At 38.9% G+C, this 288,358-nt stretch overlaps 2 protein-coding genes and 1 pseudogene across 3 annotated transcripts; 1 reads left to right on the plus strand and 2 right to left on the minus strand.

The window, feature by feature from the left end:
• The first annotated feature begins 18,676 nt into the window (after window positions 1-18,676).
• LOC139744341 (extracellular serine proteinase-like) lies at window positions 18,677-34,415 on the plus strand. Its single transcript, XM_071654783.1, has 9 exons — window positions 18,677-18,790; window positions 19,984-20,106; window positions 22,711-22,843; window positions 23,657-23,766; window positions 25,442-25,580; window positions 26,631-26,815; window positions 28,138-28,324; window positions 28,930-29,046; window positions 34,262-34,415. The coding sequence occupies exons 1-8, from the start codon at window positions 18,683-18,685 to the stop codon at window positions 29,043-29,045; spliced, it is 1,101 nt and encodes a 366-aa protein (XP_071510884.1). The 5' UTR covers window positions 18,677-18,682; the 3' UTR covers window position 29,046; window positions 34,262-34,415.
• Window positions 34,416-55,687: 21,272 nt separating this feature from the next.
• Window positions 55,688-182,017, minus strand: LOC139744350 (serine/threonine-protein kinase Sgk1-like). 2 transcript variants are annotated; one of them, XM_071654793.1, is made up of 13 exons: window positions 181,878-182,017; window positions 154,619-154,706; window positions 106,215-106,719; window positions 83,551-83,634; window positions 73,560-73,708; window positions 69,498-69,638; window positions 66,167-66,308; window positions 65,477-65,721; window positions 62,121-62,244; window positions 61,435-61,530; window positions 60,212-60,322; window positions 59,134-59,274; window positions 55,688-57,881 (listed from the first exon to the last, which is right to left on the minus strand). In XM_071654793.1, exons 3-13 carry the CDS (start codon window positions 106,287-106,289, stop codon window positions 57,708-57,710), a joined length of 1,482 nt encoding a protein of 493 aa, XP_071510894.1. In that variant the 5' UTR covers window positions 106,290-106,719; window positions 154,619-154,706; window positions 181,878-182,017; the 3' UTR covers window positions 55,688-57,707. The 2 variants fall into 2 exon arrangements, with proteins under 2 accessions (XP_071510894.1, XP_071510895.1); XM_071654794.1 differs by lacking the exon at window positions 181,878-182,017 and having other exon boundaries at window positions 154,619-154,771.
• Window positions 182,018-215,339: 33,322 nt separating this feature from the next.
• On the minus strand, window positions 215,340-216,159 carry LOC139744351 (uncharacterized; annotated as a pseudogene).
• Between the last annotated feature and the right edge of the window lie 72,199 nt (window positions 216,160-288,358).

A 288,358-nucleotide genomic window follows, 5' to 3' on the forward strand; every position in this document is an offset into this window, starting at 1 on the left:
ACATGAAATTGTGACCTAACCCTAGGATTATTAATTCACTAGGAGACAGAGAAAATGTATTCATCGTCATACTTTTAGCTTTGGTTTCTCAAAGAATGTTATGTTTTGAATCCCAAAGAGAATATGGCCCTTTGGGGAAAAATGTTGATTATTAAGTATGATTGGAACAAATGTCTTGAAATATTGAAAAAAAAAGATCTACGAAACAATTATTTCCAGGTTGAATGAAAGAAATGCAGGAGTCTACCATCGCAAGAAGATAGGTGAAGGCAGCCTAAAAAAAGAAAGAAAATAAACACAGAGTAATGGGCAACTTGCCAGTAAAACTGGTTTTAAACAGAGGGAAGTGAGTTGGGGAGGAAGACACGAAGAACAGTGATAACCTAAGTGTGCAATGGTATTTTCTTTTTCCTGTGGGGTCCATAGTGCAATTATCTACCCCCTAGACAATTGCCCCAGACCCTTCCACTGACCCTAACCCTTATCCTAATCCTGTACCTAATCCTAACCCTAACCTGAACTCTAACCCTAAACCTAACCCATACCCTAATCTTTCCTCTTACCCTATCACTTACCAGTATTTAGCCGGAGGTTGATTGCCCTGATACGTTTCCTTAGGTATCCCCAGCAACACCACACCAGATAAAACAGTTTCTTCCTATATAGGTATACCCAACAGTGAGACGCTCCCAAGAGTGGCTATAATGCACTACACGAAAACTTTTCCAAAGCCAATGTTTTGGTATTTCATATTCATATATATATATATATATATATATATATATATGGAAAACAAGAAAGGCACCATTCATGAGATATAGTGCAGTTGGGGAATGATCCAAAACCTATGTCTGATAATTAACAATGTCACAAAAATCTTAACTCGAGGTAGGCCTATTGCGTCTATTCTGTAGTTGTAGAGGCATCATGGAATGTTCTGTTGTAATGATTGGGTGAATAAACTATAGAAATGACTTGCAGATTCGTGTGTGTTTATCTCGTGAAAATGTGTACAAATCATTGCAATACATGTAAGTGTCAAGTTGCAATAGTTGAAAGAAAATGAGGTGAAAATGTTGACATGAGCATGAGTGCTGAGCTATGTGATGTGTGTGTGTGTGTGGGGGGGGGGGGTGGTCATCCCACGAGCCCAACAATGAAACTAGACTTGGAATTTGTCAACACTGACAAATTAGGTGATCCGATCTTTTCGAAAATCAATGATTTGAGTCCTGATCCCAATAGGCATGACCGTAAAGGTTTTATCTGTGTATATGGACATTGGCCGTGTGATGTTTGGATTCTCATTTAGAAAAAAGGGAGTCAGGTCTGCCATCTTTGGTGCCATATTCCGTATACACTATAACGAAGATACAGAATGAAGTATATTTGACCATCGACCCCACTTTGCATAGCCAAGATGGCATCTGAGAAAAAAGTGGTTATTTTGTGAAATGATCCTGGTAATGTGGTCTTTGTGTGTGCAAAATATTGGAAAGATAGGACATGTATTCATCAAGATACAGGATGATACATTTGTGACCTTTGACCCTAATTTACCTACCCAAGATGGTGTTCGATCAAGTAGTTGTTACCTTATAAAATAATGTACGTCACATGAACTAAACATGTGCAAAATATGGGGGTACTAGGGAATGTCTTTCATGTGTTATTGCAAAGAAATTTGCAAAAAGAAAGAAATATGAAAATACATCGAAGCTAAGCTTTAATTTAAGAGAAGTTTTTCGACGTAATTTCGACGTCGTTTGAAAAAACGGAGGACACATTGCCTATAGCGCAAAGTCTCAGCTACAACATATTAAAATCTGGGAGAAATTCACTGTAGGGTAAGTGAGATAGTGCTCGATAAAGACAGTCATGTTAATTTTTCTTTTCAAGAAAAACTGCACTCCTATAGAGATAACTCGCAAATGGGTCAAATTTGACAAGGTTACCTTCAATCTATTTTTACGAGGTGAAGACTTCATCCAGCGAAATATTTGATGATTAAAACTAATAGAGCATTAAGTAAGCTACAACATACTGAAATCTGGGTGAAAATTGGCCAAGGATAAGTGAGATACGCTCGAGTAAACTTGAAATTTGATGACGTCATTTTGAAAATTCACTTTTTTATTTTATTAAGAAATTTGATATCTTTTCATCATTTTCCAGCATCGCCACCCCATGCAATGACATGTACAACTCATCAGCTTTCAAAATATGTAAAGAAAAGGGGGGTCACCGTCCATCCTGGCGAGTAAATTCGGATTTAAAATTGGCGGTTTTTTGGTATTGTTGCACTGTATATCGCCATTGACGCGCGCGCGGAATTTCAACTTTGATGGGCCCGTATGACGTCATATTGAGTCGGATTGACTTGAAACTTGGTAGAAACATTCCTTGGCATTTCAGGCATCTGATACATGTGAAAAAACGGGAAATTTCTATTGCATATGAGCTGTGCGTGCGTATATGTGCGCGCACGTACGCGTCCGTCCGATTTTTTTCATTTTTTCAAAAAATGCTCCAAATGGTCTGAAACGTGTGCAAAAACATTTTGAGCTCGATTTGAGCATACAAATATTTCAACGCGCGCGTACGCGCACGTTTTAAGAGAAAATATGAATTTTGAGAACATGAGTAGAATGCGCATAACTTGAAATATATGTGACGTAAATTTCATTGAAAATTCCATTCCATTAATGAGATATGATTGAGAATGTGTTTTCATATAATGACGTCATAGTGACGTCACGGTCGACTAATCACAATGATTTTACTTGATCTGTCGTCTTTGGGACACGATACATATATGGTATAATTTTGACATTGATAGGAAGAGGACTTTCAGAGCTAACCTCTGCACAACTTTTGAGGAGAAATAAAGAAAGAAAGAAAAGAAAGAAGAAGAAAGAATCCGTACAGATACAGAAGGTGATCCGAGAGGATACTCGGATCACCTAAAAAGGCCAAAAGTTTCAGTCTCGACGGTCTTGTTTACGTGATGTCAAGCTCATGGGCCTTATTTGCCTATAGTGACGTGCACGTGGACCGTATAACTCGTGGGTCTATTTCACGGGTGCTCGTGACGAGACGGACACCCACAAATCATGCACCCCTCGAGTCATACAGCCCACGAATCGTACAGTCCACTGCAGCCCATGAGTTCCAGACTAAGCAAACAAGGCCTACGAGACCGACGCATTAAGTCCCATGTTGTGGGCTGGTTTTTACCTCGTGTCTAACTCTTGGGCTTTATTTGCCTGGTGTCGAACTCATGGACTGTAAGGCTCGTGGGCTGTTTGACTCATGGACCATTTTTGGATATCGAATTCTTGAGCTGTATGGCTCGATGATGTCGGTCTCGTGGGATGACCCCTATTTTACTTGATGTCGAGCTCACTGGCCTCTTAGTGTCCAACTCATGGGCTGCGTGACTCGTGAGCTGTGTAACTCTTGGGCTGTATGACTCGTGGGTTGTATGACTCGTGGGTGTCGAGCTTGTGGCGTACACTCGTAGCTTGAGGAGCTTCCCTCCAGACCAAATGTTTGTTTCTTTCTTTGTTTATTTTTCTTCCAACACAATTTCACATATAAATCAAGATTTTTTTTCAGTAATATCACAAAAAATATCAGTATACAGATTTCAATGCACATGATTCGAAGAAGGAAAATGAATGTGTAAATTATTTCCATTAACAAAATATGTATCGTATTACTGAATTTCCAAATAATTATCTTCGAAATTACGCGGCAGAAGGACTGCCACTCTAAGCAAATGCTTGATCACGTGGCAGCCCAGGAAACCTATCTACATAACACACATATTAAGTTATGGGGAAGTACTACTGAAGATATAACGATGCGTAAATCGTCTTTTTGCTATGGGAGAGTTGCATTAACAAATTTTAAGAAGCGTGAGGAACGGCAAGATCAGGGGTGGGGGGTTCATAAAGCTGTTCGTAAAGTTACGAACGACTTACGAGCGACAGGTGGTCAGTTCTTGTGCTGATTTATGGAAATTCTGATAAGTACAGGTACCTATATAACACATCAGAACTGATCACCAGTCGCTCGTAAGCTGTTCGTTACTTTACGATGAGCTTTATGAAACAAGGCCCAGGTTGAAGGAAATTAATAGAAGACAATCCTCGAATTAAATGTTCACGTCATTCTCCCTCAAGCCAACGTGAGTCCACGTGTAGACCTACTTAAATTGGGAATATATGGAAACAGAAACATGAAATGTAAATTGAAAAGTTATGATGGTAAAATGCATAAAGTAATAAAATCCATAAAACTTTTTCGATAGAATCCTGCTTTTAATTTGTCATCTTAAACACAAATTCATTTACAGCCAACTATAACAGACAGTACACCTCTTTAATAGGTGGAAAAGTACGTATAGTTCAAGATATCACACCTTGTGAACATAACATGTATACTACATTTCCACGTTGAAAGTCGCTGTAGTCAGTCTACATGCAGGACATAATGAAGTAGACCATGAAGGTCTACACAAAATTCACGTGGCTTGCAATAGCTGCCCAGATCTAATGCTTGCAAATGGCACAGTCACTGATCCCTAATGTGCGAAGTATCTACATGTATTTCATTGACCAATCGCTTTGCAACCACCGCGCCACCATACCACTAGCCTTTAAACAAGGCGACTCGCTCTGCGTGCCCCCGTATAGCGCGTTTACCCCACAAACCTGTTGGCCGGCGAGTGGAGCGAGCCGCCTTTATCCACTCGTTCAGGGATGTGTACTTTTGTCGTTGTTGTTGCTTTAATTCTTTGACAAATTTGCGTACAAATTTGACGCAGAAAATACACACGGCACCAAGGCAAGCCTCGTTAATATTAAGTAGAATAAGAATAGTTACTTAATATTAACGAGGCTTTAATATTAACGAGGCTTGCCTTGGTGCCGTGTGTATTTTCTGCGTCAAATTTGTACGCAAATTTGTCAAAGAATATAAAGCAACAACAACGACAAAAGTACACATCCCTGAACGAGTGGATAAAGGCGGCTCGCTCCACTCGCCGGCCAACAGGTTTGTGGGGTAAACGCGCTATACGGGGGCACGCAGAGCGAGTCGCCTTGTTTAAAGGCTACCATACCACGTACGTCGCCCATACTTGTGTGCCGTGTCGTGTTATGTTAAAATACAGTCACACACGGACGGGTCACAAGACGGATTTGATCCGGGTATAAATGAGCCGGATAAGTCCCGGAATGGAGGGTAGTTTATGCTACATTCACAGTCACACACGGCCGGATTTCGAAACGGGTCCATAAGGAATTCAAACCGTATCGGCTAAGACACCTCAAAATGAGCTTATGGCTGCGTCCCTGTGCCACAAATTGTCTGCTGCCCTCAACGAACCCGAATCGGTCTATAGACGCGGTTCGAAATCCGGCCGTGTGTGACTGTAGCATTACTATAGTAGCCTCTGCAGGGAAATGAGGGCAAGTCCCATTAAAGCAGGGAGGTGGGAAGAGCCACCTCCCTATGGTGATCATGTGTCGCGGAGACTTCATTGTTTCTACGGCGTGAATGAGCCAACGAGATTTCTAGAAACTTCCCATGGACATGATAGAGATAAGCGTGGCACAGCACAGACGCTCATCAAACTGGTACAAGAGTCATAACATCCATTATTTTGGGTGCGTTATGAAATAATACAATGCATGGCAAGATTACGTTAAACAACATATTTTTCCACAACACTGAGACTGACATTGGTGATACAAAAGTGACGGGTAACGACTCCATGCACATAATACCTCGAAGATAAACGGTAGTGCAAGTTGTACGTTTAAGAGGAAATCCAGTCCAAATATAAGTTAGTCTGATAAAAAGGAGTACAATCTTACGAGTTCAACAGTAAAACTTTGACTGAAATTAGATGAAAAATAAGGAAGTTATGGAATTATAGAGTTTTTGATAATTTCTCCAAAACAGTTCTTGTACAGTGGGTATGAATATGCAAATGAGTGAGCTAATCATGTTATACCCTCACAATTTTCCATTGATCGTGTACAAAAAAAAAGTGATGAAAATTCATTGTTTCTGTCATTGAAGTCTGAAACATGACGTTATTCCTGGTTGAATAACTTCACAATAGTGATCAGTTAGACATATTATGAGGATTTGAGCCTCGGGCATAATTGCGTTTGAATGAAAAACTGTAAAATTTCAAAACTTTACGTATGTATACAAACTACACGGTAAGTTGTGAGGGAATGACATGCCCACTTTGTCATTTGCATATGCATATTGACTGTTCAAGAACTGTTCCCCCCCCAAAAAAAAAAAATGTCATAACTTCCTTATTTTTTGTCCGATTTCGATCAAATGTATACCGTTGAGCTCTTAATATTTCATTCTTTCTTATCAGAATAACTTATATTTGGACTGGATTGCTAATGCGCCAGCCATGAAGATAATGCAGCATTATAGGCTTTCATAGCCAAATATCACACGGTCGCATTATTTTGATGACAGGCGCCTAAGCTCCAAAATCAGAGCCACACGTTCACAGAGTATTTGAAATGGTTGAACAGCAACTCAAATCAGTAAATTGATATATTTGTTTTAAGTTAAATGTAAAAATATGGACAGACAAAAAAAAAAAAGTAAACCGGGCTCTTTCGGTAGAAAGCTCTAGATTTTGTAGTCTGTCCGATTTAATAGTGAAGCTGCAATTAGCATACGCAGATAGGCAAATACAAGAGAAATTATCATAGCGAAATATAGCTGTACTTTCCCCCTGTAACCCCTCCTCCACTAGATAAAAATACTGATGATGCTTGCACTTCTAATCACCAATCATGCATTTCACGTTCTTCATTTAAGCAATACTGCCAGGTAGGTATAATTGTATTTGATTATTCATAACGATGAGGAGTTGTATATAGCAGCTATTATGGCTATTCTACGCCGTGTTCAGGACTTAATTTAATGAAATGAGTAACGGATAACGTAACATTACAAGAACAGAATGGCAGAAGTTGTATTAAACTGGACCTGCAGTTGTGGAAATTTAACACTTCACACGATTTCATCAAAAACTGTCAGTTTTGAGAGTAAATCCACCCCAAAATGAATAAACTCTAAAGGAAAAAGAAAATTCGTGTAAGATTTTACCTTGTTCTAAACACTTCTTGGCCAGTTGTTATGAATATTACAAATCAACAAGTTGATGATGTCATACTCTCGCAATTTTTTATTCATTTCATATACAGAAATGAAAAACAAAAAACAAAACTCGCAGCTACAGAGATATAAAACTTGTCTTAATACCGCCATAATCAAAAGGAACAAAATAAGTAATAACGCTGATATATTTAGGTGTGGGAATATCCTTTTTCCTGTGTTAGCTAAAAATACATCTTTTGTTCGAATTTCATGTAAAACATACATGAAAAATTGTGAGGACACGACATCATCAATTCGCTAATTGGAATATTCTTAAGATCTGGTTGGGAAATATTTTCCGAATAATTATGAAATTTCAAAATGTTATCTCTTCCAATGTATTCCCTATTTCCCGATTTTTGTCATTTTTGGAATGTTCTCTAGCGATTTTTTTTCTCTTTAAATGTATTTGTAGGGTGAATTTTTAAGTATGTGTGTGCACATTTAAAGTCAAGGGAAATGAAAGATTTACAAAGTCCATCTTCCTGAAGAAATTTAATGTCACCGCATCTCTCTCGCTCTCTTTCGTTTTAGAGAGAGTGCTATTGCAACAGAACAAGAGAAGAAAGAGATTTACATAATGGAGAGAGAGAGACGGGAGGAGGGGGAGGGTGGGGCAAAGGAAACGCTGCCGTCATCCGAAAGACGCTTATCTTGCCCAGACATGCAAATCATTATCGCCCGACAGGTACAGAATCAGCCCTCTCTTAATTTGCATAAATAATGTCCAAACCTCCACGGTGCCAGGTAAAAATGGCAGAGGTAAAAATGGCAGAGGTAAAAATGGCAGAGGTAAAAATGGCAGGGGTAAAAATGGCAGGGGTAAAAATGGCAGAGGTAAAAATGGCAGGGGTAAAAATGGCAGAGGTAAAAATGGCAGAGGTAAAAATGGCAGAGGTAAAAATGGCAGGGGTAAAAATGGCAGAGGTAAAAATGGCAGAGGTAAAAATGGCAGAGGTGAAAATGGCAGAGGTAAAAATGGCAGAGGTAAAAATGGCAGAGATAAAAATGGCAGAGGTAAAAATGGCAGAGGTAAAAATGGCAGAGGTAAAAATGGCAGAGGTAAAAATGGCAGCGGTAAAAATGGCAGAGGTAAAATTGGCAGAGGTAGAAATGGCAGGGGTAAAAATGGCAGAGGTAAAATGTTAGAAGTAATGAGAGCGATTTCGTCGGAGATAAACGTATGAAGAGGTTTTGAATGATAACTTAGCCAGAGCAAACTGTATTCATCGAATTATCAAATCTAAACTGCAGATTTGAAGAATGTTTATTGAATTATGTTTTAAAAAGATTAGAGCACTCTCATTATTCTGAGTTTGATACAGCATGACATTCTGATGATACATCAGAAGCAGGTACACAGTGAATTGTCTTATGACTTCTGATAGTGAACAGTTTTTAATGGTTGCTCAGCAATGTAAACGCAGGAGGGAATACAGATCATTCTTATTGATACACAGAAAATGGGGAAAAGTGAATATGATATCACTGGCAAATTACGTCCCGTAAAACCATACTGTTGGAAAGACATGCATTTTTCTTTTCTTTTTTAATGCGGGGCGTGGACTTTTTCTTGTCTGTATGGTTGAAGATCACCTATTGGAAAGCAATATACCGTGAAGTACCTGGTTTAGCAAATATTTAATCACAGATGATATAACTTTTGAGCCCAGCTATTAGTAAAATTGCTTTTACATTGAACATCTTTAATTAAAAAAAAATAATGATGCGCAGTGTGGGGCACGACATATTTCAATCTGTCTTAGCGGATAACGTACTATTATGTTTCTTTGGAAATATAGATATTTCTCCTTTAATCATGCTATTAATGAACATCTTTAATTATCATCACACAATGAAGGATTAAAAATCTAGGGCAGCTAGTGTTACTTTATCGGATTGGATACCATGTTGTTATCATGTTGTTCTCGGGGTGAAACACGGAAACTGTGGTATCATAAAGTTTCATGAATAATGAATATAAGTTCATTTTGCACTACGATATATATTCATAAGCATTATGCCCTTCAGCATGGTGTTGTGGAGTTTGCCTGTTATATCAAAGAGGTTCTCTCGCCTTCTTGATGATTATAGTTTACCTCCTGATGGTTACATGCCATCATCATAATGCATGGTGATTATCAGAATTGTATAAAATCCGCTAGGTTTCCTGGTTTGTTACATGCTAAATAATTCTGGACTTAGAAATTACCTATATCTGGCTTACGTTACAGTCAACGGGTTTTCCTACGAAAACATTCAGGTTTCGTAGGAGCCTATTTATCTCACAAGGCCTGATCACGACATAATGTAGAAGTAAAATCACAAAACGCAAAAAAAAAACTACAGCAGATGTATCGGCAGACATAAGTAAGCTCTTGCAAAATATTGTATTACATTGTTCAAGTATCACATGGCGCAAAAACAAATATCTCGAAGTTTAATGAACACTTTGTGGTCACTTTACAAACTTATGCCTATTAAGACTGGAGACGAACTTTAGCAATAGACTGTTCAGTGAGAGTAAAAACCGATAGTTTGCCATGGAATTTCTTTCAATCATTGTTGAACGAATCCGCAGGCGAAAATATGTAAATGTTTGATGCCTTTCAAACTTAGCTGTTGCCCCAAAGCATGGGCGTAAATCCAGGAACACATCAGAATCAGGTCAATAGCACCATTAGACCCAGAGATATTCGCAATTGTAGATTTCAAATGGCGACCATTTTGAAATCCAACATGGCGGACATAAAGAGAGAATTCCAAGTGGCCCAATATCTGAAAATGTTTGCAATATGTTAATATACATTTGTGCCAAATTTGGTGCTTGTATCACAAAATGCACGATAGGTTTCCTAAGCTGCCCCACTAAGAGTATCTAGTGATACCCCTTTATATATAAAACATTTTCGTGTAATTAATGATTTGTTTAACCCCTAATTTGGGGGGATTTGGACATCAAGCGGGGAGAAATGAGACAACCTAGAGAGAAATTGGATAACCATCATGACCAAAGTAGGATTTACATGTCGCGGGGAGAAATGTAACACTGCCCTATTAAATGGCTCCCAGTGGTAACAGAAACAGCAAAAGATCCCTGCCAATTTTTCATACCTGCATGTCTGTTATCAAGCAATTTTATTTTCAGAAGTTTGTACACTTATTAAAATGCCTATTAACATAGTATAGGACCTACCAGATCTATAGTAAGTTTGATATTTTACTGACTATACCTGTAGAGCTGTATAGTGGTTATAATATGTCCATTTTCAAGTGTACCGAATCTCATCTTATTACTGATATATAATTGGATTGTTGACTGGCCGAGCATTTTTAAAGTTATTTGAGTGTCCCATATTTCTCCCCGTGTCCCATTTCTCCCCGGTCTCCCCCGTGCTTTATTTCAGAAGGCACGAAAAGCGCGTATTGTGAGAAAGGTGTCAGAAACATGAAGAAAAAAAAATATGTCACTTTCACCTCGTCCTCTTGCATTTTAACAACTAAATTTTTAGCAATGGCAATTTTATCTCTAGCATTTTGTCCACTGACATTTCGACCACTGACAACTTTAACTCTGACATTTTTACCACTGACATAATTATTTACCTCTGCCATTTTTACCCCTGCCATTTTTACCTCTGCCATTTTTACCTCTGCCATTTTTACCTCTGCCATTTTTACCTCTGCCATTTTTACCCCTGCCATTTTTACCTCTGCCATTTTTACCCCTGCCATTTTTACCTCTGCCATTTTTACCTCTGCCATTTTTACCTCTGCCATTTTTACCCCTGCCATTTTTACCTCTGCCATTTTTACCCCTGCCATTTTTACCTCTGCCATTTTTACACCGAACCATTTCCACGGCAGTAGTTTCTCATTAATGAAGAGAGGGGCTTCGAATTTTTCGTGCGTTTCACGTTGTCACATCTTACATCTCCTGAGAACATTTTCTCCCGCTCCCTGCGAATTGTCGTTTGTATTAAAGGCATAATTTACAATTTGTAGATGAAAAAAAAAAGCATCAAGCATTAGCACTTCAAAACAGTTCTAAAATGTGAGTTAGGGATAGAAAAAAAGTATCAAATGCAAAAATTTGAACCAGTGTAATCGATGTTAAGTTTTGTTAAATATGATGTGCACAATAGTTATGATAAAAACATTTCCAGACTAAACCGTTGACATATTTGGTTTAATGAGATAAATAGTGAGATTTCCTTATATTTAGCCTTTACGGCAAAACATTTTATTTGGCAGGGCGGTTTTTTTTTTTTTTTAATTGGTACAACTGACCTACACATATGCATCAAAAGTGATATCTTGAGCATCTTTTAAATCACTGCTCCCAAAGGCAAACAGGACCTTTATGGTGGAAAGTACGTCCTTCGGTTTGCATTGCCTACCTTCCACTAAAACTTGAAAAACACACATCTCAGTATGTATTTCAAATGTGTGTTTGTACACATACACGCGCATGCAAACGCACATGAATATAGGTACGATTGCAAGTGCACATTTGATATAAAATACATCATGCATATACAATACAGCTCCCCAAAATGTTATGTTATGTTGTATGTATTGACACACACCTACATGCGATATTAAGATATGTACATAAAATATACATGAATTTGTGCGTTGGTGTATATTATACATGAGTGTGTGTATGTATACATGTGTGTATGGTGTAACTATGAGTGCTGTTTCACTATTATGAAATCAACAGCAAAACGCATTCGGCGCCTTCCCACCCTTTTGGACCCAATGTTTGTCTCGCCTAAGGAAAGGGGAAGATGAGGTATGTTGTCTTGAGCACACATCGTTTCAAGTTTATCAGCGTTACCTCTTGTTTTCATTTCGAGGTCATTTCACCCAAGAAATGATCATCTCAGTTTTCAATTCAGTTTGCTTTGTTTTGACTATACTAGCAAATAATTATGTACGATATTTTTCAAAAAGCTTAAATGGATGGTAGAGTTTCGGTTGAATTAGGGTTTCAAGTTTCCAATTTTCTATAATGATTTTTGAGATAATTAGTCTTTTCTGATAAAATATGAAAGAGCAAATGATCATGTAAGGAATTGAAAGTTTATGCCATGAAAACTGGTTTTGAAATGGCTGAAATATCTCAAACATAGCGATCTTAATTAAAGGTGAGATCTATCTTTTATTAGATCGCTTTCATGTACGTTGTTTGTTTGTTTGTTTGTTTTTATATCTAAGTCATTTTACCTTCGATTTTCAAAGACACCAGAAATTAATACTTCCTTTTTCCTATCTAGTTTTTTATTTTTTTAAACGGAAATGAATCAACAACGTAGGATAATATTTTACATTGTCTGCCAATGTTTGCAACAGATCGTTGAAATTAAATTCTAACAATGCAAAATCTTTCTGATATGTGGATGAATGAACGATACTCCCTTGAAACACCTTCTCCATGTTCGGTTGCTGTATATATACTTAGATAATGTGGTACTATGTTTTTTTTTTTCTTTTCAAACTTTTTATTGAAACAATCCATGTCCACATGACATCAAAACATCACGTCACTATGATTATATTATTTATGTATACCGTACCATCAACATGCAACAACAACAACAACAACAAACATAAAATAACAAGTACGTCAAAAAGTATCAAAATTACATCAAACAGCAAAAAGATACGCACAGTTGATAATGAAATTCATTAAGGATAGGGATCCAAATAAACATTCTACAGGGAACCAGTTCTTGTCAAAAATGTCTTCAGTTTTCTTTTGTTGGCGATAGTAAGTTCTATGTAATTTGTGTTGTGAATAAAAGATAGCAATCCTGATAAAAATGGGGTTGTGTATTTACATTTGCTAATATGAATGCATATTTTGGACAAAAATATCATGTGATGTAACAAAAATTTGTTATGTCTTCTCCCATTTTTGATGAGGCCAAATAATTATCAGTCCTTAGCTCGTAAAATCTTACAACTTAATATTGAAAGTCTCACCAATCTTGTGTACAAATTATTTTCTGAGCTACTAACAGCTTCCCAGCCATAAAAATATGTGCATAGATGTTTCTAGGTCTGAATTACAAAAGGTACACATATCGGAGCCAACTAACTTCATCTTATGTACACCCTGCCATTAATATACAGGATATATATGATGAGACACTGTAAATTGAAAACCCTCATTGTAACTTCAACTGTGCACTGTGCACCTGAATGGAGATAGTTTGATACTTTGAAATTGAAAGTTTAGTTTTCGTAATTGCCTTGGTCCAATTCACATAAAAGATAATCGGATCCTCTTACTTTCTCATGAAAATGTCAGTATTCCCATGACATGGGGAAGATGCTCGAAAGAGTCTTGTTGCTCCTTTTCTTATGTCACGGGAAAAAAAAACCCACCAAACAGACAGACAGACTCTAAGGGCAAGAAAATGCTGTCTAGTCATCAGACAGACGCTTATCTTTCCAAGCCGCACATAACATCATGTCTATTAATAAGCAGGAACCGAATCAGCCATCTAGTTATTTGCATAAAAATGGCCATGTGTTTCATCAACAGTAGTTTCTCATAAATGAAGATATTAACTTCAAAGTTTTCCTGGGTCATAGGAGGACACTCACGTCAGAACAATTTTTTCCAGTTCCCGAGGACTTAACGTCTGTTACAGTAAGCCTAGATGGAAAGTACGTCTCTATGTTAGCATGCGCTTAAAACTGCACGTTCGTGGGTACTGTGTGTTTGTATGAAGTCATACACACATACACACACACGAACACACACACATGTGTATGTGATATGATATATGATTATGTTCATATAAAGTTTATTTGTAATTATGTACACATATTCACGAATTTACGCATAATATGTGCGTGTATGTATTCACACACACAAACACACAGTACTGTATTAAATAGCTAATATACGTACACAAATGTTGGTGTTTGTGTTTGTGAACTTCATTTTTGCCACAGGAAAGAAAAAAAAAACAGACAGGCAGGCAAAAGGGCAAAGAGAAATACTGTCGTCATCAATAAGACGTTTATCTTCCTAGGCCGTGCAAAACATCATCGCTATTAATAGGCGGGAACCGAATCAACCGTCTACACAATGTAGTAATTTTCATAAATATCATTGCGTTTCATCGGCAGTATCGAGTTTCTCATTAATGAAGACAATGACTTTGAAGTTTTCGTGAGTTTCAAAGTCACTGTCAGCATTTATGAGAAACTACTGCCGATGAAACACATGGTTACGTTTATGCAAATGACTGGATGGCTGATTCGGTTCCTGCCTATTAATAGCGACGGCGTTATGCGCGGCTTGGGAAGATAAGTGACTTTCCGATGACGGTAGCATTTTCTTTGCCCTCTGTCAATGTGATTTTTTTTTTCCTCGTTGCACAACAAAATGAGAGACAAGACTCTTCCATACATCTTTGCCATGACATAAGCATTGTGAAATTTTCATTAAAAAGCAAAAGGATCCGTTTGTCATTTATCTGAATTGCACAAACTAAATCCTCAAATTATCAAAGTATCAAACTATATAAGCACGTCGACCATAACATGGAGAGGGTGTCTAAGGGGGTATCCCTCTTTCACATTTCAACGATCTGGTGTACACCTTGGGTTACATTTTTGGAAAACGTTTTATCCTACATTGTTTATCTGTTTCTGTTAGAAAACAAAATCTAAATTGGAAACTGAAATTATAGTTTCTGGGGACGAGTGACCTTGACTTCCGCTACATATATTACAATGCAATCGAAAAGGAGCGCTTATAAAGTTGAAGCAATAATATTCTGTAGACAACTTCTTCTCAACTACCAACTTTTTTCTTTTCTTTTTTTTTTATTTAGGCTAGACAAACATCGGTTCCCAAAGGGTGGAACGGCGCCAAAATGCATCTTCCCTTTGAGATATACGAAACAACAAACTACCATCATATACCACTCAACATACACCCTACACCTATTCATATATACACATGTGAATATATGCTTATTCACACAAACAAACACACACACACACATACACACACGCACACGTAAAAACCCATATCTATGTGTACACAACACATCCTGTTTGTGTATGTGAATACCTACAATGTATTATGAGTACATTCGTGATTGTTTGTAGGCGAACATTATTTTATATGCGTGTGTACAAATAAACTCTGTAAAATGATTATATAATATTATGTCAATAATCCTAAATAATACGCATGTAAATATATATATATATATATATATATATATATATATATGTGTGTGTGTGTGTGTGTGTGTGTGTGTGTGTGTGTGTGTCTGTCTGTCTGTCTGTGTGAATATGTTCAAATACAGACACTATCCACGCTCCATATTTAAATCTGAGGGAGGCACTGCACACTGAAGACATACTTTCCATCTATACACACATTAAGTCCAGGATTGTCTAGCCTAAATAAAAAAAAAAGAAAAGAAAAAAGTTGGTAGTTGATGATGATGATGATGATGATGATGAAGTCTTGTATAGCGCCGGTATCCGCCAAGTCAGGCGCTCATGGCGCTTGCTCCAAAATAAATACATAATTCAGCTTACATTTCATGGGTGCACCGAGGAGGAGAAGGAGTTGTCTACAGAATATTATTGCTTCAACTTTATAAGCGCTCCTTTTCGATTGCATTGTGATATATGTAGCGGAAGTCAAGGTCACTCGTCCCCAGAAACTATAATTTCAGTTTCCAATTTAGATTTTGTTTTCTAACAGTAACAGATAAACAATGTAGGATAAAACATTTTCCAAAAATGTAACCCAAGGTGTACACCAGATCGTTGAAATGTGGAAGAGGGATACCCCCTTAGACACCCTCTCCATGTTACGGTCGACGTGCTTAGATAGTTTGATACTTTGATAATTTGAGGAATTAGTTTGTGCAATTCAGATAAATGACAAATGGATCCTTTTACTTTTTAATGAAAATTTCACAATGCTTATGTCATGGCAAAGATGTATGACACAGTCTTGTCGCTCCTTTTCTTATGTCACGGGAGAAAAAAAAAACAGACAGACAGAGGGGCAAAGAAAATGCTGCCGTCATCGGAAAGACACTTATCTTCCCAAGCCGCACATAACACCATCGCTATTAATAGGCAGGAACCGAATCAGCCATCAAGTCATTTGTATAAGAATAACCATGTGTTTCATCGGCAGTAGTTTCTCATAAATACTGACAGTGACCTTGAAGTTTTCGTAGATAAATAAGATCCATTTTAGGTTTGAATATGATTAATTTGATAATCATAAAGAAGTATAGCGCAACAAGGGGTAGATATAAAATTGAAATAATGCAGAAGATTGTTTAAAATGCCCATCTTCATATTGTGGGTGTCATCACATTTCTCTTGTAAGGGTGTGATATTATCTCTCTCAATTTTTTTTTCTGCAACAGAAAAACAAGAAAGAAAGAGAGATGGATAAGAAAACTCTGTCATCATCCGAAGGATTCAAATCTACCCAGCCATATAAATCATCATCGCTTTAGGTAGGAGACGAATAAGCAATCCAGTTTTGCATAAAATGTCATTATACTTCATTGGCAGTAGTTTCTTATCAATGAAGTCATTCTCTTCGAATCTGTTTGTTTTTTCCAGTTCCATAAGACCTACGGCTACATCTGTATATGAAAAGTGCATTATTATCTCTTCACAGAATTTATATGAATATAGAAATTATATATATCATACCTAATCATCATATAATATATGTTAGATCTCCGAAAAGGTACACATCCAAGAAAGCTGGAAAGCCTGGTACAGGTGTATTTCCCATCAGGGATTAGTGTGGTCGAACATGAATCACTTGTATCTGATTCTACCTGAATCTAAAACCTTTGAAACAAAACTTATTTTCCATCGCCTGATTTCTCCACTTTGTTCCATAAGAATGTCAAAACTTTTGAAGAGATTAGTGTACTGGACTACAAAAATGCATACATTTCTGAAAAAAGAAGAAGAAGAAAAATAATTAAAATATTGATTTAGCATCATTGGGAGAGATACTGTTCACAAACACACTCACACACACACATACACGTTGTATGTTCCTTTCATATTGTGATATAGCTCTACTGCCGTACGCATGTGGCGCTATCCCATCCTTTTGGACCTAGATGTTTGTCTGGCCTAAATAATGATGATAATAATAATAATGATATGAGCAGGTCATGTAGATGAGACGAGATGGCTTCGAATATTAAAATACTGTTTCAACTTTATCAGGACTACCTTCCGTCCGCATTCTAGTTAACCCTAGATGTCCTGAGACAAAAAAAAAAATGTAGGCATCTAAACTGAAATATCAGAGCTCATTATCAATGAACAAATATTGATCTCCGGAAGGTTACTGTATCGTGCATAGGATGGTCTACGTGCGGAGAAACCAGTATACCGAAGAGATGGAAAAGTATAAATAGCCGCCACCTTCCTCACATCAGTCAACGGATCCAGCAAAGACATCTTCAGAAGTCTTCCAGGGTTTCATCCAAGTCTTCAGCAGCAAGGTGAGTTCACTTCATCATTATACTTCATCTTTTCCATTACATTAAGAGTTCTGCTCTTCTTTATAATACTTTGGCGCCTGATTATGTAGTCATCCAAACGAAGGCCTCAGCTCTCTCCCTCTCTCTGACTCGGATATCAGATTTTTGTCTATTTATCTACTAAAGTACTTTATTTTGATTGCCGATGTCCATTAACAGAGCAAAAAACATGAATGTTGTGCTCAAAATATGGAATAGTTCAAATGGGAAAGAAGTTTCGGGACGCCAGAGGAAGCTTGTTGCTAAAGTTGAAATTCTTTCGGTTATATCCTCTCTGCGAACTTCCTTTTTATTAGCTAAGTCTCATCAACCTTAAGCAGGGTTCATCATTCATTCATCAATCAATCAATCACTGAATTCTTACTACGTAATGAAATAGCCATCATAATCCTTGCACAGCTACTTGCAGCCACCAGCTGTCTGAATCCGTTTTCCTGGTTCAGTGCGTAATCACTCTCTTTCTTTCTTTCCTTTCCTTTCATGCTTTCCATCTACTCTGTTAAAACTATTTGTGCTAAGCATTCGCAAATAAGTCTTTCATAAGATTTGTTTTTGAGTGGTTCACAATATACAAGCTTGCTTTTTAGTGGACCTCTCAATTCTTCTTTTTTCTTCTCAACTGAAGCATATCTTTATCTGTATCATTTATCCTTTGCAAAGTCGAATGTATATGTTTATGATATAATTCCTGATTTATTTTGCGTGCGTCATGTTTTGTTGAAAATGAATGAATGAATGAATGCCCTTTTGTAACTCCATGGGTGGAGTATAATGGCCCTGTTTGATGACGAGTTTTCCTTCAAAATTTCAAATCATGTAATTCTAACCAAGTAACAGAACAACAAGGGTCTTTCTCCGGTCTGTAAACTTCTCTGCAGTTCCAAACACTCAAGATGCGTGCTTTCATTGCCCTTCTCCTTCTGGCCGTGGCCTCGGCCGAGCTGGCCCCCCTGTTGAGGCAGGAAGAGGCCATTCCGGGAAAGTATATCATCAAAATCAAGGTTAGTGAAACATTATTCTTTTGTTGGGACCTACAGTCAAGAAGCTTGTTTTTTAAGTAGGTTCCATCGTATTTCTATAAAGCATTCTTTTACTTCGATTGAAACTGAAACATCGACTGCCATGTATTATGTTCGTTGTTTTTTTTTTCTTGAAATGTTGAATATCATGTATTATCATATTTTGTCTTATTTTATGTGTTTTCCATCGGGAGTTACGAAAATAAAATTGAAATTGCAAATTGAATGCAAAAACAAACGCCAATTTTAATTCAATTTCATGATCAAGAGCAAAATACGTAGATTTTTAAATACTACGCACCTCACATAACAAGAGTTTTGTTAGAAATCTCATTTAAATAATCTAAACTATTTTAACTATACAATTTTTTTTCAGCAGATAGAATATCAAATGTCAAAATTGATAAAAATGTAATATGTGTGTGCTATACTCCACAAACTGTCTCAGAACCGGACGTCTTTTCGGGGATGATCTAATTGCTATAAACGGAATTAAATTTTATCAGATTTTGCAATATTCGAAGGGCAACGTGTGTCTTCATGTATTTACAAACAAGGTAGGCCTATATATCACACTTTCAATACAAAAAATATCGTAGACTAAATAAACATGGTGTAATGCTAGAAACCGAGACCTATTATTGGCTATCACTAGACCATGATGGATAATATTATTTCAATTGTTTTGAAAACAACAACAACGAGTATTATGGCTTGATTGCCTAAGGTTCTACAATTATTGTATATTCTTCTTAGTTTGCTTTGTTTTGCTAATATGAAACCCTATTCTCTGCTACCAAAGAAAGTGAAATATATTGATAACTTTTATGCAAATTATCATGTACTTCCCGCTTTGCCATTTCTGACATCTTTATTCTAGTAATACTTAAAGGCAATTTGTGGAAGCTTTTAGGCACGTTTGATAGATAATTATGAATATGCGTTTTCATATCCTTTGACTAGAAATGCGTTTCTCCCCTTAATTTCTCTCTGATAAAGATAATTGATTATACCTTGTTCTCCCGTCATATTGTTGTAGCCGTGATAAACATGTCAAAGGGTCATGACATGCAACAAGGAAATCATAACTGTAGCTAGGTCAGAGACGCAAACAATTCGTATCCACAAGCACATTAATTTTCTTCCTCTCTGTCTTTTTTTTAAATACATCAAAGGACGACTATGATCTGGATGCCACGGCATCATCGGTCCGAATCTCAGGAGGCAGAGTTGGCGCCATGTACAGAAATGTCCTCCACGGTTTTGCCGCTTCTCTGTCGGAAAAAGTCGTGGAATTGGTAAGGAGATGTGTGAGTGTATGTGCACGTGTGTGTGTGTGTGTGTGTGTGTGTGTGTGTGTGTATTGTATGTTACAAAAAGAATGTGGTTCAGCAGCACAAGTGAGAAGAATACATCTGTTATTTTTGTTCATACTAATTTCATTGTGAAAATTAACCTGATATTGAGTGGAATTCAAATAAAGAATATTCCAAAAAAAGTGTGTGTGTGTGTGTGTTATGTGCGTATGCATGCGCGAATGAAATTGTTTTGTATATCAATATCTTCTCTATTTCCTATTTCTCTATCTTCTCAAATTTATTCTCTTTTTTTTTCAAGTAGAAGTATTGACAATGCGTGGTGCATTTGCGAAGAGATGGTTGGAGAGGTAAGGGATAATCATAACTATGGGCGTTGATTAACATGACATCTCCCACGGATGATGAAGTTTATAACAAATAATTTTGAGATAAGTCTACGAAATTCGCAGACTTACAAGTACGAGATAGTAACTATGGACCACCTTAGCTGCAATAGTTCTCAATAAAATGCTTAGGAGGCTACGAAGGGCAACCTTATTAGGAAGCTTATAAAGAGTTAAATTACAAGGGCCAAATTTCTTTATGAATCTGTGTAATATAATGTCGAGCGGCATCTTGAAAGTTTAGCTCTGTCTCCAGATCTCTTTTTTTTTCTGTTTGTACGCAAAGGGTGGCAACACCGTTACATTTATTTTGGGATTGCTTTGATATGAAAGAATCATTGCAGCGAGTAAAACACGAAACATTACCACTAGAAATAATGGACATAAGTTAAAGAAAGAGAAAACGTGTCATACCAGGAGACCTGGTGAGAATCAAATGCTGTACAGTGACTCCCGTTATAACGAGCATGGTTATAACAAACTTCCGGTTACAACGAAGTAAAAATTCAGGCAGCAGTTTTATCCACTCCATGTAATTTTTATTGTTTATTGTGTGTATGTGTGTGTGTTTGCGTGTGATAATCAAATGTATGGTGGGGGTTAGTGGTGATCTATGAAGTCAATGATAATAGTGTGATTTTCAATCAACGATGATTTACAAGACAGTCAGGCACAGGCGCAGAAAACTGCGCCTGTCGAAAAGAGCCGAATTCTGCTATCATGAATATGATAATGACAATACCCATCATGCAACGCGATGCTCATAGTGTAAAAGGCATGGGGAAAATTTTGGTGATGAAGACACCAAATCGATACTAATTTTGTAGCAAAAATTGAACCCTGACACTTTTCTGATTTTTCATCTGTAGTAAGCCAAATACCTGATCTTGCATAGGAATCCTTTCTAGGGGAAAAAAACCTTGACAACTGGAGTAATTCTGGTCGGAATACATAATTAGGTAAATGTTTTTTGAATGACCAACGGTTTGCTGTCTTATTAGCCTTGCGCAACAGGCAATTGAATAGTGTAACAGAATTGTTATCTTAAACAGCTGGTAGGGGCACTCTTTCCCTTTCTCTCCCCCAGCACACCACCTCTCATGTCTTAACACATCATCTCTTTCCCCCTCTCTCTTCTGCCTGGTACTCTCCCCGGCAGGTTGGGTTCTTATCGGTGTTATATGTAAACATTGGGCAGCAGTTTAAAACAAAGAACGTTTTGTGAAAGTGCGAGCCTCACATCTCTGTGGGGCCTGTACCTCCCTGGTGTTGAACTGACCATGGGCAAAGAACAGAGGCAGGGGCTATGCGGTGGGTATGAAAGGCTGTCACACTGCAGTTTTAGATGAGATTCCAGAGAGACAGAGTTATATTAGAGATCCCATAGTTTTACCAGAGTTATCAGAGTTATTTGCAGATGATTTTGCAATTAAAGGCAGCATAACAGCTTTACAGCAAGGTAATCACAATTACTCCTACTTTTCATTCTTACTAGCATATTTCTTTGAATATGAATGAGCTAAGTATGGTCAATGTGGTGAGAGCTACATCTTTATTCTGTGCATGGCGTCTGTTTGTGAGAGCGTGTGGCTCTGTGATATGCCTTATGACGAATGCCGCATTTCGACAGATGGTGATACAGTGCAATATACATGGTATACTATCGTGTTTTTTATTCTAAGGACGTTCAAGACCTGTCACTTTGACTGTCTTGCATACGTAGAGCACTGCACATCAGTGGAACAGGCTGGGAGGATGGGGGGGGGGGGGGGTGGGAGGGAGAGAGATGTAGGAAACAGTAACGAGCGCCTGGTACACAGACGGTACCAATGGAACCGACTGTTCGCAGAAACTACGAGAATCGATTGTAGCGGGCACACTTGCTCGGCGCTCGGGCGGATAACCCCAAAGTAGCAGTTTTCTGCGCCTGGTGGGAGGCGCAGTTTTCTGCGCCTGGGCCTGACTGCGAGAGGGCAGAGGATATTCTGGAGCCATTGTACTGGATATTTCTTCGGAGAAATGTTAATCACAAGCCTCCTTGAATGCTATATCTTGCGACTTCCCTTCGGTTCTTGTTTGAAAGTGGTATAAATCAATAGGAATAAGTACAATGCTTTCTCAATGCGACTGTTCTCCATTTCATTTGTTTTTTAATCGGCTATATTAAAACTTACTGTGATGTCCAAATCTCGACGGACAGGTACGAGGACTCCCGGCCGTAGAGTACGTGGAGGAAGACGGCGTCGCCCGCGCTATGGTCACCTGGGGACTTGACCGCATTGATCAGAGAAACCTGCCCCTCGACAACAAATACAGCAAACACATCTCCGACAGTAAGTATGTTATTATTACCGTATTATACGGGACAGAAATCATTACATTGCACGTAGGACCTACTATATAACACGTCTAGCAAGCATTCTTGGACATTGCAGCCTGGCTGCACCATTGCTGCTATTGAATTGTGTGTTTATATTATACGTGTGTGTGTGTGTGTGTGTGTGTGTGTGTGTGTGTGTGTGTGTGTGTGTGTGTGATTAACGGCGACAGGAAAGGTAAAAGAGATGAATACCCGATTCTTAGGCTATGTCAAGGGGATTGTCTGGCAATTCTCCCGCGCTATATGTAACTGCATGGGAAGACAGGTAAAACCATTTTCTAAACCCTTTTTAGTATTTGTTTTGGTATTTTGTTCTTGTTTGTTTACGGTCAGGTTATCAATATGCAAATATATATAGTAGTAATTACCCAAAATATCTAAAATTCCACTAAGATACCCTTAATCATCGGGCACAACAATGTTTAATCAGTAGTTGCAAATCAAGAAGTACAATATATCGCGTTAAGCAATGGGCTATAGCAACTATACATGTCATAATTTGATGCTGCTGCTCTGATGTTATCATCGATCCTTTCCTCATCATTTATCTTTCTTGAGAATTGTGAAAAAAGGAAATTAGAAACAAGAAGACGATGAATGAAAGAACACAATTTTTTAAGCATGGACATCTAACCCGTGGTATACTGTATCTATCTATTCTTACCTCAAGGAAATTCTTATGCTAATTATTCGCCGATCAAACTCCGTATTTTTATTCAGTTTTATTTTGTTTCTCTACTTCTTGCTGCAACCCTCTTTACACAAGATGGAAATGGTGTTAGGGTGTATGTCATAGACACCGGCGTACTCGCTTCTCATAACGAATTTGGCTCTCGCGCTACACAAGCAAAGAACTTCATCAGCGGAGAAATCAATGTGAGTATATAGAGTCCTCTCTTTGCTCTTTAAATATCATCCAAACAATTATTGATACCAATTTAATCATCTAAACCATCCAAACCAGAGTCTGCTGATCCAAGGCAATGATAAGTGATAGAGTTACACATTGCATTGAAAAAGCAGTGTATGTCAGCTTTTGTTTGTTTGTTGGTGTGTGTGTGTATGTGTGTGTGTGTGTGCGTGTGTGTGTGTGTGTGTTCTTCTCGTCTTCATATTTAAAGGAAACCAAAACCCAAAGAGAAATGTAGATTGAGTGAAAGCAGCAACATTAGTAAAATTATGAATTTTTAAAGGTTTGGTGTTGGAACCTGCTGGATGAGGAAACTACTAGAGGTTGTGGCGTCATGAAAGTGGACAACGATATAAAGAAAATATGAATAAAATTCAACAAAAACTCACTTTTCTAGCATAATGAAAGAGCACTTGACTAACCGCTTTCAGAAAGCAGGGGGGAAAATGCTACCCCTAACAGATTATGTCAGTTAGTCAGTATCAAGTCGATGGGATGTGTAATTTTCATGAAAAATGAATTTTTGTGATATTCTCGTCTTTCTTTGTAATAAGAATTATTGTTATCCAAACATGACGTCATTTCCACTTGTAGTCTTCTCATCCAGTGGTTCCAACACCAAAACTTTAAAGGTTCATAACTTTTGCATGGATTGACCGATTTCCTCAAACTTTCACTGATATGTTCTACTAATGTTGCTACTTTCACTCAATCTACATTTCTCTTCGCGTCTTGGTTTCCTTTAAATGCATTTCAATACAGTAAACTTTCCACTTAACATGTAAGAATTCCGGACCAGTTTGCAAAAAGAGTAAATAAATGTTATAGGGTGAGCTGTTAAAATGTGATCAAAATGGGGGGAAAATACGAAAGTCTTAAAAATGTGAAGGTTAACTAATCTTCACAAAACTGTACTTAGTAGTCGACTCGAATACAGTGCTCTCCCGTTATAACGAACACGGTTTTAACGAAATCCCGGTTACAACGAAGTAAAAATTAAGCCGAAATATTATCCGCTCTATGTATTTTTATTGTTTATCTGTTCGATCATAACAAAATTTCGATATAACGAAAGAAAACTGCCGGTCCCGAGGACTTCGTTATAACGAGAGTCCACTATGCAAATGGGCGAGTTTATGATTTCATCGCCTTACAACATGCGCCATATAGTTTGAAAACATAATATTAAAAACACTATTACTTGTAGTTCTTACATAAGTGTATACTGTGTATACTTTGCATTTCTATCACCTTTTGTGAACAGGATGGAAATAAACTACACCATTGAACTGAATTGAATTGAAGAGAAGTGGATTGAAAGAGATGATTGTTTTATTATTCATGAAGATGATTATGCGGGGTCAAAGGAGGATAATCAATGATATCTCAATTTTGATCACGATTGGAAACAGCCACAAAATGGATGCGTCAGTCTCTTTACCAACACAACCAATTAGAGGGTTTGGCTTTCTCTTCAATAAACATTTCTTGACTGTGATCATAATCATTATGGTGGAAAGCATCCCCAACTGTGATCAAAGGGGTTTACTGTCTCATTGATTTGCTGAAATGCTTTATTAGGCTTGACACCATTTTTTCAGAAACTTTGAATTCTCCCTATTCGTGCTGTTGATTCACCAGAGCGATTGCAATGGTCACGGAACTCATTGCGCCGGAACGGTAGGCTCTAATACATACGGAGTTGCTCCGGGAGTAACCATCATTGGAATTAAGGTGCTTGGATGTGATGGAACTGGATCCTGGTCCGCCATCATATCTGGTAAATGAAATTCGTAACATTGTATACTGACTGAATTTGCCTCCCGTGAATTTTCAATACTCTGACTCTCACAGATTCGTCTAGAACATGGAAGGAATGATATAAACGGGAACCCAAATCATATATAGAGCAATGTGGATTGGGTGAAAGCAGCAACATTAGTAGAACACGTCAGTGAAAGTTTGAGGAAAATCGGACAATGGATGCAAAGTTATGAATTTTTAAAGTTTTGGTGTTGGAACCGTTGAATGAGGAGACTTCTAGAGGTTATGACGTATGTGTGGACAAAAATATAAAGAAGATATAAAGAAAAGTCCACAAAAATTCAGTTTTCTAGTATAATGAAAGAGCACTCGAATAAGCGCTTTCTGAAAGCAGGGGGAATAATTGCTACCCCTATTAACATAATTTTATGTCAGTATCAAGTTGATGGAATGTGTAATTTTCATGAAAAATGAATTTTTGTGGAATTCCTTTTAGGCCGTATATATTATTTTCTAATAAATTGCATGACCACATTTGTCGTGAGCCCCCACTCATGCATTCTTAATGATAAAACTGCTATACCTTGTTCAGTGTAATTTGTTTTTTGTTTGTTTGTTTGCTTCTCTTCTCAAAGACCAGAACTAATCCCACAAATGTAAACGTTAAGCTGTCGATTTATGAAGAGCATCCTGCGAAATTATCAAAATCGCTTCCATGGAAGATCCTCTTTAAGTTGATCAGTAGGCCTACGCAGTGAATATTGATGAAGTTTCAGCTTTGTCTTTCAGCCGCGAGGAACAGGGCCTCATTGTGCATTAACCTATACTGTTGACATGAAACATGCGTGTGTGCGTGTTTCTTTATTGCTCTTTCTTATTTGACTTTTTCTTACCCAGTTATTCAAATTGCTAGGAAATAGATATTCGAAACGCTGTCTTTATTTGTGTTTTGACGGATTAAATCACCCACCATTAGGGTTATATTTGGTGTGTATATACTAGTTGTTGAACGTTGGCGATACACACAATCACTTTGTATTGTATAAATCTTAACTGTTTCCCGTAGGGATTGACTACGTTGCGAAAAATGCTAGGGCTTACGACGTTGCATCCATGTCTCTCGGTGGAAGCGCTTCGACCTCCGTGGACAACGCAGTTCAAGGCCTGATCAACAATAACATATACGCCGTTGTCGCCGCTGGCAATTCCAACAAGGATGCTTCGAGCACTTCCCCTGCTCGAGTTTCTGCCGTAATATATTCACCAAAATTTGCTTCCCCCTCCTTCCTTGATGTATTTTACTATCTAGAGATACAGTTTGCATGCAACCACGAAAAACAATACTAAACAATGCTCATCATTTCTGTACGTTAACGTTCGTCGCCTATACCTTGTATATATAACGCGCGGATCACATTATTTCAAAGTCTAGATTGACATTATTTTGAGAAAACTTACTTAGGAAAGCTTTTCACCTTACATGCGCTCCCGGAAACTCTTTCCAAGCAAAAATTGGAGTGAATTATGCATACAACACACATAATGTGTATAAAAGTGGGCAAATAATAGACCGGTACATCAAATGAAGTTGCTTCGCGCAACACTTGCCAAGTTTCGGCCTGCTAGTCTTAGTTGTGGCTATACAATAAACAAGTAAACAGACATTGAAATATCTTAACCTGATATTTTTACGCATATGTATATATATATATATATATATATAGGCCTATATATGAAGAGTTTATTCGCAAAAACCGATAAGTCCATATTTTGCCAAATGGAGATATTTGCGATTAAAGGTCAAGAAAAATTAAGAGAATAATAAGAACATTAGCTTTTGCTTCTTTTGACCATAACTTCAAAAATGTACCTTTATTATGTAGTGACCAATATATCATTTAAAAGGTATCATTTTGTACTTTATGACAGAGACCGCAACTCAAAATCTTCAAAAATGGTCTTATGGGGTTTTGCGAACAAACTCTTCGTTTATATATATATATATATATATATATATATATATATATATGAAGAGTTTGTTCGCAAAAACCGATAAGTCCATTTTTTAAGATTTTGAAGTACGGTCTCTGTCACAAAGTACAAAATAATACCTTTTAAATGGTATATTGGTCACTACATATAAAGGTACATTTTGAAGTTATAGTCAAAAGAAGCAAAGATTTTCTTATTATTCTCTTTATTTTCCCTGACCTTTAATCGCAAATATTTCCATTTGGCAAATATGGACTTATCGGTTTTTGCGAACAAACTCTTCATATATATATATATATATATATATATATATATATATAATATATAAACAAACAGACAATAAAGCAGAGAAGGTCGAAAGCTCCTACTACCAAGCTTGCGTCCTGAGACATCCATTGTCTTCAATTAGTCGCAATCATATTAATATTCCCAAGGTGACAAAAGCGTTTGGTTAAAATACCAGCTTCACACTATTATACGTACATTAATACGAATCTAAATATTGATTAGCTGATTGATTGATATATCAATTGCTATATACACTGATTGATCGCTTAATCCCCTCTACCCTGTACCTAAAGGCCATCACCGTGGGAGCCACCAGTGACGACGACAGCCGCTGGTCCTGGAATAACTGGCAAGGCTCAAACTACGGCTCCTGCCTTGACATCTTCGCACCTGGTGAGGATATCACCTCCACTTGGTACACAGGCAACTATGCCACCAACACCATCTCCGGAACGTCCATGGCGACCCCCCATGTTGCAGGTACGTTAGGGATATGGTATTCATTTTATTGACTCATTCTGTATATGGTAAGATATTTTCAGCTTTTAAGATTGTATTGCAGCACGTATTGATTAATGCAGTTCAATTCAAGTTTACTTTCGTACCATTTTAAAATGAAAAAAAGTATATAAAACAATGGATTATTAATAATTTCGTGATAGAATTATTTCACAACTCTGATGGCGAATGCAAATCATAAAAAGTGGGCGGCATATGATAATGAGACGATCAACAAACATGCAATGACGTCAAATGCCTTGCTTGGAATAAAAAAAAAAATAATAATGTGATCAGATGCACATGAGCTAACGGCTATCCAGAGGTATAGTACTTGTAAGTCAACGGTTCTTTTATTTGTTTGTTTATACGCTTCTTGAATTTAGTTGAAAAAGAAAGTGTGACACAAAATGAACGTACTCAGTGCATGGTCATGACAAAATACAAATGTAGGGTCTACTGCTTAAAAAAAAGATAAGCTGTGAGTACAATATATCTGAGTGCATTTATCACGTTTCATTCGCTTACCACTAAAGCTGTAGACTAATGGTGAATATGTTTAATGCATGGGTCTCTTAAATCTCCAGGTGCGCTTGCACTTTACAGCGGATGGAACGCTTGGAACACTATCTTGAACCAAGCATCCTCTAACAAGCTTTCAGACATCAAGAGCGGTTCTCCAAACAAACTGCTCTACGTCTAAGGTGACTAGAAAACGAATTTGTATAAATCTTTGCTCCCTGCACTATCCGAGTCCGTGGCCAGTTTAACCTTAGCAAATGATAAAATCAAAATATTCCCCACATATTATGCACTGAATATCAGTTCAAAGAAAATAAATATAAATGGTAATTGTGTTTATAGTGGGGTGGCTTAGTGTCAAATATACTGATAATCGTGACACGCCGGACAAAAGTGTCATTTTTTCCTCAGACATTTGTATATATATGAGGATCAAAATTAGGGGGTGCTCCAAGAAATCCGCTAACAGAAAAAATGAGAAAATGCCCTTAATTTGTACATAACAATAATGTCTGAATTCAAAGACTATACACAGGGCATTCAGTACAATGCAATGCAATGTACATGGTTGCTAGTCTTAAAATTCAGACCCATAATGCGACATATTATGTGCATGTTTACAGTAATACACCATTTTTACTGGTTTTCCTATGGTAACAGGTGGTTAGTCTGTGTTGCAGACCTGAGGGAGGTGTGTTGGAATAGTCCAGTTTTCTTAAGCACCTTTTCATTAAATAATTTGATATAATTTCTGGTAAAGGATTTTTTTTTAGTACTGTCTACCTCCTGTAGAGAAATGGCAAAGAGTGACATATAACTCTGGCTCAGATACTTTAAATCTTGGGCAATGACTGAGCCAGGTGTAGGACTATGTCACAGCTCATTTTTTCTCCCAGAACTACTAGTTTACCAGTAGAAGAGCTGCATATTCCATTGAGAACTTAAGGTTTTGGGTATTGCCCTACATATTTCCTAACAAATTTAACCCGTTTCCTCCAATATTGTGTGAATTCCATAGGTTTAGTGCAGGGATTACCTGGTTCCCGTAAGCAATTTTTATAGTCTGCACTTCCCCTCTCTATATGTTTCTTATTTCTTATGGGGGTTATTCAAATGTTTAAAAAGGTTAAAAGTTTGTTTTCATAGATGAAGTTGAATTTAGACAATTTGAATATTTTTAAAAATATGTTGATATTTGTAATTTCACTCATAAAGACTTAAAGCGGTTTGAATATTTTTGGTCTGATAGCTATGTATAGACATGTTATTAAAAAGTAAAAGCAATGTTTGATTGGTTCACATTATCCAAAGAGGGAGGGATGTAGTTGGCTGGGGAACAAAGTCTATGGGGAAGTTTAAAAAGTTGATAGAAATAAAACAAAATCGGCATAGAGCAGAATCTAAATCACAATATAATATGACAAAATTCCCGACCCCAAAGGCGGTTGATTCTATGATGCTTTATGTCAAAATACATTCCACCCAAAATACATGTGATTGATAGGAGGAAAAAGTATAGTACATTAAAAACAATATAGTTCAACTAACCCCATTAGTCCAGCAGCATAATGAAATGATTGTTAAGTTTTATCGCCTTGTCAATTGAAGATGATGTTACATAATGATAATTATCAAAGTCAGCTAGATCTACTAGTATATCAAGAAACCAAAAAGAAGGGGTGGGGTGGGGTGGGGAGAGAAGAATGAAGTAAGTTATTAGTATCTGTAGTTTTGGTTTTCAGTATATTCATTTTAATTTCCTTAATTTCCGTTAGGTCATCATGGATTGGAGCATTTGTGTACTAGTAATCTGCCAGGAACAAACACAAGAAAAACTTAAGGTCCTATATATACACTTTTGGGAGAGTGACTTGAAAAAAATGTTCAGGATATCACATTTTATGCATAATATGTGTAGGTCTGGGGGCATTTCATGAAGCATTTTGTCCGACAAGTTGTCGGACAAATTTGCTCTCTGCCAATCAGATGCAAGGATTTCTGTAGTTTGTAACAGTTTGTCAGAAAAATATCTGACCAAACTGCTTCATGAAATGCCCCCCTGTTGTATCACAAGACATCCTACAGTACCATATACAGTTTTTGCAATCAGAGCAAACATATAAAGAGATATCAGTATTTTTCTCATTAAAGCATAAATGCGGACGGTTTAGTCTGGAAACATGTTATCATAGAAATATTGTTCACATTTTGTGTTATTAACAATACTTAACATTGATTATACAGATTCATTTTGTTACAGAGGTTCTTTCTGTCCGTAACTCACACTTAAGAATAATTTTCAAGCACTAATTTTGGGTTTTTGCCTTTAATTATCCACAAAAAGGAGGACTCAATGCATAAAAGGTGTATGCTTTATTTTTGGAAAATGTTGAGGAGATCAGGAAAATTATATATATTGATGTAGATTTTGGACCTGAAGGAGCAGTTGAAGCATTTTTAAGAAACAATGCCTTGTGGCATCGTTCTTATCATCAAAAATTAATAATGACAAACTCAAATGAAAATTGGAGGGGGGAAGAAAAGATGAACATAATGACATGAGACAGCTTGGAAAAGATTAAACGCTAAAATAGACAGTGCAGCCTCTTTTCTCAGTTCATACTTATCCAGAGTGTGTGCTTTTTTTCCAGTACCGGTATTATTATTTAGATAGGTTAGGGGAATCCCTTTGAATTGTGTGATGCATCATTTTAAAGCTTACAGTCTGCTCTTTCAGAATCTGTCCTTAAAGGACAAGTCCACCTTCATGCACACGTGGATTCAGTGAATACAACAACACTAGTAGGACACATCACAGAAAGCCCAGAAAAAATCGTACAATCCGCTTAAAAGCTATGATTCCCTAAGGTATCTGCACAGTCGCGGCTGGATGAAAAGACCACCACAGTGTATGATGTCACATGCGCACATTCTAAGGAAAATAAAATGAGAATTTCACAAAACCATACTTTTTGAATAAAGTTCACATAGTTTCTTTGACTTGCTACTGACGTATGTCAAGGGTAATATTATTCCCCCTGCCTTCTGAAAGAGAAGTCGAGTATCCTTTTGTAAGCGAAAATAATTTATGTTGAATTTTCTTTATTCATTCTTTATATCGTTGTACACATGTGACATTACAAGGTATAGTAGTCTTCTCATCCAGCCTCGACTGCATGAGCAGAAACTTCAAAAATTCACAACTTCAGAACGGATTGCCCAACTCTCCTCAAACTCTCACCGATGTGTTCCACCATCGTTGCTGCACTCACTCAACCCACATGCTATAAAGGTGACAAATCTTTGTCTGGCGACTTGTTTGTTGATCAATTATACCAACCCTGATGGAAATCTCTTCAAATTCATAAGTTCTGAAGTCTCCTTTAAGTTTAACCAAAATCTATATATGTAGTTGCCATGGCAACATACCACTTAACACTAATGAAAAGTATTTCAAACCTCTATACATCCCGTCGATCAGTTGTACCTATTCAAATGGAATCTCTTCCAAACTGGAAAATAGCCTCCTGTCACTAACTTCAATTAAAAACCCTAGTTTTGGGTTGCCATGGCAACGCACAAATCAACAATTATATTGACTCCTGGTTTATACTCTTGGTACCTTCTATACAACGTTCATATCAAATTTTGTGAAAATTGAATCTTCCTACCTGGAGAAATAAACAAAAACATGATTTTTAGAAAAAGTTCATTGACCTTTGACCTTTGACCTTTGGAAAATTCACTCCAAATTCAATCAAAATATTTTCCTTGTTCTCAATATTCTTCCTGCCAAGTTTTAGCCAGATTGGATATTCCTGACCTGACAAATAGCCAAAAAACCTATTTCACAAATAAAGGTCATTGAACTTTGACCTCTGACCTCCTTCCCAGCATCAATTTTCTTGGAGCACCCTATTTTTTGAGAAGGTACATCATGAAGTACCTTTGGTGAAAAAATCATGCTTTTGTCCGCCGTGTCACGATAATTTCACTAAGCCACCCCACTATTAGGAATGCCTCGAAAGGGACATTTGTCGAATTAGTTCCAACATACAAGTACAATAGGGCAATGCTGATTCTCTCAAAATCCACCAAGCGATAAAATTTGAGTGATATGATTATGTATACTTTTATGGAAAATAATGATATCTTAGTGTAGGGATTATACCCACACATGAAATTGTACAGGTGGGACAAGACAAGGAGGATTTTCCACGAGCCTATAAGCTTCTGGTTTAATCATTCAATTGTTCATTGATTGTATACTACCTAAAAGAAGAAATATCTGCTTCAATTAACTCAGATGTGTATATTCCTATGTGATGCGGAAAAAAAGGGTAAAGAGAGAGAGAGAGAGAGATAGAGAGAGAAAAAAAAAGTGAGAGGCAAAGTAAAGGAAGAGGACATGCCTCTCTAAAAAAAAATCGAGCGAAAATATTCACTCTAAAAAGAGTGAATACAAAAAAAGAGTGAATTTAGAGTGAAATTGGAGTGAATTTTGAGTGAAAATGTTCATTTTCACTCATTTTGGAGTGACCTCAGGGATCACTCGAAGATTTTGGAGTGATCCCTGACGTCACTCTAAAACGAGTGAAAATGAACATTTTCACTCAAAATTCACTCCAATTTCACTCTAAATTCGCTCTTTTTTGTATTCACTCTTTTTAGAGTGAATATTTTCACTCAATTTTTTTAAGAGAGTGGAAGGACGCAGATGGGGGGGGGGGGGGGTATTATGGAAAAGAAGCAAGAAGAGAGTAGAAGATAAAAAGGGATGTAAACTATGAGGGTGACGTTAGTTATTCCGAAGATTCGTTATTCCGAAACAGAAATTCCATATATACCTATAGACGTTCATTATTCCAATCATTTATGACGTCATTCCGCAGATTCGTAATTCTGTAGCTGAAGTAAGGTTTGTTAATCCGAAATGAAAGAAAGAATGTTGTTCCGAAGTGTCATTGATCCGAAAATGAAATAAGGTTCGTTAATACGAAAATATAAAGACAATACGGTAGGTACTAACAAACCTCCGGAATGACGAAAGGTTTTTTTTTTTTCTTTTTCGAAATAGCGAACATTCGGAATAACAAACCTTATATCATTTTTCGAATTAACGAATCTCCGGAATAACGAATTGACTTTAATTTCGAATTAACGAGCCTTCGGAATTATATTGTAACCAGCTGTGACACATATTTTGATTAACTTTCAGTTATCTTTCCTTTATTCCGCACTATGAAAAATAAAAACTCTGTGGGGAAAACATCGCAAGTACCTTCGAAAATGTAACTAAGAATATTTCAAAGTCACGAGTCTTCAAAATATAAGCTCTCTATATACCAGGCTCTACAAAAACGTCTTTCGTTGTTTTTTTTTCCTGCCATATTACAGATGGAGAAACGAAGCACCACGGCTTGCAAGATCAACGTTCGCAATCCTTTAAACTTATCAGAGTCATTTTGATTTTGGTCCCGAATTGCATGATCATGTAATAACCTTTTGCTGTTGTTTATTTCTATTTGTATTATATTGTTTTTTTCGGGGGGGGGGGGGTAGTTTGATTTCATAACTGCATTTCTCACAAAAATCATACAAAAATGAAGAATGCACGTATATGAACGAAAATATAAGCAATAGATTTGCAGTACATGATTATGACAATTGTTAGGAGGTGATTTGGTCAGCTCTTAAACATTTCTTTCCATTATAAGTACACAAATGAAATATGTATCATTAATTCACTACGAGACAAAGAAAATGTATTCATCGTTACGTATACTTTTAGCTTTGATTTCTCAAAGAATGTTATGTTTTGAGTCCCAAAAAGAATATGTCACTTTGGGGAAAATTATAATTGCTAAATATGATTTGAACAAATACCTTGAAATAAAAAAAAAAATCTATGATGCAATTATTTCCTGTTTGAATGAAAGAAATGCAGGAGTCTACCATCTCAAGAAGATAATTGAAGGCAGCCTAAAAAGAAAGAAAATAAGCACAGAGTAATGGACAACTCACCAGTAAAACTGGTTTTGTGCTGACTTAATGGAATAAACAAAGGGAAGCGATTTGGGGGGGGGGGGGAAGACACGAAGGAGTGATAATCTAAGTGCGCAATTGGCTTTTTCTTTTCCTGCGGGGTCTATAGGGCAATCATACCCCCTGGACAATTGCCACAGACCCTTCCCCTGACCCTATCCCTTATCCTAATCCTGTACCTAATCCCAACCCTAACCTGAACTCTAACCCTAAACCTAACCCTTACCCTAATCTTTCCTCTTACCCTATCACTTACCAGTATTTAGACGGAGGTTAATTGCCCTGATACGTTTCTTTAGGTATTCCCCAGCAACACCACACCAGATAAAACAGTTTCTTCCTACGTATATCCAACAGTGAGACGCTCCTAAGAGTGGCTATAATGCACTACACGAAAACTTTTCCAAAGCCAATGTTTTGGTATTTCATATATATTATATATATATATATAATAAAACCGCATAGAAGGAAAACAAGAAAGACACCATTAATGAGATATAGTGCAGTTGGGGAATGATCCAAAATCTATGTCTGATAATTAACAATGTCACAAAAATCTTAATTCGTAGTAGGCCTATTGCGTCTATTCTGTAGTTGTAGAGGCATCATGGAATGTTCTGTTGTAATGATTGGGTGAATAAACTATAGAAATGACTTGCAGATTCGTGTGTGTTTATCTCGTGAAAATTTGTACAAATCATTGTAATAAGTGTCAAGTTGCAATAGTTGAAAGAAAATGAGGTGAAAATGTTGACATGAGCATGAGTGCTGAGCTATGTAATGTGTGTGTGTGGAGGGGGGGGGGGGGGAGGGTGGTCATCCCACGAGCTCAACAATGAAAAAAAGGCCAACAGTTTACGTAATGTCTAGCTCATGGGCCTTATTTGCCTATAATGACGTGCACGTGGACCGTATAACTCGTGGGTCTATTTTACGGGTACTCGTGACGAGACGGACACTCACAAATCATACAGCCCTCGAGTCATACAGCCCACGAATCGTACAGTCCACGAATCGTACAGTCCACTACGAGACCGACGCATTAATTCCCTTGTTGTGGGCTGTTTTTACCTAGTGTCTAACCCTTGGGCCTTATTTGCCTGGTGTCGAACTCATGAACTGTAAGGCTCGTGGGCTGTTTAACTCATGGACCATTTTTAAATGTCGAACTCGTGAGCTGTATGGCTCGTTGGTGTCGGTCTCGTGGGATGACTCTATTTTACTTGATGTCGAGCTCACTGGCCTCTTTAGATAGTGTCCAGCTCGTGGGCTGCGTGACTCGTGAGCTGTGTAACTCTTGGACTGTATGACTCGTGGGTGTCGAGCTCGTGACGTACACTCGTAGCTTGATGACCATCCTTCGAGACCAAATATTTGTTTCTTTCTTTGTTTATTTTTCTTCCAACCCAATTTCACATATAAAGCAAGATTCTTTTCAGTAATATCACATAAAATATCAGTATACATATTTCAATGCACATGATTCGAAGAAGGAAAATAAATGTATAAATTATTTCCATTAACAAAATATGTATGGTATTACCACATTTCCAAATCATTACCTGAGAAATTATGCGGAAGAAGGACTGCCACTATAATCAAATGCTTGAACAGGTGGCAGCCCAGGAAACCTATCTATACATAATACACATATCAGGCCCTATATTTAGCGAAATGGGGAAGTACTACTGGAGATAATATAACGATGCGTAAATCGTCTTTTTGCTATGGGAGAGTTTTATTAACAAATTTAAAGTGAGGAACGAAAAGATCAGGGACATGTTTCAAAAAGCTATTGGTAAAGTTACGAACGATTCACGAGCGACTGGTGATCAGTTCTTGTGCTGAATTGTGGAAATTCTGATAAAAGAAGTACAGTGCATGGGCGTCACCATGGAGGGGGTGCGTTGGGTACGAACGCACCCCCTTTAGACCTAAAAAAAGAAGAAAAAAAGAAGAAGAAGAAAAAAAAAACTCCAGTCTGCTCAACGCCGGACGCTAAATAATAATTTTTTGATTATTTTTTTTTTTTGGTTTTTTTATTCACCATGGCAGGGACAAGATATTCGAGGGGAAAAATCGCACCCCGGGCTCTGGCAGCACTGATTTTGTACATATCTATCTATCTTACAATGTTTACTATTATGGTGTGGAGCACGCACACATTGCGTGTACGAGTAACTGTGCTGCAAGGATGTTTAGGGTCTATTTACAACACTTTATTTCAACCAATACTACTTGAAAATCCGAGCCCAAGTGCGAGCCTTAGTTTAAAAAGAAAAAGATGGTGGGCCAAGCATATTATAGTCCCCCCCCCCTTATTAATAATTCTCGAGATGAGAAGATTTTTTTTTTTTTTTGATAGAAATCTGTCCGAATGTTTCACTCAAAGTGTGCACCAGGTTGCTGAATTTCAATTCGAAAAATGAAAAGTCTCTCTCGTGTGGGAGGGGGCATGGGCGTAAATCCCGGGGGGGGGGGGGGATGGGGGGATATATCCCCCCCCTGAAATGGAGGAGGGGGGATGGCCTGTACAATCATCCCCCCCCCCCTGAATTTTGAAGAAAAAAAAAGGAAGCAGAAATGTGATTGTATCAATTTTGGCATATTGCATGACGTTTGTACGCCGGCCTTCAGACAGGTAACAGAGCTGAACAGTATTCTCTCTTGTAGGTAAATGTATATATATACATAATTTTCTCAAGCGCTCGCTCGCTTCGCTCGCTCGCGAAGAAAGTAACATCGGCATACACTGTAAGGTATGGCTCAGACGTTGACAACGTCAAATAGTATAGGTCTTCATGTAAACATATGACGCGAGTAACTGGGGACCATCTGCAAAATATGTACGAAAACAAACAAACTAACAAACAATAACAAAAACTTTATCGCCATAATTGAACCCCCTCCATTTCCTGAATCATTCCTGAGAAACGACAGTGACTGATGACTCAGTCAGGATACATCTATGGGCATACCCATGCAGGGGAGATCAGGGGCGTCGAATCTATCTCGGGGGAGGGGGGGGGGGTCAAAGGGGCATTTAGAAGAAGTATTTAGGCAGACAAATCATTTATCCCCCAAGCAATTCCCGAGATGAGGAAAAATCTCAAACTTTCTTAATGGAAAATTGTCCAAATACCGCCAGAACTATATGCACCAGATCGTTGTATTGCAATCATAAACATGCAAAAGCTCCGCTATACAGGATCCCTTTCGATAGACTTTGTATACACTTTTGAGATTGACGTATATTTCCCTAATTTATCAAAGAGGGTGCAGCAGATCTTTCACTTAACAAAAAGCACCCTCATATGCAGAGGCGTCGATGGGGGGGGGGGGGATGGTTCCCCATAAAAGTGGGACAAACAAAAACGAAAAATATGGCTACAAACGGCAGTTTTTGGACTGTAAAACGTCAAAATTTTAAAGCTCACTCTCTCCGCTCGCTCGCATTTAATCGCTATGCCATTCTCCTGATGTTGCTGCCAGTGACTGACAACAGTTGCGCCGGTGTGCCCCCCCTAATTTCCAAAGCGAAAAATATAGCTACAAACGGCAGTTTTGGGACTGTAAAATGTCAAAATTTTGAAGCTCGCTCGCATTTAATCATTACACCACTCTCCTAATGTTGCAACCAGTAATTGCCAGTAGTTTTCTCCCGGTGCGCCCCCTTAATTTCCAAAGCGAAAAAAATTTAACTACAAACGGCAGTTTGAGGACTGTAAAATGTCACAATTTTGAAGATCGCTCGCTTCGCTCGCTCGCATTTAATCATTATGCCATTCTCCTGATGTTGCTGCCAGTAATTGTCAGCAGTTTTCGATCGTGCGCCCCTTAATTTCCAAAGCGAAAAAATACAGCCACGAACTACTGTTTAGGGGACTGTAAAATGTCACAGTTTTGAAGCTCACTCGCTTCGCTCGCTCACATTCGATCGTTATGCCATTCTCCTGATGCTGCTGCCAGTAACTGCCAGTAGTTTTCGCCCGGTGCGCCCCCCTTTATTTCTAAAGCGAAAAATACAGCCACAAAGGACAGTTTTGGGGACTGTAAAATGTCGAAAATTTCAAACTCGCTCGCCTCGCTCGCTCGCATTTAATCGTTATGCCATTCTCCTGATGTTGCATGCTGCCAGTAATTGCCAGCAGTTGTCCCCGGTGCGTCCCCCCCCCCCCTTAATTTCCAAAGCGAAAAATATAGCTACAAACGACAGTTTTGGGACTGTAAAATGTCAAAATTTTCAAGCTCGCTCGCTTCGCTCGCTCGCATTTATTTGTTATGCCATTCTCCTGATGTTGCTGCCAGTAATTGCCAGCAGTTGCACCCGGTGCGCCCCCCCCCTTAATTTCCAAAGCGAAAAGATACAGTCACAAACGGCAGTTTGGGACTGCAAAATGTCAAAATTTTCGAGCTCGCTCGCATTAAATCGCAATTGCATTCTACTGATGTTGCTGCCAGTGATTACCCGCAGTTGGGCCCGGTGTGCCCTCCTTAATTTCCAAAGCGAAAAAATACAGCCACAAACGGCAGTTTGGGGACTGTAAAATGTCAAAAATTTCAAACTCGCTCGCCTCGCTCGCTCGCATTTAATCGTTATGCCATTCTCCTGATGGTGCATGCTGCCAGTAATTGCCAGCAGTTGTGCCCGGTGCGCCCCCCTTAATTTCCAAAGCGAAAAATATAGCTACAAACGACAGTTTGAGGACTGTAAAATGCTGCGCCGGTCCGGTTATGGACTTGTAATCGTGGTGATGGTGACCATCCCCCCCCCCCACTCCTCAGTACGGATTTACGCCGTTGGGAGGGGGATAGCCCTTCCCACACCCCGGGACTTCAACGTTAGGTCTCCAACCATACACTAAGCAAACTTGGGGTACTGACAAATTTCAGAATATTTCATCGGCATGTTTGATATCTGTCACTTGAATTCAAACATATTCAAAAGTTCCTCATCAGTTGTCTCAAGCTATCCGTTACATTTCGAATGTTGACTCCTTTAAAGTTGCCCTCAAGACTCATTTGTTCGTAACAGTTTTCCAGTAGAATTGTATATCATGATTTTTTTTTTCATCATCATTACTGTGTAATTCATTCTCATGTGCATGTTTGTGTAATGATTTCTGTATTTCATAACTCACTTTATCTACTGCGCCTTGAGCACGTTAGTCATGTGGAATTGGCGCATTATAAGTACCCTGTATTATTTTCATTATTATCCTCTTGATTTATGTTTCCTCCGCTCGGTTCCTACCCACAGACTAAGACTCGACGCATTTGGGGACTGACAATTTTCGAAGTATTTCATAGAAGTGTCAGGGGGCAAAACGAGTTTTTGCCCTACCCCCCCCCCCCCCTCCCCGTGCCCCCCGTAGCAAATAATTGATCAATTATTGAAAAGCCGACATGAGCAATAAAGGGACTTTTCTCGTCTAAAAGTTGTCAATTTCATAACTGAAAATGCCAAATTTTTCGCTTATAACATAACGGGGCAAATAATGCACTAACAATTTACATTATCATATCTATATGCTAAATAAATAAATTTAGTGTATAGATGGTAGCCTCGTGTCCTCGAGTTTGCACCCTGAAACATATATTTAGTAAACCTTGCGTTTTTTTCTTTTCTTCTATGCCTTTATGCTGATATAAGAACAAATTGTATTGCTCAAACAATGCGATCACGTTTAAGCTTTTAATGAATACATTTCAGACGAATGGCAAAGTGAAAGTGGCTCGCTCCCTCTATCGTACCGGTAGGTCCTACTTATAGTAAAATGAACATTTGTTTTGTCCTAAGTTATGATCACAGTCCTTCGGAGTGTTTTTTTTTTTAACAGTGTTTAATACCCTAGAAATTTGCTTTTAGAATACTCTACGCATAAACGCGAATTTTATACCCTGCTTTAAAAGAAAAAAGTCTATTATATGATATACCGTCAACAATGACCGTCGGAGGGGGTATCCCCCTTCAACACCCTCCCCGCTCGTCGCTTATATTCGCTCCCTCGCCGAGGATCTCACACCGTCACATAATGTATCCCCGCATGTTATAATTATAGTCATTTACAGTAAATTTTCCCATGTTTGATTTCCAGAAATTTGCCTTTAGATGCTCTACAAACGCGACTTTCGTACTCTGCTTTTACAAAAAGTCCCTACCGTGGGAGGGGGTGTCCCCCTCCACACCCTCCCCCGCTCAGTCCCTTCGCTCCCTCGCCTAGGATCTCACACCGTCAAAAATGCACCCCCTATAGTATATGTTATAGTCCTTCACAGTGATACTGGGTAATGTTTAAATCGCTGGAAATTTTATTAAAAATGGCCTATAAACGCGACTTTTATACTCCGTTTTTACAAAAAGTCCCTACCGTGGGAGGGGATATCCCCCTCCCACACCCTCCCCCTGCTCGGTCGCTACGCTCCCTCGCCGAGGATCTTATACCGTCACATAATGTATCCCCCCCCCCTCCCGTATGCTATAATAGTCCTCTGCAGTGAATTTTCAAATGTGCTTAATTCCCGGCAATTGCTTTTAGATGCTCTTGAAACGCGACTTTTGTACTCCGCTTTTACAAAAAGTCCGTACCGTGGGAGGGGGTATCCCCCATCTACACCCTCCCCGCTCGGTCGCTTCGCTCCCTCGCCGGGGATCTTACACCGTCACTTATGTACCCCCTATATTATAATCATTGTTCTTCACAGTGACACGGCGATTTTAAATCCATAGAAATTTGATTTAAAATGCCCTATAAACGCTATTTTTATACTCTGTTTTTACAAAAAGTCTCTACCGTGGGAGGGGGTTTCCCCCTCCCACACCCTCCCCCTCTCGGTCACTTCGCTCCCTCGCCGGGGATCTCACACCGTCACTAATGTACCATGTACCCCCAATATTATAATCATAATCCTTCACAGTGATACGGCGATTTTAAATCCATAGAAATTTTATCTAAAATGCCAAAACGCAAGTTTTATACTTGGTTATACATTTTTACCTCTGCCATTTTTACCTCTGCCATTTTTACACCGAACCATATTATAATCATAGTCCTTCACAGTGATACGGGCGATTTTAAATCCCTAGATATTTTATTTTAAATGCCCTATAAACGCGACTTTTATACCCTGTTTTTACAAAAAGTCCCTACCGTGGGAGGGGGTATCCCCTCCCACACTCTCGCCGAGGATCTCACACCGTTATTACCCCCGTATGTTATACGTGCCGCTTACAATACATGTACAATATGTACAGTGTAGGGCCTATTATGTAAATGTACATGATGATACAGGAAACAATAAATCAAATAAAGAAGAATCTCGCAGGTAACGTTCAGTGTCAAAACGCATCCCCCTTGGAAAAAAGCTGGTGACGCCCCTGAGGTACCCAAATAACACATCATAATTGATTACCAGTCGCTCGTAAGCTGTTCGTTACTTTACGATCAGCTTTATGAAACAGGGCCCAGGTTGAAGGAAATTAATAAAAGATAATCCTCGAATGAATTTTCACGTCATTCTCTCTTAAGCCAACGTGAGTCCACGTGTAGAGACCCACTTTAAACTGGAAATATATGGAAACATAAACATGAAATGTGAAATGAAAAGTTATGATGGCAAAATGCATAAAGTAATAAAATCCACTATTATCTTTGAACGATAGAAGCCTGCTTTTAATCTGTCACGATCTTAAACACAAATACATAGCAAACTATAACAGACAGTATACATCTTTCCCAGCAAACACATAACGTTTATAAAACGTTTCCTAAGCGTTCTTTTTTTTTCTTAGGTTCCGTACGTCTTCGCATAAGATGGACGTTTTGAAAACGTATATTTAACGTCAAAGTTGGGACTAAAAATCTAACGCAAAGCATTTTTTTTGAAAACGTTGTAAAACGTCAATGGACGTTACGTTTTTATTATGTGTTCATACCTCTTCGTCATTTATAAGCGTCCACAAAACGTTTTCATTACGTCGATCTCGTCTATAATGAACGTTTAAAAAAGTTTTATTTGGTCCGCTACGTCTTCGTCATTGGTTTCTTTATCATGAATATTCATGCGTGTCTATGAATATTCAAATAAGAAAATCTAAAATTTGAAAACTAGATAAAAGACATTGAAATCTGAAGTATTTATGCTTGGTTCAAACTATCTGTGTTAAAGATTGTGCCTACTTTATTGTTCAGTTATTCACAAATTCAAATTGTGCCATGAAGAGGTATTTTTTCATATGTTAAAAGGCCTAATTAAGATGTAAGTGATTTAATTTTAGTAACCATGTCTTCATGCATTACAATATTTTTGCCGGTATATAAAAGAATGTGATACAGATTCATATTGTATAGTAGGTATAGATGCTAGGATATTAGGAACAGGTTAGGATAGGATTATAATTATAGGATTAGGATTGGGTACAACATATCCCAGATTGTGCCTGTATGATCTCATAACCATACTTTCTTTTGAATGCCCCATAAAAAATAAATATTAGACGTTCTTAAAGGTTTTTCTTGACGTTTTAAACGGATATGAAAGGTTCTCTAAACATTCTGGAAAGGGTCATAAGACTTTTTAGACGTTCTGCAGATCCTTAAAAAACCCGAAAGGTTTTGTATTGGTTTTTTAAACGTTTAAAAACGTTTGTAGCAGTATAACGTCCATTTAAAACGTTTTAAATACGTCGAAAACCTTTCAGAAAAAGACGTTCTGAAAACGTTTTGTCAAAACGTCCAAATAGCGAACTTGGTTCGTTTCAAGAACGTTCAGAGAATGTCCAGTTGTTAGCTAGGTTAATAGGTGGAAAAGTAAGTAATTCAAGATACCACACCTTGTGACCATAACATGGATAATAGATGTCCACTTTGAAATTCACTGTATTCAGTTTACATGCAGGACAATCCATACTAGTATTTGTTTTCCAGCCTTTTGGCAGTCTGAATTGAATAGTTAACCATATAAATGCTCATAAAGGTCTACACATAATTCACGTGGCTTGCAATATTGCTGCCGAAATCTAATGCTTGCTAAGGGCACGGTCATTGATCTCTACTGTGCGAAGTATCTAGATGTATCACATTGACCAATCGCTTTGCAACCACCGCGCCACCATCTTACCACGCACATCGCCCATACACTTAAAGGTGCATATTCCCGGTAGTATAGAGGGCGCTGTTGATGATACTGCCGATCACCGTTACCTCTGCATTCAGCGTGTTTCTACAGAACCCTAAATTCCGGGTCTATCGGATTGTATCCGATTAGAGGGGCCTGTAGAAACGCACCAGTAACGGTTTCTTTCAGATTCAGATTCCGATACCGATTCCGATTATCTTAACCGTCTAATGAGGTAGTTCTTTCCGGGTCAGTTTCCAGTTTCAGTGCTGTAGAAACACGCCAGGTTCAATAATCCGATACTGACCCGGAAGACAATCACCGGCCGGTGACATAAAAGTGGCCATGACTTTTCATGTTTTGCTGCTGTTAGTAATTCTAACGTTAGTTGGGTGTCCCTATAAACACGTCCGACACCATAACCTATCAATACTAGTCACAATTTGCCTGAGATTTGACTCACTTGTAAAGAAAATACTCTGAATTTAAAAATAAAGAAAAAACACGAACAGGGGTGTTATTTTTACACAGTTGCCCTGTATGCCTACTTTCAGAACACGCTTGGCAACATATTTAGCAATTACAAAACAATACACAATATATTACTATCAGTAAATATATGTAACATATTGATATTTCTAAATAATGTTGCCAAGTATGTTCTGAAGACGTTAACTCATGCTGCAACTACACACCATGTATTTATGTTCATTACTCCATTATGGTTTGTTACGCTCAAAAATCTCTATTCCATATTCCACTTTGTATGAACAGACAATGAAGCTGACGAAGACCTAAGGTTGAAAGCGTCTACCACCAGCCGGCATCCTGCAACATCTACTGTCTTCATTGTCTCAATTATATTATTCTTCCCAAGATGACAGAAGCATTTGGTACAAAAAAAAAAAAAAAAAAAAAAAAATATATATATATATATATATATATAAATATATGAAGAGTTCGTTCGCAAAAACCGATAAGTCCATTTTTGAACATTTTGAGTTACGGCCTCTGTCATAAAGTACAAAATAATACCTTTTAGATGATACAGATATTGGTCACTACACATTAAGGTACATTTTTGAAGTTATGGTCAAAAGAAACAAAAAATTTCTTATATTCTCTTTATTTTTGTTGACTTTTAATCGCAAATATCTCCATTTGGCAAATATGGACTGATCGGTTTTTGCGAACAAACTCTTCATATATGTGTGTGTGTGTGTGATGGTATGATTTGATTGTCTTAATGAAAACATTAACTGTAGAAAAAGTAATGTACATTGTCAGAAATGTAATAATTACTGGCATTATGATTGATTTGCCGGATCACTAAAAGAATATTTACAAAAAAATTCAGAAAAAAAAGTGTGTACCATCCAATGATAATACGCCAGTGGATGGTGACAATAAGCTTCCATAGAATGTCTGATTAAACTAGAACTATCACTCATTGTGATTAATATACCCCCACCCACAACTGAGGAAATTAGCTCAACCAAGATTTTTTAACACTTTTTAATGAAAAAAAAAAACCCATGGCAATGCACTGTTCAACAGTTAATAAATGTATTGTTCACTGTTAGTCAAATGTCTCACATCTCAAGTCAAGTGCTCAAAAACTGAGTGAGCAAGAAAAATAAACTGACGATTTCTATGGTTTTTATTAAAAATTGTGTAACCATGGCAACACAAGGTTGGATATTAAGAAAAAAAATGAAGTTTGCACAACTATATATCATAGCCGTCACATGTGCCAAATTTCAAGCCAAATGCTAACAGGATGAGGGGCTTAGTTGAATTCACAATATTTGTGTATCATTTTCCTTCAAAATACACTGTTACCATGGCAACACATTTTCCACAATGACAAAAGAGTTTTTGTACATCTAGGTAATGTAGAGGTAACATGTGTCAAATATGAAGCCAAATGCTCTAAACAGAGGGAGTTAGGATCTAATCGAAATGTTTGTGTGATTTTCATTCAAAATGCACTGTTACCATGGCAACACATTGTTCAACAATGATGAAATACAAAGTTTGCATATCTCTGTACTACAATGGTTGCATGTGCCAAATTTCAAGCCAAATGCTCAAAGACTGAGGGAGTTACCGGAATCCACAATATCTTTATATGATTTTCGTTCAAACTATGCTGTTACCATGGCAACACAATGATCAACAATGACAAAAGATTAAGTTTGCACATCTACGTACCATAGTGGTCGCGTGTGCCAAATTTCAAGCTAAATGCTCAAACACTGAGAAAGTTGGCGGAATCCACATGCTTTTTGGTGAAAAAATGTTGTTACCATGGCAACGCATTGTTCAACAATAATGACAGATTAAGTTTGAACATCTGTATGCTATAGCGGTCACATATGCCAAATTTCAAGCCAAATGCTCAAAGACTGAGGGAGTTAACTGAATCCACAATATTTTCGCATGATTTTCATTCAAAATATACTGTTACCATGGCAACACATTGATCAACAATGACCAAAGACTATGTATGCTCATCTACGTACTATAGTGGTCACATGTGCCAAATTTCAAGCTAAATGCTCAAAGACTGAGGTAGTTACCTGAATCCACAATATTTTTGTATGCATTTTAGTGAAAAGCTGCTGTTACCATGGCAACCCATAGTTCACCACTGACGAAAGGTTAAGTTTGCACATCTACATGTTATAGTGGTTGCATGTGCCAAATTTCAAGCCAAATGCTCAAAGAGTGAGGGAACTAACTGAATCCACAATATTTTTGTATGATTTTAATTCAAAATATGCTGTTACCATGGCAACTCACTGATCACCACTGACGAAAGATTACCTTTGCACATCTACGTATCACAGTGGTCATGTGTGCCAAATTTCTAGCTAAATGCTCGAAGACTAAATGAAGTTAGCTGAATCCACAATATTTTTGTATGTTTTTTTGTAAACAAAAGCTGTTACCATGGCAACGCATTGCTCAACACTCACAAAAGATTACGTTTGCACATCTATATACTATAGTGGTCATGTGTGCCAAATTTCAAGTCAAATGCTCTAACACTGAGGGAGTTAATTGAATCCACAATATTTTCGTATGATTTTCATTCAAACTATGCTGTTACCATGGCAACACATTGATCAAGAATGACGAAAGAGTAAATATGCACATCTACATACAATAGTGGTCACATGTGCCAATTTTTAAGCCAAATGCTTGAAAACTAAAGGAGTTAGGCTAATCCACACATTTTTGTATGATTGGTAAAAAAAAATACTGTTGCCATGGCAACATATTCATTACCACACACATCAAATGTGTTTTGCACAAATATACATTACATTGATCGCATAATCCCAAATTCAAACTGAATTGCTACAAAACTAAGAGAGTAGAGCAATCCACATTTTGTAAGATTTTTATGAAAATCTTCCGTTGCCATGGCAACGCATTACAAAATACTCACGAAATAGGTCTCTTGAACATCTGCCTGTGATAGTGGTCATACATGCCAAATTTGAAGTTAATTGCTCAAAAAATGAGAAAGTTGTTCGATCCACAAGTTTTTATGAAAATATGCCGTTACCATGGCAACGCATTATGCGATACTAATGAAAAAGGTGTCTTGCACATCTACCTTTGATAGCAGTCACATATGCCAAATTTGGGGTCAATTGCTCAAAAAATGAGAGAGGAGTTCGATCCACAACATTTTGTTAGATTTTTTAAAAATTTGCCGTTGCCATGGCAACTCATTATGCAATACTAACGAAAAAGGAGTCTTGCACATCTCCCTTTGATAGCAGTCATACATGCTAAATTTGGGGATAATTGCTCAAGAAATGAGAGAGTAGTTCGATCCACAAGTTTTTACGAAAATATGCCGTTGCCATGGCAACGCATTACGCGATACTAACGAAAAAGGTGTCTTGCACATCTATCTTTGATAGCGGTCACACATGCCAAATTTGGGGTCAATTGCTCAAAAAATGAGAGAGGAGTTCGACCCACAAGATTTTGCAACGGACCGACCGCCCGACCGCCCGCCCGACCGACCGACCGACTGACCGACCGACCGACCGACCGACCGGCCAACCGACCGGCCACCCGACCTCAGAGTGATTCCTATATACCCCCCCTACACACCATGTGTGGGTGGGGGTATAAAAACATAAAAGACCAGAGAAGACAAAATTAACCACAATCATGATGAAAACGCCAGTTGATTATACAAAAATATTTATTACATCGCTCTGTCCACATCTCGAGTAACATGGCTCTTTCATATCTGATCTAGACTTCCTCACATGAGTGGGAACAATTGTATGTCACCAACACAGGGATACAGTAACCATGGCAACTCTTTTTGTGTAATGAAATAAACATCCATCTGCTTACAATCACAGGGTGAGCATCAATGAAATCAATCACAAAAAGTACACATTCCCTCTTGGCTGGAAATAGATACCTATGCTTTATAATGTCTTCGTACGAAGTATGGTAAAAATCATACAATATCTGGTATGGATTAAAATACAATGCTGCTTACACCATACCCCCAGAAAAAAAAAGAATGAAAAGGAACGTTTGCTAGGGCATTTACTATTTAAATATGTATTCCCCAAGTTAGTCTATGACACATTAGGACTATATGCAAATGTATTGTCATATGAAAAGAACCAAGAGACATAATAATTAAGTCCCGATCACGTTTGAAGAAAAAGACAAAGAATAGCTAGAGCGAAATAGGATAAAAGCTTGGATCTTGAGGAATTGTACTAGTTATTGATTCATTTGATTATGATAGAAGACATCATAAATCATGGGGGCAAATAAGTTTCTGACATGAAAACCCCCGATAAACCTATACACTGAGCATCCAACATTGACAACGGATATCATACAAGACAAGAAAGTGGAGAAACAACCAAATATGGCCCAACATAATTACAATCCTCATATTCTTCACGCAAAATTTGTTGTGAAGATGATTCATGTAATTGCTGTTTTACTCGCACATATGGTCATCTTCATGGAGACGACTGGAAAATATGGGTGAAATGAAGAACGAAGAATGCATAGAATGAAAACCCCTTATAAAATACCTGAACATCTTTTTCTATTTCGAGTTAATGATGAATTCATGATACTGAATGGAAATAAAATTCCAACGATGAAACTCCACAAAATTAAAAGAATTAGTAGTACCTGTCACTAATCAAATTTTTCCTTCTTAAAAGTCACCATATCCTTAAAGTTTACAATATTCCACTTTTTTTTTTTTCAAATCTTCTGGCACAACATGAGAAGAAAAAAAAATCAAAATGCATACAAACAGAAGAACTACAAAATTCAAGAAAATTGTGATCAGTGTACGAGCTAAAAAACTCAAAAAAAAAAAGGATGCCAGCAGTGCAATTTTACATTTAGCGTTCAACATTGCATAATATAGATTTGTCTGCACATTCAAACTCCTCTTCTCACTGTACATCTTGATCAAGATTCTAACAAATTTAGAACAAAAAGAACATGTCTTCTGCATGGAAATAGAGGGAGAGAATGTGACAAAATGACCATGATTGAAGCGTGATATACGTTTATCTTCAAACATATCACATGCAAGGTTTGCTTCAAACAACCAAACTGCACCAACACAAGAAAGAGACTTTAGTGAACAATTATGAAAGGAAATACCCGTTTTTAGTGTTTGTCCTATACAATCTTCCTTTTCACAGACATTCTTCGGAGTATTGGGGAGCTTGCTGAAACTCTCATTCACAAAACCTGATTTTTATTAAGCCTTTTGTAATTTCTTTTTTCCAATTAATTGAGAATACCACAGCAAAGCTTACAGTTTTCTATCAAAACAGAACAAGAATCACAACATGGGTGAAACACTACTTTCACACATTAAATGATAAAAGATCAGACCATTTTTATTAATAACACGTAATTCACCTTCCCAGAGGGAACAAAAAAACAATGCTTACACAAAAATCAAGCAAGAACGTGTCTTGCATACCGCTGGCAAAGTGTGTGCTTCTCTAAGATACGTCATCCTCGAATGGCACAAAACAGTAGGCTCAATAAAAAACTTGCTCATCCACACAAATATTGATACTCTGTTAGTTGTTTTCACACAGACCCTATCAAAAATATTTTGAAATGTGAGGAACAAAATACAGAAATCCCATTGGTCTATATCAAAATGATACCACTACCAACGATGTGACATCAATAATTGACGATGACTGGCGGGGGAGGGAACATACCGAATGTTCCACCCGAAGGGTTTGAAATGCTATTGAGGGACTTACAGCCTCCCGAAATAGCATTTGAAACTCCGAGGGTGGAACGTTCGGTACATCTTCCCGACAATAAAAGTCATCATCTGTTATATTATATGGGTTAGTCAAATACGTCAACGTCAACCACTAAAGATCGTAGAGATTCAGTGTACGGTCTTTGCAACCACCAGCATGCAGCACAACGCACTCGATCGCTCGCTCGCGCAGAGCCAAATTCACTATGCGCGCGCGGTCCTAGGCCTTCTGTCATTTGTTACGTGAAAATGTTTTCCCCATGGGAGAACATTACCAAGAATGTTCGCCCCATGGGCGAACATAACGAATGTACCTCCATCACGTGACTCTGTTTAGCCAATCACTAACCGGTATTTGACTAACCCATTTAATATTGTATAATGTGTTAAGGAGTGTCAATATCATGCTATATGGAGTGTCAGTGTCGAGCTAAAAGATTGGGGTTTAATGGTTTATTGCACTACCGATCAATCAACTAATTTATCCCTTTAGTTTATTTTTGCTTTGAATTAAAAAGAAAATCTTGTCTTCCCATTTTTTTTTTCAAACTGGTGGACACAATACGCCTATAACATAAGACGCTAGCCTTTGATCCAGATGGCCCCTGAACGAATGGAAAGAGGGGGGGGGGGGATGACCAATCATCCTTCAGACTACTACCACAGTTGGCAGTACAGCAGGTGTCTTGCTACACCATCTGCTGCCAGAAGTCTGGTAGGATCTGCATACAGTTCACATAATGGTGAATCTTTCAGAAAGCCTAACTCATTTCTTGAATTATTTCAACACTCTGTGTAAGCTAGATGAAGTCTCCAACTTGTCCATTGTCTCTTTTTGTGGGCAACATTCACATTAGTATTTCCATAAAACTTTCTCTCTCTTTTTTAAACAGCAAATGGATATCCACAAACGCTTCCAAACCCAACTCGTAAAAGAATCATCGGCCCATCATAATTGAACAGCGAAGAACAACATATCACCATTTAAACATCACTTGAAATAAACGCCATTACGAACTGTACAGATTTGGCCCATCTTTTTTTTTTTGAGAAACAGCAATCACTCAATGTCAGTCAAAACAGCTGAAAAATATGACTCAAATTACTTCTTCGGAACATGGTATAACCAACAAGAAAATATAATACAATCAAAATTATGACTCACGCCTGCACACGTCTTCAAATGACAAGACATGCGACAGAAAGCATAATAGTCAATGTTTGCTTCTTCTTTTTTTGAGTTATCCAATCCAATACACAGACATGTAAAAACCTTCTCTGCTTCTCAGCTTGTAACCAAAGCTGAAAAGCTGCCATCGAACTACCCTCCATGTTACACACAAGTATGTGGCTTGGTGAGGAGGAGGAGGCATTTTACTGCCACGATGTTGATTCATGCTACGTGGTTTGAGATGAGTAATACTTGTTTAACACACACACACCCACACACACATACACACACACATACACATACACACATAAACACACATAATAAATTCAGATGACTCTTTCTACAAAAACAAAACGGAAAAACACGCTTCCTGACTTAAACAAATCTGTTCCATGGTCATTGATTCACACTTGCTGTAATCTACAAATATTTACAGGTTACTGAATGACAAGTGAAATTCAATCGCGAGACCGCACAATCAGAGCATTAAAGGAATTGTTTTTTCTTTGTTCTATATTTACATCCATTTAAACTCTCACAGACACACATACTCACACACACTCACACACAGACACATACAAACACACTATCACACACACACACACACACACACACATACAAATGTGTTTATGCACACCATCATAATACAGTTTCCATAGATAAATTTTAAAAATATCTTTATATTTACTCTTAGGGCAAAAAACTGATACAAAGTTGAAGTAGATTTCAAAATATAATTCAAATTAAAATGCATACATTATTTTCTACGGTGGGAAATGCCGATGCAGCTACACCTTGTTTCAACAACATTATGAACAAAAATGGCATGCAGCTACGTAGAAACAAATATGCAAAGAAAGAATATGGGACTTGCAGTCATAAAAAGTTGTGCCCATGACAGAAAAATTGGTGCACAAGGAAGTCACACTTCTAAAAAATGAAAACTCTTTGCTAAGGATGCTATTTGAAGTCGATTCAAAGCACATAGAAATCAAAGGGAAATTATTTGCTCTCATTACCGCACGTGGAGAGAGCATGATTCAACAGGGAATTCTCGGCATCGCCAATGCGCAGAAAACTTCTGCGCACGCCGAAGAGCCCTGTCACAGATGCACTGTGGGATTCCTCAGTGCCATTGTTTGCTTCCGGTTGTCTCGCGCAAGTCGCAGTTCCCATAAGATTCAATGGAGTTATTTGACTGCTTTTCCATTGTTACTCCTTTTTTCTGGGCTATAATTCAGCTTAAAAGAGTTGAAAGTTTCTAAATTTTATTGATTTGCGGTAACTAGAGCCATGGTTTACTACTGCTACGTAGGCTTCAATGTGCTGGTCACATGATGGAAGTGAAGAAATCTTCAACAAAAAATACCACTGAGAGCGTGATCTGAGTGCATGTGCAGCCAAAACCGGGGCAAGTTTGTCCCCTGAGCTATCCCATAATGCATCTAGAACGCTGCTCTGCTCACGGCACCTACGTATTGGCAATACCGAGAATTAATATGAACTGAGGCATACACTCTTTCAAACATTTGATATGTCCTCAATCTAATACCTGTGCCCCTGGTACTACATACATTTGTTACAGTGAGAAAATGCATTCCAATTTGTTCCTTGGCAAAGGTGCCTACATTAGATGAAAACCTGTTCACAATTTTCATCAGGGATGGAAGCATAGTATTGAGAAATTTATAAGAAAGAACAAAAAAAGAGCATCAAGTCAAATTTGGCACACTAGTGCATTTGAGCATGTTTGAAGGAAATGAAGCTCAAATGCATGAATGCAAATAAACAAAACAAGAAAATTGTATTGCTGAAGAGTTACATATACAACGTAGGAGATAATGAAAGAAGGTAAAAAGCATGGTTGATCAATGACAAAACCAGGCAACACACTATCTCTAAACTCTAATTGAAATCATAATGGTGAATGTAGGAATCTAATTTGAAAGCATGTCGAACTAAAGCAACACAAAACGAATAGAAAGAGGAAGAATCGGAAAGCATTATCATTATTATTGTGATTAATATTTGATTTGGCAAACTTTGAAACAACGTTGAAACACGTCTTTCTCAATGCAATAGTCTGTGTGCGTCACCATTTTCATCAAATTTGTCTCTGAATGCAGCAGGTTTAGCAGAGACATTGCTAGTTTTCTTCTTTCGTGTTCGCATGGAATAATTCCTGAAGAATCGACGCTTCTAAACAGTTTCCTAAGACTTTGAAATAAGTGCGACTGCAATGTTTACCTTTATCTGATAACCAAGAAAAAAAGATCAGTTACTAGTAATTCAATCATTTACCTCGATCAAAACAAAGACAGAGTTATTTCTGTTGTTTTTTGTTCCCTTGTTTTTTTCACTTTTTGTTTGTTTTTATTGGGGCAAAATATAACATCATTCCCCCCCCCCCCCCCTGCAAGCCAGACATCTTAGGATCTTAGAAGTGATATTATGTACTGGCCAATTTTGACTATAAACAAAGCAGTAGCTTTTGGTTCCCCATGTTACCATGCTCGCACTGACCAACTTTCGAGACAACTTACTGCACACTGAACGGTATCTTCATTGATTGCGGGGGAAAGCGGTGTCAAAACCTCAGACATACAATATACCAGTAGTCTATGAACAAAAATAAAAGAAATAAATGGATACAAATCATCGCAGAAGGAAATACAACAAATAGAACCAACAAATCATTGTTAATAGTCCAATACATACATATTCCTGTGGTATGCCAGCCCTCATTCTTACGAGAAAGGGACCTCACTCTATTAAAAGTTACTGTCAAAGAAAGAAGAAAATAAAGCCGTACAAATTCATAGGCACCTATCATATATACTCTGAATACGTACACAGCATTTAATAACATGTTAACATTTTGCAACATGGCATAATCATTCCTTCTTTCTAATGAAGATTGTGTAAATCTTTATTAAATCATTTACATATATACACACACTATCATACATACACCCTGAATTATCTTGGCACTACTATGCAAGTCTCATAGAATGTCACATGATCAAATCTGTACATTTTTGGGGGGACAAATTTTACTAAAATCTGTCCATTTTCCCCTTGATTCTTTATTAGTGGCTTTACTTTTTTTTCCTTTTGCCTCACATGATAAACATGATTACTCTCATGAATTCAGAGAATGAAAAAACAACAACAACAACAACAGAAAAAAACATCCCTTGTGTTTGAGCACTTTCAGTACACATCATGGAGATTACTTCGGTGACTTTACGCTTTGCTTGAATGAAAGTCTAGCTCTTGTTTCTCTGCAAAACAACAACAACAACAAAAACATTCTGATATTTCTGCTGATTTTTCTGATAGTTAGTAAACTCCCACTCTGCATTTCTAACTGGTATTAAGGGCATAATGTTGGGTCCAAACTGTTTATTTAACGCCTCAAAGTGTGACACTTGTCAACGGCTGGACAATATACAGGAAAACACACATAATCACTACCATATCCCTCAAACAAAATCACAATGTAATATGAATTTTAGACTGCTGCATTGGTAATTCGTTTGATTTGAGGTGCAAAATGTTGATCTTAATGCACAATAATATGCACTTCATGCATTTCAGCTGGCAATTCTTCAGATTCTCATCAGCTTCTGACTTGTCTTGACCTCTGATCACTTTAACCCTAACTAGGCCGGGGGGGGGGGGCCTCCGAGGCCCCCCCTCGACGTTCCGCGCAATGTATCGCAATCGCAAAAAGCTATCGCCGCGACGTTTCATGACTTTTTTCTTTCAAGTCTCCCGCATCTTTTGACACCAAATTTGCGACGCCCGGGCGCACGGTTCCGAAGTTACGCATAAATATGTACATGTATGTCAGACCAAAAATTGCTCAAAAACGTTAATTCGTGTACAATTTCAATGCAAACTGTGCTTACAGGCAAATTTCATAAAAGCATGATTATTTTGGTGTTTTATTGATTAAAATCAATGAATAACATATTTTCTTGTTCGGAGCGATGTCGTGGACAAATTTCATAGAAAAAACAATGAAAAACATAAAGTCGAAAAAACAAAGAAATAAATAAGAAATTCAAAAAAACAATAAAATACTTAAGAATTATTTCTGATATCACAATCTTTTTAAATTACATTTGCTAAGGACACTAAAAAGAATATTTACACCACAAATGTGCCTGTTTTGAGCTTTATTTTGTGATTTATACCAAATAGTCTGATTTTATGCATCATCATGCATAAATTAGCATAATTTAGCATAAATGATGATTTTTTGAAAAATTAACTTCATGGTATATTAGATTACATCATAGGCAATGTGTGTGCCAATTTTCGTCGCGATCGCGCTGTCGACGCCCGAGATCTGGAGGGGGGGCCTGGGAGGCCCCCCCCCCGGCTCTATCAACTACCTAAATAGCCCGGCCTAGTTAGGGTTAAACGCACATACCCCCAAGCTCCATCTACTCTGACAGCTGCAGAGTTGGCAGCTGAAAAATCCTGAAGACAAATGTTTTGTATTGAGATCAAAAGTTTCACCTCAAATCATACACATCACCAACACATGATTTTTCATTAGAACTGTTATATCACAATGTGATCCTTTCCGGAACCAGTTTTCCAAATACACCTCGGATACACTGATCAATTTTGTGTCCTTATGGCATGTGTTTAGGCTTTTTCCAAAAGAAAAGAAGAATAAATCCTCACCAGTGTTTATTTTCAAAGAAATGCTCTACAGATCTGAAGTTTTTAACCATTGCAATATGGGTCAATTATCTTGAATTATCATACAGTAATCTTTGTCAGATTCATAATGCAAATTCACAACAATCATTCTGTCATTACTAGAAATGCTTGCCACACATAACCACTGGCAAATAAGAGCAAATCTGTTTTGAGTGACAAAATTCGGAAATGAATCTTAAGCTGTACAGCTGATTCTGATGATATTTCAAATCTGCGTGGAGAACAAGAAAAATACCATGCCACATGTAAATGCATTCAGTAGCACAGTCTCAGAAACTCAGTGGCTCAAACTTAAAGGGATGGTGCAGTATTGGTGGAGATGAGAATTGGGCTTTAAACTTTTTGCAAGATAACAAGAAAACACCTATGATATAGTACAGAGCATACCATTTAAAGAGGAATTCAAAGTTTATTTGATGAAAATCAGGTTTGGAATGACTGAAACATCCAAAAACAAAGTAAAGAGGTTTCTCACTATCTCACCAAAAAATGTGAGAAATTTGAAATTAGGTCTCAATCAAAACTATAGATCCCTTTAAGTGGCTCAAAATCTTGCTACAAGGTCCAAACCCAGCTTTGGCATTAAAAAAAAAAAAAAAAATCTTCCTCTTTAGTCTCTGGCATCACTGCACAATCTACTGTCACAACGGCGTTCCTCACAACCCCTCCCATGTGAGTCTACGAACATCATAGGTGTCGTTACGTCTACACACTCTGACCATATCATCATACTGGGCTGGGTGGAACCCAAAACCATCTACAGTCATGTCATGAAAAGAGATGACAGTGAGTTGGACATAACCTCAAAAATCTACGGCAATACTGTCTGGAAAGTAAAGGAAAAAATTATTAAAATATATTACAATATCATGAGTTAAACTCAACTACATCATCTGGATAAAACGAGCTGCTAAAAATTATTCATATAAACTGCAAGATTTGAAGAAAAAAATTACAACTCTGACTTGATATGTCTGTGGCCATATAATCTGAAAAAATATTCTCAAAAGTGGCATGAAATACACATCAATTCAATGAGTTGGACTCCACTGATTTTACAAAGCAAAAATTTTTGAAAATGGCAATAAAGTTTTGAGGTGTACAAAGTGATGCCAAAAAACAAAATTGCATGAAAAACAGGCAAGAATAAATAAGACATCAAACATTAAAAAAAACCCCAAGAAATCATGTTACAGAAAGAGCAATCGTTACTGTTACAATGTATATCATAGAACCAATATTTTATTCTAAATATAATACCTTCTTTTATTCTTTACATTGTGAATATTTAAGTCAAAAATACTAATATGATATCTGAACACACAGTGTGATATCATATCCTGTGTGCTTGCTGCAATCGGTTTCCCACAATTCCACGGCTCACTGGGCTTTGTAGTTTATTTCCCCTCCTCTGCGAGCTCTCGCCATAGCGACGACATACATAGAGGGCGTCCTCCCTACGAGTCGTCCAGTCCGATGGTTGGTGGAACATACGTGAATCCCTCGAAAACGTTGTCTGCATCCTGGACGCTGGCACTGACCGTGTTCGGGTCGACGGACTTGCCCACGGAGTTGGGGACGGGCTCGCGAACAAACTCGGGATCAATGTTCTTCACATCCATGTTATCACTCTGTAAAAAATCAGGGGGCAGAAATTAATTAGAAGAGGGCAATTACAGTAGGTGGTGATAATGCTGAAGGCTGAATACAACTTTTCAGTTGATACTGATATTCTTCCAAAATCATCTTTTTCTAAAGGGTAAGAGCATACAAAAAACAGTCATAATTTATGATGCCATTTGCAATCATGAATCTCGACAATCAGTAGACTTGTAAAATATATCAATTTGGTGCAACTTCCATATCAAAATCGACATTATGAAACCATTCATGCTCTTATAGATTTTTGTTACCCTGGTCATGTTAATGCTCACTGATACTATAGAATTACTGATAAAGATCCCACAACAGGGTTGACAAGCATTGAAGATCAAAATAGAAGCTGATAATATTTTATCTGAAGGTGATATCAGCTCCTCGTTTCCTAGAAACAGAAAAGATGCTTAATCAAAATCTTGTGACATCATTGTAGCATGTCTGCCGTCCACGCAGAGTAAATGAATGTTTGATGTTTTTGAAGTAAGGCCACTGAATATGTGACCCGCTACAACAAAAGGATCCTAAAGTCACTGACAGCTGAGCTGAGAAAAATCGAGTTTGAAGTCAGATCATCAAAATCGGTCAAAACAATCAGACTTCTGTTTTTTGGCATGATTTTGTAGTCTAATGTATCGTCTATCATCTGCAGAAATTTTGAAGCTAAATGATCAAAGGAAAGGCTAGAAATAAGCATTTTTCTGGGCAATGAATTTCTGACTTTTAATGGAACAGAAACTTGTCCAAAGGTTTTGGATTTAGTGCTACAGCTAGACTCCGCCCCTTGCAAGGAAGGAGTGATCTTATTGGTTAGTGCGTGGCATCCTGGTTACTGATTGGTCCTGCGTAGAGCGCTGGCACCATTAAAGCTTGAATGAACATCGAAGGAGGTTGCCAGGAGCATACCTTCTATTGTCAAGAGGTTGAAACTGTCTTGCCTCCCCTTGATCATGAAAGTGTCGGAAGGAAAACTTTGAAGGCGGCTTTCTCGAAACACTGATTTCCTAAACCACTCGACATGCACTAATAAAGTCATCGATATCTTCGCAACTGAGTATTTTTATGAGTCGTGTTATTTAATATGAAATTATAGCGGAAGAGTAATGGAATAATGTCATGTCATTTTCAGAAAATTGTCCACCTCGACTTTCAGATCCTTTTGTTGTGGCGGGTCACTTATAAAGACAGATATGAGGAGCAGGGAAACACAAGGATGGGTGAACTCACTACGCGGGGGTTGTATGGTGGCGTGATCTTCTTGCCGTCGAGGTCTGACCAGCTGATGGAGGAGAAGAACTCGTGGTGCTTCACGGCCTTGAAGTCCTTGTCTCCCGCGCCCAGCCGCTTGCTCCGTTCCTTGTGCAGTAACTGTACAGGAGAGTCATGGGGAAAGGAAACATGTGTGGTGAAACTCATGGAGTACAAGACTAACAATGGGTCAAGAGCACCAACAACAACCATGACAAATATCAATCTTACTGGTTTAAATAATGCTGTTTAGGGAGAATAGCCTTCCTTTGGGATCTCCTGTATATTAAAACAAAAACTGTCATATGTGTTGCATTGGGTAACTGACATTAGCAATGCATGAAAACAAAAAACCAACAACAACTGCATCAAACTCTCCTTCCAGTTCCTATTTGTGAACAAACAAACAAAAAAATAACAAAATTAAAATTAACCCGATGAGGACGGACTGATTTTGCTGCAACACACATTTCCCATAGACGGTTGCCTGAGTATACTCGGGACTCGTCCTCAACGGGTTATCATTTGCAGCTAACCAGGGCGGAAATAAAGTTTCAATGCCTCGAAACCACCGGAGTATGCTTCCCTCGGTCTTCAATAGAGAAATCAATCTCAAAAAGACAAAATCAAAGGAATGCAAATTAACATACATAAGGAGATATGTATATTAAAAAAATAAATAAATAAATAATGTAACTGAAGCAACAAAAAGAGCGAATTGAAGAAATTTATGAGAAAAACTCCTGAGAGACCAAATATGAAAAAAAATTTCTCACCTTGAGTGCACATGTTTCATCATTACAACATCCTACGGGCACCCATGCCCAATTTCATAAAAGATGATAGGATGCCAAATTGACTACAAAAGCAACTTCTTATAGTAACAGCCGACCAGGAAGTAGGATTCTTGTCATCACCATGACACTACCCCTTACAGTATTAAGAGCTTAAGACAAATCCCAAGTACACTCTGGCAGGTGTCTATGGGAAATGCATGTTTAAGCAAAATAAGCTTGTCCTCAACGGGTTAATAAAAAGGGGCCACTCTGGGACTTACCCCTTCCAGGAGGCTCTTAGCACTGGGAGAGAAGACCGAGCTCTTCATCCTCAGAGGTTTGTTGAGGATGTTGTCGTACATCTCGGCCGTGTCCCTGCTGTAGAATGGAGGCTACACACAAAGAGAGAAATGGCAACACCATGAGATGAGTATTTCTATTCCTACTCCTCTTCTTCCTCCTCCTCCTCTTTCTCCTCCTCCTCTTCTTTTCTTCCTTGATATATCAACCTCATTGCTCTCTTCTAACAACTCTTTAGCATCATCATTAGCATGGCCCTTATCATCACTGCTAATCTTCTACTTCTCATCATTCTTCTCATTAACCAGGGCTGCACACAAGCCCATTTTTTATACTGGTCCGACCTGTAGGTACCCAGTCTTTCCAGGTTTTACTGGTCAATTCTCGGAAAAGTTACTGGTCCAACAGTGATTTTTACTGGTCAGGGACCATCGGACCAGTGCCAGTGTGCAGCATTGCATTAACACCAAGAAATATTATTATATTCATTGCTTTCTTACTACTCCTCCTTCTTTCTCTTCTCTTACTCTTGAATTTCTTTTCCAAAACCTAATCAAGACCATCATCATCCCCTATTCCCCACCCCCCCCCCCCAAAAAAAAGAAGAAACAAAAAAATAATCTTCACCATCGACATTTTCAACATTCTTAATCAGTTTGTTATCATCACAACAATCATCCTGATTCCTCCTCCTCCTCCTCCCTCCTCTTCCTCCTCTCTCTTCCTCCTCTTCCTCCTCCTCTTCTTCCTCCTCTTCCTCCTCCTCCACCTCCTCCTCTTCTTCCTCTTCCTCCTCCTTCTTCCTCCTCCTCCTCCTCCTCTTCTTCCTCTTCCTCCTCCTTCTTCTTCCTCCTCCTCCTCTTCTTCCTCTTCCTCCTCCTTCTTCTTCCTCCTCCTCCTCCTCCCTCCTCCTCCTCCTCCTCCTCCCTCTTCCTCTTCCTCCTCCTCCTCCTCTTCTCCCTCTTCCTCCTCCTTCTTCCTCCTTCTCTTCTTCCTCCTCCTCCTCCTCTTCTTCCTCCTCCTCCTCCTCATCTTCTTCCTCTTCCTCCTTCTTCCTCCTCCTCCTATTCTTCTTCCTCCATCTCCTCTTCTTCCTCTTCCTCCTCCTCCTCTTCCCCATCCTTCCCCTCCTCCTCCTCTTCCAACTCCACCTCCTTCTCCTCCTCCTCCTCCTCCTCTTCTTCCTCCTACCAACACTACTCACCAGCCCTGACATCATCTCATAGAGGACCGCTCCCAGACACCACCAGTCCACACTGCGGTCATACTCCTGCTTCCTCAGAACTTCTGGGGCTAGGTACTGTCAAGGCAACAATAGGCAAGTAAACGTAATGTAACATAAAAATAATAACATATAGACACAACATAGGATGATATAACATAATATACAAAACTAATCATTAAAAAAATGACTAAAATTGACCAAACTGATACACCTTTTGAAAGAAACAATGATTCAAAATTATTGGTTGTAGATTACAAGTCCATACACTGGCATGAGACCAACAGAAATAAAATATATTAGAAACAAAAGCAAAATGCTAGACATAATGCTCCACAAGGAGTATACATAATCACATGAGATATTTGCTTAGTTCACAGAACTATTACTGTTAAATCATATCGTAACTAAGCTTTGTATATGTTCAAAAACACTATAAAGAGATTTATAACATACAGTCCTTGAGAGATTGAATATCTTTATCTGTTTCTTCACTCTTGTTATCATAGTATGAAAGCAAGTCACTTTGTTGAAGTAATTTAAATACTTTTTGGAGTCATGTTTGCCATTTGAGAGAGAAATCTAAAAAACAAAACAAAAAAAAAACCCTCTCTGCATTCTTTTGTTTGTGAGGTTGAAAATCACACCCGCTGGCCTCCTAATCTTACCTCTGGCGTTCCACAGAAAGTGGAGGTCGTCTTCTTGGCTGCGATGCCCTCCTTACAAAGGCCAAAGTCCGTCAGCCTTACGTGACCGTCGTGGTCCAGAAGGATATTCTCTGGTTTCAGGTCTCTGTGAAATGCAAGAACAGATATTAAACCCTTCGTGTTGAGGCACGTACAAACTGTAGCTCGATAACTAGCCAAGCTCTTACATATGTACATAGACATTCAGTAATCCATCCAAACGTGGCGTAGTTGCAAGGTTAGCAAGTCCACTCAGGTGTAACAATAGGGACTTTTCGATTTAACGTCCTGGACGTGGACGGCGAGGTAATGACGTCATTTAATTATTGTAAAGGAACTGCGCATGCTCCAAGTTCTCCAGCACGTCCAACACCAGAATCGAGAACGTGTCTTCCAAGGATTTCACGTCCTCCTAGATACATGACTCAAGTGACGTCATCGCTTGGTGCACCAATTGCCAGCCCACTGGAGGGGATGGGGCCATGACATCATAACAGTACGTCGTAAACAGCATGCACGGAAAGTCGAAATGAGTGACAACACTGCGGACATAACAAGTGGACTGCAGAAATTTGAAACCGCTCTTGTACGAGAAAGGCAGCCACATCCACACAATCGAAAAGTCCCTAATGTAGCTTCCTCAAACAAGAAGGCCATGGTAACACAAAAAGGGATCGAGGGGATTACACTGTAAGTAATCTCTCGTCGTTGACTACTGGTTTCTAGACACCTCTGCCGAGTAATGAAGAATGTACTCAAGCATGTGTGCCGATTTGCAAACAAAGCAGAGTAAGAGTTAAATGACATCCACAGAAAGTAATCTCTAGTCATTGACTACTTGTTTCCAGACACCTCACGAGTCTGCCAATTGATGAAGACTGTACTCTAGTGTACGTCGCAATTGGCAAACAAAGAACAGTAAAGGGTTAAATGACATCCACACAAAAAGAAACATAAAACTTAATATAGCTTTAATAGAAAACATTATACTCATGCAACTTTTGTTGTTTCATTACATCCTTATATAAGTAAATTCCTTTCTTTCCATCCCCATAAATGCATTTAATTCTGTGTCAAGTGATGGTTTCACTATCCTCAATACCTGGTACATTTTATTCATCTCCATCTCTCACACAGGTTTGCTTTCATAAACCTTCTATCATGGATCTCTCAATTTCACTTGCTTTGTTGACACATGATATTCATGCAGTCTTAACGTGCAATTAAACAAAATGTTCTTATATTTTGCCCCCTTTTCATTTCAAGCGTAACTGTATACTTATCCTATTGTGACAAGTTTTCTCAATTTTCAGCAATATGAGAACCTGGAAATTGTTAAAAAGACAAACAATTGAGATTTCCTGGAAGGAATTTTATATAGTCTCTATTCATCATCTGTATGCTCTGCTCAAGCCTTTGTTCATGATACTAGTAAATTATCATCTGGTCTCATATGTCAGTGCACTGCAAATGGAAATATTCGTAAACTCTGTACTTCTGGCAAAAAATGGTATCAAGAATTTTCCACCCACTCTCTCAAACAAAGTTCTGTGAGGTAAAGGCAAGTACACTGCAGTGGACACATTTTAAATATCTCTAAAACATGGATGAACTTTTCACCAAGAACAAATCCAGATAGTCTGTTGCACTTTCTTTGTTTGTTATGCTTTGTCTATGTTTTGTCTTTGGCGTCCAGTCACAACAACATTCCATAAATTTCACCCTTATCACCAGCACGATACAAATGAATTCAATGTTGTGTTCTGTGCCAACGGACGCAGTGGAGTAGTCACAGAACCAGGATCTCAAATACACAAAACTGGACGTATGCCACACACTCTGAACAAAGAATTAATTTACCAGATGTCTCATACAATGTATCAACACTATGTTATCAGTTTTCACACGAAATTGTAATTGAAAACGACGTGCTGTTATGGACAAGGATTGTAAACGAAGCTAACCCCCTAAAATAAGCAAAATCATATCTTAAGGGCTTTTTACACTTGTGTTTCTTAACCCCGGACTTTCTCTGACCCAGGACTATCGTTAGTCCCGTACCAATTTTTTCAGCTTTTTACACTGGCCAATTAGTCCCGTACTATCTCTTGTCCGGGGCTAAGGAGAAAACTAACCTTTTTACACTCGTATTTCTTAGCCCCGGACTTTCCAAACCACATGAATATTCATAATTACGCTGTGTATTGTACACGTACACGCACGCACCGGCAGCACTTGATTACCTCGTTTCTGATTGGTCAGTGAGGGTCGGACTTCGTCTCCGTCGCTTAGCCCAGGATTATTTTTTCGTTCTGTTTACACTCACTTGCTTGGCACCGCAATTGCGGTGCTAGCACCGCAATTGCGGTGCTAACCCCTGCTATTTTGCAGGGCCAGATAGTACCGTACTATCGGTGGGGCTAGCCCACTTTGGCAAAAACGAGTGTAAACAGAAAGTGGGCTAAGGATAGTCCCGTACCAACGGTGGGGCTAAGGCCCCCCCTTAGCCCCACCGTTGGTCCGGGGCTAAGCAAAAATTTACAAGTGTAAAAAGCCCTTCAGATATTAGTAGTAAACTAGTTTTATCAATATTTTTCATAGATCCTGAGAGTTCTGGATTATACGGCTCTCTTGTGCAAGAGAACTTCCTTGATGTCCGAGCTGGAGAGAAGAACGTATTCATTCTTCTTTACCTTCTTAATGCTACACATTAAGTTTACACCATGTTTCCGATGGCCATGGCAGCCCCGTTTGACTGAAATGTAGTGCGCCGTGGGTAGGTGGGATGTTCTGCTATTTTTCCCCTCCATATTCTAGTCTTGTTCATTCCAGTCTTTACTCTAGTGAACATGTAGCTATCAGACACCGTTCTCACAGTGTCTGGTCAGGCAAGACTATACAATATTTCCTGTCGTGTCCAACTACAAACTGCCTTTAAGTTTGTTGCTGCCTATTACGTGCTGTCACGTTTTGTTTGAGTTCACCCCGTTTTTTTTAATGGCCTACTACAGTAAAGGAATCTCAATAGTGCTGGGACTGCCGTGGCAAATTTTTTGACAGTTTAAATATCTGGCACTGCACCCTCGGCAATCATGGCCTGTCATGTTTCCCCATCCCATCCCCCCGCGTGGTCTCAAGTCCATCCTGAACCTTGGGTTTTCCCTTAACCCGTTGAGGAGGGACTTATTTTACTACAATACACATTTCCCATAGACATCTGCCTGAGTCGCGAAGAGTCCCGACGAGTCCCAAGTATACGAGGAACTCGTCCTCAATGGGTTAAATTTGCCCTCCCTTAACTAAAAGCACAGCCACAAGAGACAGACAAAAGCCCGCACCTGTAGATGATGTCCAGGGAATGCAGGTAGCCGATGGCGCTGGCGATCTCCGCCGCGTAGAACTTGGCGCGGACCTCGGGGAAGGACTTCTCCCGCTGCAGGTGGAAGAAGAGCTCGCCGCCGTTGACGTAGTCCAGCACGAAGTAGAGCTTGTCGGCCGTCTGGTAGGAGTAGTGCAGACTGACGAGGAACGGGTGCTTCAGGTTCTTGAGGAGCACGCTCCTTTCTGCCATGATGTGCTTTGCCTGTTGCCATGGAAACCAGAAGGTAAAACAAAAATGGCTGACTGTTGGCTTTCATAAGGCCTATTGGTTTTATTTGATCACAAACGGCAGAAGAAATGAAATACTACTAAATACAAAATACATACTTGTCAAACTAGAGCTGCTATGCAATAATCAAGATACGAATGATCAGCTTTGCCATGTAAGCAATACTCAACCTGAGAGCCCTTTCAATATTGTTATACCACGTTCTACTCCTCCCCCAATCCCACACTTGGTCACACTCAGCGTAATTCTCCATATCACATACAACTGTAAAAACTCACACAGCGGAGGTGCTATTAGAATGTTTTCCATAACAAATGTGTCAACAATGCTGTGTTGTCCACAAAGTGAGCTCTCTTTGTGTCTTCACACACACAAAAAAAAAATACGGTGTGCATGGATCTGGCCTGTCTGGACATACCTCGTTTCTCTTGACGATGGCTGCCTTTTGGAGCACCTTGACTGCGTACACCTTCCCATCTATCTTGTGCTTGGCCAGCAGGACTTTGCCAAAGCTGCCCTTCCCGATGACCTTCAGGAAGTCAAAGTCACTGGGCCTTGCTCTGGTCGCAGGAGGTGAAAGATATGGATATAATTCATATATTTCATCTGTTTCAAAACATCTGCACTGACTGGATGAGGGAACACTTCAGTGTTTTCTCAAGTTTGTCAATTTTTTTTTTTTCTGGGTTTCACTCTAGGGGAGATCAGGGGAAGGTTGCATTGGCCTTGCTCTGGTTGCAGGAGGAGGAGGTGAAAGATATGGATATATTCATATATTTCATCTGTTTCAAAATATCATTATATTCATATATTTAATCTATTTCAAAATATCTGCACAGACAGGATGAGGAGACACTTCAGCGCCTTCTCTAGTTTGTCCATTTTTTGTTGTTGTTTTCTTGGGGTTCACTCTAGGGGAGATCAGAGGAACGTTGCATTGGCCTTGCTCTAGTCAGAGGAGGAGGTGAAAGATATGGTTATATATTTCAACTGTTTCAAAATATTCTGCACAGACTGGATGAGGGAACACTTCAGGGCTTTCTCTAGTTTGTCAATTTTTTTTTTTCTGGGGTTCATTTGAGGGGAGAGGAACATTGCATTAAATCCAATGATTATTCATCTTGAAAATAGAATAAAAAATGCCAGTCAAAATTACTTGTTTTCACTTTGAATAAGAGATGACCATTCTTATTTCTTTAAATTTCTTGGAATTAGTGTTTCCATAAGCCACACCCATCACTAAAACAGAATTGGTTAGTCGCAAAGGTATTCCGCTGCACACCTTTATTAGTTAAAAAGAAATAAACATAATGAAACCGAAATATTAGGTCATTCTTTCCCCTACCAGTATAAAACAGCAGGTCATTTTGAGGCCAATTTTATTTGCTACTCAGATATGAGCAAAGCATTTTGTCAGATAAGATTTTCCCCAGCACACGATGTGGCTGGTTCGAGAAGGCTATCATTCTCCAAGGGGGTGATTTATCTCTAAATTTAACTGCTGGCATCAGGTGGAGTGGAAGGAAAATTTCTCACCATTCGGCCATTAACTGCATCTATTTTGTACCTTGCACTACACAAAAGCTGTTAAGACATTTAGGAGTGCTGAAGGCACACACCAATGCTTCAATGCTATTAAGAGCACCAAGGGCTGGTGTTTCATACTCTAGACTACAGGTGTTACATGCTTCTACTCACACACACATCCTTTGTGCATTGCAATATGTATTGACTTTTTAATAGTACTGAATGGAATATTCACGTATATCTCAAATAATCAAATAAAGCACTCCTACAACCATTTTTTTTTATTGTTACAAGGGGCTTAAAAGGCTACATATATTGTATGCTTTCCTGAAAAATCAATGATAACATTCGTTTGTATGCAATATCGACATTTTCTTGGCAAATGCATGGCCTGCAAAGTCCATATTCTGAAGTTCTGTTCATGAACCACCACCACCACCACCACCAAAAAAAATATAAATATATATACATACATATATATATATATATATATATATATATATATATATATATATATATATACATATATAAATGTATATCAAAAAGAAAGAGTTTGCAAGTTCGCTCAGAATGACTGAATACTACCAAAACAAGAGACCCGCGGGTCTAGCGCTCACCTGAGTATCGCAAGTTCACCTTTCACGCAGTCACTAATCTAAATTATTCACAGCTCTACCAAAATTTGACGAGGCATTCTCAAGTGGAAGATGAAAATGTACAATAAGGGCCCAATTTTTTCAAGATTCCTTAATTTGGGGGAATTGGGGCCCCCTGGGGCCCTCTGGGTGGGGCATGGTGCCCAGTTTGATAAATTGAGATCCTGACCACCTAGGGATGCTACCTGCCAAGTTTGACAAAAATCCATCATGAGGTTTTCAGGAAGAAGATGAAAATGTACAATTCAGGCCCCCATTTGGACCCTTCCAACCACCCCCCTCCCCCTACCCCCAAGAGGGGCACCCCTGGATCTCCTATGAACAAACTTGAAACTACAGTCATTAATGTACTCACTCATAGTATTATCTCAGCTCTATAACTTCTGATTCTAGAGAAGATTTTTAAAGATTCCTTCATTTGGGGGGTTTGGGCCCCCTGGGGGCCCCTTGGGCGGGGCATGGTGCCCATTTTAACAAATTGAGATCCTAACCCCCTAGGAATGCTACCTGCCAAGTTTGGTGAAAATGGGTCATGGGGTTCTCAAGAAGAAGATAAAAATGTACAATTTAGGCCCCATTAGGACCCCTCCTCACCCCCACCCCCCCCCCCCCCCTGGGTCCCAAGGGGGGCACCCCTGATTCTGCCATGAACAAACTTGAAACTACAGTCATCAATGTGCTAACTCATAGTATTAACCTAGCTCTATCACTTCTGGTTCTAGAGAAGAAGGTTTTTGCGGATTCCTTAATTTTGGGGGGTTTGGGCCCCCTGGGGGCCCCCTGGGTGGGTCATGGTGCCCATTTTAATAAATGGAGTTCCTAACCCCCTAGGGATGCTACCTGCCAAGTTTGGTGAAAATGGGTCATGGAGTTCTCAAGAAGAAGATGAAAATGTACAATTTAGGCCCCATTAGAACCCTTCCCCACCCCCCTCCCCTGGGTCCCATGGGGGGCACCCCTGATTCTGCCATGAACAAACTTGAAACTACAGTCATCAATGTACTAACTCATAGTATTAACTTCGCTCTATCACTTCTGGTTCTAGAGAAGAAGATTTTTACAGATTCCTTAATTTTGGGGGGTTTGGGACCCCTGGGGGCCCCCTGGGTGGGGCATGGTGCCCATTTTAACAAATTGAGTTCCTAACCCCCTAGGGATGCTACCTGCCAAGTTTGATGAAAATCGGTCATGGGGTTTTCAAGAAGAAGATGAAAATGTAAAAAGTTTACGCACGACGCACGACGGACGACGGACGACGGACGACGGACGACGGACGACGGACGACGGACGACGGACGACGGACGCCGGACGAAGGGCGATCGCAATAGCTCACTTGAGCCTTTGGCTCAGGTGAGCTAAAAAAAAACCAAACAAACAAACAAACAAAAGTATTCCAAGACTTAGTTCACCAGTTGCTGAGCATAAATATCACCAAGAATAATTTAGTAAGGTGTGTTTTATTGACTGTAAAGAGGAAGATTGACACAAATCTTTGTAGGCTGATGTTTTGACTATCAGAGAGAGAGAGGAAAAAAAAAAAGGCAGAGAAAAGTGGGCGTTTCTTACGATGGATTGGCTGAGGGGCCGAGGTTGATGGTGTTGGGGTCGCTGGGGTCACTGAAGAACTCTGTGTTGTTCTCATCGATGACGTTGTTGTCCGAGTTGTTCCTGGGGTCGTCCAGCGATAGGAAGTTCTGGACCTCAGCACTGATTGATCAAATGAGGGCAGTATATTGGGATGGTCAGGGAAAGAGACAAATTGGTACATGCATTTGCATTTATCGCAAAATAACGTGGTATTTCACACAGCAATTCTTAATGTGAATACAAATATACTACAAAATACATTGTGAAGTACCCTGGTTTGTCATATCCAACACACATTGCCACTATAAAGAGCAGTCATTTTTTTGTACATGCTTCACTCCCATACACATTTCTAACATTTCAGTTTCGTGATCATATAGTCAGTAGTGTATTGCACATTACATTGGTCAAAAGAAAGAGAGAAAAAAAAAGTTAAAGAAGCCACAACGAGCATACTGCACGTGATGGAAAGGCTTTATTTTCAAGTGTAAACATATCTGGAAAGCATGAAAAAAAAAGAAGAAATTACTGTCTGGAAAACAGCATGCTTGTTGGGAGAAAATGGTCAATGAATGTGAACAGGTGGCGCTGTTTAGCTCTTATCTTGAAGCAGCTTTAACCCGTTGACGACGGACTGATTTTGCTACAACACACATTTCCCATAGACACTTGCCTGAGTATACTCTGGACTTGTCCTCAACGGGTTAACAGAGGAATCCTCTCAGGTAATGATATTCAAAGGCCATTCAATATCACATGACTTGAACATTAGAAATGCAAAACCCTGAACTACAAACACACATATATTCCTACTGTATTCTGCTTGTACTGCATGTCTAGCATGATGACTTGCTGTTCCCCTCACCAGATTTCTCACTATGTTAATAATCTTTTGACCTGATAATCATTATTATTATAATTTGTCACAACATCTGCAGTCCCATCAGGATCAAAATTCCATTTTATGGCATTATACAGTATGCCCAAAAAAAAATTACAATCGGATTTTCGCATCGATAACACCCAATATGATTAAACCGTCTAAATGCTACTTCAGGGTCCTAAAATATAACATATTAGCTCCATTTTGCAGAAAACCCCATTCAATTTGGTTAAGCAGTCACAGAGAAATATGGATTGTTGTAAAGCATGTCATGAGTCTGATTCTTCCAAGTTTAGCACTGGCATGCTCTTGGAACTGCATATTAATGTGTAAACACAATAGACAGAACTTGGAGGGAAGGGATTCCTGACATGCTCTACAAAAATCCTCATTTCTCTTTGACCACTGAAGCAAATTGAATGGGGTTTTCTCTACGATGTGGGCAATGAGTTATAGTTTCATACCCTGAAATTGTATTTGGATTGATTCACTATTTTTAAAGTTATCATTGCGGAGGGTACCGTTGTAATTTTTTTGGGACATACGGTATTTGCTGTAACTAAGACATTTTTTTCCCTGCTCAATATTTATAAGTAACTTTACAGTAATCATCTTTTCATATTCAATGGAGCTTAAAGAATGACCATAAATATGTGAAACAGATTATACTGATACATTTTTATTCATTTAGTTGGGAATCGGCCTGACAGATTTTCTTTTCTTGTACATTTTTATCACTACAAATTGAACAAATTGTGCATATTTGCAGCAATAACTCACAGCCTGCAGTATAAGATAGAAAGAAAGAAAAAATCTGCCTCTACCCACCGAATCTGAGCTAATGAGGTCTTAACCACTTGCCCAAGGCAAAACTCTCAGAAATTCAGCGAGGGGGAAAAAAATTCCATTCACATGTGACCTCAATTTTCTTTTTTGCCAACCTCATTTTCCCATTAGAAAGTCTAATCAAATTCATCTCACCCTAGGCACAATAATTAAAAAAAAAAAGATGTTCATTGAAAAAAAAAAATCAGAAGCGATAAAAAAAATCTGATGTATCCTGAGGAACAGTGATGTCATTACGAGACAACTCCGCCTACTTTAAATGCTGCTAGGGGCTAGCTGTTTTAATTTAATGATGTACCAAATTAGAATTAGGGTCTTTTGACCACCTAGTTCATAAATGATACAGACTATAAACTGGAGCCTGCAACATTTTACAGTTGTTCTAAATACTAAAATTTGCTGAAAAACCCTCTCCACATCCGTTTCTATCAACTTTAGCTTCTCTTTATCTTGTTTGCTCTCACTTTAAGAGGCAGACACTGCAATGCTTTCTAGCTTTAGAAGAAATATCATCAAGGAGCAGCTAAAAATACACACAGCAGACTATACAGATTTTCCCCGATTAATGCCGGTGCTGTATTAAATGCGACAAGCAAGAAACCGTCCTCGCATTGTATCTGTGTCAACCAATTTTGCCATCTTCGCCTGAAACCCCCCCCCCCCCACCCCAACCTTCAATTCCCCAGTTCTTCTTCCTCCACGTTTGTTTGTTTTTTTTTGGTCTCCTGTCTCTCGGAGGTTTCTTCCAATCTGGACGACGATGAATCGTTAAAGCTGGCCTTGGGCATCCATCATATCGGAGCTAACCCAAACAAACGAGAAAAACGCGCTTCCCTCGTCGTTGTCTCCGCTTGTGCCTCGCACTGGATTCCGCACCGGCCTTCGGCGTGTCTTTAGGCTTTTTCCTGCTCATCTTTCTCTATCTCTATCCCTCCCCCTCTATCTCTCTGTCTCTTTCCTCAGTACGCCTTATCAAATTCTTGATGAAGCAAATCCAGCATTTTTTTTTCATCCTTTTCTGTGTCTTCTGCCCCCTCGCTGCCCCCCCCCCCAAAAAAAAAGTCTTATCCACCCTCAAAAACAGAAAACCCTCTTATTTGCTTTCCTTATCCTGCTTCTTGTCTTGAGCACTTCATCCTGGCACAATCTAAATGCTTTGAACAGGGTGTGTTTTTTTTCCCCCACCTGAATTAAGGGATGCAAAAAAATCGAGCTGTAATGTTCTTGGACGGTTTATCAATATTGGCCCATCAGAATCGATAAATCAAGAGCAGTACCTAAAAACAGAAATGCCTGCTCCTGCATAAACACAGACTGTTTGAAGGATGCAGTCCGTTTATTGCACAGACTTAAATTACCATCTGTCCGAGTTATAATGATAGGCAATTATGACAATTGCAATTCTTTCTTTGAAAATCTCATGAAGCCTTCTACTTAAAGAATAATATATGTGTGTCCAAGATGCACCTAGACAAATTGCTTTTTATCAACCATAAAGTTGATATTTCCATCTACTTTTTGTACAAAATATTCTGACCTTCTTGACATAGTTCTGTCTGCCTTGAACATACAATACTGTGTAAAACTGTGACGTACACAAAGGAGTTATTTCAAACTTCAAAACAAAATGACAAAATAATGTTTTGTTTTTTTATGCAATCTATACAAGGAAAGTATCATATTATGCTCCGTGAGCGAGACAGCTCATAAAACATTTTGAAGGAGAAGATACCGATTGAATGTCAACTTCAGTTTGCAATAAAGTTTACAAGCTGGCAGCACCAGGCTTCAGTGTTCAACAAACTTTATTAATTTTTCACATTTGATTTCATAAATAAGGCAAAGTAGAGTACGCACTCTATCTATGTTGCAACTAATTCTCGCTTTTCAATTTTGTAAATTCTTAATCCGCCATGATGGGGCAATGAATATCACCAAGTCCAGGCAAGCAGAATTTCAAAATCCCCTTTAACCCGTTGTGGATGAGTCCAGAGTATACTCGGGCAAGTGTCTATGGGAAATGTGTGTTGTAGCAAAATCAGTCTGTCCTCAAAGGGTTTGAGTAATAACCAGTATTAATTTTGACTGTCTCATGGACATACCCATTTTGGCCAATTTATGCCAGCTGAAGGCTCAAAGGCTACAATAACATAATGATACTGTTCACATATGCTCACGGCAACAACAACAAAAAAAAAAGATTTCTGCATCCTGATCTAAAAATGGATATTCATGCGTGAATGGGCCTTCTGAGATCCCTTCCCCTCCCCCCTTTGTTGAAAAAAAAAAGAACAAAGTTCGGAGATACTAACTGCTGTAATATCTGCTGATTGTTGATGATTTTCTGGATGAAATCATGGAGTCCTTCCCTTCTCTGACGGATGAACTCGGGGTCAAAGTTGTTCCCGAAGAGCTTCTTTCCCGGTAACTTCAGATCTGCTCCTGGAAACTTCTTCTTCAGCTGCAGGTATAGAAGACAATGAAAAGTAGGCAAGTATTGGTTAGCACATTCTTTCCCTCAAATCAATTACTTTTGTAGACCTACTTTTGGATTTTTTTCTCCATCTTGTACCTGTGTGCCTCACAGCATAATGCTAATATTCTAGAAGAATACACTTTAAGCACCTTGAAGTCAGTGAATATTTCATTTCATTGGATCTAATTACTCTGAAATATCTGACAATTAAATATCTGATCTTGTTTTATTTCTTGTATTTCATCATTGGCTACAGGTTCTCAATTGCCTAGTGGTAGTGTTTTAACCGCATTGAGCAGACTATGCGATTATCTTTTTCCTTTGATGACATTGTTTTATGTGGAATGGGGAAAATGGAGATGAAAGAAAATACATTGACTCCAACAAGAGATCGGGAGGCCCTATATCACACATGCTACTGCCAATCATTCCAGACAATGAGCTTCTTTTTTTTTTGCACAATTTCACCTAACATCATCAAAGGGCCAATTCCTGTCATCCTTTGCTCTCTACACTGCTCTTTCAAAGTATAATGTTTGCATCAAGTTTAATTAAAAAAACAATGTCATAAAGATGTCTGTGATTATCAGGCAAATGGCACAATGAGAGATCTAATATGTGAATATCAATGTTCTATGTCACAGCAAATCAGATACCCTGATCTTGACCCCTGCAATATTAACCTATGACCTCATCAGCGGCAAATCCAGAAGGGGCACACCAGGCACGGCGCCTGCTCTTTATTTAACTATTTTTTTAAACAAGATAAATAAAAAGAAAAAATGGGGGGGGGGGCACGTGCGCCCCCATGATTTTGTAAAGGTGCCTCCCATTTATGGAATTCCTGGATCTGCCCCTGCTCATGACCCCAAAACTGGCAAGATCCTCCTTCAAAATAATTTTTTAGTTCATCATTGGATCACGAAAGCATTTCTATACTCCCTAACAAATAAACACCAAATGACAGCACTCCTTTGGCACAATCTTATACAGGTAGAACATTAACAAAATAAAACCTAATTTCCCCTTCTAAACTGAATTCTAGAGAAATCTAGTTACAAATGAATTAATTGAATGTTTGTACCATTTTACTGACTGTCTGCTGCCTTTAACAAACATGTCACTCTATAAACGGGAAACATGCTACTTTTTTTTTCTTTTTCCACCGTCTGCAGTCTCATGAACGTTTGACCTTTTCCATGAAAGCATGTAATCGGAATGAGAGAAAGAAAGTACATGTATGTTTAATTCGGGTGACAATCACACAGTTAAAAAACTCTGTGCTGTCAAAAGGTTAATCAAAAAGCTACCGGAACAGATCTCAATCCACAAGAATCAAGCCAGGGGATCCAGTGACAGGGCGGATTAGGAGATAATCCGCTGGAACTAAAAATGCACAAACCACAAAGACATCTTCAACTGAAAAGAAAAAAAAAAAAACATAAAAAGAATTGGCATGGCAGTCGGTGTGCTCAATCAGTCAATCAGTTTACACTGCCTGGCCTACGCGTTTTGTAGATTAAAGGGGAAAATCAAGATATGTTCGTTACATTTCTTCTATTGGTTAAGCTGAAAAAACTGCATTGTCTGCTCTACAGTATTTCATCATATTGACATGTATGTACACAGTCCAAACTTCGGCGAATAAATGTGGAATATATTTGTGATGCAACAGAGGGTATTATTTTCACAAAGTCTACAACACTCTATCAAAAAAACACAAAAAACAAAAATAAAAACAAATGAACACATGAAAATTACAGGAGCTGTGCTGTTCTACAAGCATTAGATTGAGGCCTGTATTCCACCTCAAAGACATATGAGGGTGTTTGATAGTAGACACGTCATATCTAAAATGTGCAACCTTTTATGCAGTACAAACTTCCACTTCTCCCCAACATCTCCCCCCCTCCCCCTCTCCCCCTTGGTAAATTTGAGGTAGTTGTGTTTCAGCTGAAATTGCAACACAGATTCCTGCAACCAAAACCCACACCCTTGAAGGCAGAAAGAGGAAAATCTATAATTCCAGGAATGACATCTCCAATTCTCCTTCTGAAGCCATGAAACGTGGCATAGTCCTCAATTCCTTACAGAGGGTCATACGGACTGTCACGTCTCCGTCAAAATAACCACAGAGTCAACACACTTGACCCAAACTTGAACCTTATTCAGGAGAAACATACATGTATGTTATCAGCCAGTTGAGTCCACAGGAATGAGCTGTCCTGGTAATCCAGGCCACACAGTCATACATGTGTACATGGTTGTACATATAGATGCATCAAATACTGTTTTTAAAAATCCCTCACGCACTGGGGGAATGAAGCTGCTGACGTGATCATCTTCTCATGATTAACCCATTCCGTACTGAATTCTGAAATTCCCATAGACTTAATACAAAGGCTACTAGGTTCCTGCATGGAATAGGTTAAATTGGCAACTCTAATTTCATTGTGTATCTCATGAAGCTGGTTTCACTCATTTAATACAGCGAATCATACATACAGTAGCTTTGAAATATCATCTCTGAAAGGTCCAGTTTACCTTTGGGAGCAGTGATTTAAAAAATGTTCAAGATATCACTTTTGATGCATATGTGTAGGTCAGCTGTATCACAAAACTTCCTATCATATATTACATTTTTGCAATAAAGTCTAAAATATAAGGAGATATCACTAGATTTTTCTCATTTAACTGTAACTGCAAACAGTTTAGTCTGGAAACATTGTTATTATAACTAATCACATTTTGTGTATTTAACAATACTTAACATCAATTGTACGGACTCAAATTTTTACGGTGGTTGTTTCTATCCCTAACTCACATCTTAGAACTAAGCAGTTAAGTGCTGGGTTTTTGTTTCATCTGCAAATAGTAAATTATGCCTTTAAGTTACACTACATTGTAAATTGCTAATTAGAAATTGCTGCATAATGCAACATTCTACCCTGGTGTAGTACTGGTGGCAATTTCTTATTCCTTAATCACATTAAATGCGCCCAAATGGAATTGTACCATGCAGTAGCCCATTAACGCTGTGCGCATAAATTGTTGTGTAATTAGGTTCAATGCAGCTTGTGATGATAGAGCGGAGTTTCAGAACCCACACAAAGAGAAGGGGGGGGGGGGGGTCGGGGACAGAACAAAAAGACAGATAAGCCACTATAAAGTAGCTCAGATAGCGTGCTATAATTAGCAGGTTTGGAGGCTTGGGATCTCATGAATGATAAGGAAAGATTAAGTTAATCCCTCCTTGACTGCGTACAATTTGTACATGTGTGCAATTGCTATAGCTTCCAAGAAGAGTCGATATATTTGGATCTGCAATACTGCAATTACATGTCATGATTTCAATTTCAGTTTTCAATTTATTTCTTATATTTCATATCAGAAATTATCTTCTGGATATATCTGGATTAAAAAGCATAATATGCATAACTCCTCACCACATTTCGACTGTCTTCAGTGTAAATGTCAAAGTTAGATAAAAACAACAAGTTTCCGCAAACACACATACAAACAAAAAACGACAGTTTTAGGACTTTGAAGTTGTCGTTTCTTTTTACATTCCATTCATAATCTAGAAATGTTGCTATGGCCACTGGTATGCCTCCGCCATAATGCATGATTTCTCCCTAACCATATACAGTGTAGGTCTATAGTACAACGTCTTGACAATTTGTGATGACAGTTTCACATTTAATTGGCAAAATATCCAAATGACAGGTTTGTCACAAATGTGTTGAATGTTCACTTTCCTTGAACTAGCTTTAATTAGGTGAATGGCTAATACTGTCTAAGAGTGCAGGTATTTGGGGATCTGAGGATTTCTACTTTTGACCCTTTAATAAGCTTATGCATTGAGTAATTTTCAAGGTATGGAGAAAAAGTGTAATTTCAGTATTTCAGAGTAAAATTTTAGCATTTTAACCGGGCCTTTGACCTTTGACATTTGACCCTAGAACTCCCAAGAGAATCACAGACAGGCAGAGCATGCATAAATATGTACTGAGTTTCATGATGATACCTTCAGTCACTTTTAAGATATGGAGGAAGAAGTGAAAGTAAGCACTTTCCCTTGAGCTTTAACCTGTTGAGCTTTGTCCTTTTGGCAAGACACTTTGAAGAGAATCTCTATTGGGCAATACATGCATAACTTCTGCAGGCATTGCATGAATAAGAGGGGAAAAGTGAAATTTTGAGAAGTTGACCTTGACCATTGACCCCATGACTCCTAAATTCCCTAGATACTCACTACCAGTCAGTATATGCAATGCACTAAGTTCCATGAAGATAAATTTAACCATTTGCAAGATACAGAGAAAAAGGGGAAATTCTAACTTTTTCACTTGACCTTTTACATGACCTTTGACCTCATGGTCCGAAACTCTCTCTGGAGAATCTTTATTTTATAGTAGTACATGTATACACTAAGTTTCAAGAAAATACCTTCAGGCATTGCAAAGATATGGGGAAAATAGTGAAATTTTGAGCATTTGACCTCGACCTTTGACCTTTGACCTTGAGCATATGCACCCAAAATTACACCCACTCATACATAACATACTTGCCAAGTTTCATTAGGATACCTCAGAGTTTTTTAGTTACATTGTCCACAAAATTGATTATGGACGGAAGAATGGACGGACAGACGGAAGGATGGGCAGACGGAAGGACGGACAACCCGAAAACATAATGCCCTCGGTGACACTTCGTGGCAACAGTGGTGGAGGCATACAAAGTGATATTGGCAGCAGGCATGAAAATGTGTACCTGGAGAACGACATGAATGCACATGATTCAAGGAAGGTGTGCCTGGAAGAATGATGTGAACGCACGCGAGGTGTATACTTATGCTGCTTCGCCAACATGTATGCGGCCTTCGCCAACATGTATGCGGCCTTCTCCAGGCACACCTTCCTGGAATAGCATGTGTTTCTAGTGTTCTCCTAGGCACATGACGAAAAATAAAGAGAAGTTTATCGCTACCGGAATATTAAAAAAAAAAAAAATGAAATCCTCCAAAAATATAAATATCTAATGCAGTCTGATATAGTATCCAGGAAACGACAAGAATACAAATTGTGGCCATCAATGAGTTTAAGAGGTAAAACATTCTGATGTTTTAGCATCCTAATGGCACCTAAAAATAGTCACCAAGGTCATGTCATTATGATCAAGTCACTATGATTTGGCTCATAACACCTATTTGCCTCGAGCATAACATGACAACAGCCTATTTCCTTTCCGGCAAAAAAATTTCTATGAAAATTATTGACTTCTTGTGTATGGAGAGGAGGTGGATGAGAATGATGACAATACCTGTCTCAAAAAAAAAAAGGAAAGAAATTACAGGAAAAATGTTTTTAAAGGGGAAATCAACTGAATGACAGGGTGTAGTACCATACGGACGATATAATTTCTTTTAAAGGCTGTGTACAGTTCTGGTCAAGGTGAGGATTTAGCTTTTAATGTTTTGCGAGATATTCAGAAACCACTCTATGAGATGTCAAAGAGCATGCAATTCTAAGGGGTAGCAATAGTTTATTTGATGAAAATCGGTTTTGAAATGGCTGAGATATCCAAAAACAAGGTGAAACAAAGAGATCCTAATAAAGTTGTAGCCTGTCGCCTTTTATTATTATCACTTTTTGGATATCTCAGCCATTTGAAAACCAATTTTCATCAAATAAACGTTGAATTCTTCTTAAAATTACATGCTCTTTCATATTTCATAAGAGGTTTCTCATTATCTCACTTCATGTTCAAAACATGAATCCCCACCTCAACCAGTACTGTACAGTCCCTTTAACTGGAGTGCATAGTTATCTCATCAATTGCACACACACAGTTTGGTTCATAGATCCTACTAATCACTGTACCTCATGCTGGCACCAAAACACTCATAACCTTGATCTGCTTTGTTTTTTTAAATATCTATCTCTTCATTAAAGTGTTGTCCCTGTTGTAGTTTCTGTCGAAGAGTTTAATTCCTCTTTGGATTTTTTTTTCCTCAAGGCCCTTAAAGCCAGACTGACAAAATATCGTTTTATAATGTTCGAAGAGCTCTCTCTCTCTGTCCTCTCTTGTAATTACCATCACACTTTCTCTTCTCTCCCTCTCTCCTATAAGTCCATCTATCCATCTATCTATCTATCTATCTATCAATCTATCTATCTATCTATCTATCTATCTATCTACTTACCTATCTATCTATCTATCTACTTACCTATCTATTTATCTATCTACTTATCTACTTATCTATCTATCTATCTATCTATCTACTTATCTACTTATCTATCTATCTATCTATCTACTTATCTAATCTATCTATCTATCCACTTATCTATTTGTCTACTTATCTATCTATCTATCTACTTATCTAATCTATCTATCATCTACTTATCTATCTATCCATCTATTTACTATTATCTATTTATCTACTAGTATCTATCTATCTATAATATCTATCTATCCATCTATTTACTATTATCTATCTATCTACTAGTATCTATCTATCTATCTATCTATCTATCTATCTTTCTCTCAGGTATGACATCATTTTCTTTCTCTCAGCATCGGATAGGTATGAACATGACGGACACACACACACACAAACAACATACATAGCGTACACACACACTCACACCACATACATGTACCTACTCCTCAAGGAACATGCAATACGATGCTACAATGGATTCTATAGTATACAAATGTGTAACAGTGTTGACACTAAGTGTTGACTGCAAATTCTAATGAAACCCAATCAGATAAGATTACACAACGCTTTGTTTTATTTTAGAGCACTCAAATGTGCTGCTGAGTACACACCCCTTTTAGATCAAGCTACACGACCTGTGGGTTGTATTTGGATGTTATTTAGTCACTGCGGCATCCAGCGTAACTTGGGTGCAAAGTCCACAAACCCATATCTTACACAAGTACCTGCGAGTTCACCCATATAGGTCACTCTCAAACATTTTGATGTAAGGTACAGCCCTCCTCATTTGTGCATGCCTTTTAATAATACATCAAGTGGGGCACAGAAAATCAAGACGCTGAGTATTTCTATACAAAAATCTAAACAGTTCTTCAAACAGGCCTTGGGAAGTCTTCACTCTGTGACAGAAATGCAGTTCCAAGGCACTGTGTACAAGTGACAATGAAATATAAAAAAAAGGGGAAAAAAGAGATGTATACAGTTTGCACCATTGCAAGCAATGTCAAGTAGCTGAAGTGAAATCATATGGTGAACAGCTTTTGAGTCTTGCCTAGCTGCAACTTTCATTCCTATTCATCATCGTATGATCAGTGGCTGTTGGTTTGGTTTCTTCAATGAAAAATACATTAGTCTCACAAAGCTATTCAAGTCTGTGAACTAATAGCAACATTTGGCTGGCTGAGAGTTTCACAAAACTTTGTTCATCCGCATATCATAATGAAGACTGCATGGGAAGTTGTGTCCTCACAAATTCAAAATCCTGCAAGTTTGCAATGAAACAAAAACTTCAATGAAAATGAGCAACACCTCAGGATTGCCATCTAGTGCTCTTACCCACTAAACTATGGAAAACCCTAGCACAGTGTTCATCCCAAAAGCCAGTTAATTCTCATAGCCCAGTGTGGTCAGAATCTTTAATAAACCTGACATAAACTGAAGGATGTAAATCAACTTTGCGATAAATGTGAGGGCTCTCGGAAGTGCTGCAGCCAGGGCTAGGCACTTAAAGGACAAGTCCACCTTCATATACATAAGGATTGAGAATATGCAGCAATATTAGTAGAACACATTAGTGAAAGTTTGAGGAAAATTGGACTATCCGTTCAAAAGTTACGAATATTTAGGTATCTGCGCAGTCACTGCTGGAAGAGAAGACTACTACAGTGTATGATGTCACATGCGTACAACTATATAAGGAAAATAAAAAGAGAAATTCACAAAACTTTACTTCTTGAATAAAGTGCACATTTCTTCGACTTGCTACTGATGTATGTTAAGGGTAATATTATTCCCCCTGCCTTCTGAAAGAGAGAAGACGAGTGTTCTTTTGTTATGCGAGAAAAATGGAAATATGTTGAATTTTCTTTATTCTTTCTTTATATCGTTGTACTCATGTGACATCACAAGCTGTAGTAGTCTTTTCATCCAGCCGGGACTGAGCAGAAACTTCAAAAATTCATAACTTTTTAACGGATTGTCCGATTTTGCTCAAACTCTCACTGATGTGTTCTACTAATATTGCTAGATTCACTCAACCCACATGTCTATGAAGGTGAACTTGTCCTTTAAAGGGCAAGTTCACCTTCATACATATGGATTGAGAGAATGCAGCAGCAATTTTAGCAGAACATACTGTATACGCCATATATTTAGTGAGTCTAAATTTTCGCGAATAGAGAACTCCCGACGATTTTGCGAGTGGTTAAATTCGCAATCGTGGAGTCCTGTACTGAACGGTGAAGTGTACACGCGTACGTCACATTCATATCGGGATCAGAGTCAATATTTTCGCATGTCTTTAATTTCGCGAATAACACCTGACTCACGAAATTCGTGAAAATAAAAATCTTGAGAAATATTCGGCGTACACATGTATCAGTGAAAGTTTGAGGAAAATGAGACAATCCGTTTGAACACTCATGAATTTTTGAAGTTTCAATGCCACCATCACTGGATGAGAAGACTACTACGGCTTGTGATGTCATATGCATAGAATGTTATATAAAGAAAATTAAACATATTTTCACTTTTTTTTGCATAATAAAAGAGCATTTGACTTGCCTCGTTCAAAAGGCAGGGGGAATAATATTTTCCTTATAAGTCAGTAACAAGTCAAGGGAGCACATACTTTTTTCTTTAGAATGTTATATAAAGAAAATTTAACATATTTTCACCTTTTTTTGCATAATAAAAGAGCATTTGACTTGCCTCGTTCAAAAGGCAGGGGGAATAATATTTTCCTTATAAGTCAGTAACAAGTCAAGGGAGCACATACTTTTTTTTTCCAAGAAAGGAAAGTTTGTGGAATTCTCTTTATAGTTTCATCATTCTACGCATGTGACATCATACACTATAGTAGTCTTCTCATCCAGCAGTGACTGAGCAAAAACTACAAAGACTCATAACTTTTGAACGGATTGTCTGATTTTCCTCAAACTTTCCCTGATGCTTTCTACTAATATTGCTGCATTCACTCAATCCACATATATATATGAGGGTGAACTTGTCCATTAACTCCTTTAGTGCCAATGAATCAAATGTGCACAAATGTTGCACACAAATTTATGAAGAGATAATTAATGTGGCACGCAAAGGTTTACCAAGGGGGTTTGTCCTCCCTCCATGGTTGTGAAAGGTCATGTCATTGGCCTATTAGCACTCTGACTCAGCCTTCCATTTTTGACAAAGAATAGCTTACGAGTTTTTAAAGGGTGTGTACAGATCTGGTCAAGGTGAAGATTTAGCTTTTAACGTTTTGCGAGATATTCAGAAACCACTCTATGAGATGTCAAAGAGCATGCAGTGCTAGGGGGTATAAAAAGTTTATTCGATGAAAATCGGTTTTGAAATGGCTGAGATATCCAAAAACAAGGTGAAACAAAGAGATCCTAATAAAGTTGTGGCATGTCGCCTTTTATTATTAGCACTTTTTTCTACATCTCAGCCATTTGAAAACCAATCGTCATCAGATAAACGTTGAATCCTTCTCGAAATTATATGCTCTTTCATATTTCATAATAGAGTCTTTTCATTATCTCACTTAGGAATGTTCAAAACATGAATCCCTACCTCAACCAGTACTGTACAGCCCCTTTAAACTTACCACTTCGTACAGCTTGTGGAATTCATTGTATCTCCTGAAGATGAACCACGTCTTGCCAGCTGCTACCACGACCACCTTGTACACCTGAAGAAAGAAACAAAGTAATAATGAACACAGTGAAGATGCGAATGAAAGGACAGGACAATCATAATACTCATCATAGTAATAAAAGAGTCTAATGATAGCATTGAAAACAATGATAATAATGGAAACAATTAAAAGCAACATCCACAACAATATTGTAATGATATATCAAATAAAACTGAATAATGCACCATTGATTCTTCATCCTCTAGACATTCATACAGTTATTTATTTGGTGGTTTCATATCAAATTTGAAAGAAATTGTCATTGAGATTTATTAAAAAACCAACAACAGATGCATTCGTCTGGTTTCCAAAAATGGGATATACACTGGCTCATAATTTTGCCTCATAACTCATTATTTCTGAGGCAACTACTTCACTGTTGATTTTACATCCTAATTTACACAAGCTGAAATCATTTTTGTTAACACATAAGACAACTGTTAAGGTTAAAGTTAGGGCTATAGATCACAATGTGGAGATGTCACTTTAAGAATTGTCCGTAACTTTTACTTTTTCTCTTTTTCTGGTATTTCTTCCTTAAGAAGCTCTTTAAAACACACACAGGTGCCCAAAGCCCCTATATAGGCCTGTTGTTTTCCTTCCAAGCAGAAATTTAAACTCTTGGTAACCTTGAACATGTTCCTGGCATGGAGAGCGGTAAACAAACATCTTAAAATTAACATCATTATATTTTTCAAAGAAATTCAAAATACAGAGAGAAATATGATTGGGTCTTCCTTGGAATTCTGGTTGCCAGGGGCAACAAAAGTATGTCATCATCATTGCACCTGCAAATGAGACCACTGAGAAGTTTACAAGTGCCAAAAAATGAACAACACAACAAAGGCAAAAGAAGTGTGGATCACAACATCACACAAAAACACACACACACAAAAGCAATCAAATCAGCATTTCTGGGAGCATTTCCACCACCAAAGATACAAGTAAAGAAGAACACTGATCTTCAAGTAACTAATAATGACTGTAGTTCAGCAATTTTGATAAAACTCCCCAGGGGAGGATGAATGCACCTGTACTAATTTCCTGAGATGAGCTACCCCCCGAAGGCTGATAGACCATCTTCTGCCTTTGGAAACATATTTGTATGATTGCTCTTCTATTTTTAAAGATGGAATAGGAGAAGTTATTCTTCATTTTTTTTTTTTATAGAGTGTGCATGAATATCTTGGGGAAAGGTACCACTATTCACATATTATAGTTTCCTCCATACTCCCACATATAGTGTTAAACTTGGTGGGCCGGCTATCTGGCTAAAACAAGCAAGAATGATTCCCTAAACACCATTTGTTCTATTCCAATCATTACAAACAAAAGTGTAAATATTTTCTTTCCAGTGCCCTTCCTCAAAGATTGTTGTACATAGTTAAAATGGAAAAGTAAAGGATGTTTAAGATTTGGCTTTTCTTCTATGGAAGGTTGTAGAGAAATTGCTAGGGATTCCGTTTTTTTTTTTTTTTTTTTTTTTTTTTTTTTTTTGCTTTTTGAGTACTCTCAAGAGATATTTAGGAAAAAATAGAAAAAAAAAAATGTGAGACATATTAACTGTACCACATGCCCAGTACAGTGAAAACCCATGTCATGACCACTGGAATCTGGTACAAACATGAGCAGGCCCACTTTGAAGCCAGCTCTACAAGTCAAATTATGGAGCTACAGCTTGATAGAAAGGTGCAATTGTGAAAACATTTGCAAAGACAGGGAAAGAAAGAAAAGATGAAAAACAAAACAAAACAAATCTCTACATCAACCAAACCATGCCTTTTTGCCCCCCCCATAATACAATTATGTACATACTGTTAAAAAGAATTTGAACAGACACACACACCTAAACATGCAAACACAAATACAAACACTAAACACAAACACACAATATACAAATTCAATAGACAATGAATAATAAACCGCACACCAGTGATTAAATATGTCATGGTCATGGCAACAAAAGGAGGTATTTCTGCAATGTTTGTAAAAATTCCACGTCACCAGTCGACACTGGGCATTGCTACAAATTGCAGGTGCGAATGGCTGTATTACAACAGCGACAGCCCAGTGCACTTCATACATTTCTAGCAACAAGGTGGCTTTAATTGTAAACCTACTAGTATCAAAATATATTATTTAGCAGAAGAAGGCTTGAGTGGAGACAGGACAGAAAATGAAGAGGAAATAGATAGAGGAGAATCATAGAGAAGAGATGAAGAGGAGAGAGAAGAAAGAACAGAAAGCTGAGAGCAAAAGGGAAGAGGAGGAGAGAGGAGAAGGGTGCATAAATGAAGACGTTTTGAAATACCCTTTCAGTCCCCTGGGATGAATGCGCATATACAATGCCAATAGGAGGTACACTAATAGAATGGTGGTCCTTTGTAGGGTTAAAATCTATTCCATTCTCCTAAATCTACTTACATCACCAGAGCAAATGCAATGGTAGGGAAACACTAAAGGAATATGAGGTATATCATCCCGTTATTCCATTGCAATAATTTCATTACCAACCCTATACTCATTGTATCATATTTCATATCGCAGCCGTTGATTTGGAGATGTGTGGATTAAATTAGAATCTCTCTCCTTCTGCAATAAGAAAAAAAAATGAAATGGAAAGTACCGCATCTTTACCAGCAACATCCAGGGAACCGACTGCAGTGCTGCGAAAAGGCCTATTAGTTACATGCGACAGATGTGGAAATCAATGGAGCGGGACGGGGAATGGCAGCAAACGGTACGGACGAAAAAACGGTGGAATTGTCTCGAGGGAGGTTTGAGTTGACACAGGGAAATAATGGGTTACCGAGCTCGTATGTTTAATCGTCGTCAAGAAGAAATGATTTATACCCAGATACACTGAAAGCTCCATCGAGCAGGAGAGAGAGACCACGTTGTTAGGATGAATTGCCGTAATGGCGCATTCCCGATGTGACGCCCGACACATTTGCGGATCTATCTCACGTTCTGGTCGCCAATGGCAACCACTGCCTCTCCGATGCTTGCATAATTTAATCGCTTCTTTTCTTCTCCAACAGATATCATGCACGGAAAAGTAATTTCATCATCATCGCATATCATCTAAAACCTTCAGATGGACACCAGCATACCTTTTGAAGAAATATATGCACGGTGTCACCCTCATCTATGTCAAATTGGATGTTGCAACACCTCTGATTTTCAAGTGCAAATGCTCATTGATCAGTGACTATATGGGAAAAATTGGAATATCTCTTTTTTGACACTTGTGTGTGGTGAAGAAAAAATAGTCGCTTATATTGATATTGGAATCAATAACCTATTTACATTTATTCCGCAAATTTCATTAGCCAGACCCAAACTACACTTGTGTATACTGATACCATCTTTGTTAACTCACAGGGTACTGGTGTCACCCAAACAATACTCTCCTATTTAAAGTACTCTGTCATCTTTTTTGTCATGATACCTACCCTGTATCATTCTCTAAAGTACCCTAGTCATCACTGAAATCATTGGCGGAAATTATTATCATCACCAGCAATACCACTATCACATCATCATCTCTCGGTACCATGGAAACCATCACCACCACCAGGGTAATTGGCATCCTTGCCGTCACGACCATTATCATCCACCTGTCGCCCACCAACACCAGCAGCGTCATCAGATCTATTCAAATACATCCCCAAGATAATGGTATTTAAAAACTGACCTTCAATAAGCATGGTATAAACTGATAGTATTCTTTTATGTGAGGACAAAAACTTAACACAAAATCACTTGCTATATCGAGATTTCCTTCACAATGCAAAAAAAAAGGAGAAAAAAATCACATCTTCCTTTCCTTTAGTTTAAAGAAATATTTACAATTTTTCTCATGCAGCATGACGTGTGAATGGCGCATAAATATGAAATGAACTTGTCTTTTCAATCCCACAGGAGACGATTTAAGATCACCCTGAGCAATGCTCTAGACATTGCATATATAGGCATGCGCAGATCAGAGATTCAAAGCTATCTGCTAGCAGCTGATATATATATATTCTTTCAGATATGTGAATATAAAGGGGGTGAATGAAATAAATTTTTGCACTATAATCCAAAAACTGATAACACTTGTGTGTGAATGAGCCCTTTACCATCTCCCATCTGTGCTTAAGTCTCCATCTTATCAACTGTCATTCTCCCACCCCCTTTGGATCATGGAAACCTTTTCCCTCCGATTCCCTCACTGATCCTCTTATACCTCGTAAGTCTTTATACTCTCATCTCCCATGCAAACATCTAAATGCTAATCTCTTGCACTAATGATGGACGTCACTGGCATAATCCAAGATCCCGCTTTTTGACAGAGTTTGAGGCTGGAAGTATTACATCTTGCTTGCAAGAGTCCCTTTGATTTCCACCTATTCTGTTAGGATATGAAGAGTTTGTTCGCAAAAAGCGATAAGTCCATTTTTGAAAATTTTGAAATATAGTCTCTGTCATAAAGTACAAAATAATACCTTTTGAATGATACATTGGTCACTGCATATAAATGTACATTTGTGAAGTTATGGTCAAAAGAAGGAAAAACTTTCTTATTATTCTCTTTATTTTTCTTGACCTTTAATCGCAAATATCTCCATCAGGCAAATATGGACTTATCGGTTTTTGCGAACAATCTCTTCATATATACATATATACTGCATCTTAGATAAAAACCTCAAGAGATTTATAGTTTCCACTTAATATACATGTATCATATAGAAGATATCAAAAGTAAATACTTTGAAGTTCTTTGATGGAGATATAACTGTACGTCACACCAAATTCAAATAAGAGGAAAAATGAAACGAGAAGGTGTAATAAAGGTATACTTTATGATGGCGTAATATTTACAATCTCCGAATGTTCAAATGACTCCCTCGAACTTTGTATTCCCCATCACGTTTACATCAATTATGCAGGAGTTTAACGACACAGAGTTTGAGAAATATTTGTATTTATCTGAGAAAAAATGAAACAGAAGTATAGGAAATGATGAGCAAAAGGAGAGAGCTATAGTGTCTTGATTTGTGTGTATTGTATGTCAACAATATGTACACCGTGCAGGGATGCTAGCATAGTGATTTGTATCAAAAACAACACTGCATTATTCTGATGGTTTAACTCTGTATGTGCCACGTTCGCACGCCTGACTCAGTCGACGGCGTACCAAGTTTTCATATTCTGCTATGCACAAACCTACCCGAATCAATCAATAAATTGCCAAATGCCACAGGACAATGAAAGTACAACTTACGTCAAAGCAAAGCTTGGCATTTTCTCTACAACTTTGCTCATTACACGTCCACGATACCAAAAATCTAAAAAGTTGCATAGACTTGAAAAACACAATGTTTTCCCTCAAAATAATATGGCACACAGGGGGTTTACACCATGGTACATAAAGGGGGCATTTTTGGTGGAAAAACAATATCTTTCCCTATCCTTTGGTAGACATGCAGAGCAATACAATTTGGGTGAGTAGTACAAGTATTTTTGGCTCCAAAAGAAGGAAAAAAGAAACAGTTTGCACACTGTAAAGCAAGATATTTTCGCAGCATGATTTTTTTTTTTTGTGAATATAGAGCGGAAGGCCTTTTTCACAGCATAAAATATTTGCAAATTGCCAATGACATCAAAGCATATAATGTCAACAAGAACTTTCATGTGCATTCTAATTTTGCAAATCTTGGCTCAATTGCAAAATCTGTGAAATTAAAATACGTGCAAACATCCATCTGGTTGTACAGCATATAGGTATGTGTGATCTTCATTAGATGTAAAGCTATTTCGTGGCTTGTAAAACAATGCTTGAATTCCATGAGTACGTCATCACCTCTAGCCGTCCAAGTAATTCCTCATTAAAAAAAAAATACCAATTCAAGTCATAACATGGTGAAAACACTCATCCATCTTTAAGGACGGCAATCACCAAATAAAACATGAAACCTTTCTTTGACTTTCAGCAAAATCTGATATCAATCCAGCAATGCCTCATACTTTTCCTCCCAACCTCCTCCCCCCCCCCCCAAAAAAAAAAAACACATTCCCCCCCCCCCCCCCTCCGCATACCCTCCTGGGGGTTTGAGTCACCGATTCACTCTCTCTCACACTAAACCATGAAGTGAGACATTCCTCACCCTACACATTGCATCAAAATGTTCCTGGTTTTGATCACCGGCTTTTGGGAGAAGGAAAATATTGGAAGAATTTAATCAATGTAGGATCACTGCAGAATCTCAACCAACATAAGGAATGCAGTGAGTTGTCAACATTGTTGAGGTCTTGAAAATACAGGGCCACTTAGCCTAGAAGAAGTAAAGAAAACTACTTTTTTTTTTGATTTTTGGTGATTTTCTTTTTCTTTGATGCCTGATTTCCCTTTCTGTTTTAATTGTTTTTCTCTCTGTCAAATCTAATTTGCCCGAAGGTGGTAATTAATACCAGCCGTCATACCAAAATTAGGTTTTGTTAAGTGTTGTTTTACTCTTTGATTCTATCATTTTACGGCACTTCATCTCTTACCAGCCTGGATGTAAACCATGTAAACAGCATTGTAGCATTTTGAAGATACAAAAGGCACATTTTTAGTTTAAAAAAAAAAAAAACAGTACTTAAATAGATATGTGCAGTAACATAAATCAGGAAAATTAGTATTTTCCATTATTTTCCATGATACAGCAGTACCTTAGCAAAAACAACAATAAAAAACACTACAAAATGCTGCAAGAAAAAGACAAGTGACCGTTGGCTTCTCTGTCAATAACATACTTAAGTTGTAAAGAATTTTTAAACAAGAATTTGCTACCCATATCTAATTTGTGTTATTTCAGTCACCACAATACTTTGTTTCAGGCTGATGGAGGCAATATTTCTTTGTCCTTGAGTAACTGTAAACCATCACTGTGAGTGTGAATAGCTAACATCAACCTTCACACATTCCAAAGGCAATTACATTGAATTTTGTCACAGGTCAATGAGCATGTTACTAAAAACGAGCACCATAATCAACCTACTTTATACCATGTCGAAACTGCTCAGAAAATTACATGCCGTATCTTTATAGCAAGGGCTATATCCATTCTACACTATGTAGTCTCCATCACTGCTAAGCTAGGCATGCACCAAAAGAGGCTGGGGCAAGATTAGGCCTAAATTTTTATTCCGATTCTGATTCTGATTCTGATTCAGATTCTGACTTTGAATTTGATTCTCAGTCTTGTTCTCTTTCTGCTCAAGTTTCTGATTGTGGTACTTATTTTACTTCAGTTTCTGATTCTGATTCTGGTTCTGATTTCAATTCTGATTCTGATTATCATTGTTTCTAACTCTGTTTCTTTGAGTTTCTTCTGAAGTGTTGTCTCCTGATTTTGAGTGCAGGTTAATCACAGAAATAAAATGATTCATGTAATCTGCAATAATGAAGGAGCAATGTAAGGTTGATGAACATCTGATATTTGGGTTTTGGTTTAAAATTCTCTAGATTCTCATCAGCATTTCAGTATGAGCTCTACATGCATAATTTATCCCAATTTCATTTCTAAAAACCTTTCACGATATATTCTACAAAAGACAGCCACCAGATAAACATTGCTTACTTGCACACACACACACACATTTGTACATGCACACACAAAGTAAACCAAATGGTGAGCAATATGAAGCAAGAGCTTGTGGATGACTTAAAAGTTAAACTGAAAAGAAATAATACAATTTTGCAAGTAAAACAATGAAATTTGATCACAATCAGATAGAATACATGTGTACGAGAAATTGTGAATAGTTAAATTTCGCTAACTTTTTACAAAACAGTTTTTGAAAAGTCAGTATGAATCATATGCAAATAGTGAATTAATGATGTCATCAACTCACAACTTGCCATATGATTTGTACATAAAATATTGAAATTTCCAGCTTATGGTTCAAATGCTTGTAAAATGTTTTTTTTTTTTCTTCTCAGACTCTGTTGATTGAACTCAACTTTAACTCATTGAGGACGAGTCCCAAGTATACTCGGGCAGCTGTCTATGGGAAATGCGTTTTGTAGCAAAATCAAACCATCCTCAACGGGTTAAGATGTTTCACAACTCACCTTAAAGATGTTGAATTTTGGACAATCTTTATTTGATTTCTTTATTTTGCAACCAAATCATGTTATTTTGCATTATTCTCTGCTGTCGTGTCTACAAATGACATGGATAACTAAAGTGGTGGATCACATATTTTGTAATACTACACTTCTTAATCAGATTTTCACATGGTACAGTGTGCTCAAATGAATGAACAATCTTGGCAGCTCTTACATGGAAAAAAAAATATTTATTTTCACAACAGCAGACTTGGGTCCCCTACCTCCACACTTTTCAGACATCACATCCACGCCCACAAAATCACCCCTCAGATGATCACATAACAGCAGCTTCCTACAATGTAGTCAAGGGGGACTTCACATGTGTCTACATTAACCCATTTCTGAGCGCTTGCCAACACACACACGAGCCTCTGCCTACGGGACTACAGGTGTAATGGTAATGTGATTACTGGGCTGTTTTTTGGGCAGTTCTACACAGAATTCAGGAATCCCTACTTATGACAAGCTGGATGTCCGTAGGATATAGGTTACTGGAGTACACTGAAGGGATTTGAAGACTCTGCAGCGGTACCATGCCCCTCGATCCTCTTTTTATTTTCTTCTCTCCAGCCACCCCCCCCCCCCTCCGCCCCCTTCATCCATAATCTGTCATTCGAATAGCCAATGAATTACCTGTAGGACACGACATCATGATGGCTGAAATACATTTTCTGTATTCGCTCTTGTGTCCCTCTTTTTCCAAGTGTCCCATACAAAATACTGTACTTTCTAAATACCAATATATTTGAATAATTATGTAAATACATTAAATGCATAATCAGACATAAAAGACAAACTGTAAATGCCAACAAATAGTTTGTACATTGTACACATTAACAAGACATTCTTTTGTATGTCCCATGTATGCATATGTTTCTTTCATTAACGGTCACATATCACCCTTATCAGAATATCAGTTCCAACTACTTTTCAGCTTTTGAATGCAAGGAATAAGAGCCACACTGCACTGAAGTCCAGTCTTTCTTGGAAAAAAAAAACAACAACCCACACCCAGAGGATTTAAATCTCATTTATTATTTGCAAGTGTTTCTTCTCCTGTTATATTTGAAGAGTATTTGAAGACTTAAAAGATCAGTTTGAAAGCTTGAATAAAGGTCACTAAATCTGAGACTAAGACGTCTGTAAGGTTGGGATCCACAGGGGATTGATTGTATACATTATATTTCTACAACTAATAAATGGCAGAGGGATTGATAGCTTGGGGAAATATGCACTTCTAAATGTCATGTGCCTTTGTTGTAATACCAAGGGAGAAAAAGAGAGGGGGAAAATCATTTTGGCAGACCAAATGAATTTTTCCCACTAATTTTTTAGCTTCTTGTATTCCATTCAATATGAAAGGCGACATTCAATGCTGATACTGAGGAGATCGCTGTTTCCCTGTAGATGAAAATGGCACAGGCGGATTTGAAGCTTGGCCATCTACTGTATATGTCATTCTAAATGCCAGGGAGCTTCTGCTAATGCGAGAAAAAAAACCCGGCTTGACAGCGTGAATTACTGTTTGGAGCCGCGGCAGCCGGAGCCACGGCACTGTTTGCATTGGCCGGCCAATGAGGGGTCCTGAATGTGATCATTATTAAAGAGCTCCCTCTCGCTGCTCCGTATGGGGCGGGTGGGCAGATTTATGGGGTAGGCAGCGACGAAACATGACTTAATCAACATGATTTGACCTGCGTCCAATCAGCCCACTGAGGCGTGCATCTATTTCGTGCGTGAGCGGCAGCGTGGCGGCGGCAACGACGACAACGGGAGAACTTGAACAGGGGAGCATGTGTGTCAACACTGCATATATCACCAACAATGGACCCCTCTGTGGCTGCCTGAGCATCGCTGTGTCCCACCTCTCTGATCTCACTAAAGCCTGGTAGCACACTCAATGTGATATTCTCTTTACCAAAAAGTCGCTATCCGGGGGTAAAAAGGGCAAAACACTCGATACACAGCAACACTCGATACACAGCAACCCTCTATTCTCAACTTCTGCTCCGCATTAGCAAAAGGGACACATCAAATCCCACAGTAAGCACTAATGTAAACATGAATTTTCCACATTTTATTATCCAAAGCACTATGTGCTAGGGTGTGCAAAGCTCCCAACCTTTCTGACTGAAAAAAAAGGATGATTTGACTCAAAAGTAGGAAAGAAAGTCAGAGCATTTCCTGTCGGAGTGTGTAGTAAAATGATCAAGAAAAATAGGGAACTCCTATTGTAACAAGGGTTGGGAAAGGTTAAAAATTCAGATTCTTTCCTCCAAATTCAGAACGTTTGGGAGGTCTGGAGTGTGGCATACTATTCCAATACTTCCTTGTTATGAGACTTTTCATACCTGCACCTTTCTTAATCATTTTTCTGCATATTTAAGGGATGGATTCTGGTATTGTGAATAGCATTTATATCAAATCAAGTGAACCCTGCATGAATGAGGAAACCTCAGTCATAGAGTAACATTGAAAGCGTGAAAGGGTGTACAGACCTGAAACTAGGGAAAGATTTTGGAGCTTTGCTGATTATTCCATTAACAATGTCAGCTCAGGTTTTGAAAAGATAAATGTTGAACAATTTTTAAAAGAGCAATACCCAGTTAAATTCATACAGAGATATACATGTAGTACACAAAACTTGATATAAAGTAGCATATTTAGTTAAATATATCATATGCTGGAGACCTCTTAATGCCTTTTACCTAAATTTAAGGCAGAAATAAGAGCAGCTACATTTCGAAGGAAGATCACGGACTGGTGAACGAATGAGCATTGACTGTTTCAAAATCCACAGCAACAACTACCAGTAACAATCAACTGAGAATATTTCTTCAGAACTCATCTACAAATCTTTTGAGGTGCACCCTGTTTCGGGTTTGACTGTGTGGAACAGTATCAAACTTACATGTACTCTGCAACTGGTTCAAAGATTAGAAAGGAATTAATGTGATCTGGCATAATAGTGAAAAGAAGCTATTCATTTCAAATAGTAAAATTGGATACATCATTTTCTTGGTGACATCAGCACTTCAATATTAAACTTCAGGTGCAGTGCATATCATTAGAGGGGCACTAGTCTCCTCTCAAGCCTTTTGAAAATTCCTATTCAGCTGCCAAAAAGTGACACATATGTTTTTCTTTGGAGGACTTGTTATAGTGCTTTCATTTTCACAAATTAAGATTAAAAAAAAATGATATCAGTTCTATATAAACCATACATTTATAGTCGGCAGTGAGGATCCCTTTTGTTAAAACATTGATACAGGCCTACGTGTAGGTCCTTGTGGTGTACACATTAGCAGCGCATCATCTGCCCTGGAAGATATTTCATAATCATATTGCTCTGTATGCATGTGCGTCATTAGCCTTTATCAGATATCGCTGATAATAAACTCCCCCCCCCCCCCCCCACCCCTCTATTTTTTCTTCACCACAGGGGCGGCAGAATATCAGCCCGGCTTTGTCCAACCGAGGCCCTGGCTGCATATGAAAAATTTATGACAAGGCGGAACGGCATCACATAGAGGAACATAATCACAGAGTATAAACTCGAGATTAGATATGCAGCGAGCAAGAAGACGTGGACTGAAATGGTAGCGCGGCGACAATACGATCGTGTCTGACCTCCCGTGCACCAGCAATAGTTACGAAGTGGTAGACCCAATGCCGCCAAACAATTGCGTTTAAATATTGCAATAAAAAACAATTTGTCATCACAGTTCTGAGAACTGAAATATCTATTTATATCAATACCTTTATACATGTCCTGATAGCCCTTTCTGTACTTTTCTGTACGCTGGGTGGCACAGAAAACTATATGGTAGTCATTGTTCACACTATCCAAAGTCCCTGGCACAAAAAGGGTTACAACTTCTCAGTGCAGCACGCATTCAGTGGCATGATGGTACACTGTACGCAGTACGGTTCCATGACATTTGCTCCTGCAACAATTACTCCCATGATATATCTGCATGCTAAGCCAACCGTAAACTCAACCCATAAACATAACCCTAACCCTAATCCTAATTCTCACATCAAACTAAACCTAAAATCCTATCACAACCCTAACCCTAACCCTAACCCTAAGTCCTATAGAGAAAATAAGACCGGAGCAATTGTCGCAGGAGCAAATGTCATGTCACCACGCAGTACGCAGTAGGTTGCTGTTGGTTTTTTTTTTTACTCATTCCTGGCAAAAGAGGTTTTGGGGGTTCAGGGGCAAATCTTTACTTGTATCTATGATATAGGAGCCTACTGTAAAAGTGGAAATTTTCGCGGTGTGGAAATTTTCGTGCATTTTGCGCAACAAGAAGCTAGCACAAAAATAAAAGCACACAAATATTTTTGAATGCCATACTAGTATGTTCCAATAGTTAATATCCTGATTCCGCGGAATTAAAAACACACAAAACTCATCTTACCCGGCCGAGCACGAAAAATTGCTCGCGTGAAAATATCCACTTTTACAGCTGTTGAATCTTCTATCTGGCAGTAAGCTAGAAAAGTTCCACTAGCCATTATGTCCTCCCAAAGTAGGACAGGGCATGGAAAAAGAATGAGTGTAAGAGGGGGTGAATGTAATTTTAATAGTACATTATGGCTTAAAGAATGTTTGCAAAGGGTACATAAATACCATCTGTATATTAAAGCAAAGATCAAATCATATCAAATCGAATCAAATCCAAACAATGGCTAGTTCATCTTCCCTAAATTAATCCCATGCCTCTATGGCAGAGAGATCAACAGAAAATTTATATATGTCGAAGCAAAACTGGGCAACAGATTTGCCAACAAACAAAACTGCTAATCATTCCCCTTTGAAGATACTGACGGAGGGCTGTCATTCTGGATGACAAGTAATGTTTACATTATTTCATTCAAGCATATCACAACCAACACACATTTTACTTCACTCAATATGGCAATCTATCATGCCTCCTTACTACCATTGTTTTGTTTGTTTGTTTTTTCCAGGCTGTATGAATGCAATTGTCATGCTCATCACCACGGAAACGAGGCAGATAATCCAGGCATCTGTATAATATCTATATCTCTTCAATCCATCTGTCTTTTTGCAAGGTGAGAATACAACAGAGGATTTTGGAAAGTGACACCGTACTAGATATTCTGCATTCTCTATCTAGCGCTGATGGGTCTATTAATTCCTTTTTCCAGTCAGGCTAAATCTTTTATGCACATGTATAATACAGGATGAAGCAAAAGTGTGAGGCATAAAAAATAAAGAAAAAGTTTACAGTGACTTTGTACCGGATTAAGCACAGAAGGCACAAACCTTTTGACGGCTCATCGTGAATTCAAAAGGTCTTCAAAGCTTTGGAGCAGATTCACATGATTTTCTTTCCAACTTTAAGCTTCACTACTAACCAAGATTTTCTCTAGCAGTGCTCTCTCTCTCTCTCTCTCTCTCTCTTTCTCTTATGCTTGAACACAAAGTAACACCCCCCTTTTTTTTTGGCAATTTGTCTTTCAAATACCTTCATTCCCTGAAAACAATTCAGCAATATTTGTTTTCAACATGCTCTACTACAGAAGCTAAGATGTAGTGCCTGGATATAACCAACAAAATAAAGAGAGAAAGAAAAATGAAAAAAAAAACTAAACTAGAACAATGTGTAAGACTAATCACCTCCTGATTCATAAACATATGACAAGACACGTCATGCATATATGCAGATGATCTTATCGATTACAGGGCTATTGGGGAAAACTGCTTAAAGGTGCATGGTCCTGGTGTTTTAGTCAAATGCGTACGCGGGAGCACGGCGCAAGTTTCCTATAGAGACCTACGCTATCGACTCCTCTTTGGCACTTACGCTTTGGCCCACTTTCCCGAGTCCGAAGAAGTCCGATTCACTGTAGTCAATGGTCGGATCACAGTTTGGCTCATGATTCGGCTGAGGGGGATGACAGCTTTAGCAAACTTCTTTGGTGATGTCATAATAACAAGCACATATGCACGCACCCTGGCATTACTGCAGACTGCGCGATGTGCAGAGAAGACAACGAAGGCAACGTTACTTAGCAACAGCTACGCACTTTACTCTTGATGACAGCTCAACTTCAGTAATCTTCGTATCAATGCTAACGGTGATCGGCAGTATCATCAACAGCGCCCTCTACACTACCGGGACTATGCCCCTTTAAGTAGTAAGGTGTGGATCATCAGCTGATGAAATGATCCTGATCCTATCTGAAGTAGGTACTTTGAGTCAGACTCCATACTCAATTTCTCATCAGACAACACTCATTTACAGTATGGAAAAGGAGGACAAAGGAAATTTTATATATGGCATGATGTCAAATGTGTAATCAGACTTCTCCTATAAAGAAGACAACTCCTACTTTTACCACACAAATAGTGACTATGGATGAACATTAAAAAAAAAGACATATAGATTAAAAGATTGTCCCCCCAAAAACAAAGAAACAAAGAAACAAACAACATCAACATAACAGTTTTAGCATCACTCTTGTGAATACTGTCATCTGTAGCTATTAAAGCATGTAGGGATTTTATTTTCATGGTTCAGATCTGCTACAAAAAATTGCCGCCACAGCCTGAATAGCGGTGGCCTGAATGGAAGACCCAATTATCGAAGGTTGACTGGAGTGGGCAGTGAAAACAGGCAGGGGAGTGTATTCATACATCAATCTTGTATGATCTCTAGCTGCATACATGTAGTTGGTGCCATCCAGACTGACACCCTTGGTAATATGCTCACAATAAATTTCATTGCTATAATGCCATCCTCCCCCTCTTCCTCCTAATCCTCCACCTGTTCCTTCTCTCCTTCCTCCTCTTCTTTTTCCTTTTCTTTCTCCTCCTCCCTCTTGCTGTCTCTCCCTTCTTGTCTGCCCTTCTTTCCTGCTCATACTTTTCCTCATTTGGTTTCCTCCTCTTCTATCTCCTTGCCTTTTCTTCTCCTCTTCCCCCTCCTTTTCCTCCTCAAGCCTCTTCCTGCCACTCTCCCCCCTCTCACTCCTCATCTTTCTGCTTAACCTTGTCTTCCTACCACTTTCTAATCTTCCTCCTCCATCTTGTGCTCATGCTCCTCCTCCTCTTCTTCCTACGACTCCCTCCTCTTCCTTCTGTTACTCCTCATCTTTCTGCTTAAACTTGTCTTCCTACCACTCCTACTCCATCTCATGCTCGTGCTCCTCCTCCTCTTCTACCACTCCCTCCTCCTCCTTCTCTCACTCCTCATCTTTCTCCTCAACCTTGTCTTCCTATCCCTCCTACTCACCTCATCTTTCTAATCTTCCTCCTCCATCTCGTGCTCGTCCTCGTCCTCCTCCTCTTCCTACCACTCCTTCCTCCTCCTCCTTCTCTCACTCCTCATCTTTCTGCTTAACCTTGCCTTCCTACCACTCCTACTCCCCTCATCTTTTTAATCATCCTCCTCCATCTCATGCTCCTCCTTCTCCTACTCCTATTTTCATTCCCCTCTTCTCCAACCCCTCCTCTTCCCCTTCCTCCTCCTCCTCCTCCCCTTCCCCCTCCTCCTTCTCCTCTTCCTCCTGCTCCTGCTCCTCCTCCCCCCCCCCCCATTCCCCTTTCTCTCTTCCTCTTCAGGTAAATCTGCATGAGCCCGATTTAATAACCCTGCCATTACCACTGGAAGCTAAAACAACAAGCAACAACCCCTGATGAAGTTAACGCGCCTGTTGCTTCTTAACTTAATGGCGGCTCATTTCATGATGCAAGGACCTGCAACCAATCAAACAGACACGGATCCGCCAAAATCAAGGGGATGAGGATCATCTCTCAATACCTGCCGGCCTTCCTCGCACAATGAGGAAGATGTGAATGTGCTGGTCGGAAGGGTGAGGACGATGTGAACATGAAGATCAACAGTCTTTGCATGTTGGTATGAAAATCCGATTATGTTGCTTTAAGAAAGGGTGTATGGCACTAAAGAGAGATGAAAATGTTGCCTGTCCTATAAAGACAGCATGTGTTTTGGTACCCTTTCATTGAAAATTGATTGGCTGGACAAAATGACCACACCCGACTCAACTGCCACTACCTCAGTATCATCGACAGCGCCCTATACACTACCGGGACTATGCACCTTTAAAGGGATGGTACAGTTTCCTGATGAGATGGGGCTTCAGGGTTCCAACATTTTTTATGATGATTTTTTTTAAGATAATGCGAAACCTCTTCTGAAATATGGAAGAGCCTATAATTCTAATAGTAATTAAAAGGTTATTTGATGAAAATCGGTTTTGAAATGGCTGAGATATCCAAAACAAAGAGACCATCATAAAAGGTGGGACCCATGTTTTATTAGGATTGCTTTGTTTTAATACTTCAAAGTTTTTTTATATCTCAGCCATTTCAAAACCGATATTCATCAAATAAACTTTGAATTTCCCTTAAATTGTATACTCTTTAACATTTTACGAAGTGGTTTGTAAAGTACCTCTCAAGAAGTTAAAAGCTGAATCCTCACCTCAACCAAAACTATACAATCCCTTTAATATCAGCAGATGGAGAGAAGACTGAAATCTGATATACATTGTAGTATGAGAAGACATTTATAAGCACTTCTTTCTATCATTGTACATATGATCTAGCCTCCAGGACTGAGGGGATTTTTCATCCAAACCCAATACTTTATTCCTCCCCTGTCCTCCTACGTACTAGGACATATCCCACCCACGCTAACATTTAATTTTAATGATATTGATGTTTCCAACAAAAGAAATAAAGATGGATAGACTACTCACACACCTATACACCTACACCTACACACACACACACACACACACACACACACATTTCAGCATTAAAAAAAAATTGCACTTCAAGCATTTGAAAGGAATGAGAAGATACAATCCCAACTATCAAAAGTGAATATACATGTTTCTGGGTTTTAACGTTGATCTGTGTGAGATTGCAGATCAATTGTATTTCTGTACAAATTTTGTATCTATCATACAATTGTAATAATCTCTTTCTTTCTGTCCATATTATTGTGCAGCAATTACCTCAAAAAGTCTTATCTGTTTTTTCCCTCCTAAGTTTCTTCTTTTTTTTTTTGGGGGGGGGGACAGTCAAATAGTTGCTTTTACCACCTGTTTACTGCTTGTTTAATTTCATCTTTATTCCCTTGGGCATATGCTGACAAATGAATCAATTCATTTCCATGAGGATACAATAAATGCTGACCAGTATCTGATGGACTCAGTAACTTTGACCCCATTGTACACTGTCAGCATCCCATCACAATCGATAGAGTATGTACTGTAGTAGCTTGTGAAGTCTGCAAGTTAGACTACTTGTGTGGTGACAGAAAGCTATGCGGCTGCGGATTCCTGGTAGCCGGCGACGATGACAGTGACGGCTCCTCATCCTAATAGACCCCAGCTGGAGGCAAAGGATGGGAAGAAAGGAGATGGATGTTGTCATGGCTACCAGAGGAGGATACGACAGCCAGGTCACGTCTCGGGTTTCAACACGAGTCTCACTGAGTGGACATCTCTAATTTTCTTCCATGTCTCGTGTTCTAATTGTGCTCAAGAAGAAATTACCACGTACCTGGCACTGCTGGCGCATATTTCCTTCATATTTCTCTGGTATCCTTCTACCAGTATTAAAAAAAAAAAAAAACCTGAATCAAGACTACTGCTGTGAAAGATAAGGTACAGAGCTCAAGGGCTAGCTGCCCTACTATGAAGCAAATTATAATTTTCCCTGTGATGCAAAATGCATCTGGGATATCAAAATGCGCAGAGGGATATCACATTAACTCCAAAGCAGGGTTCATTGTCAGACAGTTGCAGCTGGGAATTTCTGGCAGAATTGGATATATTCTATATTGATTTCATTTCTTCAGTGTTGAATTTAAAAGGAAGAACAAGAATGAAAACAGTCTCATCTCCTCTTTGAGGGAGGAAAAAAAATACGCTGTACGAATCGGAGCATTTGGTGCCCATATGCCTGACCAGTACAAAGGAGGCTTTAAGAGAAATATTTACCAGCTCTCCATGCTTTACAACGTGACTCTGGAGCTAATAATATCAACGAGGATACTTGAGCACCACTCCCGCATCCTGAAACCGTCTTGGATATGCCGAGATAAAAACGTACAGCGAGGCCCAGATATGTTGTATATGTATATGTAATGCCATCGTAAAACACGATGCCATGAATTCTATCCGATGCGCGACTGCGAGAAGTGGGCCACAGGCATCCTGCGGGCTCACTGGATCTCCAAACCATGGGAGTTGCAATCCCATGGCACAAAAGTCGGGGCGAAAGATACACTGTGCAAGTGTACTTTTCATACAAGATATTGATATGAAACAGAGACAGACAAACAAACAGACACACACACACACACACACACACACACACACAAACAAACAAACAAAAGGACGCTATTGCTACTGACAACTTTTGAACATGCAGTACAAAAGTGAGTCTGAACAATATCTGCTTGTAACTATGGCAGAAAATTCCACCTTTCACATTGTCTTCATTCTGTTTCATACCTTCTCCTCCATTTATTTCTTTTTGTTCTCTATTTCTCCCCTCGTTCTTTTATCTATCTCTGTCCACTAGCCTATAAATCTATCTACCTACAATACTATCAATCTATCTGTCAATTTCTAATCCATCCTGGTTTGGTTTTTTTCTCAGTCTTTCTCTTTCTCTCATACTCTCTCTGTACCATCTGTTATCTAGTTTTACTTTTAACATCATGGTATCTATTACCAATCAATATAGCAATCAATCTATTCTAATATATATTCCCCTTTTATCTCTATCTACCTATCTATATATCTATATGTATGTATGTATGTATTTATGTATGTATGTATGTATCTATCTATATATCTATTTCTCTATCTATCTATCTATATCTATCTATCTACCTATCTGTCTATCTATGTATCTACGTATGTATCTATGTAGGGTCTATGTATCTATGTATCTATCATCTATCTATCTATATGTATGTATCTATGTATCTATGTATCTATCTATCTATCTATCTATCTATCTATCTATCTATATCTATCTATCTATCTATCTATGGATCTATGTATGTACAATTTTGAATCCATGTATGTATGTACACTGTATGTATGTATGTATCTATCTATCTATTTATCTATCTATCCATCTATCTATCTATCTATCTGTACTTTCATCTCTGTCTTCTTTCTCTCAAACTCTTAACTTTGCTCTCTTATACAGCATCACTACCTCTCCTCTTCCCCTCTCCTTTTCTCTTTGAATCTCTCTTGCATTATTCTCACGTGCTCCCTTCGTGCCCCACAACTTTCAATATCACTCAATCATCCCATCTCTCAACTAAAGTTTCCTATAGAGAGAGATATCCGGAGACGTGGCTACTGGTTAATATTTCATTGGCTTGCAGCAAGCCCTTTTTCTTTCTGCCATCAGTTTTACACATGTCTCAACCACTAGACTTTGAAATGGCTTTTTCCATCTATAACCCTGTATAATACAAAGCAGGGCCCCTTTTATCAAAAGATATAATCAATTTTAAATCTCCTTACCACACAGGCTGCCATAGACTTATGATAGAAATCAACTATAAGTAATCAATTATAACTCTTCATAAAACAGGGCCCTGTACAGCTGGCAGAGTATCAGTTTTTTAATAATCCATTGCGTACCCGAACCTCAAGGGTTCTGTACAATTCCAGTGGGAATATCAGATTCTTGGTGGATAACAGGTTAAGCATCATATACAATGTATGGACATTCTTGGAATGAAATAACACTTGAGTTTATATTGTGTGAAGTTTCATGAATTAGAATAGGCTACTAGATCGAAGGCGCATTACAAATGCTGTACTTATTATTATTGTTATTATCAATTTCATTGAGCAAAAACTGGCATGTTTTTTACTATTTATGCTTTTGCATATCGTTTTCTATGTTGATGGAATTTCATCTTGAAGAGAAGTTCTTTTTTCAGCTGTTGTTGCAATTGAAAGCCACAGTTGAAAGAAACTGGAGCTGGCTTTATACTTCAGTGAAAGTATGAAAACCATTATGGTGTGAGTGTCAGTATACTGTGTATCATCAGTTTTAATAGACATGGCATCCTTTATGGGCTTAAAATCAACCCCTTCACGTGGTGGTCATTTTCTGTATCTGTTTTTGCTTCCCTTGGACGAATATGTGGGGTTATTTCCACCATATTTTCACAAAAAATGAATCCATCCATAGCCTTCCAGATATATTTTTCTTTGTAACAGTGTTTAAAAGATTATCTACAGCATACACGTAGACTGTAGTAATAGAATATCAAAGTGTGATGTCACAGCCATTTATCGTCATTGAAACTGGTTCTAAACAGCCTCACCTGACCGAAGTGAATAATAAATGCATGAATACTTGATTCCAACCCAAGCTATAACTAAAGAGACTGTGATATCAGCTCTTTATTACTCTATGAGTAAATCACGATAATTTGCATGAATTCACATGGTAATGCTGAGCCTGCAACTTCCTACGTGACATCACAGAGGGGTACTTCAAGTCGCTTTATGTTGGTAATTGATTGATGACACGAATCCCGCAACCCTACTTGGCTCACACGTAAGACTGTCGTCATTCAGTATCAATTTTCCCTTTGATATGAACTGTCGCGACCACATTTCATCTCGCAGGAATTGACTCCATACATAGCATCTGGCTATCGACTAGATCTCAAAAATCTGTTCTACGTACCAGCAACTACCCATATGATCATCAGTATCTAAACCGTTTCTGTGTCGATGAGTCAAACGTGCACAAAATTTCACACACATCCCTATGCGTACAATTTGTTATTATGAATATGAAAATAATGTGTCACGCAATGGGTTAACAATATGCGATGTACGTCATATGGCATCGATCAATATTGCATCCCTTTTACAATGAAACCTAATCGTCCAAGAGGTATCAATTTTTTATTTTTTATTTTTTATTTTTTTTAATTCTTTTTATCATTAATATTATTATTATTATTATTATTTATTCATTTATTTTTTTTTTTTTTTTTGGGGGGGGGGGGGTTCTGATCCTTTTCAAACTTCTATGATTAAATGAAGCTAGACTGTTTTTATGTGTTACCAAAATATGACCCCCCCCACCCCGTTTATACACTCTTTTTCAGAGCAAGACAGCTACCGTACCGTATAAGAAAGCTATTCTACAATATGAAATGCTCAGATGAGAATATCGAGATAATCAAAATGCCTTGAGAGAACTCATCCTACAATTTCCCAAGTCATGTTGGGCAGTGGCAACTGAAGTCCTGTCAAGCATAGAGAAAGATAAAGACTCCCACAACCAGGAACATGCAATACAATGTATCTTGGCTAAAAAGTAAGAATCATCACCATTCAGAATCATTTTTCTCTCTTTGATTGGAGTAACAATGGCCGTGATTCAGCCGGTGCAAATTGGCACCATACCACGAATCTAAGCGGCTAAAATATGGACTACAAGACACTACAGTATGTATACCATGCGGGTAAATAATAATAATAATATAACAATAAAGGTCATTTATATTGCGCAGCTACTATAATAATATACTCTACTGCGCATTACAAAATGACATGCATACAAGAAATTCAAACAGAAAATACATTACTTGAAGAGATGACTTTTTAACCTGGCCTTAAACTCATTAATTGTAACTGCTTGTCTTACAAACAAACAATAATCATCCATCAATCATCCACTAACCCATTGAGGACAGGCTGATTTTGCTATAACATGCATTTCCCATAGACATCTGCCCGAGTATACTCGGGACTCGTCTTCAACGGGTTAATCATCCATTATATACATAAAATTTAATTTTTCCGATGGTTAGAATTTGCTGGTCATATATTTCTGGATGACCATATTCATATTTCTTTACATTTGTTTGTTGTTTCACTTTATTCATGATATAAACCCCCCCCCCCCGAATCCGAAACATTTCTGTTCACTGTATCTCTTCCCTGCAGTACAAAATGTATTGATGAGTATAATGTGCTGATCAAGATAATCTTAATTTTTTGATACATGGTAACTGAGCCTGCCATTTGAAGTGTGAGATCACACAGGAGCAGTTCTTCATACTATGTCTCGTCAAGTGGAGAGTAATGATGAAGATTCTAGCCACTAAGAGGTCATCCAACTTGCCTCACAAATAAGAGTGTCGTCAATCGGCATAGAGATTCCCTCTGATTTGAATCACGATGACTATAATGTATGTTCCCTCTCATTCAAATTGCCATGGTACATCAGGACTGCTTGGCCACAGCTATGGCATTGACTGGAATCATTGGATGTAATTTGAGTAGCTAATAATTAAGTATCAATGGATGTAGTGTGAGGTGGTTAAAAAAGGAGAAGACGAGTTTAACTGCCACTTACCGTGTATTTCTTATTCCTCTCCCACGTCTGTGTGTCTGATACGTGGACACTCGTGTGGCCATTGTGTGTTGCCATAGCGCCCACTGCGTCCTTCCCCCCGGAACGTTCAATTATTTCTTCTCCACACACGAGCGGGGGCCAATTCGTTCCCAAGACTTCTTCTTCCTCCGCCCCGAACAGCAGGTGTTTGCCTGCTTTCTCTCAGAGTCAATAAGACGCGATGAGCCCTTCAGCGAGAGAGGGTGACCGTACCCGTTTTGTTTTTTCGGTTGTTGTCGATGGCGGGTTTTCTTCTTCTTCTTCTTTTCTCCCCCCGCCGGCAGGTGATTTGCCGGGCGACTGCGGACAGCTGAGGTTGTTGGGTCCACGGATGCTGTCACTCGTCTCGGATAACGCTCTCACCAGCAAAGACACCCGGAGCTGGATGCTCTTGAGATGCAGCAGAAAGGAGGAGAAAAGTTGGGAAGATTTGTGGGCGTGGCTCACCTACTCACCGCTGCCATTTCTGAGACAGAAAAGTAAAAGATGGGGAAAGATTTGTAATCATTAAGAGGGTATCCGGGTAAAAGTAGCAACAAAACAACAGAGAATGTTAAGCAGACAAGCTTGCTTATCATAAACACAATTTCATTCACAATCAGTTAATGATTTTATGTCCACCAACTACAGAACCATTCAGTAGTTGCTGTATACATGTCAAATGAAATACTGTGAAATTACACAAAAATCTAATTTCCGAAAGTTACCCTGTTTCATTTGAGATTCAAAAATACCCTTTTCCACTTTGTGAGGAACCCATCAGATCCTTGTAGGCAATACATAAACAATCTTAAAACCAGTATCATTTGGAAGGTTGAGTATTCCTTTAATTCCTCTATGAACAAAAAGGAATCCCCAATGCTGTAAACGCACAATAATCTTAACTCCAATGTCCTAACCTTGCCACATAAACTAAAAATTCACCAAACTTGCAGTTTTTTGGGCTTGAAGTAGTCCATGTTACACAGCTGCATTCTAAATGTGCTGACAGCAGTACCACAAACAAACCGAAATGCACGAATACAATTATTGTAATCTTTGATCCACACATTCCAAGATTGATTAATTCCTCAACTCCAAGAATTCCCATGCAGCAAAGATAATATGGCGAAATTCAGATGCAATAGCAGTGCAAATTTACATGTGTACAGAGGCAGGTCTCGGAAACTCAAGTATGTACTTCACAAACAATATCTTGTTATTCCTGACGAAACTCATCCAGAATAATAGAAAGGAAGGTCTGTGTCTGACAAGATTATCCACTGCTAACTCACCCGCCTCGCACAGAAATGAACGCAAACTGTTTGCGAACATCGAGATTCATCAAGATCTTGGACTACAAAACATAACAAGGTTTGCCCCTTGCTGCGTTCCGTCTGCCAAAATAACTCCCGCAAACGTTCTCCGCCTCCCGACGACCCATCAACAGGACCCTATCAATTAGCCGTTCAATTATCTATTCCGAGCGCTAATCGCGTTGACACAGAGCCATATGCGGGAGCGACGGGAAGCGGAGTAATCCAGTGTGCCGTGTTTTGTGACATGACAGTAATGTCGATCAGGACCACAACATTCACGGAGGTATTATCACCTTGTCTCTTTAAACCTCGCTAGCACCCAGGTTTTGTGCTTTGTCACCATCAACTCCATGAAAGATGAAAGTACACTCATACAATGTACACTATTTTGTTTCACAGGTTCAGGGAAGATAGAATCCCATGTTTGCTGTTGTTGCCATTGATACTGGTCAATCACCATTCAAATCCGAGTATTTATGATAAGGAGATGACACGTAACCTAGTATCAATTATCTAGATATAGTCACCTTTGAACTTTTAAAAATAAACAATGCTTAGAGAAATGTAGTAGTAAACTTTTTTTTTTTTTTTTTTTTTTTAAGGCTTGACATTGATGTGAGCTGTCATACCTGATTCTGGAACATTGAGGATTAATCCGAGGTCCTCAAAACACATAGAATGGGGTATGTACATATGTTTGTGAGCATGTGTGAGTGGAGTATAGTACATTTGTACATACATGTATGACTGTAATTGTTACATCACAGCAACATTCCTTATCTTCAGCTGAATATGGAAGACCTTGACCACTGTAGCACCTGTCATTTTCCCAGTATATCATGTACATGATGTATGAACATAAAATGAACATTTCATTTTCAGAGATTTTGTTTATTTTTCCATAGAAGTTGAAAATCCAACAATAGGCATGTTAATATGACTTCTTGCCAAACGGTAACCCAAGGCTATCTTTCCTATCAAAGGCATACAGCCATTGTCAGTTCACAAACAATTCCCTGTTGTCATGACAACCCTTAAATTATTGGTACAAATCTGATTAGTTGCTGCTGTGTTGCCGCCATGGTAACTCATAGCTTGGCAAGTAGCAGTTGTTACAAAGTGCTGTGTGACATCTGGCCAAGACTGTAATCTTGTATCATTTGGGGAATATACAAATTGTATATCAAATGTCATAATACAAGTATATCCATATGTATCCAATGTCACATGGGGACATATTTCTGGTTAAATTGGCTAAGCTTGTAAGAAAACCTTAATCCCTTTATCCATGGATAATCTTTTGGTTTGTCAAATCACACATGCTCTGAAAGTAGTGAGTAAAAGGCTTGCAATTTTAAATAACTGTCAAATATCCAGTGGCCCCCATTTTGAAGTTTATATCACTAAAAAAGAAAGAAAGAAAAACAGGTCACAAAGAGTTCAGAGTCTTTTAATAGCAGCTTTTATTGACAACCAAGGCATTAAAGGTCGTATTACAATTTGTATCTCTTTTGCAAACATCACAAAAGTTTACATTGTTGAAGAAAACGTACCTTGGTACATTGTATCTCTCAACACCATGTACAAAGTCTTACTGGAATACACTTTAGGGTTTTTTTTAAAAAAGAATGAAAAACAAACCCCATGTTTCCTATGAAAATGCTCCCCTTTGGTACTGAGGATAACGGTCAGATTTTTTTTTTTCATGGTCTGAAAAGAATTTACGGGAAATCTATAGTTTGTTTTCCCTTCCATCACAAAGAAGTTGCCAAGTTTTTGGAATATTGTGAGGAAAGGTTTGAATTTCCTACAGGTCTCTATAACATACCAGCTTACTGTAAGAAAGGAATCTAATTCTCACAATGGCAAACGGGACACACAAACTTTAAATACTAAGTATGTTAGCCACAATTTTCTTAACAACTCGGCATTTAATGGTGCATGGTCCCGGTGTTTTAGTCAAATGCGTACGCGGGCGCACAGCGCAAGTTTCCTACAGAGACCTACGCTATCGACTCCTCTTTAGCGCTTATGCTTTGGCCCACTTCCCCGAGTCCGAAGAAGTCCGATCCACTGTAGTCAGTGGTCCAATCACAGTTCGGCTCATTATTCGGCTGAGGGGGATGACAGCTTTAGCAAACTTCTTTTGTGATGTCATAATAACAAGCACATAGGCACGCACCCTGGCATACTACAGATTGCGCAATGCGCAGAGAAGACAACGAAGGTAACGTTACTTAGCAACACCTACGCACTTTACTCTTGATGACAGCTCAACTTCGGTAATCTTCGTATCAATGCTAATGGTGATCGGCAGTATCATCAACAGCGCCCTCTACACTACCGGGACTATGCCCCTTTCCTGAAGCTCAAACAAACTCTCACACACAATGTGCCTGTATTAAAAAGCAATGACAAAGTGCAATGAACCCGCACTGCTCATCCATTCACCCTACGGCAACTAAAGCTTACTGACCAGCAAGAAAATAAATCCATTGGCACATCATACCTGTCTGCCAATAAGTACAGTATAGGGTCCTTCCCAGAAAGCACAAACGTCCAAACAAGTGTAAGATTCATCGCTTTGCAAAGACTTGAATGGATTGATTAACCCTTTCTGTACCAGGGACTTTGGACAGTGTGTATTAAAAGGATAGTTATGTGTTTTCTGTGCCAATCACCACTCAAATCACACAATTGGTTAATATCATACACCCTTCATCTACATGATAAAGGATGCTTGTATGACTTGTGTATCTGCCATATACAAATAGCACAAACTTTTATGCTGCACGGTGGTTTCACTATTTATGGCCGATTGTGAGTTTTCACTGATTCTGAGCACATACTCATTTCATTTTGTACATATTTTATGAAAAATTGGTGAATATGTGAGAAAACATAAGAAAATAATCCTTCAACAACAAACACACGCTTTGGTAGGCAAGTGCTATGTTCACTTTAATGTGTTTGGCATATCCACAGAGCAGATCGATGCTCACTCTTTAATGAGCGGCTGCTTTCGATTGCCAGAAATAAAGATCAGATGCACATGATTCCATAATCCTGTTGATGTCCGTCGAGCAATGTATATCAAACGCCTGTTTGGATAAATGCACACAGCCTCAAACATATATATACACACACACACACACACACAAACATAAATACGCCCACACACATACACATACACACATAGATGTTCCCATGACTACTGTGTTTAGCAGTTTAAACAAACGAGTGGGCTCAAAGCATAAAAGAAGCATAGTTGTTATCGTGCCAGTATCGGTAAGTGAGAAAATGAATACCATGGTACTGCCTGATGTCTCAAGTTGCAAACTACAGACATTGATACGGCCTATGGATGAGTCCACTTCTCACGCTATCCTAATATCTAGATCATCTCTGACCAGGGTGATCAACAAGTTGAAATTTTAGCTTGCACTGTATTAAGGAAAAAGCTTTTGATCATTTGTGTATGAATCTGTGCAAGCAAAGTCCCTGGTGCATTTGGCCCCGGGGCCCAGGCCTTGGAAACTCTGGGGTTCTATGCTCTCTGGGTGCTGCATTCCAGCATTACTGTTGAATTCTGGATCACAATTAATGAGCTATAAAAATCTGAGGATAGAAATCTTCTATCCAGATACTGGTACATTTCAGGCAACACTTCTTTTATAAACTTCTTTTTTTCTGCACACTGTCAGTTGGGACTTTGAATATCATGTGTATCTTTTAGGATGTTGCATAGAAACTTCAGCACAATTCTGCAACATGCTATTAGAAAAAAAACCATGCACCACCCAGCTGTGACTATGGTTCTAGATCTGTTGACATTGGGCAGGACTAGCTTTATCGTTCAGTAAAGTAGCCACTGTCTCTGCATTGATCGACATTGCCACTCCAAGGCCCCGTCTTATCAAAAGTATAATTGATTATAAATTTCCTTAGCACACAGGCTGCAATAGACTTACATGTACCATAGAAATCAACTATAAAATCAATTATACCTCTTAATAAAACAGGGCCCAGAGCTACTTCAGGGCGCTACGTATGTTTCAATGACATGTACAATTGTACAACCAAATGATACTCATAGTCCCATACTCACATTCTAAACTGTATCAAAGGATGCATCATCTTATATTCAGATATGTAGGATCCGAAGTTCAATGAAACGAGAGAAAACAGGAGATCTGAAATTATAGTTTGGGTTCAACACAACTTGTAAATTTATTCGGAGAGAAAACAAGACTCATAACAGACTGAATTCATTTCTCACCTCTTTTCCACAGCAGGCTATTAAATATCAACTGTCCAACCTTGTCATATCATATACATGTATATGCATTGTGCTAATTTGCCCGCCCACATCCACACAACACAAAACAAAACACACAAAAAAGGTCACATATAAACAAAGCAGCAAAATATAAAAAAAAGAAAGAAAGAATAAAACCTACAGAACACCTATAAAGGGCGGTAACCCCCTAATATCAAGGTTGATAACTAGCCTCCTACACATACCTATTGTTACCTACATAGATTCACGTCAATGCATCCACACGCGCCCTTGTCAAGAATTGCGGCTTTGTGAGCTTCCCACATTGAGGAGTAAATAATTGCCGGCGGATCATCGCAGGGTGAAATTGAACAATATTTGAAGGGTCACATTCTGCTGAACAGGGATTCGCATCATCAACGCTACCTTTGGTAAAGTTGACCTTTTATCTTCGGCACATTGTGACGTGTTGTACCCACACACATTCAGCGAAATATAATGATGCCATTTACAAGGATTTTATAAGCTGTATCTGTTACCGTGATTGCGTTTCTCTTACGTCAGTCTACTTCCTACGGCTGTTGTTTTGTTATGGTTTATTTTCTTTGGGATTTTCTTCATTCAAGACCAAAATTTATTCAGTGTGGAAAGGCTACATGTACTTTTAGCTCCAAATCTATACAGGTTTTCTCAAAAGATGTAGACAATGACTACATTGTATGGATTGACTCAGCTCTACTGACACAAACAGATGATAAAAGCAAAACAGCAAATCCCATAATATTAAGAAACAGCTCTTGTATAGCCAAGAGATGATACCATTTCTGGCAAATTAATGAGATGACCAATCATAAGTAGCCACTGTGTGGGATCACCATACAGGTATAGAATACCTTTACCACACAAAATTCCTGGAACATTGGGTCCAATAAGATAAAACATACTACAAAGAAACAAAAATGTCCAACTCACTTTAACAGTTATTATGTTGCACACGGTTTTGTAGTGCTCCAACAGTAACAAAGCCTTTGAAGTATTGGGCTCAAAATATTGCAAATTCCTCAATACTAAATGCCAATTTCTGCACAGAGAGTAAATAATTTTTGTTTTTGGAATATGTGTCTAGTTTTAACTTGTTTATTTGTTTGCTTTTACTTCAGGATAATGACTTTGGAATTCAGTGGAAATAGAAAGAAAAAAAAATTGATGTATATACAATATCATACATATTAAAAGAAGGATTAAATAAATAACTGACTGGCACAATTGTCAAAACATGTTCAACCCACACAGAATTGATTAAGGTTGTGCGCTTTGGTCTAAATAAATACAGGACTGATGGAATCTGATTGCTAGCAGTGAGGCGTAAAGAAATTCCGACGAAGGGACCGCATCTTTGTCCTTGTCCTGGTTCTCCACTTCTCCTGCCTCATTGCCCCGTCTCCCATTCGACGATTCCTCCCAAACTTTCTCCTTCAGAGACATCCATGGAGTAAGGAGTGGGGGAGGGGGGATATATTCCCCTCCTCCTCCTCTTCCTCCTCTTCTCTCTTCTCCCCCTCACTCCCACTTCTCCCTCCATCCCATCATCCTCAGCTCTGTTTACACCCATCTCCTCTCTCCCCCATACCTCATCCCATCACTCTTCACTTTCCTCCTTCTCTCCCTCTCTCCCTCTTCCCTTTTATCTGTGAATCATTCTCCATTCACCTCCCTTACACATTTACCCTTCCCCCCCCCCCTCTCTCATTTTCATTTACAGCTCTTTCATTCAGTGATCTATCACTTGGTCTACTCTCACTTTGTCTAATAACCATTTAGTCTCAACACACAAGGTCTAATCCCGTTTCGTCAACAACCAGTTCGTCTAATGACCGTGAAGTCCAATCGCCACTTAGCCTCTCTACCACTTGGTCTACTTCCAGATGGGCTAGGCACATTTCGTCTAATACCGTTATTTTATGAGACAAAATGGGAAAAAATCACAATTGACCATCTGGTCATTAGACGAAATTATAATTAGCCAAACTAGGCTTTTGACCAAGTGAGGACTAGACCAAATGGGTATTAGACAAAATTTATAGTAGACCAAATGAGTTAGCCATAGTGGTGTTAGACGAACTGGAAGTAGACCATCTGATATTAGACCAAGTGGCAATAAACCCTTTCATCCCATACCCTCCCCCTATACCCATTTCTCTCCCTTCTACCTTTCTCCATCCCTCCATTCTTACACCTTCTCCTTTCTTCATTCCTTATATCTTTCTCACCCCCCCCCCTTTATTCATCTCCCATTCAATCCTTTAGCCTTCACTTGTGTCAATAACTGTTCATGACAAATATCACCTAAATATACTCATGATCTGCTTTTTTCACATAATGTTCCTCTACTGACCCCTTTGCCAATGCACTATTAAATTTTGATTTCAAATTTTTCTTCCACACCCCCATCCTAGCATCACACGTCTGCAAAATCAACCATCTCTCCTCCCCTACCCCCAACCTCTACCATATACCATCCATCTTACCCCTCCTACCATCTTCCACTAGCAACACTGTTACCCTTGCCTGAACTACACTTTCTACTCCAGCACTGTACTTAATAAGTAAAAGATAAATCCCCTCCCCATTGCCTCCAGGAGCACTCAACCTCTGGTATTTCGGTGACGCTGGATGTCGTTGATCATTGCTGACACTATTGGTCAATGAGCGATCAGTCTAGATTACCCACTAAATGTGGGAGGCCTTTTCCAAAGAGTCCGGTACATTGTATGTCCCCACCACTGCGGGTGTACAGTAGCTCGTTCGCAGCTGCAACCTCAAAGAGTATCATCACAAAGAAACATTTCAAATGGCAAATCTCAAACTGCTAGGCCAGAAACTAAAACATCATCGCAGCTGGTTACTTAACTCTTTATGTGCCATGGTGGAAACCCCGTCTGTGCCACATTATTCTGAGACACCAACGTAGTCATGCTTTGAGAAAACATTTGGTTTTTCAAATCTATGTAACTTCTAAAGATGTCTGTCAAGCTGAACATGTAATGAGCAGAGTTGTATAGAGAAAATGCCAAGCTTTGCTTTGATGAAAATTGTAAGACAAATCGATGATTGTTTTTCTTTGTAATGACCAGTAAATACAATCACTGTACAGGCATGACTTTCGCAAACAAAACAGTGACAGGAACCTAGAATTCCACACAAATCTATTAGGGAACACCGCTTGATAGTCAATCACCATATAAAATGCAAGCTATATATATGAGACAAACAGAAGCGCGACAAAAGCTTTCATTGTATTGCTGCACTTGGCGATTTATCATTCGGTTTGGGCGGGTTTTTGGGTTTGAGCAGAATATGCGAAGTTGGCATGCTGTCGACTGAGTCGGACGTGCAAACGTGGCACATAAAGAGTTAAATGTATTCTCAGTAGATATCTCCTCCATTTGGTCCTCATAAAAGAAGCTACAGTATGTTTCTTGTGGATTCACACATTCCCATTTGAGACATTTCAATTACATGACATTAGGTTTGCATGCACTTTTTGTTGTAATGTCAGGAAATCAAAACGTGAACTCTATGGTAGTGATAGCTATGAACAACCATCATTTTAAAAGTAGGTTTACACAAATTTTCATACATCAACCAGGCTGTATCAAGCTGGCCATATCCCTAGTAAAGTCCTGACTATCTACAATGCTTTAAAGTTAGTGGAGGATACTGTGTTATCTTGATAGGGAGAATCAACATAATCATCTACAAAGCAGAGGTAGTACATTGAGTACATCATCACTTGTACATTCTACCATGAATTATTCTGGCAGGGGAATTTTAAGAAGTTCTGTAAAAGTCATATTGACCGATTCTGTGACGCGCTATGTGTATTTTTGGCATGGGCAGCGCCATTACGCGGTGTCTCAGCCGACCCCCCCTTCCCACTCCCCACCCCTCTCCCTACATTAGCACACGCGCAGAATGAACAAGGAAAAGTAGAAATTACGCGGTGCGTAACATATGTCCCCGCCGGAAGTAGCATTTTGTAACAAAATGTGCAATATAGGTAAAAAATCAAGGTCAAAGGTCAAAGAAGTCAAAGGTCAAAATTCTGTGTAGAAGTTTTGAAGCCCTCACCTAGTGCCATCACATAAAGCAAATGGAATCGAAATTGGGTTAGAAATGGCGAAGGAGTAGCATTTTGTAGCCAATGTACAATATAGGTCAAAAATCAAGGTCAAAGGTCAAAGAAGACAAAGGTCAAAATTCTGTGTAGAAGTTTTGAAGCCCTCACCTAGTGCTATCACATAAAGCAAACGGAATCGAAATCGGGTTAGAAATGGCGAAGGAGTAGCATTCTGTAGGAAAATGCACAATATAGGTCAAAAATCAAGGTCAAAGGTCAAAGAAGTCAAAGGTCAAAATTCTGTGTAGAAGTTTTGAAGCCCTCAACTAGTGCCATCATATAAAGCAAACGGAATCGAAATCGGGTTAAAAATGGCGAAGGAGTAGCATTTCGTAGCAAAATGTACAATATAGGTCAAAAATCAAGGTCAAAGGTCAAAGAAGTCAAAGGTCAAAATTCTGTGTAGAAGTTTTGAAGCCCTCACCTAGTGCCATCACATAAAGCAAACGGAATCGAAATCGGGTTAGAAATGGCGAAGGAGTAGCATTTTGTAGCAAAATGTACAATATAGGTCAAAAAATCAAGGTCAAAGGTCAAAGAAGTCAAAGGTCAAAATTCTGTGTAGAAGTTTTGAAGCCCTCACCTAGTGCCATCACATAAAGCAAACGGAATCGAAATCGGGTTAGAAATGGCGAAGGAGTAGCATTTTGTAGCAAAATGTACAATATAGGTCAAAGGTCAAGGTCAAAGGTCACGACTGAAATTCTGTGTAGAAGTTTCAAAGCTCCCATGTAGTGCTATCATATAAAGCAAACAGAATCAAAATTGGCTCATAAATGACAGAGAAGTAGCAAATTGAAGATTTTGATCACACACGGACGCACACACGGACACACGGACACACGGACACACGGACGGACGGACGGACAGACGGACGGACACACGGACACACACACGTACGGAGCCCGTTTCATAGTCCCCTGCTCGAACTCGTTCGGCGGGGACAAAAACTGCTTTAATAGCCAATGGGCGTCTCGTACTAAGTGCGCGAATGCTTGCTTAGTGCGCGAACCTTTGTTACAAGTGCGTGATAAACATGTTGCCCAGGGTGGGGGAGAGCAGAGGGGGTCGGCTAAGACACCCACTATGGCTGCGCCCAGTGCCATGAAATGTCTGCTGCCCTCAACGAACCTGAATCGGTCAATAAACTTTGAGAAATCTCATTCCAGGGCATTCACCTTCACTGAACACAAGTTTGGTAGCCCTCTCAACAGAAACAGCTCAAAATGGCATTGATTTGTTTAATGCCAACAAGTCTGAAATAGCACTGATAGGGTTGAATTAGATTGAGTACACAAGCATGCATTTTGCTAGCCCAAACAGACTGTGAAGAACAAGTTCCAAGCAATATATAGCTTTTCATGCTGATGACGTCTGTGAAGAAATGTGTATTGGGAAACATGCGTCATCCATCATGTGCAGTGCATTAGAAAGCAGTTGCATGCCATCAACACTGTTTTATTTTAACCTCAGAACCTATCTTTCACTTTACTTTACATTCAAATCACTTTCTGTTTTTTGATATAGAAGTTTAAAGGGACTGTACAGTACTGGTTGAGGTAGGGATTCATGTTTTGAACATTCCTAAGTGAGATAATGAAAAGCCTCTTATGAAATATGAAAGCGCATGTAATTTTGAGAAGGATTCAACGTTTATTTGATGAAAATTGGTTTTCAAATGGCTGAGATATCCAAAAAAGTGCTAATAATAAAAGGCGACATGCCCCAACTTTATTAGTATCTCTTTGTTTCACCTTGTTTTTGGATATCTCAGCCATTTCAAAACCGATTTTCATCGAATAAACTTTTGATACCCATAGAACCGCATGCTCTTTGACATCTCATAGAGTGGTTTCTGAATATCTCACAAAACGTTAAAAGCTAAATCTTCACCTCGACCAGAACTGTACACACCCTTTAAAAGCAGATGCTCTATTGAGTGTTGAGACACTACTAATTCTACGCCCACAGACCCTCCCACATAAAACCAAAGAATTAATTCCATTTTCAGTATCATTGGTTTATATATATCTTTTTTTTTTCAATGTCCTTTGTACTGCCCCTAAGAGCTCGCGTCCGGTAAAAACTCTTCTGAAAGTGCTGTATTTCGTAGAAGCTCACGGGGGATGCCAGCTGCTGGTGATTGGTAAATGTTACCATAGCAACTGAAATTGTATCCACAGCTCACCCACTGATGTTGTGCCAAACACTAATGCTTTTAACATGCCAAAATCGCATTCCTGATTCAGAGGAGAGCACGCCAATAATTCTTTTGTGTGTGTGTGTGTGTGTGTTGATGGCTAAAACACATGACGCGCACAAAATAAAAACTATGATGTATGTACAAAAAGTACATCCTGTTTTTTTTACTATGAACAATGTGTCTTTGCAAATCACTCTGCAAAAAGCAAGTGGTAATACTTCAGCTTTTATGATCTAAGTCTAGTTTTTGCTAGTGACATTCAGGGAGAGAAACTGGTAAAATGTCATTCTAAATTCTAGGCTTTCAAATCAAAAGTTTACTTGAGGAAAATCCATTTTGAAATGGTTGAGAAATCCAAAACAAAGAGAACCTAATAAAAGGTGGGACCCACCTTTTAAATTTTGCTTTTCTTTGCTTTTGGATATCTCAGCCAATGCAAAACCAATTTTCCTCAAAGAAACGTTTCATTCCTCTTTAGAAATGTATGCAAATGTTTTATTCCTCTTTAGAAATGTATGCAAACATTTCATTCCTCTTTAGAAATGTATGCTCTTTAATATTTCATATACGTAGTTTCTAATTATCTCGCAAAAAAGTTAAAATCTGAATCCCGACCTCAACCGAAACTATACCATCTCTATAAACTTCACGTTCCATTAATGTATCATAATGCTAGACTGTCATTTACCAGTGGGTAGTCCCAAATACACACATACGTACATCAAAGAATGACACAGTTTTGCAGTCAGCACTGTATCACAAGACACACAGCTTCACACATCGCGCTTTACAACATACACTGTGCTAACCAATGCCTGCTCACCGGGCATCAAGGCCCATTCCCCAACGCTACCCCTTTTAAATGCATCAAAGCGACAGGCAATTATGTCAGCACGAATCTCGCACCCAGCATCACCATCACGCTCATCCATAGAAACAAGTAAGGGAGGGGGAGGGGAAGGGAGGGGGGTCGCTATACAGGAGTGGGGTCACCATATATGAGGGGTGTCACCATATACAGGAGAGGGGTAATGAAAGAGAGAGGGGGGGAGAGATAGGAAAAACAGGAGGAGAAACAGGCTGATGTTTATCTAAACTTGAACTGGTTGTGGTGTTCCTTGAACAAGCATGGGAAAGTAAAAAGGGAGGGAGGGGGCATAGAGGAGTTGGTAGTGGAGAAGGGGGTGGGGAGGGGAGGAGAGCAGATGGAAGGACAAGGAGGGGTGGGGCAAGACGATGAGACGAAGAGGGAAAGGATGATGACAGGGGCAAGGGAACGGAGGGCAGGTTGCAGGGGTATCAAAAGAGGGAGAGGAAAAAGGAGAGATGACACACTGGAGGAAGTCTGGTGTTAAATATGAAATACTGAGCTGGTGTTCAATTTCCCATGCTCATTTGTGGTGTTAAGATGAATTAACAAAACCAATTCTCATGAAAAAAACTTTGAATTCCTCTTTAACATTGTTAGAATTATATGCTCTTTCGTATTTCAAAACAAGTTTCTCATTATCTCACAAAAAAAGTAGGAAACCTGAAGCCTCATCTCAACCAATACTGTTCCATCCCTTTAAGCTTTTTTTCTTTCATAAGAATTGTAACCTTTGCACAGGAGACATCAAGGGGGATATGTGTGGATTTGTTCACAGGTGTGCTGCAGCATTGTTCAAAGCAAAAACTCCTAACAGAATAAACGTATACAAGGCATCTGTGCTGCACCATCTATATATAATGCAATATTCACCTAATAGTTATTAGTTGTCTCGTATTCACGCTTGGCTTTGTTTCGTGACAGTGTATACTGACATATGATAAGGGAGGGGGAGTATAGACACAGTACTTGTGTTGTATTTCAAGTACATGTGAAAGTGATAGTGGTAACATACGGCAGTATTGCAAGAGCAAACAAACAAAAACCAGCCAAGAAAGTCATTATGATATCAATCGTAAAGATACAAGCAATAATAATGTATCAATAATGCTACTGTTAGTAAAGATAACAATTATGATATTCAACCGTAATAAAAATATCAACAATAATGAATGTAATACTGATATTGATTGTAATTATTATTATTATTATTATTATCATTACTATTATCATTATTATTATTATTATTATTATTATTATTATTATTATCATTATTATCATTATTATTATTATTATTATTATTATTATTATTATTATTATTATCATCATCATCATCATCATTATTATTATCATTATTATCATTATTGTAATAACAAACAGTGAGGTCAGGAGATGTCCTTGTTTGACACATCAGTTTCCACTTTAAAGGTCATTTGAGCAAAAACAAATTAACTGATAGCGTGCGATAGGATCTGTTTATCCTTGCTCGATTTTTGTATCATAACATGCATGGATAACCAGCATATTTATCAAAAGGGTTTCAATATATATCTGTGGGGGAAAAATGACTAAATAAAGCAGACTGACACTCAATGTGTACACGCATTCAAGAATTAACCCATAAAGTCACAGAAGTCATATTTCACAATCTAATTTTGTTTGGTGCTGTTCCACATCATTATAAATTTCACTATTCATGGTTACTGTTTCACAAGATAGAGTAAACACTTCTCTTTCATTTAATACAGCCCTATGTTGGTCATTTAACGTTGTTCATTTTATTGAACGGATTTTCAAGTCTCGATCCGAACTGTTTCGTTTATGAATAACTGATCTTTAAATTGACACCACATTTCATAAAAATATCAAAGTTTAAATTATCAAAGGCCAATATCTTTATCTCCCAAATTAGCCAATTTGTGACCATTTGGAGGATTTTCTGCACATCTAATTAACCAAACAAGTTTCATGTAATTTCTCTTTGTAATACTATCACACATGCTCTCAATTTCAGGGTTGCCAATTTGAAGAGAGACAAGAAAATATATGTAGCAAAATTACCCTATGAGTTGATGTGTTAAAGTGAAGGTAATATCACCACAATTGCTGTGCGGCACGAAACAGAACATATTGTCCCACGACATTCATCACAGTGATTTTAGCAGCAGAGTTAAATCAGAAGTACTGACTGAGTGCTAATCTGCCTTGTGTTTCTCAGATCACTCGCTATGATGGATGGTTTTGTTTTGAAAGTGCCTCCCATGACACAAATTGAAATGCGGGTTATAATGGCAGTGGCAACGTCCTGGTGTACACTACCATTTGATAGGAAAGAAGGAAAAAGTGCATCACAGGGTGATTCTGATGGCACACACACACACACACACACACACACACACACACAAACACATTTACCAATACACAAACATGTACATAACAACACAGAATGCACATGCCCACAACAACAACAACAATTATTCAATACAATTGTAACACAGGGCATAAACATTTGCTCTCATAGAAATAATAGTAGCTGCAAAAGCTTTCAGACGAAAATCACTTCTGCTTGAACACTGACCAAAATTGCCCACATTTTTAACAATCCATCACATTCAGGAAGAATTTTGCAGCAGAAATCATTATCTTATGCTCACTAAATCGGCAACATCGAATTTCACTGTGTGCCTTTACACCGTAATTCCTTGGTGAAAGACTAGCTGGAACCAGCTAAAAAGAAAGAAGATTTTAATTCTACCCTATTTTTTTTTCTTTTCCCCCAGCATGATTTGATGCATTAGCTCTAAAGGGCTTTTTACACTTGTGTTTCTTAACCCCGGACTTTCTCTGACCCAGGACTATCGTTAGTCCCGCACCAATTTTTTCAGCTTTTTACACTCGCCAATTAGTCCCGTACTATCTCTTGTCCGGGGCTAAGGAGAAAACTGACCTTTTTACACTCGTATTTCTTAGCCCCGGACTTTCCAAACCACATGAATATTCATAATTACGCTGTGTACTGTACACGTACACACACGCACCGGCAGCACATGATTACCTCGTTTCTGATTGGTCAGTGAGGGTCGCACTTCGTCTCCGTCGCTTAGCCCAAGATTATTTTTTCGTTCTGTTTACACTCACTTGCTTGGCACCGCAATTGCGGTGCTAACCCCTGCTATTTTGCAGGGCCAGATAGTACCGTACTATCGGTGGGGCTAGCCCACTTTGGCAAAAACGAGTGTAAACAGAAAGTGGGCTAAGGATAGTCCCGTACCAACGGTGGGGCTAAGGCCCCCCCCCCCCCCCCCCCCCTTAGCCCCACCGTTGGTCCGGGGCTAAGCAAAAATTTACAAGTGTAAAAAGCCCTTAACAGATCTAAAAACAGTATGGAATGAATGCTTCATTACCTTCTGGTGTGTGTGACGTTATCTGCTAGCTTTCCAATGACGCCCACTTTTTACACAAATAAAACAAAAGCAATCACAGAAAAACTTTGTGGGTTTTACGCTCTCTTGTTTTTACGGTGAAACTACCCTTTTTTTATTAAAAGGGTGAGATACCCTCAAACAGATAATGGATTTCAATGAATTCTTTTAAATAAACATATTAAACTTAGTAACAGGTCCAGGAAATGTTTTCTCTTCTTTCGCTTTACTGTGACAGTACAAATGACTGTGGCATTCCTATCTACAGGGCTGAAGCACATGGAAGTAACTAAAACTTAGAAAATGTATAACTACAATTGTATAGGGAATAGATTGTCCTACTTTCATTAAAAAAAAGGGAAATGGACTACCCTACTTTGAATGCAGATTTCACAAATCTCTCTGCCTTCCAGTGTTCCACTGTATGTAATGCATAATTAGGCATTCAGATTTGTTTTTTGGCCACGAGTGAACAGTGGCATATAATCCATTTTTGCTTAATGTTCCAAAAAATAGATAATTTTCGGATGGGAATCGGCCTAATAAGTACCCTCCATTACCACCAGTTGCTCCTATCATCCAGAATAAGCCTGCCTGAGGTGTGCAGGACAAGGTAGCAGCAAAACGGATTTACAGATTACTTGGTTTTCAAATGTATTTTGAGGAACAGGTGGATCTAATAAACTGCGTGTGTCACTAGGCACCCAGGGGTAGAATAGTAAAAACAAAGGTGAAGGACATCTATACGAACCAGCAGTAGAAAGAACAGATTACGTTTCTTTTATCTCTGTTTATACACTTGCAGAATAGTATTATATTATGTTTATGCATAGAGCACTCTCCTGCCTAATTTCAATTATGGCAACTGTAAATTTCTATTGAAGTATCTACATTACAAGTGTTCCTATGACTACAAAATAAAATCCTATGTTTACTGTAAAGTTTAAAAAAAAGACCTCAACACCTTTGACTGCACCCTGTAGGGGATTTACACAAAATGGTTTGCTAAATATGGGCAGCTTTTATAACGAGGTAAAATGATAAGGGTACGTGAATGATGAAGGTGAAGGAAGCTTCTCTTGATCAACAACACATTCTTTTTTTTCATGCTGGTACTTGTGTAACCGCAGAAACAAACAAACAAACAAACGGCTTTGCCAAAAGAGCTGGTTGTGTCAACAGCTGGAAGGTCTAAGTCTAAAACTGACTTGATTTTTATATGCACTATTGTACCCATCAATTTCAAACGATTGAGGCCATAATTTCTGGCCACAAAAAACAAACAAACACACAAACAAACAAACAAGAAATGCACACTGTCCATGATCACACAAACGACTTGATACCAACTGCATTTTAAACGACTTGGAGGTAATCAATAGCAAAGGTGATGGGAGTTCCTTGTAAATGGGTATATAAATACATACCTATCAAATTCAAAAGCTCAAGATCATGATTTCAAGTCACAAAATCAAACAAACAAAAACTGAAAACAGTAGCTCGTAGTTTTGCTTTTTAGATTTCACTGTCCCATGGCCTGACCTACCAGTACGCATACATGCACAGATCATAGCTCTGAAGAAGTGCCAGCAAAACTTGATCCACAGTATAAAAAGAATTATCTGGTCTTCGGAGACTCTTCCTTTGCACTGTAAAGTTCAATGGCCAGTATACATGTAGCTTTGATCATTACGCCGTTGAGGACGGACTGATTTTGCTACACCACGCATTTCCCATAGTTATAGACCCCTGCCTGAGTATATTCAGGACTCGACCTCAACTGGTAGTGGAGGGTACTGTAAAACGAGGAATGTTCGCGTGCATTTTAATTTCGCGAATTTCGCGAGTGCCAAGATTCGCGAAATTAAAATGCACGCGAAATTTCTTGTCTACACTATATGCATTGAACGCCAGTGGCAAATCGCGACAATTTCATGCCACGAAAAAGGCCGTCGGCTCCAATTTGCGACAATTTCGTGCCACGAATATATCATGTTTTACAGTATTTCATTGGCTAAGAGACCAGGTGGCGACTTGGTAGTGACCTGAGTCTTGCTGGTCATGGAGACCAAACTCTGCCAGATGTCTCCTGGACACTGCCTGGTCTCTGGGGAGTTGCGAGAGAATCCAACACGTCTGATTTTATCAGAGATTTTTTCTAGTCTCCAGTTGGTCTCGGAGACATCTGCGCAACATCTCTATGATGTTTACACGGGGGTTTACAAAGTGACACACAAATACTAGGCCCTACTCCTAATTAAAGAATGGCTTTAAAGCTTTTACAAATTATACTGTACATCTCTATTCATCAACCACAACATCTATGAATTTTCGTTTTGTTAGAACTTTATCTACACGTCATAAAATGAAAATGAAGAAGTTTCCTAGCAAAATAGAGTCAAGCAGATGAAAGAATGACTCAACTTCAGGACCTTCTACTTTGTGTCTCTACTGATCTCAGGGGAACAAGTTCAGCATGTAAACAGGGTGTTCAGATGCAAGAAATTTACACTAGAAGAGTATAGCTATACCAAACGGTATTGCTATACGATGAATTTACACATCTGAACGCTGACTAACGAAATGACGTATAACAAAACGAAGGTCAGAGCATCGTTTCGAACTAGAACTTGTTTAACGAATCAGCATTCTATCGTGTCCATTGTGTGTATGAATGTATGGCGACCATAGAACGGTATATTAAACTGGGCGGAGCTTTATGGGAGCGCGCACGAAAGGTGACCCCATAGCTGTCACTCATGACCATTGAGCATACGCAGTGGCAAACTGCATCATATGACATTTTCCAGTACGGTCGAGATTTAACACATCTGAACAGTCTGTCGGTGATACAATGATTCTTTATACGTCGTTTCTTTATCAAGTTTTGGTATAAACTGGCTTGCATCTGAACAGGGGGATATTTTCTATTCTTTCAGGACAATTATAGTAAACTGTTAGGGTGGAAGGAGGGCTGGCCAATCCCTGCAATTTGAAACCTTAAGAACATGTCCGTGTGCCGACATATGAAGGGGGAACAGTGATGTAAAAACCACGACTGCTCCCAGGAGAGTGGTGGAGAATCGCCAGTTGCTATGGAAGGTGCTCAGCAAGGGCCGTCATCCAAGCAGGAGAGTTGGTATTCCAGTCAGACACACCCCTCAATGATTGTCCCCCTCATCTCAACTACCCTGTACGTGTATGTGCTCAGAATTTTGCCACTTCTCAAACGATCACTGGCTAATACTCACAAAATGTCAAGCAGACCCTTAAAAAAGATGAAAAAAAAAAAAATCATATCAAATAATCATTCCAATGAACATCCATGCATGAGCAGCACCCTCACAGAATCCTAAATCGCCCAAGACATCGTCGATGAAGGATCTACATGAAACATGACAAACTTGTGGCAACAAACCCCCCCCCCAAAAAAAAAAAATGCAGACAACTGCGTTGATATCCTATGCAAATCAACATGAGAGAAGGCTTAATTTTAACCATAAGACTGAGATGCATATTATGTACAAAATTTTATGCATATTATGTACAAAATATTTCAAAAGCCAGCTATAATCCACTGACGTGAGTATGAGTAAAGGGTATTATGATATAGAAGATATCAAAAACCAGGACACTGACAAACATTAAAAAAAGAAAGCTTCAAATATCCAAAGTAAAAACAGTTATTTCATTGTACTAACACTCTGCCCAATGACAATACTTTTGATATTATGTCATGTGGAATGACCTGGAATACAAATGCTAACCCTGGTAATTGCCATTCACATTATGATCGGATTGTTAAAAAAAAGAAAGAAGCAGAATGTCCTGTTATTGCAAGCTGATCACAAAAGATAGATCTGGAAAAAAAAAGATCTGTAAAAAGTCAAGATTCCTTGTTGATGCCAAGTACATCACTGGCCAACCATGGGTAGCAGAAAAGGCGTATTACTGTTCGAGCCATGCTTAAGGCCACATGAATGATCGATGAATTTATTTTCTGGGTAAATTTGTGTTGCATCGATGCATGAATGTGCATTCACAGAATTACTGCGGTATTAAATACCACATCAATTTGTTGACACCATTCTCTCATTGGTGATATACTTCAATGGTCATATATTAGATATCATGGTAATCCACTTGGTACCATTCTCATTCAAGATATAGGCCTCCTGTGGTATTTCTGGTATGCATTGCACATAAAAGGCACAATAAAAGTATGTCGAATCATATGAGAAATACAGCGATACAATCGGGTGGTACATTGTACATGTTTCTTCCATGATTCACGCTCAAATCTCTCATAGGTCTTTCATGCACAGTTTGAATTATTACCTCAAATACCATGATATTTCACAATGTATTTTTCAGCTTGCGTTCACAGTAGGACAGACCAAGTGAAAGGCCATGGAATTGTATCATTAATATGAATGCACCTTATGAAACAGTTTCATAAGAGAAATCCATTCTACCAGGAGGTGTAAATTAGCAGTAAGTGTGGAAGAGGTTAGGCCCACATGAAAAACTAATATTAGATCATCAACAAGCTTGATCAGTTTACCACTATGAAAAAGTGACGGTCATAATGGTCACACTATCTTGCTCTTCCAGAACCCAATGAATACCCAGAAAAAAAGGGGGTGAGAACACAATATACACAGAAAAAAAGGGGGTAAGACAATATAGTTTGAACTTCATATCCACGGAAATCCTCCCATGCTGTGAAATTCCAATTCAGCGCATTTTTATACATCAGAGGATGTGACTGCAGTTTTCTCAGCGTTTCCCAAGGTTGTCAAATAACATTTCCCAGAATTTGCCCACCAGCAATGTTTATCTATCAAGATTTGAAAAAAAAAAAATTACAGGTATGAGGAGCAAAGGTTTTTTCTCCATTGGCAGGCCTCTTGCTCAGCCGAGAATTAATAATTCAACTTTGCCCGACTTTTGCTGTTTGGGGTGTTCCCCCCCCCCCCCCCCCCCCCCCCCCCCCTCCCCCACCGCCGCCTTGCAGTATTGATTGAATGTTACGGCTCACTTAAAAGGTCAGACAAACCCACCGCTACAGCCTTAGCGAAGAGAAATATCCTTGTGGCAAAGACAAGAGACGGAAACAAAATGACAATTCTCACATAGGTAAAGAGTACATTCAAAAGCAACTATTAAAGTCACACAACATACAACCTGAATTAACACTTGAGAGCAAGATGAGCATTAATGCTTAAAGTATATAAATGTTCATGGATTTGTCTTTTAAGACTAACTCCTGTTTGCCCCTGAAATAAACATGAGACATATTTCATAATTTTACAACAACTTAACATGTACCAGTATTTTATTTCTGCAATCACCAAATCGATGTGGTTACAATATCCAAGGTTAATACCCCTTTCAAGTCAAATGCCACTCCTAACATTGTATGTCCCTCTCAATGGCTCAACATGCACTCATGAGGAATGCAAAGTTCCCCCCAGAAAAAAAAGAAAAGAAAATCTGTTCACTTTTGAAAATGCATAATATGCATCACTTTCACTCAATCTCATCAATTCCTACTTTGCTTAATCAACCTTGGTGCATACTGTAGAATGATTATGTAGGGGATTATTCCATTCATAGATTGAGGAATAATGTGTTTCAAGATATCAGAAGGCTGACAATGTGAATCGTATGTAAGATATTACCTAGTCCTATAAAGCTCTTCCAATTGTATATTTCTATCCAGGTTTTAATGAGCTGACAGCGGGGAAACTAATGCACAAATGGTCGCTTTGAAACCTCATCCAGGTTCCACGAGCAGAACACGTTTGTTTATGCAAGCATCAGGCAAAATGTAACCAGGGTATAGTCACGGTTAGTCATAGACCGCTGCCATGTTCTTTTCCCCATCGGTGTTCAATTAGGTGATGAATAAGCCACGTCATTGGCATCGTTTCTGGACATCAGCACCGCTGCTCTTTCCAATACGCATCAGCCGAAGCTCATAAACGAATCGCTCGCCTCTCAGAAACCTATTTGCGGGCCCGCAATAAGGTCAAAATCGTCGACGCCGCGAGCTGGGATGCCGGCTCTCCGCTCCTTGGGGACGGTGTCTCCGTCTCCCACCAGCTCCTCGAGATGAATGTCAAGGGGTAGATGGATTTCTGCTAATTTTTTTTTCTCCTTGCCTCAAAAGAGGAACTTCGGGCAGGGTGACCTTTTCTATAAGAACCATCTCACAAAGGATGAGGAGAAGAAGGAGGGAGAGAGATGGAGAGGGGGAGAACGAGAGATAGAGATGGGGATGGGAGGGGGAAGCTAGAGGACGGTCAAAATGGCACAAGGAGACAGCAAGAAACACCTACCAGCCGGAGAGAATTGGTAGAACTGGAGACGAGAATTGCAGGAAAGAAGCGCAGCATGAAAACCAACAAAGTCCAAGAAAGATGGACAGAAAGGAGAGAGAGAGAGGGAGAGGGATGTAAAGATGGCACAGAAATCAAAAGCGTGCTACAGAACTCAAAAGTATAGGCATTAATGGGATGATATAGTTTTGGTTGAGATGGGGGATTCAGGTTTTAACTTTTTCCGAGATAATTAGAAACCCCTTACATGAAATATTAAAGAGCATAAAATTCTATTAACAAAGAGGAATTAATATTCATTTGATGAAAGTCGGTTTTGAAATTGCTGAGATATCCAAAAGCAAAGAGGTTAAGATAGGACCCACATTCTATTAGGATCACTTTGTTTTACTTTACGTATTTCTTAATATCTCAGCCATTTTAAATCTGATTTTCATAAAATAAATTACATGAATTCTTCTTAGAATTGAGTGTTCTTTGAAGATATGAGGTTTCTTATTATCTTTCAAAAACTTAGAATCTAATTCCCCCATCTGAACCAAAACTATACCATCCCTTTATAAAAGAGAAGGCAAAGCAAGGATAAGTTCAACAGCAAGAGATGGAGAGAATAAAAAAGGGGAAAAGAGAAAAGGGAGGGAGAGAGAAAAGCTAAGGTTTCTCTCATGGAACAAAGCATATACACAAAGAGACATACATGTGTAGATAAAGGTGTTTTCAACAGATTGGGGGGGGGGGGGGGGATAAGAGGACATGACATAGATACATAAAGTACATGACGAAGAAGACTTCATTGACCTATAGACCTATTTGACCTGTATAGACCTATTTGAATGCACTGCACATCTTGATAAAATAAATAGTATTCTCTCTCTCTTTTATCAAAACAAAAGATACATTTTCTGCATCACGTTAGAGTTCTCTGATATATTTATTCCTCCATCTTCCTGAAACAAAACTATTTTAAACCATCTCCTGAGAGTGATAAGTAATCAACTTTCTTGCAATTCCAAAAAAGAATTATTGCCTTGGGACAACTGACTGACGTGACAAAAAATGAAATAGAACAACTAATGAAAACTTGGGCAAAACAGGATAAATAAAGTTCTACAAATGGCAATGAGCACATCAATCCCAGTGAGTCATCTAACATTATAGAATTATGCAAATTGCAGAAAATAAATCGAAGGGATTAGGACAAAACAGGCAAAGACTGCTTGATTATAAAATCAGGATTAGAATGAGACGAAGGTCACATAGCAAAAGTCTGTGAAAATCCCTATGGAGCTAATCTCATTACCCTGAACAAATATCACATCCCCTTGTATGCTGTGGGTCTATGATCTGAGAATAGACAGATCTCATTTACAGTGTAAAAGGCAAGAATCGTCACACTCCCTTATTGGACTATTAACTGCAGACATGTGAGCTATCGGTAGGGTGCTAAAGAGCTGCAATCACCTGCACTACAGTCCTTGTTGACATTTCGTGGATATCTTTTCTCTCTCCCTCTCTATATGACTACAAATCTCTCTCCAATGATCTATCTAGATCTATTTCTCTCTCTCTGCTTTATCTTTTAGTTTTACTCAGCAAATCTCCTTGCAAATTTTAAGTACCAGCGATGTCTCTTTGGTACATGCTGGGATGTGAATGTCAGGTATACTATTACAAATTTATGTCAAAACATATTTCATGCGCAATCATTCAGTATGTGTGGGAATAGCCTCATAAAAATGTGGTTCATGCACTAATCAGTGTCAAGTGCTTGAAATCTCTTTTCTCTTCAAAGAAATGTATCATTTGCTACTGATAATATATATGGCAAAGTGAAGGCTTTTTGAGCAGACAACCACAGGCCCACGGGTTTCTGAGGTCTTTTCATCAATTTATTCCCAAGCAAATGTAATTCATGCTCTGCACACTACGAAACTGCCTTACAGTACATGTATGCACAAGCCATGACAGACTTGTGCAAAGGATGGGGGGGGGGGGGAGGGGGGAGGGGAGAACAAGGTCCGTTTCATCGCATTGCTCCTTAGCATTTTGATTCAATAAAGTCTCGGGAGCTGCGTTCCGTGGCCTTTCTCAAGGGCCCCCGCAGGAGTGGGTAACAGTGCCTTGTTGCCATGATGACCAACAAAAGAGGCAGCCGAAAAAGGTCCGTCAAACTCGAGGGCCATGAGAGAGTGAAGTCCTTACATCCATGTTCAGAAAGAAAGAAAAAGGCACTGGCTATCAGACAGCTGACGATGCTATTGAAAGTGAGTTCAATCGTATACTGCCCCATCATAATTCATAATACATGAATCTGATTATGTGACAGTCATACTATGACCTTACTCACGAGTCTGCAGTAGCCAAAGCAGTGTTTGCCTTTTTCTTCCCCCAAGGGACTGTTAAATAACATTATTACCCCAGCGTTGCCGGGTAATCGTTGATATGTACACCTCTGTCAACAGCGACAAGGTGGAGTTATTGGTATGTCCACCGATAATGCGCCTAGCAGAAGTTGAACCGTGGGGTTCTATAGTTGATCTGAGAATCAAATGGCCTCTTCACTACTGTGCAACACACACACACACACACACACACACACATTGCAAACACAATCCCTGTGCAAATAGGCAGAAGCATTATCAAATAGTATGATAGAGACAAAAGGGAGACAACTTTGTACATACTTTTAAAATACTTACAGGCATACAAAGGCTTGAAATATATTATAATGATATAATATAATATGTCAAAATTACACTATCTCTCATTGGTACTGCACTCTCACTGTGCTTTACAAATGCCATAATCTTGCGTGGGCACCTTTCTGTCAAAATGGCCAAAGGGTAACAATCAAAAACTGCCCTTTTCAGCGAGGCAGTATCATATGCACCCTGAGAAATCTCATTACAAAACAGCCAGCCATAGTGGAAACTAAATACAAAACCCTTAACCTTTTGGTCCCTGAATACTAATAACCAAAAGTCATCCTTCTCAAAAATTGCTGCCGTGTCCTACATTGTATAGCTCACTGTGTGTGTTAGTGTGGTATGCATACATGTGCGCACATCCATGTTGGGGAGGCAGACGAGTATGTTAAAGTTTTATGTTTCTTTTGAAATACCTGGTTCACATCAACCCCTATCATTTACATATTCTGCTAATCAATCTCCAACAATTCATGATCAAGTATCAAAACTTAATACACTAAATAGCATAAATTTATGTTACTGCTTTCTGTAACTTCACAATATGTAAAACGTACTGGTTGACTTCGTACAAAAAATTCTCCAGGTATTTGAAGGCTTTGCCAAGTCACGTATTTCATAATGTGCCTGTATTCGCGTGGCGAAATGCTGAACTGTATGAATGGTGTCCATTGATCTCCTCTTATTGAGATTTCTCTCTTACAAATCTCTGCCAATCTGTCCCTTTTCACATCTTTTCAAGACTCGCCTTTTTCTGATGAAGCGTAGGCGGGTATTGCCCTAGATGGATAAATAGCCTGACCAACCAAAAAGGAGATAGCGAGTGCAATTCCAAAATGTCAGCGCAGGTATGATAATGGACTACAATTCCATGGTCTCACAATGATTTTTAATGATAGATCATATGTCCTGGTCAGTGACTCCGGAAGAAAAACCCTAGACCGGGAGATCAAGAATAGTTGGCCTCATCCTCGAAATACATACGTCATCGATGCGCACGCGTCATCGCAACGTATCATCAAGAACTCCCAGGCTTTGCTCATCTGCTCGGAATCTGGGGTGTCGTTGATCAGCGGAGCATCTTGATAAACGGGTGTTGAAATCCTACTCCTATAATGGCATCATAGCTCGCTCAGCACAAGAAACCAATCACTGTGGATTCTATGTTCTACCTTTACATCTCCTCCTCTCCTCTACCCCCCCCCCCCCTTACCTCTCCATATTGGATGCTGATGACTAGCCTAACCTCAAGGTGTTTTGCTTCATATACAGTATTTATACAATTAACAAATTTATCAAGAGTGACAGAGATAATCAATATGTTTTCAGGGGACCATCTCAAACTCTCTGGAATTTATAATCCTCAGTGTGAGCAAAAAGAAAAGCACAGTACTCATCTGCCCCATTATGCCCAACAAGTCTGGAACATAATGTCAATGTCAGATGGCAGGAGCTTCAGGGATTGTCTCAAACAAAGTGGCCTGCAAACTACTGCAGTCTCTCAAATGATCTGCCCCAAAAATGTACTGTGCATGTACACTGCAAAATGTTGGTTCCCCCTCCCCCTTTGCCATGACAGAAAAAACCCAAAGGAAATAAAAAACTAAAGCTAGAATATTTCCAGGATACATACCAGCTGATCTGTCTTGTAAATGAAAATGTGTCATCTTGAATAGTTTTGGATTTCTTCACCGTGCCTTGCCTTTAATATTTCTTCTCATAAATGTTATTTCCAGTATGATTTGGGCTTTAAGACTTTCAGCACCACATCTCAAATTGGCACTGTCACAGTAGCCAAACAAGTTTTCGGTGGTAATGACTGAAATTAATGACGACCCAAAGTGCCCCTTCCCACGTACCCCAGTCTTTCTAAACCTGGAACTGAGAGGAAGGCGGGTGGTTGACACGAGGCTGTTTAGGCCGTCTCCGTGTCACCGCACCCGATGTCACTCCACACTGGGTCGCCGGTGTTGATTCTACACCCTAGGATGTGACGAGCGCGTTGATTAACAAGCTGATTGGAGGGACGGTGGCATGTTTGCTGGCTGTTTGACTACCTTTCTCATGATGGCGGGTAATGTCATTTGGCACCAACTCGTGGACTCCGGGCTCTTGTGTACATGCCTGATGAAGTGATTAACGACCTACCTGGCATACCAGAGTCCACAGAATCAGTCACTTGTAGTCTCCTCTCCCAGTACTGATTATTGCATTCTGGACACAGTGTGGCTTCCTTAACCCGTTGAGGACCGGCTGATTCTACTACAACATGCATTTTCCATAGACACTTGCCCGAGTATACTCGGGACTCGTCTTCAATGGGTTAACACTCTACATTATGCAGACCAACACTTGAAACTCTTCTTCTCAACAGAGATTTAATTGCTTAATCACAAGATTCTTAATAGGGACCTATACATCTCATAAATTTCTATGGAAACTAAATTCATGAAATTGTCCAAGATTGTTCTGTATTTACAGACTAAACATCCTGCTTCAATAAATGTGATTTATAAGTCATAAAATAATCAGTGAGGGGAGGTAAGTGTCTGTGCACGTTCTGATAAATGTGTCTGACCGATATATTTAGGTTCAATCTCAGAAGCATAGCACATTGTAATCCTTGTATGTGATGTGGAAGTATGATAACGAGGTACAGTGTACATGTAGGGATGTTGAGTATGAAAAGGAAATAGCTTTATAACCTTTCAGGACCAGAATAGTTGGCCATGTAAGCCCCAAATGATTGCTCATCTTACGTACAAATGTAGTGCTGTATTCAGCGTTTGACACTAACATTTTTCTCTGGTGCCACCTTCGGTCCACTAGAATCTTTGAATCTGAAATTTTGGCCCGAAATAAATGGAAACATAACAATCCATTTTTAATCTTAAAGCGCCCGATTGGGCCACCAAAATGTAGCCTTTTTGGAAATTTGGTGGCCTGGCATTAATTTTTAGTGGTCACGGGTCACTGGGTTGGGCCATCGCTAATGACTTCATGTCGAGCCCCATTGTATTTATGCACATAATCATGTGTGTGTCTGTGCACATGTGTTACAATTTTATGTGTATAATGTCCATTGTGAATGGATGTGAGGGTCTCTTTTTAACCTGATTCATAATTTCCCTGAACTGTGAGTTGTATTTCCTGGTGGTGTTACACAACATAATTTGCTTTTTTAATAGCATGAAAGACATTGTAACAGGGAAATGCTGCATTGCCTTTCAAAAAAAAAAAAAAAAAAAAAAGTAAATACAACAAAAATATAATCATAATATGATTATAAATGCTGCTTAAATGTCTGTGTACAATCACATGATTCATGTTCAAAAACTCTGCCCTTGAATATGTACACAGAAGAGAATTAAAAAAAACACACACATAATGGTTGAAGTGAGACAGTGATATCAGTCACAGGCACTTTATGCAAATTTATTCATTAGGTGATGTCATCTCCTCAAAAAAGACACCCCACTGAACTGCACACATATCTTTGACACTAAATTTCCTGTTGTGTGATGAAAACAAATGCCATCAGATTGCTTTCAGTGATGTGATATTTTAAACCTATAAACCACGATGACATTCATGGGAAATCAGGGTTTGTGGTTGTTGAATCGACAACACATCAACGTGACTAAAATGTCAGTTTTTATCACGTTTTTGTGTGAAAGAGAATGAAAGAGCGGTGAGATGATGACATCATATCATCTTATGACTGTACGATGTGGTTATGACCAAAACCACTTTTTAAAGACAATAAATGGGATGCTGAAAATATCATAGATTTATGCCCTATTTAGGTTATAACCTCTAGCATCCCACGTCTAGTATAAGGAAACATGTTAAACCAAGCTGTTTGGGACCACTGTTTATGTCCTTTATGACAGATACAATGTATCATGTGATATTACTTTCAGGAATACATTGTAAATTTATTGAAATAAAAAGGGAATTACATCTTCAAAATTACTTGATATCTGAGGTATCTCATTATGTCGGACTTTGTTATAAAACGGTTCATCCATAGAACTTTGTAGGCCCTATACTATTACAGTCAATTCAATAGTGGAGATGAATTTCAGCCTAAGCTCATTTCCAGTTTAATGGTCGACTTAAACAAAACATTGACATCACAAATCGTGATTGTGGTGGCTCCCTTTCAAAATGTTTTTAAATTCTACAAGATGTACGAGACTTCGATTAATCCAACATCAAGAATTCTACACAGAAATATCCTACCCACAAACTGGATGGTTTCGTGAACAGATCAAAAATCACTTACTAAATCACATTAAAAAAAAAAATAGTAGAAAGAAGAGTGACTGTCCAACATCTCATGCAATTCGTCTCATCCTGAAGGCATGAGTGGCATACCATAATAGTCTGATATTTCTGGCTCCTTTCCTAATTCTTGAAAGCCTGAAGGGATTCAAACGAATCGTTTCCCTCCAGCGACTTCACCGAATTACAGCCAGAGCCTCGCAGATAAACGGGGCAATCTGCATGTCTACGGGGGACAAACACCATTTCTCTCTCATTTCCTTGCAACCAACGGGCATCCAGTTCAGAAATTAATTTCATTTGGGGGAATCTCCATATTTTGCCAGTGCATCCCCCTCCCCAATTACTGCACACGTTATCAAAAACAAAAACAAAACCAAAACCAAAGGAAACTCATTAGACAGAGAAGGAGAAAGTGAGAATATAGCAAGGAAACTGAGGTTTCAGACTGTAAAACTATCCTCATTTGAGACCATATTTTTGAGCTAAGTCCAAGCCACAAACAACAGTCCAAGTATTTACAGCGTCACAAGCTTCCTGGCTGATCGATCACACATGAAACTCTTGATAGGATGTTTCAACACGTATGCAGGAGTACTGTACATAGTATGTACTCTCACTGTGCATACTATGTAGTACTATGGTGGTGGTGAACACCAAGGTCTCAGCTTATACACTCCATCCACACTATCTCACACACATTTATAACCACATTCAAACATAAATAATAGTGTCTGAAAATTAATTGGCAAAGAGAATGTGAAATCTGTTAATTCTTTTGTACATGAACGGAAAAAAAAAATGTTGTTAATATGATACAATATTGTAATCCAAATTATATACAATCATGAATAATGAATAGGGGCCTACTACTTGTATTTCAATGGTCAAAATGGAGATTATTCTCAATACGATAATTGCACACTAATCACTATTAAAATGCGCCTGCATGCACAATTATTTTGCCAGATCTCAAAACCGTTATGGGTAGAAAGAGACAGTGGGATGGTATGATGGTATGGGATGGGGGGGGGGGGGGGGGGGGGGGGTGGAAGCGACTGATAATGACAAGATATTCCATGTCATGTACATCATCAAGAAGGCAGCTAAGGCATGTGGATGACAGAGCTACAATACCCCATTTACACAGGAAATTTTAGAGCACTCCAATAGCGCTCACTGGAAACTTTAAACTCTGTATGAACAGACCAGAAGGCTCTGCAGTGCCCCTCTCGAGGGTAGCTACAGGAGTGCTCCTAAAGCGCTCAACTCTAGTTTTAAACGTCACCAACATGAGAGCACTTTGGAAGTGGCATGAAGCAACCGACGAACATATTTATGCATCATAATGCATACATATGATATGTTTGACATTTAATACCCCAATGTATGCATCTCTCAGCCACTTTGTGTGTGGTCTTGTCAGGCGGTATTACTCTCTATACATGAACCTATTGTAGGTCCACGCTCTACAATGTATATGACCATGTAGGCCTACTCAAAGGAACCAAAAGTCAAAGTGCTTCCGAAGCACTCCTGTGCCTTACTTTACTTATTATATTTTAAATACTGGTAACATACAAATATAGGTTATCGGGCTTGATCACAACTGGGGAAAGGCAAAACCTAAACTGCGTCATGTTCACACTTCATGGGCACTAATAGCAATCAAACTGACCAGAACATTATATACTTTCTGTACAAGGTATTGGTGTGAACATGTATGTGGTGCTCATTGACCTGCGAAGCCATCATTCATCATGTCATTAATCAGCATTTAATGAGCATATGAGAGTGTCATCTATTAAAAGCTGAATGAATTGCATGAAGAGTTCACTGTGTAGTTCTGAGTTTGCGTTTAGAATATTGTTTTCACTTTTAAAATGTGAGAAAATTCATTCAGTCTTGGTCCTGAATTGAGCATTGTGAATGTTCATGATTGTACACTGTATAGCACCTACAATTGTACTTTGATGATATTAAAAGAAGGTCTATACAAAAAGTATCATTTTACAAGAAAACTCTTTTATCATTAGAAGTTATTAATTTAAATCTATTAGTTTGGGTTTTTCATTTTTTTTTTATTCATCTGTCCACCATTTCCTGATTTGTCTTTTTACCAATTCATTCATTCATTCATTCATTAATATGAGTAATTCATTCAGTCATTTTTTCTTCATGATTATTACAGAAATATCCCATTAAGAAACAAAACAGCCAGCATGGCCTGCTTTGCTTGGAAGCCTTGGCTTTAAAGAGAATTTTAAATGAAGCATGGTATTGTACTGTGATACTATATATTTACACCATCTGAACATGACACGTCTATTAGTCGAAAGACATTTTCACTATATTTGCTCCCAGTTCATTAACTACAGGATTAAAAAATACACCATTTCATTGCCAGGTAGCATGAAGATGATGCTCAGTTTGTTTCAGGTGTAATCTCCTGAACAGAGTATATGTCACAATGGCTTTTGAACAGATCACTAAACTTTCTCAGCATATGGGGCATTAAAACAAACAAACAAACAAACAAACAATCAATCAAACAAACAAACAAACAAACAAAACAAAAAACAAACAAACAAACAAAACAAAACACAATGGGCCAGAAAAGCTATTGATATAATATTTGGTATTACTCAGATAAAACTGTCATGCTTGTGCTGGTTTTGGACATCTGATAAGATTCTTTTTATACAGATTTTTAAAAAAAATAAGATTGATTAAATTCTTTTTAAATTTATGCCTCTTAATAAAATGTACAGTTTCTTATATTGTAAACTGTGATATTAATGTACACTGTTTTTGGTGCACCAGGTGGGTCGGGGAGGATGACCTGACGGCCCAAGTCATTTTAATAGTTGGCTCTTTCCAGACCCGGGCTGCCCTACCTGGTGCACCCATAACACTCCATTGTGTGTTTTGATTTTGAATAATGAAAAATTGATATTTGTGATTAAAAGTCAAATAAACAATGATAATAATTAATAATAATCAACCTGGTAATCTATCTTTAAAAAAAAGATCAAACAGTGTAGTAAATTTGGAGGCAACATAAAGAAAAGTGGTTGCATAAAAGCTACAATCATTCACAGTCCCATTCACATACACCCAAAATTAACTATTTTTTGAAAATCAATTTTTGCAATGTGATGTGAAAAACCATTAATTTTTTTTTTTTTAAATGTGGACACAAAAAAGTGATAATTCTCATCATGCAACATGACGTGAAAATTGGTATAGTACACAGCTTGATCTTTTTTTTTTAAACTCTCGCAATAATTCGCCAGCACAGCTATTAAATACATGTGTGCATGGTACGTATGAAAAGAAAAAAAAAATCTAGATTGTTTTAATCCCACAATGCAATGTGTCCACGTCATGTATGAAGGTCTGCTCATAATACATAACATGGGTGCCTGAGGTCAAGACTGGGTTTTAAAAGGTCATTGCTTGGGGATGCACAGTCTGGAGATTAAAAACAATTCATTCTGCAGCGGAGGGATTTATTTTTCTGCCAAGTGTGAACAGTGGCATAATAAAATTGATTTTCACATCGCAATGTAAAATAACCAATAACTTCTCTATGGTGTAAATGTGCAATGTAGAGCATTGCGGCAGTTTTTGTGGTGACAATAGCTTGACTGACATTTTGCAGCTGGGTGTCTTAATTTTACAGACGTGATGATGATAGCTGACTTGTGAATCAGTTTCCCCCTCCCCTCCCTCCTCGTAAAAATAGCGCAAACGTGCCCATTATTCGCACTGCTATTTTTGTACCAACAGATCCAAACTGGGGTGGTGTCTAAAGATAGAACCCCCCAAGGTTCTCAAGAGACTATCACCAACAAAGAGGAGTGAGAGACGCTAACTTGTCAGGGCTCCCGATATCGGATGCCAAGGGGGAAATTATCGCGCCATGACTAATCAGAAGAACTTTGTAAACTGTCTTCATGATACCTCGTGTCATAAATAGCGTTCGCTGGCAGGCATTCCGGCCATCGGAACCTCGAGGCCTCCGCACTGACACGAAACATATATTCAACTTTAAGGATGAAAGTGATCCCAAGAATGGCACTCGGAATTTGTGGCTGTGCGAACATGTGATTGAATATTAAAAAAAAGTAGTTATGAGCACTTCAGCACTCTGTCGCATCAGCGTACTTATTCATTGTCAAAAACCACTGTTGAGAATCTCATACATCATATCCTTTAGTTTCTGAATGTAGTGAAAACTCTTTCTCTCACTCTCCTTGTATTCTTTTTCCCCTCACCTCCCTTGCCCCCCCCCCCCCCCCCCAAAAAAAAGGTTTCACAACCCACATGACAGGCCATGTGACAGCCAATGATATCAGCTATACAAGCCGAGATGTTATTGGCCTCTACACGCACATTTTAGCTGTAACAGGAATATGGGTATCAGATCACATGAATTCACATACTCTGTACAAAATTAATTCATGTGTATTAAAGGGACTGTACAGTACTGGTTGAGGTGGGGATTCATGTTTTGAACATTCCTAAGTGAGGTAATGAAAAGCCTCTTATGAAATATGAAAGAGCATGTTATTTTAAGACGGATTCAACGTTTATTTGATGAAAATTGGTTTTCAAATGGCTGAGATATCCAAAAAAGTGCTAATAATAAAAGGCGACATGCCACAACTTTATTAGGATCTCTTTGTTTCACCTTGTTTTTGGATATCTCAGCCATTTCAAAAACCATTTTCATCGAATAAACTTTTGATACCCCTTAGAACTGCATGCTCTTTGACATCTCATAGAGTGGTTTCTGAATATCTCGCAAAACGTTAAAAGCTAAATCCTCACCTCAACCAGAACTGTACACACCCTTTAATATACAAAAATTTCCAAAAAATCATACCACCACCTACTGTAAAACTATCACTTTTTTCCCATAAATTATCGATCTACACACATTTTATAGCTCATTCAGCAAATTTGGGTGGCACTGTGTGGCATTTGATGTTCATTCATAGTATAAACTCGAAACAGGTGAGGAACTTATGCAACTCCACAATTTTGAGTCACACAGAGTGCCATTAATAGCAACCAGACATCAGAAATTATTAAACTTCCTCCTTCCTGGAAGCGAGGCTACAAAACACACGTAGTCCAAGTGATAGCAATGGACTACGTGTGTTTTGAAGCCACATATGAAGTCCTAAACTTATGATTTTCAGACTGCATGGCATTATAAATCCTAGAATCATAACTTTTAAAAAAAGAACAACAATTTTCTGTTCACTTTTTTAACAAACTTTTTCCTTGAGCACAGGGACTAGGCCATGGGGTGAGCTGGTTTTTTCGCTTGTTTCGTTCCGACAACTGCGGCACTAAAATTTCTCCACAGCAACGTGTAAACAAGTAACCAAAAAGGCTACAGGAAAAAGTTCGACACAAACCCTCCTGCAGTATTTTGGTAATTTAGGGGGAAACAGTGAACTTTTTTGTCACTGAGGAGCTGAATATGTACACTTTGCCGTGTACGATATTCATTCGCGAACGATCATGTGATGTATGTTATCCAATCCGAATCGAGAATTATTGTTTACGAGTCAAAATGGCCGCCCCCTGTGAGCCTGTCGACGCGTCTACGTCGTCTGCACAGCCGAAACTTATTATGCGTTATTATGCATGTAACATCGATGAAGTTTGAAAATTTCACGGCTATGACAAACCGAAGATAGACGAAACCTATTTTGTGTGCCAAAGAGTGGATCAAATTGAGTGGGGGAGACCGTGAAATCGCAGACCAGAACGAAGTGATTCAGCTGCTCAGGGGGACTGACTGCAACCTACGTAGTAGGATAATTTACAGGTTAGTTTACGTGCGTACAGTCGAGTCGTAGCAGTCGACACTGCAGTGCAGTCTCACTCATAATGTTAATGACCATGATGACTACAAGTACAATTGTACAACGTTTAATAGCTATGTTATGAACGTTGCTTGTGTAAATCTTCATGTTATAATGGGCGCTAATGCAGTAGCTTAGCCGTTAGCGTGTCTGTTACTTAGATAAATTATCTTGAATTTCACCTTGGCATGGCATAGCGCCGTTATAATGTCGCCTAGATGTAATTTTACATGTTGTTCTATGTAACAGTTACAGCCCAGGTTAGGTTGATGTAGCTGATCGGTGATATTGTTTTGTAAAAGTCTTGACACACAGGACTGGATTGAAAAAGGTCTAAACTGCATGTAAATTTATATTTTCATAATCATGGCCATGGAGTATTAATATTAAAAATCCATCCTGTTTCTCTCACCCCGAAATTGGCGAATCCTCCCTCAAAACACACATTTAGCATCTCATTAAATTAACTTATTAATATTTGATATAAATAGATCTAAAAGACCAACAATGACAATAACATAATTGCAACAATTAAACTCCCTAAAACATATGATTACCATTATGTTGTGCCAAACTATAAAGCAGTGGGTGGTGGTGATAGTGAAAGGCCAAGGATTACTAGTATTAATGATGATAAGGCAGTTGTATTCATAATTATGATAATTGATATTGCATGTGATCAGGTGCTGAAAGCTGTAGATGTAATTTAAAATCAGTAATTGCACTGCAAGTACAAGTTGAAGTAGTTGATGATGACAATGATCATGAGGTGTTAATGATTACCTGGCATAGTACTAGGGCCTGTGTATTGGTAATTACAAGATTCAAATATTGGCAGTCAATAGTCTACCGTACATTTAATGATATATTGAGTGTAATGTTCAACCCCTCCCTCTAGCATTTAGCCCTTTTTCCCCCTAACAAAATCCAACGGCTAATCATTGCTGTTCATTTCTCCATTGTATTAAATAGGATTCCATGAAACGTGCTACAAGAGGATTATAGATAGCAAACGCCTGAATCTCGCTAGGAAACGAAAGCTGAAGGAGGAGCCTGGTCCGTCAGCAGGAGCATCTGTTTCCTCCCCTAAGACGCTCACATCAAGATCAAGATTTTCTTCTGGAAGCTCTTCAGGTTCTGCTGTGTTGACTGTGAAATGCATCATTTGCAACAGAGTCAACCTGCTCATTACTTGCCAAGGGAAATAGGTTAATATGATTGATATTGAAGCATGAAAACATTGTCATGTTATAGTTGTCCTTGATAAAATGGAGCAATATATAGGCCTATGCACCACTGAAACATTCACACACATACACAAAGAACTTCAGTGCAAAGTTCAGAAACAACAGAATGTACTGTATATGCACCAATGCTTTGGTCAATGTGATTGATATTCAAGAATTGACATCTTACCAAAGTTGTGCATGATAAAATGTCTTTGTAATACAGATTGCTTCCTGTATTTTGAATGCCAATGTTTATGCAACATGTTTTGACTCCTTGCCTCAGTATGTGATTGTTCGCCCTTTAGCAAACATTTCTGCCCACTATTATGATTTGATTAGGGTTGAATTATTCTAAGAACAAAGATGTTTTCCTAAGTGTGTTTTTTTTTCATAAAACTGAATGACTACGATTAAAATTTGTTTCTCCCACTCTGGGGAAAAAAATATGTAACTATTATTAATACTGAAACAGAATGTTCATGTAGAAAGGTCAGTACAATGTAGGTGTGAGTACAAAATCAGTTTGCTAAAACTAATACACACCAGCCAAATGAAAATTGTGCATAAGTTGAGTCAGGTTTGCACAGATCCTCTGATATTGGATGTTAATTGCAATGTTATCATAATTTTTAATGCCAAACCTGTTTTATTCTCTCCAAGATTTTCAGGTACACATTGCCTCCAATGCAGAATCCAACAGTTTTCACTCATGAATGGGTAAACTATAATTTTGCCTTTATTTTATATATTGGCATTTTTCAAAACTTTTACACCCTTTCAAGGATATTTGGACCATGGAATGTTCCAGGAAATTTATTAAAACTAGAAAATTTGACTGATTATCATTTTGAGCTATCTGACATGAAAGGAGGTAGTGTCCCACCATGTTGTAACCTAATGATAGCAATGAAAACTTCAGGAAATTTTATGAAGATTAAATTTTCTAGTGCTAAAGTAATGTATAATATTTCATGAACAACGTGATTGCTATGTGATCTAAGTATATTAAAGCTTCTTAAGAAGAAGAAGAAGAAGAAAAGAAAAACATGTTTACTGATAAACAATATGATCTGTTTAATAGTAATGTCTCATGTGTGTAAATGAGTTTGTATGTGTGCGTGTGAGTGTATATAATATGTCAGCGTTTTTATGCACCTGTGTATGTGTAATGCACTGATCAGTACATGTATTATGTCATTGTGTGTGTTCATGTTTATGATAATCTTTTTTATGATGCTGATGTGATAAATGGCCAAGGCATGTAGAATATATTTTAATACACTTGGGTATATTGAATCTTCATAACTATGTGTGTGCGTATGTGTGTGTGCATGTGAGGGTGTGTGTGTGTGTGTGTGTGTGTACAATAAGATTCTCCCACATGCACGCGGACACACACACAAACAAACACACTGATTTTTTTTCTTTTTTTTTGCCTTGAATGATTAGTCATTTGATTAATAACATGTCTTTGAACAGAATATAAGGCATTTGCCTTGACCAGCTGACGGTCAGTCAGTGCTCTCTCTCATATGGTGTTGAACCACTTTGCTCTTGTCCTCCTTTGCATAGTCAGCATCAGGAAAAGCTGAAACATGAGATATAATGCAACTATTAAACCAAAACTTCACTTTTTTTTCTAGGTATATGGCTAAAAGCAGTGCTTTACAAATGTGTATATGCATTTCAGCTTAGAAACACTGGGAACTATACTGCGGCTAGCAGCCCCATACGCATAACTGCGGCTAGCAGCCCCATACGCATAACTGCGGCCAGCAGCCCCATACGCATAGCGTCATGGGGCTGTGAACTGTAGCATACAGGATCATGACGGATATTTTATCGCGGACAAATATCAACTTAAAATCGGGAAAAAATCTTCAATTTGAAGACTTATTAATAAATTTGAAGTATTGATAACAGTGTTCGTGCAAGGTTTGCTTCTGCAAATAGTTCCTTTCTGTTCAAATTGATGACTAAAATGTGACTCGGTCGAGAGGAAACTGGGAGAGCTACACTGAATTGACGGCCAGCGCATGCACACACAGACATCTAATATCCAGTCAATGGATACGAAATTTGTGCACAGTGATGTGTGCGCCTGCGCTGACCGTCAATTCAGCGTAGCTCTCCCAGATTCCTCTCGACCTAGTCATATTAAGTCATCAAATCGAACAGAAAATGACTATATGTAGAACCAAACCTTGCACGAACCCTGTTGTCAATACTTCAACCTTACTTTTAAGTCTTCAAATTGAAGAATTTTTGTTCGATTCAAGGTTGACATTTGTCCGCGATACTTCCCTGTCATGATCCTAGATGCTACAATCCGCAGCCCCATTACGATATGTGTATTGGGCTGCTGGTCGCAGTTTATAAAATATGGATTTTCGCAAAAACTGCAGGATATTTCGAGGAGAACTTTTTACAGTATATTTAGGATGTACCAAACATCACATTTCCGCATTCAGAAAGTAGTGCCAGTGTTGCTGGAACGAAACCCATTTTCTAAGCCTCTTTTTCAGCTTCACCCCATGGCCTAGACTGCATATTGAAGAATGCAACCTCTTCCCAGAATCAGTTCAACTCTCACTCTTCTATCAAACCTGTTCGATATTTCCCAAACCAAAGTCTAAAAATAACTCCATTACTATTACACATAATGTTGTTGTTTGTTATTGTGACAGGATCTGTTTTTAAATGGATGATATCCTTGCAATTTATAATTAGGCAGAAGTCTTTAATTATGAGATGTAGGTGAACATGATCTTCCTCCCAACTTGGGCCCATTCTAGTCTTGGAATTGTGGGAAGGCAGCTCATATAATGTAAATCAAGGAATGTTTGCATGCATTTAAATTTAGCGAATTTCGCGAGAGCCGAGTTTCGCAAAATAAAAATGCACGCTAAAGATCTTGTCTACACAACGTGCACTGAACATGAGAGGCAACTCGCGAAAATTTCATGCTGCGAATAAGGCTGTCGGCTCCCATTCACAAAAATTTCATGCCAACAAAATAGCACGTTTCATGTATTCAATGTCTGGTTTTATTTGCAGCATGTCTTTCTGTGCCATTAGTAGCCATTACAGATACTTGCCAGTTGCTATGCAAGGTGACCAACATTCACATTGGAATTTTTGTGGTACGTATAAAAGATCATGGTTATTTATTGCCACCACACTTTATTGATCAAATACCAAGTATGCTGTAACAGATACCACAGTTTACAGTTCGTACCATTGAAAGTACATACATATCTCCTTCAGGGGAAGAAACAGGAAGTGGTGTGTACAATATAAATGAAGAGTTTTTATTGCAAAATGAGCTATTAGACTCCATTCTTGCTAAGTTGAGATACATGTATTTGTGATTAAAGCTGATAAAAAACACAGAAAATAATAAGGAAATACAGGATATTTTAACGAACTATAATATTCCTTGTTACATCACAAGTGAGGTATTACTGGAAAGGTTTAATTTTGCTCTACCTGATGATGGACTTACCTTGAAATGTTTAAAAATAGCTCTCAGCTCATTTTGCAATAAAACTCTTCATGAATCTCTTCATGAATATGTATCAGGTTGCATGAGAAAAATATACACCTCATTGCGGTGGGTGGTATTTCGCAACAGGATTCACACTCAAAATATTGCATGGCTATTGCGTAATTTGCGTGAATTTTTAATTACTAACCTAAACACCAAGGTACAATGTAGGTCCTATTTGGCAAAAGAATTTTGTGATGTATTCGCGTTCACATTCTCTATTAGAAATACTGCAGTATTTGAAATAGCGCTGTATTTCACCACTGTCACAAATGTACACACTAGTAGTTATGTACATGTATGATGTACTGTATGCATGCTTGTTTTAATGTGTATGTACACAGGTTGACCAGATTAATGGAGAACATTCTATGTGGTGTAGATATAGTACATACAGGCTGACCAGATAAGTGGAGAATTTTCTAGGTGGTATACAATGTAGCTATACAGTACATGCATGTAACAGGAAATACATTATAGCTCACTCAATCTAGAATGATTTCACCCTTTCCAGAAAGTTCTGGGAAGTGCTTACATGTTTGGCTGAGTGAGGCACTGTCCCTGTAGCCCAATGTGATTGGTAGTTATTCTTGGTAATGATGTTTTGTACATACTTAGGCAGTGAGTCATCCAGGTTTCCTGGAACTTGGACTGGCTAGTAGGTTGGAGAGAGTTATAGAATGTGCTAGAAGGGGGTGAATGGATGGTATATAAGCCAGAGAAATTCTGCAGTAGGCAGAGTACCCAACACCTCTGCTCTGAGAGTTACGTCACTTCTGGCTCTGAAGCGACTTGTTATAGTCAGTCCTGTGTTACCTGCTGACCTGTTATGTTTGTGGAGATACTTGGCCTGGGAGACATTTTGCCTGCAGAGAATTAATGTGCCTTCATTGGACTCCATATTTTTGTATCAATGGACATTGCTACGGCAAAGCTGTGACGGGCTGGATTCCTAGCTGAACATTATTAAGTGAATCATTATTCAACGCATCAACTGGACGTGGTCGTCACAACGTTTGGACTCTGCACGTTTCGCCGTGGACATATATCGTGGATTTTACCCCGGATCTATACCGTGGACTATCGTAACCTGCGCCTCTGGAGTTACGTCGGAGGAATCATTCATCGGTGCGTCGCGGATCATTCGTCTGTGCATCGAACATCGTATTTGGACACTTTCAAAGGATTATTTAATACGTGTAAGTGATTCCACTACCGATTTATAACTGTTTCTATTGATCATTGTTGTACTGATGTGACGCCGATTACCAGTCTGTACCCACAATATCACTGTCAATAAACCGCCTGAACATCAGTTGATTGTTTCTTTTGTGCGATCATTCTCGGAGTGATTTTGGTCGTAACAAAATTGGGGGCTTGTGTCCGGGAAGTGAATTTAAGCCAAAACTTAGAATTTGGAACGTTCCGGAATCCAGAATATTGGTACAGACAAAATACCAGTTGAGTTGATTGTTCAATTGTATACATGTATTGTGTGTAATACATTGTGACAATGTCAATCAGTACAATGGATGTTCAGGCATTTGTTCAGAGGACAGATTTGTCCCTCAAAGATTTGCAAAGGTTACGCAAATGTGATTTGACCGCTGTTGCACAGCATTTAAATGTTGATGTTCCACAAGGTGCTAGAAAGGCAGAGATTCTTGACTTAGTAGCTGGTCACATGGAGCTCAAAGAAGAAATTGACACTCAAGATCTAGCTCAAATTTCAGATCAAACACGGCTTGAGCTTGCTAGATTGGAAATAGAGAAAGAGAAGATGAGATTAGAAAGAGAGAGGGAGAAAGAACAAATGGAAATGAGAAAATTTGAAATGGAGCAACAAATGAAATTGCGTGAGATGGAATTGACTCATGCACAGACTGTTGGAAATTGTGAAAGGGCTCCCCCTGAATTTGATTTGGCCAAGAACATTCGATTGGTGCCAAAGTTTGAAGAAAACAGGGTTGATGCATACTTTGTGTCATTTGAGAAGGTGGCTAACAGTTTGAACTGGCCACAGGAATTTTGGCCCTTGCTCCTTCAAAGTGTGTTTGTCGGCAAAGCAGCCGATGTGTACTCATCTCTCTCTGAAGAGCAATCACGTGACTATGCTACAGTCAAGAAAGCAGTGTTGAATGCTTATGAATTGGTGCCAGAGGCGTACAGACACAAGTTCAGAAATTCGTACCGCAGACCAGGCCAGACACATGTTGAGTTTGCTCGTGAAAAAGAAATGATGTTTGATAGGTGGTACAGGTCCCTGAAAGTGGATCAGGACTTTGATAACCTACGCGAGGTTGTTCTTTTGGAAGAATTCAAAAAGAGTGTTGCTTTCAGTGTGAGGTCACATTTGGATGATCATAAAGTGACAAGTTTGCATAAAGCAGCCTTGATGGCTGATGAGTATGAGTTGACCCACAGAAATGACAACAGACCACCTTTCAGGAATTTCTCTGGAATCAAGAGAGACAAAAATCAGTCGAGCAATCCAAAGAATGCTGGTCCTGAAAAAGGCACGAGTTCTGAAACTTCATCGGCACCAAAGCCTCAATCTGACAAAGGGTCCAGTACAAGTGCAAATGTCATCAAATGTTTTCATTGTAACAAGACAGGACATGTAAAGTCACAGTGTTGGAAGTTGCAAAACAAAACAAAGAAGGACTTGGGATTTGTCATGTCAAAAAGTGTCCTACCCGAAAACAGTGTCCCGTTCAGTGAAACACAGGCCATTGAAAGTCAATCTCCCAAATTCACAGATAGGATGAAGCAGGTGGATGAGAGCTATCGTAGCTTTTTGTTTGATGGTGAGGTGACCCCATGTACTTCTGGTGAGGCAGGTAAGCCAGTGGTCATCCTGCGGGATACGGGGGCCTCTCAGTCGTTGATGGTGGATGGTGGTATGACTTTTCCACCAGATAGTGCAGTGAATGCAAAAGTCTTGATTCAGACTGTTGATGGCAGTTATATGTCAGTTCCACTGTATAGAGTGGATTTGAAGTGTGACCTAGTTTCTGGTCCTGTTACTGTTGGAGTTGTTCCTGAGTTGCCCATGGCAGGCATTGACTTCCTGTTGGGGAATGACTTGGCTGGGGACAAGGTGGTTGCGTCTCCAGTTGTTTCGGAGAAACCAGTGGTGGTTGCTGAAACTGAGCAGTTGCAGGAGGAGTTTCCTGGGATTTTCCCAGATTGTGTTGTGACTAGGTCTCAGGCTCGTAGAGCTGTTCAAGATGATGCGGATTCTGTTGATGTGGAGGAGAATTCCGGTGTTTGGTTGGCAGAAACCTTTTTCAAGGATTTGAATGATGGGGTTGCTGTATTAGGCTCCGAGGCTAACAGTGATGGGCTGTTTAGCAAGTCTTCCTTGGTTGAAGCACAGCAGGCAGACTCTCAGTTGAAAGGCTTGTCTCAGACGGCGTGTTCTGAGGCTGAGGCTGAAAAGGTCCCTGAGTGCTATTATGTCAAAGATGGCATTTTGATGAGGAAGTGGAGACCTCCCCATAGGCCAGCTGATGAGGATTGGACGGTGGTCCGTCAAGTTGTTGTCCCTCCTAGTTACCGCGGTGAGATCTTGAGGATTGCTCACGAGTTACCTGTTGGCGGCCATTTAGGCGTCAGAAAGACAAAGGATCGGATCATGAGGCATTTCTATTGGCCAGGGTTGAATGTGGATGTGGCTGAGTTTTGCAAGACTTGTCACACATGTCAGGTGGCTGGTAAACCACAGCATTCGGTGAAGCCGGCGCCATTGATTCCGATACCTGCGTTTGAAGAACCATTCAGTCGGGTTCTAGTTGACTGTGTTGGACCTTTGCCTAGGACTAGGTCGGGTCACAAGCACCTCTTGACAATCATGGATATGTCTACACGGTTTCCAGAGGCTATCCCATTGCGAAACATCACTGCTAAGACTGTGGTAGATGCTCTAGTGCAATTTTTCACTAGGTATGGGTTGCCCAAGGAAGTGCAGTCTGACCAAGGGTCAAATTTCATGTCAGGCATATTTCAAGAGGTGATGTATCGTTTGGGTGTGAAGCAGCTGAAGTCATCAGCTTATCATCCCCAGTCCCAAGGTGCGTTGGAGCGCTACCACCAGACCCTAAAGACAATGATTAGGGCATTTTGTGAGGAGTATCCCGAGGATTGGGATAAGGGCATCCCTTTCCTGCTGTTTGCAACGAGGGACTCCCCAAATGAGTCAACGGGTTTCAGCCCATTTGAGTTGGTGTACGGTCATGAAGTTAGGGGCCCACTGAAGCTCATCAAAGAGAAATTCATGACTGAGGATGATGAGGTCCACCTACTTGACTACGTGTCAAAGTTTCGTGAAAGGCTTTCAAAGGCTTGTGAGGTAGCTAGGGAACACTTGAAAGTGTCACAAGACTCTATGAAGAGAAAGGCAGACAAAAATGCCAAAGCCCGAACTTTCAACCCAGGTGACAAAGTTCTTGTACTGCTGCCCATACAAGGTGAACCACTGAAAGCCAAGTTCAGTGGCCCATACTGTGTCAAAAAGAAACTCAATGATGTGAACTATGTGATCAGTACGCCAGACAGACGCAAAGATCAGAGGGTGTGTCATGTAAACATGCTGAAAGAGTACTATGAGAGAAAGGCTAGTCAGCCGGTAGGCGTAGCTCAGGTGGTAGAAGAAGAAGTAGATGAAGAGGGAGAAGCTCAAGATGAGAATGGAAGTGAGCCCTCTAGTGCCAGGTTGTCTAACTCAGAGATGTTAGGGAAAGTAGATGAGGCACTGAACTACCTACCTGATAATCAGAGGAAAGATGTGGCTAGTCTGTTACATGAGTACAAAGAATTGTGTAAAGACAAACCAGGCTGCACCCCTCTGGCTGTACATGATGTTGATGTAGGAGATGCTGACCCTATCAAGCAAAACCCTTACAGGTTAAACCCGAGCAAACTGCAAAAAGTAAAGGAAGAGGTTCAATACATGCTAGACAATGACATAATAGAACCGAGTAAAAGCAGTTGGAGCTCCCCAATCGTCATGGTGCCCAAACCGGATGGGTCTCAAAGATTCTGTATAGATTACAGAAAGGTGAATGCCGTGACGAAAACAGATTCTTTCCCCATTCCCAGACTTGAAGACTGCATTGACAGGGTCGGAAATTCTGCATATGTCAGTAAAATAGACCTTCTAAAGGGATACTGGCAGGTGCCCTTGACCAACAAAGCCAGAGAGATTTCTGCCTTTGCTACACCAGATGGCTTGTTCCAATGCAAAGTAATGCCATTCGGCATGAAAAATGCTCCGGCCACCTTCCAACGGCTGACAAACCAAATCATTGCTGGACTTGACCACTGTGTAGTATACATTGATGACATCCTAGTGTACAGTGACACGTGGGAGGAGCACATTACACACTTGCGGCAACTTTTTGATCGACTCAGGGAGGCCGGATTGGTGATTAATCTGGCAAAGAGTGAATTTGCAAAGGCCAAAGTGGTGTATCTCGGGCATGTAGTCGGTCAGGGACAAGTATTGCCAAGAGAAGCCAAGGTAGAGGCTATACTAGGCTTTCCCATCCCCCAATCCAAGAAGGAGTTGCTCAGATTTCTGGGCATGGCTGGTTTCTACAGGAAATTTGTACCAAATTTCAGCACTGTAGTCACCCCCCTAACAAACCTGCTGAAGGGCAAGGCAAAGTACACCTGGACTGATGAGTGTCAAAGAGCCTTCGAGAAACTAAAGGCAGTCCTTGCTAATGAGCCTGTTTTGGCAGCTCCTGACTTCGCAAAGCCATTCAAGGTGGCAATAGATGCTAGCGATGTGGGAGTGGGAGCGGTTTTGCTCCAAGAAGATGAAGAAGGCACTGAACGACCAGTTAGCTACTTCTCCAAAAAATTGAACGCATACCAGAAGAAGTACTCCACAATTGAGAAGGAGGCTCTCAGTCTCATCCTTGCCCTCCAGCAATACGAAGTGTACTTGACAAATAGCAAAGGGGAGGTCACAGTCTATACTGACCACAACCCCTTGGTCTTTTTAGACCGGTTCAAAATGAAGAACAACAGGTTGTTCAGATGGAGCATGATGACGCAGCCATATGCACTCAAAATCAAACATGTGGCAGGCAAGAACAATGTAATTGCCGACGCTCTGTCAAGAGTGTAACATGAAGAGAGTATCAAAGGTGAAAAGTTTTCACCGTATATCATTTCCAGTGTATGTGTTTAGCATATTCATTAATGTGTGCAAAACAGTTTGATATGATTGTATAAGCTCCGAGAATCCAAGCAATATCATTGTAAATAGTATCCATGAAAAGAGAACATGGAATTAATACAGCTATCCAAAAGGCATGTGATAGTATGTGATTATTGTTGCTTGACTTGGATTTTACCTCACATTCATTGTAAATAATAATGAGAAATTGTGAAGGTAAAAGAAACCCTTGCTACGGCAAGGCTTTCTTTTTCCCATGGGGGATGGTGTCACAAATGTACACACTAGTAGTTATGTACATGTATGATGTACTGTATGCATGGTTGTTTTAATGTGTATGTACACAGGTTGACCAGATTAATGGAGAACATTCTATGTGGTGTAGATATAGTACATACAGGCTGACCAGATAAGTGGAGAATTTTCTAGGTGGTATACAATGTAGCTATACAGTACATGCATGTAACAGGAAATACATTATAGCTCACTCAATCTAGAATGATTTCACCCTTTCCAGAAAGTTCTGGGAAGTGCTTACATGTTTGGCTGAGTGAGGCACTGTCCCTGTAGCCCAATGTGATTGGTAGTTATTCTTGGTAATGATGTTTTGTACATACTTAGGCAGTGAGTCATCCAGGTTTCCTGGAACTTGGACTGGCTAGTAGGTTGGAGAGAGTTATAGAATGTGCTAGAAGGGGGTGAATGGATGGTATATAAGCCAGAGAAATTCTGCAGTAGGCAGAGTACCCAACACCTCTGCTCTGAGAGTTACGTCACTTCTGGCTCTGAAGCGACTTGTTATAGTCAGTCCTGTGTTACCTGCTGACCTGTTATGTTTGTGGAGATACTTGGCCTGGGAGACATTTTGCCTGCAGAGAATTAATGTGCCTTCATTGGACTCCATATTTTTGTATCAATGGACATTGCTACGGCAAAGCTGTGACGGGCTGGATTCCTAGCTGAACATTATTAAGTGAATCATTATTCAACGCATCAACTGGACGTGGTCGTCACAACGTTTGGACTCTGCACGTTTCGCCGTGGACATATATCGTGGATTTTACCCCGGATCTATACCGTGGACTATCGTAACCTGCGCCTCTGGAGTTACGTCGGAGGAATCATTCATCGGTGCGTCGCGGATCATTCGTCTGTGCATCGAACATCGTATTTGGACACTTTCAAAGGATTATTTAATACGTGTAAGTGATTCCACTACCGATTTATAACTGTTTCTATTGATCATTGTTGTACTGATGTGACGCCGATTACCAGTCTGTACCCACAATATCACTGTCAATAAACCGCCTGAACATCAGTTGATTGTTTCTTTTGTGCGATCATTCTCGGAGTGATTTTGGTCGTAACACCACGCATGTGAATGACCCTTATAATGTTCATCTTCTTTTTGTTTTAAATTAAGAAGGCTCCATAGAATAACCAGGGAGCATTTTCGCCAATCCAAAGAATGATCATGTGACTTTCCACTGTGAACACGCAAAGTGTCTCGACAGTTCCACTGAACAACAAAAACAGGAAACGAGCAAGAATGTAAACGTGTTCCCTTCACAGTTTGAACATGACACGCAACCGGTCAACTGTCTCTATGTAAACCACGACATATAATGTAACAAGTTGATGAATGCCCAAGCGGCTTTACTCAATCACACGATCATTGTGTTTTGCTATTATTACAGCAGTTACGAAGATTTTCTAATGGTACTGTACCATGCACTTCAATCTTCTTTATAGGCAATATTAATTCCCACATCTTTTCTATTCTATTCTTTTTTGATCAGAAAGGCTTTCATAATTTTTTTATTAGTCAGAAAGGTGACAGCTGATTTTTCCAGAAAGCCTTCTGCAGAATCACAGGATCTTGGCAGGTCCATTTTAATATCAAACGGTGGGTGATTTTCTCGAGCACTTACCTAAAATTGAAGAAATTCTTGGTCTTGAAGAAGTAGTCAAGATGTGATGGAAATGGTCAGGAACTGTCAGGAACATATCACACAGGTTCTGTAAAAACAGCAACATGGAGGAAAGATTGTAATACTACACTAGTGTGTGCGTCGAGAGTAAAATCCTCTGAATGTTTACTGTCACTACACACCTAATTGAAAGGAGCTAGAAATTAGTGTGTAGTTTCAGGGGAAACTACCAAAAAAAAGGGATATTTTGCAATTTCAACCTTCCGTCATCTATCAAATTTCATTACTTCAAAGACAGAGCTTATGAAAGACTTCTTTACAAATTCACAAAATTCTTCTGCGGTATTATTTGTATATTAAAAATGGCATACTATAGACTTCAAAAGAATAGTATTCAAAGTCATTAAGAATAATCCTGTGACATTTTCTCGTATAAAACATTCTCAACAGCTCAACAGTGCTCTGTGTGTTTCCGTTGGGGCTTTTGAACATTTTGACTGTAGATTTAAAGTGAGCGCTTGATTATAACAAATGACTTTTGAATTAAATATCTATCAGTCTAAAAGGTTAACTACAAAGTGCACCAATCAAACATGCAATATTTCTGAATGAAATAATAGGCTCACACAGTCTTCAATACCATGCTGAAAGCTGTTAACATTTTAGATAATCAATACCGTCGATTAAACTGACCTTTAGGACACTTTGGCAATGTGTCAATCTTTGTTACTAGCTTTCATGGTCGAAATCATTTAAAATACAGTTGTCCAGATTTTGATGGGTGTATCAATAGCCCTAATTGTCAATCATAATTGCATCGATATCAATAGTCAATCACGGTCTTTAATTCCTATTATGCATCATTGGTCAAAACACGCTGACCTTCATTTGAGGAATGCGAGGCCAGTTTTCAAGTTGTAAAAGGACTCTGTTGGATCAAATTGTAGTTCTGACATTTTTTCCCCCTTCAATTTATAAAACAGGTTCACACGCTGTTCCTAAACTTTAAGTTTAGGTCGAAAATCTAACTCTCGATGATTACAATTTGTAGCTTGTAGTTTAGCACCATGTGGACGCACTCGAAAGTTAGCAATCTTAAAGTTTAGTCGATGATTAGTACCATGAGACATCTTAGGGTAAACTTACGCTCTCTCCACAAGCCAAGGGGGGGGGGGGGGGGGGTTCTCACTCGTAGTTTTGCTCCGTGTGGACACAATAATCAACGAGCTTGTGAGTTAGCATGAACCTCGCTTCTCGTTCGCTGCACTATTTTGTATGGGCACAAGGCCATCTAGCAAAGACTCTGCACTTCGGTTGTAACCATCGAGTGGGGCTCGCTCGTAAGTTGTAACTTAAAGTTTAGGTGCGCGTGTGAACCCACGTCATGAATTCACACGTGGAGCTACATTGTAATCATCGACAGTTAAAAGTTTTCGACCTAAACTTTAAGTTTGCCTACTGCGTGTGAACGTAACTTCTGTTTTTCACACCATCAGAGAACTATTATGTACAGTGTCCTGGCTCCTTTAATTTGAAAATCATTCACCCTGCTGCAGTCTCTATTAAAGTTGACACACCCATCTCATAAAACCTTTTTCACCACCAGCAGGGCAAATTTCTATAATATCACATCCTATTCACGGTTTCACCTACTATTTGCACAAATATTGCACAGTGCTTGTACAAGGTGTATCTACATTGTATGATGAGCCTGTACTGTACAGGGGTACAATCAAAGCAAACCTCTTTGGGGACTGAACTTTACACCTGTGCAACAGTATACTAAAAATAAATGTACTGTTTAAACTGCTGCCTTATCTCACCTGCCTGGCCAGGGGCGCCAGGCAAGCAGAACGATTCCGCGGACCGCAGACAGCACATAACTCTGTACAAAGGTCATGGCAAATGTAAGTGGTTGGGATAGGGCAATTCTATATGGCACTACATCTACAGACTCACCTGCGGAGAATAGAGCTACAAAATATGAACCGGTGGTATGTACACTCCTAGTGGCAGGGGATTGCCAAATGCAGTGGACAAGACTACTGCTGTGCATTGCACAATGTAGGCATACAGTATGTACCTGTGTGGTCAGGGCTGTGCCTCATTTTAATGCAATGCACTGTACAAATGATTCCTAACTAAAATCTTGTACAGTCGGTGTATATTACAGATTATAATAAACTACGGTAGCACATCTTGATGGCAGTCCATTCCATGCACAGCTGTGCTTAGGCAAGGAAAAATTAAAACACTGCAAAAATGACATCTGGCCCTGTATCTCTCTGGGTTTCAAACTCAGTCATTGCAATCATATCACATGCGATTATCCTCAGTCAATCCACTCATTGCAATCATATCATACATGTGATGTGATCATCCTCAGTCATTGCAAGTATGTGATCATCCTCGGTCATTGCAATCATATCATACATGTGATCATCCTCAGTCATTGCAATCATAATATCATACAAACTGTATGTGATCATCCTCAGTCATTGCAAGTAGGCCCTATATCATATGTGGTCATCCTCAGTCATTGCAATCATATCTGTGATCATCCTTAGTCATTGCAATCATATGTGATCATCCTCAGTCATTGAAATCATATCATATCATATGTTATCATCCTCAGTCATTGCAATCACATCATATGTGATCATACTCAGTCATTGCAATCATATTGTATGTGATCATCCTGCTCGCAAAAAGTGAATGGCATAATATTCAGGATGGAAGTCTCAAAAGAGTGACTGGGTCCTGATTTCACTGTTGAACTGATCTACATAATGTACAAATGTACAACATCCCAGGCCATACAACTGTATTAACCAATTCAATACTGAGTTCTGAAATGCCAATAGACTTACAGGTAATACACAGGCCACCAGGCTCCCATACGGAATGGGTTAAAAAGGACTCATTTTCATGACACCAGCATCTACAGTTGTACAGTCCTTGTTTACTTGCAGAGTGTAAACAGTGTTGATGCAAAACAAATACTCAAAGAAATCATATGAAATCAAAGGAAGAAAAATTGAACCATGCACTTCCTCAAGAGGCTCAAGGTACAGAAAATAATCATTGTGATGTCACCATCACCAGCATGATCATCTAAAATCTTTATTTATATTACAGAGCTACCATGAAATACAGAATGAGAACAGCACTCTTTCCATCAATATACAGATCAGTCACAGTGTATACAGAACTGTTTATGCACAGGAGCCACCTGCAGGCTACATAACTACATGAAAATATCAAAGACTTCCACATGTGTACAGGTGTATTTTTGATTTGGAGCAATATCATAAATCAAATGTGTTTACTTTCGATATTTGTGGTACCCTATACAGTGCATACTGTATTACAAGATACACTGTAAGATTGACTGGTGGAAATTTGTGCACATCATTATAATCGGAGTCACTGTTGAATATGCCTTTAAGTAGCTTCTAATCAAAGCATGTTTCTGATAATCACCATGGGTTTAGAGACTTGCGCACTTTTGCCTTGCTTGGCATGTAATATTTGGTACACTGTTTGACTGGAATATTTGATGAATCCATATTAAATTGGTACAATGGAAATATACACTGTATCTCCCTCCATGTTATTTTCATACCCAGATTTAGAAGCCAAGAAAATATTCACATGAAGGGGTATGGCTACAGACAGTCAATGTGACGGCAATCAAGGGTGTTGGCCTGTCAACGATTTCACAAATCAGTATCAAAATGAGATATCATTTTCTGAGACAGTTAACATCACAAGTAATGACTTTACACCATAAATATGTGTGCAGACAGCTCTGTGACAACTTTCTGGCTCCAAAAGCATGCTTGTGTCTTTTTATGTACACTTGGTAATTGATACAAATGACATGTGGGATACGTTATAGTTTCATTTGTGGCTGTGAACGGTAAATATTTACCAACATAAAAAGCTGAACAAAGTCAACATTGCTTTTTGTGAACATGTGCAGACAACCTGTTTAAAAAAAAGAAAGTTTTGGACGATTGATTTTTTGCATTGATGAAATCGAATATTCATATAAATTATTGCAAGTTTGAAATTGTAGATATTTTCATTAGCCTTTCAATATGGAGGCTAAGCAAAGCATTGATCTTCTTTAATACGTATGAAGTATGATATCGGTATTAAATACTTTAGATCCGTTAACTATCAAACACAGTCAACTTTCATGCAAATTTTTACTGGAACGATTTCCTAGGAACTAGAAAGCTTACCCAAGGCTTGCCCGACATAGCAACAATTAATGTATGCAGGGTGGATTCCAAGTTCTGAAGTTTATTCATCAGGAACTAGTGAATGGAAAAGCTTGTTACTAGGACCAAAGGAATGGCATATTCATAATTTGACTGTAAGTCGGTCTGCTTCCTTCTGATTACGATATAGCCCTGCATCTAAAATAATCCTTTCCATTCTAAGCACCAACAAAAATACAGACTCTCCTCAAGGACATACAATGTACTGTGAGTATCTGTAAACCTTGTAAAATAATATCTCACAGTACCTTCACAGAAGATGCATTTCAACGACAGCCTGTCAGTGAAAAATAATGAGATTCATGTACAGACTCAAAATATCGTAGTTTTAAAGTACAGGGTCTGTGACCAAAGACTAGTGCTGCCCAAGAGGTTGTGTGTAAACTAATGGGATGTGATGCACAACATGCCACCACACTGGGATTCATACATTACTTGTGCCAACTGTAACTTTGCAATATCTCACAGGGAGGAGCCAAGCAAAGTACTTTCAGATGCCTCTCCTAGATTTATTGCAAGTTACAGTGTACATTGTAAATTTTGTGGTGTTCATTTTGCGGTGTTCATTTTGGGTCATTTTTATTTCCAGTCATGTACACTTTAGTTTTTCATTGTAGATATGATGAACAAATGCATGCATTACACACAGGCAGACACACATAATCTACAATGATGTTCTATACGTCTACTGTACTGTTCAAATATGAATATTTGTGACCCGCTACAACAAAAGGATCCTAAAGTTGCTGACGGCTGAGCCGAGAAAATCAAGTTTGAAGTCACATCATCAAAATTGGTCAAAACAATCGGATTTCTGCTTTTGGCATAATTTTGTAGTCTAATGATTTGTCTATCATCTGCCGAAATTTTGACGCTAAATGATCAAATGAAAGGCAAGAAATTTGCGTTTTTCTGGGCCATGATTTTCCGACTTTCAACGGAACAGAAACGTGTCCAAAGATTTAGATTTAGCGCCGCAACTAGACTCCGCCCCTAGCAATGAGGGAGTGATCTTCTTGGTGAATGCGTGGAATCCTGATTACTGATTGGTCCTGCGTAGACCGCTGGCGCTAAGCTTGAATGAGCATCGCGGAGGTTGCTAGGAGCGTACCTTCTATTGTCAAGCGGAGAAAACTGTCTCGCCTCCCCTTGATCATGTTTAATAGCGTGAGAAGGAAAACTTTCAAGGCATTTTTCTCGAAACTCTGATTTCCTCAACCACTTGACATGTGCTAATAAAATCATAGATTTCTCCACAACCGAGTACTTCTATGAGTTGTATAATATATGAAATTAAAGTAGAAGAGTAAGGGAATCAAATGTCATTTTCCAAAAATTGTCCTTCCCTGACTTTCGGATCCTTTTGTTGTAGCAGGTCACATTTTGTTTTATGAGCCTCCATATAATAAAGAGGTGCTCTAAAAATCTGTTTCTAGTATAGTAATTAGTAAAAATCTGTTTCGAGAACCATGCTTATACTGCTATCAAAAGATCTTTGAATCAGAATCACCACACTTTACATATGTACATCTGCAACCATTGACATTGATCCTAATACAATTGTATGCCTACATCTGTACACATGTAGTTTACTGTAAAAGTGGTTTCTTTCGTGGTGGTTTTATTTTCGCGCTTTTTGTGCTTTGAGGTTGAACCGCGAATTTAACATCACACGAAAATGTTTTGAAAAGTCGCACGCAAGGAAATGTTTTGAACTCGCTGCTTGTTACAACGCTATTGCGCACATGCACACATGAAGATTCCGTGCATTGAGTGTATTGATGGTCAACACACACACACAGTGATGCCGTGCAATGTAGATACAAGCATGTTATAAAGTACTCGAGAGACGGGATTTCAGGTAAGCCTGCATTTAATTTCAATTTCTATTTACTAGATAAAAGAATAATTGGATAATAGTTTGGGTTTTCATGTGCAAAATAAAACAATTTTTGCCGACTGTGAATTCACAGATTTTGCCGACCTCGAATTTAAACACACGCGAAAAAGTCGGCACCGATGGAAACCACGAAAGTATCTGTACGCGAAAGAAACCACTTTGACAGTATTCAAGCACTCATCTGTGTACAGGAATTATTGATTATGGGAAATCCAGTTAATGAACAGTTTTTGTGTATTCCTATCACCATACATTTATGAAACCCTTAATTTTCACAGCTTCATGTACATTGTACTTTTTGCTACATTTTTTCTCAGAGATTCTGGTACTGTAACATACAGTGTACACTCTACATGTACCAGGTACAAGATGTATATGTATGTACTACTGTAGGACTACTCAGCTCAGATATCTTCTCACTAGCAATGCCGTTTGAACAGCCCCTTTAAAGAAGTACAGTAGCCGGTTGTAATGACATCTTTCATCATCACAAACTCAGCACTCACAATCCCAGCTGAAAGGTGATGTCACAATATATTCCCAAAGTAGAACACAGAGGGGGCCTCACAAGTGCATGGCCAACACATCACAAGTTCAAACTTGACAGATTTGTTTTGAGAATGATGCAAAATATTTTTGTCAACACTGGTTCCCTTGCACAAACACGTCTGACTGGGCAAGCTGGAAATAGGGGGCGTAGATAGTCAAGTTGACTTGCAACACACCACAAGGGTCAACATGGACCTTGCTCAATGGAGAAAAGTGTGAAAAGTTCCCAACGGGGCCAAAGGGTACACTGTACATGCACATTAACAAGTCCAGATCACCAAACTTTTTAAAAGCATGCAATCTGTCATACGGGAATACTTGACAAGATCATCATTGTAATGAATCTGCTGAAAGTCATTTGGATTTCTTTATCGTGTGACAAATGTACTTCCTTTGTTAATACAAAAAGGAAAAAATAAACAAACAACCAGACTACGATAAAAAATAAATAAATTGACACTGTATGAACGCATAATGATCATTATAAACTTCAAGAAGAAAAATGGAAACACTTTATACACACTGTAAATACGCAACGATTACACAGGTTCTTCTCATTCTCCTATTAAGAAAATCCAAATTATTCATTAGGAAAAAAAAGTGTTTTCATAACATATCATCGCTGGGGTGACAAGACCTTGTATCTGGAATTTTTGTGAAAATGACTTTTTTGGATTAATGGTCAAATAATGGGTTAAGTGATGTCCTGGCCAAATCCAAGCTGTCTTACTCCAAAAATGAAGCCACCAGGGCATGTCAAAGGAAAGGCTATCCCATTCGCTACAGTGCTTTGGCCGCCATGTTTTTTGGCTCTCCTGAACATTTGACATTTTGTAGATACGAGGTCTTGTCGCCCCAGCGACGATATGGTATATCCCATGAATTGGCAATATCAAAAAAAAGAAGAAGATATTTTCCTCTCTTTTTTTTTCAATTCCATTTGTGCTCATAAGTCATCTCTATCAAAAGGAGAACATATCACAGGAAAGAAGCTACACTTTGTATCTCTATCAGAAATCAAACAAGAAAAGAGCAACTGACTCAACTGAATTTCAGCAGACAATGCAGAAAGATGTGGTCATCAGAATGGTAATCCAGGATCAGAGTTACGTAGAATCAGAATCAGAATCAAATCACAATCACAACCATCATGATTCCAATAAGGACTGGAATAAAATTCTACAGGGCAGCCATTGTAGGGTTGCACACCAACCCATTTTTTTTTTCTACTGGTCCGACCTGTCTGTAGGGCCAGTAGGTACCCAGTTTTCCAATTTCTTTACTGGTCCATTCCTGTAGAAGTTACTGGTCCAACAGTGATCTTTATTGGTCATGGACCGTCGGACCAGTGCCAGTGAACCGTTGGCTTTCGTATCGTTACATGACTGATGCATCATTGGGGTGAGACTGGTCACATGTTTGACAGTGCAAGGAATGTAATACTCATTTCACATAATATTTCTCCAAGGAAACATATTTTTGCCCCACTGCCCTAAAGATTGACCAATTATAATTTCCTAGTACAGTTAGCATCATCGCAGAAGACAGAAGGCAAGTCCTACGCAAAAATTCAAGAAGTTTCAGGACTTCTACATATTTTCCTAAGGTATGCAGATACAGTAGAGAGACAATCCGCACCTATATTAAATGTCAGTCCAGTGACAAGCCGGTCTATTTTTCAAATGCCCACAAGACGCAGGCATAATCATCGTCGACAGGCTCGCAATACTGAACTCATCCCACTTCGCTTGCAATTTTCGGCTTCCTTGCTCACTGTACTCTTACTCTGCAGCAATGCATGAAAAACTCTGTCAATGTGGTTGATTCCCATTACTAACTCATCAAATCCAAGAAACCACATATTTGTGGTTTCAGATTGTATGATTCATCACATTTTTTACTATCCATTGTCAGTGTTTCAGAGAGTAAAAAACAAACAAAAACAAAACAAACAAATAAACAAAAACCCTTTCATACATCATTACATGAACCTTTTGTTGTCTTTATTACGGGAGTAACACAGGTATTCTCTCTGTGAATAACTCGCCTTGAATGCTGGAGGGTAATGAACTATGAATATTAAAGACTGAGAGAGAATGGAAGTTAGGAGAGACATTGGGTATATGTTTTTAACCTCATTGTGTTTATATCGTCATGAACTGGCTTCAGCTCAGTGGTGTGTGCAATGCTGCTGCCCAAAAGCAGTAATATGGGTTCAAATCCCGGACTAGTTTTTTCTTTTTCCCATGGTGTTCATAATGATAAAGATTGAGCATACAGTTTTACTCACTGAGAGTGACAGCGAAAAGAACAGAAAACCTTTATTAACTTTACTCTCTCAGCAAAACAACTATTTGTCATCATTATGGTAGTCGCTCATTTCAGTTGCAGTAATAGCAACTTATAGTCTTCTGTCAGAATCCATTTTAGATCCCATTCTTGGCATCACAGTTTTTGAGATAATTGCAATTCCTACAAAAATCTCTATATAATGAACAATTTTTGGGGGTTATTTTTTGTTTAATCTTTCTGCAATACTGTACACAGTGTTCTGTAAAATTCAGAGTTGCCAATTAAATTACTAATTATTAAGAATAAGATGATGATTGCAACTGATTGACAAATTGCCCTACATCGACGTAAATAAGCACTGAATCGATCAGTGTTTTAGTAGTAGCCATGATAAAAAAATCATGGGCGTACATACTCGAGCAGGATTCGAACCTACGACCTCCTGATCACCGGGCAGGCGTCATCTCCACTAGACCACCGAGCTTTCGCCCGAAAGCAAGTGTTGGTTCTAATCCTTATAGCGTGCAGCGGGTACTGCTTTGTTATTCAAATTCATGAATTTCTTCCGTCGAGATGTTTTCATTGCAACTGATTGACAAATTGCCCTACACATGATTTTTTTTATCATGGCTACTACTAAAACACTGATCGATTCAGTGCTTATTTACGTCGATGTAGGGCAATTTGTCAATCAGTTGCAATGAAAACATCTCGACGGAAGAAATTCATGAATTTGAAGATGATGATTTCTGCAGCAAACTTACATTGTACACCATCTTAACAGTGTAGGGATACCATGTAATAGGATGGCTAGCCTGACTTATTCAGGAATCCGTGTAAAGAATTGTGTGTACAGCTTTCTCTGTGCACAAAGTGCACATACTATGCAGACTTTGAAGAATCTTTACTGGAGTCGAACATTTCCAATGAGCGTACCCTTTGATGCACATATTCGCTGACAGGCGATTCTTGCCAGGCCAATTACTTGTTGTGGTTTTCCAATGTACACTGGTCGGTGGCGAATGAAGATTGACTCATCTGGGTTTTCTGTTTCCACAATACCTGGGGGAGTTTCATAAAGCTGTTCGTAAAGTTACGAACGACTTACGAGCGACTGGTGATCAGTTCTCGAGCTGAATTATGGAAATTCAAGTATAGCACTTCAGAACTGATCACCAGTCACTCGTACATTGTAAGTCATTGACTTCGTAACTTTACGAACAACTTTACAGGTCCACCTCAGGTCTTTACCAATCTGTTGCAAATTACTACTTGACGGTCACTTTGCCACTCAAAACATACTAGTCTGATATGTACAAGTACCATATCTTCATCCAACACTTTGTCCCTACATTACCATGTAGGCCTACATGTAATCTAAAATTATTTGTCCAAATTGATGAGAGCTGAGTTTATGATTCACAGAGGTGAGTGCATAGGCAAAGAGGATATTATTATTTTATTGATAACAACTATTATGCGAAGCACTTGACTTGAAAGAGATTAATATCTGATGACTCAGGGAGCATTCCATACTGCAGTCACCCACCCAGGAGCCAGTCGCAAGTCAACAATAATGTACTGTATGAGTGCATTTGTCAACACCTCAAAGTGAATGCAAAACCACACACCAGAATATTTGACGAGAAGAAACATTATTTCAGATACTTCAGCAGCTCCATTGTATTTTTAGACACGAACAGCAAACAGAGCAGACTACAAGGACCGGTATGGACAAACTCAAATATTTTGTCTGCTTACGGGGTGAGATGAAATGATGTCACGGTAAAGCTCAAGTTCACAGGTCATAACAAGCAAAATAATTGCAAGAGACTGGTTTGCTGCACAATATCAAAAAGCGTGTTTCTTGCAATGAAGGATTTTGTTTGAGACTTGCCAAACATAGCAACAAATTGTATGCAAACTGGAGTCAAAGAGTATTCATTGATTATGCCATGGGATTTTTATAAATTTGGTATCATACATGGTTAGTAGATCTATCACGGAATGGCTTCTCAGTTAGAATTGAAATGTACAAAATGTACTATTAAAGTTGTCACATTGAAGATATATTGAAGAAATATTGGAATATATAAACTGCTTGCTTTGATTTTATGATGCAGTAATGTCATTACATTGTATGTCTCTGGTCAATGGAAAGGAAAAAATGACATCCCCCCCCCCCCCCGACATTTCTATCAAGTATGGTACAAATTGTAAATTCACTATAAAAAAACCCAAAAAAAACAAGAAACCTGTGGACATATTTCATACATTGATTTTCATAGACTCATTTCAATAGTAGACATGCAATAATGTTCATAATGATGATCTTGGTTGATCATGGAATTTATGCATATATCATGTCCAAATATGTTTTAATACAGAACTGCATGCACAATGTCTCAGCATTGTGTACAACATAAGTAAGTTGTTGACAAATCATGGAATAGTCTGATTTATATTTGAACATCATGACATCTCACATTAAATGTTAACCATTAGATCAATCTTTAAAGCTGTCCGATGTATCAAAGCCTTTAGAAGGATATCAGAGGAGAGCAACCCACTGTGTACGTGTGTACCAGTACCTTTAACAACACACATCCCGGAAACTGGAGTGTAAAGATTATATCCCACCCCTTGTGGTTTGCATGATTGTTTTGGCCGTATTCCTGTCCATAAATCCGTAATGTCATTGCCACAGTGAGTATCATTCCATTATAAATGGGGTATAGAATCTCACAAGACTATATAACAGAAGAAAGGGAAGTCACTCAAAAACAAGACATACTACATGGACAGTCCGTACAAACATATTTTCACATTATAGGTGATTCACACTGACAGTGAAATACCACAGGATTTTTCAATGTGAACGCAAATAAATTGCAAAATACATCACAAAATACAACGTACCATGTCATGTGGTGTAGCAAATTCAAACTTTGCAAGAAATATACAAAGGTGTACATCCGATCGTGTCATGAAATACCAGCAAGAGTACCGCAGTGTACATGTACTTCTAACTTGACCTATACAAGTTTGTAACACAAGTCTTGTCTTTTCCCATGGGAGATTTAAAATGCCAATATATGCACAATGCTTTTGTAACCAGAAATACAATCATCGGTATTTTGCGAATGAGAACGGTACATACAGTTTACAAGCGTATACAGCTCGATATACTGCGGTATCTATTCTCAACGAGCTTCAAGCTCCTTACCATGGTATTTTGCCAATGAGAATGTTGCCCACAACTTACTGCGGTATCTAATACCATGGTATTGTCATTTAAATGTGAATGCACCTTCTATGGTGTATACAATGTGGTACAGTACAGTGACCCCACACAATCCCACTGACACGTACGTACAATGTACATCAAGTGACTTGTCATCAGAAAAGCATGGTAAAGCCATTTAGAACATTCATACAATACCTGACGTTAAAAAGTACTTATGTAATCATATTTACATTGTACTTCCATTGCAGATACACTGTAGGCCTACCTCCTGTGTGAAACATACCTAGATATTCAGTGAGTCATGTATTAAGTATAAACACAAAGAACATTTTCCACTTGTTGTTCCAAACCACCTTTTCAATGACCGAACCATCTATTTATTATACAGGACTACAATGTATGTATGTGAACAAACTTAAAGTCCATCTTGATATTTAAAGGACAAGTTCACCTTAATAAACATAAGGTTTGAGAGAAAGTAGCAATATTAGTAGAACACATCATTGAAAGTTTGAGGAAAATCAGACAATCCGTTCAAAAGTTATGAATTTTTGAAGTTTTTGTGCAGTAACCGCTGGATGAGAAGACTACTGCAGTGTACGATGTCACATGCGTACAACAATGTAAGGAAAATATAAAGAGAATTTCACAAAATTCCATCTTTTGAAAAAAGTACACATTCCCCTGACTCGTTACCGACAAATGTTATGGGTAATATTATTCCCCCTGCCTTTAGAAAGAGGCAAGTCAAGTGCTCTTTTATTATGCGAAAAAAGTGATAATATGTTGAATTTTCTTATGGGCAATTCCGCGGTTAGTAACGTTACATTTAAAGAAATTTAGATATTTATTTTTACTACTAAATCACCATTTATTCATTTCAAGTCAAAATCATCGCAAAACATGTTCATCCTTCCCAGGTCTATGATATAGAAAAGAATGAGTACAATCCAACAAATATTAGAATTGCTATGGCAACTAAAAGGGCTGGTTAGTAACGTTACGAAAAAAGGACATGACCAAAAAATCAATGTCTTGTAACAAAAAGTGTGCAAAATTTAAAGTTACTTCAAACAAAGTGTTGCATTAATTTCAATTATTGCATCATGACAAATGTTCACGCAAATATTTTTAGCAGTTCGACCGATAATTTATTCGCTAGACCCCCAAATGCATGGTTAGTAACGTTACGGTTAGTAACGTTACATTTGTCCGGAGTAATTCTGCTGGTCATTTCACCCTTTTGTAATTGACAAAATGTCACATGACTTCTGGAGTCTTTAAGTATATTCATCTTTTACCTTTTAGCAAAAATTTCAGGAAAAAATTTCAAAGCAACCCACTGTAATTGGCATTTAAGTGAATTTCAGCATCCCCAGTCCCACATGTACATTTTAAATGATGGTTTTAGATCTCGCAAAATCAATAAATATGAAAAATATAATCTACTGAATTTGAAAGACCTTAATGATTGGTGAACATCCATGGCATTAGTTGATACCTAAATTAAAGAGTAAGATAAAGAGGCACATTTCTTTTATCCATGTCATGTCCACCTAACTGCGGAATTGCCCTTATACATTTTCTTTATACTGTTGTACGCAAATGACTCACAAGTTGTAGTAGTCTCCTCATCCAGCGGTTCCAACACAAAAATTTTAAAAATTCATAACTTTTGCATCGATTGTCCAATTTTCCTCAAACTTTCACTGATGTGTTCTACTAATATTGTTGCATTCTCTCAATCCTTATGTTTATGAAGGTGAACTTGTCCTTTAAAGCAACACTAACCTTAAAGATCTTCTCCATAGCTTTAATACACTGTATGTACTTAACACTTTCCCCTTTCTCAGCCACTTTTCAAGAGCATAATTTGCAAGAATTTTGCACAATAAAACATACTGTATACGCTATATATTTCGCGGGGGTTTTATTTTCGCGAATTTTGCGAGTCGGGAGCTATTCGCGAAATTAACAACACGCGAAAATATTACCTTCCAAAATGAATCCCTTGCCTTGCTGATACGAACATTTCAGTACTAGTATACCATGTCACGGCTTGCCGAACAGACCATACTGGCTAAGCTTGTTTACGCACGTCCACGTCTACTTACGAATACTGTAGAGAGCCAATCCATTATCGCAAGGGGACCACTCGTCAGAAATCTAGCGCGATGGACTTAACCACTTCAAAAATGTTGAATTCTAACTTACTAGTTCGCAGAGTTTGGCAAGTCTTTTTCATGCAGTGTATAACTAGTATCATTCTTATTTGCTAGTAAGTTGAAAATTCACACTTTCTTTGCCACTTCATATTTTCTCTGGTCCCCCAATCGCGAATTTAACCACTCGCGAAAATGTGTGACAGCGGCAATTCGCGAAAATTTATGTACGCGAAAATTATAGCGTATACAGTAGGTGACATCAATAACAAAAGACAGCTGGATGATTATGAGACTTCATTGCATTCGACTGCTGCGAATTGGAATTGTGACATCATACTTGGAATTGTGACATCATACAGTGTAATTCAGAATACTCTGGCAGGAAATTTTGAATGACTCAATACCACCCTTTTAAATTTTGCTCTATGAATAGAATGACCACATAATCCAGGGCCATGCTAAGATTTCTTTTGGGTGGGGAGTTTGATATTTAGTACTTTGTTTTGTAAGTGTTTTTATTTAAGGGTGTGCAAGTAGTTAATACAAAGCTTGGGAAGGTGGTAGTTTTTGGTATCAAAGGAAATTGAGAACACTCTCCAATAAACTTGAACCCCCTGATGATCTTTTTCCTGTGCTTTGGTGCCTATAACCATTATATCTATGTAGGGGAATGGATTGTCTCAAACTAACTCTGACTCCGGTTCAATCTATTAATAATTCTTAAACCACAACCCCAACCACTGCCCTATAGTATGAACAATACATGTGCAAATCCTTAATCCAACCAGACAATGAAGAGCCGATGTCTCGGGCAGACCGTAATCTCCGAAGGCTGACTGGTTCTTTGAGACAGCCGTCTTCATTTCCTCTTCCTTTTTTGGAAGGGAAAGGGAGTTAAAATTTGGTGGTGGAGAAAATGCCAGTTAATATAGGCCTAATGTTAGACACACACTGGGGATCCGTCTCAAAACAAACCCATCATCTGCCACTTTCATAACATTGTCCTGTAATGTTTGCACTGTAAACCATCACTTCCATTATTTTAACCTACAAAATATGGAGCAGCCTTCCGATCACTGTAGGCTATTCATCTGCTTGCACTCCACTTTGCAAGTTTGAAGAGATAATGGTTTTTAATAACAGCTGCACCCCTTGAAGAATGTAACCTGACCTGAATTGATTAAAAAGATCATGCAGAATACAACATCTAATATCTGACATTGTACAATTCAATCATAATCTTTGAAATTAATGTACAACATACACACACACTGTACTACTGGCACTGTATTTGTGAAGACTGGGATAACTTTGATCTCTGAAGGACATTTTTTGAAATTATTTTGAAGAAATATGACAGAGAGAGAGAGAGAGAGAGAGAGATAATGCTTCATGTACCGCGACAAAAATCTTTCGTCAAAAGCCATCTACACGGAATGTAAAATTATTGTATGCCCAGGAGAAATTACTCTGCAAAAGCACAGTGGAATGAGAGCAATAGATGAGTGAAACTTTGAAATAGAGGAATTCAAGCCAAGAATTTAGAAAATATATGACCCCTTGACTATCCTCAAGACATAAAGGCACCTTTAACAAGCCATGGCCACATAATACTGACCTTCACAGGGGGTGGATTGACATTAAAATACAGTGATTCTCATTTATAAATTATATTACTAATTACACTTTCACAGCATGTAACAGGAGGTACATGCACATAAATTTGGTTTTGAGATCAAACTTAGGCCAAAAAAAAAAAAAAAAGGTTGTATTGAGATTTTCAAATAGGGTCGGTCGGGTGGATTTTTTTTTTTTTCGCTACCTGCATTTTACGTGTAAAACTCGTGCTCAACTCAGTAAACAGTTACAACTGCTCCACCGAATTTGCTGTGTTCATCCACATGTATTCTACAAATCATTTAATATGAGGCCGATATTACTGGAATTATACCCCTTCACAGAATTTAAAGATGATGAAATCCCTATCCTGAATGTTTTCACTTCATATTTACTATTTTGACTTAGATAAGATACATGCAAATTGACCTATATATACGATCTTTTCATCGCACACGGCGATCTCTATTACAGTCCCACATACAGTACGCGCAATAAGAAACGCCTCCGTCAATTTCGTTTTCCAACGAAAGTTCGTTATCGATCGAGTAGCAACGAAATTTGGACGAAATTTGGACGAAATTTCGTTATCGATCCAGTAGCAACGATTCTGACGCTTTGTGGACGCATTTCACGCACGACCGCCCGCTCAATTTCGTTCGGCAAATGCGTTGCTCGTTCGGAAAATGCGTGTTCGGAGCTCGGCAGTTTCGTCCAAATTTCGTTAAAAGCGTCCGTGATCCAAGGCGCACATGGAATACAGTACACACGTGTGTGTGTAGTGGCCACATCCACAGCCGCTAGCCGGCAAGAATCACTGCAAGATTAGACTCAACAAGTACTAGTAGTAGCACAGCGGTCGGGAAAGAGAACAGTAGTCAGGCGTGGAATTCACCTGATTCACATAATACTATTAAGAATGGTAACATGTATACATACATCGATGCCGTTTTCATTGAAGCAATTTGTAAAAGTTTTAGTTTCCCTTACCCTAGCTGTAAGTACGGCACCGTTAGCAGATTATTCACTGCATTTGTAAGTCACCTGATACATCACATGTTGGTATGCGGGCTGCATGTAACCAGGGAATGTGCACGTGTGGGAAAGGCGAGTGCGCCGTATGTGCGTCGCAATTGCCATGGCATGGCTCGCTCGGCTGAACGAAACAGAGATGTACGATACATGACAAGACCCAGTATAAGGCCTACTAATTGTTCACGTGTTGTTGTTTTTTTTTTACAAGCAGAAAATAAACAACTGTTGATCATGAAATAGACTAAATTACCAATCAGAGATCATTCGGGTTCATAGTATTTAAGAGAAATCACGCAATTTTGGCGAGGGTGAACCCACAGGAACCCACAGGAACCTTATCGTAGAATGCCGACCAAAAAGAAAATGGTTTCACTAAAATTGCGTGTACGTAAAATCCATTTGAGTATAGAAAGAAAATTAACCCCCAAAAAGAGGAAAAAAGAAATTAGAAGGATTTGTTCGCCGTTATTTGGTCATTAAATATATTTTCTTTCTTCAGCAATTGCGCGTTACATTGCCCGTTTTTTTATTGAATCAGGGCCCTGTTGCATAAAACCCTTACCGCTGGACTTACCGCTCCTTTCTATGCGGTAAGTCTTAAATCAGCGGTAAATTTTATAATCATTGATGCTGACGGTAGTTACTATTGAAATTCAATGGTAAGTTTTATGCAACGGGCCCCAGAAAAGCAAAAAAAAAAAATAATATTCAAAACAAGACAATAAGTTTAATTCTTAGTTTGATATCGTTTATTTCTTTATTGGACAGAGAGATAATTCAGACGGTACGTGGAATTTTCAAAGCGACTAATTCAGACTGATTCTTAGTTTGACTTGGCTCTTTCTTTCTTTCTTTTTTTATTTTATTTTATTTTTTTTTGGGGGGGGGTTTGAGGTTCATGTTCGTTGTACCCATGCACCCATAAGGTTCATTAGGACGAAAATGAAACATTCAGATACACGCGACTTCCCTACACGAAAAATAGATGTTCGTAAATGTGATAGTCAAATTATGATTCATAATTCGAAAATGCACGAATGTTTGTGATTGGATAGGTGCGTTATTGTCGGATTAGCAAACCTTCGGAGTACTGTAGTATCGAGCCTGTTGTATTCAAGGATAAACGAACTTTTGAAATAATGAATTTTATATTCAGAGTAAGACAATAAGTTTAATTCTTATATACCTGTAGTTTGACATCGTTTATTTCCTAGTTGTGAAGCGGGAAGCGAGAGATAATTCTGAAAAGAAGTATAACAGTCATGCAGACGGAACGTGAAATATTCAAAGCAGCTATGAGATTAAATCTTAAGTTGTTTATTTGTTTGTTTGATTGCTTGTTTGTTGTTATGCTCAAGCGTTGGTGTAATTATATATACATTTTTTTTTTTTGGGGGGGGGGAGGCATTTTTGTAGTACCCAATGCACGTAAAGTTCGCTGATGCGAAAGTGATAAAATGTTCCGTAACACGCAAATTCCCTACACCTTGTAGATGTTCGTACCTAGTGTGAAAATAAAATGTATTACTATTATTTTGTTTCCCCCATTGTTCGATGGGTATAGCAAACCTTCGGAGTGTCAATCCTTTCGTTTTCGGATAAACGAACTTCCTTAACTCACAACATCATGTTTCAGAGTAACAAACTAGTCATTATTTTATTCGGGCATTGGGAATAGTTCAGGAATAAAATATAGAAGGGAGGAAAATCTTTAAGGCAAGAATTACGATGGATTCTTAGTTTGAAATAATTTATTCATTTCCGTGGTGTTCATTATTCCGAAAAAAAGAAAACGGGTGCGCTATTCCGATGGTTACGGCGTTATTTCGAATCCGAAACACGCATATTCCTTGTGCCTATCCATGTTTGTTGATTCGAAAATGTAATCATGCTGCGGGTAATTGCTATAGGGGGCCATATATTGTTTTATTTCTGTCTATTGTTATATTATTATTATCATTATTATCATTATTATTATTATTATTATTATTATTATTATCATTATTTTTATTATTATTATTATTATCGTCTTTAACATTATTAACCAATGTTTTGATTAACGAGCATTTTGTGGGCTGTTTTTTTTTTGTGTTTTTTTTTTTGTTTTTTTTTTGGGGGGGGGGGGGCATTGCCCGATTAGCAAACCTTCGGAGTGTCAATCCTTTTGTTTTCGGACGAACGAACTTCCTTACCTCAGAAGAAGAAATCAGTGTAACAAACTAGTCATTATTTTATTCGGGCATTGGGAATAGTTCAGGAAAGAAATATAGAAGGGAGGAATCCGAAACACGCATATTCCGTGTGCTTATACGTCATGTTTATTGATATGCTGCGGCTAAGGGCCTATTGGAGGTCGTTATACCTTTCGTTTGGTGTACGATTTCTTTCGTTTCATATCACTTTATTTGTTCCTTTCATATTCTGAAATATTTAAAGGTAATCTTTCAATTGCCTCGCACTGTGTATATATACATGCATTTTCGTAACGGCGATTTCGCGCTTTGCTGCAGTATTTCGAAGGGTGTTTGATGCCAGCCGCTTCGGTGTGCTCTGTGGTAATGTTTATGTGGTTGTCAGGGAGGTTGTTGATACTTTGTCTGTTGACATTTATTTTCGTACAGGCATGGGCGGATCCAGGAATTCTGTACAGGAGGGGGGAGGGGCGCAACTAATATTTCTGGTGCCACTTCCGGGTTTCACTTCTATTTTTTTTTTCCACGATAAATAAAGGGGGCGTGCGCCTCATGCGCCCCCTCTGGATCTGCCACTGCTACGTGTTTATCTCGAGTGATGGTGATCGTGTTTCTAAATGTTTATAAAAAAAAGGACAAAATTATCCGAGTGATGCCTGATGATAGTGCAAGTGATGATAATCAACGATGCTGATGTAAAAGACGGCTTGCTGTGGATGCTGAGCGTACGTGCCCTTCGTTTATTTAAATAAGTTTTCCCTCTTTTACTCTTCTTTCCCCTCCCAAGAATGATAAAAAAAGAAAATACCTACACCTCACAACAAAAGGAACCACGTGTGAACAACCATCGTTAAGTTCAATCGAAATGTTCATTATTAGCAAAGAATAAGGGGAAAACACGAGTGACGGAAAATGATAGAAGCGACGAGATTGTCTTCTTGTGTATAATGCGGTCTCTTGGGATTGGAAAAACCCCACCCTCTCCCTTTGTGGAAATTTCCACAAAACCAGGTGCGTGCCAGACCCCAGGTGCCAGACGAAAGAATGCGCGCATTTGGTGTAGTATATCGATCGAAGAACTCGCGGGTGAGTTGAGTTAAAGGAATCATTGCAAAGATGTTCTGATGTTCTGGTTCCCGAACTGTAAAAAGGAATTGATTAATCACTCAAAAATGCAATCACAGATTTATATGAAAAGTCTCATATGCCTAGACAAATTCACTGAGATGTCCTATGTGATGCAGCCACCACCCGATTAAACGGCAAAATCATGACAATAAAATTTCACGCTCATCAAAACTGCCTATTACTTTTCATATGAATTTTGGTTATCAACACTCGTTCGTGGATTTGTTTGTTTGCATGTTTTGTGTGTATTATTCCTCGATCCTGAAAGACGTAATAATTATTCGCATCGAACGTAAACTGTTTACCGTAACTAAGCCTATGGCGCATTCGATCCATTCAACTTGCAGTAACCTTTAAGGCAGTACAACTGTAAGTAGCACATGGTGCATTCTTTTGAACCACGTGTTTCGCATGCGGCACATCCAAACACATTAGCGATCGTCCTTATGGCAAACTTTCCGATTACAGTCAGGGGAGAAGAAATCGTAATACTGTACATGTACTTACGAAAGTGATTATGCTTAAGATCAAATAAAATGAAGAAGTTTGAAAACAACTTGGCAACACTCAATCAAGTTTTGCATTCTCTCACACAAAAGCTCTCTTGAGAAAATGAAAGCATTCCCTCTCCCCTGCTAGATAATGGAAGTTTTCATTACTAGCCCAGCAAGTTTTGGGAGTGTACATGAATGTTTTTAGGATAGAGTCAAAAGGGACCTAAGTTTTCGATCATAGCAGAATCTTCGTCAGAAGCAAAATGGCAAATAGGCAGAAAAAGCAACCACACACATGTAAAGCGACTTCACACAACAAGAACAGTCAGGAACAGGCAAGGGACAAGGAACAAAGAAAACAAAAGGAGAGGGTAGGATGTCATGGGCAAGGAGCCCAACAGGTAAAGGGAGGGGGATTAGAGCAGGAGGATGGACAGACAAAAGGCAGGGGAAGGTTAGTAATGGTCGTGAGGGCCAGGGGGCAACCATTGAAGGAAAAGGATGAATATGGAGGCAACATCAAACAAGATAAGGAACAACAGAGAGACAAAGAAAGGTAAAGAGTGAAATAGCAACAGCAAAGGGGGGGGGGGGTGAGTAAACAGCAAGCCCTAGAAAGGATCTGTACAAGTACCAAGAGCAGGCAACAAAATGAAAGTTAGAGTCAATCAACAAATGCAATTAACCATATCAAAGTATGGTAATATTAATACAGCAATAATGATGATATTGACAAAACAAATTAGAATAATCATTAAAGCACATAAAAAAGGGGGGACACAAAGTCCATGGGAGAGAAAATGTATACTTGCAAAGCAAGTATCAATAGGCAAATTAAATACGTTTCAAAGAGCTGGTTCATATGAAATCACCTTTGATTTATGATTTTACAAACAAGAATTTTCATCGCTTACTTACGTATTTCTTTTATTACTTTAGTAATGTCATGATATTTCATGATGGTATGTGTTCTGTCTTTGCATGGCAAGATAGGGTTTTTTTTTCCATCCAGGGTCAAAAGAAGAAAGTGATAGAAAGATAACTGAAAGGATAGAATGGAACACCTACTCAGCAGGCAACACTAAAACAGCCCCCAGGGCCAGGCCATGTCGTCAGTGTCACTCTCGTCTTAGATCATTACAGGCCTACATTGTACATGTATAGGCTACTCGTTTCGTACTCGTCATCGCCAACGTCATGATGGTCGGTCACACGAAATAAATTGCATCATCATAAGAGCTCTTATATCAACACCACTAGATAGTGTAGATTCATTATCATTATCACTATCATTCCAGTCGATCTCATCCACCGCGAAACCCTCAAAATCCTCAAAATCATCGTGGTTAATACTCTCACAAAACACATCTGTAAACGATTCAGACATCGCAGACCTAGCTACACATCTTGCACACAAAAATGAAATGGAGGTGGAAAACTACGATGAATACACAAAAAATATCGACGATGGCATTTTACCGTAGCAGAAAATACACAGAGTATCTTGCACCGGAAAAAAAAAAATGGATGTGGAAAACTACGATGAGGAAAACTAGGGTGAAAACCCGATGCGTGAAGACGAACGATGAAGACACTTTACGGTAAAAATACTTACACGGAAACAAACGAGTGGGTACGATATTCTCGCACACACGAAGATAATCGACACATCGTTCAATCGAAAAACTCAACAAACACTCGAACAAAAACTCACCCCAAATTGTGGCAAACACGGTAATCACTTAATAAAAATGAGAAAAAATACTCTCTAAAGTATGATTGTACTCTGAAAAGAAAGGGATACAATGATACGAAAGCAAAAGAGAGAAAATGAGAGAAATGGACGGGAAACCTAGAGAACTTCGACGAAAGAAGAGCTAGCAATTCGCGATTAGAGCTAACTTTCCTGTGTGTGTGTGATCGCGTGTAAAGGGTTGAAAGCGTTGAAAGCGCTGAAAGCGTTGAATGCGTCCACAGCTTCGGAAAAGCGTTCGGGGATTTCGTTGAATTCGTTGAATTCGTCCAAAATCCGTCCATGAAGTCTGGACGCAAAAAGCGTTGAAAACGTCCCCGACGAAATCAACAACGAAAAAAGCGTTGGGACGAAATTTGGACGCACTTTCGTCGGGCGTTTTCTATTGCGCGTACTGTATACAGATTCGTGTAAGTTCTCCACACAAGAAACCTATGGCAAAACTGTGCACAATACAATCGCAGTCTGAATGCTAAGTATACACTGAATAAATCTTGTTAGAGTACGCGTCCGTGTTGGAAACAGATGACGTACTGATCAAGCGAGGCTTATGCGAGGAGCTAGATCTCTCCCTCGTACATCCGATATCCCCAGAGCCGTTTCCACTTCCGGGTTTGTGCGATCGCGATCGCAATCAACAAGATATTTGATATCGATAGCAAAAAAAAAATAATAAAAAAACATGGGGTCGGCGGAATTTTTAGGGTCGGGCGGGTTACGCCAATGCAACAATTTTTTTTTTTTTTGGCCTTATTTGTGTACAGCAAAATAAATTATAAACTGCACATATGGAGATCAGAATGTACGCTGTAAGAGGAAACCATCTTTTCCACGGCCACGTACCAGCAACTACTCAATCAAAAGAGGTCCTCCTACTTTCTTAGAAGTACAACATTTTGTTTCTTCAGGGAAAAATTTGCAACTGTTTTGGTTGAGGTCGCGACCGACACTTGCAAACCTCTCTGCTTTCTATCAAAATTCAAGCGAGGCTGTCTATTAGCTTGGGTGTCAACTCTCCACAAGTTATGAATGTGATGGCAGAAGTTGCTCCCTACAGCATTTTAATAAACAGATTCTATATCACTGAGATTTTCTTGAACGGCCTTGGTGAGGGAAAAATCAAAGATTTCTTTAATCTGGATTCTTTTTTTTTCACAAATCAAGAAAAAAAAGAATGAGTTCAATAATATTCAAGCATACGAATGTACAGCGCTGTATGTTGTACATGTGCATACAATACACACATACCAGGGGCGGATCCAGGATTTCCATAAAGGGGAGGTGCCTTTACAAAATTGAAGGGGGGCACAAGAACCCCCCCCCCCCCATTTTTTAGAATTTCTTTTGTTTTAACAAAAAATAAAGAGGGGGCATGCACCCAGTGGCTCCGCTCTGGATCCACCAAGCTGCATACACACAGGGAATTATCTTAATACGTCCAGTAAACATGCAGAGCTGCAATTTAGCACAATTAGGCTGAGTTCCCCATATAGCAGTCAGTACAGAAAGGAATTTTGGAACAAATGGAACAAAACGAGAGACACAATAAATACTGTACATTCTTAAGATTCAGTAAAGAAATTCTTTGTGAAGAAATACATCTACTTCATCTCCTACATCAAGTTACATTGTACATGTAGGAATGTACAAAGTTATACTATGCATCTTTGGTGACTGTCATTTTGAAATACTACATTGTACAAGACAATATTTTGTACTACAAATGTACATAAAGTGTTAAACACCCACTCAAAAGCTGTCAGATTTGGTAAATACAAGGATGTACAGCCACTATGACCATGCAGGCTGTACACTGTTCAGAGTGTAGCCTGCAGTTTCTACAAGACGGTTCTACCAGGCCGGAATCCTATTGATGAAATCTGCATCGCAAAAACACAGCTGCATTTGTAGGTCGGCAGCTGGCAAAAGTGAGTCCCGCTCAAAATATTCACTTTGCCAATGGCCCACACTGCTCAGTCCATGACTTCTAATCCATATGGATGTACTAAACGTACAATGTAGAGGCAATGATATGGGGCCTCCAATCGTTATGAAGTACTCTTCCCAAAAAGCTGAAGACGCTGTCCTGTTTGAAGTTGTGATGTTGGGCATTGAGCCTATAAATTTCATTTCAAGCTTGTTTAACACTGAAATGGAATTGCTGAATAACAAATATTATCATTTTAGTTATCATTATCATATATGCATTACTGGGTAAATGTGGTAGTACTTAAGGAGTAAAAAAAAAATGCTGTACAAGTACAAAGTAGGCCTACAAATTGTACAATTTGTAAGTGTTTCTAGTCACTGTTGATGTTGCTGACATACAATGTAGTTGATTTTAATTGCATGATGTAATGTAAATGTTGCCATGTTGGGAAAAATGGATTTCTCAAATATGGAGTATAATACTTCCATGATATTTGGCCACAATAATTTCAACTTTACTTTGAGGAATTGAATACAAACGTGTAGGTTAAAATACACAAAGCAATATTGATGGTTGATGGATAAAGCTTGGAGTACTAGTAGTCACAAAAAGTATATGTACAAGTACCTCAATGGTATGATTATACAAGGGTTTACAAATGAAACAAAGTATCCATATAAACTGCAAAAACTGTCAACTTTTGGTCTATGCATTATAAGGATGTAATGTTAATGGGTGGAATACTATTAAGATAACACAATTCCATTGGGCAACCATAAAAATGCAAAATATTATCAAAATAGAAAGGTCACTAGAAGTATTGCAATCTCATTTAGAAGCATACCTGATTGTGGCCTGTGGTTGCTATACAATGTTTTATATTTGATTTATTACAGCGATTACAATATACTGGGCCATAGTGATGCAGGCAGGCACAGTGTCCATTGCACGAGAGTGAATTGCATGCGGCTTGTTAGCTGCATGTGATTTTACTACTGCTAGGGCCTAAGGCGTGATTTGATCTGCACATATTACAATTAGTCACCTTTAATAGAAACTACAATGTACCATTAAAGGGATGGTATACTGTACACTGTATATGCCATATATTTCGTGAATCTAAATTTTCGCGAATCGGGACTTCCCGACAATTCGGGAGTGGTTACATTTGCAATTGTGGAGTCTTGTACTGAAGCGAGAAATGTATACGGGTACGTCACATTCATATCGGCATTAAAGTCAATATTTTTGCATGTTTTCAATTTTGCGAATAGCAGCTGACTCACGAAATTTGCGAAAATAAAAACCTTGCAAAATATTCAACGTTTACAGTACTTAGTATTGGTGGAGAGGAGGATTGGGCTTTTAACTTTTTTGCGAGATATCAAGAAAGCACTTGTGAAATAGATTTCTAGTGCAGAGCATACCATTCTAAGTGGAATTCAAAGTTTATTTGATGAAAATCGTTTTTCAAATGGCTGAGACATCAAAAAACAAAGTAAAAAAAGCGATCTTAATAAAAGGTGGGTCCCACCTTTTATCATTTTATGTATCTCAGCCATTCAAAACCAATTTTCATCAAATAAACATTGAATTCCTCTTGGAATTACCTGCTCTTTCATTTACTATTTCGTCCAAAAATATTAGACACCTAAAGTCCTAAGATGGGTCTTAACTAAACACTAGGCCTATATGATCCCTTTAAACGTTCTACACACTACTGAACGGGAAAGGTGCTTTAGGAATATCTAAAAATAAAGTTGGTAGAACTACATCAACTTGCCTTTATTTTTTCATATATTTGGTCTCAAAATAGAAACTACATAAAAACTACTCATTATCCCAGCAAATTGAGTCAATTAGACAAGTTTCATGGTAGAGCCTACCAATCATTCAATCCATCCTAATCATATTGTATGCACAGCAGGCATCAGTATTGCACATTTCCAAATGGTGGAAGATGAATTCTGAGTACTTCTGACAACCTGTCTTGGAGAAATTACGAATAAACTCTGGGGTATCTCGGGACTCTAAAGATTCTGAATCCACAGTGGAATATATAAACCATGTCCAGTCATAATCACAAAAGTACAATCACTGCACTGTCACACACTGACACTGTCCCAACTGATTATGCTGATGATATTTTTCATTTGTTTAGCAATAGAATACAACTGAAATACAAAGTTCTGTCAAACAATATTACAGATCTAACGCGTAATAACTTTAACCCTTCTGTAGCCTACCTTACTTTCCTTACTAATTACAGACAGACATACAAAGTACGTACCGAATTCCCGAAATCGCTTCTGTAGGGCTAATACCTCGAAAATGGGTAGCAGGGTGCCATATGAATTATGAACACTATTCTACGTTAGATTTTCGTTGGCTGAAATCCAGAAGTAGATTCATGCATTCGACGGTAAACCCCATACAACGGCGCAGCCTGAACTTTCGACCCGTACTCGCTGGCTACGAAAAAAACGAGTGGGGTCGATCTTCTACCGGTCTTCGCTACAGACAACATGCGATGCGAGAAGCGAGTGGGTGGTGCATGGTGTTCTGTTCGAATGGGACCCGCGAAGTATCCACCACTTTCGGCCAAATTTTCTGCCCTGTGCGTCTATAAAACACAATTTGAAGACGGTCACAAGATATTCGTCCTTACCTGACTAGATGAAATTCCCCTCGCTCTCAGGAACTGACGATAAGAGCACTGAGATAGTAAATTCTCACTGGTGAATACACAAAAATCGTCCCCGTTATCGTGCGGTGTTAGGTGGGCACCCCTCTCTCCTCGAGCTCAATTTATCCACTGTGTGTTGTGTTGCTATCATGCTAGCTAAGCCTGTGTGTGTATGGTGTGTATGGACGATCCGTACCGTACGACCGGTAGTGTACCCGATAGGGTTTCTTTCCAACCTGCGACAGGCGAGCTTCAAAGGTCTGTGTGGGCTCGTCACACGTACACGTGTGTGTGTTTTCGTGTGTATGTTGTGTGCCAGAGTGTGTATACACAGAGGAGGTAGGCGTTCTCGTGATGTGTGTGTGTGTCGACGGGGTCGGCGGCTACCAGTCCGTTCGGTGTCGGTGGTTCTTTTATTTTTGCTCATACAATGTATAGCCTAAAGTGTATCATAGGCGATAAAAACAAAGTGAAGCCTTGCGACTTGGGGCCCCGCCCCTCTCTAAAGTCCAGGAAGAAACACTACTAGTACTGTACCTTGTAGTGGAGAGAGAGAGAGAGAGAAAAAAATCCGTTTTTGTTTGTTTGTTTGTTGTTTGTTCGTTTGTTTGTTTGGGATTTTTTTTTGGCGGGGGGGGGGGGGGTGGGGCGTTACCATACCCCCTTTCCTTCAAAGGATACATACAGGACCAAGCTGTGTTCCACTGGCCCTTCTTTCTCTTTTCTTCCCTCCTATTTTTTCTAATTGCGATTAATTACTCAGTTTATCTTTACTAGGTCTACTCTCTTTTTTTTTGTTCAGTGGTTCCTTTTTTACTCTCTTGTTCTGTGGTCATTTCGTGTCTCTTTCCCTTCTTTTCTTTTCCGTCTTTCTTCTCTACTTGTTTGAATTCTTCTCTCCCGTTCGTTTCTGTCCTTTTTATCTTTGCTCTTCTTTGACTTTTTACTCTTCTATTCTCTTCTTAATTCTGTTCTCCTCATCTTCATCTTCTGCTTTTCCATTCTCAGTGGATTCTGCAAGCATTGGAATGTGAATCAAAACGGCAAAGGCCATGATCCAACGCTGCTAGCGTGCTGTCATTGACCATTTTATACGAGCATTAGTCTTTGCTGATGTTTTGTTGTTGTTGTTGTTGTTGTTGTTTCAGTCGTGCTCGGTAACCTCAGTGAGAATTGCTATAGGGATAGTATAGTATTGGTTGAGGTGAGGATTCAAAGGGCATTTCATGAAGCATTTTGTCCGACAAAGTTGTCGGAAAATTTGCTCTCAACCAATCAGATGCAAGGATTTCAGTAGCTTGTAACGGTTTGTCAGAAAAATCCGACCAAAGCGCTTCATGTGCCCCCTGGTTTTAACTTTTCGCGAGATACTTAGAAACCACCACATCTAATGTTAAAGTGCATCATTACAATGGTTATTCTTATTTGTAACTAAGAGGAATTCAAAGTTTATTTGATGAAAATTGGTTTTGAAATGGCTGAGATATCTAGAAACAAAGTAAAACAAAGCGGTCATAATAAACGGTGGGTCCTAATTAGGATCACTCTTGTTTGGATATCTCAGCCATTTCAAAATCATTGCAATTTTCATCAAATAAATTCATTAATTAATCAAATTATATATTAATCAAATAATGCTGTTCCATATTTCATAACAGGTTTCACATTATCTCAACAAAATCATAATCAAAAAGTTTTGGAAACAAGAAGCCCCAATTCACTCAACACTGATACCATCCCCCTAAATCTGTATTGTTTGTAGGCCTATTACAAGGGCCTAGATATGAAATATCAGTGAAGCTGAGACTGTAACTTGGCTAGAACAAGTACTGTGAGACGTTACTTTCTTATAGCTGCCGCTGCCTCATACGCAAGAAGAAGACGAAGAAGAAGAAGAAGAAGAAGAAGAAGAAGAAGAAAAAGAAGAAGAAGAAGAAGAAGAAGAAGAAGAAGAAGAAGAAGAAGAAGAAGAAGAAGTGAAGCTGGCGTTACAGAGATGAAACGCAGATGCGGGAGCAATCATATACTGTCTTAAATCAATATCTTTAAGCGTGAGGCATTAACGAAAGGTGTTCTACAGGACAAGCACGTGTTCGTCGTCTCTTTTTCAAGCCGAGTATACCAGGGCATACTCTGACAGCCATCCCAGGCCTCCCTCATCATACATTGTCACCTGAAATGTTTGTCATTCGACTTGAAAATAAACAACAACAGACCTTATCAATTTATTCGTTTGTTTTATGAGTCGATTTTCTCGTGGTCTCATCGTGTCTTTATGATCAAAATACATGATTATGTTATAAACAGGCTAATATAATATTATCTTCATTGATTTTCCATATAACATTGCAAACTTTGGCGCATCCTCTTCTTTTATGTCATTTTGCGTGAATCAGATAACTAGTATTATAGTACTGCTTCCTGCAGAATGAAACTAAAAGCATAAATGTGATCAATTAATGTTTTGGGTCCTTATATTACCTCAACACATTCGGGAGGGACAGTTTGTATAGGCCTACAAATATTGCGCCATGCCAAAGTCTGCCGGGTGGTATGGATAATGATTTTTTATTTTCTTGAGTATTGTTCGTTGACGTGATGAGCGATCGTTTCAAAATGTTTGTGATGTTTGTAGATAGCTGCGTAAGATAACATGAATAAATAAGACAGTAATACTATTACATAGTCTTACTGACTTCGTTTTTAAATGGAATAAATAATTGTCAATGGTTTTAAATTGAAAATTATGTCATTTAATAAAGCTTGTAATGGGTTATCGGTACTCTTGCTTCTTCAAAATCATTGCAACAGCTGGAATTTGTTATGTGAATGTCAGTTGCTGCTATCTAAATTTAAAAGAAATTAAGGTAGACGTCGGGAAAACTTTTGAGTATTAATGGATGATCTTTTTCACACAGTATTGATTTTCAGCACTAATGAACAGCTTCCCAAGCGGTTGTTTTACGAAGTCGGTATGCTGCCATCTAGTGTCAAAGGCTTTACAGCGGGAGGGAACGGCGAAATACTCCCCACCATTGATTATTATCTTGGGTCAAACATTTATCCCCTATTAGTGCTGGTTGAAAGGGCCAACTTGATTACATGTATTTTCAACTTCTTCTTTTCTTTTTTTTTTTAGAATGTTGGCATGTTTGACACTTTGCGTGGTATACTATTTGGAAAATGACGTAGCTTTTTATGACGATGAATTTGTGAATGTTGTCACAAAGTAATTATTCTGACACCCCGAGGGTGCTTCGTACGTTCATTAATTTGTAAAACATAACAAGGCAATAATACTGACATCGCTCGCGGCTGCTTTGATCATTCGCTTGTAAAATGTCATAAAGTAACTATGACATCACAAAGCAAAAATTGACATAGTGCGCGGCTCCGTACGGTCACTTTATAAAGACGACGAAGCCTCCCGGGTTGCGTTTTTTTTTTTTTTTTTTTTAGACGGCACAGATTGGGGCATGGCGCGTATCAAACCTATGGGAAACACGTTGGGTTAGGGTTTAGGGTTAGGGTTCGGGTTAGGGTTTGATGGTTAGGGTTAGGGCTAGGGTTAGGGTTAGGGTTAGGGTCCCCAATCTGTGCCGTCTAAAAAAAAACGCGCTCCCGGGTTAGACAATGGAAACAGCTGTCTCGCGCATGTGCACAGCATTATTTTTTGGTCTATTATAGTTAGCGTTGTCTTTACAGCGTTCGCGTCGCAGCGAGATCTAAAGCTCGCTAATGTCACCAAAGGACATCGCGCCCTGCTTCTTACTATCACTGTGGGATAGGGCCAAACTCCACAACATCGCATCCACTACATGACGTCTAGCCTCATTTCCCCCTTCTCTGGGGTAAATAATTGTTGATCCAAGATATAAAACAAAATACTCTGCCAAATTTTGAGTTTCTTGTTGAAATTATGGGCCTCGGTGCCTCCAATAGTATGTTTTGGAGTCACCTCTGTCTATAGTTTTAACCAGAAACTCTCAAGGCAAAGTGCATTGTTATAATAACTATAGCCGTTTATCCATCTCAGGGCTCGATACTAACTTTTTTTTTTCTCTCTCTCTCTCTAGTGGTTCTTTTGGGTTACCAAAAATCTTTAAACCTGAAATTTTGGCGGCCTGAAAAAGAAACCCGAGTTGCTCGAAATAAGAGCAAATAAAGTAACAATCCATTCTTAATCTCGGTTGCCGATCGGGGCATCAAAAGATAATCGTTTTGGAAATATGGTGGCCCGATTAAATTTAGAGGCCCCAGACCGCCGAGCCACAGCTAGTGTCGAGCCTTGCATGTATACCAACATTGAGTGGAAAGAGAATGAGAGTAAAATTGCAGAAGGGTCTAGCCCAATAACAAAGACTTCCGTCAGGGCGAACATCAGCACGGCCAAAGCATTTTTCTGGACGAGAAACACTTTGCACTCATGTCTTATTCACGCCTAAAAAGTGGTTTGGGAAAATGCAACTTTGTAATCATTTCTGTAGAGCGATGCAACGATGGATCACGTGAGCATTCTTCTCTAACCAGGTCCTATGCTAGTACGTACAGTGATTTACATCTCCCGTGTGAACGACAGTGAAAGCCATGAAGCACAACTGAGGAAAACGAAAGCATGGAATATTGGTTCCATTAATTTGATTTCACAGCAAGAATGTTGAATGGCTGTGGTAGTCGTTGCTGTAGTGACAATTTTTTTTGACATCAATTAATTGACGTTGATGACGAAGATAGAGATGATGATAGTGATGTTTTCAATTTAGGAGAATGAGGAGTAGGCCCCAAGAAGAGGTTGTGTAGAGATGGAAGAAGAAAACGGCGAGAACAGCCTATTCAAAGGATGGACAGAGGAGGAAAAAGATGGAGAAAGACAAGAGGGTAGCACGGCGATGAGAGATAAGATGATATAACGAGAGATATTCTATGAAAAGTAGATTGGGTGAGTGAGGATGACTATAGAAAGAGGGAAACGTACTGATTAGTTTGGGGGAAGGATTAATATGAGGAGGAAATGAAGAGAGATCTCATGGTGCCCTGGAAAAGGAGGAAAAGGGGGAGAAAGAGGAGGAGGAGGAGGAGGAGGAGGACTTATAGGAGGAAAAGCAAGTTGGGTGATGAGACTGACTATATATGAAACAAAACGCACTGATTTAGTTTATGAAAGGAGTAATATGAGGAGCAAACGAAGAGAGAGGATGCCTTGGAGAAGGAGGAGGAGGAGGAGAAGGAAGAAGAAGAATAGGGGGAAGGAGGGGTGAGGGGAGGAGAGGGGAGGAGAAGGAGGAGGAGGGGAAGTCACAAGAAGAAGGGTAAAAGGAAACTAAGCAGGACTACGTGGAAGAAGTGTGCTGCATCTTCAGGGTGGTATTCATAAACTCATCAAAAACTTTCGACACATTGAATGAGTGGAACTATCTGTGATTGTGAAAGACAATCACATGAATTTCAGGTAATTTCGATCATAAATTCTTCATCATCAGATCAGTAATCCTTCAAAAAAGATTATACAGAACAGTAATTCAATCTTAATCACAAAATTGTTATATTCATATGCCACCGAGAACACTTTTAGTCAACCATGTTAACCTTAAACGATAGATTTGCCTCTTAATTGCCTATACAGATTACCAACGATCGTGTCTATCTATTCTCTATATACTGCGCATGTGTCAAACATTCCACGTTCATGTCGATAACCCAAACAGCGTCCGTTCACAGGCCATTCTGCTAATGCAACTTTCTTTATTTCTACCATGCAGTGCTTTTATGATATCAATATTACACACACGCATGCTAAATAATTCAGTGGATGCTGTCGCGCTCAAAAATCAGGGCATGTGTACTCCCGACGTAGCACTTGGCAATATCACGTTCATTGAATTTTCATGCTTTTAAGTTAGTGAAAATATACGAATAACTTCTTGTGCCATTCGGCAGCAGAAGCTAGATACCAGGTAGTTTTCGTCGGGGCCGTTAGTTCTGAATTTCCACCACAGCAGTCGGTTCCCTTTTCCATTGTGGGAACCCTTCCGAAACAACATGGTACTTTGGAGTGTACTAATGGTAAGGTATTCTATATAACACGAAAAAGAAATATGATCTTTAGAAGCAAACGGGTAATTGCGTAAAATCAAACTGACGTGCTTGAGATTAGACTGAATTAATTTTCTTGTTGAAAAATTGGTTTTTTCGAAAAGTCAAATCAACAGCCGGCGAATATTTGAATAACCCCAAAGAATCGACTGAAACTATATAAGCAAGCCTGCAGATAAACAAAATAATGAATGATATAGCAAGAGATGTATGGACCAGTCCTTTGAATATGCAGAACATGAATCTGTCAAAAGTAATACTTGTGGTTTATCATAGGCTCTAACTAAAGATTTTGACGTACGGAAATGTCATGAGACAACGCGGACAGTAAAGTAAGGGACACAATTTACTCAGTTCATCACAGTGTAGAGATTAATTCATTTCTGCGCCTCAATACTGTGAATCCTTGCGAATAGGTTAGTTGACGTGAAAAACGAGGAAAGTTGTAATTCATAAGACATTGTTACAAACGCATCGCTCTGTGATGTTCTCTGTTCTATTGTCATCTTTCAGATCTCTTTCTTTACGTTCGGCATGGTGCCACCTACCCTTCAGAGCTGTAGCTCAGGTGAGTATTTTGCTGGCGAACAATGATGCTGTTTGTTTTTCGTTTTCCCGCAGGAATCATTCTGATATCATTCTAGTCATATTTTGGATTATGATGTTCCTTTATTGGTCGTCAAATAATTGGTAGATGGTGCTTTTTGATTAAACCACTGAGGAAGATTTGATTTTTGCTATAAGACGCATTTCTCGTAGAAACTTGTGTACTCGGGGCCATAGTCTTCAACGGCTTAAGGCAGCTTTGTATGATTATAATGAAACTGGTGATGGAGAAGGATGATAATAGTTAATAATGATAACGACCGTATCATAACAAGAATATTACACATTATAACCACATCGTCGGCATAATTGTTACTACAGTATCATTTTAGCATACAAATGCGATTGATATAATTATTTGCATTTTTCATAGAATTAGGCATTGTCACAGTACATAGGTATAACGGCAAATAGATATGCAGATAGATGGATAGATGGATGGATAGATAGATAGAGATATATGGATAGGTAGATAAGAAGAGAGTGAATAAGAGAATCCTTTATACCCTTTTTGCGAAATGCAGACTTAGTCCGGATAGGGTTCAGACTGATAAGTGGTTGTGTCATTCCACGAGACCGACAACCACGAGTCATACAGCCCACGAGTTCAACACTAGGCAAATAAAGCCCATGGGATCGACAAGAGATATACACTTAAGCAGCCCACGAGTTCTACAAAATTCAACACGGGACCTATGCGTCGGTCTCGTGGGCCTTGTTTACTTAGTGTAGAACTCATGAGAATGTGCTTTATAAGTCAGGGGCTGTGTAATGACTCGTGAGTGTCGGTCTCGTGACGTGTACCCCCAGAAAGCCGATATAATTTCATTGAAATTAGTATCCAATTGAATTAATCTTCTAATACTTGTAGTGTAGACCAGCAGTTGCAGTCGATACAACACGTATGAGGCAGAATAAAAACGATGAATATAATTATGAGTCGTATAGGTATTTATTGAAGGATAACATTTGATGTTCAAATAGCGGATAATGATAAATGATTATCAGATACCGAATATAACGGAAATCATGACTATAGCAATGACAACTTTTAATAATTCAATAATAATGACAATGATAATGATGATAATCTGTGATGGTGTTTTAGGAGTTTTGATACCACTAATAATTGTGGGTGATTATTGTTCATATGATTATAAACATTGGGTGAATGCTGATGTTTATCATGATACGTTATCGTAATAAAGATCGTGCGAAGCATGACACTTGGTAATATGTAGTTTTAATGACTCAAGAAGGCCATGGGCGCGGGGGGGGGGGGGGGGGGGTGTTCGTCGTCAAACTTTTTTAACTCCTTGACAGATCCCAGTGACACCAAGCCCCTTGGAAGCAGAACCCTTCTACACCCTGTGGTATAGCATGGACACGCCCATTGACGGGAAGGACATTGAAAAACTTAGCAGTGTTCTCGATCGAGTAAGAACAAAACCATAATTTTTTCTGTTATGAATATATCAATTATGTTCATTATAATCATGTACTATCTATATTACAGTTGTGTATATCTCACTTTTATATCAAAACCATGCATTGCCTGTACGTTTTTTATAAGTATATGTATGTTTGTTTGTTTGTTTTATATGCCATCTGAGAGTATGCCTGGATATAGCCCATTTAATATTTCCGCTACATCGAGCTGGTCTTCCATGGGGTCCAATATTGGGTGTGAGTTTGATGTTAATGTGTCTGAATTCATTATCAAAGCTTGGACACTAGTCTTGTTGAAATGCTGCCCAAACAATTCGTAATTTCTGAGAGAGGGACTCTGTCTTATAAAGTCATGTCCATATAAATTGAATAAGAATATATCACACCCCCCCACCACCACCACCACCACACGCCCTGCCACTCCTAACATTGATAGAATGTATCGGTCACTCAGTTTTACAATGTTATATCTTACTCCTCAGCATAACTCTGCAGTGTGTGGCGATCCAGTGTCGGCAGAATGCCGCGTGCGCGTCTCCCAAGTGCCGGCTGACCAATCAGGACTCGTTTTCAGGAAAGACTGTACGGACGCCACTGTCGGACTCAAATGCGTCAATGTTGATCAGCCATCGGGTACAACCTGTCCAGATTTTGAGATCCGGTTTATGTGTCCATCTCCAACAGGTAAATATAATCGTTTTTATCTAAATATCTAATGCAAAGTTAAAGTTGTTTAGGTTCTTACGTGTATCAAGGCGAGGGAAATAGAAGGAAATTACCGTTAACGTAGGTGACCCTAGTCCTTGCATGTGCACATCGTAATGATCAGAGTGAAAAAAAAACACCTATCGTTCAAACGAAAGTGTATTCTACATTAATTATGGACTCCATACACATGGTATTAGGACGATGGACTTGTAAAGTTTAGTATGTTTTCAAGTGAAAGCTGCATGATTGCAAACACATATGTAATATACCAATAAGGAGAGATGATCATGATGTTACCACCTTAAATCTCAGTTTGTTAGATTCCATTACATGAATAAAAGTTAATTTGAAAAGAATGTCATACATTCCTATCCAAACGATTCCTTCTGAGAGGGTCCCAGGGCAGTTACCCCCTGGGCAATTACCCCGGACCCTTCCCCGAGCCCTAATCCTAATCCTAATACTGAAACCTAATCCTATATAACCCCGCAACTTAACCCTAACCCCACTCTTTACTCTAACCTCTCCACTTAACAGTATTTAGCCGGGGTGGGGGTGGGGGGGGGGGGGTATTTGCCCTTGTTGGGTAATTGCCCTGATTCCCAAAGTATAGACATTGTAAAGTCCCGACGAGGTTCCCCGACACAACCCCGGAACTTTGTCCCTCTATGTGTGCGCCAACTAAGGTTTCAACTGGGGGCCAGCTGTCATTCCGGACCAGTGTAAGAGCTACATGTATAAAAATCAATTTCGTCTGAACTGACTTCATTTTTGAAAGGTACCCTGCCACGCCCAAACCTCTTCTGGGACTTCAGCGGAAGGACGAATGAATTTGACCCGGAACCGGTCGACTGTTCCGGCCGTCAGAAGGTCACGACCTCAATCTTCAGGTAAGATCGACAAGAACCTTAGTTAGTGTCACGCTGTGCAATGAGACAGGAAACACGTCAGTGATATTGTAACATTATGGTTCATGGGTGTGAGATTTCTTCAATTTGCCTTCCTCCGTACAAATCAAATCGCTGATCTACATTTTTAACAAACATGTCGGGAAAAAAAAAATGAAAGAGCGGGAATCGAGCTTGTCATCTTCTGCTTTCCGGGCAGCGACACTACCACCAGGCTATCCCTGGTTGCCGGCATGCGGTGACAAGATGAACTTGGAACAAATATCCAACCTCCCAAATTCCGACATTGTTATGTCAAGTTGTCCAAGGCCGACAAGGTATATTAAACGAAAACAAGAGATTATTAAGCAGAGGGTGGATATATAGGGTATGAATTTTTATTAAATTTGTTTTCGATCTCTTGCTTTCATTATTTTATATGCCTTTCCGCCTAGGACTAAACTTAACATAACTATGTCGGAATTTGGCAGCTGTCACTCTGTTTGACCTCAGCTGTAAAAGTATTATAGTATATCAATGCGCTTCATGATTCCTCATGTAACAGCAATGTACCGGATACTCTGGACGGCACCCTCAACAGTCCGTACAGCGTGATGATTCTGGAAGACGCCCCAAATGCGGCAAAACACAAGTGCGCCCTCCGAACCGAATACTCGGCACAGCTGAATATGAGCGATTTTGCGGGACACTGTCTGGCAGACACTACATGCTGTCAGTCTGTGAGTATCCAATCTTTGACACTTTGTTTCAGGGTAATAGTGGTTAGCGGTACTATCTCCTACCATACCATAAAGGGATCTCTTCCTACCACCCTGCTCCTACATTACATGGTTAAGGAAGTGTTTTTTTCCACTTAAACTATAAATATTGTATCTTCGAAAGATGAACGCGTCATAACGTCCGAGAATCTCACAGCAATTTCGATCCGTATGAATTTTTTACTTAAAAGGATATTGGTCTATGTGATTGTCTAGTGGAAGCATTTGCAAAGATTGCAAATAGAATGAAGTAAAATAGAATTTCTGAAGGCCGTATGAACGAAATGGTCTTTCTTAGACCAACAGCCGGTACACGAGGGTTGCTATTCCTCAACATACATGTATGAGTGATGGAATGGCTGTTTTCTCTTTGGCAACCTTGTATAGGAACGAAAAAGAATTGCAAAAACACAAAAGAAAGAGAATCCTGTACAGCTTTCCGTGACTGAAATAATCTACTTTGTTTCAGGGGTTGACTGTCAGCGTTTGGATCAAAAAGAATTCCGCATTCCCGGGAAAAAGGTACTTCATGACTTCCGGGACTTACAGCCAAGTAGACGTGAGAAGCGGCATATCCATCACGGTCGAAAACAGCAAATTTATTATTCACCAGATCATCTACGATGAAGGATATTCCACAGACGTTACTTACCCCTGTGGAGATGGTGTGTGGTGCCACTACGTGTTTTCTTTCCACCCCTCCTCGTCGGATCTCCGAGTGTACGTCAATGGTGTGATGGAACAAATAGCGCCCCCTAACCTCTTTGCCATCACTTCCTCATATCAACATAGAAATGACCTACTCCTCTTTACCAAGACCCTGACTATGCCAGGCTACGCAGCCGACGAAGCCCCCGACATGACAGTGAGCGACCTGAAGATCTTCTACTCAAGGTTTAATGCAGCCGAGGTTGCGCAACTTTACATGGAGGAGACTGGCCGTGAGTTTTCACAATTCCCAAACCCAACCATTATAATTAATCATAAGACTACATTTCAGTAACTCACATAATCATTTCGGACATCATTCGAACACGAATTTACATTATTTTACGTGTAGGACACCTTAGGTCGATCGCATCAACCTTTAGCCTTGAAAAAGCTGACGTTTGTTAAGAGGAGCTGATTCCCCCCCCCCCCTCCTAAAAAAAGGAAAAATCACAGCACCTGGTTTATGTGTCATTTTTTTCACAGATAAAACCTGTATTTGACGTGGTTCATTCATATATCTTACGAATGGAGATCTTAGATATCTATCTATCGCGGACATAAGCGCATGTTTCGCTCAATCTACACGGTTGTATATAGAAATAATGTTTTAGCTGTCGGAAGAGGCAATGTATAGCGTAACATAATCAAGGTGACAAAGGTATCTTGCAAATCTTTTCAAAACGAAAACGAAGCAACAAAAGGTATCATTACTGAGTTGCGAGACATGATTTCCTCTTTGTAAAAAAAAACCCAAAAAAACCCGCTATTACTATTACTATTACTACTAATGATGATGATTATCGCCATTAATTTTCTGCAATTCTGATGCAGTAATCCATTAGTTTGATGCTTCAAAGTTCAGTATCTGGAATTCTTGTATTTTTTTAATTCTCTCTAGTCAGTGTCAGTAGAAAATTGAACTATTTTGCTCTTCTCTAGAATATTCTGAATCATCTGAAAACATAATGGATATCATGAACGTTCGTCAAACTAGCGACCCTTCCGATCCGAACCTCATCGTAGAGTGCCTCGTATGGGGACCTTCACCGGATAATCCTCCTACGATAGATTGGTTTCTACTGGATTCCTCCAGTCAAACCTACACTGAACCAGATGAATCCGGTTTTGTCAGCTTTACGTACGTCATCAGTGTATCCGACGGTTACAAAACGTTGGGTGTGCTACTAATTGTTGATTACCAGGGCGACTTCACCTTCGTTTGTGAAGCATCAGACGGCGTCAGTGGATCAAGAATATCTAAACATCTGTCAATTCCAGGTAAAGATGATTTAAACAATATTGATCTATCGGAACTCAATCGATTTATATTGGATCTGTGTCATCCTTGTGCTCCATAAAATATGGCCGAGTTATTCCAGCTATGGCTTCCATAATTATATACATTAAAGGGATCGTACAGTTTTGGTTGAGACTTAATTTCAGGTTTCTAACATTTTTTGGTGAAATAATGAGAAATCTCTTATGAAATATGAAAGAGCATGTAATTCTCTGAGGAATTGAACATTTATTTGATGAAAATTGGTTTTGAAATGGCTGAGATATCAAAAAAAGAGTGATTCTAATAAAGTATGGGACCCACACTTTATTACGGTCGCTTTGTTTTACTTTGTTTTTGGATGTTTCAGTCATTCCAAATCCGATTTTCATCAAATAAACTTTGAATTCCTCTTAAAATGGTGTGCTCTGTACTATATCATAAGTGTTTTCTTGGTATCTCGCAAAAAGTTAAAAGCCCAATTCTCATCTCCACCAATACTGTACCATCCCTTTAAGACCTAATGCCAGTTTTGAGAGTGACTCAATTAGTTCTCCGACGATGCAGGCACACAAAAAGTGGGTATGATCTTGATCATTGTTTGCATGGGTCTTATCTCTGAAACATGGTGTTGTTTAATATCCAAACATGCTGTTTCTCTGATCATGACAGAATAGACCGATCGGTGAATAACCACAAGAACAAATTTGATCTTAATGTTTTATATTAACCGGAATAAATAAATCTAGATACGATAGACGCTTATGAGAAACAATTCAACTGACAAACAAACAAACAAACGACAACCCATAAATCCATAGTTAACCAAACTAGCAATGAAAATAGCTAAATCAGAACAAAGTATTAAGTTTAATCTTTGTCCATACAGAACGCTCGTACCACTGGACATCTTGGTTTGATGTGGACTCACCGGATGACGGAGACGAATATGAAGACATTGCCTTGTTACTTCAGGCAAGATATTAACCCGTTCTGAGCCACGGACTTGTAGGCCCTAACAGTGATGTTTTATACAACGCCAATGGGGTCTTCTGTGGCAATTTCAGTTCAAGCACACAAAGGGTTAAACCGCAGGAACGTGAATATGTAGGATCTTTTTTTTTTCATCTCGTGTGGTTAGTTAGTGGTGGACAACTCCTTGTTATTGAAGGGAAAATTCACTCATCCAGAGAGGAATGATTGCATTCAATTTTGATGACCATTACCCATTTTCATGCTCATTACCTATCATTAAAGGTGACACAAACTGATGCGTATAGTTAAATATTCAGACCCCTTTCGAAATTATCTATGTCATTCACAATAGACGTAAGTGCCATTGTCGACCTCGGAGCATTTTCCAGGCGGGATGAAATCACTTAACGATTTAATGAATGCAGCACCACGTGCACATGTGCTCTAATTATGTTATTATTATTCATTCATAGTATTTTCTGCATTTGACCCCCATGTGACAGGAATCGTGCGCCCATCCTAAAGACATTGCATGTCGTGTGAAATACACTGGCGTGACGTCAGAGGCAGCCGGACAAACACTCCGAAAGGCATGCACCCTCACCGACGGACTCGAGTGCATGGGGACATTCGAAGGTGTGGCGGACAATCCAAACTGCTTTGACTACGAAGTGAAACTGCTCTGTCCGCACGGTATGGATTGCGCAAATTCCTATGATTGATGAGGCTAGTCAGGATAAAAATGGGAATAGAGAGTGCATGGGTTAATGATAATCAACAAAGTACATGAATTTATCCCCGACGCGCGGTACATCTGACTTACTCCGGCAGGTGCAGAATGCAACTTTGCAATATTTATCATGTTGCGTGCTGGACATAATTTTGTTACATGTAGTTGCAGATTAGGAACTGCGTGTCTTTTATCAGTATAGATAAGAAAAAGAAAATGGGAAGAAAGATGTCATGTCATTTCCTTGATTCGGTTGCATTCGCTTTGCATAGCGATTTTCACGGCGAATCAATTTTCCTGTGGTTTTGTCTGGACAATGTGTTGAAGATTAAAGGGGGGGGGAGGTGTGGCGCCGTGGGGGGTTACGCCTATAAGACCATACACAATAATTCATTGGTTGGAATGTTGAAAGGTGTTTCGTGCTATGAAATGATTGTCGCTTTCCATAATTGTATTAAACACGGGTCCCTTTCATTAAAGTTCTCTGAGAGACTTTTCAGCCATAAGGCACATTGAAAAACTTTATGAAATGGATTTGAAAGTCTCGCACAGCTACATAATTGTGATCGACTTTGGCAATTTCGATATATACTTTTCTGAGATGACTTAAAACTTCATGAATATCTTTCTGAGAGTGGTCCTACTTGACAACTTGACAGCCTGCCCGAAGTTTGCCCAACATCGCTAAAAGTAAAGTGTACAAACTGAATTCCAAGTATTGCAAAGTGTTTTTTTTTATAGGTAAACATTGATAGAATAGCTCATTTCTACGTGAGGACGGAAGAAACGTCCATAAATCTGAATATGTTACTAAACCGGTCTATGGTACATTTATTTCCAACACACATGCTGGGAAAGCTGTATCTGAAATAAAGTATGCCTACCGATGTAAAGCAATGAGAATTAAGGACTCTCTTATTTGATTTTTTTTCTTTTTGAAGTATGTCACTTAAATCTAGAATAACACCTGCTCGTCTTCATTGTGCGTTATCACGAAATGACGTTGTATACTTGAAATAATCACTTTAATACCTGTTATTTACTGTTAGATCCAACTAAAAGTGTATTCAATTACTTGTAGTTTAATTGACTTTGCATTCCACTTCTATATAAAAAAATGTAGAAATAAAATAAAAATGCAATCAATCAATCAATCAATCAATCAATCAGTATCTAAAATTATGAATCACTTCAAGATACATTATAGGAATTTCGTTGCTGGAGTCTACGTCTATTGGGTGTTGTTCGTTATTCCGAAGGTTCGCTGTTCCGAAGGTTCGTTATTCTGAAGGGTCGTTAATCCGAAACACGCAAATTCCCTTTACCTAGAGGTTCGTTAATCCGAAAATTTTTTGCATTATTCCGAAGGTTCGTTATTCCGAAGATTGGTTAATCCGAAAATGAAATTCGGAACAATGAACCTTCGGAATAACGAATCTTATAGGAATAAAGAGCCTTCGGAATAACGAACCTTCGGAATAACGAGCTGTAACCCGTCTATTTCCCATTACTCTAGAACGGATTTACTGGTCGAATTGGTTCAATGCTGATAGTCCTGATGACCCGGGTGACGAGGAGACATTTGATCTACACCAAACTCTAGTGAGTGTGAAGAAATTCATATTGTCATATGTCAGGAAAGCAAAAGACAGATAATTTGGTAAATTTTGAGAGACGGACTTTCCAACGGGTTTGTCAAGAATTGCTCATTATGGATGAAATTCGTGGCGACATCTTTGATGGCACTTCAAAAATCTGGGAAAAAAACCCCTAAAGGTTTTGTATCCAATATTAAGGAGAATCGTATTCATAGACTGTTTGTAGCTGCCTGTCACATTGCATTTTGTCTTTATGTATCAGATGTGACATTAATTATTTTGTAGCAGAATGTTAAGTAAATACAATTTCTTTTGTGAAAAAATATCAAAGGTCGGTTTACAGTTTCACTTCGCGAATACGTATGAGCAGAGAAGGGTGATTAATTTTGTACGATCGGGCATGTAGGTTTTTAGATTCTCAGATATAAACATCTGTAATATTATGATGATTATTCAGACTAAGCTTCTTCAGCTCCAGTATTATAAGAGTCGTGCCCTAATCTAAATTTAGCAAGGGCTTGGCAAGAGCATGTCTACCTTTGCCAAGGAGGTTATGTTTTGCCAGCATTGGTATGTCTATCATCAATGGTGTTATGCTATCCAACCGACAGCTGCAAGCTTCGGCAATATCAATGAAAAATGTTGTTAATGCATTCATCACAAGACAATGACATGGATTCCTGGCGAGATTCTCGTCACCTGGTCTACGCAAGTTCTTTGTTTGAACATGAATTCCATAGATTGTTACGTCGGGCGAACTTGTGCATTATGCCGCTTTGAAAACAAGAGGATTGTCAAACCAATGAGGTTTAAGAGTTGGAGTTCCATCGGACTGTAATTATTCAAATAGCTGTCAGCTTTCTATTGGTGCATAACATGTATAAAGGAATTCCACAGGTGCATTTGTGCCTTTCATGATCGATTTTCGATGCCGCCATATTGCTGAGCAATCTGAAGATTCATTTTGAACGCTAACACAATTTGTTGGCTACATCTTGCTTGTTTGTTTATCAAATGAAAGAAATGTGATAAAACATACAAAACAAAAGTCAATCTCTTCCAGAAATTTGTGCAAAAGTGTATATCAGAGCTGTGTCATGTGAATGTGATAAAACTGAATCATCCTGGAAAGCCGGTTTTATCACTTTTCCACTTAATTTCCACAAATAAGACTGATATGAAATAATCTTCAAGTATAATTCTTTATTGATAGAAAAATCAGGTAAGTGCCCGGGCATGCCCAGTCAAGTAATTGTCATTTTTATTTCATTGTTTTTAAAGTAATTTCTATTCGCGTATCCCCGTGTCTTTATACCATTGTACGGTATATCACCCATCTTTTATAAGAAGGGATCACGAAAAGGTAATTACCATCACAAAGACATAATCATCTTTCTTAGACAGTGGCTCGTACAATGAGACACGAGTCAATTGTCTTCCTTTCTAGGCGGCAGATCCAGTTTGGCGCATGCTTCAAATATTTTCAAGTGGCGGCATCGAACATCGCATCTAGTAAACGAAATAAAACGGTTGTGACTCTATTCTCTTGAACCTCCTTGCTCGTACAAAGGTGCAGATATGAGCTGTGAAGTGGCTTGACTTATCAAGAAAGCAGTCGTTACGCAGAACCATTTCCTGATAAAATTACAGGATACCGAGTTCTTTTCGGAAGTGACAAGCAAAGTTGTAAAGCGGTAGCCACCCTCCATTTCTCTTTTCTCTTCTCGCATACAGAACGATCCATCGCTGTGCCCAGAGCCACTCTTTGCCGAGTGTCGAGTGGTGGAATCGTGGGAGCCGTGGTACGTAGTAGACGCCAATCTCTCATACCCATACACCTGTACGCCTGACGGACTGGTTTGCCTCAACGGGATTGACGCCGATTGCTCGAACTTCGAGGTCCGGTACGCATGCCCATATTCCAAAGGTATGAAAGACTTTTACAAGCAATCTTTACAGAAGATTGTTTTTATCATCTCCTGGGGTCTATTCAATTAAAGTTATCACGACACTTCTACCATCCCGGGATAGTTTCAAGGAACTGCTGAAAGGGATTACTACTACTAGGTATAGAGCTCTATACAAGGTACAAGTCTTTGCATAAAATATCAGAATGACCAAGGTCGCTCATATTCTTGCCATGCTTGTAGCTATGTGAAATTTTCAAAGAGAACTAGTTCAAATTTACAATCCATTTCACAAAGCTGCTCATAAGCATGTGTTATGAGCGAAAAATCTTTAGTAAGACTTTCATGAAAAGAACCCCTGGTAAAATAATCATTGAGAGATGAGATTTGAAAAGAATTGATACAAAGTAGTAGATAACTTCTACACAACTGTTTACATGAAAATTCTATGCTAGTCAATCAATGTTGCCTATTACGCAAATAAATAGGAACGAGTTATAAAAACATGTCGCCGTCTGAACCAAAGAATATAGAAGCTAGCGCTAGCTTCTATAATGTTTTACACTTTGGTCTTCATTTGGTCTGAATAGTCTGATGTCGCATTGGCGGATCCAGACGGGGCTCACCGGGGGCGCGCCCAATCTTTATTTTTTTGTTAAAACAAAAGAAATAAAAGGACAAATGGGGGGGGGGGGGAGCGTGCGCCACTCTCCCTCTTCATTTTGTAAAGGCTCCGCCCCTTAATGAATTTCCTGGGTGCTCCCTTGCGTCGTATGAGAGTCTCGAACCATAAAAGAGAATATGTTATGGAATTGGAAAAGACAGATTGAATTCAATAAGCTGAAATTCAATTAGCGGAAGGGGAAAAAAGTTCTTGTAATGCCAAATTCGTTCGTGTCACTCTACTTGCATGTTTGGCGCAAATTTAGAAGAAATCTCAAACCCTAAGTTCATTTACGAACAACGGGTGGGTTTGTGTCCTTCTTGATGTAATATTTTAAATTTCCGGGGTTAACGTGTCGTAAGACTTTGAAGTTCTTATTGTTGATCCCCATTAACATGAAACAAAAATTTCTAAGTTTGTAGTTGTATATGTCCTTGTTTTTTATGTATTTTATGATGACTGAAGTAAACTGAACTGAACTGAAGTGGCAAAATGATATTCAAGTGCAATAATTTTAGAGGCCTAGCCCTTTGACGTGGTAACAAGCAGGTCAATTAAAATGTTCTTTAAACTTGGCATAGTACTACTCTTTTTCCAATTTACATGACGTAAAACTAATCCGAACTGTAAATTTCTCGACAAGCTTTCCATGATTAGCGTGTTCGTAAACAGTTCTGTTCATGTTGGTTTGCTCAAAGTTATTGTCACCGGGGAGGAATCTTGGGGCTGGAAAGGAAAACCACTGTTTTCAGACTCCTGACCTAGTCCATCGGTCTATAATTGTCTTCTGCCCACAGTTCTTAAGCCAGTGGAGTACTGGGATTTAAGTGGCCGAAGTTCCACGTCCGAACAGGATCCAGTCGACTGTGGAAACCACACCAACGATGTCGTCATCTCCAACACAGGTCGGGCACCAGGTACGCTTAGTAACCCAGGGCTGGTTTACACGGAAGCACCGGAAGAGGTACGACCATTTTGTCAAACTTTGAATCTGATCCGTATCGAGGATGGTTTTCACCTTCTCTTCCTTTCAAACCGTGAAAGGCTTGTTACTGCTACATGATCTCAGTGTAACAAAATTACGAGAAAAAAACCCACAGAAACTGAATCCAAGAATTTTAATTAGACCGTGATTGCACATCTAATCTTTCTCTATCCTTTTGCCAATGTTTGTCAATAAATCTCTTTATTTTCTTTAAGAGCGTCACGATGGTGACACCTGTGTGTTTCAGTAAACTTACTGAAGGACCACCCGTTTAATTGTAATTTGGTAATTGGATAATCTTAATAACTAAAGCAAGTGGCCCGTGTTTCGACAGCTTAAGTGCGGAAGCGATTTAAGCATGCATGACTCTTACGCCTGCCCACGGCTCATTGTTCGACCCCCTATGCCCGTGCTTCGAATTCGCGACGTACTGCCGTGCGCCGCCTGTACAAATGAAAGGATTAGCTCGCGTGCCATGATTCTAGTACACGCGCGGACGAGAGCTGTATATTTCATCGAGAGAGAGAGAGAGAGAGAGAGAGAGAGCGGTTTACTCGATATGTTATGATACTCCACACTGTGAGATTTACTCGAACAATTCAGAAATAATAACTCGATCCCTCATCATCCACAAATTACTATTTACGCCATACATTTCGCCATACGCCATAATAGGGCCTAGATAGTTCCTGGCGATTTCGCGAGGGTTAAGTTCGCGATCGTGAGGTCCTGTAAATTTGCTGAACGGAGAAATGTAGACGTCACGTCATATCCACATCGAGATCAGCGTCAATTTTCGGGTGTCTTTAATTTCTCGAATAGCACCTGACTCGAGAAATTCGCGAAAAGAAAAATCTCGCGAAATATTCGGCGTATACAGTATACCAACTTATGTTAACCACTTGCACTCAGCTGAATGACCACAAACATTGGACCAATGAAAACTCATAGGTTACGTTAACATTCAGTGTGGCTTAGTCACCAGACGTTTAATTCATCGTCTTCTATGCTGAAATCTCCTGTCGATGCGACAGATAAACAAACTGTATAAAAAGGAAACGCAAGTTCACAGTCCGGAGAAGATCCAGAACGAAGAGAATGAGGTAACAAAGATGGAGGAAAAAGAAAAGGCTTTTCACTGTACAAAATGGCATGACTCCGATATATTCTACAAATGTAATGGTAACCTTTTTAAGAACGGCTGAAACACAGGTACAGTAGTGTATATACCTTCCTGTCATATATTTTATTTTTGTCGTAAACATAAGACACGCGTGACTGATAAGATAAACTCATGTAACTATACTATAGAAGTTCATAATCTTCCATGTTGCAATCTCCTGTCGATGCGACATAATAAAACAAACTGTATATACAAAAGGAAACGAAGAGAACGAAGAACGAAGAGAATGAGGTAGGTAAGATGAAAAACAAAAATCACTTTATAAAGTTCATGACTCCGATATATTCCATAAATGTAACGTTTACCTTTTCAAGAACGGCTGAAATATATCCATTCCTGTCATACATTATTCTTGTCTTAAACATAAGAAATGCGTGACTGATAAGATACAAACTCATGTAATAACTAGAGGTAAAATCGACTAGATGTTAGGTTTGAAGTTTACAAGTCGAGATGAATTGCACTGTAACGAAAGTGAAAAAAGATATTCAACTCAAAGCATGTAACCAAAAATATTGCACAATAACTAAAGAAAAGACATTTGATGTAGATGTCAAGATGTATTGCATGATTGCATACGGCGATAACGTAGCATTGCCGAAAAACAAACAACAAATATAAATCTATTCATTCTAAATCAGAATGTTATAAATTCACGCTTTTGAAACCATTTAAAGAGCTGCATGACATTAAGTTCCAGTGATGCCAACAATCAAAGGAATTAGTGAGTTGCAATTACTTCTCGGCCATATTCCGTGTGTATGACCGATGATAGAGAAAGAGGAAGCAGGAAAGGAAAGCAAGAAAGAAGGGTGAAAGCTGGCAGAAAGAACATTAACTTGAAATCTGCTTCCTCGATCTCCTCATCTGTCAGGCCGTCCAATACTGCAGACGATATGGAACCATCTGCGGCAGTAATCGCAGCCCATAATTCCTCGGGATCGTCGGCATACTGCCCCCACATTCAGCACACACATTTTGATTTGTTTTGCCTTTCTTTTTGGCTGCCGCCTTCTCCCTCTCGCGCTTCCTCTTCCTCTTCTCCTCTTCCTCCTTCTCCCCCAACTTTGCCCTCTTCATTTCTATGAAGACGACACTACTGACGCATTTAGGAATGCTATCAGTAGTGGCCCTCCTCCTCCTGGTCGAAGCCCTCCTCTCGGCTTTCGGGAGAACCAGCTGTTCTCCGAGACCATGCAGGGCTGATGAACCGTTCGTGCGGTTGGCCCTGGCGCGCCACGGGTGGAGGTAGGCGGGCCTCTGATAGTGTTGGGCCTCCCTCTGGTGGAGGTAGAGGGGCCTCTGGTGTTGTTGGGCCTCCCTCCGGTGGAGGTGGAGGGGCCTGTGGTGGAGGTGGTCTTGCCTCAGCTGGAGGTGGTGCGTCTTGAAACAGGGCAGCGGGTTCCAACCTCTCCGAGTGGTACTTCTTGTTGAAGGGGAAGATCCCCGCTGCCCTGAAGCCACTCCACGCAGTGTTAGGCTTGGAGGACACTTCCTCCCAAGCCGGTTTGTTTGTTTGGTTTGGTTTTATTCCCGTCATAAAAAGGCATACAAATGAAATAACTTTACAAATATACAGAGTTTACAGAAATGTAATGTTATACAAACATATACAAAATTAAATGATATCATTAAACAATAAGAGTATGAGTTTACAAACAGAGAACGTAAACAATAATAACAAAGACAAAGTAATAAATGAGATAGAGGAAAACGGCTGGAAAACTCATATTCAGCGACACTGTTGTAAAGTCACTGGTCTTCCATGGGGACCAGAAGAAGAAGAAGAAGAAAAAGAAGGAGAGAGAAAAGAAAAAAAAAACACGATAGAAAAGAGGGGAGGAAAAGGGGTTATATCGTCTTGTTATAACAATAATGATATTCAATATTATCTTCTTATTCAAATCAAGATCAATATACAAATCAAAATAATCATTAATTATACAAACATCTTACATAAAAATCTTTGAATTGTTCATAAAAAAACACACACCATTGAGTCTTATTCAGTCTAATTATTTAACAATAATCGCTTAAATGTTACAATTGTTGGGCAGTTACGAATACAAATGGGAAGACTATTGTGCAACTTTATACCTCTATAAAAAATGTGCGAACTATTTGTTCGAGGTCTTGGTAAAGGAAGATTATTATATCGAAAATGATAGGGTTTATCAATATATGATATATTTTCTTGCAAATAACTGGGTGTTAAATCATTCAAAACTTTAAACATCATAACATGAACGTGACGAATTTGACGAGATTTCAAAATTTCCCACTGTAATATTTCATGCATGGATGATACGGTCGAAAGGCCCTAGCAAATGTCAGCTTTCCGACAACCTCACCAGGCTTGTCCAGCAGGAAACTCCTCTCTGCCTTCCCCAAAGCTGCCTTCAGGGGCCCGAACACAGTCAAGTCACAAGGTTGTAGAACGTGGCTGGAGTGGGCCGGGAGGCAGGATAGAGGATGATGTTTTCTTCATTGCAGAGTTCCGCTACCTCGAGGCTCAGGTGGCTCGCATGACCATCCACCAGGAGGAGGACCGGCCTTTGCACACCGTGCTGGTCCAAGGACGGGATGAAGCTATACAATATGAAGTCGTGGAAGACTTCACCATCCAATCACCCGTTCTTGAACCTGCCCTAAATGCGTCTGCCGGTCCCCCTTCTAGTAGAGAAAGTTGCCATCGGCGCATATGGTGCAGAGAAGCGTTATCTGCGTCTTGTTCCCTGTGGAATATCTTGCGATCGCTTTCGCTCCCCTCTGAGCGAGCACTCTGTCGGTTTTCCAGCAAAACGGGAAACCCGACTCGTCGCAATTGTATTTTATCCTAGACGGCTGGGATAGAATCGACAAAGCATGATGTTACCGCATGAAAGTTTCCGGCTGGGAAAACTACGCGTTGAGGTTGTCTGGCGTGATGACGGCGCGTTGAACTCGTATCGCCTGCGGTAGTTGTTGAGGGACGTCTGGATGTCTCTTCAAGAAGAAGCGCATCCATTCAGTTCCCGGGATATTGTCTCTGAATGGTGTAGGTCTGCCGTCCTTGTCGAGCATCCTTTTTCACGACCTGTAATTAACAAATGTGTAATACATTTTTGATGAACAAAAAGAAAAAATATCTACATAGGAGATAAATTCAATTCGGTTGTTTTATACTATGTCTTCAAAAAATCGGCCGACTTAAAAATCGTGCGTGTAAAAAAAAACAAAAGCACGTAAGTATATAACATTAATACATAAAAAAATCATAAGTATATAACCATACATATAAAAATACATAAGTATAATAACCATAACATATAAAAAAATACATAAGTATATAACCATTCAAAAAGTGCAGTCGTATTAGGATAAGAAAATTACAAACACATATGAAACGAATGTATGAAACAGGCCAATAGATGAAAATCACATCCAAAAACACATTACAAACTACTTTAGAAATGGGCACTTGGGGTAAATTTAAGGAAGAAAAAGTACGGAGAAGGAAGAGAGAGAGGGGAGGAAAAAGGAGAGAGATAGAAAGAAATAGAAAAACAATGAGAAAGGGAAAATATGAAATATCTGCCAAGAAGAGAGGGGTTAGGAAAGGGAAGAACAAAGAGGAAAAACAAGTGGGGGAAAGAGAACTGACATATATATATATACATATACTAACATAAATCAGTTTATACAGAAAGGGAATTTGACACTCTTCCACCACGACTTGACCACTACGAACCCGAGTCTGAATTGCGAAGCAACTTTCACTCAGTCAATATAAAATTTTTATTGCTTTAGTGAACGTTTGATTTTTTTTCTTATGCATTCGGAATTATCGTGAAAGTAGATTGGATCATTTTGAGTGTGAGTTGATTTTTCATACATAACATTAATAGATGTTAATTTACTTTTCTTTATCGATTTGATGTGATTTGATTAGCTATAAGTTAACATAACAAGTGCAATATCCAGATATAAAAATGACATACATTTCGAGACTAGATAACGGAGATAAATTTCATGACAAGAGTCATACGAGATGGTGAGGCGAGGAGGAACGTCAAATCTAATGCTAGACTATCGGTGATCTAACGCGCATAATTATGACGAACAATTGCACATCGCGCAATCCTGGCACAGGTGGCATGTATATTTAAACAGCTCGCAAGCCTAGTATTTTGAAAAATAAGCGACCACTCAACCCATTTATAAAGTCTCCCCACTTCAAATTAACGAGGAAAATTGTCCTCTTCTCCTTCTTCAAAAATAAGAACACTCCTGGTTCTGCTATGACTGAACTGATAATCATTTTACATATTTTTGTTGAGACAGAATGCTAATTTCACCAATTAGACCTTGCTACTATACACATGTTGCAGTTAATCATAATGGTTCTTGATTCATTATAACGAGCTCTCAATGTTCCCAATGTTAGGTTTCTCAAAAGTGTGCCGTGGTTACCAGCCTCAATCCCCCTCGCTACATAAACCTCGGGTCCTTCGCGGGACACTGCCTTTCGAGGATCGGTTGGTGTCTCGCCGGAATTACTTTGGGATTCTGGATGAAACTGCCGTACAGCCCGGAGGGGGCGCCTTTCTACCTCCTATCGACCGGAGGTGCTTACGCGACGTCAAACGGAATCACGATACACATGGGAACAGGAGTAAGTGTATTTTGTTTGGTTGGTTGTTTACTTGTGTGTTTGTGTTGTACATCTTCGAACAGTCATGTACACAATCATGCTCATATACCTATTTCCTGTACACGTTGTTAAACACAAACACGCGCAGAAATACGTATATCCGCGTGTTATATTTTTCTCTCTTTCCGACATATCATAATCAATCAACGTTAGGTAATGACTGTCCTCTAACTCGGTGTATTTCCATTGCACGTGAGTATTTCTAGCAGAGTAATATATATATACTACTCAAAAAAAGTTAAGGACCACTTTTTAACGTACATAAAAATTTTATACAAGGTGTTTTATTTCTGGAAATACCTCAGTACAACTGTCCTAAATGTCCTTAAACACGCTGTAATCAATTTCACGCATGGGTGGTTTCAGTTGTTGCACAATGTCTCTCGCATCACTGCACATCCTGAAAAGTGGGCCCCGAGGGGTATCAGCTACCGACATGAAGTGGTAAAAACGAATGTCTGAGTGTCTTTCAGGCAGTTCAGTAACGAGTGTGACCACCTCCTGCAGCAATAACGGCTTCACAGCGCTGTCTCATGGAGCTGATGAGGCGATTGATGTCTCTGACATCCAGTGCATCCCATGCAGCCTCCAGAGCAACACCCAGCTGCTGCAGTCCAAGTGGATGGGCTTCGAGCTGCTCGAGACTCCTCCCCATCATGTCCCAGACGTGCTCTATCGGGTTTAAGTCCGGGGACCTCGCTGGCCACTCCATACGCTCAATCCCCTCAATACGCGAGAGACATCATGCAACAACTGAAACCACCCATGTGTGAAATTGTTACAGGGTGTTTGAGGAGATTCAAGACAGCCATATTCGGGTATTTCTAGAAATACAACACCCGGTTTGAAAATTGTATACACACATTAAAAAGTGGTCCTTAACTTTTTTTGAGTAGTGTATATATATATATTATATATAGAGCGAGAGAGAGGGAGAGAGCGCGACCGTGTACAGAATCAGGGTATAGCTCCTTCATTATCTCTATATAAGATGCGAGAAGATTGGCATCATTAACAGACATAGCTAATTCAAAGTACATGTAGTTTTGTATATTTCCAAGCTTTTGATCTTTCTAAGACCTTGATCAAGGCTGTGAAGTAATAGATAAAATGACTCTACCTGGTAGGTCTGTTAACATGGTTGCACTCCTTAGTCTCAAAGTTAACAATAACATTTTCATCTATGGGTTCATAGTTGTATAAGAATATATTATAACAATAATATGAATAGATCATTTCACATTACTGGGTACATTTTCATAATGATATGATAACATCAGACTATACACTCATGTGTTATTGGTTATAAAAGAATACAGTATGAGGGTATACAACAATAGTGGCCAATTTGATATCTTCGTGTTGCATGCCAAGCGTGTATAACATAAGGTTATAGGCCTAGTACTAATAATGTAGAGCTAAACATTTTCGTATTGTTGACAATAATAATATAGAGCGCAAGTAGTGTGACAGCAGTGCACGACCGGACGTTGTGGTATTCTACGTGTAATTGGCTATACAGTCATGACACAGTACAATAGCCAGACGTCGTCTCCTGGCTATAACACTAAATCATAATAACTATATTTTTATATACATACGATCAAACATACTCATATAAAAACAAAAAGAGAACAAAAAACGGAAGATAACAGCTTATCCATCATAATATACTGTTACATATATCAATTATTTGATCAGATCAAATCATTACTCATATCATATCGCCCTCAACATTACTCGTAATAAGAAACAAAATAAAAAGCATCCCAAAATCATATTCTACAATCCATCATACACCATTACACATATCAATAATATAATCAGATCTACTCATTACTCAACATTACTCATATCTTATGGTCATATAATAGTAATCAGTACAAATAAGATCTCATAATGAATAGAACAGTTGCAATGTGTCTTAACTAATTATACATAGTGTTTTACCTGAATGTAGTTAGCTATATCTCTTGTGTGGTCAAAGCCTGGGCTGAATATCCTGTTACAAGTCTATAGTCAAAGTGAAGGATATTGGGAAGGATGTGTATGTGTGAGAGGTTCACTGGTCGACATTAATCATGATCATAATGATAATGATGATGATGATAATGATAATAATTATAATAGTAGGAGTAATAATAATAATACAATACATTTATAAGGCGCTTAATACGGATGTTTCTAATCGCACAGTTTACTGGAAAAACAATACTTCATCGAAAATAATAAAAAACGACAAAAAAAAAAACAACCCCGTATATAATTCAAACAATACATGTAGTTACAGTGTATAAGTACGATAAATTAATACTGCAAGTCAAATTCAGTGTGCACCTCCATCGACCTAACCAAAACTGGACCATTCCAAAGGACTATCTACTAAAAAAAAAAAGGTATAGTGTGAGAAGAAGAGCATTCGTGGACGTGGCTATAGTGATCAAGGTGTGTGTTTATTTCTGAGCTTTCGGTCATGTTAAGACGTTCATCGACTCTCTCTCTTTCTATATGTGTGTGTTTATATATATATATATATATATATATATATATATATATTAGTTTTCAGCAGAGTCTTAATCTTATCAACAGAAGTGGCTAGATGTATATAGGCAGGTAGGGAGTTCCAGAGAGAAGGAGCAATTGCAGAAAACGCACGATCACCATATTTTGTGGAAGTGCGAGGTCCAGGAGTCAACTGCATTGTAGAGGATGAACGGAGGGATCTTGAGGAAGTAGAGTCGAACGTAAGGAAATGATATCTGTGAGATACTTAGGGGCTTGCTGTGGAGGATTATTTGGCGGGATTTTGTTCTGATTGTCTCGATGCCGGTAATCTTTATGTTGTCAATTGGATGGTTGGGCTGGTTGGAATGTATGTGTATAGGGGAGAGGTTTCCGCATCCATGGGCTTTATAAGTACTCTGATTCAGTATTGCTGAATTGGGTATACAGGGATGTTTCAGTCTTTCCCACCTAATGTTTGTTGCATTTTTTGCAGGATGTCAGATAGATGAGCCAATCTGCTTTGCAGTGTGTTTTAGACGTAACTGGGAATTCTTCCCCGTGATATTATAATATATATAATTGAGACAATGAAGACAGATGTCGCACAATGGGGGCTGGTGGTACAAGCATTCGACCTTAGGTCTTCCTCAGCTTTATTGTCTGTTTATTCGAAATGGAACAGAGCTTTGGAGCAGAACAAATCATTTTGTTATGCTCAAATAGTTGTCCTAATTGCATCATTCTTCCCAAGATGACAGAAGCGTTCGGTAAAAATATCAGCATCACCCCACTATATTATATAACATAATATATATTATGAATTATGAATGATATGCTCGGTGATAATTGTTTTTGCCCCCTTGTGGGCCGTTCTGGCCCCCCAAATAAAAGTAATACAAAAATTCATTTGGAATTCTCGCTGCCCAATCGAGTCCCCACATGATAGCTTTTTGGGAAATTTGGTGGTCCGAAATCAAAGTTCGGGGCCACCACTAATGTCGAGTCATGTATGTATATTATATAAGGTGGAGTGGGCTCGACCTCTTATGTTGTGGGTGCTGCATTATTTTTATGTGTAGGTGTAACGCAGGAACGGCTGCTCGCAGACGTTGCAGTATGTTCACAAATAGCCTTTAATTCTCCCGAGCTTTCGACCGAGTTACCGTTCTTTCTCAAGGGCTTGGGACGTAAACACAAAAACAGAAAAGCAACGAGTGGTGCTCACGATAGTATCGATGCGCTGCGGGGTCGGACGGGCCAGACCCCGCGGGATGTCGATGACGGCGCCGAGGAAGGTAGGGTGTTGTGTGGGGGTGAGTTGGGATTTTTCCCAATTCACCAGCCAGCCGAGGTGTTGAACGGTCTCGAGAAGGAAACGCAGCTGGCGATTGAGGAGCTGTGGTGACGCAGCCACTAGCAGCCAATCGTCGAGGAAGGCATAGATGCGTAAACCGTGCTGCCGAAGGAAGCCTATTACGGTAGAGACTAGACGCGTGAACAACTGCGTGGAGGACTTGAGACCGAAGGGGAGCGCTTTGTACCGATAGGTTTTGCCCCCCGACGCGAAACCTACTCGGTTTCGCGATCGCGGTGCGATGCTTGGGAACATGAAGGTACGCGTCCTTCAGGTCGATCGACACCGTCCAGTCTCCGGGGCGGAGAAGAAGACGAAATGATTGATACGTTTGAGATTGAAGATCATGTGGTATTCAACCGAACGCTTGGGGACGAGGAAGATGGGGGAGAGGGACAGGCGCGGATGGTCTGGGTCTCCTCGATCGCTCCCTTCACGAGCAGGGAAGAAATTTCCCTGTCGAGAGCCTGGCGTTCCGCCGGCCTCTGGGGAGGGGAGGGGAGACGGAGGGCCCCTTTTGGAAGGTCGTGAATCAGGTCTACGGAATAGCCATTCCGGACGACCGCTAACACGAAGGGGTCCTCCGTGATCTCGAGCCAGGCGGGGGCGAAGGCTGACAAGCGGCCGCCCACGCGTCCCACCTGTCCAAGCGTTCGGGGTTGCGTATCAAAAGCCGCCGCGCTGCTGGCCGGTGGGGCGGGAACCGGAGCGGGAGGAGCCACGCTCACTGTTCCTGTTCGAGAGTTGCGGCGCCGCTGCCCGGAAGGCGCATCCGCCCTCGGGGTTGGGGCAGCGGAGGGAGGGATACCTGCCGGGGCTGGGCGCAGAAGGAGCCGCAGCCACGGGCAGGGAGGCGGCGCAGCTGGGAATTCAGTTCTCTGGATTGTTTTACGGCGATCTCTTCACGCAACCGAGGCGCAAATTGACCAGAGAAGAGCTGAGGCCCCTCGAAGGGGACCCCTCTGGTCAGTTGGGTGCTGTGGCGTTCGGAGAAACCGAGAGTGCGCAAGGTCAGGTCGCGGCGGCGGCGCGTCGTGTACAGAGCCGCCCGCGTCGATTGCTGCCACAGCAGTTCGGTCAGGGTGATCAGAAGGGAGGTCAGTGGGGACCGGTCCTCCTGAGAGACCGCCAGTGCGTCGGCCTGCGCCGATAGGTTGATCAGCGCACCAGCATAGGCCGCTAGGCGCATGATAGATCGTGAGAGAAGCGCCATCTGGGCCCAGCGCCGGTCGTCCTCTGTGAAGGGGTGGCGGCACAGGGGGTTGCCCTAACAGAAGTGGTCCCCTAGCTCTAAGACGTCGGCTGAAAGGTGTTCTGGCGCAAAGTTACGCTCGTAGTCGTCGGATCGAAAGAGGAAGGCACGGTGGAGGCCAGCCGGGCCTCCTCGGAACTGCTGCTCCGCTGCTAGGCGGTTATACTCGCGGCAGAAATCCGCGGTAAGGGGAATGCTGGAGGCTGGGGAGGAGGGCGAGCGAAACAGTAGGGAGGCTGATTGGTCTTGCTCCACGCCGGAGGTTTTACCCGTCTTCTCCATGGCGGTCGAGGCATCTCGAGTGGTGTGTCTCTTGGTGTGTCTTTATCAATGAACACCATTTTCTGGGGTGATGGTGTCAATGTTACGCGTTGCGTGCTGTTGTATGACGTGCTCGACAGTCTTCCACGGCCATGCCGGCTTGTCCTGCAACTGCCCGGTCGCCAACCCTGCACTGCAATTCAGTGACGTTGATAGCCACGTCAAATGCAGAATGCGCCATTTCCTTATAAGTTATTACAAAACGACGACTATAAGGAGGTAGGAGGTTCAGACTGATCCTTGGGTCGACGCAATGTGGTACGGGCACCTCCTTTGGGCAACCTGTGGCCCCACCCAAACCGTATGCAGGTTGCTACTATGAATGGTACATAACTCATTTTTATGCCAAGTGTGTCAGCCAGTTTCAAGTAGTCGATTTGATGGCCTTCGAAGGCCTCATCCAGCCTTATCCTATCTCAACTATGGATACCTTTGGATGATTCTGAACGCAGGCTTTAAGCTTCTATATGTTCAGATCCAGATTTGGTCCTTCTTGAAGTAAGCTGGGTCATGACCAGGTGAATGGCGTCAAACTTAAACTGATGGATTCGTCATTCCAAAACTTATCTCGACCAATTCTAAAGCTGTAGACACTGGATTTCGTAATACCCATATAAAACGATTTTTTTTTTCTTGTAGCGGTGCATGATCTAAAAAAATGCAACTTTTTACTTTTGTTATCAGACCTAAATCAGGCACTGACTTTTGATCATTAGTACGTGTATCTATGAAGTGGTTTCAATGCTTCAACCACTTCACATCTCGCCCGGCGGTAAGCCAAAGTTTGGAGTTCAAATGTTGATCAAAATCAAGTTTAGAATCAACCACAACTTCCAAGTCCTTACATGAAAATACATGTGAGAGGTAATGTACATTTCCAAAATTAATGGTATAATCATACTTGTGTTGATCAACTTGTGTTGATTACCAACTGTAGGAACACAACACTTTTCCAGGTGAAGCTGAGAAGCCACCTATTTGACCAGGAAATGAGACATTCGAGATCTTTCTGCAAAGACGTAGCATCTCTTTTGGAAGTAATATTGGAAGCTATATCTTCGTCCTTTAAAAACGTGTACCTTGCGCTTAGATCCATGTTTATGGTAGAAGAGAAAAGGAGATACATTGCGACTGTTGATACGAAAGTTACGATGAAAACGCCTTTCGTGAACGGAAGAATCACTTTATTTTTTTTTTGTTCCGTGTACAAGTTGTAGCTACAACATAATAAAGTTTGCATAACAATCTAAAACATGTCATTTTAACTAAGTGCGAAATTGAACGACTAACTTCATGGCCCTAATATCGCCATTATTATGACGACTCCTCGCAATGTGCCTTAGAATAAAAAGTTGCCGACGAGCCTACGATACGTGATGTTATTGCTCGTATGTTCCTATGTGCCGCGTTGTGTGAAATGAAGTTGAAGCGTAGTGATGTGTACACACACACGCACACACACACACACACACACAAGTCATGTCCTACATAACCATTCATGAAATATACACACACATATATATATATATATATATATATATAGTGAGTCGTGTGTCTTCAGCTACTGAACCCCTGGGTCGTCGCATCTTTTTGGAGTGTGTATAACGAGAGTAAGGAGGCGGTAGACGTTGCTTAATTGAATCGTCACAAGTGATTTTACTTCAAGCTTTCGGGCTTTCTGCCCTTTGTCAAGACTGAGGACAAATCGGACAAAATACAAAACATGGATATCATATACAAAAAAATAATGATGATCAAGACAATAGTGAAAATAATAACGACAGTGAAAGAGGCAGAGACGACAGAAAATAATTACACAGATGGGAGTGTATATATGCATCAATCTTGCATAATATAACTTGCATACATACCATCACAAACAAGCATACATAATAATTGTATTATTATCAGCATTTACAAATACGTAACTATGACTAAACATCTGCGCACACACGTATACATATAGATACGGATGTGTACGCACAAACACACATGTGAATCTCCTCGCGTATGTCAAAGCAGGCAACCATATAAACAATAACGGCAATTAATAAAATCATAATAGTAATTAAATCAAGGAGTGTATGTATAAATAAGCGGAACACAGGTACACACACAAAAAAGGAAGAACCGAGCACATAAGTAGCGTTCTTAACCGGAAATAAGTGTATAATAATGTGTTTGACAGCATTCAAGTTTACAGGAAGGGAAGAACAGAATCTATAAATACATACGGTGTGAGATGCATACTTCACATTGGACCGGCTACATGCCGGCAGTCAATTTGCAAATTGCCGTAATTATCTAATGAAGATATTCTCATAAACAAGTATCCTTAATTATGGAGGAAAAGACACTCGCAGCTTTTGGATCGAGGCGAGCAAAATTTTTTAAATTCCAAGATAGAAAAGTTTAAAACTAATATTGATCAGAAGCTGTTACTGTTAGAAGTATATTTTGTAATATATGTATGACGGGAGAATTTACCAGGTGAATAAAGTTAACACGGGAATAATCATCTTCATTTAAGAAGAAACACTTTGCAATGCAACAAACCCTAGAACGAGACCTGATAATTGAACCTCGCGCTCTGCGCTCTTTCTAAACTAAACAAATAAGTGCATTTATCACTATACTGCAAACAATGATGCTATGGACAGTAGAGATGGAAACAGCTATCGCATCTCTTAATTAACAAAAGGCAAGTTTGAGGAATGTCTTCTTCTCCACGCACTGATTAGCATGTTTGGTGTTCCAACTGAATGGAATTAAGTAGACGTATCGTACACACGAGCTACATCACGCGTGAATGACATGAGCATGTCCCCGTCTGGATGCTGGTACCTGTAGAGAAATTCGGCAAGATACAATTCGTAGTGCGCCTTTTTTTTTTTTTTTTTTTTTTTTTTTTTTGCTGTACTGTGATAGACTGGCCTTCAAATGCCTCCAGTGTCCTTCGATGGTATTCTTGTGGAATCCGTCCGAGTTCTTGAACTCCACAGAGTGGTTGACTGTTTCATGATGATAGCCATTTCTACTGAGGTTGCTATAAGCTTTCCAGCAGTCTGACACGATGGTCATCTGTGGCTCAATGTGATCTAGAATCAACGGAAGCAAAGTGGCTTCTGACCGGTCTTCAACAGCGAACATGAAATTCTTTTCTGCTATCTCTTGTGATACCTCCGAATGCCCATTGGCCTTCAACAACATGTCCTCTGTGATATTTTCTTTTGCCTACTTTGGATTCGTCTATTTCCACAATCTTTCCTGGGCCACCTATTTTCTCTTTCTGGTTGTTCAAAGTTTCCAAACATACTTCACGGCAGAACATAGCCAGTCAACGGATGTATGGTCCGATAGCTGAAGTTGTTGAATTATGTTCGCTTGTGATATTCCCATGCTCCACCAATACGTTGACTAGTATTTCAGAGTTTCGGGGTTGGCGAGTTTGCTGTCTTCAAACCAGGAGTCTTTTCGAATGGAGCATTCGTTGCGGTGTCGGTCTGTTCTGCTACTTTTACGACAAACCCATTTCAGTCCACCATGTCGATCACTGGTATAGTGCACAGTATCATATCTCCATGACATGTTGGACATGATCTTTGACTTGCAATGAGATTGTTTTCTTTCAGCCACTGTAAAGTCGTTTCCTTGTTACACAAAATACTAGTGCAAAGGTTGCCGTAGCTAAGGAAATTTGAAGGTCGTGTAGAGCATCCGTATGATTGGTGCCACGTTTCTGTTTGTGAGGCGTTGTTTCTAGTAGGCAAACCATTTCCAGACTGAACTCCACGGGTCTGCTTCAATGTAAAGTAAGACCAGGGAGGTATTAGAAAAGGAGGGACAACTCTTCGTAACATTCATGCAAACACATGTTTTTTGTTCAAAGCCTTACAATGGGATGTCTAGCATTCCACTATACGCTTTGAAGTCATGCTCTGCACCGCTCTAGTTGCAAGGCGAAGTTCGGAGACGAAGAACGCATTTCACCTTTCGTTGAATTACAAGCTTTATTTCCCCATAAAATTTTAAATGAAATATTCGAATTGATTAAATGTAGTTGAGGAAAGGATTCAATATTATAAACATGTATTTCTAGTTTCTTCAAGTTCAAGTTCAAGTTCATTTATTTCCATTTCCAACAAACAAAATAATTGGAAGTACAATGAAACATTCGTATAAACAGATGTCAGAAAATCAGTACATGTACCACAATGCGATGAACAGAAGTAACATTGTAAAACAGATACAGGTAAATTTCCAACAGAGATACAAAAAATAACTCGTGTCACTGTGGTAAATGCATACAAAATATTGCTGGAAATGGAGGGGACTGCTAAAAAGCTATAAAAAAACACACACATAGTAGCAAAAACAACAAAACAACAATTTCCCTAAGCGGAAAAAAAGGGAAAAAATAGACAGACAAATACACACATACATGCACACATACCAATGTACATCGACAGACACAAGGCGGCTCTCTTGTAAGGAAAGATAGATGGATGTATAATGCGCAAACTGATGTAATGCGCAAACTTCGTAAAGGGCCGTTCACACTGGAGCGGTTTTGCGGCAGCGGCAAAATGCGCAAACTGAAATGAAATGAAAATTAGGCCATCTTAAAAACCTAACATTTTTCTATGATGCGCACATTTCCGCATGTTAGTTTTCTATCCTTTAATTTGGCATATTTTGATCTTTCAAAACATAAAGTACTCCGCTAAAGCGAGCACCAGCGTGCTTTTAAACTATTTGCTGTTAAAATTGTCAGTTTTACACTGCATTTTGATTCGCTGCTCCAATTCAAGGTACACAAATTCACTGTTGCCATCACATTGAAAGAGAGAGCGAAATGCAGTAGGGGCAAGTATTTCTAGATGTGAGTGCACTAGTCCCGATAATTGATGCTCTCTTTTGTCAAAGCACCTGATTTCCACCTGTAGTTAAGCGCATAACTTCTCGGCGGTGCCGGGCATGACTTCAAAGGAGAACAGGAGTTGTCTCTCCTTTTGTAACACCTCCCTGGTAAGACATATTCCATTTATACTTTATCACAATGTGACCGATTATCAAATTAAATGGCAATGATGATGGTGCTGATAATGATGATAATTTATTTATTCTATTTATTGCGAATCTTAATACAGAGTGGCCTGATCAGCATACTATATAAATAAACAGCATAAGATGGGCAAACAAGTTTCAAAACGACATAAGATAGACACATATCAAGCATTCCAGATAAAATGAAGACATACAATCATGCAGATTTGAAAATTTAGACTAAATATCACGCCTGTCTTCCTCAGGGCTCTGCTATTGGTTGAAATCCATTCAACATGAAGAACAATTAAACAACAATAAATCAATTTGTGTAAAAATGAATACTCGTGACAAATTACAAACGAGACAAATGATACAGTTGAATATAACAATTAAGTAAACGTACGTGTACAAATATCTTGAAATGCAATAAATCAAATTAAAGGAACGTAGAAACGTTTAGAATAATAAGGAAATGATTCAAAATCGCGTATGGCGACTGCCACTCAAACTATAACATTGTGGAAACGAAACATACGAGAGACAAATCTCTCCGGTATGGAGCACAACGCAGACATGAGAGCAGGTCAAAATAATGATATTAGTAATGATGATGATAATAATACAATAATATTAATAATGATGATGATAATAATAATAAAAATAATGATAATGATAATGAATAATAATAATGATAATAATGAATAATACCACAAATATGGTCTCCTTTATTAAGGACAGCCTCTTCAGTGTTGGCACTGCTCTTCCAGAGGGCCCTGCCGTTATCATTACTCTCGTATTGCAAGACGTAACATAGTATTAAATACCTGTGGGTCGGGAGGGATATTATTGTGGGTACAAACATCTTGTCCAAGGACGTATAGGCATTTAACGCAATTCGAACTCGGGACCTCCGAGTGAAAATAAAAGAGTCTTCGTAAGATTCGCTTGAACCAGCGCATCAAATCAAATTAGAGAACTGTCATTTTCTTTTAATATACACAGGGCAAAACATTCATAAAGTTGCAAAGTGACGGGCGACTGTGGGACAATATTCGATTCGGTTCTAGTGAAATACCCGTGGGGCAGTGGAATTATCTAACGCTGACCTTTGATGACGTCACCGGAGGGCAGTTCTATGTTAATGGAGTTCTCATGAGTAAGTTTTAACATGAATATTTCTTATATCACACAAACAAACTGAAACTTGATTTGATTACGAGGCAAGCTGTAAATTCAAATGGAACGTCGGTCAAATCACAATATTCCAAGGAATGGCAAGATGGATATTTATCATTCCATTACAGGGGAAAAAAGACGTTTGATATGATTAACTCAAGGTGATATACGCACACATATTGTGTCATTTATATTTTTCAAAAGGGTACATAAGCGCTTTATAATAACAAAATATCAGATATGCAAAAAATAACTGTGTGATACATTGTATTATAGTAATGATACAAATGTGATTTGAAATGCTTCTTGAACAATTTATAAGAATTATTCGCTATGGGGGGGGGGGTGTTATGAATTCCATAGTTTTGGGACATTGTGAGAGAAATAACGGTCTCCAGCTCTTCAATTTTCAATTCATAAAATAATATAATTAACTATGGTGATGATAATGATGACAATAATGATGACGATGATGATTATAATAATAACAATAATGATAACAATAATATCAATATAAATAAATATTACAATGATAACAAACGTTGAATGTGCATTCAAGACTTATCAAGAATTCCCCTCATTTACAGTCAAAACCTGTCTACAGCGACAACCTCCCTTGCGTGGCTGCTCTAGACAAGTTTGAATGTACATGTATCCTTGATTCGGTTGATAGTTGAACTCAGGATGACTCAACGACAGGAATGTGATTTGAAACCCATTCTATAAAGTAAGATGGATGTCACTGGTGATTCCGCTGGCGACAAGTCTTTTAAATTCTTTTGCAGAGTCGACGACGACGTACGACACCGAGGTCAATGTGGCCGACACCTACCACGACTTCATTCTCGGAGCTTCGAGCAAGGGTTTGTACCACACGCCGGCAGCGTTCAGCGACGTCAAATTCTTCGATTCTGCCCTATCTCTGGTGGAGATCGAAACACTGTACCGGTGTGGGTCTACTGGTGAGTCGGCCTGCGCTTTAAAGGTCATGGACAGCAACGTCAGCAAGACTTATGCCGAGGAATTGCTCAAACTGTAATGGAAAAATTATGTTGTCACAAGATAGATAGCATCTATGATTCATCAGAACAATTGAGTGAACATGTCATTTCCCCATGAGACGAGTTTTCACTCTACATAATGCTTCTTCTGACAGCTAAGTTCCGTGTTGATATTTGGATAGGGCTTGTATTGTTATCAAACTTTATTGTATTATGTTGTATAATAACTGCCTCGCTTATTACTCAAGGTAGTGATAGCCAGATAATGATTATGAAAGGGTAACAACAACAGCAATAATAATCAATAATCACAACAACAATGATAGAACCTCTAGATAGTCATTCAAAACCATGAGTGTTGATGCTAAAAGTTTTGGACTGCAACAGTCTGGGTAAGCCTCCAAATTGGCATACCTCCTTCACCAGTATGATATGGTTTATCTCTGTCCGTTCATTTTTTTTTTCATACACAACAGCTTTAAAGGAGACCTCCGGATGATTTTCAGATTTTTACACTTGAACAACTATAAATTAGTTAAACTGGGGACAGAGTTTCAGAATTTGTGGTAAGTGGGATGAAGAATAAGAATATTTTCAAAATTTAGAACAAATTTAAATGAACAAGGATGATGACATGGCAGAGTCACCATAAGAATGCATGAGTTGGGCTCAAGGAAGCAGAACAAAAGATGAAGGCATGCATAGATTATACACAGGTGAACTCTCAAGCAAGCGGTATTGTAATGGAATTACACTGCTACATTTTTGAAATGTATGAACCTCCATGTCATCATCCTTGTTCAGTGTAATTTGTATTGTTTCTCTGCTCAAGAACCACAATAAATTCCACAAATCTATACATGGAGTTGTCGATTTATGTACTACATGATGTGAAATTATGAAAATTGTCTGGAATGCCCCTTTAATCGAACAATTTGATATTTTCTTGTCTTGACTTTGCTGTTTGTTTTGTTGTTGTTGATATTGGTGTTGTTTGTTTGTTTGTTTGTTTTTTTAATGCGTGCAGCTTCCACAGTGGAGATTGTCAACATAACTTCATTGGTTGATGACACTACCGCGACAGTGACCTGCACCGTACAGGGTTACCCTCTCACCCATATCACGTGGCTCTGGAAGACGGGGATCGATGTTCCGTTATCGGCTATCGATATCACTCATAGCGCGGGTCTTGCCGTCTCAGAGACTAGTCAGGGATGCTTCACTCTATCGACTCTGACGATCGATGATATCGATGCATCGCCCTACGGAGAAGGGACGTTCATCTGCTCCGCCGATTACGAGGGAATGGAAGATCATCTGTGGACAAACGGTAATACAACGCATAAATTTGCTGATGCGCAATACGTTTGCTCACCTGAACATGATGAAGGAAATAAAATCTTAATGCGTTTTGCTTCATTTCATCTACTCATTTGCACTTGTTTAGCACGACAAGAGAAAACAAAAATACCCATTTGACACTTTATGATTATGGTGACTTTCTTATCAGTTACTGTGAGATTATGGCAGTAGAATATTCACTACAGGGTGTTACTACAGGCGATCTCGTCCAAGCCGATTCCAATGGAACCGGTGAAAATTTTTCGACTTTCACTGACTTACGTGAACTTCGACTAACACAATAGAATTAGCACGTGTTTATATCTACCGCGAAAAAGCATTTTTTTTTTTTGTTCGACTTTGCCAATTTTCGATTTGTGCGAGTTCGACTTGAGCAAGGTTGACTGTAGTAGCTCTTTGAACAGAGCATGCCGATTCATTCAACAAGTACCGACTCTCATGTTAATCATATTTTGGTGGCTCACTGTATGTGAAGCTGTAGGTAATGCAATCATATTAGGATTTGATGGAAGAGCATTCAGAATTCACTGTAATCATCTTACGCCTTACCGTTTCCTTAGAGTAACATATACATTGAACGTTAATGTGTCTTTCATGGAAATAAGTACTGTGAAGCTCCAAAGCTATCCAAAATGTAACTAATCATACAAACTATTCAGTTTGCACTAAAAGTCTTGTTAACTAATTTTGTCAATTTTCATCATTCATGCAGTTGAGCGAGAGGCAACAACGCTACAACGTTCAAGCGATGCACCACTATCAACAGGCAACGGCGTCACTACAGCGTCTGTGACGACACCTGATGAGCAAACAACAAGCGAGGAAGCTCCTGGTACGTTTCTAGGAACTACTGCCACTCTTGATAGTACGACATCAGAGGAGCCACCATCCCCCTTCCATTCTCCAACCACGTACGCGCAACATAGCTCAACCAACCCTGATTCAACTACCGTTCAATCGTCCACAACACCGGGGGACGCCACAGCAATCGAGGTGTCTCCCACAGGACCAGAGACAACAGACCTTCAAGGAAAAATCAGTCACCCCCGAACAACAACTTTCTACCAAACGAGTCATCAGCCACCAGTAACCACTCTACAACATACTTCTGATGAGGTGCATTTTCAATCCACTCTTCAGGGAACTACTGATCAGCCAGAAATGAGTACACTTCAACTTACAAGCGATCAACCAGAAACGACAGGTCAACCTGAAGTATCATCTGTTGAATATACCACTGGTGGGCTACATGTAACCATTGTGAAACATACCAACGGCCATCCACAAACAACAATTGAACAACATACTGAGCAACCGCAACAGACCACTTCCGAAACAACTGGGCAGCCACAAAGTACCATCAGTAAACCTAGCACGGATGAGTCGCACTCAACAAATATTCAACACGAACCTAGTAGTGAGATGGCGACGCCTTTCGTCGTAGCATCCCTGGCCTCACTACCACCAGAGGGGCGTGTCGCACCTCAACCACCTGCTTTTCAGTTTGGTAGTCCTACTATGAGAGGTCGCGTCTTCAGAAGGGTAGGAATCGACAGGGCGCCCCCGATGACCGGTGGTGGACACCTGCATATCACGCACGTGAATTCCCCGCTGAGCTGCGCCCAGATCTGTCTATCACTTGGCACTTGTTACAGCTTTTCCTTATCGAGGGTCGGCATCCCGATGAACCACGAAAACGTCTGTCGCCTGTACTCTTTCGCAGACGAACACGATAACTTGGTCTTTGACGCAGGTTCGTTCTATTACGCGATGATATAATGAATGTAGAAGTGAAGTTAAACGAACCTGTTGAAAAAAAAAATGACATTTTCACAATACATTGATACAGGCAGTCGATATTCCGAGAGATATTGAATTTGGAGTAATGTAGGTGTCAGAATAGATTATGCGATGATGATGAGTAAAATATATTGTATGATTGATCAAGACTTTAGTAGTTTTGTGGAATAATCAAAGCGTATTGTTCCATGTGTTTTGCATTTAGTTTTATGTTAAAGATTGACAAAATACAGCTTACTGTTTTGCTCAAAGCAAAATACAGCCTTAAGCACCTGTCGATTTTATGCCAGTTTTCATCTAAGACTTTGGTTGGGTACGGTGATTACATCTGTGTTTCTTCATCTCTCTTGCGTCCCTTTGTGACACAGCTTTTAATTGGGCAAAAGTAAAATTATAATTTTGAGAACTCTAATGTGACTTACTGTACGGCTCTCATGAACATGAATTCCGCGGACTGGATGTTGCTACGTGATTATATCAGATATTAATAGCAAAATATGGCGTAACGACACCCCTTTTCCATTATTGCAAATCATTACAGCGGTTCGAAATCACTACAAATTTTCTGAGCCAACGCTTTGCCCTAATCACCTATTACTCGGCTAAAACAATAAAATCAAAGTTTAAATTGTAAAGATGAAATAGAAAGAGCAGAATATTCCTCTTGATATCCAACTTCAAGTCCAGTTCAGTGCGGTAGGCTATCATGTGTTTGAAATATTATGATTGTGTATGATTTTTTTGTGCTTTATTATTCAAGATTATAGAATATAATTTGCCTAAATAAAAGGAAAAGACACGTGTCATTGGCCATCACAGACTTTTCAAAGCACAAGCTGACAAATCAAAGAAAGACATAGCCAATCATGGCGATTTCCTTTGTGTCGTCACTCTTTTGTGTTTGTATGACTCATTAGTTGATTAAAGAATTACTAGAAGATGGATGTTAAAACCTTGTCAACTGCTGTGCTTCTTATCAATGTAAACTTTGGCTTGCTGGTCAGGTTGAAATGGGTATGATACCCTACATGAATCATAAGAAGTTTTAGAGTCTTACCTTAAATTTCATCCATGACATTTCGACTGACAGAACTTCTAAGGAGGACATATACGAGACACTAAATTGAAATGTAGGACAAGGAAAACTTCTGGAATAAACATCAGAATAACTATTGATAATCTGACAAATTGACACAAATTGACATAAGACACAAGAACGTGCCAAAATATCTAAACAAGAACAAACGAAATAGCATAACTATATAAAAGCAGGGAATTAACGACAGAGCAAGAATTAATCACAAGAGAATGCATACACGCGACATTAAGCAAAATTGCTGTGAAAATATGGTGCAGATATTGCCGACAGTACAAGACAATGTTGAAGACAATGAGAAGGGTTGATTATTCACACTTTGCTACTGATGTCACTAAACTAAAGTTTTAGCACACGCAACGGAATTAAGCATTGCAGCCATCGGATAAAAGTTACACATATTGTCGATTGTAGGCAAGCGCGCCGGAACACTTTTAGTTTGTTTGTTTGTCTGTTGTTGTTGTTGTTTGTTTGCTTGTTTGTTTGTTTGTTTGTTTTGTTTTGATTTTGTTTGTTTGTTTGTTGTTGGGTTTTTTTTTTTTTTTGGGGGGGGGGGGCAAAATCTCGACGAGGGCACATTATGTGACATGTGAAATCCTCGGTGAGGGAGCGAAGCGACCGAGCGGGGGTACCACGGTAGGGGACCTCTTGTGAAGCAGAGTACAAAAGTCGCGTTTATAGAGCATTTAAAAGCAAATTTCTAGGAAATTACACATAGTGGAAAAATCTAGTGAGAAGAACGTGAAGAACTATGATTATAACATACGGGAGTACATTTTATATGACGGTGTAAGATCCTCGGCGAAGGAGTGAAGCTACTGAGCAGGGGGAGGGTGTGGGAGGGGGATACCCCCCTCCCACGGTATAGGGACTTTTTGTAAAAACAGAGTACAAAAGTCACGTTTATTAAAGAGCATTTAAAAGCAAATTTCTAGGAAATTAAACATAGTAAAAAAAAAACATTAGTGCGAAGGACCATGATTATAACATACGGGGGGGGGGGGGGGTACGTTATATGTGACGGTGTGAGATCCTCGGCAAGGGAGCGAAGCGACCGAGCAGGGGAGGGTGTGGGAGGGGTGATACCCCCCCCCCCCCTCCCTCCCACGGCAGGGACTTTTTGTAAAAACAGAGTACAAAAGTTGCGTTTAAAGAGCATTTAAAAGCAAATTTCTAGGAAATTAAACAGTGAAAAAATTAGTGCGAATGACTGATTATAACATACGGGGGTACATTTATGTGACGGTGTGAGATCCTCGGCGAGGGAGCGAAGCGACCGAACGGGGGAGGGGGATACCCCCTCCCACGGTAGGGACTTTTTGTGGAAAAAAGTACAAAAGTCGCGTTTATAGAGCATTTAAAAGCAAATTTCTAGGGAATTAAACATGGCGAGAAAAAAAAATTAGTGTGAAGGACTACGATTATAACATACGTGGTACATTATGTGACGGTGTGAGATCCTCGGCGAGGGTGTGGGAGGGGTATCACGGTAGGACTTTTTGTAAAAACAGAGTAAAAGTTGCGTTTACGTTTTAATTCAAATTTCTAGGGAATTAAACGTAGTGAAACAATCATCACTGCGAAGGACTATCACCATAACTTATGAAAACTTCATTTTAATAAAGAATTATGTACGGGCAGAGCGAGCGAGCCACTTTCACTTTGCCATTCGTCTGAAATGTATTCATTAAATGTGATCGCATTGTTCGAGCAATAAAAATTATTCTTATATTGCTAAAAAGCATAGGAAAAAGGGAAAATGTAAGGTTTACTAAAGTTATGTTTCAGGGGCACACTCGAGGACGTGAGGCTACCATCTACACACTAAATTTACTCATAAGTGAATATTTGTGTGTAGATATTATAATGTGTATTGATAATAAATTTTGATTTTGTTACAGGGGGCACGGGGGGGGGGGAGGGGCAAAAACTCGTTTTGCCCCCCCCCCCCCAAAAAAAAAAAATTATTTGGGGGGGGGGGGGGCAAGTGCCACCCCTTCCCCCTTAATCGTTAACGATCGCCCCGTGACTGTACAGGCATGCTAACTTGGAAACATTAAACTGCACATTACTTGAATATGAGACCATTCTGAAGCAAGTAATTTTCACACAACAACATATATAATAAACTACTCTTAAATGAATCCCACAAGGATTGGAACAATCACCCCAGTATTTTCACTGATTCCCACTGATCAGTTACTAGCCATCCCCTTTAAATTAACGTTTGGGTATACATATTCATGATTGGGTTTGCTTCTGGTGTATTTTTGTGTCACATGTATGTCTGTTACATACTTTTGTACACAGTATCAACAAATTTGATATGCAGCAAATCACTAAACTCCTAATATAACGATATAAACTGTTTATAAGTGAACATAACCCCAAAACTTCTTATCACTCATACATCATTAAATTTCGATAAAAATATTTTTTTTTCATAAGTGCCTTCAAAAGAATATAATTTAGTGGTTGCCTTGATTTGCTCAGGGAGATTATTCCAAAGGTCTGGTCCACTGACTTGTGAGCTATCATCAGCTTGGGATTGTGGAGGTGATAATCTTTGGAATGTCGAGCTGGGTAAGCGTGGACGCTGGAGTTCACAGTGAATAGGTCGTGGAACGAGGAACGGAGGGTGTTGGATTTGGATTTGTACATGAATATTGCGCATTGTATGTATGAATATCGTTTATTTTCAGAGTTTTCAATTTAGAAAATAATGGTTTAGAGTTTGCAAGATAATGTGAGTTGGTGCAAATGCGGAGTGCTCTTTTTCGGAGAAGGTGAACTGAACGAATTTTTGTCTTGTTAGAATATGCCCATACCATATTGCAGTATGTGATGTATGGTAAAATCAGTGCATGATATAAAATAAAAAGAGACTTTTCTATCAAAAAATCTTTTAGTTTGAACAATATACCTATGTTTCTCGATACAGTACTAATATTGTTTACATGTTCATTCCAGGTAAGATAAGCATCAATAATTATACCAAGAAATTTAGTAGATTTTTATTCTACAAGGGGTAACCCATCAATACATATAAGTTACATTCAATATCAGGAGAATGAACATTTTTAAAATATATAAAGCTAGTTTTATCAATATTAATTCAATTCAATTCAATTCAATTCAATTTATTTCACATCTTTAAGAAAAAAACATACACAATGATAGACATACATATATGTATAAAATGTACAGAACAGAACACAGAAATATACACAAAACAAAGCATAATCAGTACAATGTACAGTTACAATGAAGTATAAACGCAGTAAAAACAGTAAGATCTGCAGCAGATGTGTGGGAATGACAAAAGGCCATTGGCCTGTCAAAGGTCAAACCCTTGATGGACTGCATCTTACAAGTTTGCATTTTAAAAATTGTGTTTAAATCACAGAACATAAACGGAGACAAAAAGAAAGACAGTAGAGAACTTTGCAAGAATAAGATAGAGAGAAGCAATGACAAGATTTACATGAACTAAACTCAAAAGACAAATACAAACAAGCTAATTAGCTACAACAACAATAACAAACAATATATGAACAAACAACAGGCAATCAATAAAACATAAAGATACCTCATAATATATTGCATATTATTTTTTCTCTAATAAATAAAATTTATACTTCCTTTTAAAATCACTTGAAGTGGAACACTGTTTAAACTTATCTAACATATTATTCCATAGTACAGGACCTTTATAAGAAATCACTGTTCTTGAGAATTTATATCTATAAAAAGGAATATACATTTTATGGGAATTTCTAGTAACATACATATTCACATCAAAATTATAAATGAAATAATCATTAAAAGCATAAGGTAATAACTCTTTGGTGAAGGAATACATAAAAGAAGCAGTCTGAAATTCATTAATACTATAAATATCCAATAATTGCAACTTTAAAAATAACTCTTTAGTGTGTGCCAAATAATGTGTTTTAGTTATTGTACGTATTGCACGTTTTTGGAGTTTCAAAAGTTTCTGCGTTAAATACGTTGCACAATTACCCCATACAATATTACAATATGATAAATGTGATAAAATCATACTATTATATATATTCACTAAAATTTTCAGAGGCAATATATGCTTCAAATTATGCAGTACTCCAATTACTCTTGATATTTTAAAAGAAATATGATTAATATGATCTTTCCAACTTAAGCATTCATCAATAATAACACCCAAAAATTTAATACTTTTGACTCTCTCAATCTCAACATTATTAATCATAATATTAATTGAATTCGCATCAACATTTACATTCCGAGATTTAAAAATCATATAATTTGTCTTTGTATAATTAATCTGTAATTTGTTGGCTAAAAACCATGATTGCACTTTTTGCATTTCAGTATTGATAAGCTCATTAATCGTTACAACATCTTTTCCAGGTAAAAACAGGCTGGTGTCATCAGCAAATAAAATTACAGATAAAATATCACTTACATATTGCAAATCATTAATATACATTAAAAATAATAGTGGTCCAAGATTTGATCCTTGTGGCACACCAACTGGAATATCTCTAAAATGTGAATTAACATTGGTTATACAAACATATTGCTTTCTCTCACTTAGATAACTCTGTAACCATTTCATTGCTATACCCCGTATACCATAAAAACTAAGCTTATCAAATAAAATAGAATGATCTATACAATCAAAAGCTTTTGATAAATCTAAAAACACTCCAACTACTATTGCTTTATCTTCAAAAGCTTTGGCAAGTTTATCTACTAAGTCAATTATTGCATGTGATGTACTGCACCCTTTTCTAAAACCAAACTGTCTCCGATATAAAATGTCATGTTTTTGTATAAAACAGATCATTTTTTCATAAACTATTTTTTCTAATATTTTACTAAAAATTGATAAAATAGAAACAGGTCTGTAATTATTTACAAACATTTCATTACCATTCTTAAAAACTGGTATCACTTTGGCGATCTTTAATGCACTTGGAAAAATACCTTGTTCAATAGACGCATTAAAAATATTGCACAAAGGTGACACAATTGCATCAATAGAAGTTTTTACTACTTTTGTGTTAAATCCATCATACCCTGCTGCTTTATTTACATCTAATTTAAAAACTACATTTAAAACATCTGAAACTGTTATAGGACTAAAAAACAAAGAATCAGTGACCTTTCCACACATATATTTTTTAAAAGAATCATTTTCAGATATGCTTAACTGTGCATTATCATGAATTTCTTTTCCAATTTTACTAAAAAAATCATTAAACACATTGCATATATCTTTTTTATTTGTGATTACCTTACCATCAAACTCAATTTCATTTATCGACGCTTTCTCTTTTTTCTTACTCAATATCTCATTTATAACTCTCCAAGTGGTTTTTGCATCATTCATGGCGTGCTTGAATTTAAGATCATAATAATTTCGTTTTGCAGTTCTTATCATATTATTAACTTTATTTCTGTATTGTTTATACACTTTCCTTCTACTTTCTATTGGGTTTCTTAAATATTTCTTAAACAAAACATATTTTCGTTTACACAATTTTTTTTTATTTCTGCAGTTAACCATGGCTTTCTTTGCATATGTTTTCGTTGTGTAACCTCTATTTCAGGAAAACATTCATTATACAATTCAGAATAAATGTCTATAAACCGGCTATATTTCTCATTTACATCATGTATATCATATAAAAATGTCCAATCAACTGCGCGCAATTTTGAACAAAATGTATACATTCTTTCATCATCTATTTCTCTTTTTTTATATTCAGCATCAAAATCATTCATAACTGCCTTAGAATTAATCAAAATAAATGGTGTAAGATGATCACTGACATCAGTTAGAATTATTCCACTCTTTTCTATTTTTTCAGAATAATTATAAAATATGTTATCCAATATAGTAGCTGAATGAGAAGTTATTCTAGTTGGTTTGAATATTTGAGGTAAATATGAATATTTCAAGATAATCTATTGCATTTGAACCAAGAAGAAATTTTACATAATTCAAGTGTGCGGATGAGTATCTGTGGATCTTTATGTGAATAAAATATGTTTGTTTGTTTGTTCTCCTTCGCTCATTTCTTGACCTACGCGAGGTTGTATAATTATCTGAAATGAAATCTCGTATAGATCTCCTATTGACCAATATCGAGAGGCGATATTCGGGCATGACGGGTGACGATGTAGGTCCTATATGTGGAGATGGCAAAGAATAAGCCTGTTCGGAGTTCTGCTTTGCGCATGAGCAAATTGGGAAAAAGTTATTCGTACCAACAAGCAACTTTTATATTCAGACAAAGCATCTTTGATATTATGATCGTAAATGGTGCTCGAAAACACAACCATCGCCTGACAGAAAGCCTGATACTTGGCAATATTGATAGAAACATGTTGTTAATATTTTCAATTCAAATATGTTTCCCTAGTGGTAATCGACTGATCATTTTGGTCACTTGGTCTACAAGCAAGTGTATTCTTCGTTTGAACATGATAGATGAATTTTATAAATTATTACGTTGTTACTTTGAACACGAGTGAAGTGCCTAACCGACCGAAAACAAGAAAGGACATGTATACCAATGTGCATAATTATTATGAGGTAACTCCGAACTGGCTTATTGCATACCTCAAATCAAAACCGGAAGCCACATGATAGGCTACGCATTCATTCACATTTGTGTTTGTTTGTTTGTGTGTGTGTGTGTGTGTGTGTGTGTGTGTATGTGTGTGTGTATGTTGGGGCAGTCAATTCACGGAGATATTGGGTTATGCCCATACGTCACTATGACGAGAAAAAATGATACGAACATACAAACAAAAAGTAACAGCAAATAAACAAACACAGAAACTATCATCGATAAACAAACGAACTTTTTAATTTCTCTCTAAATAATATCTCGCGATCATCAAATGTAACATGAGAAAGAAACATTTCCACACAGCAGTGATTGGAGTGTAGTCAAACAATAGCTGAGTACTTATTCCTGTACGTATTCCCAGGGCGCAGAAGAATTTTTTTTTCATAATTATAGTATAGAAGCAAACAGTACATAAAGTAAGACCATACTAGTACACAAAAACAAACCATGTATGTACCTTCACACAGTAAACGTTAATACAATCACTTGGCTTTAAACAGAGATATGGTGATTCCTTAATCTTTAACAATTATACAGTAGATATGGTATAACAAAATATCATTTAAGTGCATATTCGTTCTTTAAAAACTTTGAAATCCAGTACGGGTAATCTGAGAACAATTCTTTTTTAACGACATGAATTAAGCAAATACATTGTAGTAGAGAAACTTCTTGTTCTTCTTGTTCCTGGAATAGTTTTCTTGACAGAAATGGTTTTAAACATGGTCCTGGGTTATCATAGTTGTTAGCATTCTCATCCTTATTTCTAGTGTCAATTTTAGTGTCATTAGGATAATAATAAAGAGAGTTAAGATAAGGATAATACCATGATTCATATTCGCCATCATTGATATCATTATAAATTCATAAATCATAAATTCCACAGTCAAATTTACTGGGAAGAAATATGTATATACATAAATAATAAACATCCTATAATACGATTGGCCTATATATGGATGTATCAGAAAGAACAGAAATATTTTCGGTAAGATTCAGACCAAAAAAAAACCGTTTCGTCGTAACTTAAATTTATTTTTCTTTCTTTTTCACCTAATGTCATGGCTTGTACGGTGCATGGATACAAGCCTCAATGTTATATCTAAACAGGTACGTTTCTATAATTATTATAAACCCAGTATATGATTCATATGTACTGGAAAATAATATACAAAAAGGTCTTCAGCCTAATCCATTGCTAGATAGGCACAATCACTACGCCGTGCTTTTCCTAACGCTTGTCGATATCAGAAGCTTGTATCCAGCTACACAAGTATTCAAATGCGAAATAACCACTTGGTAAATTTGATTGATTTGTCAGCTTATTGCAAGACCGAATCTAATAAACATCCACAAAAGACTATATGACATGTTTGAACATTCCATGTGGAAAAGATGAAGAGAATAACGAGGGTATAATCCTCCCCCACTTTATTTTGCCTATTTCTTTTCCAGCATCCAATTCAGTCTTCATTACCAACTCTCTTAATACAGATACCTTCACTGACTGAGAGAAATTTATGTCATGTGCCGAACATAATACATGTACACTATTAATGTGTTTCGTTCTGTACATAATTATAATTGCAAAACCAAAGAACAAGAAAAAGACAATAACTGATCCGTTGCTGCACTTTGAGCATTCTTTATGCCTAGACTGTCACGAAAATTTCAGAACCTGCCATTTTATGGGCCATGAATTTTAGCCCCAACCACCTACCAAGTCATTACACGACAGTAAGATTGCACCAGCGTACTCCGACAATGCATTATGACTGTGCATAGATGGTTCAAAACAGTCAATAACCATGCTCCCATACTCGTTTCTCAGTGAAAACATGCCTTGAATTCTTGTCTTTGTTGAATTTTGCAGATGTAAAGTGAGGACGCCAACAGAGATGATTTCACCAAAAACGAAATGAACATAGTAAAACGTTAGTGACAGTAGGATAAGACTCTCTATGTAAACATCGACAGATCTTTGAAAAGAAGATGAAGTTTCTTCCATGAATTCGATTACGCGATATATACCACGCAAAGACAGTGCGAAATATTGGATAAAATCATGATTGTATCTAGATAGCTCCGTTGGGGAAAATCTGTTCTGCGAGCGATATTTGAGTTGATTGACCTTGCCGGTGACATGGAAATGTTTGCCACGCATCCTCAGTAGGGTAATGTGCCAATTGTAGTAGTGTTGTTCTGTGCCAACCATGAATTCATTTTAGTGATATTTTGGTTCACAAACCATTGAGAGAGATTTTAGATGATAACATCATCATCTCAGAGAATTTACATGCAATTATCGCAGCCAATATTGGTGTCTAAAATTATTTTGTAAAAATATGTGAAGCGTCTCAAGTCCCTAGAATTAAAGGGGCATTCCAGACGATTTTCACAATTTCACAACATGTAGTACATAAATCGACAACTCCATGTATACCGTAGATTTATGGAATTTCTTGTGGTCCTTGAGCAGAGAAACCAATACTCTGAAAAATCTAACACAAATTACACTAAACAAAGTTGATGACATAGGAGTCTCACATAGTTTAGAAATATAGCGTATAATTCCATTACATCCTTGACAAAAGGCTACTATTGATGGAAGTACGTCTGGTGAAATTGACCATTACATGGTGCGGCTTTAAAAATGAAGCTCTCTGAGTCAACCTCACTCATGACCATACTACACTCATGACCCACCAAGTGACACTCACTTTCTCACGGATCACTGATTACTCATATTTCTTTGCAACTTCTTTTATCTTGACTATGCATGTTGTTTTAATGGTTTGTAGCCGGTACAGCCGCCTGGCGGGAGGTGTTGTAGGGAATTAGCGGCTGGTACCCCGACTCCAGGTAGACAGGGGGCGGTTGAGGGTTGTTCACTTGATGGGCTCGGTTGTATTGAAGAGGCTGCCCATATTGAGCTGAAAGAAAAGAAAAGTCATACATATCTGGGTCCCTTTTCATAAAAAGTTGATATGATAGCAACTCTTGCTGGACTGGCAATTGTCATAGCAACGACAAGAATCCAGCTTCCTGATTGGCTGTTCCTGTGGAAAGTTGCCATTCCAGTAAGAGTTGCCATCCTATATAATAGGCCCCTATCTTTAATGAAATGTGACCCTGGATGAGTACATAACAAAAGAGAAATGAAAAATGCAAACAAGCAAAATACCCCATTTTTACGCATCGATATACAGTTCCAAGCCTTAATCTCTTGCCGATGACATGTAGGGTAATAGCGTAACATAATGTGTTTACACATCTTAAAATATTCATTTGTCTTCTAAACCTCTCTGGTGTTATCACATGATACTAGTGTTTACGTGTGTATGTGCCGGTGTGCATACGTGTTCATATGCATATGAGCTCGGGGAGAACAGTTTCATCTGATTTACTCTGAAATACCTTCCAATTTCCCTGATAATACATTCTCTGACTTTGTTATTACACTGTCTTTTATAGAATCGTATTGATATCTATGTACATTAAGCACACAAATAAGCATGACACTGTCTATGGGATAATGACAGTTGTATGAATTTATGTATATCATAAAGTGGTAACTTGAGGTATTTTTCACTTATAATGTTATTGTTATCTGCATGTTTTGGTAGGTATAACCCCAGTGAAACAGCGGTAATAGGCTATGGTTTCATAGACGCATGGCTGACGTATTTCAGCAAATAAAATTTCTATATAAAAAGGAAAATATGTACTATATATATATATATATATATATATATATATATACAATATATACATAAATTATACATGTATATATAATATGTTTATTACCGGTGGGATTAGCTGTCATGACAACCATGGGCGTGGTATTAGGCACCTGTGATAAAAAAAGAAGAAATATTCTTACATACTAAAATGGCAACGTAGACACACAAAGTACAAGCACATACACAAACACACACAAAAAAACAACAACAGATACGTAACTCACCAACATAGCCGAATGTGGATGCATGTACTCTCTAAAAAAAATCGAGTGAAAATTTTCACTCTAAAAAGAGTGAATACAAAAAAGAGTGAATTTCGAGTGAAATCGGAGTGAATTTTGAGTGAAAATGCTCATTTTCACTCATTTTGGAGTGACGTCAGGGATCACTCGAAGATTTTGGAGTGATCCCTGACGTCACTCCAAAATGAGTGAAAATGAGCATTTTCACTCAAAATTCACTCCAATTTCACTCGAAATTCACTCTTTTTTGTATTCACTCTTTTTAGAGTGAAAATTTTCACTCGATTTTTTTAGAGAGTATATTACATTCTTCTTCTTTTTTTTTTTTTTTTTGGGGGGGGGGGAATTCATGAATACCCTCCTAACACACATGAAACATTTATCAAGGTTACGAAAATAACAATGTCGAAGAAATTAATGTCTGTTGTGGTTCAGTTTCATTTTCAAGGACTATGTAAAGTTTTTATATGTCCAATTTTTGCATCAGTACGACACCCAGTCAATGTAAAATGATATTGTACAATATTATGATAGAAAGACATACACATGTACTATGATATGACAATAAATTGTATAATATGATACAATATCATATACTTTGATATCAAATTATATCATATTAGATAATACAAGATATACATCAAGTCAGCGATTGGATATTATGATCACGTGATAGTGCACTGTTTGTGATGTTCTCCCAAGGGCGAGAAGAAAAGATGAAAAAGAGTTTTGAAATCCCTTGTCACCAGATGAAGATAATTATCGAAGCAATACAATTACTACCCTAATAAGTATATTACTCGTTTCCGAGTATGGTATTAACAATACCAGGTCAAAGGTCATGACCTGATGTTTTCCATGCTAGTCTAATATATATTTAGGCCTATAATTACAGCTAATTACATTTTTTGTTTTGTTTAAGTGTATGTCGGATTAATAAAGAATAGAGAAGAGAGGGAGGGGGTAGAGAGAGATAGATAGAGGGAGAGGGATGTGTGGTAGAAAGTGAAAATAGATTTGAATGAAATAAATCGGAAAGCTGCCAAATCGGATGATGGCTTATACCATAGTGGCTTGTCTCGCGGTCACAGTCTGGGAAGAACAGCAGCTACAGGCCGGGGCACAGCAGAATGCTGAGCCGACGATGGCCACAATAAATTCGATGAACCCCAGGATGGAAAGAATAGAATCCGCCGAGATCTGTGCGTCCTATAACAAGAGACATATCTTGGGATTAGAAGAAGAAAAACACGTCACCTCCGCTAAAGGGTGAAACTTGCCAAATTGCAATTTTGACATGTTTCCCGTGGTGAATTCGGTGCATTGTATTGAATTCATATTTGGGAAACTTATTACCAATTTCGCATCGAAATAGATTAATTCATGTCGGAATAAGTACATTATAAAACAATGCATATATATATATATATATATATATATATATTATATATATATATATATATATACATATATTATATATATATATATATATATATATATATATATATATATATATATATATATCACATACGTATGAATTATGCAGTGAGTTCTTCTTTAGCACCGGAGAATCAACTGAATAGTATTTTTATCCTTGTGTTTATAGCAGATGTAAATGTATCAGTGATCCTTAGCATCACATTCAAAATTTTACACCTCAATGAGCACGTGGACTAGGATAGTTACCTTTTGTTAAATTCTTATTCTTCTACTAGTCTGATTTTATTTTGATAATAATTCCGATGTATCTACACTTCAGTGAGCAGAGATGAGATGAGCAATTCTGCACATTCGATCTGTGGGAATTTGATTTTGCTATTAATATTGGTTTGTCGTTTATTTCTTGATTAAAAATGTGTCAAATTCCACGGATAATGTTTTAATGAATTCAGGTCACCAAGAAACAGGAATTAAAAAAAAAAAGAAATTGTGTTCAATAGCAATTTCAAAACGCTAAAACTCTTTTTAAAGACACATCGCCTGTGCTCACTGAAGCACAACACAAACGATTTTTTTCTTTAATGAAAATGAATTTAGATGATTCTTCAAGAATCATTTTTGAAACCTACACAACAAAGCAACGAATTTAGTCCATTTGAGTGAAGAGGGGGTTTCCAGCACCACGTGCTCATTGAAGCGTGACATATTGAATGAAGCGCCAGATGATCACTGTACATGCACATCGGATCATAACAAAGTGAAGAAAAATGTTATTTAATTGATTTTAGTGCACAAAATAAAGCAATACTTACTGCATAATTTTCACAAGATTTTTTTCTTTCGGTTAAATAACGAGCAAATTCAACAGTGAATTAACCCATATTGTGAGCAAAAGTCACTGCTGACTTTCCAAAACATCAATAGTATAATCTCTAAAGATATAACTACCATGAGAAACACGTCAAAACTGCAATTTTTGCATGTTTTACCATGTGGTCACTGAACCATGAAATTTTGCGCACAAGTAATATGGTACGATGGGAAGCAACAATGCACTGCCTGCCTTCTTATACTGGAAATTTACGAACTTTGACTTGTGAACTTCGAAAAGTGGTCATTTTGCTTTTAGGAAATGCTCAATGAAGCGTGACCAAATGATATCCACTGTGTTTCACATGGAGAGTAGATGAGAAATATACCTCCAGCTACGTGCCACTGCATTCAGATTTCCTTCAATATTCCTGATTCAGAAATTAAGAGATTAGTTTTCGGAGAAACTATTTTATTTTGTTCAGTGTGTAAATTTTGGATCCGCTGATTTCCAGTACGACTATTAAAATAAGTAGGAAAATGAGGGAAGAATACGTGCAGACAGTTTCAAGTTGGAAAATATCGACAGCATCTTCTCTGGAATTGCTTTATTATTTTATACACTGTTACTCATGGTCGGCGCAAAGTGAATGATGAAAATATTTATCTGACAAATTTGTATACCACCTGTCACAAAAGGTTTCAAAGAGGTTTCACATTTTTTATGTAACACCGAAAGAACATTAGCAATGTATAAACGAACAATCACAATAGTTAAGAACAACTTTCAATAATCATGACAGCGGGGCGTTATAGGAGCACATCGGAAATCTTCGAGAACTTAGTGACGATAATATTTTTATGGCGTGACTATGGTATTAAAAATCTTGATACAAGATTGTGTCATGATTGTTTGCATATATACAATTCAAAATATTGTATCTATTCATTAACATAAGGATAGTATCATCTTGTTCTTTTAGCAAAACGTTCAAAGAAGGCATGATGCACATATGTAACTCTGACCAATACAGGTATGGCATTGATCTAACTGATCATTTAGCATAGGAAAACTTAGCATGATAAAACAAAAGCGCGCCACACCATAAAAGCCTTCCCGCAGTGGTATGATCCCGAGTACCCGTTAAAATGGCAGTAGAGGTAATTGCTACCGACGCCGGCCCCTACTGCTCCAGTAACCAGCATTCCGAATGCAGTGATGGCAGATAGAATAGACATCACCATGTAGCCAATGATCTGAAAGAAAATCAGCAAAGAAAGCAAACCATAAGAACGCTCAAATGACGATAGCGCATAGATTAAAGCCACACTGTAAAAACATCGGTGTTAGATTTAACACCACGGATGTTAAATCTAACACCGATCAAACTTCAATAAAGGACCACACCCACATGTGTTAAAAATGCACTGTGATGGTGTTGAAAAGTGTTCACCTGACACTTCGTGGTGTTAATTTGACACTGTACCTGGTGTTATTTTGACACTTTACTGGTGTTAATTCAAAAATGACACCACATGGTGTTGATTTGATATTTGTTGGTGTTAATATCAATGGTTGAACACCCGTCCAGCTTCAATAAGAGACCACACCAGCTGGTGTTACTTTGGTGTAATTTTATTTTCATATTTTTTCAAAAATCCAGTATTTTAATGTAAAATTCTTGATCGTCTTGTTTAAATTAAAAATCAACAAGAAGTGCAGTTACTAAGAAACTCTTCAAAAAACAGTTTAAAATTTGGAAATGACACCCGGAGGTGTTAATTTAACACCATAAATGAGCACCGAAAATTTAACACCAGCTCGGTGTTCACTATTTAACACCGGACTTTTTGCAGTGCATGCGTACACTTTTCTGTATAGGTTCCTATGTGATGGTCAGATCTCGAAAAGTTTTAGGACGTAATGACCTCAACTATAACATAGTGATAAAACAGCAATAACAATAACAGTAATAGCGTAGCAAACATCTAGTGCAGATGCTCTATTCTATATTCCTATTCTTCCCTGAATTGAGAAGCTAATCCTCGGATGTGTTACTGCTGCTAATTCATACCCCCTGTCTACTTTATAGTTATAGCAAAAACCTGTCAGATCATAACATAGTGTGCTCACTATGCGCCGAATTCGCGAAGGTGGTTTAAATTTATACGATGTGGTTTATGCAGTTATTTTTTTTTCGTAGTAAAGACGATTCAAAGATTGCATTGGCCAACAGTGCAATCGTGCATTGATACGTGCACGTAAAAGGACGGTACGCATATTCCACGCTTATTTTTTTTTTTCATTTATATGTTTTATTGATTTCAACTATTTTAGATCACGGTCTGAATTAATTTTACCATGGTCTAAGTTTAAACCACCTTCGCGAATTCGGCCCATATGGGTTGAGACACGAGGTTGGAGACCACGGAAAATGATTATGTGAAGGTGCTCTACAGAAAAAAAACAAACAACAACTTACGACACAGGTATTCCGGTTGGCGGTGGCGATACCTAGGATTCCCGCTGGTACGTAAAACTGCGAGAACATATTTAAGGCATTTTTAGAAAGTACGATAAGGAATAAACGGTAAAGAGGTATCACTCAAGCACAATTTGTACACTTTGCATTTTCAACTGTAATAACTTTTGAAAGGATAATGCTACTACTTTGAAAGTAGGTGTTAACAACGGACAAAATATGTTAATAGAGCATGCTCAATTTTAGCGTAATCTGATAAATCCCTTCATTGTTGTTGAAATGGTGGTTTACATCCTGTGTTTTGTTCCCTTCATCTCACAGCTATAGCACGGCTTGACTAGACCCTGTACTTCAGAGCATCTTTTCTTCGTTAACATTTTCCAGAGCGTGTGCTTTCTTTCCATTTGGATTGGTTAGGAGAGTCAATCTGAATTGAGTTATACATAATTTCAAAGCTTACAGTCTTTTCTTTAAGAATCTGTCCTTAAACTAAAAATTAATTTCCCGCGACTTTTTGTTGGTTTGTGATGCAGGGTCACATAGGCCCAATCTAAAGCCAATCCTCGAACCCTCAGCCTTGTCAGTAGGTGTGGTCAGACTGGCAAACGATTGAGAAGTTTATAATAATATAGCGATCTTTAAAGGGGAAATCCAGTCCAGTCAGTAAGTTAGTCTGATAAGAAATAGTAGAATGTTACAAGTTCAATGGTATAATTTTGATCGAAATCGGATGAAAATAAGGAAGTTATGACATTTTTATTTATTTTTATTTTTATTTTATTTTATTTTTTTTTTTGGGGGGGGGGGGACAGTTCTTGAACACTCAATATGAATATGCAAATGGCAAAGTGAGCATGTCACCCCCTCACAATTTGCCATATAGTTTGCACATAAAACTTTTAAATTTCCAGTATTTCATTCAAACGCAATTATGCCAGAGGCTCAAATCCTAGTATATCTAATTGATCACTATTCTGAAATTATTCAACAAGGAATAACATCATGTTTCAGACTCTAATGACAGAAACATAGAATTTTCGTCATTTTTTTTTGTACGCGATCAAAGGACAATTGTGAGGGTATGACATTGTTAACTCACTCCTATTTGCATATTCATATCCACTGCACGTGTCACACAAGAACTGTTTTGCAGAAAATAGCAAAACTTCAAAATGTCATAACTTCCTCATTTTTCATCCGATTTCAGTCAAACTTTCACGGTTAAACTCGTAAGATTTTACTCTTTTTTATTTAGACTGGATTTCCTCTTAAACTTCTGGAAATTTTGCCAGTGCGACCGCAAACTTCCCGTATCTTTTTGCCAGTGTGACCGCTAGAAACTGAAACGTTGCGATCTTTGTCACTTGACCAGTCCACCGCCTGTTTTCGAGCTATGAGTCAGAAGCGCATGGTTTAATGTACTGGTGCATTTCATGAAGCATTTTGTCCGACAATTTTGTCGGACAAATTTGTTGTCAGCCAATCAGATGCAACGATTTCTACAGCTTTTAACAGTTTGTCAGACGAAATATCTGAGAAAACGCTTTATGAAATGCCCCCCCCCCCCCGTGTCCATCAGACGGCGCGCTCTTTCTTCTTCCTTTAAATAAATGACTAAAACTTGTCGATCCGAAGATCGAGCAGTTTGCCTGCCAGTGACCGTCAAGGGCAATTACCTGCTGGACAATTACCCCGGACCCTTCCCCTGACCCTAACCCTAATTCTAATCATAACCCTAACCCAAACTCTATACCGTAAGCCTAACTCTAACCCTAATCTTTATCATTACCTTATCACTAACCAGTATTCAGCCGGGAGTTAATTGCCGTAATTATACTATACGCCATATTTTTCGCGAATCGGGAATTTCCGACGATTTCGCGAGTGGTAAAATTCGCGATCGTGGAGTCCTGTACTGAACGGAGAAATACATGAACATGGGTACGTCGGGATCAGTCAATATTTTCGATTATTACCTACACGAGGGAGTTTTGCGAGGCAATTCCAGTTGTTATTTTGCAGGGTTAAAGGTCAGGAGTTGTTATTTTGCAGGGTTAGAGGTCAGCAGTCAATATGCTTTTCGCCACGTCGCTGCGTGTCGGTTACACACACCGCACCGTACACAAAACAATGTGTGCAAACAGTGCAGTTTTCCGGTTTGGGGAGGTTGGAAGAGAGAGAGAGTGGAATCTCTCTCCCCACCTCCCTGCTTTAAAGACACTCAGTCGTGGCGAGTGGTTTGTGCGGCACGGAGACGAACGCAACACGCTGCCTCCCCCATTCTGTATCAAATGTAGTGACCCCCGAATGAGAATAGCGCTGGCTCAATGGGTCAGCGAAAATACGGTAGGCTACAAGAGAGCTCCCTGTGCTTATCTCATAACCCAAAATGGCTGTCCCAGCGAGCCACGAGAGCTTCCGAATGGACGCACACTCTCAGTGCGCATGCGCATGAAGAGAGGCCAAAAGAGCCACGCGTCTTCTGGCCTCTCTCCTCCAATCACCGCAGCTCGCGGTGACAATATTTGTGTATGATGCGTATACACACACGCACACACACACACACACACACACACACACGCCGCAGCGTCTTCTGGCCTCTCTTCTCCAATCACCGCAGCTCGCGGTGACAATGTTTGTGTATGATGCGTACACACACACGCACACACATACACTAAAACTTGTTTCAGTGGTAGCATTACACAAACTTCGGTCGTTCGGAGTTTACGTACCATTAGGGATGGCGATCGGCTGCCTTTAAACGTAAACATTCCGATCGACCACGAAAAGAAAACTTTCCACGACGCCCAGGGTGTCAGTTACACGCACCGCAGAAGAACGCTGATAAATCAGCTCATACAAGGTCGACCACTTACAGCAGCACTAGGCAATGACTAGTCCATTTGTGCTCAGTAATTGCACAGTGACCATCAGTTTTACAACTCTCCAACTTTAAACAAGTAAAAATAAAGTGTAAGAGCGTTCAGTAGTTTGAAGTTTGCCTGTTACAACTTCATATGTATCTTTGAAGTTGGAGCTGAATGATATACATTGATGAACAATTTTGCAATTATTCAACATGTTGATGGTCTACAGGTAGTCAAATGTGGCTTGATCTGTATCAGTGTATAGCCGTATTCACAATATTTTCTTAATTTACCTAAGGGATAGGTAATAATTATGATATTGACTGGCCTTTCTTTCGGGAGGTACCAGATAAATATTGCCCGCACTGAAAACATATTGCCCTCGTCTTCGACTCGGGCAATATGCTTTCAGTTTGGGCAATATTTTCTGGTACCTCCCTCAGGGCCAGTCAATATTATATAAGTATTTTTAATTTCGTGAATAGCACCTGACTAGCGAAATTCGCTAAAATAAAAACCTCTCGAAATATTCGGCGTATATAGTACGTTCCAGTGTGACCGGACGACAAAAGATGGCGAAGACTTCGCAATCTTTTGCCAATCTGACAGTGCCTAAGGGAGACAAAATCAAGACTGCATAGCCAGACGTACCAGCAAGGATCCCCATATGCCATATCCAACGAACGAGAACGACGACGGGAGGATAAACTGAGCGATGGCCACCAAGATGGACCCAATGCCGCAACACAGCTGAATCCAACCCGTGGACCTGCCCGCTGACCCGTTAAAGTTCGAACACAGCTGCCTCAGCTGCTGCGGCTGCTGCTGGACGGTGACATACTGGACGCCCTGCGGCTGCTGCCGCAGCTGCTGCTGTTGCTGCTGCACGTGGCCTGGGTAGTGGGTTGTCGTGTGCATTGTCGCTGAGTCTAAGTTTAGAAAATTAAGTGTCCCAATGAAACATTATGTTGTTTAAAATAAAAATATATCGTGCATTTATGCAACATAGATCGACAGAGAACATTTTTTGTGTATACCGTATACTTCCCCAACTTCTCATTCCAAGAAAAGAATAAGAAGAAATAATATGTAACAAACTGTAAATTGGCATACACTGACTTTTCCCATCGTAGTCAACAATTCTGCACATTTCACACAGTAATATGCCTGTCATTCCAGTTGTGTGCGTACGTGTGTTTGTGCGTGTGTGCTATTGGAAAAAGATGGTTGAAACCACAATTTAGCCATCCAAGTTGTCTCCGATTATCAATTTTCTTACATTGATCGGGGTATTATCAAATAATATTCGACCCTCAACTCGTGTAAATCAAATCGTTGAATTTTAGTAATAAGATTTCAAAATGTTCCTCTTGTGGATAGGGAAAACTCACTCACCTCCCCCTCCCCCCCCCCCCCCCGCCACTAGGCGGTACGTGGTGCTTTCTTGCTTGCGTATATTATATTGGATGTATTTTTGGCACTTAGAAAAATATCAGCCATTCCATGTTTCTTGAAGTAATCAGCGTTGCAACACAAAAGTCCACTGTGCATCTTCTCACACGAAGACGAAGTTAATGAGCCAACAGCGATATCGTTTTGATATCTTCGTTGACAGCCTCCACGCGTTAAATGACAACACAATCATTTGCATTATAATCGATAGGGAATATTGACTGTTATTAGCCACTTGTAGGTATTCAGTGCTGCTACTATATAGTGTACCAGCATTTTACATTAATTTACATTAGTTTGATTAGATATTAACATCGTTTTCCAACAAAATGATAAATTGAAATGAATTGTGTTTGACAAACTGGAAATTCGATTTCTTAGGATTTCATCTCGCATTAACTAAACGTATAATACCCTCGTCTGCACTATGATACAGGGACACACTGATAAGCAATGCCTGCAAACTTGTAAATTTGTATGTCCTACGTATGTTGCTGACAACTACCAAGGAAGCTCCTTGGAACTGCGGAGTAATACAGGGAGGAACAAGGAAATAGTATACAACCGTAACATTACAATGTATAAGTACTAGACCACAATACATCGAAAGTGGAATAAACAGTACAATGGCTGTACCTAAGAAGGGATGAATACGATATGAAAGTAAAACAAAAACACTTTCAAGCCCGACGGTACTTAGCAGTCTTTTGTGATGCCAATTTTTCTTTCATCCATTTTTGTAACTGAAAAGACAGTCGTGAGTTTTTGTAAACATAGTGAAAGGACAGTCAAAGTAAACTTTAACTTCTGTTATCGATCAGTTTGTCGATTTTGTTGACCGCATGTGAAACACGGAAGACATTACTGAATAGGCGTGACATGTAAAAAAGGGGGAAAAAAGAACACAGAAAGGAATGAAAGGGATGTCCATCCATGGAAGGGTTTGGTAATGCATTTCTGTCTGACGGAAAGAAGAAACTCATAGCATAGCGAAGAATATGATAAACTGCCGCACATATACGATGCATTATCGTATCAATGATTTTATGTTGTACAGAATTTCAATTGATTATTTCAAGTATTCATTCCAATCAATGACAATTGTTTACCCTGGTAATAGCTTTTCTTAGGTAATTTACGCGCTGTACGGACAACTGAAGAGATAAAGCCTACAGTGTTGCCACATAGTCCATGGGTCAAGACCCGAAAAATGGGTTATTGGTACCACCCAAGGTGGCAAAACCTTTTTGGTGTCATTTTGTATAGGGATAGGGATATAACAACGAGACCACATTGGTTAAAAATTCATTTATTATGACTAAGCTACTCATTTGGAAATGCTATCATAGCTGGATAAGCACATCTATTCCCGACAAACAAAATGACACCAAAAAGGTTTTGCCACCTCAGGTGGTTCCAATATCTGGCCTGGCCCATGGACTATTATCCATAAAAGACCGTTATAGAGACCGTTGTCTGCATTTAGACCTTTCTTCGATGTTTTGATGATCCTGTAATCTCAATTATATCCTTGACTTCATGTTGTAACAAACTAGATTCAAAAAATTGTTCAAAACGTTGAATGAATAAATAAAGACAACTGAATTAAAAGCATGTTACGTGGTCTTTTGCATATTACATTATGTAAAACCACTTGCCAGTCCAAAATAGCATGTGTGTATGAATAGTACTTTTAATATGCTTACCAAGTTTGCTGTACTTCCGTGCTGCTTTTTGTCGCCTTATATATGCCTCCGAGGTACACTGATGCACGGAATTAAAAGATTTTAATGTTCAGCTAGTGGTAAAGTGCGAAAACAAATGAAATTAAATGTGGTCATACTTTCAAGACCAAAACAGAGTATTGGGAGTACGCCAAATGAAACAAGAGATGCATTTCGAAGCACTTATTAAATGGTCGAGTGATCCACTCCCTTGAGTAGGCGTGAAGAGGAATCATGACTACTTTTCTAAACTTCTAAACCTTTTCAAAGAGACTATCTTTTTATTACAGAAGCGGTTTAGAGAGACCTTTACCTTCGTTGGTATGTAGAGGGCGTCGACGGCGTACGTCGCGCGAGCCATGGTTACGTGCGAATTATGATCTGTCACTTTGGCGTCCTTTCCTGTACAGTGTACGTCTGTATTTGACCGAATGCTTTGATGATGTGAAAACTGGAGAAACGAGAAGACTGGGGATCATCTGACGGGAATGTATAATTTAACCTTTAACCATGGGCGTAAATCCGGGGTGGGGGGGGGGGGGCATGAATCCCCCCTGAAATGGAGGAAGGGGGGGGGGGGGTGGCCTGTCCAACGTTACTCAACCCACTAGGGTGTGTCTTTAGTACTTAGTGCAGCATCCATTTGCTGCAATGACTTGCTGTAGATGAGAGGTACTGGTACAATTGTATAGTCTCTCACAAGCTTCTGGCAGCGCTCCGTGGGGATTTTAGCCCATTCCTCATGGGCAATGGTCTCCAGGTCAGCAATGCTGGTAGGTCTACGTGCTGTATAAACGTTCCAATTTTGGATGGACGATGAATAAAATCTGGCATTCACCTCAGAACATGCGCATGTGGATTTTAATTTGTCATTTTTTGTGTATTCATCCATGTGCATTTATACAGGGGGTTGAATTATTTTGCAACTTGGTTTTTGTGTGGAAATTGCAATATTTTGGATAGACTATGAAGTAAATCTTGACTTTTGTTTCAGTATTCAATTGTGATAAACTACTGTATCTGTTAACTACGTGAATGATTTAGTTAGTCTGTAGTTGCAGTGTTGTTATTTTCATCAAAATGTCGAAAATGCGTGAGGGGGGGGGGGGGGGGGGTTGAATAATTTTGCTGCCAACTGTATGTTTTACTAAGATTTCTGATGAGTTTTGCAATCATATGTATATGTCTTCATCTCTCGCATTCCTTTGCATGTGACATGGCTTTTGATTTGGACAAGTAGAATTATAATTTTGAGAAATCTAATGAGATTCATTACGGCTCCAATCAACATGTATTCCGCGGACTGGGTGTTGCTACATGTACGTGATTAGAAGAATATGGCGTACGACACACTTTTCCATGATTGCAGATCATTATAAAGGTTCGAAATCACTACAAATTTCCTGAGCCAAGCTTGCGCTCATTTTCTGACACTCGGCTAAAACACACACACAAAAAAATCAAAAGTTCAAATTGTAAAGACGAAACAGAAAGAGCAGGATATTCCTCTTGATATCGCACTTAAAGTCTAGTTCAGTGCGACAGGCTTTCATGTCTTTAAGATAATTATTATTATCATGATTGTTTTTTTTTTTGCGCTTTATTAATTCAAGATCATAGAACATAATTTACCTAAATAAAAGGAAGAGACACGTGCCATTGGCCATCACAGACTTATCAAAGCACAAGCTGACAAATCAAAGAAAGACGTAGCCATTCATGGTGGTTTCCTTTGTGTCGTAACTCCTTTGCATTTATATGAATGATGAATCGATTAAAGATGGATGTTAAAACCTTGTCTACTGCTGTGCTTTTTATCAATTTAAACTTTGGCTTGCGCGTCAGGTTGAAATGGGTATGATAGCCTACATGAATTATAAGAAGTTTTAGAATCTTACCTTACATTTCAGCCACGTCACCTCGACTGACAGAACTTCTAAAGGGACGTTTACGAAACAGTAAGTTAAAATGCAGGATAGGGACGACTTCTTGAAGAAACACCAGAATTATTGATAATCTGACAAATTAGTTATGGAAAAGGCACAAGATCGTCTCAGAATATCTAAACAAGTACAAATAACATTATTATAGCACAAATATTGTAAAAGCAGGGAATCACAGAGGAGGATACATCCATACACGAACATTAAGCAAAATTGAAGGCTCTTAAGATATGGTGCAGATATTGCCGACAATAAAAGACAGTGTTAGAGACAATGAGAAGGCTTGATTATTCACACTTATACTCATGTTACTGAACTCGGGTCTGTATATATCGGAATTAAGCATTGCAGCCATCAGATAAAAGCTGGTGGATATGTATATATTGTCGATTGTAAGCAAGTATGATCTGACGTCAATAAGGAACAGCTCATTTGTTGACGGAGAGTGAGTGAGGAAATAAGAACGCAACAATCCTCGCATGCAGGAAATATGCCCACAATTATCAAAGAACAAGGTCGAAGGAAGGCATTGCAAACGACGACGCATGTAAATCATAACCACCGAAGTAAGTTCATTTTCGTTTCCGTAGGAACCAACATTGACAACTCGCAATAAAATCAAAATTAAAATACTACGGCTACGAATTATGTCAAAGGCCATGTTGAACATATTGATAAAGCATGTAAAATACTCTAATATCTCATATGAACCAAAAAAAAAAAAAAAATAACGTCCCGTTAAGGCAAGATGTTACGTATTTTTTTCATTGTGTGTCGGACATATCCACAGAATTTGACAAAACAAACATTTAGATTAAATATTTAGAGCAAACATTCAGAGTAAATATGCAAACACAGAAATTGACCCAAGGCAAAAAGCTCATTTGCTAAACAGCTAAAAATCAAAATCAAAAGTTTGACGCATAGCTTTCGCAAGTGTGCCTATATTGCGCAAGGCATGCCAAAGGAATCGATGATTGACAGCAGCTGATCAAGTAAGCACATCTATAGATTTTCGCTGCTGACGAAATTCATGCCACCTCGAGAAAGAAAAGACAATGTGTAAAGAGCAACACATAGGGGTGTAATTCAAGAAGAGACTGTTGCCAGTTGTCGATACGTTTAGGACGAAACTTGTATTTTTATGTCATATTAACGACAGCGTTGGTAGTCCTGGACACCTTTGTCTGACCTGAAATGGTCATTGATGGTGGGAGGCTTTACGAAAAAAATACGAGAAAAGATTGGCTGTTTGAAGTTACTAGATTATAGATAAAATATTTTGGACTTCCTGGTAATTAAAATTGTCTGGAAGTCGCACATCGACAGTCTTGTACAACAACAATAACGACGACGACGGCGACGACGACGACAATAACAACAATAATATAGCAACGGCCTTGTAATTGTGGTAATGGTCGAAAGTTGGCTGCAAAGGCTGCTCTGTAATCTGACAGAGAATCTCGTCATTTACTGCAAGGGAAAAAGATGATTACCAACCTAAGAAACGAGGGTAGATGAGGAAGGGCACTACAGCTGCATTCGACAAGTACCCTAATCCCTATATTGAAGGCTGGAAATTACAACTGTCAAATTAAGGAATAACAACGACTTGTCAGTCCTTGCCAATGAAGGGGTGCCATCAAACGGTCGTGGAGCTTCTCGCAGATCAACGTCTCCGCACACGTTCTGTATTAGACCAACCTTCAACGTCTAGCTCAAACATCACCCTTGAACCCTGGAAACGCTAACAGACATATGAAACAAGTATCACAGTGTCACAGGTCAGTACAGAGCATCGCCGTTGTGGATTCTTCATGATATTATGTGGCAACCATGGATTAGCCCTTATTATTATTACCTTCCGGGGCTATGACCTCAATCGCCTTGGAGTTGGAACCACTGTTGACGCTGCATCTGTAAGTACCCTCGTCCAGGCGTGAGAATAGAGAGATGTCCAAGTAGCTGGTCACCATTTGACCTCTAACCTCTGACATGCTGAAGATCTCATCGGGTACGACGGGCTCGGTGTAAGCTGGAATTACATGACAGTTTGTAATCATGGAAATTAGGCCTATAGGTCTGCTAAAGAAATATATTCAAGACATTATATTTTTGATATTTGATCACCTACTGCATCTCTTCATTTTCTATTTTCAGCTCTTTCCCATGTTTTTTACAGAATTATCAGTGCCATATCATGTGCGTCTTACGACTCTGCTTTGTAAATGATTAGCGTCGTTTGAAACAAAATGAAAGCCTTCAGTTAATTTCTTACGTTTTACAAATTATTTGGTATCAAAGAGGTAATGAAAAAAAATACTGGTAAATAAAATATAATTTTGATTCAATCTAGCCTCTAAACTATCAGTAATAAACTATCAAGGTCATAACTAACATGAAAGGGATGAAACATATTTTATATCTTCAAGACAATTTTGCTTACAAAAGAGAGATAAAAATGTATTCACTAGGCTCGCATTCCTTATTAAACTACCCTTAAAGCATGGTGAACGAGACAGTGAAATCAAGAAAATTATATAGAAGAAGGTGTCAAAGCAGAGGGAAATGTCTCCTAAAACAGATTTTTTATGTGACTTATTAAAAATATTTGCGCCACTGAGGAATCTCGAGTTACACCTGACTGATTTGCTTCACCGATATTCGCTCCGGAACAGCTGTCTTTTTCGAACCCTAACATATGACGTCACGAAATAAACAAAACCCTTTACGAGTGCAGCGGGACTCGAGGCAGCCATTCATAAAGCACGTATTTCTTGGTGAGCGGATGCAATGTCTGGCCTGTCTTTAGTCGCCTCTGCTTTCTTGGCTGAGACATTAAAGCGTCCAATTTTTACCTTATATTGTACGGAAAGACTGAGTTTGACATCGAGAGTGAATTGAGTGATGACAGTGACAATGACACTGATAGTGACAGTGGCAAAGTCGGAGTGGTATGCGAAGAAGCGAGGGAGAGGCGACGGATATGGAAGGCCGCCGCGGACACGACTCGTTTGGGACATACATGGAAATGGGCACACTGCCTCTCCATACGTATGCCCCAAACGAACCACGTATGCAATGGCCCTCCATAGACGGAGCCCACTGTGTGGATGGAATGGTAGCACAGCGCACATTTCGTGACGTCATAATTTTGGTCACCAAAATTTCGCCGTCAGATCGGGTTCTGGTGGTCTAAAAAGGATCTCAAAACACCATCTCTCTATCGTTCTGGAGACGTTATACCTACTGAAAGTAAATCATTCATATTCCTAGAGATTTAAGCTTTCCAGAAATGTATAAATTACCTTGTTTATGAATATCGTCCTTTTTTCTCGTTCACCATATTTTAAACCACTGCATTGTTACAGTACTGGCAACTTACATTCGTTAATGACCCGGAACCACGTAACATCGCTGACAGATCTTGCGTTGGCCACCAAGCACGTGATCCTCACGTCATCGCCAAGCGCGAACCCTTCTGTGACGTTGACTGTTATTCCGCCATCATGCGCTATTGTAGAAGTAAAGCGTTTTGTCGGAGGGGGAAAAAAAATCAATGTCTTTAAAGGCCACAGGAAAAATCCTAAACCCATTTGTTTCATAATACAAAATTTCAACATAGTCACCTTTTGGAAGACTACAAAGACAGTAACTTACTTCGATCGCCAAAGAAAGAAGTTACTATCTTCTGTTCAAAAGTCCCCCTGCCTCTTAAGCTGTCATACATTTAGTATACATTACATAGCATATCGCACAGTATAGCATACATTACAGTATAAAACCTTTATTGGTTCATGTGCACTTATTTGCTTAACGCTCCGCAAATTAATCAATTGATTTATTTTGAAAATAATATGAAAGCACATAATTTGCTCCTTTAGTTGGTTCCTGCACTACAACACTGCAAGGACGACAAACAGGTGAAGCTCCAATCGCATACAGGGTATTACACAATGCCATAATATTCATAAATCATTCATTTAATGTTCATAAGTAAAAGTCTTACACTTTTAAAATGCAAAATTTGAGTCCATAATACAGATCATTGTGAGGAAATAATCGTCGGACCTGCTAAGCACAACAAATGTGGGAGAAGTTTCACTGTGCTTTTTATATTCTGCTACTTTTCAGCTTGTTTCCAATTATTGATCCCGTACCATACTTGACTGTGACGTCATCTTGGATGTGTATGTAGCCACTGACCGCCACGCAGGTAAACGTTCCGTCGTACTTCGTGTGGTTGGTCGAATCGACCTTTAACCTGAAAGTCAAAATGTCGCCGATCACGGTGACGGTCACGTGATAATCTCCGCCCGTTTCATTGGTCCTGGCTCTCTCCGGTGTTATCCACGTCATAATGGGCTGAGGCCCGTAGAAGGAAACGACGCAGGTGAGGTCATAAAAGAGGCGGGACAAATTGTAGTAGCCGTTTATCTGTGTCAAAGTCACGCCGTCAACTTGAGATAAGAGGGAAATTTTGGGTAAACAACAATTACCAATCATTTCCTGGACAGAAATGCCTGAAAGAGAAGTTTTTCACATTAAGGCGAACATCCGTAAGCACAAATATGACAATTTACAATTTTGAGGCACAAAGAGCGCCGAAACACATGGCAGTCTTCCCATTAAACTACACCGTTCAGCTAGCGCGTGTAGGTTAAATGTATGCTAGCTGAACAATATCATGATCATATGAATCATAATGATTTTTCTTTCTTTCTTTCTTTTTTAAATCACGGCCATTCTATGTTTGTGTAAACATCACATACTTCAGGAACAGGAACCATTAACTAGCACATTTTTTTTCTACTTTCATTCAAAATAGCTAGACAGCAAAAGACAGATGGCAGATAATGGCAAACATACTAAAATGGCAATTTACTAGTACTTTAATACAGTTTGTACCATATCCATTTGAAAATTCTTTAACGTCTCCTAGGGAAGCATCTTGCTTTTGCAAAATCCCTGTTGTTTCCTGCTTTGAAAAGCCACAATGAGATGAACTGAAAACCTAAAAAACTGAAAATCTCTTATCCGCATGACCATTCATGGACCACTTTGCATCCGAGTGCTATAATTGCAGTCAGAGGTTCTTACCTGCCGCCACGTCCACCGTTTCCGACCACGCCCTTCCAGCCGCCTTTCCCGTACACCTGTACGTTCCAGTTAGGAAGCCGGTCGAGAGTACAGCTTGGGATACGATGCTGGACGCCCCCGTTGTTTCAGTGATATCGTACACTCCATCCTTAAACGCCCCCGATATGACGGTGCTATTTGGCAGAGTCCATTCTATTACGGAGGGGAGTCCACCAATGTGATCGATGTGACACACAAGCGTGTAGTAGAAATGCGATTCGTTGTACACGGCATTTTCCGTGCGAACTATGAGCAGTGTTTCTGAACACAGTGAAAAAGTAAGGAATTAAAATGATCAAGCGAGTCAATTATCATATCGATAAGACTACTTATAGTCATTGTTCACGAAATATAGGGCCTATACGGCATTCGTATTTTCATACAGTACCGGAAATGTTCCTGATGCCTAGACTGCGTACAAGTCCGTCTAACTTTTGAATTCAACATCTCAAATAATTCACTAATAGATCAGAGCAGTCATTTACATCAACGCAAGAACAAATTAATAAAATATTCAACATCCGTTCCCCTCGGGGTAAAACGTACGAAGGAATTATGCTTTAATCTTTAGGGCTGGTGGTAATGATTTTTTTTTTTCAAATGATAGAATTTATTGATTTCTCGAAGCAACATAATTTTACAGAGGATAAATGAATTACAAAGTTATTACTTCAACACAAAAACATTTCTTTGATATAAACAATTTAAACACATATCTGTGTTTTTTATACTTTTTTTTCAAATATTTAAATATCTTCTTACTAAAAAACATACTATAAAGGGTCGTACATGCGAGAATGCGAAAATAGGATAAAATAACTTTTGGCAGTCCGAAAGCCCGCCCAGGCCCGCCCGACATGGCGACGACGAGTGCACATTGAATAACTTCCACAGGACCATTGCAATTGACTACACACAGCCCCGCCGCCGTACACAAGTGTAACACTTGAGCACAGCGACAGGGCCGCGCACAGCCACATTGCAATGTACAGCTAATAAAAGGAAATTCGTAAATACTAATAGGCCCCATGGACAGAAAATCTAGAAATTAGCAAACAACATTCACCCGCCGTCCCCACGCTCAGGCAGGCCCCCAGCGGACTTCCGGCAAGCCATTGGAACGCCAACACCCTGCCCGAAAGTATGTACAGTGTATACATTTACATTACACACGCCACACCCAGGTAGGCTCCTAGAAAGCCACAGGGTTGCCACGAACATACCCTGCCCGAAAGCATGCATAAATTAACTTACATCATAACAACGTTAAAAGAAACTCGCGGGTACATAGACCTTTAAACTATTTTCATGCATACCTCCCCGGCAAAGGTTGCTCCAGGCAACCCGTAAACACGTCAATATCCATCTGACGTTGCAACAACTAAATGTATGCAAGGTGGATTCCAAGTATGGAATTATTTTCTACAAACAAAATCGAATGTTACCAGTTTCCGAGAGAAAATACCTCCATATATTTGACTACGAACCAAATGAAAGTGTTGCATCAGCCCCATCCTTGAATCATCAAGAAACATGAAATACACGATATTAACGAAACAACATCAGACAGTTCAAATAAGTTGAAATAAGTACTCAAATAAGTACTCAAATAAGTACTCAAATAAGTAATGATTTTTAGTGAAATTATATCAATAGCGGCTGTAACAATCTTCCGTGACTCCTTTTTTTTCCAACACCATATGCACATACCCGCGTTGGCGGAAATGTTGCCTCGCGCCGTGTCGCGGTTCACCGCGCACTCGTACGTCCCGTCACGTGATTCGTCGTAACTACCAATGGTCAGCGTTGACACGCCGGGCGAATCGCCCGCAGTGAAGCCAGAGATGGTGACCCCGTTTCCACTGGCGACCAGCACGGGTGTGAGAAAGGTCGTGTTGGAGAAGTACCACTCCATGGTGTAGACGGAGTCGCCGCTCGCTGTGCACTGAAGTATGACCGTCTGCAGATACGCGATTTCTGTTTGATTTTCGACGGTGACTAGTCCAGTGAATGCTAATTGGCGGATGGACAAAAGCAAATATACAGAATACTAGTATGCATTTTGCATGGAACTCCAGTGAAATCTTCTGCAACGTTATGCATTCCACTAGCAGCCTAACGAAGGACTTTTTAGTGAGATGTTGTCAACTTAATAGCTAGGTCTCTAGAGCCAAGAGTACGTTATAAAGTGAATGAATGAATAAGATTTATTATCCAATACGAAAATTGGGAACGGTTAATCGTTTTAGACGTATGAGACCAAAGATTTGACCAGTAACCGTGGCATTATTTCAAATTTACGGCTGTCAGGACGAGAGAGAGAGAGAGAGAGAGAGAGAGAGAAAGACATTACGACTATAGTATGTTATACTTTCCTATAAAAGAGTTTAATGCTGTTTTGCTTCATGTGTTGCGACATCATAAGATAAAGTTTGATTCCAGGTCGTATTCTTTCTGTCATATTCCTGTTGCTTTTCTTTTTCATCTTTATTATCTTTTTTTTTTTGTTTCGTTTTCAATAGTTATCTTTCAAGGACAAACCAGAACACTGGTGCCTACGGGTAAAGATTACATTCACTCACCATACTCCGTTTGAGTGTTTCGTGTAACATTCGACCCGTCAACCTCGACAACACAAGAAAACGCCACGTCGTCATCGGTCAACATAAAACTAGTAAGGTCGAGCCTCTTGTTCAGTGTCAGAACGCCCTCAACGCCGGTTTCCACATATCTAGGCTCTCCTGTGATCACCTGACCATCAGCGAGCCACGTGACTGTAGGAGGGGGATAATAGGACCCCTCACACCACAGACTGTATGTGTCGGTGGACGGGTTGTAGGAACTTGACGTGTTGGTGATCTGGAGTACGTTATCTTCGGAAGATATGAAACAACAGTAAATCGCCGTGTACCGTGTACATTGGTAATATTGAAATTAAAAGTGCCAACGCAAAAGAAACGTTTATTCTCAGCAGTATTATATTCAAATCACCCACAAACGCACACAAACGCACACACACACACCTATATATATATATATATATATATATATATATATATACATATACATATATATGTATATACATATAGTGCGAGAGATTGTTCCCTTCCCAAACGTACGCAGTGCCTCATTGTGGGTAGCTTGTAGTGAAAGAAATTAAACTTTAGGCGGACGTTGCTCTCGAGAGCAACGTCCGCCTCAAGTCTAATTTCTTACACTATGTGTAAACATGTATATAGATATTATACGTAATGTGTTGTATTGTGTTGTACGGTAATATTCCGGCAACCTGATAGATAATGAAACTGAAGAAAGAGTGTGTCTATTTTTTCTTTTGTTTTCTTTGTTTGTACAAACATACCATCTGTTGAATTGAATATGACATAATTTTTGCGGTCTTATTCATCCTTCAGTACAAAAAAAAAATATATAAACGATGAGCCATTACTATATTCATTAATTCTTCAAGAATGTTGTAGTTTCGTCTCTTACCTTCTACGGCACATCCGTAGACCTCCATTTTGATTTGGTCGTTGCCGTCTGTATCTCTCGAGTTTATTCGTAATATCCTCGCCTCGATCACCGGATCGAAAGACTGCCAGACGGAATTCGGACCACCAACAAAATTCTTCAGGAAAAAACAAAAACAAAACATACTATTAGAAAAGGCGACCGGCGTTGTCATGGATAGAATATTTCTGATATGAAGTTCAGAATGTCGTGAATGAATTGATATCTGTATATAGGACCTATTATTTTGTTCTTTTTAACAGCTACATTGCCATGAACAAATTTGAAACACATGGACACCTTAAAAAGAGTTGCTGTTTATTCAGACTCTACTCTGAGAGAATTTATTACTTTTTTTTTCAGCTGCAATGTGCGACTTAGATATTCTCATACAAAACAACATAATGCATGCCCTTATGTCTCATGTGTGATATGTCAACAACGCAATTTCCATTTCGGGTAGGCCTATATATATATATCTTGTAAGGGTTAGTTTGGCAGCTCCTTCCAAAACCTGAAAATCTGTCGTCATGAGTTTCAGGTCCATGACATATTGCTAAAGTTTCCCTCGTCAAAGGCACATGACATTGTCTTAGCAATTAGGTCATTAGGCCTAACACTGAAAGGTTGAAGTATAGGTCCCTGACAAGCTATATTCCTAATGACATTTTTATGATTGTACCTTACAGAATGGAACGCTATCCAACCATGTTTTCAATCGATATAAAGAAAGTATACTTAATGTATTCCTATACACTGCAAGATGACTGTGAGTTTTACTACAAATACTTGTCAATGAATGTCTGACCAAGGGTCCTGTCCAGGCGTCACCAGGACTGCTCTTGTAGTACAGCCAGAATGACGAGACAAATCCAACCGCCGAACCTTGAAGGACCAGACCTGAAAACTACGGGATACAGATTTCGAGTGATATTGCTGTCAACATGAACATACAAAATATGAAGAACAGCACAAAACAGCGTTCTTTATCATTCTTTGAGCTACCGATATTCCGAAGTATATAGAAAAAAATTGGAATTGCTCAAACCAGTACGTAATTCAAACACTACTGAACAAGGTAGCCGCTAGGAAGAAATATTACACATCTAAGTCATTCTGATCGTCGGATAATTTAATGATCTCGTAATGTTAGTGTCACTCAAAACTATTTTTCATATAACAATGTACATAATACTGTAGGTCCTACTCCATTTTTCGTAGAGAGAAAAATGATGAAAAAGGGGAGAGTTCGGATGACCGCAATCTTAGACCTCCATTGAGTGTGTAGATAGACAGGCAGTTTGCCGCTGAGAATGACAAAATAAATTGTAGAACGGGCTTTAGAATGTCTGCAATCTGATTTTTCAATTGTCATGCATTGATTTTACTGATCCACATTGAGCCATGCGTCCGGTAAAATCCGAACGCATGGCTCAAGTCTTGTACAGTGTTGTAGGTGTACAGGACGCATGATGGGGAAAATGGTTGCATTTTATGAATGTATGTGTCCATTATAACACAAATGATGCGCAGGCCAATTTCGCGGATCAGTGAGAATTGGATGCTCTCGTTTAACTTTAGAACAGTCTAAAGGGCTTTTTACACTTTGTGTTTCTTAACCCCGGACTTTCTCTGACCCAGGACTATCGTTAGTCCCGTACCAATTTTTTCAGCTTTTTACACTCGCCAATTAGTCCCGTACTATCTCTTGTCCGGGGCTAAGGAGAAAACTGACCTTTTTACACTCGTATTTCTTAGCTCCGGACTTTCCAAACCACATGAATATTCATAATTACGCTGTGTACTGTACACGTACACGCACGCACCGGCAGCCCTTGATTACCTCGTTTCTGATTGGTCAGTGAGGGTCGGACTTCGTCTCCGTCGCTTATTATTTTTTTGGGGGGGATTATTTTTTCGTTCTGTTTACACTCACTTGCTTGGCACCGCAATTGCGGTGCTAACCCCTGCTATTTTGCAGGGCCAGATAGTACCGTACTATCGGTGGGGCTAGCCCACTTTGGCAAAAACGAGTGTAAACAGAAAGTGGGCTAAGGATAGACCCGTACCAACGGTGGGGCTAAGGCCCCCCCCCCCCCCTTATCCCCACCGTTGGTCCGGGGCTAAGCAAAAATTTACAAGTGTAAAAAACCCTTTAAACCCACTCCCTGCGCTCGTGGGTTTGAACAGTTCCAAAGTGAAACTCGTGCATCCATTTTCTCACCGTGTGCATCATTTGCATACTGACAAGCAATGAAAAGACGGTAGGCGTACCTGGTGTCTGAGTCCAAAGTCCACGTCAATATACGCTGATCCATCCAAGAGGCCGGAAGTCCATGCAATGAGGCCGTTTAGTGCGGGCAAGTGCGTCAAGGGCTGGAAGAAGATTGTATTAACATGTAAATAGGATTTACGGGGATGATGACCCTCCTAACAGCCTATTATGACCACCTTCATCATGCATTCATATTTCATGTAGATTTCCCTATAATATACTAATGTTGCCATTGCTGACAACACAGCGTACGCCAGATGTTTTCCCCTTGTACAGCTGATAGAAACGAGCTAAGTTTGCAATAGTGACTGAATTAGCGCAGAGAAGCGCAATTACAGTAATGTCACAGGTGGACTGTTTTAATGATGCGGTAAGGATGGAACACGCACCCATTTTCTTTTAAATAATAATTGTAAAATTTGTGTAATACATGTATTAGCGTTGATAATTCGAAATACGGGGAACATAGTCAAAATAAAGAAAATTAATGAATCTTGCAGCACTGCAAAAGAACGTAAAACCTGATCCTCGGAAAATTGACTTATTGAAATAATTTGTACAGAAAACCAAAACAGCTCTAGATTGAGACCCGTCAAGTCTCAGATATATCTCATATCCTACTGTTTGATACTTGCGCCATGCAATCATATAAAAATAAGTGATGTACTCTCGAACCTGATTTGACGTCAGTTGAAGGAGGCGGATGAAACCACTTTCAAACCCGAGCGGCTGCTCACACGCAGATCCTTACAAGATACCGAGAGGAAGGAGGAAAAGAAGGAAGATGTCATCAGCCAACCTCTGCCCTAGAGAAACACCCTCCTTCTCAGATGTGGAGCAACCATATAGCGTCCACTATTAAAAACGCTATAACTTTTGTTTGTTTGTTTGTTTGTTTGTTTGTTTGTTTGTTCATTTCCATCTGAGAAGATGGCTGGATAGCCCATATTCAGCTACGTTAAGCTGGTCGTCCATCATTGTCCATGGGGTCCAGTTGCATGTAAGGTGGGACCACTTCACCGGGTTAAACACCCTGCTCTTTGCGATGAATAAATGAAGCGGGATCTTTTACGTGCATGAGTTGTTACTCTCTCATACACGGGACCTCCATTTTATGTCCTATCCGAGGGACAGAGTGTTTTGCCTCTTGCTATAGAGGGGACGGTATGCTTACACACAACATTGCTCAGTCCAGACTCGGGTTAGAACCCAGGCCCTTAGGATCGTGAAGTACACGCGCTACCGACTGAGCCAACTCACCGCCTTCCAAGTTTAAGTCAAATTCAAGTTCAACGTTATAAACCTATTCAACAGAACGTGATAATCATAACCATGTTCAGAAAATTTCTTAGGCTGGGTTTTAGTACAGAGGGTTACAGAATGTTGTGGGAAGGGGAAGGGTGAGGGAGTTGTTCCTCATCTGAACAAATTGAATATAAGACCCTTTAGGGAAGCTATACCTGCCAAGTTCGGTGAAAATCCGTCGTGGACTTTGAAAGAAGAGCAAAAAAAAAAAAAAAAATCTATGCGTGACATACGACTCACGGCGGACGTCGAGAGACGGTGTTGCTCACTTGATCTTTTGGCTCAGGTGAGTTTAAAGTGATAACCCGTACAGTTGATAAAACTGGCATTCAAAAAGCACAGCATTAATACTGATCGCGCCATATGCTGGGTTAACAAGTGCATCATTATCACTGGAAATACCCTTACTATCGTTTCTTTGCGGTCATCGGGAACACAATTACGTTAAACTCATCACAATATATTGTGCCCACTTACGCTGTGGAACGTCCAGAGACATGATAGACCGTTTCTGCTGGTATTCCGCGATGCATAGGATCGTCACATTCCCACCATTCTTGTCAAAGAATCCTTGCACCTCCAAAGTACTGGTCGTGATGCATGGCGAGCTGCTGCTCTCGCTTATAGTGACGTCAGAATCGACGTCATTGTATTCGACGACGCTCATTGGAGGATCGACGCTTCCGGTCCGCGCCCACCTGACTCCAGTGAGCGGGTAACCTCTGACCTCACATGTCAATACCAAGTCAGGTTTTAAGTGATGACCAGTATTTGACATGGTCTGGACCTCTGGGTCAACAACTTCAGGAAACAAGATCAAAATTAAATGTATTAAACATATATACATATATTATCATACATTGCTAGTATCGTCAGGAGATACTTTCAGAAGATCGAGGAAATTAGTTCAGTAACGTTTATTGAGCCTTTATCTTTCTATTAAAGACGCTTAACTTTTTACAGACACATTTTTGTTACACACACACACACACACACACACACACACACACACAATAACACAGTTGCGAGCATTGGCGCAAAAAAAACCCAAATAACAAAACGCCTACATGATATTTCTTACAAACTTCTGAGAGGAAATTCATAATGTTTTCATTATAAGTCGAGCTTCCGGACATTTGAAACCAAATAAATTCAAGGATTTCTCTTTTATACAAGACACCCACAGACCTTGTCACTTGGTAGAAGCAGAAACGCATCCTTGTGTAATATAAATGTTTGTGTATAATAACCACTGAACAGTTTGGAAGAATTACAAAATAGGCAATTTTTTGTTCCTTCGTTGAAGTTGTTTCTATCTTTAAAAGTGCTATGATCAATATATTTTTCAGACATCTCTAACAAGGCAACGAAGCAAAGTCCTGCAGGTCACAAAACAAAACGTCAATCGACTGATTTATACCTGTAGCGTCGCACTTGGAGAGCGATAAAATCTCCTCATTGGTCAGTTCGGTTTCAAAGAATTTGACGTCACTGAAGGCGGCGTCTGCGTAGTTCGTATCCGTGTTGGAGGACCCGAGGACAAATTTGTCTTGATGGTCTCGCACGTTATACTCGAGGATGTGTGCAATCGTCGTGCCTGGAGAAACAGAAATGCCAATTCCTTAACCCACTCACTATACATGTACGCTAAATCTGAAATCTCCTGAGGCTTGGCACAATACCAAGCAGTATACCGTACTCTAATAATGAATTACTGCAGAAGATATTTTGCGGTGGCAGCGAGCTCGCTCAGTCCGTAGCAAGTCTCCCTTAAAGATATTACAGTATAGTTTCTCAAATAGTCGATGGCCAGAAAGACTGGGCTCTCATTTCAAACACAAAAAGAGGTATTATGATAGCAATTATTGCTAGAATGGCAAGTTCTCATACAAACCGCCAATCAGGGAGCCTGATCCTCGTCGTCACCATAATAATATGAATAGCAGGAAGAGTGGCTATCATGGCAACTTTTCATCAAGGGGAACTCTGGCACGCGTAGGGGTGCATTTCATGAAGCGTGTTGGTCGGATATTTTTCTGACAAACTGTTACAAGCTACTGAAATCCTTGCATCTGATTGGCTGAGAGCAAATTTGTCAGACAACTTTGTCGGACAAAATGCTTCATGAAATGCCCCCTGGTGTCTCTACATATGTGTCTTGTCATATATTTCTAGCCATAATATTGACACACAACAACGCTCTGTCACTCGTACAGAGTCACAATCTTTAACGTATGAGAAAATGTTATTTCTATACGTGAGCTTACACGTGTGGCCGGAAGGCGACACTGAACAGACTGCCCTGGATATAGAGGAATCTATTATTGTTATTGTCATTATTATTATTATTATTATTATTATTATCATTATTATTATTATTATCATTATCATCATCATCATTATTATTATCATTATTATCATTATAAATCATTATCATCATCACCATCATCATCATTTATACCTCTGACGGCACCGTCGATGTAGATCTTCCCGCCCTCGCCGTCACGAAATGTGAGGGCGACGTGGTGCCACTGTCCGAGGACGAGGCTCCCTGCGGGGAGGCCGATGTCATTCCAGATCAAGCCATCACTCCTGAACTTCACTACGTAAGCCTGGATCATTGAATTAATCGGGAGAAGTACATGTAAAAAGGTAAAGGAACGCATTCATAGAACTTACTAGAAATGTCGCTGTAGCGACTGGAATAATGCCTCCGCCGTCTTGCATTATTCTCCCAATCTGAATAGTACATATTGGTAACCCCACATGCGTTGAGTGTTAGATTTCTTGGAACCAGGTTTCACTTGAATGGCTAAATAAAATTGTTTCAAAGAGCAAGTATTCGGGACTTTAAGCTTTTTTTCATTTGACCTTTCAGGTTTTGCCCCTTGCCCCCTAACCCCCTAACCCCAAACTTCCCAATACAAAAATTGTTAGGCAGTACATCGATACATGTTAAGTTTCAGGAAGATATATATCTTGAACCATTCCCGAGCTAGGGAGAAGAAAGTGAAATTAGCATTTGCACATGACCCTTAACCTTTCACCCAACGCCCAAGACCTTCCCTGGAGAATCGTTATGACATCATACATGTATACCCTAATTTTCATGAAAATAATTTCAGACGGATTGCAGAGATGTGGGGGAAATAGTGAAATTTTAAGAATTTGACCTTGACCTCAAGCATACCTTTGACCATGAGCGTGTGCACTTAAAGGAAACCAAAACCCAAAGAGCAATGTTGATTGAGTAAAAGCAGCAACACTAGTAGAGCATATCAGTTAAAGTTTGAGGGAAATCGGACATTCGATGCAAAAGTTATGAATTTTTAAAGATTTTTTGGATTTTTAAAGAAATAAAGGGAATTCCACAAAAAATTAATTTTTCATGAAAATAACACATTCCATCAACTAGATACTGACATATGTTAAGGGTAGCAATTATTCCCTCTGCTTTTTGAAAGTGGTTGGTCAAGTGCTCTTTCATTTTGCTAGAAAAGTTAATTTCTGTGGAATTCCCTTATATTTTCTTTGAAAATTCATAACTTTTGCATCATTTTTCTTTAAAAATACATAACTTTTGCATCGATTGTCCGATTTTCCTCAAACTTTAACTGATGTGTCCTACTAATGTTGCTGCTTTCACTCAATCCACATTTCTCTTTCGGTTATGGTTTCCTTGTGTTGTTAGGCACAGCTTCGTCCAAATTTCATTCAGATACCTCAAAGAGTTCTTAAGTTATGCTGTCCACAAAATCGATTACAGACAAAAAGACTGAAAGAGGGACAGATTGAATAGGTAGAAAGATGTATAGACAAACAAATTGGTAAATATATAGATGATATAGGTCCCTATATATCATTGGATGAATAACTGGACAGAAAAATAAATATATAAACACATGCATGAATAATATTACACACATTGGTAAATGTATAACGCCATAAATAAATGAATACAAAACTAACTAACAAAATAGATGAATAAGTGAATTAGTATAAAGATACATAAGTAAATATACGAATACATTGAGAAAGAAATACATGAACAAATGAATAAATACACAACTGTACTATTCGCCGTTATAACACCCGTGGTGTTTTACAAACAACAAATAAAACAATAGCAGAAAAAACAGAAACAACTCACCTTAGAGGCATCTTGGTAGAAAGTAAACCCGTTGGAGCCAACGAACAGTTCGGTGGTCGGCATATCTTCCCCGCCGCTGCTGAAGAGGAACACCGTGGAAGAAGGCATGTGGTCTTGTCTAATCCACAGCGAGAGGGTCATGCCGTAATCACACCAGCCGATCTTCGACAGACACTCCCCCGCAAAGCTCCCCAGCTCGACGTTCACGTTGGAGCCGGCTACGGACCGAACGGCGCACTTTTGTGGCAACTGTTTTGGTGTATGAATGCTCAGACTAGTCAAATCCAACAAAATGAAGGTTCAGTTTGGAAAAAAAATTACATATATATATATATATATATATATAATACACATTGTAGAGAAAAAAAAACACTTGACTATCAATATAATTACAAGAATCTGATCAGCTGTGGCATAGCTTCCAATGTTTTGGGGCGTGTTTTATAAAGATCGAGCGTCGAGATTGATCTTACGATTGATGCAATTCCATTAAGTCACGCTCTATCTGCTATCAAATCTGTGCTTTAAGTCAAGTGCAAGTTTCTTCATGGAACAGACTTACAATCAGCATTGAACTCACACTCGATTCACTGAGTTAAACTCAATAAATCGAGCGTAAGATCAATCGTAACTCTTTATGAAACAGGGCCGCGGACTGCTATTGAAACAGAAGATCGCGGGATCGTGGGCTCGATCCTTCCGATTGTACTACGAACATCCTTGGGTAGAAGATGATTTGCCTCAATTGTCCCTCCCTCTTCATCCACGAGTGAAACGGTGGAAGCAAAGCAGTATGCAATGACTATAGCAGTGACAGTCCAGTGACAACAATGAAAATGCTATTGTACTCTGGGTAGACAAAGTATGATCGTGCCACAATCACCATCGTCGGTATACGACAGTACGTATATGTACACATCGGTACAAAATAACCTTTCTTTTTTCTCAGTTGGTTAGGCACTTCACTCGTTTTCAAAGCGGCATAACGCATGAGCTTGCCAGACGTAGCAATTTTTGGAATTCATGTTCAAACAAAGAATGAGCTTGCATTTAGAGCAGGTGATCAGAATACTCCATCAGTTGACAATTTAGCAGGCATCCATTTCATTGTTTTGTATTGAATGTAATAACAGCCTATTTCCTTTTATATTGCGAAATACCATTCTTGCTGTCAGGTGGATGTGCTAGCAAGCACCATTTAGATAAGGATCACATGAATAATCATCGCATCACAGATGTTTATCTCAGTAAATTTACAAACCAAAATGTCTGTTGGTAGAAATTACCATTTTCTGCTCATGCGCAAAGTGGAAATACGAACTGGGGCCCGTTGCATAATACTTACCATTGAATTTCAATGGTAACTACCGTCAAAATTAGTCGTCACAGCCAATCAGCATCAAGGATTATAAGATTTACCGCTAATTTGAAGACTTACCGCTAGAAAGGAGCGGTAAGTCCAGCGGTAAGGGTTTTATGCAACAGGGCCCTGGTCTATTGTATGTTACATCAGATCACTTTATATGAGTTTACGCGACGCAAAAGAAGAGGCAATTTCGAAGATGGCTGTTAACTTCAATATGATATAGGCCTATGCCTGTCACACAGCCCGTCAAATTTCTTCCAGATAATGGACAAGTTAACAAAGTATACCAAGTGACTGCCCTCAAAGTTTACCGATATTTACGCCATGGCATTAACAAAAGTTTGAAACTACATAAAATATTATAATTTCGATAGGGTGATAACGATGTCACGATTTTGTGACCTATTTTCATTCGCAGGCGTCCAAAAATTAGCTATTTTGTCAGATACATATCACTTGCCTTGACCTTTAATCAATATAAACATGTCCCAAGGATGGTTCAGTGAGCTAAGACTGGTGGGAAACATTGCTTCTTTGTATTTCTCATTCATTTTGAGAATCAGAAACTGACATCAAAGAGGGTAATCATGTTAGAGACCGCAAAGAAATGTTTTGAGAAAAATTGTTTAACTCTGTCTCGTGCAACTCATTTGGGTTGAACGAAAATGTTAAGTCCCCTGCGGGATTCAGGTCAATTAATAGTGGAATAATCTGATCATGGCAACTGGCCAGAAGAGATGCAGTTTCATTTTCGATTACCTGTGCAGGTGCATCGGTGTACATGAGACCGGTGTTAGCGGGGTACGCCCTCCCCGTGTTGGAGTAGATTACGTTATTAAAGTGGAGACTGCAGTCCGTCGGGTCGGCAGCATCTACCGTGATGCGGCCGCTGAGGTCCCAGTATTCGTCCGGGGACAAGGCTGTGCGGTTCGGGGTATAGCGACGAGGGTTGAGGAAATGTTACCGAAATTATTAATACATACAAATACCGCTCGTTTCTTTCTGATCCCTACATCTGGCAAGCGATATTAACAACGAGTCTAAACATCACATTGAGACCAATCCACATATTACGATGTTTTAGAGAAAGCGTATTACGACAAGAAGTCAAAATCTCTGATGGTATGACTTTATAAAATGCACTGATTGTACGTCAATACCAATTGCAACAGCTCTCAGAGTGTCCGATTATCACCACAGATTGTAGCCCCATTTACTGGGGTTAAAGGTAGAAAACATTAAGGAAGGAATTCTGCATAGCGAGTCCATGTGCAAACTTTGGATGCTGATACTTTTAAGCTTCCTGATCAGCTGAACAGATGCTGAACATAGGCTAAGAGCTGTTAGTAACATTGAATTAGACAGTAATTTAAGTAAATCATATATTTGCTGAAAGCATTAGTCAATGGAAGACTAGATCTATTTAGTTTCTCATTTTCCCCTTTAGACGCCTGGATATATTTCCATCTAAATACAGTGGCAAATACAAATACTTCAAAATACTATTAACACTACTTCCACGATTAAACAATTTTACAAAATTATGTATGTTGAAGATTGATGAAAATTCTCTGACTATATTTTGAATATTGTTTTTTTTTGTCTGTGGCTCACCCTCGTGGTAAGGACAGGCATATCGGACCTCGTAATCTTGACAACCGCTGTTGTCTGCCTCAAGGCACACGAGTCCGTCGGTCGTACAGACGTACGGATAGGAGAGACTGTTGGAGGAAGGCGTCCAGATGACCTCTGACCCCACTTCTCGACAATGGGCGTAGAGGGGGTCTTTGCAGAGAGTGGAGTCACTCTAAGATTAAACGTAAATCATGTTAAATCAAAAATCGTTTGGGCTTACGAATTAATTGTAAAGCATCGGCTGCCATTTTCATCACGTGCATTCAACCATTTCTAAATCGAATCCTAGGCGACCCTTGTCCGGAGAAAATCATTCGACTTACGTGAATTTCGACTCACGCAATAAAAATAACTTTGTGTTCGCTGCCCCATCTAGGTAAAATTTTTCTTCAACTTAGCCAAATTTTCGACTTGTGCAAGGATGACTGTAAGGTCTTGTTTTCCTGATCTGGAAAGAAATATTTTACTATTTACGCTCTTGGTATCTATTAGCTTGACTCTGTCAGAAGAGTACAAAGTATTGTTATCTCCGGACTGTCGGAAACGGAGTACACGACTTAAGCACTTGAAAAGTGAAAAAGGTACATTGTAAGGGCGATGTTAATCCAAGCGCGAACATGGGTTATCGACTAGACAACTAACAGACTGACGGTTAGTAACAATTTCTATAAATTAATCTGCATCGCAACAGGGTAACACCTCGGGGGCATCTGTGATGTAACAATCCACAGTCTAAACTCATTTGCGAATGATCTGGCTATAGTATTGTAATGAGATGACGCCAAGTCAGACACTCATACCGACAGGTGAGCTACGTATTTCTCATCATCGCCGGTTGCGTCTACGTCTCTGAGGTCGTACCACTTGGACCAATAGATCGTTTCTGGGAGAAAACGAATGCAAAATCATGACAATGTGGTAGAATGTGTTCTAACTCCCAATGATGTAGGGCCTATAAGGAGGACTGCATTTGCTGAACTACGTCGGAGCGATAAATAATTCATATCAATTATCATAATCAATCACTGTTATCAGCTAGATTCTCGTTTCTTTCACGAATTTTTCCTTGCTAAAGTTCATGATCCAAATCGAAACATTTCATTTCAGGATAAGGCTGACTGAAAGCCGAAAGAAAAAAAAAACAACAACAACAACAACGAGTACACTAGCAGTTGAATCCTTGTTTGGTTTAAAGAATTCTTAAGTAGGGCTACTGGATCGTGTCCTGTTCGTCCTCCACTTACTCTGTGGGCACAGTAAGCGAACCTCGTAGTCAAAGCAGGTGAAATTGTCGGCAGCGCTTTGCTGAGAGTTGTTGCACACTAGCCCGCCGTCTATTGTGCAACCTACGGCCAGGTTCTGCCCAGTGACGTCCCATGATTTCCCGGTGTAGATCGCTCGGCACTCGATATCGATCGGACTTTTGCATGTTTCCTTCAAAAACAGAATATGAGGTAGAAATAATAGCGACAATAATAACATGAGACGCCATCTTTCGTGGGATTTTGAATATCAGAGCAAGAGTGGAATGCTCTTTAAGGAATAATCACTACATTACGCCCAGTCTGGTGTGTACAACTGAATATGACTCATAGATTAGACAAGTGATTTTTAAGTGAATGAAGACATATTTTATTGTGTGTGTGTGTTTTTAGAAGATAACTTTCTTACAGACATTTTCGTTGTTAGTTGGGAATGTCAATTGACAACATAATTATTCTTTTTCTTTATCCGACGTCATCTTCATACACGACAGTGCACGATTCAGTTTGATTTTGAGCCCTCGTAAAACAGTGTCATATTTTACATATCTCGTTACCAAATTCAATTCAAATAAAAAAAAAAAACATCGACGATCATGGGTTAATCATGCAAAGTGTGACCGCGTCGAAAGTGAAGATTTCAGTACTCGGGGAACCACCTGACTAATGCTAGTCAAACTTTCGTCGTCCATTCCGTCGTCGGGGGTGTCCAGACTAATCCAGGCCGTCCAGTTATACGGTCGAGCTGAAACAAAATGATAATAAAAAACTATCAAAGACACAATCACTTCATACAAGCTGTATACCGATGAGTATATAGAGAACCATACTTTTCAAATATTTTGGATGTTATCAACAATCATATTCAAGGATGATTGTTTTCCTTGTAGATAGTTTAGTAACTATCTGCGTCCACAGAATGGATACATGCCTCTTAAGAATCAAGACATTGATATGTGCCACAAAGCAATCATTATTTATTAGCTCCTACAATACTTTCGAAGAAGACATTCGTACGATTCATCAGAAGCAAAGAACGAATGATCATTGATAATTTTTTGAAAGTTCATTCTCCTACAGTTATTCACATTTCTGACCTTGTTTGTACGAAGACCTTATTTATACCTAACCTTTGCTCGATTAATCTGAGCAAGGTCATTCATAAAATTTCATGAGGGCTATCATTATCTTACCTTTTTAAGAATTTACATGATATCTATTATTGAGTCTGATATTTACATCGATCGTATGCTCTCTGCGAAAATTCTTCAACATATGTATTATAATGCAGACTGACGCTGATTTTACGGGGGGGGGGGGGGGAGAAGTGTTTTACCTCCTCATGTGGTGTTTTAGTTTGCTTTTTTGTTTGTTTGTTTCTTTTTTTTAGCTCACCGATTGGATTGAACTTGGATGATTTTGTCGCTCCAGTGGTTTGGTCTATGGCTTCGCATACGACAGTGTAGTTGTTGAAGTACTCTACCAGCTGTAGAATAGATCGTGTTCGGTAGTTGTTGGACACACTGCTGTCATACTGCGAGTAGTTCAAACCGGATTGGTCCAGCGCCGACCAGTTTGCACCGTCCGAATCAAGTACGTACCAGTTGATGGTCGGTTCGTTGTTCTGCGATGGTCCCCTCGCCAGACATTCAACGAGGAGGTTGGGGTCAGAGGGGTCACTGAGATGTCGAACCGACATAATGTGAACATTGTCCTCAGAGCTTTGTGAAAGAGCTGCAGTGTAGGACAGATCACATTCAACAAAATTGTGTTAAATTCTAATGACAATGGCTATCCGTCAGAACAAAAAAAAAAACAATAAAAACAAAACAAACAGGAATTAGGTGTATCGTCACATACTTTGGGAACGTGTATTTCTCGTCGACCTGCGGTAAAGTCATATCTAACGTAGACATTCAAGACGTTAAAAATAAGAATTGCAGTTCTTTCTCGTGGTCAATCCGCTTGATCAGGTCATTTACGGGTGGCAATGATAAACTTTAAAGCAATTAATGAATAACAAAACTTCACAAGCCTAGTTTACATATTTGTAGAGACTTCAGAGGCAATAGTCATTATCACGTCATCTCATTTGAATACGTGGTTGGGACTATCTCACTGTTGAAGAAGATGAAAAGTAAATTTTGATAGCTTCCTACATTAGGAACGATTTGATAAAGAACCCTTTTTTAACTGCATAAGAAGAAGAAGAAGGAGGAGGAGGAGGAGGAGGAAAAGGACTGAATTTATTTAAGCCAACCCGAAGATTGATTGGTTGGCACGTTGGGGTATTTTGACTCTCTAAAGATATACAGTTCCGAGGTCTACATCTCACCTCCTATCTCTTCGTTGTAAAGCTTCTGAACCTCCGTTTCGTTGAACGGCTTGTAGAAGATCTTCAAATCGGAAAGCATCATATTAGGGTTACGTTCGATGTGGTTGAGGTTGTCGTGTGTGGTGAAAAGAAGGAGATCGTCCCAGCCGTCACCAGGGGTCTGCGATAGCCCGTCATCCTCGTCGAATTCCAAATTACCGTCTATGTAAATCACCTTTCTGAATGGATTCGCTTCATACGTGAGTGTCATGAAATACCAGACATTGTTAAAGTATGATAAGGGGTTGTGATCCCTCCAGAGGTTTCTATTGTCAAACCGGACGTAGAAGCGAAAAAACCTGGTGGGAGTTGCTGGAAGAAAGACGACCAGCAAACAATGGATAAACGATGTTAATTGAATGGGAAGAAACGGAGATAATAGACGTAGTAGAAGACTCTGGCACTTTTATAGACGTACGGAGTTCGTTTATTTGAAACACGTTTACAAACATGATTGCAATTACGATTCAAATCATCGTTCGTTCACATGACAGAGGAAGGCCTCACGGATTCTGCGGTTTGCGAGGAGGGGAGGTTTGGCTTCTTGCCAAGTTCCGATTACTCTTGAGCAGTCTTTTTGGGGGAGTGATTGGAAGGTCATCGTAATCTCCGCCCCTCCTCCCCCCCCCCCCCCACCAAAAAAAAAAAAACAAAAACAAAAACACACACAAAAAAAAAAAACAACACACAGACACACGATTGGAGTTAAGTATATGTCCACACGCACAGTTCCATTGCTTGATTCTGGCGAAACGTGATTGAAAAACACCTCCGGACCGTCATTATCTTGAAACACGATTGCAATTAAGTTTCAAATCACCCTCCGTGATTCCAGGTTGCATTCACACAGCAAGTTTGCCAATTTGAAACACAATTCTAGTTTGCTCAACTACACTCGTGTTTCAAATCAAGCAATTTCGGTACAAGTGAATGCACTTGGGGATGATTCAGAGCGAAATAATGTTGATCTCCAACAATGTCCAAAGTTAAGATCAAATTGACATTATGGAATACGATCGGTTTCCCTCTTCAGATTTATGAAGTGTTTTCAGAATTTTCAGAATACACTTCAGGTTGTTATCAAAATTTACAGACCCCCCCCCCCCTACATTATCTTTCTTTTTTTTTCAGGGGGGAGGGTACATTAGTGGTTGAATGTAAAAGTTTCCAAAGATGATCTTATTTCATTTGGAAGTTACAATATCAGTAATTGAAGACACACGCAGCGTATAAGTGTAAGTTCATCTTAACTCTAAAGTTCGACTTGATTTTTTTTTTATGTGTGTGTGTGTGTGAAACACCTTCTGAAACAAATGGCATAACATGTAATCTTTACGGAAGTTGCGCGTGTGGGTTGCTGTATTGAAAATGATATGGAGAGAAGGTAATGAATTTGTGAAGAAACCATATGATAATTACGAAACCCATAAAAAAATCATAATTTTCCTTTAAAGAATTGATAATTTAACACTTAGACCGTTGCCTACAAGAACTGGGTGTGTCATTAAGCTCTGCTGGAAAATACCGAGAATACGGATGAACCCTTTGGACTTTGGACAGTATACGGACAGCGCTCTTGAGGTTTCCGTGCCAATTGGCACCTCCAAAGCACATACACTGTTAGAACGCTGTGTAAAATTTCGTTGTTTAAAATATTGTTGTTTAAAATTCTAAACAATGTTGTTTAAATATAGAAAATTGGAGCTTGATTGCCTTTCCTAAAAACAGCGGTTGTTTAAAAACAATTCGGAATGATTGTCCAAACAATTAAACATCGTTGTTTAGAAATTGATGGGCAAAAGTCATGTGATAGTCATGAACCAATCAGCGGGCTTGCATTATATCCTTCGTTTCATCCGATCGCCGCCGGTCGGGCGCTACGGCCACCGCGCCTCACACACACGTACATCACACGTTTATGTACGTATAGCTATGGACCGCGGCTATTCGTCATGATGGACGGCGGTGACGATGACTGCAATGCAGCAATATGGAGTCACGAACATTCTCAGCAAATGGGGTCTAGCTATAGAAGAACTTTGCCAGTCATTCCAAGGTATTTATTTATTTAACTGATATAGTTACATCGCTTCATGCCCATCTGTAATTTGCATGATGTATGAAGTTAGTCACGGCTCACGCTTTGGGTTCTTGGCCGGGCTGCGCTACGCCTCGCCTTCATGCATGTAACGTTAGATCTATGCAAACTGGCACGTTAAGTTAGGTCGTCTGTACCGGTACGTACATTATGTTTTTCAACCAACTCGTGCTTGTATAAACACTTGCATAATTCAATCCTCACACACATTTTCAAAACTACACATAAAATACGAATTTCTTTTACAAAAACTAATCATCTAAATCAGCGTACGGAATATTCCCATTGTTGACACAGTACAGTAGCCTATTCGTTGTACAGTATTCTAAGTTGTAACAGAATAGTATAGACCCTCTACAGGCACCGTATCACATCATGCACAATATAGGCGCAGTGTCCGAGTTCGATGATGTAGAAATCTAACAAGTTAGTTAGGCATAGGGTCTAACGTGACGGTTAGGGCCTAGCTAGGCAATGCTAGGGCCTAGTCTAGTCAAGGGCTAGGGCCTATATTTTAGACTGCTAGTGCTAACTAAGTTCAATTACACAATGACCTGTCTCGATATTTCCTACCTCATAATTTAGACCTTATGGTCGGCTGTATGATAGCCCTAGACTACCTCGACCACCCTCTTGTAATAAACTGACCGTGTATTAATTGGCGCACTGAACGCTTAGTACGCACTTCCCTGCACGCAAAGCACATAAAAATGGATTGGCTTTGACTGTCGATGAGGATGGTGTGGGAAAACGCGAAAATTCACCGTTCATTAACAAAGTTAATGGTTTTAATCAAGGACAAAATTTCGAATGAATATTTTCACCGAATCGTAATGTAATGTCTATGGAAGTTTCTAAAAAGCTTCGTACAACACGGTGTTCAATACAACTCGGTTTGCGTGCATTGTCAATGCAAAAACAGCGGTCGATCTCAATAAGGAGCGTTACCGCGGGGAGCTGAAACGAGGCCACGCAAGTTCGACGGCGATATTTTTGCACTGAAACTTCGAATCGAAAAGGGAACAAAGGCATTTGATAGCCTAGCTCTGGATTTTCTCAATCACGTAGGTCAAGTTTTTTGCATGAATTTCAGTGTTAAATATTCTTATCAAGCAAATAAACATTAGGCGGTCGATGAGTAGTAGGTCCAACCGTACAACCAAAATCTGCTGTAAACATAACGAACCCCCTAAAATCCAATACTAAAGTGCAAGTTAAGTTCTGCTACTTTTGCTGGAGCAATTCATTCTTTACTGAGCATCATTGCCATCAATGATGCTCGATGAATTAAGGTCTACGTAAGCTTCCAGTAGAAAAAAAGGCCTAGAACCCCTAGAAAATGAAGATAAAGACAGAAAACAGATTGTGGTGTTTTTTAACGCACAATATAGTCTATGCACCACACGTAAACTTAAAGGGGAAGGCTAGTAACTGATCAGTGGGAATCAGTGGAAATGCTGGGAGATGATTGTTCCAATCCTTATGGGATTCATTCAAGAGTTCATTGTATATCTATTGTTGTGTGAAAATGATTTGTTTCAGAACGGTCTCATATTCAAGTAATGTGCAGATTAATGCTCCGTCACTGACCAGGGACGCTAACCTGGAAGCATTAAACTGCACATTACTTGAATATGAGACCATTCTGAAGCAAATCATTTTCACACAACAATAGATATACAATGAACTCTTGAATGAATCCCATAAGGATTGGAACAATCATCTCCCAGCATTTCCACTGATTCCCACTGATCAGTTACTAGCCTTCCCCTTTAATGCCTGTAGTAATAATATACCACCTTAGTAGAGTTCTATTTGTTTCGTGTAGGTAGGTGGTTTGGGACCAATTTTTGGCACTTTTGTCACTTTCGAATAAGTTTCTATGTAAAGATTAGGAGCTTTCTTCTCACTGTCAAGATTTCCATGCCAAACTAAGCATATTGTGCAAATTCACACAAACTTGTGAGAAAAATGTTTATAGAATGAACATTTTTGCAGAAGCTAATGATCATGCATAATTCACTGCATCATTTATGTTATTGTTATTAACTTGAGTATTATATTTTTTTCCATTTGGTTTATAGCATTCTTTCTGGGCCACCCTTAATATGATTTCAAATGCAATCTTGTTCCCTAATTTGTACAGATCAAGCAAGACTTCAGCCAGGAGATCATGGCTGAAGACAGGATGTTTGCAGCATGGCCATGTATGCTGACAAAGTACTCTAGTATGGGGAATCAAGATGTCCATCGTAGCAAACGCTGCTTATTCGTCACACGGGTGACGCCGATGGCCTTTCCCAAGGTACAGTATTGCTCTGTGTAGAGATTCTAATCTACAGCCCCAGTACCACCCTTTCCTTTTTTGCATTTGAGTTGAGGTGAATTTATTAACAGCATTAACAAAATACTTACAGTATGTACATGACTATAAAAAAAAAAAATTGTTAGACCGAGAAATTCATTCAATGCATGTTAATTAATTTCTAAGACTTTCGCAAAAACCTGCAAAAACTGAAGTGGATCTGTAATTTCAAAGCCAATATCAAAGAGATCATCCGGGCTCTTGATGACTCTGCTTTGTCCATCATTCAACTTGCATGTCATGTTCCCGTATTTGGTTTTGTTGCCGATTCGACATCATGAGCTTCCTTGGCATTTATCATGCACTGATCGAGTGACACATTGCATGCCTTTAGATCTTCATTGATGTACACACTTTTCATGTTCTCTTTTCCTTTCAGACTAGAATGCCCAGAATACAGTTTGTTCCTTTTGTTTGCAATAAAGTGGACTTTGATCTGCCTGCTCTTTCCTTCTTGCCTTTTCCCCAAGATGATGACAAGATCATGAAGATGAGATGTCCTCTTTCCAAATGTCTAAGCCAACTTCCTTGGCAACATTTGACTCGCCCTCAGTAAGCTCTTCCTCTGTCTCCTCAGCCCCCTCTGGCAGGCCAGTCAGGCAGAGATTGTCCCTCCTTAGCTCATGTTGGACCTCGTCCTGCTGGAACTGAATCCTCAAGAGATGACATGTGGATTCAGAACATCTTTAATTGTGCTCATACAAGCTTCTTTTGCTCCTTGTATCACATGCGGTAGTGCAGCTTTAATGACTGTAACTACAGCTTGGACAATTATTTGGGAGAGGCTGTCTCCTGCCCCTCTCTCACATTATAGCACCCCACGGCCACACAGTTTATGTACACTGAAACTTCTGGACGGTTTGTCCTTGCCTCCTTCATCTACCATTCCCCTTTTCTTCTCCACTGCCTGATCAACTCACATGATAATCAAGCTTTTGTCATTATAGGATAACATTAACAGAGAAGTCTTTTATGAACTATTAAAGTTTTTGCTTCCTTTTTCCTACTACAATGTACTTGGAATAAAAATCACTGGACCTTGAACATCCCTTGCTCTTGCTAATCTAATTAAGATATATGCATATTAACTGATCTTGCTTTATGCAATGCCAGAATATGACATGAACCTCCTGCAAAAGCCCAAATGTCATTCATATTGCAATATTCTTTGTTAAGCACTTAACAGTAGTGCAAGATTATTCTTATTAAGGCACTGGCTGTCAACACCATTCAACTTTCTTTCATCCAAGTTCATGGTAACTCTGATTGCTGCTTTGTAGAATAGCATAATGATTATTACAGCATTATAATTCTAATGCTTGGCCTTACAAGTTCGGCTCTACTCATCCACAATTACTTGCCCGTCTTGGTAGTAAATGCCGTTGCCAGAATCAGTCCCTCATTCAAAATGTGTAGTATTTTCTACAATACCCTCCAAACAACTTTAAAACAGCCCCCCCCCCCCTCACAGTTAGTAATCCTGGTTGCAATCAAGTACAATATAAGTACATAAGCTAGCATCTGAATATGAGCTGATACTTGTCAGCATTTCTCTTTATCAGCCTTGATTGTGTTAATATTTTTAAAGGGTATATTTGTACTTATCATTCAAAATACTCCCCCTGTGTCATACATTTTGCTCCACAGAGGAAAAAGAGACGCTTGCATTCAGCATGCTGCCGCTAGTTTGCCGAGGCTGGACTGCAAGGGTGTGGGGCAAGTGCTCCTTTCAGGAGTCGTTGGAGTTATTCTACGACTTTCAACCTGTAAGTACCTAACTGTTTGGAGGCTAATCTTCTAAAACAAGTGATGTGTTGCCCTCTTATTAAAATGATGAGATGGACTTTGACATTGCAATACAAAATATAAAAATCATCAAGCTGTGGTCCATAGTTACAGAAATTCCCAGTTTATGCTGTTTCATTTGTTAGTTTAGTCCATGGATTCTACATATTTATGCAAATTTACTATGTTGCTAATGTATGCTGTGAATCACAATAATTTTTTTTAATGAAAAAAAAATCTTATATTACATAGTCAACATACATATTTACTTTATTTTGTGTTTGACTGCTCAATCACACACTTGTCCAATATCAATATGTCCTTTTCATTTTGATAAAAAGGGGAAAAAATTTGCATGAAAAGCAAAATTGGTCCCAAATGTCGCCAAGAAGGAATATTCCATTCATCAATAAATATTGCACTTGACCTATGGTATTATATTCAGCAAGATGCTGGAAATATATCACATACCACTCATATGCATCCAATGTGATACAGGGTGTCTCCCCCCCCCCCCCCCCCCCATACCAAAAAGAAAAAAGACCTCGCATACTCCTTAATATTCCTACAATGTAAGTGGACAAAATTGTTATACTACTAGTATTGGAAAGAGTAACTTACCCAAAATAATGAAATGCAATTCAGAAGTAGTTTTTGTTTGATAATACTTTTTGCCTGGGCTTGCCAGCAATAAAATTAATTGCCTTTCAGAAGTTCCCATAGGCCACACAGTTGAAAATTCATTCAGCCAGGTCATGGTTAGCCCTTGCAAGAATAGAAAATGTAATACATGGATGTTATATACTACATAAAATACCCAATTTAGGGTATATGTTTGCAAATGAAATGTTGCAGAATTTGGCCAGGCACTTTATTATGAACTCTACCTTGAACATTGGAGAGGTGTGGAAAATATATCTGTTCTGATGGACTTCATTATACCAATGCCTCAACCCAACACTTCTGCGCAGATTATTTCAAGATTTTATCGAGATGTATATGCATGTTTCTTTTCCACTTCCATTTCATTTTACAGGAGGGCACAGACCTGGCTTTCTACATTGGACAAATTGACAGGAAGCAGAGACCACAGCCCTTCATCTTGCTGATGGGAGGATCCTGGAAGAAGCCACCGCAAACCTTTGTCATTAGGAAGTTTTCGCTACACGACGCGAAGACCAAGAATACGAGGAAGCGATCACTTGTGACAGTCCCCGTACTCTGACTCCCATCCACGTATCTATGCAGTTTCGCTTTCCTGTACAGGACGGAGGCGTGGGGACAAGATCGCTGATTGGTTGGCTGACTGGCTGGCTCACTCCTGCCCAGCATCGGGACCGAACGCTATTTTGGCCAAGTACCGTACTCGTTTTCCCCCGGACGGGACGTTCCTCGGATTTGATCATGTGCAGAAGCAAATTTCGCACACGACACGCTTAACTCCCGGCCGCGTTGTGCTTGCGAAAACTCCCTATTGTAGAGAGACAGGGATTCTTGTTTCCAACTTTGACAAAGGCTGTGGACTGTGCATTCAAAGTGCATTATGTCCTAGATGTAGAGTACCAGGCTCAATGTTTTGCTGCCTGGCAGTTCTTGGAGACAGTTGTGTACAAAATGCGTGGTAAAGTGACGTCCAATTCTGTGAGAGAGATCAGGACATACCTGAACTCTTCAAATCAGGAAGATTAGATGCGTAGAATGAGATTTTCATGGTCATCAGAAGTTTAATTGACAAAGTTGACTTTTAGGTCATTCGTCAAAGCAAAGGTTTGGTATCTATGTTTTATTTGTTTATAACTCAATAAGTAATGGATACATGTCACATGGAAAGATCAAAGGTCATGAGAAGATTGTTCTATTAGTGGGTAATGTTGGCCCTTGAAAACTTGTGGTAAAGATAGGTTAGAAATGAATTAAAAAGGGTATTTTGCATAGTAGTGACTTAATGAAATATTGGGAAAGATCTTCACAGGTTTATACTGAATCATGACAGTCAATTTTCAGAAATATAGCAATTGTGAAATTAAAACCTCATATCTGTTGAGCATAATGGAGGTGACACTCTGTACTGAATGTGGCCTTCATAAAATTCAAGATGAACTGTTTCGTAGAATGTATATTTCCATTATGAATTTATTTCATTGTATATAGAGTAATCTTCATTACTGCCATCTCTATCACAGGAGTGACAGAGATGATCTTTGCTGGACAGATGTACTGTACTTGGCACATCCCAGTTATGAAAAAAAAAAACTGTGTGTGTTGGTAGCAGGTATGACTTCTCAAATTACACTAGTAAACAGGAGTAAGTTTCATTATAATTACAATGTACTGTATATGTTATTTTGTCTGTTCAGATATGCTGAATATAGGTATGGAGTAGAATTTTCACAAGAGATAAAACTTATTTCTTAATGTGAATGGTTTCTCCATCTGCAGTATATTTACAGTCATCATTGTACTGTCAAGGAAATATAATCTAATAACCCCTGACTTACTATTGCAGATGTTCCCCAAAAGCATTGCAACTGAAATGATTCAAAATGTTGTTACATCAAATTGAACATTGTTAAAAATGATCTAGTTAATAGAGAAGCTGTGTAGTGCAATACCTTCAGTAATATTTTCTTAGTGGGGCAACAAAGTACAGTATTGGGACAGAAAAGCAAATCCTTAGAGGGCCATTCCCTTAAGCTTCGCTTATGAGATTTCCAAGCGCATGTAATAGTGACAAACACTTCAAGAACAAAGTCAGTGGTTCTAAGAAAATCAGATAATTATTCCAGGAAATAAGACTCATTCAGGATTTATCTTGTCTTGTCAGGGTATGATCACTATAAAACTGGATAATGTGTCTGTAAGGTGTGCATTGGACTGTAAAAGCATTCTGAAAAATTACATTCTCTGTGTACTGTTCATTCAGTTAGCCCTTTTGGACCCATCTGAGGGCAACTGATGGTCCCCATGCACCCACACAATATGAGAAATGAAGCAACAAAATATTCAATGTGGCACAGGTATAGATAATCTCAAGCTGAACACATCCATGTTATGCATAATAATTAATTCTTTAATTATTGCATGTTTCAAATTCAATTTGCCATTGCAGTTTAGTTGAAATATTGTGAAATGTGATTTTTACGGCGTTAAGCGCCCCATTTGTATGTAAGTGGAATCAAAATGTACATTTGACAATACACTAAGCTTTAAATGAGTCGAGGTCAATTCAGCTGGAAAATCACTTAACTCAAGCATAACAAAAGCTCGTGATTTTTCCTCTGCAGTCAAACTGCATATTTTTACTAAATCCGCGCAAGTCGACACATTTTTCTCGGTTCTCGAGAACTTCGACTTATCAAAGGTTAACTGTATAAGAAGAATTGTTACTCTGTATATATTCTGAAAATGGATGAGACAATTCTTGATTGGCTCAATTTGTTATTTGTAATATGTTTGCACATCGATGGACAGATTGACCGATTGAAGGTTTTCTAATGATACGCTGTCAGTGATATAGACAGTGAAAATTTGCTGAAATATATAATTGGCCAAAAAATAAACATTTGTATATTGTGCTTATATACAAGTGAGTTGTACAGTAGTATGGGATTAAGAAGTGTTTAAATTCTAAACATGAATATTTAATATTTGCTTTAAACAACCCAGTTGTATAAAATTACTTTTAAACAACCCGGTTGTATAAAATGACTTTTAAACAACAGTTGTCTAGAGTTTTAAACAACTTTTTTTAAACAACTCAGTTGTATAAAATTACATTTAAACAACAGTTGTTTAGACTTTTAAACAACTTTTTTTAAACAACCCAGTTGTATAAAATGACTTTTAAACAACAGTTGTTTAAATTTTTAAACAACTTTTTTAATCAACCCAGTTGTTTAAATTTCTTTTAAACAACAGTTGTTTAGAATTTTTAAACAAAGGGTTAAACGTTTAAACAACTACGTGTTGTTTAATTTTTAAACAACAGTTGAGCGATTCACCGGTTAACTTGTGGTTGTTTAAAATTTTAAACAACCTTGTTGATTTTTTTCTAACAGTGTAATAATAATTCAAACAAAGATTGTTTTCGTTTTATTTAGCACGGGTATAAGGACATAATACAGGTGGAATGGAAGCTGTAATTCCAGGCTTACTGGAAGTGCCGAATCCTCGGTAAGTTGCCTTTTGACCTCCTGACGTCACAACCATGGTGACGTGAGGCGAGGTGTGAATGCGATTCATCCAAAAGCTAACGGTAGCGCCCTTTCAAAGCAAACAAACAAAAGTTCCACAATGAATACAAGGAGCCAATTCGGAATTCGCTCATGTGCACACGGGCTCAAAAATATGGCCTTTCTTTTTCTCGGTTGGTTAGACACTTCACTCGTTTTCAAAGCGACATAATGCATAATCTTGCCTGACGTAACTTTATGGAATTCGTCAGTCATTTACAAACAAAGGATGAACTTGCATATAGACCGTGACCAGAATTGTCTGTCGGTAAACTCTTGGGGGAAAACATCAATTTCCATTATTCTGCATTGGACGTATTGATTAACAATATTTTTCAACTGATACTGCCAAATACCAGTTTTGAAGTCAGGTGAATGTGCTGGCAGGCACTATTCATCGGGTTACTTGAATTTCATTACATCACAGATACTCATTTCAGTCCAAACATCACCATGCCTTGTTGGTATAGATAATGACCATTTTTTTTCATGCCTTGTTGGTATAAATAATGACCATTTTTTTTTTTTCCTGCTCATGCGCAAAGTGCAGCTCATGGTGGTTCATTCTGTAGACTGGGATAAGATCTGAATACGCTTGAGGAGTATTAATTAATTAAATACAAGTTACAGTCACTGTGGTATAGGAGAGGGGTCGCAGCTGTGGCTTAGTGGTTTAGACTCCCTACTCCCTGTCCGAGAAGCCGAATATTCGATTCCCGCCCAGTGCTTTACGTCCTTGGACAAGATGTTTTTGCCCACCGCGTCCCTCTCGACCCAGATGTAAAAATGGGTACATGGCAACGCTAATTACATGGTAATGATAATGGTAGGGCTCTCTGGTGGAGCACCTGAAGAGGCTATTTATACCCTAGATAAATAAGACGCTTTGTTATCATTATTATTATTATTATTATTACTATTATTATTATTATCATTATTATCATTATTATTATTATTACTACTATTACTACTATCATTATCATACTTATTATTGTTATTATCATCATTATTATTATTATTATCATTATTATTATCATTATTATTATTACTACTACTACTACTATACTAGGCCTACTACTACTATCATTATCATACTTATTATTGTTATTATCATCATTGTTATTATCATATTACTATTAAAGTGGATAAGACTGCTGACTTTCAAACCGGGGTACCGAGTTAGTAACATTATAGATAAAATATATAGGGCTCACTTAAACCACTGTGCTATCACTAAAGATCGACTTTGGGATCGGAATGTCGATATCCGTAATAAACATAGTGAATTTCAAACTTCTATTGTTTCAGGCCTTTGATATTTAATTTTTTTCACAGGTTCTACGTTGAAAACCTGCATTAGCAAATTGAATACGACTATCATAATATTTCTGTAATACGCCAAGTTAACATTTTTGTTTAAAAAAAAACACACAACAACGCAACGTTTTAGAGTTTGAACTGAGCAAGTGTTATCATCTCAAATGTTTGCCACCACGTTAATAGTTTTGCTTCCATTGCTTTAATGTGAGCTCCACCACTATATTCATACCGCAATATCGTGGGGAGATTGCTGCACTGATGAGTCTAAAATGCTCATCATCTCACAAGCTATCAAAGCGAGTTAAAACCAGAAAGAGCTACTTAATTAGCTGTCAATTCATCCAATTCCTGAGTGTCTACCATGTCATTATTCACCAGCCACGCCAAAGTTGCGAGAATAACATCTACGCCAACTGCAAAATGCCTTAATTTCATATTTATGTAAATGCTACAGCAATATCATGATGCAATGTAAAAATAAAGGAACAACATAAAGACCTTATAGGCTGAGTCTCACTGGCCAATTTATGGTACACTGTTGTGCCCTATTTTGTTTTATTCCTTGGCATGTTTGTTTCTTTTCCTTTCTTTTACTTCTTTTATGTGATTGCCGTTCTTACAAAATGTACGTATGCTACCAAAATGTCCGCTGCCGAAATAAATGATTGTTTTGTGCGTTAACCCCCCCCCCCCCCCCCCCCCCCCCCCCCCCCCGTGATGTCTGGGCTTACCTTCGCACAACAGCTTGGCTCGGTCACGCACAATCCTGTGAACGTGCCGAGGTTAACTCCCCCCGTGTAGTCGGTGCGTATGGCGCACGCGTGTCGCGACGAGCTCGGCGCCTCGTCCAGTATGAGGCTGCTGTGGATGTCGGTGATCAGCGCCCCATCGGCCACGCCCGAGACGGCGCTGTACACGGTCGAGGTGACCTTTTGTCGACCGGAACAGTCAACGGGATCGGAGTCCGCAGCCGACGTCCGTCCGTTGAGCGGCCAGTACAGGTTCGGTGGCGGTAGGGCGTCTGCAGTATCAGGTTAAAACAGCAACAACATATCAGGACGTTTTCATTGACTTTATCGAAATTGTCTAATACCTGTTGCATTATCAAAATCTATAGGACAAATCAATATAGGCCTACTAGAAAAAACAAAACAAAACAAAACACCATCGAGGAAACCGGATTTACGCAAAGTCGACCAGTCAGGTGTTTCATTAAAATATTTCACAACGTTTTTTGCTTATGATGCAAACCAGTATTGCCTCTTTATCATCATAGCCATGGGGGCGCTGTGGCACATGCTCCCAGTCGGAGGACCCGAGTTCGATTGTCGCCCAGTGCTTACGTCCTTGGACAAGATGTTTTTCCCCAACACGTCCCTCTCGACCCATCGCAGATTTATAAATGGGTACCTGGCAACGATAGGTTATAATAATGGCAGGGCCCTCTGGTAGAGCAGCGGCAACACTAAAGAGGCTTCCCTGGGTAAAGAAGACCTTATTATCAACATTATTCTTCAACATCCATTTCCGTCACAGGCTTTAGTTTTGTTCGAGGATATTATTTTCTATTATTTATAAAAACAAGCACATTTTCCACTATATATTTCAAACATATCATTCAGGCGCTACGCACCTGCTGCAGCAGGACATTGGAATCTTATTTCGTAGTCGAAACACTTCTCGCCTGCTGTCTGGTCGATGTCCCGGCATACCAGCCCGTTGATCGCAGTGAGACAGGATTGGAGCAGAGTCTGACCGGCTGCTGCGGCGGCCGTCTGCGAGATGCGAACCCGGCACTCCACCAAGAGGGGCGTGGCACACACATTGCTGTCAAGCTGTCAGAACAAACGACGCAAATTTCTTTGTATTGAAATGTACTTCTAGGCATACAGACGGATTGTTATCGTTAATCTTTTCTTTAAATATACATGGTCCGATTCAAACTAATGGTGTTGACATCCATAACTTTAACATAATGAAGATTATCATATAGGTGATGATAATGACCTGTGATATTGTTGGCAATGACAGTCACGAGATTGAGTTATATCATTAAACATCTCAGAAGTAATTAAGATATTATCTCACATATCGTGTATAGGGATTCCTTTTTGTCTCCCTTGCTTTTGACAGTTTCCCTTTCGTTCGTTCAGCAGTTCGTTATTAGTGACTGTTTATGAGGAAACTGCTAACTACAAACTTAGCTTTTTAGTAGTCCCTCATTTCCATTGAATTTCGATTTTGCAATTTTGCATTTGCCATAAAAGACCAAACATATTGCATTTCAATTCACAGTATTCCTTGATTACAACTTTGTATTGATTTGTGTGAACCTATGTGTATTCAAATATTTGCAATTGCGTTTTTGTTGGACAAGAAACGAAATGAGATCATTAAATCGAAAATCTAAGATATTATCTACAGATTCATCGGTAATTACAAAATTTTCAATCGTTATGACGATTATATACCAGGGGAGCTGAGTTTATCGCAGAATGAACATTTTGATGAATTATTGAATGGTGTAAATAACGCATATTCTGAAACTATCATTCTTTGTATGAAATACTGGAACTTCCTTCATTGGCAATGACGACCCACTTCGTGGCTTCGTGAATTACTGACTGGGGTAAAAAATCAGGCAGTGTACACCCTCTCACCACTTGCACAGAGGACAGAGTTTCGGTGTCCACGCCATCGGGGTCAGGGGAATCCGAGTTGTACCAGGCGGTGTAGTACGGACTCACAGGGAGGTGGTCATTTTTGGTGCTGTCTGGTAGTTACCATGTTACACAAAATAATACAATTCGTGTAATTCAATTCAATTCAATTCAATTCAATTCATCTTTATTCGTCCAATAAAAAGTATTACAGGAAACTCATCGCGGGATTTTCACATATAAATGACAAAGTATAACAAATACAATATATACATTAAAAAAAGAACAACACGGAATAGCACTTGACAAATAAATAAATAACCGGACATGCATGCTTGTATGCAAAATCAAACTGAAAAGAACAATCGTATAAAAACGTTGCATAAAAACGGACTCCATTGGCATGATGCTAAAAACTTCAAAAACCTTCCCTGTTGTTACGTCCCAATATCAGCCCCCCCCCCCCCCCCCCCGTCAGCCCGTAATAGACTGGAACCCAAACCAACTCGCACTAAAATACAACACAGCAAACAAATCAAAACATACAGAAACAATATCAGTGATTATATCATCATATCATATAAATTTCTTTCTAAGTCCACCAATATTGCACAAAGTCATTTCCCAAATTCTAAAATATAATAATGTTAAAAAATCTAATCATTGTAGTTGTACATCAACTTGCCGGAAAAATAGAGAGAGAGGGAGGATCAGCGGTAGAGAGAAGAAAGAAAGAAAAAGAATAAGAAAGGAAAGGAAGGGAAGGAAAGGAAGAATATATAACAATTCATAAATAACATAATCATATCAATGATGAATGAAAGTAATGTTAAGACAGGAAAGCTATATTCTTTCGTTTCTACTTCTTAATGCTTTAAAATGTCTTTTTAGCTATGTTTCCATCAGATTCAACTACATTTTCAAATGTTAAAGGTGCACTCACTTCAAGCTGTGCTTACTGAGTTGTCACCTCCAGTTTGTCATTACTGAATTGTTACTGGATACACGAATTGATCTGGAAAATAAATGTTCTACATTTGTTGTATTGAAATCTATTGAAACTGAAGAAGAATTCTTTTGAGATGATATTATATTTGCAATTCATTATGCAACGAAACTGAGACATTCAACTAAGGGCGAAGACACTGTGACCAAGGGTATTGTCAGGAGCAGGTGGTGTTGGTATTGGGTTGGTGTCAGTGTCAGTGTCAGTGTCAGTGTTAGTGTTAGTGTAGGCGCGCTGTTTGTAAATGTAGAGCGCTTCTGCAAATTCATGACAAAATGTTGCAGTGGGATGCGTTTAGTCCAGTCGGTGCTTGTGACGCACTGTCTCGCTCCTGTCTTTCATCCTGTATGAATAATATAAAATTTCAAACCTTATCTAATAATCAAAGTGAATAATTCCTCCTATCATGAGTTGTGAATAGCTTTGATTATTCTAGGTTTTGTATACATTATAGTGAGGATGACATACTTTTCACGATGACGGTGATAATAACAGGGATATAGGCTTATAGTATAGGCCCTGATAAATAATGGTTACAATAATAAAACACACAGTGAAGTGTGTTTGTGTTTTTAAGCACCTATCTATTTGCATGCGTCGATGAGAAACAAACAAACAAAACAAACAAACAAACAGACAAAACAAACAATCAAACAAACAAACAAACATGATCACGCAAGGGCTTACCGACGTCACAGTATTTCGCAGTTGTCACAGGAGCCAACAGACAGACAGTGCAAATCATGCATAACTGCAGTGGAGTAAAACGAGCGTAAAAGATAACTTCACTTTTATGCTCTGATAGTTTTTAGGATAATCAGTTTTTAGCACTTGGCGGTCGTTTTCTTTTCAGTTCAGTGAAAATGATCAAACTTAGCCCTACGACATGACATCGATTACATTTTTGTCGCATATAGGGCCTACACATGTATCAGTAAAAAGATATAAGTCGAAAGCACATTGTACTTCATCATGCACTGTTTTCAATGAGAGTTTACAAAATCTTGGCACTGGAACGTGCTTAAGAATCACAAAGAGAAACATTCTACTCTGAGTACGTTGTTATTACATGTATTAAGTTACTAAACATTATAATGATTTGTTAACTTATACAAACATAAACTGGCTCTAACCCTGAATACAGTATAATTGCTCCTCCGTTTTGAGAGAGAATGATGTGCATTTTCTTTTCTTCAGGCAGAAATTCCAAGTTGACTTTGCAGAACAAATATAAGTTATAATTAAAAAACTATCATAATAATGATAGGGCCTAAGGCCTAAATGTTTTCTTTAACTTAATGTTACTCATCCGTCCCAATCCATATTATGAGAACATAACAAAAATTAGTTCGCTGTTACTCGTGATTTTGCGAACAATAAGGACAAAAGAAAATAGAAAGACGCCTTTTCATCATTAAGAAAAAATATATCAATATGGAAACGTGAACAGTGCAACAAATCATTTTGAAACTTACCAGGCTGTAGGTTATCATCTGTTGTGTCCTGCGAATAAACATAGTTTCAACTGGCACGACTGGAACAACTAACCATAATCGAACCAGAGCTGTATATACCGGTGAAGACACGCAAGGTAGCTTAGATTGAAGTCTAGTCATTAACACCGGCAACTGCGGGCTTATATACTTGCATACATAAAACTGGACTTTGTTACTTTTGATGGTTGTTGTATACGGGTTTGTTTGTTTGTTTGTGTGTTTGTTTTTTTTGCCAAAATAGCAAAATGAGGCCATTGTATGGATTAGGTGATTAACAAACAAAAGCAGTCCCATCAACATATAGATGTAAATATCTGTCGTAATCTGTGGAAATATCCACGGTTTTGTACTTTGCTAATTGGAAGATAATTATGATATCCGCCATATCAAGTAGTGATCGATAGTAAATCGGGTTATAGCGTATCACAATTGATGTTTTATCATAATTATTGCCCCCTTTAACGATTAAAATCATCCTTTCATCTATACTATCTTTTCATCTGTTGGTAAAGGTAACCTTAAAAACTAAGAAAGAGACTGGAAACGAATGTTTAATAACCATCCGATTTGTATAAAAGCGATGATCAGAAACAAAACCCAAGCTGTATTAACGTAACCTTAGCAGCAATTTGAAGTGGTTAATTATTGGGTCATCATATTCACCCCATTATCGATTTCAGGCAACGGAGAAGAGAATAATTGAACTAAACCGTCACGCGATTGCAGTTAAATGACATATTACGGAGCGAAATCAGTACATTAATTTGCATAAAGACCATAATTATCTTTATTATTGTGCTCAACAATGAGGCGAGCGCGTGTTTTTGGAATTCCGCTTAATCACAAACTGTCACAACATCGACGGAGGAAAGTTGTAGGCCCTACATTGTCTGCGTGTTTCTATACCGGTTCCTACATGGCCTGTACTGATGCAGACATGCTCGTGTGCTTCCTACTTCATTCTGACGTCGTGGGAT

The sequence above is a fragment of the Diadema antillarum genome, unplaced genomic scaffold, assembly GCF_040938485.1.
Source record: "Diadema antillarum isolate AM-2024a unplaced genomic scaffold, OU_Dant_1.0 seq00001161_RagTag, whole genome shotgun sequence".
Taxonomy (NCBI): Eukaryota; Metazoa; Echinodermata; class Echinoidea; order Diadematoida; family Diadematidae; genus Diadema; species Diadema antillarum.

Excerpts from the sequence above, each read along its gene's own strand:
- LOC139744341 (XM_071654783.1), top strand. The coding sequence starts at position 18,683 with ATGCGTGCTTTCATTGCCCTTCTCCTTCTGGCCGTGGCCTCGGCCGAG. Across the intron at positions 20,107-22,710 it reads CGGAAAAAGTCGTGGAATTG|GTACGAGGACTCCCGGCCGT; the intron begins GTAAGGAGATGT and ends CTCGACGGACAG. Across the intron at positions 25,581-26,630 it reads CTGGTCCGCCATCATATCTG|GGATTGACTACGTTGCGAAA; the intron begins GTAAATGAAATT and ends TGTTTCCCGTAG.
- LOC139744350 (XM_071654793.1), bottom strand. The coding sequence starts at position 106,289 with ATGGCAACACACAATGGCCACACGAGTGTCCACGTATCAGACACACAG. Across the intron at positions 60,323-61,434 it reads ATGAGATGATGTCAGGGCTG|CCTCCATTCTACAGCAGGGA; the intron begins GTGAGTAGTGTT and ends CTTTGTGTGTAG. Across the intron at positions 57,882-59,133 it reads CACCATACAACCCCCGCGTA|AGTGATAACATGGATGTGAA; the intron begins GTGAGTTCACCC and ends GATTTTTTACAG.